The following is a 288358-nucleotide window of genomic DNA, read 5'->3' on the forward strand; positions in this document are numbered from 1 at the left end:
CTATCTCTCCGGATTGGGTGGCTTCTTCTCTTTGCCTCCTTTCCTCTTTTTCATTGTATCTGAGCAAGGATATAGGGTTTTCTTCCTGGTTCTTTCCCTATTGAGCTCTTGAATCAGTTTTCTTTTTATTAATATATATATCAGTGGCTTGCCACTTTTGCCAAAAATAAAATAAAAATTTACAGACAATTATTTACACAATCATCTTCTTGATAAAAAACAATAACTACTTAAAAAAAATTATAATTTTATATATAAAATTAAAAGTTATGATAAAAAACTCAAAAAAAATCTCAACAAAAACATCAATAAACACAAATAATAACATATTTTTATTATAAAAATAACACATTAATAAACAAATGCAAGAATGAAGAATAAAATACATAATTATATAGATTTAGAGGTCCAAGATAATATAAATCCTATGCCAAGACTTGAATCTGCATAATCCCTAGTACAAGAGAGTTAGGACTTCACTACAAATAATTCACTCCAAAGTGAGATAAGATTCTTATTAAATTATATGGTACATATGAGAAATGAGAATGAAAGCAACTAAAAATATTAAGTACCCATAATTTCATATGAATTTCAATGTCCATCCTTGCTTTTACTTCATTCATCACAAAAATGTAATATTACTCTTCATAGGCTCCTACATATTTTCACTTTCATTTTTGTGGCTTCACTTTTTAGGACAAAGAGTTTATTAGTTCCTGCTCGCAGGAAACTATAGCGAAGGTTGTTTCTCTTAACGCGTTATTAATGTGAGTGTAGGCAACCAATCAAACATGTTTCTTTGTAAATATTTTCCTTATTTCCTTATGTCTATGGGCTGAACATGCGTATTGTTTAGGCTCATTATTACTGTCAAATTTGCTGGCATTGGTTTGTTGGGAGTTGTTGGTGGTTTGCAGTGGTTTGCAGAGGCTTGTGCGGTTCTCAACAAGAGAGAACGCACATCTCCAGAGGCAGTTGCAGGTCGTCAAAACAGAGTATATTTGCAGTACCGTCAAAACAGGTTCCTGTAGTAGTTTGAAACAGATGGCTATGGAAGAAAGACTTACAGAGATCAGACTTAGGGAATGTGGTTGAATGCAAGGCACACCAACAATTGGTAATAAAAGAATGATTATCTCACATGTTGGACACTTGCACTCTACTACAGGGCATCAAATTGTGTGGCATTGCTAATTATACAAGAGCGGTATGGGATTTCAGTTGGCTGGGCTCTGTACGGAAAATCCTATTATTTGGTTGTAGCGGTAATTCACATTTCATATGTCTGGTTGCACTGAAATTAGCCCCTTTTGGACATTGAGCTTTACATTCTATTTTAGATATGTCTATTCTCCGAGACATGTCTTGGCATAAAATATGAATATAATAAATTTCATTCATTATTCAGGATTCATCTCTTGAGCACAATGGCAAAGTCACAATAGAGTTTGGATTTGCTTGAATACATTGAAAACAATTTTGAAGGATCCAAACGCACCCCAACAATACATATAATGTTGTTTGACTATTTGATAGTGATTATGCATTTTAAGACCAAAAAAATTCCTCTTTCATTAAAATTTTGTCCTCCTTACCCTGTTTTCACCCAATCAATAACTGTTTGCTAAGCCATAGCCCTGCAGGTAACCCTCATAAATTGTATTTCATGAATTTAAAGGTTTGTTGTCCTTCACAGTGTATTCTAAAACTTGAAATTCCCTTTTATCTGGTTCACCCACCTTTTTATTGGATTATCTAATTTCTTTCACTCGGGGTATTTACTAATAAGGAGATTTTGATGTTGGATTTCCATGTTAAAATTGTGCATCAAAACAATAAAAACTTGTTCTCTTTGTTGCATTTATATAGAGGCCCCTTGGATAGTACTTTTCCTTTGTATTCGAGGTATGTGCCTACATATTGGCTCAACAAGAAGGTAAGTAGATTAATGTCCACACATTCAGAACTGTGCTTAAGCATAAAGCTTATGTGGCATCTGATCTTTTGCAGGTATATGCCAAATACCGAAGAATTTAGGATGCACGTCAAATGTTTGACAAAATGTCTAGGGGAGATGAGAGCCAATAGAATGTAATGGTCTCTAGGGTATGTTACTGGAAGAGATTTGCCAATGAACTCTTCTTGAGGTTTATTTATTGTTTCATGATTATGCGTTGTAATCTTTTCCAATTTATTTGACAACAATATCTACTTTCAGAAACTATTTGACAGAGTATTGCAATGGAGGTTTTTCCAATGCTTAGGAAGATTTCTGAAGTTTGTAGAACACCTAATCGAGTATTCAGGTAATCAAATCGTAAAATCCCAAAAGTCATTTATGTGCACACTGAATTGGATCTTCTGTTTATAGAATCTACATTTCTTTTGTTCTCCAGAATTATAGATGTTGATATTTCAAGAAAACATGTGAATTCCTACAATTGATATTTATTCATCCTCTTTTTTATTTTTATTTCCCTTTATACATCACATATAATGTTGGGGTTAATACTTAATCATAATAATCAGATTGAACATATATTTGAAAAAAATAAATAGATAAATCATAATAAATAGATTTATCAGGCAATTTTCCATTCTGCATTTTCCAACATCATCTTGTAGGTTTTTTCGTTGTTATTTTGTTTTGATTTTTATGATATATCTAATGCTGACATTTATTTTTGTATATTGAATCAATGCGTAAAAACTAATGCTGTGGATGTTTTTGAAGTTGGTTGTATGTTGGGTGTTTGAAAATCCTCTACTTATGTCTTTTTTTGTCACAATCTTTTGGGAGAGAGTTGATGCCTTTGTTGGTACCTGATTTTCGCTTTTCTTGTTCTTTTTCTTTCTCTTGGTAACCGGTTTGTACGTTGTCTTTTTCATTATTTTAGACTTTTCATATTTTTTGGACATTAGAAAATGCCATTTTTGGAGGGACTAAAAAAATTACTTAACTCAAATCTGCAAATTACACATTAAATGTTGCAATGTTGTTGATTTGAATACAGGGTATGCAGTTTCATGCTTGTGTAATTTAATGTAGAATTGAGGAAAACCGTAGCTAAAGGATGCTAAACTGCTACTACAAATGGTACAACAACTACCGAGCTAATAAGCCTCTAACCAGCACTACTAAATAATCATTACTCTATGGCAATCAATCTAAAATTTTAATCTATTTTTGCAACTTGATTTATAAATATCACACACCCATATCCTGTTTGTAGACAACTTTTCTAGTAGTTTGTTTTTTGTAGATCCCATGGGGATTTATGACTACAATATTCTGAAAAAACTTGTACTAGAAAGAAAAACATAACTTTAGCTTCTAATCAACAATGCAGTTTTTGTAGATGGAATACTTTATTAACAATTACTCGAAATCCCATATAGCATTTGATGCTCAGCAAAATGGACAATGGTTAGACTAAAACCTGTGGTCATATAACACACCAAAAACACAAGAAATTGTTAGTGTTAATCAACCAAAAAACTAATCTAAGCATGCATATCAAAAGAGACACTAAAAACATGAAGAAATATTTAACTATGAAAGTAAATATAACAAGACATCTCCAAATGCCTTCTAACATGCTCTTAGCTCCTTCTCCTTTGTTCCTTTCCTCTCCAAGTTCCAAATTAGTGTAGCTCTCAGCAGCTTTTTGCACTATGGATTCTTATGGAGGTTCAAGATTGAAATGTTTACTCTAAATACTACGCAAATGTGAACAAAAGCTAATATTAGATGCTATGATGCTAAAATGGTTTATTTTAGGCCAAAATAAGAATATATTAGTGATTTATGCTAAATGTTCTCTAGAATTCACTATAACTTAGATGCATATAAGTTTCAAGATTATGACTATGAATGCTAAGTGCTTGAGGATTTGAAAATGAGGAATGAGAGATCTATTTATAGGTAAAATGGAGCAATGGATGGTTGAGATTGAGTAATCTCAACAAGGGTTAGGATTGAATGATATTCAATCCATGTGATGGCTTTCAACCCAATCCCAGGATGACAAGTGTCAATATGACATAGGTTGAGAGGAGAGGTGGTGTTGGAGCACCCTTTCAAGCTCTTCCTCTTTGTTTGTTTGTTGGTGTTATGCTTCTTTTGAAGCCATTGTATATAAAATAAAGAGCCATGTGCTCACTGGTCCTAGTTAGGGTCCTAGTTGAGGTCTTAGGGTCTTGAGTCAAAATTTGAGGATTTCTTGGAAATAGGGGGTATGTGTGCATTTGGGGTGTTTAGGGGTCCTTCATAGCATGGTGGTGTCCTTAGGTTGGCCCAATGTGGGTCTAGGAGTCAAGAAAAGCAACATTGGGAAAGTTGCATGACAACTTTTAAAAGTTGTCAAGCAACTTTTCCACCAAGAGGCCAAAATTCTTAGTTTGGTGTGGAAAACCCTAATAAGGGCACACAGACCGAGGAGAGGGTAGTATAAGTACTTCCAAACCCTAAGTTAATGGGTTGGATGTCAGACATTGTATGGCCCAAGGAAGAAAAGCTTGACTGTGACTGTTTTTTGGTTACCAGACAGTTTGAATGAAGCTACTGAGCAAGTTAATGGATTGATTTGTGTGTAAAGTTGTGTGGAGTGTATTCTATGGTGTAAATACTTTCATTGTGAGAAATTAGATTAGGTTTTATTTGTAGGTTGTGTGTGTTTGTAAATATTTTGAAAACTGTCTTTTCACTATCCAATTTTGGACTGGTTTGTGCAAATGGAATCATAACTCCATTCCCCATTGTGGAATCACCATGAAACCATGGGGAATGAGAGTAGAGACCTTGTACCATATTTCTATGCAAGCAGGGCCCTTGAAAATGCAAGGAATCCATTTGAAGACCCATTCCTAGGCGAGACTGGACAGTGCCCGGTTAGGAATGGTTGTTGGTGCAGAGGTCTTGGAGAGCAAGGTTGGTCAGAGTAAAGTGCACCCTTTGGAGGAGGCGTAGAGGAGTGTGTGAAGCACCATTGGTGTGAAGGAGGAGCCTCCACCAATCCAGACAAGGTGGCTAAAACACAAAACATTCACTGTGACCCGGGCAGACCAGCAAAACCCCAAAATTCGCCTTAGGCACTGTACGGCCACTTGGAGGCCCAAAACCAAAGAAATCCTTGAGCCCTTCCCAAGTGAATGGCAATCCATTTTGGGAGTTTGGGTATTTTGTGCATCATTTGTGAGAGGAAGCCCTAAAAGTCCGGGTAGGAGGCCTAATTGGTCCTAATCCTTGTAGCCCTATTTTGTAGGCAAAACCCAAAATAGTGAAATCGGTAAGGGGTTGAAAGCTTGAAACCTCTTGGGGGTACATGAATGGGTGGAAAGACCATGAATTAGACCTAATAAACCTTGCTAAGACCTTGGAAGGTGTGGAACAAGCCTAGCCCTTATTAGCCATAGTAAGGGGTTTTGAGTCTCATGAGTAGGTGAGACCTTAGGAGCAGCATTGCAACTCATTGGTGGGTGGATTGGGCAAGGTCAGAGGATTCCTTAAGCAAAGGAAGTCCTAGAGACCCTAGGGTGTGTACAGAACACCAGGTGATCCAAGGAAGGGATCCAAGAGCATAGACTAGGCTAGTCTATCCCAAACACCATCCCATCAAGAGGGAATAAGCATTAAATGCTTGACATGACCTGGGAGTCAACTTGGGAGTTAAGGTTAAGGTTAGGTTGAGTGAATAAATTCATTATCCAAAGAATAATGCTTTTATCCAATGGATAAATTCTTGTGCAAAGGTTAAAGGGATAACCATGGTCAAAGCAATAAATGTTTGAAGAGACACATGGGTGCAAGTTGAATTAACCATCAATGGTTATGCAAGAGCCATTAATGGTCATGTAAGACTTTAGGGGTTTGGCTTATTGAAAACGTAAAGCATTAAATGCTTTTCAAAGACTTTGGAGTCTTTGAGAAGTGACTCCAAGTTGCTTAGGAATGTGACAATAATTAGGGGGTGGATTAGGCTAATTAGAAAGGGTTTAGAAGAATCTAGAAGGGGGTTAGGATTGCAAGTGGATTTGGTGGGTGAGGGAAAATAGGATTTTTATTAAAAATAAAATTCATTTATTTCAATAAATAGGTGCAAGTTGCATTTGTAGGAAAATGCAAGTTGGGGGGGGATTTGATGATTTAAATAAATGTTTTATTTAATTTATTTAAAAGAGGAAAAGGGGGATTTAATTAAATAAATAGAATTTATTTATTTAATTGAGTGTGAATTTGGTTAAATTAATTAATTAAAATAAATTGAATAATTTATTTAATTAATAAGAGAATATTTTGAAGATGAATTAATTAAATATTAATTTAATTAACTGATGGCTAGTGGATTTTTAATCAAATAAATACAAAATATTCATTTAATTAAAATGGACAGATTTATGTGACTACATTTGCCCCTCTTTGAGACGGTGTGGTTTATTGCGTCGTTTCAAAGAAAGAAAAATAGGTATGAAGAAATGCCCCATAAAATGTTAATTTAATGGGTGGTATGCCCCCTCGAGAGATGGACCGAAAAATTTTGAAAAAGAATGAGAAGTGGAGGGGAGGTAGAATAGAAGAAATTAGCAATAACGGGGAAAGAATGGGAGTAAACAGAGTGAATACGGAGAAACAACAAGCCAGTGAGTACCCTTGGGTCATGCAAGAGATACAGAGCAGATGTAGTGTGTGGTTTGGATTGATGTTATATAATTGATCAAAATTGGTTGAACAATCTGGTGCAATCGGTTCAATTGCCTCGGTCGAGTCAAAGCGTGACAGTTGATGTCAGTTGTTTGCTTGGACAAGATAAAGTCTGAGTAAGTGAATCAAAGTGACCTGATGTGACTTAGATAATTGATGTAATTGCCCGATGAAGTCAAGGTATATGAAGCAAAATACTCGTTGAGACTTAGACAATTGATGTAATTGTTCGTTAGATTATGTTTGGATTGGTTGATCAATTGATAGTGTGTACATGTGATGGATGGTTGTGGTGAATCATAGCAGCCTTGTTGAGACTAGGTCATTATGATAAATGCCTGATGTAGTCTAGGATTACCATGATCAATTACCTATTGAGACCCGAAGATACTTGATCAGAGTGTCTGTTGACAGTCTAGGTGTGTGTGAGTCGATGTACCTGTGCAGACAGAGTAACTGGCTTGATTATAGGATGACTTAGGATGGGAAACACGGTCCCTCCTTTTAGAGATGGATGGTGATGAACGTGGCTTGATTGATTTGATGGGACACAATGTAGGGTATGATTAGGACCTAGATGGGGAGGGTGAGGGGGATTCGATTATAGATAGAAGATGTGGAGGACCTATGACTCATTCCTATGGAAGAAGAGGAAAATAGAGTATGCATCCCATTGTCATTACTATGTATGAATGATATGCAGCTATTTATGAATGTATGAATGGATGAAATGCAATGGAATGCAATATATACAGATGAAATGGAATGACGATCCATAGTGCTTTTATTTTTCATCATTGAGCTTTTAAAATGTTGTAATAAAATACAAGCAACTTGACATAATGATTCAAGATGACCTGAGTATTCCTTGCATGGTTTTCGATGTAGCAAGTTAATACAAGCAACGTGATATAATGGATCAAGTTGACCTGAGTATTGCTTGCGGAACAAATAAGGATTATCTCCTTTCATGCATGACTTGGAACGTCCTCCTTGATCTTTTGCCAATCATATCCTGAGACAAGTTCATACCGTAGTAAGAGATAAACCATTATCAAGTTTGGATGAGGCAGTAGGAACCAAAGATGGAGCATTGTACCTGTAAGCAACAACATATATAAAGAATAAAAAATATGGACCCTCGATAATGGTTCATGCTCATATGGTCGAGGTATACGCTGTAGTCAGCAAGTTGTAGTGATCTATGACTGTATTTCGTATAAGATCACGTAGCTTAGTGAACTTCCCACATAGACACCATTAGGACATGCCCAAGTACTTTATTGGAATAATTCACAAAAGACATACAAACAATGCTATAGGAACCTGATATGAATAAATAACCCACAAATCAACCAATTATTTGATAGCTTAAACAGAATTTTCTTGTCAAAGAAAATGTCATTTTGTCTTTGTTTTTTGGTAAGGAAGGATGTATCCTTGTTTAGATAGTTTGCGTGTTTGATGTTGATTGTTTGGTTGATGTGATAAGTATTCATCATTTGAGTTTTTTTAACAATGTTTGTTTGGTATATGCTTTGAAAAATGGATGTACAGGGTGTTGCCATGTTTTTGATTGTTTGATGTTTTATCATGTTTTTGGATTTTCTGAAATAGTTTTTCAATGTTTTTTGGTATTTTGCGAGATAGTTTTTGAATGAAGAATCAATGAATCACAAGTAATGCAGAATCCACTTCCATCAAATAGGTTAAGGTTATTGCCCCCATTTTTAGGCATGACTCTGAAAAAGCGGGATGCAAGACGCATGAAGTACTATCCTTAATTGCAGATCAATAACGAGCCATGGTTTGGATGGATGGATGAGTGAATGTAGTGAATGTGATCGCAACAAGTCTAAAAGACAATGGAGCCATAGCCTTTATGAGTGGCTCCTATTTTCTAGGTTTTCACCATCGCACTTACCCAAGGTGCCACCAGAGTGGTTGTTCACCGTTTGGATGCATGATCTTTCTTTACTATTTTGATGTTTTTGTATTTTCTTCAGAACATTTTTCTGAATGTTTTGGTGTTTTTCTGATATGTATGGGAGCCTGATGCTCTATGCATCTTATGTATAAAACCTTTTGAGGTGCATGCTATTGATCGGATCTGCTAGCGGTTCTCCTTTTGAAGTAGCCAACTGATATGCCTCGGACCCAAATACAGCAGTGATAACATATGGACCCAGCCACTTTGATTGAAACTTTCCCTGATGTTCTCGGTTTGGTTGGTTACAAGGATTCTCTCAAAGAACAAGATCACCTACCTCAAATATATGAGGTCTAACTTGATGATTATAGCTCCTGCTCATGCGCTACTGATAGGCTTTGAGGTGATTGTATGCAGCTTGTCGTTTCTCATCAAGTAGCTCTAAATCTTGGAGACGTGATACTCTGTATGCTTCATCATCGATGATATTGTGCAAGGAAACCCATAGTGAAGGTATCTCGACCTCAATAGGTAAGATAGCTTCTGCACCATAAACCAGTGAGTAGGGAGTTGCGCCTGTAGGGGTTCTAATACTAGTTCGATATGCCCATAGTGTTGGATTCAATTGAACATGCCAATCACAACCGACATCATTGACTATCTTCTTGAGGATTCTTAATATGTTCTTGTTCGATGCTTCGGCCTGACCATTTCCTTGTGGGTAATAGGGAGTGGAAAATCGGTGTTGGATGTGAAACTTCTCACAGAGGTCATGGACATCCTGATTTTTGAAAGGAAGACCATTATCTGTGATGATGGACATGGGTACACCATACCGACAGATGATGTAATTAAGGATGAATTAGGTGATCTGCTTGCCGGTGACTTGGGTAAGTGGAACAGCTTCGATCCACTTTGTGAAATATTCGGTGGCGATTATAATGAATTTGTGGCCGTTGGATGAAGATGGATGAATTTTACCCACAAGGTCAAGGCCCCATTGACAAAAAGGCCATGGTGTTGTGATCGGTTACAATTCCTGTGCTAGTGCATGTATCAGGTCTCCATGAACTTGGTATTTCTTGCATTATCGGACAAAGTAATAGGAGTCTTTTTCCATAGATGGCCAATAGTATCCAGTGCGCAGGAGTTTTTTGGCAAGTGACAGACCGCTTGCATGAGTTCCACAAATTCCTTCATGTACCTCTTCCAAGGCCTTTGTTATCTCATCATGTTCCAGACATCGAAGGAGAGTACCATCAAGACTACGTCGGTATAGGGTTCCAGCAATAATAGTATATCGAGCGGTTTGGTGAATGAAAGTTTTATGTTGGTTATTCGATTGGTTAGGAGGAAGTGTGTGATCACAGAGGTAGGTGTAGAACTCACCATACCATGGGGATTCGAAACTGATAAGGTGACATATCATCTCAGATTCAGGGATATCATAAGCGGGGATCCAAAGCTGTTCGACCAAGAACTCGTAGCGTGTTGAATTTTGTGGAAGATCTAGGAGAGATGCAATGATAGTCATAGCGTCAGAAGCTCAATTCTGATCTATTGGTATCTTCTCAAAGGTGATAGTAGTGAATGATGTTTTTAATTTGTCCACCATTTGTTTGTATGGCATGAGTTTGTCATCTTTAGTATGATATTCATCAGTTGCTTGTCGAATGACTAGTTGGGAGTCGCCATATACTTGTAGTTCTTGTAATATCCATTGTATGGCTAGCTTGAGTCCTGTGATCAAGGCCTCATAGTCTGCTATGTTGTTGGTCCATGGAAATGTAGTCTGTAATTTTTCGGGATGCTGTCACCTTTAGGTGTGATAAACAGAATGCCTACCCCCAAGCCATGCCTAGTGTATGAACCATCAAAGTACAGTTTCCATGGTTGTGATGTCGTGATCATGAATATCTCTTCATCTGGAAAATTGGAAATGAGGGGATGATCACCTATGAGGGGAGCATCAGCCAACTGATCTGCAATAACTTGACCCTTAATAGCCTTACGGTCCACATACTCAATGTCAAATTCACTTAGAATCATCACCCATTTGGCCAAGTGACCTTTCAATGCTGCTTTGCTAAGTAAGTATTTGATTGGATCAATCTTTGTGATGAGTTGTACCTTGTGTGTTAACAGATAGTGCCTCAGTTTAGTGGCTACCAAGATTCCTGCTAGGCAAGCTCGCTCAATAGGGGTGTAATTGAGTTCATAGCCAACCAGTGTGCGAGAGATGTAGTAAATAGCACACTCTTTCCCTTCTGCATTGTGTTGCGCCAATAGTACACCCAATGTTGTATTTGTTATTGATATATAGAGTAGTAAAGGCCTACTTGGATCTGGTGGGACCAGCAATGGTGTATTCATGAGATATTCTTTAAGCATCTGGAATGCTTGTTGGCATCTGGTATCCCATTGAAAGCAGAGGTTCTTGTGTAATAGGTGTGTAAAGGGGTGACACTTATCTGCTAGTTGTGCAATGAATCTTCGGATGGATTGTAGCCGTCCTTGTAATGTCCTTAGCTGACTGATGTTCTTTGGTGGTGGCATGTCCATGATTGCTTTGACCTTTGCAAGATCAACCTCAATACCTTTACTTGAGACAATGTATCCTAGAAGTTTCCCTGAGGTTACTCCAAAGACACATTTCTTTGGGTTGAGTCGAACATGATATTGTTCCACTCTATCAAAGATTTTCTCTAATATTTCTAGATGACCTTCTCTTGTTAGTGATTTTTCCAATAAGTCATCAACATAATCTTCCCTTATAGTATGCATCATGTCATGAAAGATGGTGGTCATTGCTCTTTGATAGGTCATTCCTGCATTCTTTAGACCAAAAGGCATTATATTCCAGCAGTATGTGCCCCATGGGCATGTGAAGGTCGTCTTATGTTGATCCTCAGGTGCGATCTTTATCTGATTGTACCCTAAAAAGCCATCCATGAGTGAAAGCATGGCATGTCTTGCTGTTAGGTCTACTATGATGTCGATATTTGGTAGGGGGAAGTCATCTTTAGGAAATGCCTTGTTCAAGTCTCTGAAGTCAGTACAAATACGGATGCCCCCATTTGGCTTGCCGACAGGCACAATATTGGATATCCAATCTACATAATCAATTGGTCTAATAAAACCAACATCTAGGAGTTTCTTAAGTTCTGCTTTGACTAGTACTGCAATCTGAGGATGCATCTTGCGAAGCTTCTACTTGATAGGTTTGTCTCCTTCTGCTACGGTGAGGTGATGCATGACTAAATCAGGATCAAGCCCAGACATGTCTGCATATGACCATGCAAAGTTGATCTGACGCTTCTGGAAGAACTCTACAAACTTAGGTTGTTCCTCTAGAGTTAAAAGAGATGCCAGATGTATGTGGTGAGGCATTCCAGGAGTCCCCACATTGTATTCTTTTGTTTCCTCAATGAGAATTGTTGATCGTTCCTGCTGTGTACTAGAAGGGAGAATATCAAACATTTCATCCTCTGGTGCCTCAAAGAGGTTTTCACCATTGGATACGCTCTTTCTTTTTACTTTTGTGGGGTCAAACAATGCCACCGTGTGGTTTTCACTAGAAGATCCATGTTTTATTGTTATATTTTTGTAGCTGAAAGGTTTGGCATCTGCCCCAAAGTATGTTGCGCTATTAAGTTCAATGGCGAATCCGGCTTTATGATTCCCACTTGGTATGTTATCTTGTAGTTCCAAAAAGTCAATGATCACCTCATCATTTTGGAAAAGGTCAAGACATGGGGGATTAGGTTGGTTCCATTCGATGAGTTCAGGATGGATAATGGGCATTACCTCATCCATTAGGTTAAGTTCATGAGACGTGTCAGTGAGGGTTAAGACGTTGTGGTAAAGGTCGTTGATGGTACTCTCCCTATCAGAATCAGGCATAGGATGGGACGTAGGGTCTGTGGAAGAAGTTTCCAGTTTAGGAACCGAAGAGGTCTTTATCTATGCTTCTTCATAAATAGGGATGTCTTTGCGGGGTGGAGGTAGTGATGTGTCTTCCTCATCCGAAGTATTAAGCTGGATGGAATCAAATTCCCATTCATGTGAGTCGGTCTCTGAGTCACTTTCTAGTATCCGATTACTATACCATACTGGGATGTCCTTTGAGTTAAACACTGCAGGTGTGACCGGTTTTGTAGATGAAATGATTGGTGTTGTAGGAAGGATTATGGGGATCAATGAATCTGATACGGGGAGTATCGGTAGTGTTGACTCTACTGCTTCTGCAGGAACTACTGGTGTCATAGATACTGCTATGGGTTCTGATACAGTTGTTGCTGCTAATGGTGCTATTGATGTTATTGCTTCTGCTGATGGGATCGTTGGTTTGATTTGTGGGACGAAGGGTGTTGTAGATGGTTTTGTTGGGATTTTTAGCCTCGATGGGGCAGTTGCCATGGTGTTTGATTCTACTTTTATAATCAAAGGTGACCTCTTTATAATAGGCTGATATAGTGGTTGGCTAGGTTTTCCTTTGAATCTGAGCTTAGGAAGAATCTCCTTTTGAAAGCCTAGTCCTATATTATCCTTGGGCTTTAATTTCAGCTACAGCAGTTCATGTCTTCCTTGCTTACAATGCCCTAAAGCACTTTGACCATCATATCCCATTCTTTGCATAATGAGAAGGCCTTTGCCATACTGATCTGTGGGAAGCTTAGCTTGCGGAATATCGGTGGTGATGGGATCTTTATAGATCCATTCTGCTAAGTCCTCATCTCTTGTTTCTTCTTCTTGACTCTTTCCAAGGATGAATGGCATCAAAGGACATGCTGGCTTGTCCAGTGGCATTTTAAGTAACCGTTGAGGCTTGCCATGTGTTCTAGGAGAAGTGGGTATTGGTCCAACACAAAAGAGTTGGCTAAGATTGTATTCCCCAGGACCTTCCTCTGCTATTTTCATCTTGAGCTTCTCTTGCTTGGGTATATTGGTGTTTGAACTGGAAAGAGAGGCTGGACTTACGTATGATGTGGAGGATATGGCTTCTCTATTGTTGGGAATGGTAATCTCTGGTTGATGACTGATATTATGACAATATGCAAAGGGGTTTGCATCGCCCAGGATTGTGATTTCTACACCATTATGTGGGAACTTGATACACTGATGGTAGGTGGATGGAATGGCTTGCATGGCGTGTATCCAAGGTCTTCCTAACAACAAATTGTATGGCATAGGAAGGTCCAGAACTTGACAGATGATGTGTTTCACCACAGGGCCTACTCGGATTGGTAGCACAAAATCTCCTTTGGATGAACATTCTGCATCATCATAGGCTTTGATTGTTATCTTCTTGCGGGGTCCACTGATTCAATTGCATATCCCAAAGTTGAGACTAATTGTAGAGTACAGATATTCAGGCCTACTCCATTATCAATCAAGACTCGCTTGATCCTATGCTAGTTGATAAACCCTTAAATATGGAGTGAGGCGTTATGAGGTTGCTGGAAGGAGGAGTTGTCACTTTTCGAGAAAGTGAGACAAGGTGATGATCTTAGATTTCCGACCAGGGCTTGGAACTGATTTGTATTTAGGTTTGCAGGGACTGACGCCTCTTGGAGAACTTGATCCAAGATTATTTTATGGGATGGAGATAGGCGCAATAGCTCTAAGATAGATATCAGTGCAGGTGTTTTGTCTAACTATTCCACAAGGTTATACTGCTTTGGGATAGATGGGGTGTGTGTGTGTGAAAAGTGGAATAAGAATCTGTATCTGCAAGACACAACACTTCAATCAAGTCATTACATGCATGGTTAGATAGATATAATCATGAATATGAAAACCATAACAAATTGACCCATTGCCTTCTAAAAGATGCAAGTATAAGATTGCTCTCAGATTATTTAGCAATACCAGTGACTAGACAACATCAAGAGAAAGGATTTAATCTATATGAGCATGATGAATGTTAGATGGATGCAATATTGATCTAACAATATTTAAGCAATAAATGAGATAAATGATTTAATCAATATGAAATAATTAATATGCAATATATCAATGAGTCTAGAGCAAAAACAATATAATAACGATGTATTCTCCAACCTCCTTTTGAAGGAGAGATGAACTTGAATTTATAGAAAATTCAAAAAGAAACCAACGGCTAAGATCAATTGATGATGAGCGGTCAAGATTTTCCAAGAGGAAGCACAATCCAGGTGAATTGGTGTGATTGGATGTTTTTCTCAGTTTTAAAGGAAATTGAACTAAATTTAAGATTAAAATCAAGAAAAAACTGATTTATTCTCTATTTCATTCAATTTTAATATTTAATTGTTTTAATTGCTTTCTTTAAGATTATCTATCAATTTTTAATTTGTTTTTTTCAAGATTATCTCCAATTGATTTCTTTTCTCAAATTTTTAATTATTTTTTGTCAATTAATTCTTTTTTTGATTTATTTCCATTTTTTAAGATTTGTGCTCATAATTTCCAATTCCTCTTTCTTGATTTGTTTCCTTTTTTGAAGATTTATGACAAATTGATTTATTTTTCAAATTAATTCCTCTTTTTCATGATTTAATGGCAAATTGATTTATTTAATTAAATATGCAAAAGATATTTAATTAAAATAAATAAGATAATTGTTTTAAATGATTTACTTGGAATGATTTGATTAATTAAATAAATATTTAATTAATATTGAGTTATTAATTTGCCATGTGACATTTGATGATTAAAGGATTAATTGTGTGCTCAAGATTGATTTAATTGCCTTTGGTTAGGACTTTGGTGACATTGTTGAGATTAGGGGCTCATGGTTTAAATGACCATTTTTAGGGTATTACATTTGCCCCTCTTTGAATTAATGTGCGAGCAGCACGTTGGTTCAAAGAAAATTTGATGTCTAGGAGATCTCAGTTCTGAACTTGACTGATCACGAACTACATAAAAAAGCGAGGTGTTTAGTTTGATTTGAAGCGACAAAGCTGAATAAAGTCTGATTAAAGCGATACCAATCCCAAACTTGATTGAACTAGGAGTGATAGAAAACAAAAGATACCGAACTTGAACTTGATTGATCAAGAAGCGGATCTTACTGATCTAGAACTGATTGATCTAGACACAATGAGTCATGATAAAAATTGATCTTGAACTTGATTGATCAAGATACGACGAGTAAAGGTAAACTGTTCAGCTTGATCAAGAAACGAATAAAACGTAACACATGTTTAGATTTAGCATGATCGAAGATACTCTTTAAACCCTTGATTGAGTTTAAACGAAAAATCAGCTTGATAAAAAGTGATGGAACTGATTAACATAAAGAGATTGATTCAGATAAAAGACAAATATCAGCTTGATATGAAGCGATGAAACTAATATGCCCCTAGAAATTGATTTGATTCAGATGATCGAGAAATCTCAACTTGATATAAATCGATGAAGTTGAGATGCCCCTAGCGATGAGGATTTGATTGATTTTCTTTAGTTGAAAAAGATTTTTTCTTGTCTTTCGTTGAAGATTTAAAAAAATTTCTCAACATTTGAAGATTTGAGGTCATAAGGTCACAAGTATGCCCCCTCGGGAGCAAAATCGAAAGATAGCGAGGGTACATAATGATTATAGGCAATTTTGAGCGATGATAATGATTTTGAGCACAAATTGATTCAGAGGAAATTTTTGAATTTTTTTTGCGTTGATTGATAAGAAATTGAGCGCAAAGTTGATTGAAAGAATGAGCTTTTGATGAAAAGAGCGCTAAGTGGTCCAAATTTTGTGAAATTTCGATGAGAGAGTTGACATCAGATTTCAATTTCGATCCTGAAAATGGACTCTGGACAACCGATTTACAAGCTCGTGATTTGATTTCATCATACTTGTGTTGATTCAATTTTTGAGATGCTTTCTATATGTTGTATTCTATATGTATGCATTTCTTTTCAGTATAGATGAATGAATGCAAATGGAATATGGGTTTTTGTTTTCTTTTTATATGCAAATAAATGATAATGCAAATGAGTAAAGTAATTTTTTTCATTTTTCTATGCAATAAGATGAATGCAAATGAATGATAGTGAATGTATGAATCTATATAATATGCTTATGTATGCAGCAAAACATCTCAAAACACAAGTACTCAATCAGAGAAATGATGAAAAGAGACCACTTAGCAAAGAAATGATGACGCTCCAACTCTCATTTAGCAGACAAAGAGGAAGCATTGTTACTATACCGAAATCATTCAAAATGCATGAGATGCAGAATGAAATGCAAGAATGATATGCAAAATGAGATGCAACCCTAAACCTAGGCACTGGACTTTGAAAATCTTAATTTTCATCATTGAGCATTTTAATATTATAGCATGCAGAGTAGAGTTCCTTGCTTTTCATGTGCAATATTAATGATCTTGTCCATAATGACCCTTTTTTCTCGTTCATATCCTTGGATGGATTACGCATGGACGTGGATTGCACAATGAATAAATTCCCTCAAAACAAACAAAGAAATGACGGGAACCTCCCTGTAGCATTCAAATAAGCAGAGTCGAGGTATGTGAGGTGATTCCACCTGGATGTGAAGGCTCTTATCACAGACACCCAACTAATTTAGATGTTTCCAAATCATTGGGATCATTCCTACAAGCAGAAAACAAGAAAATATTATGCCCCCAATCCTTGCTCCTTTTAGTCACAATAGACTTCCTCTAGTTACTCAGAGGGATAATAATCGAAAACCAATATAAAAGATAGCACACAAAGAAAATTTCCATGCATATCTCAAACAGTTTAGTGATTGTTTTCCATTATGTTGTTTTGCTTGTTTACTCAGTGATAAAACTCTTCAGTAGTTAGGAGACAGGTAACTGACTCAGAGTGGATGACCAGGTTTCACTAACGTAAGATTGACTTGGTTGACACTGCTTAGGACATGTAATGTGCTCTTGTCGATTATCTAAGACTAGGACATTGATCAGTTTCAAGCCATGAGGGTTCCAACGAACTAGGATGTCACCAAAGTGACTCAAATATGTACAAGAGAAAGCAAAGATGCATGAAAGCGGGAATGTCAACGTTGCGTTGATAGATGGAGCGCTTGAGTACAAGAGGCGCCTGTTTACCAGGTTTTCACCTGCTTGGCAAAGATTCATTTTTTTTTTACTAAGGTGCTTGTTTACCAAGTTTTCACCAAGGCATTTTCTCTCTCTTTTTCCTTTTTTTCTTTTTTTTCTTTTTCTTCAGGTCTTTTTCTGATTTTTAGGATTTTGTCTGGACTTTTTTTTATTTTTAGGATTTTTTCAGGACTTTTCTGATTTTTAGGATTATTTTAGGACTTTTTATGATTTTTATGGATTATTTTAGGGCTTTTTATGATTTTTATGGATTTTTTCAGGACTTTTTCTGATTTTTAGGATTTTTTAATGTTTGCCCCTATTGTCTAGCAAGGCAAAAGGGATTTTGAGTACATGAATGGATAAGCGAATGATGTTGGACGCTTTCAAGGACTATCTCACAACATTAATCCAAGCACATGTTCCAGATATAGCAATATAAACCAAGGATTTTAGCGATGTAAAGCAAGGATTTTAGCAATGTAAAGAAATGATATAATGTAACGAAGCCATATGGTCCAAAGAAGTGGCCATGTCAAGAGGTTTGTGGAAAGCATAATTTTGCATTTTGTCCATAGTGTTGATCAAGATCAAGGGATAGATTTGGATAGGAGGCAAATATGATAAGCAAGATCAAAAGGGAGTAATGAAGGACGTAAGCAAGCAATGGATAGGAGCTAAAGGGTTTGGATCAAGTGTAATAGATAAGATACAAAAAACCTGTAAAGATCCTTAACCTTGTCAAGATCAAAGGTGGAAAAGGGATATGAAGGTAGGTAGAGAGAATGAGGGATAATGGAGGATGAAGGATAATGGAGGAAGAAGGATAATAGATGGATGTGCATGGATGAAACCTGCCCCCAGTGTAAAGTGCAAAAGGATAATGGATTACGCATGATGCCTATTTGCCAGTTTTTCATCATGGTACTTGCCCAAGGCACCACAAGAAGTGGTTTTCACTTGTGGACGAAATCATTTCTCTTTACTTCTTTTTTTCTGATTTTTTTTTTTCATCAATTTTTTTTTTTGGAAGATAATGGAGGCATGATAGGGGATGGAAGAAGGACCCCAACGTCTCTCTACTTTGGATGGTACCCTTAGAATATGAGTTGCAATAGACCATGGCTATGAAGGTATGCTCAAAGATGTTGGCAGGATAATGAAATGAAACTAGGGCAAGGATTTATGCAAAGGATTGGATAAGAGGGATGGAAGGGTGGAAAAGAGGTGTTTGATAATGGATGAGATGTTGGAATAATTGTGTATGGATAGATGGAAATGATGGAAAGATCAACATTGGCACATGCCTTGAGGGATGGTGGACATATGGAGGAGAAGTGAATCTTAGATTTTGAGATTTGGATGGAGGAAAGGTTACATATTTTGGGGCATAAGAACCCAAAATGGATGAAGAAGGTGATGGAGGAATAGACTTGGGAGGTTTGGATGGAGGAACAACAATTTTGGATGCCAATTTTGATTTTTCTTGAGACTTTTGTGCTTCAAGTAGCCACTTAGGGATCCACATAGTTTTTGATTTTTCATGTTTTTGTAGTTCCTTAGAGCGTATTTCTTGTACAAGTGCCTTAGGAACCCATATAAATTTTGACTTTTCTTCTTTCTTTGTGGGCCTTTGTGGCATTTTGTATTTTTCTTTTTCTTTTTGGATCATATTTTTCTTTGTTTTGACATGTCGATTAGATGGGACATGTTGATCCTTGAATACATGTGGATTACTTGACTTATGACTTTTATGCTTGGCATCCAAATTGCTTGGAGGGAGATGTGTGGATAGATAGGAATGATATGAAGACATTTTAGATGGATGGAAGGTACTCAAAGATGTGTGCCTTTGTTGATCCTGCATAAGGGATGGAGGGATATACGGACCTAGAATGGATGGAAGGTGCGAAGGAGAAGGCATGTATTTGGATTTAACTAGAGAAATGTAGGATTTACGAGAGATACCAACATCTTGAGAAATGTCCTTGAGGCCATGACCTTTAACACTTTCTTTAATATGGAGGGGTTCTTGCTTGTGGAGATCTACCCCTTTTCCTTTATAAATATTTTGACATGTAGGATACACTTTGCTTTGGAAAGAAGGCATGAGTCCATTATGAGATGGCAGTGGAATGTAGGGAATGATGGGATCATGAGAAGTATTTGTAGGCATGATGGATCCTTGAGCTGAACATGGAGGATTATGACAAGGAGATGAAGGGATACTTTGATCTTGACATGGAAGAGGACCATTGGATACGGTGTTTGACTCTTCATTTTGAATAGGATCATTTGAAAAGGTGGAAGAGGCATCGTGATCTTGCAAAGGAAGTGGATTAGGAATGAGATTTGGAAGGATGCTTTGTTCTTGAGATGGAAGGGGGCCATCTTGGAAGAAATGGAAAGGTATAAGGGGATCATCATGGGATTCTAGGGAAATAAGATATTTTTCAATCATTGGATGGGATTGGAGAGTTTTGGTGTCTTGATCTTGATTTATGATAGGACTTGTTTCTTCATTTTTTAGATTATCCTCTTGACATAGAGTCACTTATAAAGAAGGGTTAGGATTATGCATAGGCGTAGGGGATTCTTGGAAGGTCTCCATATTTTGGCATGATGGGGAAGCATTTGGGAAAGGGCCTTTTGGAGTGGGTATGTTTGGAATTGAAGTGTATGATGGCATAGGATCTAGGATTTTTAAATCTTTAGAGGAACTTGTATCAATATTGACATTTACTTGGATTTCCATAGGAGATGGCCCTTGAAGGTCGACATGAGACGTTTCATTGTTTGAAGGAGATGGTATGGATTGTTGCTGAGAAGTTTTAGGAGATGAAGGCATCATGCAAGGGATGGAGGCTACATATGGAGCCTTGCTAGACATAGGTTCATGATTTTGATCATGCTTAGAAGTAGTTCCTTCTTTTTCTTTAGGTGAGTCATTAGGATCTTCAATTTCAATGACACCATCATCAATGAGATCTTGAATCTTATGTTTTAATTCCATACACATTGAAGTCTTATGTTTGTTATGCCTATGATATACACAATAACTACTCAAAACTGCACATCCCTATGTGGTCTTTTTAGGCAATGTGATAAGATTGTTCTTAATAAGCTCTTCCAAAGCTAACTCAATAGATTGCCCCAAAGGTGTGAATTGTCTATCTAGGGAATAGATGTCTTTTTGTTTTGGTGAAGGTGTCTCATGAGCTTGTTTGAGATTTGGCTTTTGATTGTCAATCATTTGCTGGTATTTGATCGTCAAATCACATAATCGTTTTAGCACTTCTTGAATTTTCTCACACTTGATATCATACATTTGTTGGATTTCCATGTCATATATTTCTTCCTTTATATCTTGAAGCATTTGAGCATAGGTAGCCATGGGAATTGGAGCTAAGGTATCCATGAGATTCTTACTTTTGTCAAAAAAATTAGAAGAGCTTTTGGTTTGAACAGGCATTTTTAACCGACAGGACCAAGAGCGAGATGTGTTGCAGAAGTCAAGATCAAATTGTAGCTAGTAGTTCATTTAGCGTAGTGATTGAGAGAAGTAACTTAAGATCTGATATGGTTTCAGGAATGATCTATCCTGTGTAAGACGTTATCCAAGTTAACTTAGGTTTGATAAGGTGTATGTTTGGACTAGCTTAAAGATGATCGACAAAATCGTGCAACGCAACGGTAGAGGTACACTATCAAGGTTGTTTATGCTCAGGAGGATGATAACCAGTTTTAGGCTCGCTATAGACTTATTTAGACAATTTTGACTATTTTGACTGACAAGATCAGGAATTCGTATGATAGAGGATTGGATAGAGATGAGATTCTGACAGACAAAGTTTCAATGACTAACGACTACCATGTTTTGATAAGGATTGATGTTTCGATGACTGACAAAGACCAGTTTGGACATGGATAGAGTTTATCACTGAATTGTTTGATATTGTTTGATTTGTTTTCTCCAGTTTTAGTATTTTAGTTTTAGTTTTAGGGATGAAAACATAATAAACACGCAAGATATATAATAATTCAATCACAGCACGCTAACCCTATGGAAGTTGGCTTAGAGAAGAAAACCTTTGCTTGCTGACTTAGGTACACACCCAATAGCTAATCAGAATACGATCGCTGAGTCTCACGCAATGGATTCTCAACGCTGTATTAGCCGACTCCAAATGCTAATGGGGGCATGATATGGCAAGTGGCTTGGGAGAGTTACTATCTCTCTTGCACAAAGATTATCAACCTTTTGGAGGTGAATCAGGCAGCTTCTATCTTATAGTTCTTAGTCAAGAATTTCGTTTGAAATTACCCCTTGAATTCACGCAAGCATGATTGAGGCCTATAGCCCAACAAGGTACCGAAACAAGATGCAGTCACATAAACGTGATTGAGATCGTGAGGCCCTACAAAATGCTCGATATGAGAGATCTCAAAGAGAAAACTCAAATAATCCCATCCTCTGATACTTTAATCACCAGAGGCCTATTTATTATAGTGAGTTGGAATGCTCAGGTCCAGATGTACTCACTTGGGTCATTCTCACAGAATGATTACTTTTTCCCACTGTGACAGGCCCACTAAAGGTACACAAATCTCAAAACTTAGAAAAAAGCTTCGAGGGTCTAGATTTCTGATTGTCTATAAAAGACAAGAGCATACTCTCCTACCTCTTAGATTTTTCTGAACATGAAAGAAATATTTGTTCTTTAACCAGATAGCAATTTAAGTGCCTAAGAAAATACTAAATGAATACACAATGTTTAGTCGATTCTCCTTAGGCAACCTCCAAACCAATATGTCAGCAATCATTTTCTTCTTGATTCTTTGGCAGGTGTATGTTTGATTGATAGATTCTTTGACAAGCATCCTGAAAACATTAAAATCCCAAAATTAGTTTCCAAAATAACATAAAAAATAATTATCAAAAGAAAATTCTAGCATGCAAACTATAACTTAAACTAATCTAACAAGAATTTCCATTTTTTATGACTATCCTAGTTATTACAATTTTGATAGTACTTCACTCTGTCATTTATAAATTTTGAACCAGACATAATTTGGACAATCTATTTAGTGGAAATGTGGAACACTTGGTTTTACAAAACATATTAAACTTTTGGTTAGATCCAACGGTTCAATAAAAAGTTATTCCCTCCGAACCGAGACCATTTTTGACTATCACAGAAAAATGAGTAAAATGATAGTCCTGCACTCTGTCAATCATAACTTTCAAAAAAAACATCTTTAGGAAAATCCCTTCATTGAACCTATAGACAACTTGAGTTTAAACAACATATCAAAAATTGGTTGAGATCCAACAGTTCAATAAAAATCTATGCTCTCCAAACCGAGACCATTTTTGATTGTCATAGAAGAATGAGTAAAATGACAGTCCTGCACTATGTCAATCATAACTTTCAAACCCAAAATATTTAGGGAATTCGTTCGGTGAACCTGTAGAAAACTTGTGTTGGTGTAAATAATTATTCATCATGGATATTATTACACTTTACTTAAGTTTACTTAGGAAATGCATTTCATAGTAGTTTGGGTATAAGACACTTGGGTGTTTGTGCCACATTGGGATAGTGTGTGTAAGAGAATTTCCACCTTTTATGGTGTTGATCTTGTTGTTACACTCCACATTCAGTGGGTGATCCACCTCATGTGGACTATTATATTATTTCTCCTACCTACCCACACCTACTTCCTACCTACCCTTGTTTCTTATTGAGCCACATGTCATGTTTGTGTGCTCACATATCCCGTGCCTTGCCTATATAAGTAGTCTCATCTACATTGTATGTAATTATTAATTGATATTATTGATCATTTTCTATTGATGAGAATACAGTTTATTCTTGTCCTATATTGTGTCTCTATTTTGTACATTTCATTGAGCTCTTGATCTTGGCAAAATCTCACATGGTATTAGAGCCATTGGGGCTTCATTGATTTGTCTTGAAGAGGCATTATTGCGACGTCAAGAGGTAGATCTGAGGAGCAACATCTTTTGGAGGCATCCTAGACCAGATCCGACCCTACCATTGCGTCCAGAAGGCCGTTTCCATGAATTTTGGTTATAAAGTCGGCCTATTTTGGTGAGAAAATTTTTTTCACCAATTTTGCTATTATTGTACGGATTTCCAATATTAATTTTTTCGAAAAATAAATAAATTTTTTTCTGAAATTTTTTTTTCGAAAAATCAAAAATCAAAAAAAAAATCGAAAAAAATAAAAATCAAAATAAAATCAAATCAAAAAAATTGTTTTAGGGGGGTCCACAGACCCCCCCGTGACCCCTATACCACGTCTGCAGGTCTGTCGACCGTACCGCGCAGCAGGCGCTGACGACTGTTAGCCCGCACCTGTACCCACACCACGTACCGTCTTCCGTCGTCGCCTATGACTCTGTTGTTCGCTGACAGGTACCTGCTGTGTACGCCACCAACGCCGCCGCCATCCGCAAGTACTCATCGGTCTTCGCCCTCCGTGCCGGCAGCCTCCTCCTCTTCAGCAACCTTCTCCCTAGCGCCACCGGCAGAGACCTCTGGCGACCACCAAAACACCTCCGACAACCATGCAGACGCCACGTGGCTCACACAGGGCAAATCCGTACAGAGTGACACGTCACCTCCGTACACACAGTCACCTGCGCCACGCAGACCTCCGTACGCACTATCAGACTGCCTCGTCATCCGTACGGTCTGCACAGTCATCTGCCCAGTCAGCAGTCCGTACCGTACAGACGCCCAGTCAGCAGAAAGGCGAAGTTTTTGCGACGGTCATACGACCATCAAATTTAACACAGTGACTCGCTGACGTCAACTCTACATCAGCAGGAAAATGCAGTTTTTGGTGACTGTACCTGAGTAATCCCAGTTTTTGCAACTTCAGAGGCTTCGTTTAGGGTCATACGATCTCCTTTTCAGGTGCCATTTTTTTTTAAAGTGCGTATTTTTTCGTCTACTTTCACATGATGCTATCAGATTGATGCCATTATAAGTAGAAATTATACTTTCAAATTTTGGCCATTTTTGGCTCTCTTGGTACTTGTATATTTGCTTGAATCTCAGTTAGATTCATTGCACTATTGATTGAAGTCTCTTGTATCTCATTTGAGAAGTTGTAAAATTTGCATCATAAGTCCACTTTGCCTTGTTTTGCAAGTGGCTCATTGTAATCGCACTAAGTATAAAGTGCAAAAATCATCACTTTGGGGGGGTGTCTCTTGTGCTTTTGTGCTCTTGTGTTCCTTCCTTTTTGCTGCTATAGGTTCTTCTAAGTTTCCTCTCTTAACTCCTCATAATTATGCTACTTGGAAAATTGATGCATGGAGTAAACTTATGGAAAAAGGACTCACTCATTACATTGATGGGACTATTGTTGCTCCAGCCGATCCTAAGGTTGATCCAGTTGGTCACTTGGATTGGCTCACTAAAAATATCATGGCAATTGGTACCTTAAGAAAGTATGTATCAAAGGATCTCATTTTTCATATTGAGAAGTGTACTCTAATCAAGGATGCTTGGAAAAAGTTTCAAGACTTGTATGGTCAAGTTGATGAGATTAGGGGATATCAAATTGATAGTGATCTCACCATGTTAGATCCCAAGAACTTTGATACTATACAAGATTATGTCACTAAGGCAAATGAGTTGAGGGCACAACTCAAAGATTGTGGCATTGATAAGAAGGATACTCAATTGATATTCAACTTGATAGGCAAGCTTCCACAAGAATATGCAGCATTTGTTTCTAGTTTCCAAACCCATAGGATGACAATGGGTTCAAGCTACAAAATGCCTACATTTGATGCTTTCAATGAAATGTTAATGATGGAACAAACTAAGTTGATAAGCATGGGCATTCTTAAGGCTTCTAAGTCTCAAGCATTAGTGGCAAATCAAGGGAACAAAGGAAATCAAGGAAAGGACAACTCAAACAAGAAGAAATGGCAATCAAAGCCTAAGGACAAAGCACCATCTTCTCCACAACAAGGAGATTCATCCTCTTCCAAGAGAGATAATTCACCAAAGAGGGAGAGACCTACTTGTGCTTATTGTAAAAAGACTAGTCATGAGGAGCATCGTTGCCATTCTAAGAAGATTGATGAGCTCACACATATCATCAAAAAGCATAACATTGATTTGCCTAAAGTCTACAAGAAGGATGATTCATCAACTTCCACTTCCTCACATTCAAAAGGAAAAGGGCAAGCATTCATGGCTTCTACAAGTGGGAAGACTCACTCTTTTGGAACAAGAAAAGGAAAAGCTCTATGTGCTACTATTAGTCATAATTCAGAGAGATGGCTTCTAGATTCAGGGGCTTCTCATCATATGGCATCTTTGCAGTCTATGTTCTCTACATTTGAGCCTTGCACCATGCCACAGATTTTGATTGGCAATCATACATACATGGATGTGATTGGGAAAGGATCTATTAACATTGGGGATAACTCCTTCAATGATGTGTTGTGTGTACCCCACTTGACAAACAATCTCCTTTCTATCTATCAAATCACACATGGCGCAACTAAGAGAGTTGTGGAGTTCACACCTGAGTCAGTTTTCATTAGAGACTTGGAGACTAGAGCTATCATTGTGACTAGGGTGGTTGATCATGCATCTCGGTTATACTCCTTTTCAGATTTTGTTGATGATGATGATTTCACATTTGATGATTCTACACATTATGATCACACTTCTTGTGGTAGTTCAGATTTTGAGGAGAACTTTGGGCACTTGAACATGGGGATTCTCACATGTGACCCCATTCTTGAGCCTTGTATTTCATCTCCTCATATTGATATCACATCACCTATTGCACCTGATGATGCAGATAGTGCGACAGTTTTGCCTTCATGTGATTCAGTGCAGCAGGATATTCATTGTCTTCTAGCTTCAGATTCATGGGATGATTACTTGACAGACATTGCAGGTTTGTTTGTGGAATCCTACATTGCAGATTTGGGAGACATCATTGATGACATTCATCTTCTCTTTGATGAAGGTGATCCTTCTTCGATTGTTGCGAGGGAACACTCTGACCCTCTTGTTCATTCTCTACATGATCATTCTTTCGAGGTTGACATGATTGTGGATACTTATGTACAACAGTTGGAGGAGGTCTCTTTATTTTTTGAGGAGACATGTGAGTCTTTGGGACATGTTCTACATCCATCTCCACTAGATCTTGGAGTGCCTTTTTCAGCAGTGTGGCACAGTTTACCACTTTTGAAGGGGGTATCTTTCAGCATCAACATGGGGACACTTGAGCAGTTTTCAGAGATTCCTTTCATCATGAGTTTTCTTCATACATCTTCCCTTCATGATTGGGGAGACTTCATGGATACACCTTTGGTTTTGTTTCTTCCTAAGGGGAGGAATGTTGTTCAACGTTCGTGGAGCAGTTTCTTCATACATCGAGCTTCTATCATTGGTGCAGATTCCACATTGAGGGGGGGCTTCCTAGCTTCTCTTCTTCTCTCATATGGGGGGGACTTTTTCCTCACATGGGGTTTTGTCCTTCACATTCTTCTATGAGAGTTCTCTTGTATGTTTTTCATCTCTCTTTTGGGGGAGGGTTTTTTACCATTGGGTTTTTCTCTCTTTCCCCACTTTGTGAGAGATTTCATTGCATTGGTTTGCATGCATTTGCATTTGTACATGGGTACCTAACATGGCCTCGTAGCCGGGACCCATCTTGCATTTCTTAGTTGCATTGTAGACTTAAGTGCATTCCCCTAAGTTGCACTTAGGGGGGGTGTTGGTGTAAATAATTATTCATCATGGATATTATTACACTTTACTTAAGTTTACTTAGGAAATGCATTTCATAGTAGTTTGGGTATGAGACACTTGGGTGTTTGTGCCACATTGGGATAGTGTGTGTAGGAGAATTTCCACCTTTTATGGTGTTGATCTTGTTGTTCCACTCCACATTCAGTGGGTGATCCACCTCATGTGGACTAATATGTGTTTCGCCTTGAAGTGGAAGGACCCCTTTGATCTTGTGATGGAAGTGGATTTTTAAACATGAGATGATCATTGTTTGTTGTCTTTGGGTCATGTCCTTCGATTTCGATTTCACCTCGGTCAATAAGATCTTGAATAAGATCTTTCAATCTATGACAATTGCTTGTCTTATGTCCTTTCCCTTGATGGAAATCGCAATGTTCGGTATCCCTCCACCATGAAGGTTTGACTTGAGGTTCATAATTTGATGTTTTGGGTAAGGTTACCAGATTTTGAGAAACCAACTGTCGTAACACTGTTTCGATGGGTTCCCCTAAGGGAGTGCATGTTTGCTTTGGTTTTTGTTGACATTGTCTAGGTTCGTCTTGAGATGTGATGCGGCCTTGATTTGGAGGAGCAACTGTGTTAGTCTTAGGTGGGGGATTCTATCCTGCAAATCGAACTACAGGTTGTGCACTTTTGATAGTTCTTGCATCCACAACTTCGTCGTTGACGACATTTTTATTTTTGTTCCAGAAGTTTGGTTTGTCACTATTGAAGCATGGGTGAGGGTCGTCCTTTGGCTCATTATATATCTTGATAAGCCCTTTTTTAATGAGATCTCACTCACATTTTAAGCCTTTGGTGATCATGTCATTGAAAGAGTTTGTGTCTTTTATGTCAAGGTGAAATTCCATTTCGTCATTTAAGTTAGAAATAAATATTTCCACTAGTTCTTGTTCAAGTAATTAAAGAGAATGTATGCTAGACATTTGACACCATCGTTGCAGAAAGACTGAAAATAGCTCACCCGGTTTTTGTTTAGTGTTACATAGATCAGCCATTGTGATATCTCGTTCAATGTTGTGTGAGTAATGTGCCAAGAATTTCTGGACTAACTCTTCAAATGTCCTAATGCCACCTGGTAATCGGGAAAATCATGATGTGGTTGTTCCTCCCAAGCTTTGGGGGAAAAGGCGCATTAGGTATGTATCCTCGTATGCCACTTCGAGGCAAGCTAAATGGAATTCTCTAACATGATCACAAGGATCTCCTTTTCCTCTATACTTTTCAAACTTGGGTGTTTCAAACCCTCATGAAAAAGGTGGCATATGAATATTCCTATCAAAGGGATAGGGACAAATGTCATTGAGTGAAAATTGATTGGTTTTTACACCACTATGAAGTTATTGGGCGATATTTTCGACTTGTTGTTGCAACATTTCTATGTCATTCGGAGGAGGTGGGGGATTACCTTGATGAAAGTTGTATCTAATGTGTTCTCGACCTCTTTCATCCTCATTATGACTTTGGTGTTATGATGCTTGTCTTAGTTGTGCAACATCAAAGTCAGAGGGTAGTTTAACCCCTTCTTGAGCAAGTCTTAAAAAGTGAGCATCAACATTACTCTTGAGTATCTCATCAAAAAAGTCTATTGAAGAGAGGGTTGTGTTGCACCCTTTCTATTTCCGCAGGAGTAGGAGTGCCTAGATTTTCATCATTTACATTTCCTCTAAGGGCTTCTCGAAACTCGTTGATATTTTCTTCCTCTTCCTCTTCAATTTCTTGTTGTCTAGATCTTGATCTGGTATGAGCCATTTTGTTTATATGTTTTTGTTGAAGTTGGGTTAAAATGATGATGAGTTGTTGATGAAATGAGAGATTTATGGTTGGTGTGGTGTGTTGCATATGGATCTCTAGCACTTAAAGATAGATGTGACCAAAGTTTTCTTCTTGATTTGCTTATTGTTTTTTATAAGGTTTGATGTGATAAGGTTTAGAGGAATCTAAGATGTGTTACAGACTCAACTACCTAGTAATGAAAGGATTCACTCATAGACTAGTTTTAACCTGCGTAAAAATGTCTCTTAGGACAAGTTTATCCTAGATGTAGAGACAATCTAAAAGTGATTTGTTTGTGTTTGATTCAAGAAATATCAAAATAGAACTTAGGACAAGAACCTCTTAATGTTTTGAGAGTTGAAACGGAGTGATGATGTGAATGTGGGAAATGGATGAAATGTTTAACTTCAATAAAAGCTTTGTGTCATATATGGGACAAATTCTTCCTCTTCTCTTTCGGGAGTTGGTGGTTCTTCCCGAGCTACGTTATATGTGATGCAAATGTCTCGAAAGAAGTCAGGATTGATCTTGCCTCCATTATTTTTGTGATAACTCAAAGCTCGATATTGTGTAAAAGCTCTGTGGTTTAATGACTCTGGATCAAATTCATTTGATTTCCTTTGAAGATAAAGATGCATGTGACGTAAGAAGGCTCTATGACAGACGAAGATTTGTCTATTAAGATAAAAGAATTTCCTCCTTTTGATAAGAGCCTTTGAGCTCAATGGTCTTTTCTTCAAGTTGATGTTTTGATGAAGATTCTTCTTTCTCAAGATGTGAAGAATGGTCATATATTTTGATACTTTTGTTGTTCTTTGTTTTTGATCTTTTTGTGTTTTGAAAATGTTTGTGTTGGATGAATACTTGTTTTGGAATTGGATTTTCTGATTTTTCTTTGACAAGAAAACAAAGTAAGCACACAAACACAAAAAAGGTTGCCTTGAAAAGGCACAAATAAGTATGGGTCTAGATCAACCCAATCCTTGGACTTTTTATGACCCTTTCCTTCAAATGTATTTTAGGTGTTTTCCAAAGCCTGAAGTCAGCTCAATTTACACTTGGTCTTTGACTAAAAAGAAAACACTTCAAACACTCTTTATCCCTAAGGTCAAATGGCTAGTTGCGATTAATTCAGCCCACATCTTGATATTTCTTCGACTTTTGTACTACATACCTTATGAATCCCGTCGTGGTAGGTAAGGATGTGATATACTAAGTCTTGCACGAGCATAACAAATAGATGATCCCTATGATGGGGCAGTCATCACTTTCATCAAGCCACAAGTGAATTTTCAAAAAGCTATGTTTCTACTCAAGGAAATATGTATGGTGAGTATCTTGGGAGCAAAACCATCTATGCTCTTGCACTGAATTGTATCACAAATATCCTCAATCAATAGAACGAGTGGCCTACTACTTAAAGGTGTTTAGTAATTTTTGATGTTTTTGGACATAAGTTCATTCTGCAATGACTCACTTAAGAGCCTTGTAACTTGTGGTGGGGCCCATTTGTCCTTTCGGCAAGTTACACTGTAGGAATAGCTATACCCAAGGCTATAGCTTTCACTCTCACCTAATTTCTATAGAGGCTCGAAGGATTTACCGTGCAAGGTCGTTCCCAAGAGTGTTGTGTCTCTTGGCAGGCCTCTCTTAAAAAGATAAAACTTGAGTGTTACTAACACTTTTCTCTTGCACCTAGAACCATGAAAGCCAAGGGAGAGGATAGTGTGTGTTAGAAGTAGGACCACTCGACAAACTCTTTTGCACAAGTGTGCCAAACGCAAAATACACTTCTTCATTTTAACTTGTCATTGCAATGATGCTCTATCTATTTGGAGATGTTGCTCCAACAACCAAGATGTTCTTTTTAACTTCAAAAGCAATGTGTTTGAATAAAATAGAATTGGAAATCCTGGTCAACTGAAATAAGAGCACGTATGCATGAAGTATAATCGTTTTGCAAAATAAGACAAATTGATTGTTCTTTTTAGTTGCCCAAAAATGGAAGTGTGGATTGTGAATTCTTAGTTTGATGCAAGAAATAAACTTTGTTTTGTTGATTTTAAGCACCAAACAAAGTGAACCTGACTTGCAAGGAAATAAAATTTGCTTGTAAGTTTCAGAGCACCAAAAATGAAGTGATCCTAACTTGCAAAGAAATAAAGTTTGCTTGTAAGTTTTAGAGCACCAAAAAGAAGTGTTTTTTATTTTTAAGCTAAAAAAAGTTATTTTAAAACCTACACATGAAGCAAACAGTTAGAAAAATTCGACCATATGGTGGGCTTCTACAAGCCTAAGAAAATTTATTTTATCGGTTACATGGCATTTTTTACAACGTTCTATTACAATAGCACTACTCTGTGTGCAAACAGAAGCGCTACTTAACACAAACATGCTAAAAGGAAGACAAAAGCGCTAAAGTAGGATATTTATGTCGCACAACAAAAGCACTAAAACCTAAACAAAAGCACTAATTAAAAGACAACAGTGCTAGAATATATGCAAAAGCGCTAAACTTTGGACAATAGCGCTATTGTAGAAACAAAAGCGCTAAACTACTAAATGGCAATAGCGCTAGAACGCGAACAAAAACGTTGAAACGTAACCTGTGTGTCAATTTAAACAAAAAAGTTAGTAGTTTGTAGAAAAATCTTGTGTTGGATTCACGTCGGGTTCACCAAATGATGCTCTGCAAAATGGACAATGGTTAGACTAAAACTTGTGGTCGTATAACACACCAAAAACACAAGAAATTGTTAGTGTTAATCAACCAAAAAACTAATCTAAGCAGGCATATCAAAAGAGACACTAAAAACATGAAGAAATATTTAACTATGAAAGTAAATATAACAAGACATCTCCAAATTCCTTCTAACATGCTCTTAGCTCCTTCTCCTTTGTTCCTCTCCTCTCCAAGTTCCAAATTAGTGTAGCTCTCAGCAGCTTTTTGCACTATGGATGTTTATGGAGGTTCAAGATTGAAATGTTTACTCTAAAATAGTATGCAAATGTGAACAAAAGCTAATATTAGATGCTATGATGCTAAAATGATTTAGTTTAGGCCAAAATAAGAATATATTAGTGATTTATGTTAAATGCTCTCTAGAATTCACTATAACTTAGATGCATACAAGTTTAAGGATTATGACTATGAATGTTAAGTGCTTGAGGATTTGAAAATGAGGAATGAGAGCTCTATTTATAAGTAAAATGGAGCAATGGATGGTTGAGATTGAGTAATCTCAACAAGGGTTAGGATTGAATGATATTCAATCCATGTGATGGCTTTCAACCCAATCTCGGGATGACAAGTGTCAATATGAGATAGGTTAAGAGGAGAGGGAATAAGCATTAAATGTTTGACATGACCTAGGAGTCAACTTGGGAGTTAAGATTAAGGTTAGGTTAAGTGAATAAATTCATTATCCAAAGAATAATACTTTTATCCAATGGATAAATTCTTGTGCAAAGGTTAAAGGGATAACCATGGTCAAAGCAATAAATATTTGAGGAGACACATGGCTGCAAGTTGAATTAACCATAAATGGTTGTGTAAGAACCATTAATAGTCATGTAAGACTTTAGGGGTTTGACTTATTGAACACATAAAGCATTAAATGCTTTTCAAAGACTTTGGAGTCTTTGAGAAGTGACTCCAAGTTGCTTAGGAATGTGACAATAATTAGGGGGTGGATTAGGCTAATTAGAAAGGCTTTAGAAGAATCTAGAAGGGGGTTAGGATTGCAAGTGGATTTGGTGGGTGAGGGAAAATAGGATTTTTATTAAAATAAAATTCATTTATTTCACTAAATAGGTGCAATTTGCATTTCTAGGAAAATGCAAGTGGGGGGGATTTGATGATTTAAATAAATGTTTTATTTAATTTATTTAAAAGAGGAAAATGGGGATTTAATTAAATAAATAGAATTTATTTATTTAATTGAGTGTGAATTTGGTTAAATGAATTAATTAAAATAAATTGAATAATTTATTTAATTAATAGGAGAATATTTTGAAGATGAATTAATTAAGTATTAATTTAATTAACTGATGGCTAGTGGATTTTTAATCAAATAAATACAAAATATTCATTTAATTAAAATGGACAAATTTATGTGACTACAACATTCAGCAAATAGAAAGACGTGTGACCACTCTAACAAAAATTGAAGGGCAGCAAGTTCCTGCCAATGATTGAAAGAACAATCATGATTATATTGCAATTTTCTTATAGCGTATTGTTTCCTCTGAACAAGTTATATAAACAAAACGAATATCCTTATGCAAACTATTCCAATTTTCTGCATAGTGTATTGCTTCCACCAAAACAGCTCATATGGATTAAGAAAATGACTTTGCTGTAAATTATTGTAATTTTCATTTAGTATATTACTTCATCTAAAACAGTTTATATAGATAAAACAAATAGCCTTGCTACAAAACATTGCAATTTTTTGATTTTATATTGTTTCCTCTAAAACAACCTATATGGATCAAACAAATAGCCTTACTGCAATCCTTTGCAATATTCTGAGAGAATAAATTGCTTCCTCTAAAATAACCAATAAAAATTAAAAAAATAACCTTGACCAACTATTGCAATTTTTTAATTGCCACGATTCCTCTGGAACAGACTATGGAGACTCTTGAAATCTTATACTTGTCCACAACCTAGTTAGGTATACTATATCTCTTTTGCATTTCATTTTGAAATGTCTTGAAGAATCTCCAATACATTGTGTGACATGTCTTAGTATTTGAAAAGCTATGCATATGATCCTTAACTTGGAAAGATACTGGAATATCTCTTCTCTAGACCACATTCTTCAATATAGGAAATTCCTTCATGAAATAGAACATTAGATAAATAATAAGAGAGCCATGCTGAAATTTTTATCTAGTCTCCATTGTCTTTGTGCAAGTTATCCATTAGCTACTTTCACAAAAGTTTACAAACATCAAAGTTCTTTCCTTCCCTCACCATTTGATATGTAGTATGAATTGTAGTGGTTATCGACAAGAGAGATGATTCAAGAATAAAGAACAATGAGACACAATGCTAGAACTGAAGTTGCAAGATAAATTATGCAAATGTCAGATGTATGATGCCTTCATTCATTGAATAGAGTTGTTTATTCTTAAATACCTTAAATAACAACCATGTTCAATTAATATGCGAATGTGGAAAATGAACCAACAGGATGCAAGGGGTTGCATTTGTTGGTTCATTTCTTGTTATTGCTAGCAGCTATATAGATAGAGGCCCCAACCCCCCAACTTAAACTTTAGTAGAGGGCAGCTGGGAGAGGGCTCAGCCGCTCTATGCGTAGCCGCCATATATGGATAGGGGTCATTTATCAATTCCTTCTTTTGCTCATAAAGTAGGGTTCATCGGGGAAGAACCTCAGACCATGCATGTTCTTCATATTCTTACATCTCAGTCCCTCTATATGATACTCTAGGTAAATCTTAAATTTTATATTCAGTGTATCAGGTTCATCTTCTACCAGAATTTAATAATTTTTCATTTTTTATTTATCTTGAATTTCTTGTAATTGTTTTCCACAGGTCTGGATGTTGTACAGTATATTGTGAATCATGCTGACATAGCAGCTGTCTTTTATTTACAAGAAAACTTGAAAATGGTAAGTAATCTGATCCTAGAAGTAATTGTATGCATGATAACTGAAATATTAATGTGTCTTGGTTGTTTCCCCTCTTCTTGAGTCAAATTTTTTTAATTGAGAGAACTTATATGACACATTCCCGCCTTCATAGATTCTCATTGTGAACACTGAAATATAGGTCCAAAACAATAAGAAATAAAATACACATTGAATCGAAGCATATGCTAGCATGAATCTTGGATTAGAGCTAAAGGAGTGCAAACAAAATGATAAAAACATTGAAACCTTATCATTACAAAGCTCTTATGACCACACATGATTGTTGTAAGTGATGCAATTGAAGAAACACAAAGAGGGAAAGAGCACAGCGAGCTTGCAAATGGCAGGTTTGTAAAAATTCAGTTGGAAACTTCATTCCAACTCTTCTTTCAGTTTTCTGCTAGCCTTTTTTAAAATTGTCGGTCCCATGGGAGGGTTTACTAGCGAAGATATTGAAAAATTGGTATTGTGTGTGGTGGATCATCCATATTTATTTAGCCCATTTAATTCATTACACATTTTTCCAAAACAACAAGAAGTCCCTATTTTCATTCATGAATTATGTAAGCCTGCCATAGGCCAATTTTGCAAATTAACACATGCAACGTTGTTCTTTCTTTCATCTTGTGAGTGCCTTCTATTGAACTTGAGACTTCTCAACAAAAGGTTCTATGATGTCCTAAAAGATAAAACCACTAAAAGAGAATTCACCCATCTATATGACTTAACTGATCCTCTTTGAAAATGACCACTTATCTACAAGCATATCCAAAACTGGGAATGAAATTTAAATTGGGATGTGAAAATTCCTTAAATTCACATAAATGAAAACATTTACATTCTCCAACTTTGTGAAATGGGTGTTACATACAGATTTCAAGGGTTACATGCAGCCAGTATTATTATCTTCTAACAACATAAAAACTCATCTTTCAATATTACAAGAGAAGAAAGAGACTAAAAGGAAACTCCAAGAAAAAAGAGACACACCTTGCAAAAGAAATTCTTTGTGCTACAACATCACGATCTGGTGGCCCCTTAGGATTGACGGATGTTAATGTATTTTTTTCTTTCCTTACAAGATTGTCTTTTGAAACCTTCCAATCAACATCTTAGGCACTTATTTCTAGCACAAAATGCCTTCATACAATTTCATATCCCACTCATCAAGCCAAATGATTTTGTAGTTGTCAATTAATGCACCCTTAGATCAACATAAGCAAATCCCTTGCATCCACATTAGAAAATCCCTTAGTTATTCCTATATAGGATGCTACAACACTATCAATTTCTTCCTTCCTACAGGAAGCCTAGGGTTTGTTGCTATATCCCAGATTCAATCAATCACTATCTACTATGTAGCCGCAAAATTGTGAATAAACTGTAGGTCTGAATCTTGGCTACTCTTTTTCTTTTAACTTGCAGTCATTATTGGTTGGTTACTGGTTGATAGGGATTCAAGATTATCTATTATTACGATGAGTAAATTCTTTTGGTTGCTACTTTTGTATATGCATTCTTTTGCACTGATGCTTATGTAAGACTAGAGGAGGTGCAAAATTCAGAGTGAAATTGATTGACTGAGTATCTGCGTTTAATAGTTGCTGCTATGGAGATCAACAATTCTTTTAATATTCTTTGTAATTGACATCTTGGGCACTATTGAAGGCATAGGTCACCAATTCTTTTAATATTCTTTGCAATTGACATCTTGGACACTATTAATAGGCAGAGCCAGGAAAATATATTAATTTTAAAGAAAATTAACATTCATGTTCAATTGGTTTCTAGGTAGCCAGTCAACTGTAGATACTAGATAGTCAAATAGAGCACAATGAAAGCATGAAGACTATGTAGGATGATTGGAGCTTTGCATTATTAAGAAATACGAGGTAGATAGTCAAATAGAGCACAATGAAGGCATGAAAACTATGTAGGATGACTGGAGCTTTGCATTATTAAGAAATACAATGATATTTTATTTCTGTGAATGAGGTGTTTAGTTTTATGTATTTTATATTGCATGGCAAAAAAAAAATGCTTTGATGTATTTCATTGATTGTAATTTTTAATCTATCTTCATTGTCTTTAATGTTGTGAAATATTAGATATAAAAGGCACTTTTACAGTGCACGATTATGTTGTCAGTTATTTAATGTTAGCTTGTTATTCAAAACAAGTCACACAACGCCAATACTCCAGACTCAGCTACTATATTCATGTATACACAAACACATCATGCAACAACAATACCAGAACTATTTTTCCAGCCTCTGGCAGGAACTTCGCTGCTTGCAACTCTTGTTTTCAATGTTCATGAGCTCTATTTTCCTTTCAATATTAACATTCATGTTAATATATTTATTCACATGGTTAATATTTTAACTTGGGGCCATTAAAATTGTTGTTATATTAATACTAAACCAAGGCTTTTGGTTTAATAAGATTAGTGTCTTTTTAAAAATCATATGGATATTATTGTTTTTTATATTCTCACTTAAAATATATTTAAGTAGGTTTGTTTATGTCATTTTATATTAAATTAGAAGTTGATTTTTTCTTATTTATAATTCATTTTTTTTGTTGATTTATCTTATTTTTTACAATCAGTCTCCTTCATTTCTTCACTAAGTCTTATGATAGAGTTGATAACTTCATCAACCTAGAGTAGGGATGTATCAATATTCTCCTCTTCCTTTGTTTTTAGACTCTCAAATTGACTTTGATAGGTTTAAATCATTGCTTGTTTGACCTTGTCATCTCCTTCATAGATATTGTGCAACTTAACCCACAGTTCCTTCATTTTTCTACAATGCATGATCTTCACAAACTCGGACTTAGATAAACCACATAAAATAACATTCCTTGTCTTGGCAGTATTTTCATAAGCCTTCTTTCCATCTTGATCTCTTGGAGGACTATTAGGTATTTCATAACCATCAACAACCAATTGCCAAACATAAAATCCAAAGGCCATCAAATGTGCTTCCATCCTCACACTCCAAAATGCATAATTGGATCTATCAAAAAGTGGTGCCTTAATTGAAGACAAACCTTCTTGAGCCACTAAGAGTGTGATCCTAGATCTACCTCAGGTTGTTAAGCTTCTTCCAAGGAACTTAGCTTTGACACCAATTGAAGGGCACACAATATATTGAGAGGGAAGGTGAATCGATATATACTTAAACATTAATGTCATTAAAAAATTCTCCACAAGTAAACGCCAAATCGTCAAAGCATCATTTACTAATTTCCTTAATGATAAAGCAATTAATCAACACACAAGAAAACATCCACACAATGAACACCATATTTACATGGAAACCCAAAATGGGAAAAACCCCAGTGACAATAGCTGCTTAGATCTACTACCCAAATCTAGCCTCACAAAATAATAGATCACTTACAATATGAAGTAGGCACCAACTTACTAGAGACACCAATCCCCAATTACATTTGCAAGCACCAACCTGCAGGGGACACCAATCCACTTCTCCAAGATCTGAGCACCAACTTAGCAAGTGAGACACCAATCCCACCAGGATATAAAGATATGTAGTGTGAACCTTCAAATTGAATACACAACTTGCATATAATTTGATCCACCTTCAAAACACTCTCCCATACAACATACAATCTTTAGATGAAACCACACAATGACTGGAATGTAACTTGCATAGCATCACCCTCATACTCACACATCAATAACACATCGTATAATTACATTGACATCCATACACACATATACTTAGGTTTGAACCTAGATCAACTATGTGTGTGTGTGAGTTACAATTATAATTATATTCATATGTCGGCCAATCATTGCATCTGCAAGTCGATCTTGAGCATAAATCACCATCAAATATACAATAGGTCAATTCCAAAAGCCCACATGTTAATCTAGAATAAAGTACATGCTATGTGTTCCCCAATGTAGCTTAATCTAGTCCCAACAGTCATCCACATGCTATCTCCAATGAGCACACAATACAAACCTGTAGCGCATCAAATTGGAACAACAACCCAATTGATCAACTAGCATGCAGTGATCACTCTGTCACTTCAAACTTTCTATTTGCAAAATTTCAAGTCCAAAAACTCTAAAATTTAATAGAAAGGGTGTAGACATACTCTCCTTCCAAACCACAAATCACAATACTCAAGGTAGGCAAAATGAGGAGCATGACAAACTACCAATGTAAAAAAACACATTGTCTGACGAACGTACCTCATATATTATATACCATATATACTTTTGAATCACCTTTAGCACCTAGAATGAATGCAAGATGATATTAAAGTCATACTACAATTAGTCTCACCACTTGACACTATACTTCCAAAATTTAAATTCTTAGACATAGATATTATGATAGTTGTGGCTATACAATTACTTCTTGATTTAACCTCACAATCTATTGATTCCTCTATCACATCAATGACACTCCTTTGACATCATAACAACATATGTTCAACACTACTTTCATCTCCTTTAGATTTTGCTTCATCCATAGAACCTGAGTGCAACAAGAAACTATTGCAATGTACTTTTCTTTAGTTATAGACAAGTGTAGCATCGTAAATTGTAACCCTATACAATTTATACCATTTTTTGTGCCCCTGCCTTAATGTGACCTGTTTTAGCTCTCATCAAGCCTATTTCCCGCCTTTCACCTCTAAATTGATGTCATATGTTCACATGGTAATTCAAACCTCTATCATTAGCTATATATGCACACCATCTTTGGCATGTTCACCTAGTTTTGGGTGGACAATGGCGCTTGGGGTGTCATTTTCCTAGGATATCAGTGCCTAGAGTACCCTTGTCCTCCCAAACCATACCCAATTTTGAATGGGCCAGTGCATATTTCCTGCCTATTGGTTTTGGATTACAATGTCTCAATTGGACCATTGGAGGTCAGCCTAATCAAGAAAATACCTTGAGAACCCTATATAAGAGCATTCCTCTAATTCATTTTATCATCACAAGAACACACAATTCATAAGTCATCAAGAATTGGGAATCAAGGCAACATTTCATCCCACCATATCCTTCAAGCATTCTTCAAGATATACACACCATGGACCAAGAAAATTACATCAATCTTCATGTAAGAATGCATGTTTGATTAGGTCATTCATGTCTTGTCTTGTCCTATCATGTTATTGCATCAACATGTGTGATCACATTTAAGAGCATTGCATCATCAACCTACAATAATCTACAACAAATATTAGGTATATCATTTAGCATTTACTTTAGTATTTCAATTAATTTCAAGAGTTAATTCCAAATCCGAGGTTTGACCTAGGTAAACCCCTATTCCTAATACCTTTCTTCTCTTTTTGTGTGCATGTGATAGGTTCAGGAGATATAAATCTGGAATCTAGCAAAGTAGACAAACACAATTAGATCCAACTTTTGCAGGTGCAAAAAGTGGACAAGATTAGCTTGCACTACAGTGTTCAACAAATTTCTTCTGAAACTTTTGGGGTAGATTCTGAGCAACATTCTAGTTTTGGATCAATAAAATTTGTCTGCATCTAATATTTGGGGGACAGATTCTCTTAGAGCTACTATGTCCTAAATTTTTAGGTCTGAATTCCAGTCACAATTTTCATTCATCTTCCTCATCTCTGCTATGTGATTAAAACTTCATATCTAATCTGCAACTATTTGTTCAAGTTCATTTATGTCAATTTTCCATCTTTAGCCCTAGATCTAGCATTCGTTTTCTTATTTTCAATATCCAATTCAACCCCACAAAGAGAGCCACCTAAAAGTCAATCAACATCCACCCCTTAAAGAGTGAATCTATTGATTCCATCTCCCTTTCATATAAAATTCAGGAAGCAAAATTACATTCTTAATAAATTTGAAAGTACACAATTACAATTATGACTTTGTTATTGACCTCCCTCTCTACACAATTTCCTTCTACACATAATTAAAACTTTAAAAATTTATAATTTGTTCTCACATAAATGTCAGCTACCATCTCCATACTCTATAGCTCTCAAAAACTCCTCTTTCCTCTTCCTGGGAATGGCTTAAATCACACACACTAAGCTTACATTTCTAGGCTTAAAAGTGTTAAACACTTAGAGTTGAGTGACATTTTCTAGGCTTAATATGTTGCTTAAGGCGTGTGATCACACTAAGAATACACTTCTAGACTTAAAAGTGTTACACTCAAAATTGACTAACATTCTCTAGACTTAATATGTTGCTTAGTGTATATAATTTAAGGTTGGCTCTCTTCTTGAACCTAGCTCCTCATTCCTTGAGTTGCACTTGAAGAGGGGAAAAAAATGAAAGAAGAATGAAGGGACAAAGGAGGTTAGAATGCAAATAAATCAAAGAAGACACAATATAAATTAAAAAAACCAACTTTATACCTTGTCTTTCACCTCTCCCTCAGATTGAACTTGATGAAGTGGAAGATGTGCCCTTTTGATGCTCCACTTGATGTGCTCCTTGCTTGATGTGGATGTGGATTTCTCTCCTTTGCTCAACAAGATTAGGATTTGATAGGATTTGGATAGATTTGGATTGGAAGATTGAAGGGTTATGAGGACATGATAAGGGTATAATAGGAAGAAGATAGAATAGAAATGGGCAACATGAGAATGCTATAGAGGAAGTGGATCCTTTTGTGAGGAAATGATCCTCCAATTTATAGATTGGAGGAGGCCAATGAAGGGCCAATATTGATTTGGCTATGGAGGGTTGAGATTGATTTTAAATGGTGGGCATGGATCAAGGATGCCTTGGGAAAATAAACAGGAATATAAAATTTCTTGAGAAGAGGGGGGAAAGGAAATTTGAATTTCAAAATGAGGATGCATAGGGGGATTCAAAGAAATTTGAATTTCTTTGAGAGGTTCAAGATTGATGTGACATAAGTGGGAATTTAAAATTGGAGAATAATGATAAGCATGATTATGAGGGTTTCTAGAAGAATTAATTAGGTTGAGTGGGGATTAGAAAAAGTGATTTGTAGGAATCACATGAATAGGTTAATTAATTAAAATTAATTAACTGAGTGGGTTTAGAGGAAATAATTATTGGAGGGACTTTAGAAGTATAGGAGAACAATTGATTTATTTGATAAATTAATTATTGGACAATAGTGACAGGATTAATTAAATTATATTTAATTAACACTGAGAAGAATAAGGATAACACAATCAATTAATTATGTTAACAAGCTTAAATTAATTAAATATTGATTTAATTAATTTTAGGTATCTACATTTTCCCTCTCTTTGATATAGCGTCATGAAATGATATATTAAAGAAGAATAAAACATAGTGGAAGAAAAGGATAAGGACTAGTAGCATGATGCCCCAGTCATAAGATGAGGAAGAATGACGAGGAGGAAGGATGATGAGGAAGTAGTTGTATGCCCCCTCGAGAGGACATGCAGGTTCGAAGAACATGAGTGTGCTCTTGAAATGGATGAGAAGACAAGGTAATGAAAGGATGAAGATGAGAAATGATAAATGGACCGGATTTCTTGTTGAGCAAGTATAGAGAGCAAACCTAGGTTTAATATTGCCATGGATAGTCTACACCATTGATTATAAGAACCGGGATGATATGAAGATCTGAGGCATGGACTGACACTCAGACAAATAGGAATCGCTTGCACACAGCCATGCAAGTGTTGATAAACACTAATGCAAGGTTGTCAGTTTGTATAAGAAAGACCCTCAAACACGTCATGCCATGAAAACTATGCCCCATTATACCCAAGCCGAGACATACCAAGATATTGGATGATCAAGGTAGTCCTGAACAAGTATAGTCCCAGAATAAAAGATAAAAATCAAAGCAAAAAGATCAACCATGCAAACAACATGCACGTGACCAATTGTCATCTCTTGCCAAGAGTAGGATATGAATTTGGATAAACTGCCAGACTAGGGAAGGATACATCTCGATGGGAAAGTGATTGATTTGGATGAACTTCCAGACATGGGAAGGATTCATCCCGATGGGCAAGTGATGGATTTGGATGAACTGCCAAACATGAGAAGGATTCATCTCGATGGGCAGGGTATGGATAGATTGATGGATGACAAAAGACAAGTTGGATGTGCAAGGTCTGCAGATGAAAAGATTGCCACTTGAATTTGATTAGCACAGGTGCTTTAATTGGTGCCTAGATTAGGTACAAGTCAGTGTAAGCTCAGGTAGATGTGAAAGCTCAGTTTGATGGATTGGATAGGATGGAAGAAGGATAAAAAAAGGGGGGGATGGATGATTGAGTAGGATTGGATTGGGGATGGGATTAATGATTGAATTGGAAGAGATGGAGAATATGATTGGATGAGATAGGATTGGATTAGAAATTGGATAGGATGGGGTGGATTGGTGGATAGTATTTGATTGAGTGGAACCAGTGACAAGGGAGAACCAAGGATTGGTAAAAGGATGGATGGATGGATGGAGGGAGATATTTTTTGGATAGATGGAGCAAGTGGATGGATATTGATAGGAAATGGAGGAATAAAGGATGGAGGGTAGGATGATGGAGACCCAAGGACTATGCTGCAAAGGAGCGCAATGCCCCACACTAGAGGTTGTCATGTCGGTGAAGTGTAGACCTATAGCTACAACACAAAACACAATAGATCATTACAAGCATGGTTAATGAATTTAAAGCAAACAAAGATAAAACCATAGCTAAGCAATCTATGACCTCCTAGTAAATGCGAGTATGAATTTTTCTTTCATATCTAGTTAGGAAAATTCCAGTGACTTGACTACACCTAGATGGAGGATTTAAATGATAAATGATGCATTTAAGCTAACAATGATAATGATTAAGCTATATGATTCCATGATTATGCTAGAAAGTATGCTAAAATGATGCAATTAATCTATGATAGCAATGGTCAAATGATAAATTAAGATTGCATATGCCTATAGTAACAATGCCTGAAATGCAAAATGAGATGGGATCATTATTGCTCCAAAATGGGGTCTATTTATAGGATTTCCAAGGCCAGGGGTGAGGTGGCAGGAATCAACGGTCAAGATTAAGTTTGAAGATATCAATGGTGAAATTGGAGGTTGGAAAAGAGGTTGGATAAAAGGGAACATTTGTCATCTCTATGGTGACAAGTGTCAAGAAGCTTCTAGAAGAGGTTGGATGAAAGGGAACATTTGACATCTCTGGGGTAAAAAGTGTCAAGAGGCTTTGCTCATGAGAGAGCAAGTGTCTAAGGAAAGGGGACATGGTGGTTAGGATGTGCAAGCTAGGATGGGGTTAGTTAAACCCAGGGTTAGATGGAATGAGTTAGGTTTAGAAGGGGTTAGGTTAGGTGGTTAGAAGTTAGAGGAATTTGAATTTAAAAATTCAAATAATAGGAAAAGGATAATTAATCTCAACAACTCATAAATTGATTTGTTTTAATTAATCAGGGGATTTAGAAGAAATGAATTTGATGATGAATTTGATGGGGGGAATTAATAAATTAAAGGGGATTATGAAATGAACCTATTAAATAAATCCTTAGATTTATTAATAAGTAGTTGAAAGGGGGAATTTAATCAAATTACTTAGTGAATTCAATTAAATTGGGGAGGGGGATTAATTAAATAATTGCTTATTTAATTAATTATCTTCAGACCATTTGTAGGTGTATACATTTTGCCCCTCTTTGAAGCGAGGTGTGATGACGCGTTGATTCAAAGAATAATCTCATTTTTTATGATATTGTTTCGATAGGATGCCCCAGCTCTTGATTGATAGATTACGATATGATGATGCCCCCTCGGGAGATTAATTGAGATAATTGATCTTTGGAGTTTTTGGATCTTTGCGAAATTGATTTCCTGATAGATTATTGATTTGATGTCTGCAACTGTAGTTGATGAAAATGTGAGTTATATGATCATGGTGATGTGGTTCTTGATGTTAGAGTATTCGGGTATTTACTTGATTAATTAAACAATATTTGTTTAATTATTTAAGTTCCCTTTATCTCTTTTACACTTAAGCTAACTTTAGGTGCATAATAATAATTAATACTTTTATTTTTTATTATGTGCAAACCTAGGTTTTCCCTTTTAGGGTTTCTTCACCTATTAAAGGTTAAGTTCATTCTTTTCTTTGTAACAAGAAGGAGGATTATTACATTACATTTTGTGAATATTGATCTCTCTTTTTGAGATTATTTTCTGTGTATTTCTTTCTTCTATGATTTGCTTCCTTGCTTCTCCTTGTAACAGGTTATTCAGCTTGCAGAAGATCTTTAGGCTCCTACGGTGTTGTATTTTCTCAACTCCAACATGGTATCAGAGCTTCAGATCTGCAGCAATCTATTCTTGTTTTGAGTTTTTTTGCATTGGAAGCAAATCTGGGGTTTTAGGAAAAAAAAATTATGTAATTAGGGATTGGCCTTTTTTTAGCACTTTGGGCCTAAACAGACCTCATCATCGTGCTCAGAAGGCCCGAAAACTCCTATGGTCATATAAAATTTGACCTATTTTGGTTCCTGAGTCTCTGGGAGTATTTTTTTCTTAGATCTAGGCCATACGACCCTGACACTTTGTCAATAGTGCATGTACAATAAGGAACAAGATATGCAAGATGGTACCAGAGCACCGCCCAACCACCAGACTACCTTTTTTGCCTCTTTCAGGGGGGGTTTGGTTTTTTGGCCTTATCTTGGGCATATGGAGTCATTTTTTTGAAAACAAATAGGCGTCGGAAAGTTGGTTCCGAGCCGGACCTCGTCATGTTGGTAATTTTTTCTAATTTTTCTGTTTGATTGTATTTTTTTCCAATCAAAGTGAGGTCTCATTTTTGCACTCCAGGAGACGTAGAATGAGCATCCAAACTCTGTTTTTCAAAAAAAAAAAAATTGGAAAGCGTGTGTTGTGTACTTTCCAGCCATATGAGTTTTATTTCCACATTCTGCTCCATGCATATTTTATTCAGTTTTTTGCTTTTCAGCACTCTGGTGGATATCGTGGTTGTTTCAGGTCCTGGGATCTCTTCTCTGAGTAGGATGTCTCTATTTTGGTTTTCATTTCTATTTCTAGTCTTCTTATCATTGTAGCATTGTATTTATGCAAACGCACTGAGATAAAGTGCCATCATGCATTGTTTACTTGGGATCTTGCATATCTTGTGCCTTATTGTACATGCACTATTGATAAAGTGCCATGAGAGGGTTGATGTTTGCCTGTTGTTTCCCATCTTCCTTTGTCCAATGAGTGTTCTTTCCACGACATTCACCTCATGATGTGTGTCAAGTGAGTATTCCTTCCACGACACCCTGTACTTTTCTCAGCACCTTTGATGTTCCTGGTTCTTTGTCATGCAGTTCTTCTTGGTTGTTCTTTTCAGTGTTCCTGTCCCTCTCCCTCTTTCGCATTATGGGGAGGTTTGTCCTGTTGGTTCTAATGCTTCCATGGTTTGATTGATCAGCTCTTCAGGCTTTGGTGTTTTCATGCCATCTGTATCTTCGATTTCAGTTGTTTGCCTTGTTTTCCTTCTGATTCGAGTAGTGTCATTTGAGGGCACTCATACAGATTATAGTCTTCTCTACCCGGTCATGTTCTATTTCAGTGGATGTTCTTCAGATCAGCAGTTATTCTTCGACAGAGTTTGCAGGTTCTTCATGCTTCAGTGGTGTTATTTTCCATCTCTTTTTGGAGTAGAGTTTTCTCTTACGTGGTTTTCTCTATTTCTCTAGTTCATAGAGATTTCGTTGTATTTGGGTATCCGATCAGGCCTTGTTGTCAGGACCTATCTTTATTGCTTTCCGTAGTTGTTCTAGGTTTTAGCTTCTCCCTAAGTCTAGCTTAAGGGGGGGTGTTAGAGTATTCGAGTATTTAATTGATTAATTAAACAATATTTGTTTAATTATTTAAGTTCCCTTTATCTCTTTTACACTTAAGCTAACTTCAGGTGCATAATAATTAATTCTTTTATTAATTATTATGTGCAAACCTAGGTTTTCCCTTTTAGGGTTTCTTGACCTATTAAAGGTTAAGTTCATTCTTTTCTTTGTAACAAGAAGGAGAATTATTGCATTACATTTTGTGAATATTGAGATCTCTCTTTTTGAGCATATTTTCTGTGTATTTCTTTCTTCTGTGATTTTCTTCCTTGCTTCTCCTTGTAACAGGTTATTCAGCTTGCAGAAGATCTCCAGGCTCTTGCGATGTTGTATTTTCTCAACTCCGACACTTGATTATTGATAAAGCTAGATTGATTTGATTGATAAGATTGAGATTTAGTCTGGTTTCAGGAATGACACCTCCTGTATAAGACAAAGATGATCAAAGCGTCTGGTTTCAGGAATGCTATATCTTATATAAGACATGATCAGAACGTCTAGTTTCAGGAAAGATACATCATGTATAAGACATGATAGAATCGATTTAGATGTGATTTATTGATAGAAGTGATAAGATTGATTGGATAAAGAACTGACAGTTTGTTGATATCAAGTTGCGGAAATATTTAGATATGCTGATGTTGGTTCTATTGAGAGGATAACATAAGATTTTCGTTGGGTCGACAATATTTGGAGAGATATGAGTCATCAGTCTGATTGTGTATACACTTGTGATGATACCTTGATGATTCTTGCGATAGATTTAACCTTGGATAAAAGGAGCATGCGGTATCCCATGCAAGAATGAAATGCAAGCTAAAATGCAAATGCAAATGAAATGCAAAGCTACGATCAGACCAGTCACTGGATTATTGTGTTTTTGTCATCATTGAGCTTTTTAAAATGTGGGGAGTGAGTGCAAACATCAATGGTATAATTAAACCATGATGACCTGAGCACTACTTTCCTGAATTTAGATATGGCAAGTTAGCACAAGCATCGAGGTATAATTGAACTGAGATGAACTGAGTGTTGCTTGCGTAAAATAGGCAGTATTAATCATTTCAATACGCAAATCGAAAATGTCTTCAATGATACTCTGATGATCATGTCTCGAGACAAATTTGCACATATTAATGATCAATTTTCAAACAACAGACAAGAAAAATATCATGTTCCTTCCATGTTCCTCTAGTCAAAGACATCTTGGAGTCACTCAGAAATCATGATAGTGAAAATCAATATAGAAAAGTTGAACAATCATACTAAAATCATTATCCAAAAGATATCATCCATGCATTTAGATTGACCTTGTGATAGTTTGATGGTTGATAATTTGATCTCGTGTTCAATGTTGGATATGTCATAGTTTTCGCTTGATAAGAGTTGTCTAACTGTTTGTTCTACCTGTTGGATTAAGCTTGAAATGATTAAGAGGTTTGCCCCCAGCTAAGTGCAGGATTTTGCCCCAAACCTAGAAACAAATTCATTATGATATACCCAATGATCCAAACCATGGCGAGAAGCCACCTGAGATGCCTACGTATGTACAAAGGCTTTATGATGCATATGAACAATGCTGATGGAAAATGAATGCAAGAGAAAAAAAATGCATGAACTAATAGATGGAAGAGCTAGCTGACAGATAGCACCTATTTGCCAGGTTTTCACCATCTGTTTTTATTGCACTTTTTCTCATATTTGATTTTATTTGATTTTTATTTTTATTTTTTTGCTATTTCACTTTTTTTTTTTTTTTTTGCTTTTTCATTGTTTTTGATTTTTTGCTTTTTCAGACATAAAACTTCTTCAGATGCATGTTATTGATGGGTTCTTCAAGCTAATCTTCATCTTGTGTTGATAGCTGATATACTCCTGACCCAAATACTGTTGTGATCACAAATGGACCTAACAAGTTTGGTTCAAACTTTCCTTTCTTTTCTCGATCTGCCTGGTTGCGTGGATTTTCTTTTAGTACTAGTTACCCTACTTGAAAGGTTTGTGGTTTGACCCTATGATTATAACTCTAGCACATTCTTTGTTGATATACCTTTAAATGATCAAAGGCATTTTGTCTTCATTTCTGGATTAATTCTAACTCTTGCAGTCTTGATACTCGTTGTTCTTCATCTGGGATGAGACCCTTTAATGATACTTGTAGAGAAGGTATCTCTACTTCTATTGGAAGTATTGCTTCTGATCCATAAATAAGAGAGAAAGGTGTGGCACCTGTTGGTGTGCGGTACTGGTACGGTAGGCCCATAGAGCAGGGTTTAATTGAATATGTCAATCTTTTCCAGCATCATTCACTGTCTTTTTGAGGATTTTCATAATAGTTTTGTTTCATGCTTCTTCTTTCCCATTCCCTTGTGGATAGTAAGGTGTGGAAAATATGTGTTGGATCTTGAATTTCTCACATAACTCTTGTACATCTTGATTCTTGAACGGTCACACATTATCAGTGATAATGGTCATGGGTATTCCATAGCAACAGATGATATAATTCAAGATAAATGCAACAATTTATTTTCCTGTGATATTTATGAGAGGTACTGCCTCAATCCATTTTGTGAAATATTATGTAGCTACAAGGATGAATTTATGACCATTAGATGAAGAAGGATTTATCTTTCCTACTAGATCAAGACCCCATTGACAAAAAGGCCAAGATGTTGCCAAAGTATGAATTTCTTGTGCTGGTGCATGAATCAAATTCTCATGGATCTGACATTGTTTGCATGTTCTAGCTATCTGAAAAGAATCTCATTCTATGGTCGGCCAATAATAGCCCAAGCGTATGAGTTTTTTCAAAAGGGTAAGACCACTTGAATGAGTGCCACAAATGTCATTATGGACTTCATATAAGGCCTTCTCAGATTCCTCTTGTTCGAGACATCTTAAAAGAGTACCACCTAGACCTCGTTTAAACAGGGTATCCGTGACAAGAGTAAAATGGGAGGATTGGCGAATAAAGTTTCTCTTTTGATTCTTTGATAAGTCGGGAGGTAGGGTGTTATCTTTCAGGTATGTGTAAGTTTGGCCATAGCGTGAGGAATCATGCCCAACAAGGTGACAGATAGTTTGGGAATCAGGACAATTATGAGTAGGATGAAACAACTCCTCTACCAGGAATTCATAACGCTGTTGATTTTCCTATGTCTGAAGTAGAGAAGCAAGTGTAGCCATGGCGTCTGCTGCTTTATTGTCATTTCTTGGAATCTACTGAAAAGTGATTTCTACAAAGTATTTCTTGATATCATCAACCATCTTTTTATAAGGCATTAACTTTTCTTCATTTGTTTGATAGTCATCATTAATTTGATTTATGACGAGCTGAGAGTCTCCAAAGACTTCAAGTTGTGTAATTTTCCATTCTATAGCCATTTTGATACCTGTAACCAAAGCTTCATACTTTGTTGTGTTGTTGGTGCATGGAAAGCTTAATTTGTATGCTTTTGGGATTGTATGATCTTGTGGTGTGATAAATAGAATGCCTGCTCCTGATCTATGTTGTGTATATGAACCATCAAAGTATAGTTGCCATGTTTTTGTTGTGATTGTTAGGATATCAGCATCAGGAAACTCAATTTGTAAAGGATGATCATCTTGAAGTGGTACCTCTGGTAGTTGGTCAACAATGACTTGTCCTTTTATAGCTTTTCTATCAACATACTCAATATCAAACTCACTCAGAATCATGATCCATTTTTCTAGTCGTTCTATTAATGTTGCTTTGCTGAGTAAATATTTCAGAGGATCAATTTTAGCTATTAACTTGATGGAGTGAGATAATAGACAGTGTCATAATTTTTGAGAAGCAAAAACTACTGCCAAGCATGCTTTTTCTGTTGGTGAATAGTTGATCTCATATCCTACTAGTGTTTTGTTGATGTAGTAGATGGCTCGTTCTTTTCCTTCATTATCTTGTTGTGCAAGCAAAACTCCTAATGATGCTTCGGTGGTTGATACATAGAGTAATAATGGCTTTCCTGGAATTGGTGACATTAGTATAGGTAGTTGCATGAGATATGCCTTAATCTTGTTGAATGCGTCCTCACATTGATGGTCCCACTTGAAATGAACATTTTTGTGCAATAGAAGAGTAAATGGTTGACATTTATCTACTTGTTGAGCATCAAATCTTCTGATTGATTGGAGTCTTCCTTGGAGTGATCTGAGTTGACTTATATTCTTGGGAGATTCCATTTCCATGATTTCTTTTACCTTAGCTGGATCCACTTTGATACCTCTAGCTGAAACAATGTATCCCAATAGCTTGCCTGAAGTGACACCAAAGGCACATTTATTAGGGTTTAGCCTTAGCTTGTATTGTTCTAACCTGTCAAAGATCTTTTCCAGTATCTCTATATGTTCTTCTCTGTTGTATGATTTAGCCAAGATGTCATCCACATAGTCTTCCATGAATGTATGCATCATGTCATGAAATATAGTTGTCATAATTGATATGTAGCACCTGTGTTCTTTAATCCAAAAGGCATGATGTTCCAGCAGAAAGTACCCCATGGACATGTGAAAGTTGTCTTTTCTTGGTCTTCAGGTGCTATTTTGGTCTAATTGTATTGGGAAAAACCATCCATTAGAGAAAACATGAAGTGTCTAGTAGTTAAATCTAAAATGATGTCGATGTTAGGCAAAGGAAAGTCATCCTTTGGACATGCATTATTAAGATCTCTAAAGTCTATACATATTCTAATGCTTTTATCTGGTTTTGAAATAGGAACGATGTTGGATACCCATTGAGGATATGCTACAGGTTTGATGAATCCTACATCCAATAATTTCTTTAGTTCTGCTTTGACTAGGAGAGCGATATGCGGATGCATTTTCCTTAACTTTTGTTTGACTGGTTTGGCTCTTGGACTAACATTTAAGTGATGCATAATAAGCTCTAGATCTAACCCTGGCATGTCTGCATATGACCAAGCAAAATTGATTTGTCATCATTTAAAGAATTCTATATATTGTTGCATTTCTTCTTTTGATAGAGAAGTCGCTGGATGAAGAATCTTTGGTTGCTATGTTGTGCCAATGTTAACTGCCTCTGTTGGTTTGATCAAAATGGATGACCTTTCTTGATAGTGCTCAGGTAAAGTGTCAAATCTCCCATCTTCCGGTGCCTCAAGGAGTTTTTTACCGTTAGATGTGTCCTTTCTTTTTTACTTTTTCCCGATCTAATGTTGCCAATAAATGGTTTTCAGCATTGACTTGATATTCTTTTCTATATTTTCACTTTTGCGACTAGGAGATTTGGCACCCACTTGACTAGAGGATGCATTGCTGACATTCTTGGTGAGAGTTGTTACGGGTTCGATTGCATCAAGATATACAAATATGGCATGGTCATTCGGAAAGGTATCAATATTGGTATGTCCTTCATTTTCCCAATCAATAAGCTCGGGGTGGATTAGAGGTTGGGGTGTTTTGAGGGTCATGATGGATGTATCAAATTTTTCAATATGTACATCGATGTCTGAGAATGTTAAATCCTTTTCCATACTTTTCTGTAGGTATTTTGACATTGTTAATCTTTTGTTGACATTCTTCATCCTTGTATAGCCACTGTAGCACATCTTTGTCTTATGTTTCCTCTGATAAGGTTCCAGCACTAACAAATGCTCCATCAAATATCGGAAGATGTTTTACAATTGGTTGTTGTTTAGAGTTCGATGGTTTTCCAAAGGATTTAGGAGAAAGTGGTAATTGTGATATTGAATATTCTTCGTTCCCTCAATCTCTTAGTTGCATTTGTTTTTCCATACTTGATAAAATTGAAGCAAATGATTGTTCTTTGGATTGTGTGTTCGAAGATGATGCCTCCCTGTTATGAGGAACAATGACTTCTTGGGCCATTTTTAGATTGTTGCAGTATTGAAATAGATTTGAATCTGTAAAGATTGTGATTTCCTGCCCATTGTAGGGAAACTTTACACACTGATGATATGTTGATGGGACAGCTTGCAAGTCATGTATCCAGGGTCTTCCCAAGAGTATTTTATATGATAAATCTAAGTCTAGAACTTGGCATGTTGTGTCTTTCTGCAAAGGTCCCACTCTGATGGGTAACATCACAATCCCCTTTGAGGAACGTTCTTCTTCATCATAAGCTTTAATGGTATTCTTTTTCTGGGGATCCACTGCATCTTCTGAATAACCCAGAGCACAGACAAGACTCAAAGAGCAAATGTTTAAGCTAGCTCCTCCATATATTAGGACACGTTTAACTCACATCTTATGAATGATGACTTTGATATGCAAGGGAGCATTATGGGGATGTTGTAGTGACATGTCATCTTCTTCGGTGAATGATAAGCAGTGAGGGATTGTAAGGTGTCCTACCATGGTTTGGAATTGATCGATATCAAGATCTTTGGAAACCGTTGTATCTACAAATGCTCGTTCAAGAATTTCTTTGTGTGTAGGTGAAAGCTTTAACAATTCTAAGATGGATATTTGTGCGGGTGTTTTCTTCAATTGATCCACTAGGTTGTATTATTTGGTAGTGGATGATGTGTTTGTTGTGGAACCCGGCAAAACAACTTTGGCTTTACTTCGTGTGATAGCATGAGCATGTTATTGATTTTTCTTTTCTTTAACTATAATCATGTTTACCACATTATCATAGGTATGAGCGTAGTTTACCTTCGCTTTACCCTTACCATTGTTTGTTGTTGATGATTCACCTTTCTCATAGTTTGGAAGCAGAGTTTTAAAAGTTGTATGAGATTCATTTGTGGTATGTCCATCCACAGTTATTACTCCATTATCAATCAAATCTTGGATGACATGTTTCAATCGCTGACAACTATCTGTGTGATGTCCCTTGTTTTGATGGAAATCACAATAATGGTTATCATTCCACCAAGGTGGTTTTATTTGAGGTTTGTAGTTCCTTTCTTCTGGTAAAGTGATCAATTTGTTTGCGAGAAGTGTTTTTAGTGTTGATCCAAAGGGTTCACCAATGTTTGTAAATTATCTTCAAAAGAAAGTTTTGATAGTTGTTTTTTGGTGATGGTTGTTTTGTTGAGCCGCTACTGAGTAAGTGGATAAATTAAAAGTCGATTGCTTTGGTTTCACATTGTTGTTATCCACTATTCCATCGTTGACGATATTTCAATTTCTATTCCAAAACTTTGGCTTATCATTGTGATTTTTGATATTAGGAGGATGAACTCCATCTTTATATATTTTCAATTCACCTTTCTTTATCATGGCTCCCTCCATTCTGATTCCATTATCAATCATTTTTCCAAAACTTTGATTTCCTTGCATTTTTAAGTAATAACTCATTTGATCATTTAAGTTGTCAATGAATATATCCATTTTTTCATACTCTGGCACTGTACGAGGATACCACACAGCTATCCATCTCCATCGTTGTAAAAATTTCATGAAAGGTTCTCCAACCTTTTGGTTGGCATTACATAGGTCTAGCATTGTTACTTCATGTTGTATGTTGTAAGAGTATTATGAAACAAACTTATCCACTAATTCTGAAAATGATCTAATTCCAGGTGGAAGTTTGGAGAACCATTCCATAGCTAATCCAGTTAAGCTTTTCAGAAATAATCTCATCAAGTAGGTATCCTCATGTGCAAACTCCATACTCATTGTGCAAAATTCTCATATATGATCTTGAGGGTCAGTGCTTATCCTCATGTGCAAACTCCATACTCATTGTGCAAAATTCTCATATATGATCTTGAGGGTCAGTGCTTCCATCATATTTTTCGTATCTAGGAGTTTCAAAACCTATAGGAAATGGTATCATGTTTAGGTTTCTATCGAATGGATAAGGACAGATTTCTTGAAGTGAGTATCTTCTAACATTTCCTCTCTGCATATCTTGAATTTGTGTTTGCAGTGTTTTTAGTTGTTGTGTGAGAGTTGTGATAGGATTATCAACATGATTTGTTCTTGCATGACCATGATTTTGTATTCTAGGAGGATCTGGATCTCTTTTGGTGTCATCTCTAGTCCTTCTTGCATCTTCATTGGATTGAATGTTATTCAAAATTCCCACTTCATCTCTTTTGGGTATGTAATTTTCTTCATTGGTTCTGGTATTATTGGGAATTGATGTGTATTCATGTGGAGACCAAAAATATCTTTGTAATGTTTTTATTAGGAGGAGGACCACTTTTCTTTTGTGTCAATTTTTTCACATCAAAACCTCTGGGGAGTGTAGCACCAGATTTTGCCAACATTAGGAAATATTGTTCTTTTTCTCCCTCCAATAATTTTTGCATAAATTTATCAAATTGAGGATCCTTTTTGATGTCTATGATTTTTTGTTCTGTAATTTTTCCTTCAACTTGTATTTCATCTTCATGTTCCATGGTTATATGCTCTTCAGTTGTTTCCAATGTTTCGATTTTCATCCCTGCGATTCTTCATCTTTGAGCTCTGGTTAGAACGGGCATACACGTGTGTTATTTTGCTAGGATTCGATTGTCTAAAAGTTTGTTTTGATAAGTGATCAATTATCAAGGTAAATGTGATAGCGCGATATGACACGAAAAGATGGTTCAAGTGTTTAAAGTTTTGCAAGTTTTATTGATCTTCAATTTTGGAGTGCAATGATGATGATTTGATAAAAACCAAGTCCAGTAGGAACGATATATCCTACGATGTGGGATGAGATCATCCTAACCAAACGTTTCAATTTCATGATAAAGGATGATAGATCGTGATGAGAAACTATGTTTGAGTGATCAGTTTATCAAAGAGGGTGATAATGCACTTTGAGATGTTTAGATCTTGAACTTGTTGAGGGTGAGTACTTGAAAATCTTGAGGTGTTTATGTTCTAAAGTCTAATTTCGACGGATGATAACTTGACCAAGCGAACCAAGAAGAAAATCCAACCACATAATGACAGAGAACAGATGCATATGATTATTGCAAATCGATCAAACAAGAATGACATATCCAAAAAAGGCACGCAGGACACAGCTCTAGACTAACAAATACAGAGACTCGTATGATAGAATACCCAGCCCCAAACGACAAAAGATACAAGACCATACGACAAATCAGAAATTTCATGTAAAAATCTCAGTTTCGTACAATATTTCTTTCTAAACAATACAACAAAAGATTAACCTCATACAACAAATCACCAGACAGTACGATAGAGAACCTAACTCGTATGACAGAGAACACAGAAGAGATAAAAAAATGTGTTCGTTTGGTTGAATTTTGATCAATGTAGTCTAATGTTTTGCTTATGTTTTCCAGTTTTAGATGTCTAATTTTTCAATTTAGGGATGAATACATAGCAAACACGCGATATGATAAGTGACCACAAGCATGCTAACCCTAAGGAAGTTGGTTGAGGAGACAAAACCTTTGCTTGCAAGCTTAAGTACACACCCAATAGCTAATCAGAATACGGTCGCTGAGTCTCACGCAATGGATTCTCAACGCCGTATTATCTGACTCCAAACGCTAATGGGGGCACGATATGGCAAGTATCTTGGGAGAGTTACTATCTCTCTTTCACAAAAACTATCACCCTTTCAGAGGTGAATCAGGTAGCCTCTAATTTTAACCGGAACTAGTAAGGGATCCATTCGGTGCGTTGAGGTATAATACTCAATTAAGAGGTCTCCCAGCCTTGAAAACCAAGGTTTTCTATACCCAAAGGTACGGAGGAGAAATATTCCCGAGCACTACCATTGACTTGATTTTCATCAAATCACATTTATTTTATAGTGGGTTGGTTTACTTGGCGTTAGTCGTTCCCACTTAGGTCGTTCTCCTCTCACCGGCCTTAATGGCTAAGAGTTATTAACTCCTCGGGAGGGCAGGCCCACTAAATATATGCACTAATGCAAGCAAATGATGAGTCTAGCTTTCTGATCACCTAAGAAAGGTGAGAGCATACTCGCCTATCATCAAAAACCCAAAATACATGATTGTTCATTCCTTTAGCAAAATATAAGTGTGCCTAAAAAACTTAAGGAATACACAAAGTTTTGTCGAATTCTCTTAGGCAACCCACAAAATAATTTCGTTAGTAGTCACTGATGTGTTTTGAATTTGGTCTTTGACTAGCGTATCTTCGACAATCGTCCTGCAGAAAAGAGTTAGGCTACCAAAAATCTCACAAACAAATCAAGGTTAGCATTAGTAATGATCGGATTAAAATCTCAAACCTTGAAAATGCAGTCTATTTAAAAACACAGAGGCAGGGTGTCGTACGACACAATTTACTAGCTCGTACGACAATATTTCTGATATCATACGAGTATAGAAATAGAATCATACAACAGAGAAATGAGCTTGTACGACAGAGAAATGATTTTCATCCCAGATCACAAAGTAGTTCGTACAAGCCAAAAAAGGAGCTCGTACGAGTTTCTGGTTCCAACCCGATCAGAGATGAAGGTTGATGAAGCTTGAGAGGCCAAAAATGATAATTCTGGCCCAATGGTGGGCACCAAAATGTCATGCCTGTGAAGTGTAGACCTCCAACTGCAACACAAAACACTCAATAGATCATTACAAGCATGGTTAATGAATTTAAAGCAAAGAAAGATAAAACCATAGCTAAGCGATCTATCGCCTCCTAGTAAATGCGAGGATGATTTTTTCTCTCAGATCTGGTTAGGCAAATCCCAGTGACTTGACTACACCTAGATGGAGGATTTAAATGATAAATGATGCATTTAAGCTAACAATGATAATGATTAAGCCATATGATTCCATGATTATGCTAGAAAGTATGCTAAAATGATGCAATTAAGCTATGATAACAATGCTCAAATGATAAACTAAGATTGCATATGCCTATTGTAACAATGCCTGAAATGCAAAATGAGATGGGATCATTATTGCTCCAAAATGGGGTCTATTTATAGGATTTCCAAGGCTAGGGGTGAGGTCGCGGGAATCAACAGTTAAGATTAAGTCTGAAGATATCAATGGTGAAATTGGAGGAGGTTGGAAAAGAGGTTGGATAAAAGGGAACATTTGCCATCTCTATGGTGACAAGTGTCAAGAAGCTTCTAGAAGGGGTTGGATGAAAGGGAACATTTGCCATCTCTAGGGTGACAAGTGTCAAGAGGCTTTGCTCATGAGAGAGAATGTGTCTAAGGAAAGGGGACATGGTGGTTAGGATGTGCAAGCTAGGATGGGGTTAGTTAAACCCATGGTTAGATGGAATGAGTTAGGTTTAGAAGGAGTTAGGTTAGGTGGTTAGAAGTTAGAAGAATTTGAATTTAAAAATTCAAATAATAGGAAAAGGCTAATTAATCTCAACAACTCATAAATTGATTTGTTTTAATTAATTAGGGGATTTAGAAGAAATGAATTTGATGATGAATTTGATGGGGGGAATTAATTAATTAAAGGGGATTATGAAATGAACCTATTAAATAAATCCTTAGATTTATTAAAAGTAGTTGAAAGGAAGAATTTAATCAAATTACTTAGTGAATTCAATTAAATTGGAGAGGGGGATTAATTAAATAATTGCTTATTTAATTAATTATCTTCAGACCATTTTTAGGTGTATATAGAGGTAGTGGAATTAAGGATGCAAGGATGGTGGATAAGGATGAGGATGAGTGGATATGGAAGATAGAGGATGCGTGAAGGAGGAAGGGAGGACTCAAGCATCTAGCTCCATGGATGGTATCCCTTAGTTTTTCTTTCAACTGGAGGTATGCTCATAGATGTTGGTAACAATAATTAGGGAGATGAAATGGATAGGGGATGGAAGATGAGAATTTGTAAAGGACTGGACTAACGGTATGGGATTGTGAAAAATGGATGGGGTTTTGAAAAATTTGTGGAAGATCAACATTGGCACACACCTTGAAGGGTGGTGGAGTAGTGGAGTAGAGGATTTTGGATTAGATGAAGGATAAAGTGTGGATTTTGGGAAATGTGGACCCCAAATAGAAGAGGGAGATGATGGAGTTGGGATGGTGGATTTTGGGACATAAGGACCTAAAATTGAAAATGGAGTGTTATATGGAGGATTGGAGGACTTATTAATGGATGGAGCTTTTGGATTAGCAAGTTTGGATGCCAATTTTGATTATTCTGCTTCTAGAAGTATCTTAGGAATCCACATAGTTTTTTATTTTTTCTTTTGGGGCCTTTGTGGCCTTTTCGATTGTCCTTTCTTTCAGATCATATTTCTTTTGAGCATGTTGTTTTGAGGGGACATGTTGATCCTTTGATTTTTGTGGATTTTGAGCTTTATGTTTTTTATATTGGGCATCCAAATTGCTTCCAATGGCAATGGGACGAGTGCATGAGGATGAGCGACTTAAGGATTTTATGGATGGTGGGATGATGGAAGGAGAGCGTTGGGAGGCATTCAATGATGTGTGCCTTTATTGATCTTTCTTAGGGATTATTTGAGGTGATAGGGTGGTGGATGTAGCGATGTAAGGACCCAAAATGGATGGAAGGAATGGAGGATTTAGCTTTGGACTATAGGGTTCCAAAATGGATGTGGATGACGGGGGATGACAGGATTTTGATTTGCATGAAGGACTTTTAGATTTAGGAGGAATATAGGATGTACTAACATCTTTAGCATTAGCTTGAAGACCCTTATTATTTCGGAAACAAGATGCAAGTCCATTTTGAAGTGGATGGAATGTGGAAGGACGATTAGGATCTTTAGATGGATTCGGATCATGACATGGAGATGAAGGGATACTTTGATCTTGACTAGGGAGGGTATCATGATATAGAGTGGGAGGGGTGATTGGATCATGAGATGGAAGATGATCATGCGATGGGGGGAGAGGGTTGGATAGAGGAATTATATGATCATGAGAGGAAGTGGAGGGGATGGGATCGTTAGATGGAGTGGAGGGAGATGCATCACGAGATGGAGAGGATTATATGCTAGCATGCTTTGGAACAAGCTTTTGGAATGTTTGGAGTTGTGGGGATTGTGTGATGGAGGAGGATATGGAAGCTTCGATGTGAGTAGATGGAGGAATGGGGGTATCATGAAGTGCGGGGGATTGGGATATGTTTTGAGTTGGAGGTGATTGAGGTGGATGGAGGACTTGAGGAGATGAGGCAACTTGATTTTGAGGTGGGGATTTTGTCTCCTTTGCTACCATGTCTTGGATAAGATTATGGATGATGGATTTGGAGGATATGGATAATATGAATTTTGGAGGATTAGGATTAGATGGAGGATTAGGGTTGGATGGAGGATTGGGATTGGATGGAGGATTAGGTTAATGGATTGGGGAATTAGGATTAATGCTTGGAGGACTATGGAGTAAAGGATTTGGATGGGGAGTAGAGGTAATGAATGTATTGCAAAAGGATGATTGGGATGTAGATGGGAGGGGAGATGAAGGTATATATGCGGATGAGAGATAATATGGAGATATGGATTGGGAATAAGATGGATTTCCCTTGTCAAAGGTAGAGGAAGGGTAAAAAATATGATATAGATTGGGATTGGATATAGTGTGTTGAGATGAAATGGATGGGGATATGATAGATGGATGGGATGTTATGGGATTGACTTGGTAGGCAGGTTGAGGTGGCTCATGAACTTCCATGAGCATCTGCTCATACCAAGCTTTGAAATTTTGGGTAGCCATGTTGAGAATGAAGGATTAGATTGGAATTGGATGAATATGAGGATTAGGACTTGGCTTCAAATGATGATGGATTGGATTTGATTAGATTTGGATTGGATTGAATTGGATCGGTCCTTGGCTTAGGACTTGATTTGATTGGATTAGTCCTTGGATTAGGACTTGATTGGATTGGATTGATTGGATTAGATTGGATTGAATTTGAATTGGATTGATTTGAAGTGGATTGGATTTAAATTGGATTGGATTGGATGATTGATTGATAAGGGATTGGATAACTAGATTAGAAAGATGGATTGATTTGATTGATTGGAATTTTGGAGACTTGATTGGATTAGAGGGAGAATGATTATGGAAGGACGGATAGACAATAGGAAGAATAAAGGGGGAGGCTACCCAAAGTCGGATGAATGATTTGGACAAAAATATTGGTTGAGGAATGATGATTGTTTGAATGGATGAAAGTGGATTGGGGATTGGAGAATTACTTGGATAGATAGAAATGGATTAAAGATTTGATGATGACAAGATGGAATTTGGAAAGAGGGAGGATTGATTGGTTGGAGGAATGATGGACTTGGCAAGAGATATCAAGCAATGAATACACGTTGGCCACTCACGCGCATAGAGAATCCAAACACAATGTGCTATCCTAGGAAGTTGGATGAGGACGAAAACCTTTGCTTGTTGACTCAGGTACACACCCGATAGCTAATTTGAATACGACCGTTGAGTCTCACGCAATGGATTCTCAATCTCGTATTAGCCGACTCCAAACACTAATGGGGGCACAGTATGGGAAGTCTCTTGGGGGAGTTACTATCTCCCTTACACAAAGATTATCCACCTTTCGGAGGTGAACCGGGTGGTTTCTATTCTTAGGGTTTTTAGTATAGATTTTCATTAGAAGACTACTCCTTATAGTTGCGCAAGCGCGATTGAGGCCTATAGTGTTAGGGATTCAAGCAGATCCAAAGCAAATATGAACTAACAATTATATGCAGATTTAAATACAAAAGATAAAGAAATAAATCAGGACACAGATAACACAGAGATTTAACGTGGTTCACCCAGAATGGGTTACGTCCACCATACACAGTCGTCCAATCTTTCTTATTATCCAACAAAAATAGTACATCAACATTACAATGCCTTAAGCATCCCAGTCGCTTATAACATGTGTTTTTAGGGCAACAAACAAAGTCGGCCTTTTTAGGGTTTTATTACAATGTCGGTTTTCATCAACAAAAAATGGCACAAAAAAAAATTTCTCGGGGGCTACTGCCCCCGAACCCCGGTAAGGATACATGTTGTGTACAATACTTTGTTGATCAGTCACCATATTTCAACAATCTCCCACTTGGAGACTAATCAGGCTCCACACCGAACAATGTCCCACTTGGAGACTGATTCTACACAACACCACTATACATGCAACATCCGCTGGATAAAACACTAGGACTCGACTGGTATAAATTCCACAATTATCAATCAAGAAGACCAACAGAAACTGATGAAGAAATCAGCTTCTCCTGTGGAACTGCCTTCGTGAACATATCGACAGGATTCTCGCTTGTGTGAATCTTCTCAAGTAGTAACTGACCCTCCTCCAAAACAGTCCGGATGAAGTGGTGCCTGAGCTGAATGTGCTTTGTCCTTGAATGAAAAGTAGAGTTCTTTTCAAGATGAATGGCACTCTGGCTATCAATATACAATGGGCGATCCTCCTGTGTCTGATCCAATTCCTCCAAAAAACATTGTAATCAAATCATCTTCTTGTTGGCTTCTGTAGCAGCAACATACTCAGCTTCAGTGGTTGAAAGTGCAACAACCTTTTGCAGCCTGGAAATCCAACTGACTACAGTTCCCCCTATAGTAAAAACATACCCTGTAGTGCTCCTCCGTAAATCAATATCACCTGCCAGATCAGAGTCAACAAATCCACTCAGAGCAGCGTTAGATCCTTTGAAACATAATGCCTTCGTAGTGGTTCTTTTCAAATACTGAAGGATCCATTTCACAGCATTCCAATGTTCCATACCTGGATTACTCATAAACCTGCTCACAACTCCCACTGCATGTGCAATATTTGGCCTTGTGCATACTATTGCATACATCAGACTGTCAATGGCTGATGAATACGGGATGTTAGACATTTTCTTTACCTCTTCCTATGCCTTTGGGCACATCTCCTTAGTCAATTTGAAATGACTAGCCAAAGGTGTACTAACTGTTTTTGCATCCTGCATGTTAAATCTTTTCAACACCTTCTTTATATACTCACTTTGGGACAAATTCAAGGTTCTATTTTTCCTGTCCCGTGTAATCCTCATACCCAGAATTTGCTTAGTTGCACCCAAATCCTTCATAGCAAATGACCTGGCTAATTTATGTTTAAGATCATTTATGTGTTTCATGTTAGACCCAGCAACAAGCATGTCATCAACATAAAGCAACAGGATGATATAACTGCCATTATCCAATCTCTTAAAATATACACAATGATCAAAATGACATCTATGATAACCGTGTTCAGCCATGAAACTATCAAATTTTAAATACCATTGTCGGGGTGCTTGCTTTAGGCCATACAAACTTTTCTTCAACTTGCACACCAAGTTCTCCTTACCTTTGACCTCATATCCCTGTGGTTGCAAAATGTAAATTTCCTACTCCAAATCTCCATGGAGAAAAGTTGTTTTCACATCTAATTGTTCAAGATGTAAATCATCTGTAGCCACAAGAATAAGTACAGTTCTAATTGAAGTCATTTTTACAACTGGAGAAAATATTTCATCATAATCTATACCCTTTTTCTGTGCAAAACCTTTTACCACAATTCTGGCCTTATATCTTTTCTGACCTCCTTCCTCCTCCTTCAGCCGATAAACCCATTTGTTAAGCAAGGCTCTTTTTTCTGTAGGTAAAGGGACTAAGTCCCAAGTCTTATTTTTCATCAAGGAGTTCATCTCCTCTTCCATGCCTAGCTCCCACTGTTGTTTGGCATCCACCTGCATTGCTTCTTCATATTCTTCTGGTTCACCAAAATCTGTTAATAATATAGAATGCAAAGAAGGAGAAAATATTTCAGGGGGTCTACTTGACCTCGTAGAACGTCTAACACTTGCAAGAGTTTGTGGGACATTCTGTTGTTGCTGAGCATCAGGTACCTGTGGCATTTCATTTTCAGGAATCTCATCCAACACCACATATTCTTGCTTGTCTTGTTCATGCTTCTTTTCCTGCATCTGTTCTTTATACATAACCTTCTCATTGAATATAACATCTCTACTTCTAGTTATTTTCTTATTTTCAAAATCCCATAACCGATAGCCATATTCATCTATCCCATATCCAATGAAGGTACATTTCTGAGATTTAGCATCAAGCTTGGTTCTGTTTTCTTTATCAACATGGACAAAAGCTTCACAACCAAAGGTTTTCAAAAAAGAATAATTTACCTTTTTACCAGTCCATGCCTCCTCTGGAATACCACCATCCAAAGGGGTTGAAGGTCCTCTATTTATCAAATAGACAATAGTATGTACAACATCTGCCCAAAAATGTAAGGGCAATCCAGCATGCAATCTCATGCTCCTCGCACGTTCCATGATAGTCCTATTCATTCTCTCTGACACACCATTTTCCTATGGAGTTCCTGGAACTGTCTTCTGCTTTCTAATCCCATTTAAGGAGCAGTAATCTTCAAATGCCTTGCTGCAATACTCACCTCCATTATCCGATCTGAGACACATCAACCTTTTTCCTATCTCATTCTCAACCAAAGCTTTCCATTTCTTAAAAGTTTCAAAAACATCTGATTTTTGTTTTAGGAAATATACCCATGTTTTTCTGGTTGAGTCATCAATAAAAATAACATAATAACAAGAGCCACCAAGAGATGACACCTGAGCCGGTCCCCATAAATCTGAATGCACAAGCTCTAACTTCTCACTCTTCTTCTCTTTCCCAACCTTGAGAAATCTGACTCTTTTCTGTTTGCCATAAACACAGTTTTCACAGAACTCTAAATCAATCTTCTTTAGTCCTAGCAATAGATTTTTGGAGTGAAGAATTTTCATCCCTTTCTCACTCATATGCCCAAACCTATGGTGCCACATTATCGAATATGTTCTTGCAACATCTATTGTTGTTGTCCCTGCAGTAACTTTATCTGTAGCAGCTAAGGTAGAGTAAGTGTTACCAGTACACAGATATAATGTGCCTACCTTCGCACCTTTAGCTACAACTAATGATCCTTTAGTGACCTTCCAGATACTGTCTGAGAAGGTAACTATGCAACCTTCACTACCTAGTTGCCTTGCAGAAATTAAATTTCTTCTTAAGTTAGGAACATGTCTTACCTTCTGCAGAAACCAGTCATTACCATTCTGCAACTTGATCTTTATCTTTCCTTTCCAACAATTTGATAGGGCTCATCATCACCCAAATATACCTGTCCAAAATCACCTTGAACATAATCTAGAAAATATTTTCTATGGGGTGTAGCATGAAATGAAGCCCCAAAATCTATTACCCAGGAATCATTAACATTATCCAAACATAAGATTAAAGCATCTTATAAAGTATTACTTGCAATATTAGCTTCCTTACTGTCGTTTTCATTTTTGTCTCCTTCTTTGTTTTTCCGAGACCAACAATCCTTCTTTAGATGATCAGGCTTTCTGCAGTACCAGCAATCTTTCTTTCCTCTAAATTAAGAGCGTCCTTTCTTTGACTTCCCTCGTGACTTCTCATTCCAAGGGCCTTTTCCTCTTTCCTTTGATCTTCCTCTGTTCTCCACATTCAAAACACTACTTGATGATGTTGGAGTCTCACCTGTGCTTTTCCTTTGCATTTCCTCGCTTAGGATAACACCAACAATATCATCAAATACCAAAGTATTTTTTCCAGAGACAGAGTTATTTACAGCCATAACCAAGCTATTCCAGCTTTCTGGCAAAGAACATAAAATCAAGAGAGCCCTAACCTCTTCTGCAAAAGTAATTTTTACCGAAGACAATTGACTGGTAATTGTATTAAATTAATTTAAGTGCTCCGCTACAGATCCTCTCTCACTCATTTTCAAATTAAACAAACGCTTCATAAGAAATACCTTATTCGAAGTCGAGGGTTTCTCATGCAGCTTAGCCAATGTCGCCATCAAATCTACAGCCGTTTTTGCTTCTGTTATATTGAAAACTATAGACGGTGCAAGGCACAATCGAATGGATCCCAGTGCCTTTCTATCTAAAATGTCCCACTCTTCATCTAACATTGTGGTCGCTTTCTTTGTCTTTCCTTCCAATGGCTGCCACAAATCCTTTTGATATAGGTAATCCTCCATCTGCATTTTCCATAACTAATAATTATGGATGTTAAACTTTTCGACCTTGAATTTGGAATCTTCCATTGCTCCCACTCAAATCTGAAAGTCCTGCCAATTTACAGAAAACCTCGCTCTGATACCAATTGTTAGGGATTCAAGCAAATCCGAAGCAAATATGAACTAACAATTATATGCAGATTTAAATACAAAAGATAAAGAAATAAAATAGGACACAGATAACACAGAGATTTAATGTGGTTCACCCAAAATGGGTTACGTCCACCATACACAGCCGTCCAATCTTTCTTATTATCCAGCAAAAATAGTACATCAACATTACAATGCCTTAAGCATCCCAGCCGCTTATAACATGCATTTTTAGGGCAACAAACAAAGTCGACCTTTTTAGGGTTTTATTACAATGTCGGTTTTCATCAACAAAAAATCGCAAAAAAAAAATTTCTCGAAGGCTACCGCCCCTGAACCCCTGTAGCGGGCATCACCCGCTTTGGGGGTTGCCACCCCCAAATCCCCGCCCGGGGCCCGGCCTGGCCCCAGACCCCGGCGAGGATACGTGTTGAGTGTACAATACTTTGCTGATCAGTCGCCACATTTCAACATATAGCCCTACAAAGTACGAAGCAAGATGTAGTCACGCAAGCGTGATTGAGACCTCAAAGGGCCCTTACAAAGTGCTCAATATGAGAGTGAACTCTCAAATAGATCCATTCTCCGAAATTTTCATCCAAAGAGGCCTATTTATTACAGTGAGTTGGAATGCTTGGGTTTTAGTTGTACTCACTTGGGTCGTTCCCCTCTCACCAAATTGGGAGGGCATGCCCGCTAAGGGTAAAAGCGTGCAAGCAAACAAGAAAAGATTCGAGGGTCTGGATTTCTGATTGTCTATGTAGACAAGAGCATACTCTCCTACCTCTACACTTTCCTCAAACACAAAAAGCAAAAGTTATTTTACCCCTAATTAGATCTAGGTGCCTAGAATAAAAAGATTAAGAAAAACACAATGTTTGGCTGGATTTCCTTAAGCAACATGCAAAATATCAGATTAGTAGTTTTTATTATGTCTTAGACCGCTCGAGTAGGACGTGAGGCGGATGGTGGTCACGCTGAAGCGCGTGCACTCGCACTGAAACAAGTTAGTACAACAAAAAAATGAAATTTTGAAAATTCAAAAGCGGGTGGGATTCTGCCAGAGCGCCTGCGCTAAAGCGACACTCCCTAAAAAAATGATAACTGGACACAAAACTAACTAAATTTTTTTTTTTCAAGTTTTTTCCTTTTTAGTGTGTTTTTTACTGCTAATTATGGAACAAAACAAAATGTGGAAGAATAGAAGAGAAGAGAATGGATGAGATGATGTTGTAAGCGGATGCAATGTTCCCGCGGCGCTCGCGCCAATTGACAGGCCTGCAGAAAAGGTGGGTTAGAATTTTCAAATTCAAATCTTACGCGCTAAAATGTGTGCGCACATGCTAAAGTAGGTAATGCTCGTGTTGATCCCATGGTGGTCGCGCTAGTTTGCAGTCGCTCGCATTGTTCCGACACCTACGACTAAAAAATCATAAAAACTCCAAAAAACTATTAAATTTAGGGACATGGGTCCCACCGGGCGTGCCAGAATGAAGAGGGGAAAAAGACGGAAGAATAATGAAGGGACAAAGGAGGTTAGAATGCAAATAAATTAAAGAAGACACAATATAAATGCAAACAACCAACTTTATACCTTGTCTTTCACCTCTCCCTCGGATTGAGCTTGATGAAGTGGAAGCTGCGCCCTTTTGATGCTCCACTTGATGTGCTCCTTGTTTGATGTGGATGTGGATTGCTCTCCTTTGCTCAACAAGATTAGGATTTGATAGATTTGGATTGGAAGATTGAAGGATTATGAGCACATGATAAGGGTATGATAGGAAGAAGATAGAAGAGAAATGGGCAGCATGAGAATGCTATAGAGGAAGTGGATCCTTTTGTGAGGAAATGATCCTCCAATTTAAATTGGAGGAGGTCAATGAAGAACCAAGATTGATTTGGTTATGGAGGGTTGAGATTGATTTGAAATGGTGGACATGGATCAAGGAGCTTTGGGAAAATAAACATGAATATAAAATTCCTTGAGAAGAGGGGGTAAAGGAAATTTGAATTTCAAAATGAGGATGCATAGGGGGATTCAAATAAATTTGAATTTCTTTGAGGGGTTCAAGATTGATATGACATGAGTGGGAATTTAAAATTGGAGAATAATGATAAGCATGATTATGAGGGTTTCTAGAAGAATTAATTAAGTTGAGTGAGGATTAAGAAAAGTGATTTGTAAGAATCACATGAATAGGTTAATTAATTAAAATTAATTAACTAAGTGGGTTTAAAGGAAATAATTATTGGAAGGACTTTATAAAGAATAGGAGAATAATTGATTTATTTGATAAATTAATTATTAGACAATAGTGACAAAATTAATTAAATTAGATTTAATTAACAAACACAAAAAAAAAAAATAACACAATCAATTAATTATGTTGACAAGCTTAAATTAATTAAATATTAATTAATATTAGATATCTAGAGCACCCTCTCCATGTTTCCTCCCTTACAAATTCCTTATGCCATTTTCCCTCCTTGGCCACAACACCATGCTCTCTTTTCTTGGCCAATGCCTATGTTCATGTTCCCTACACAACCCTTCTTCTTGTGACTTAGCCTCTGCCACCACCTCTCCATAAGAACAATCTGTCAAAGCTTCCTTCATGCATTCTCTTCCCAATTTTCTCTTGCTGAGTCATTTTTTTCCCAAATTGCTTCAACAGATTCATTTGTGCATATCCTGCAGTCATTGCAGTCCATGTGAAAACTTTTATTTGAGGCATTTTGTCAAACACTTTCATGTGCCCTGCCCCGTCTATGCTTCCACATTTGTATGCATGTCTACCAGACCATTTTCACCACACATCTGACTGAAGCCTGTTGTTAACAATCGCTCCATGAACCTTCTTTCAAGCACCATAAATTGTATATGCTCGGGCTTATTACAAGTCCTCCTAAAACAAAATGAGCTAAGGCATCATCACCATTTTCATATCTCCTATAAGTTGTGATCATGTCAGTCCATGAAATGACACAATGATTGAGCATTTGCTTTTAAACTTTGCGTTGTTCCGCCAAAATCCCATTCTTGAGATACAAAGTGAGCAGATTGTTCATTGAATTCCAGACTGAATGATGTGGGCACAGGCTAATTTGCCCTGTTTCAAAGCTTCCATATTTTGTAAGATATACAGAATAAGATCCAAAATGTAGAACAAAAAGGAGGTTTAGCAGTCATGGTATTTTGTTTGGGTTTTGTTTGGCTTTGTATGCTTCCTTTGCTAGCTATTTGTGCGTTCATTCAAAAATTAATTCACATCTGTTGGGTCAGATGCAACTCTAACATCTCATAATGAAATTGTAGAAATTTAAGAGGTTTAGACATTAGAAATACGGTGAAACTTCTGTGTTGATGGCCAATTCCCTCCGGTGCTCTTGCACCATTTACATAAATGTGGAAATTAAAATATTAAATGCATGTATGCTTATTAGCAAGTTTATGGAATTTTATACTTTATTGCAACTTATGAATTTGACTAAGCATCATCTAGGGTCACTTCTATAAGTGCATAAGTGATATCTATGAGTATGTAAGTGATCTATGTGAGTATGGAGTTGATCTTGATATGAGAAAGTGTATCTATAATTCACATATTTAATTTGTCTATTTCTTACAAATTGGAATTTAGTTGTCTTGATTTCCAAATGTGTAAGGACCTCATCCAATTTCAATAGATGTCTTTGATGAGCATACCAAATTGTAAGGGTCAATTTCTTCTTTGTTGGATTTCTAAAACATAGACTTTGCGACTATAATAGAAAGGTTTGACGATAGAATACAAGCATGCAATGTACCTAGGATGATGTATTGTGATGTAATTATTTGACAGTGCTACTAAATTCCTTTTATCCTTTATGCAAATCAAATTCTAGATAAGATGAATAAAGTCATTAGTAATATTCAAATAAATGAATAAATATCTTTAAATACAACAATCAAACCAACAAATCAAGAACAATGTGCATTAAATCCACTCTTAACAACTAGTGAAATGGTTGGCAAGATAAGAATTTGAATTTTGAATTTTAAAATTCCATAGATTAAATGTGTGATATAGAAGTGACCCAAATTTACTTCACATCCACATATCTAATCCAAAATTATGAACATTATATCTAAAAATTGAGTCAAGTGTTTAAAATCAATAATAAGAAATATAATATTACCAACCAAACCAACACAAAATAAACTAATAATTACAACTAAACATTTTAATCGGAAATATAAAAAAACTCGCTTCACCTAATATAAAAATAATCCATTAACTCAAAAATTAAAAATATATAAATAAAAGGGAATGTGACTAGGATTCCGAGTCTTTCTTAGAATCCAAAGATGAGTACGAAATTCTTATAAACAATCTTAGGTTAAGTGAAACCAAAAAAAAAATTACCTTGTAAGAAAAAAAATTGCATTCTTCCATCTTGAAGAACACTCTTATTCTTATGTTAATAAAGTGCAACGAAAAATATTTTAAAATTTGAGGGCAGTAAACATTTATATCACATCTCTTAAAGTCAATGCTTCTTATTTGTTTTGTACATTGCAATGGAGAATATATAATATCATGTAGTGATTCTTAGGGCCCTCTTAATAACTTTTTTTAGTCATGTCTTTGTCCCTAGTCAAAATAGTTGAAGAATGTGTATGCCATAATGGCTGATGTAGATGTTTGGGGCACAATTTAAGGTGAAACATCACAAGTGTTGCCTTCACTCCCCATGTGGGATAGATAGGGAAATTATTATTATTAATGTCAATATGGTGATGCTAGCAAGAGAGGGAGAGATCTATATTTAACACATAAATGGATATATTTTTATTAAAGTTTATTTTTTAATCAATATGTGTTTATTTTTTAATCAATATGTGTTCAAATAATAATTTAAAGGAAAAATTAGAAAATTAGAAGTGAAGGTATGTTAGGTGTTATGCTAAGTTTGTTCTAGAAGTTGAGAAATAGTGGTATTTATCTTATGTTTTCATGGTTTTTATAATGGATGTCTTTCTAAAGTGTGAAAAGGAAATCATTAGAAGACAAAAGAGAATGAAATTTGAGGGCAGTAAACATTAAATACCGGAATAGCAAAAATAGATACCGGTAAGCAATAAAACTTAAGAATGAAACAGAGAATTAACACAATGCAACCATACCACATAACACCATGATTTGTACGTGGAAAACCCGGTAAAGGGAAAAACCACGGTGAGAAGCCTACCCACAGTTAGATGATACTTCTGCAGAAAGTATGTGATGCAATAAGGGGCCTGCACATGCAGGGAGGCACACTGCCTAAAGCATACTGCTCATTACCAAGGAATCTCACTGACTACAGAGAGGTTATAACCACCTCAATATAATTGGACAACAATCCAGAAGAATGAACTGCCAATGATAGCATCTACCATGCCTGATTATAGTCTCAGTTAAGCTCAATACTAGAGGCCTTTGACCTCTTACATAAACCCAATTTGATCACCTATGATCGACCAAATCTTCTTTGCATATGATATTTCATTCCATGACCATTACTGCCACAATCACCACGATCTACAATGAGATCTTACATCAATTTATACAAACCCTCAGGCCTAAACCAATTAGGTCGGCCACCTAAAAGATATTACAATAAGATCATTACATACATCCTCATTGCAATGATATACCATGTCGGCTTTAGACCAAAATAACATTAACCAATCCATAAATCATCCCAGTAATGTGTAGAGAACACATAACATGATAACGGTCCATAACCTGGACTCAAATAGACTCTCCATGCCAAAGCGATGTCTCCATTCAGTCGAAGCACAAACAAAGATCACCTTCTACATCTTGAATTCCATCTAAAAGCCACACCAACACCACTTATGCATCTTGTCAGAGATTCTCAGTTAAAGCTCTGCTGGAAAACCTTAAACCCTTACTGGTATAGGCTTACTAGAGTGTATGATAGCATCCGATCATCAAGTCAATACCAACTGACCAAAACATACTCCAGAAACATGCAACACATTAAACCAGACATATTCCATTGATCCAAACATGTCGGTAGAATCCAAGTGATAGTCCCTTCTGTCGGTAACACTAGTTCTTCTACCGGTAACCAAAATTTGTCTGTTGATAACCAATCATAACAGCTAGTGTTGACATAAATGACAAAACATCAATGCAACACATAATCAATTCCTTCATATTGCCAACAAGAATGTCTTGTGGTACAACACATGAGCTATATGCGAGTAGGGTATTACTATTAGGAAAATAATACAAGTTGATCAAGCCATTTCCTACATAACTCCATAAGAGAAAAGTATGCGTACAATCTTACAAAATAAGCATAATATAAATATCAAAAAAATATTGCAAGATTACACATAATGTACCCTTGGAAAGCCCTCAAGAGGGAAAAAAACTAGCCTCCAAATACATCCACACTCAATGTATTATTCAACAATGAAAACATTGCAATATACTTATAAGGTATCCATAAATACTTTTAAAACATCAAACTTTCTTGAGTTTGTCCTCCATGTGTACAACCATGTATCTACACATCCTATGCCATGCTTTGAACATATCTACTTTTTAAAAAGAGCTCAATATAATAATAGCCTCCTAAAACCATCCAACCTCAACCACTAAACATGTGCTTACTTTATAGAATCTAATTATCACAAAATAAACGAGTGGTAGGTGAGATTAGGTGGTTCAAACCCATGAGTATACAAAATCATTGATTTCACATTTACTTTATGATGTTACATTTTTCAATATCAAATATGTTTTCCATGCTCAACCAACACATAAAATATCTAACCAATGTTACATACTACCTTACAAGTGTACCCAAATAAATATTTAATGTGGCTAAAATAATCACCTAAAATGCACCATAAATAAATATTTATTTTATATCATTAAAATAATTATTATTTTGCATAGTGTACAACACCCTATTTGTAGTCATCACACCTAGATTTTGAACTTTGAGTTGCATCCTAAAGGTCCATCATTCACATCATTCCATCTTTATAAAATTATCACACTTAAGCCTAATTTTTTTGGTATTTTTTTACGGATATTATGGATCAATTTGGTAAAGAAGTATGGTGCAAAGGTAGCTCAAACAATTTCTCTAGTCTAAGAGTTTATTCTAAGATTTGTGTAGAAGCTGATTTGAACCAACATTTGTCAAAAATCTTAAATTGATAGGCATTAGTTTTGAGATGAGATGACCCAAAAAATCTATTTAAAAGAGAATAATGAGAATTTTTTTATTAAAAATAACCACTAATACATGGTTTGTTAAAAAAAAAAATTTAAATAAAGTGGTACTTATTGAAGATTAAACTGAAATTTGTCGAAATTGAGTATAACCTAGTATTAAATGTGAAATCCTACTACCTAGGATGCTAGTGCATCACATGGACATTTTCAGATTATGTTGTACTCTCGTATGACCGAACAAACTAGAATCCTAGTTTGCTAAAAAAAAATTATGATCTATAGTTTAAGAAAATAAAATAGCAAAACCAAATGAGATTTCAAGTAACATAACAACAAACTATTTTTTGAAATGAATTGATAAGAATGATAATAAAATAAAAAACGAAAGAGAGATGAAAGATATCAATAAGCTCCCAAGTATTTGAATATCTTGGAATATCCTCACCTAAAGAAACTTATATATGTAATGAATGAAAAAATTGTTGAAAATTGTTTGGAGGTTTTTCTTCAGATCAAATCCCTACTCTGATATTTCTACCTAAAAAAAATAAAAATAAACATTTAAAATAGTATATTACAATTTTGTTAAAGAATGACAAGAGTTATGTACTTTACACTTAATCTACCTACATAAAATTTGTGTACAAAGTTTGTGAGGGAGAATTGAAAGATAAAAGAGTTGGAATAGTCATAATTATATCTTTTCATTGGTCTTCTCAAAAATATGGAATTGATTGCATTGTTCTTTTTACTTTTGCATAGGAATGATGATGCCCCACTCTAAAACTACCATAAATAAAAGAAAATTGACCGTGTCCTCCACAAAAATTGAAGCTTTGGAGGGAATAAATTCATTGGAAATTTTGTCAAAATAATTGTACTCATTACATGCAATGAAGAGGCCCATTAAAATATTTCCACTATAAGATTGTCTGCTCTACCTTTTTCAACTTATTCATATGGCATCTCATAAAAGCAAAAAGAAGTCCTTTGATATTCGAGATGCTCCCTGCATGCTTGGTAAATGTACAATGAAATGTTTCCATTCCTATGAAAAAAACGTTTGTTTGTGATTTTAAAAGAGAGGTTAGAGTTTTAAATTTATAGAGGTATGGTGATTTTGTATTTTTTATCAATAAATTTATTTTTTAATTAAAAAATATGTTTATTATTGAAATAGGGTTTAGTGTCTCGTATAAGGTGGGAGTATTAGGTAGTCTTATAAGCTATAAATTAGGTCATTTAATATTGAATGATCTCAAGGCTATTAGATTTCAACAATCCATGTTAATATTGTATAAAGTTTATTATTTTAACATATTAGATTTCAACAGTCCATGCTATTACATCAATGACAATCATACAAATTCATGCTTCTAACATTATTTTAACATATATATCGACCTTTCTTCTAAACCTTAAAAAACGCTTGATAAATAAGTGGTCGTGTAATGTGAAATCATTATATTGTAATTTGTTCTTCATTGGATAATAAAAGAAAGTGGGCATTTGTTTCTCTCTAGATGTAACCTGCATTGGATGAAGCACATTAAATTTGTGATTTTGAATTTTTATTCTTGTTTGTGCTATTTTGTATTATACTTAATATTATTTATTGCTCCAATCTACCTAAATCCTAACACTTGTAGGAGTTCATTGTTGAAAGATATATCTTATTTGAATGACATTTCACAAATTTTCAAATTCTTTGATTGTGTTTGCTCAATATTCGATCAATAATCATCGCACATTCTTTAATGGAGTATTATCTTTCACTTTTGTGCATCATGCACACGATACACAGAATGTACATGAGAACAAAAAGGTGCATATGCAATTTTATGTACAAGCTCAAAATAAATAAAGCATAAAGAGTTGCTATTTGTAATCTTTGGTCATTTAGTGCACGTTCAAAATTAGAATATGTTATTATTAGTCTATGTTGCCACACAACACTTTTTGCATGGAAATGAACATTACTGCTCTTTTGAATGTTAGATTTTCAATTTTTTTATAACTGTTAAAAAAATCTTTCTTAGCTCCACACATTCTGGTTTGAATTGTGTTATTTTATCTCGCTTATATGTAAAACTCGGTGTGACTATTTAACTCTTATACGACATAATGCATGCACTCCAAGCTCTTGGGAATGAATGTAAATTTTAACACTTAAATTATTTTAACTCCTTCAGTAAACACCAAAACCTAGCATGTTCACCATACTTGTCTAATAATTCAATTTATTTATTTTAATTTATTTTAATTTGATGTCAAGTTGACTGAGTAAGCAATTAAGTTGCAAAAAGGTAAACTCCACAAGAATTCAGTAACTGTGAGTTAAGTGGATTGTTATTAATTGCATTTTGAGGTTATATTGCAAATCTTGGAAGAAATAAGTAGCCATAGTGATTAATATTTGTTAGTTATTTTAACTACATACCAACAGAATTTCCACCCATATTACAATGGGAGAGACTGGTTACTATATATGACACTTGTTTAATTTGCATTTCTAACATACCATGCTCTATTTACTTTATCGGTTATGAAATAACAAAATCAATATTGTTCTTTTTGTTTGTTAGAACAAATAATTTAAAGAAATGGCTCTCTTGCCTCCCTCTTTTTGAATGCCCTTGAATCTGTTGTGGATGTCTGGGGCTCTGTTCCCCCCCTTCCTTGCACGGGGTCCTTGGCTCTTTCGATCCATGCTACTGATGTTTGGTCGGCAACCCCTTTAGTGGTTGTTGATGCACCTGGTGTTGCATCCACCCCCCCACCCCCGGTTCTCCGATTGTGGATCCTGTTGTTATCGGCTCTTTGGCTTCTGGGGAAATGGCCTTGCCGCTTGTCGTTGATGTTGTTGGTCCTTTGCCCAAACCTACTGGTAAGCGTAGCTTTGTTCATGTGGCCAAATCTTTCGCCCAACCCTCTAAGGGGGTTCGTCCTCTCCCTTGTGTGAAATCCTCCCCTATGGTGGTTGGCGAATAGGATGTTGTGGACAACATTGGGGTTTACCAACGCTATGATTTGGTATGCAGATTCTCTGGGCTTTGGCCTTCCCTACCGAACCTTCATAGCTAGGTAAGTGACTCCTAGCGGCCTTTGGTTGCTCTCAATATCGATCTTTTTTCCTGTGCTAAAGGATTTTTCGTTGCTTCCTTCACACTTCTTCTGCTGATAGGGATTTGACTTTGAGCAAGCTTTGGGCTTGGGGAGTGCACTCCCTCTCCATCAAGCCTTGGAAAACCTCTTTCAACCCTCTCACTTAACCACTTAATGTGCATCCAGTTTGGGTTCGGCTCATCAATCTCCCTCTTCATTTTTGGGAGCTCTTGTTATGAGGCGATCGGTAACTCTATTGGTTGTTTCCTGAAGGTCAATGATGCTACGTCCTCAATGGAACATGCTACCTTTGCCCGCATTCTTGTTGATATTGACATCTTTGCTCCTCTCCCGAGTGATGTGGTTCTTATGGTGGGGGATAGGCCTTGGTCACAACTGCTGGATTTTGAAGGCCTCCCCTTTTGCTACAGAAGATACTTCTCTACTAGCCATCTTGCTTCAGGTTACTCTTCTCCACAACACAAAGGGGTTTCTACCTGGTGGAAGAATGCTATTGCTGACCACTTAACAGTTATTGCTACAGATTTTGCATTTGTTGGCTCCTCCCATGAGGATGATGTCATGCCCCCCACGACTCATGTTGCTCCTACTGATGTTTTTGTGGCCTCGTATCTAAAGGCCCCCACTTCCGCTTCTCCTGTCCTACAGCCCTCCCCTGTTGTTGGATCTTCTTCTGCTACTATTGTTCTATCACAACTTGTTGTTGTCATTGTTCTACAGCCCCCTGTCGCCCTCTTCCAGCCTTCTATTGTCACTATTGTTGTTGACCCTACAGGGGCCCTTCCGGTGGATCTTAGCATTGCTTGGTTTGTGGTTGTTTGCAGGCATAAGGGGAAATATTCTCCCCTACCCCATACCCCCCCTCGTGGGGGTTTGGGTGGCTTGTCTCCCCCTTGAGTGGGGTTTGTTCCCTGGTTGGTTAGGTTCTTATGTTTGTTCCTTTCTGCCTTTGGGAGGTGGTTCTCTTCCAACATCATCTCTCTTGATGTTGCTTTTTGTTAAGTGTCAACGCCCTAATTAACCCTGCTTTTTTAATCAAAAACAAAATCAATATTTTTTCTATTTTGTGAATAACATATTATTTTTTATTTCCCAAATTTTTAGCTCTTCATCATCCTTTTATTATTTACACACAATAACCATAGGTGTACTTACCAATTTGCACTCTTCCATCTTAAACTTAACATCAATTTTATTACGCTAAGAGGCATCCACAATGACAACAAAATTGTTGTGAATATTTTTTAATTTTGACATCATTCTCCTGTCAACAACTGAGTTGGCAACAATAATATGTCAATTATCAAATGTGTCTTGCACATAGTAAATTGTAGACTTTGCAGAAATGTTACCAAGAAATTTTTTTGCAGATCTTTGGTAAAAACCCAGAGACATTGATTATTTTTGTTAACTTTTGTATTTTGCATTCCCTATGCTTCAATTTGGTTCCCTCGATAAAATAGTAGGTTTAAATTGAGAGGGAGTTGTAATTAAATATTAAAAAGATCTCACAATTATTTTCTTCTCATTTGTTTCAGAATTGCAAAAGAATTTGGGATTTTGATGTTTTGGTTTGATTACTTTTTGTAATACAAGGTTTTGTGACTTTCTAATAAAATTTTATTTGCAAGATACATCCTTGATACATATTGAAGGATGATTTTTTTTCCAAAGCACATTCTAGAATTGAAGGGTGATATTTTCTCTCATTACTATTTGCTTCGTTGTGGTATTTTTTTGCGTTTGAAATTTTGGTGAAGAATTCAAGAGGTGCCAAAAATCTTGAATGAGAGGTTCATTGTGGAGTAAGTGGGTCTTGCTAAATTGATATTTTCATTTAATGACAATAGGTTTCCACAATCTATGGTTTTGTTTAATCTTGCTTCTAGGTTAGATTGTGTGAAAAAAAATTGCATCAACGTTTCGAATCACACTACGTGATCCATAATCGGGATGAAGAATGCATGATATTTTCATGCATACGATCTCGAATCTTGACAATATATAGTCACACTCAGATTATTCGATTTGAATTTGAAAACGGCCTACGTCATTGTCGTTCATGGTTTATAATTTTATTTAATAGCATGTCATTATTTTGCGTGCCTATAGAAATTATAAGGATTGAAGGACATATTGGTTATGATGATTTCATCTAAGAATGTACATCACTAGATTGAAAGATAAGAGGAATCTTTGCACCTCACCAATTTCTTACAATTTAAGGAAACTCATTTTTAATGGAAAATCAAACTTATTAATTTGGAATGTAATTTTCATCATCATATCACAAAGTGGGATGGAAATGTTGGGTAGTTACAATTGAAGCGAAAGAGTCATTCCTATGCAGTTACAGATATCTATTGCCCAACAATTTTATGAATCTCTCTTTATGAAATAGGTGCCTCAAGAAGATATCTCTTGGTGTATATTAAATATATTATTATTTAATATATGTATACTAGTGTAGTTGGTTTGAGAAACGATTATACCCTTTTTTCACTAAGAAATCTGTAAACTAGGAAAGAAAGACAACTCACCAAGCATTGGCATCTCAAAATCCTTCTGCATAGCATCCCATAACTCTTTGCACATTACATCACTACTACCTCCAAAGATAATGTCATCAACATAAACAACAACAATCAACAATTGATCAACCTTCTAATTTTATGTACAAATTGTTGTATGTAATACTTCTTCAAAAACCTTGTTGTTGCAGATGCATATCCAATCTAGAAAACCATGCTCCAGGGACTTGCTCGAGTCCATAAACAACCTTATTTAGCCCACACAACAAAATTTGGCTTGTCCAAGCATTGGAACCCTTCTAATTGTTCAATGTAGACCTCCTCTTATAATTCTCCATTTAGAAATGCCAATTTGACATCCATCTAATGCACTTGAAATTCTTAAAAGTTGATAATACTAGAAACATTCTAATTGTCTCTAAATTTGCAACCAAAGAAAATATATCCTCAATTTCAACTCCTTCAACTTGAGCATATCATTTGCATTCAAGTCTAAAGACTCATTTGGTACCAATGGCACTCTTATCTTTAGGTATTTGAACCAACTCCCAAATTTCACTCTTCTCAATCCAAGTTAACTCTTCCTTCATAGCTTCTAAATCTGATATTAAATTAACACTAACACTGGATTACAAGAAGCAAAATTGCAATCTCAATTATGACCTTTTCGTTGGCCTCCCTCTCTTCACAATGCCCTTCTACGCAAAATTAGAACTTTGGCAATTCTAATCAGTTGTCACATAAACCTCAACTACCATCTCCACACTCTGCAACTCTCACAACTCCATTTTCCTCTCATTGAGCCCAGCTCCTTCTTCCTTGAGTCGCAACCTCTCCAAATTGCCTCCCTTACCATTTCCTTATGCCCTTTTCCCTCTCGGCCAAACTCATAGTCCTTGGTCACAACCCCATGCTCTCTTTTCTTAGGCAATGCCTATGTTCCACCCACATTTCAATTTCCTTACATTAGTACACACTTTCCTCAATTTCCTTCTCTAACATTTTTGTTTTGTCAACTCAATAGTACACTTTTCAATTTGTCATTCGATGTGCTGAGTCTTCTCCTTGACCCCCTATCAATTATATCATGTTTGAATGTTTTGATGGATATTCGTACATTCTCCTAGACTCCCATTTTAGCTACGCAGACCGCAAACACACTGTAACGGTTGTGGAATTTGGTTTTACTCCTGCCTAAGGCCTTCTCAACAAATCCATTTGTGCATATCCTTCAATCATTTCTATCCATGTGAAAACTTTTATTTGAGGCATTTTGTCAAACGGTTTCTATGCTTCCACATTTGCATACATGTCTACGAAAGCATTTCCAATACACATCTAACTGAAGCGTGTTGTTAACAATCTCTCCATGAACCTTCTTCGAAACACTATAATTTGTATATGCTGGGAGAACTCTGGAAAGGGGAAAGTGGTTGGGTTTATTACAAGCCCTCCTCATTTTGTTTGAAAAGAGCTAAGGCATCATCAGCATGTTCATTTCGTAATATTGCAGCTCTTATATGGGAGTTCTTAAGTTCAAATCTCAAAGCATTGTTCAAAATAAAAAAAGGTGTGATCATGATAGTCCATGAAATGACACAAGGATTGAACATTTGGTTTTAAACTTTGCAACCTTTCGCCAAACTCCCATTATTAGATGATTGTTCATTGAATTCCAGACTAAATGATTTGGACAAGAACTAGTTTTCCCTATTCCAAAGCTCGCATATTTTAAATACATATCTGTTGGGTCAGATGCAACTCTAACATCTAATAATGAAGTAGTAAAATTTTAAGAGGTTTAGGCACTAGAGCTATAGTGAAACTTCTACAAAGCTGATAGATACCCAAATGAACCAAAACAAACCAAAATTTAAAAAGACAAACTGAAATTATGTTACTGAGATTATGTTTTTGATTGGTGTTGAGTCTGGATGCTCTTGCACCACTTACATATATGTTAGCTCTAATTTTAATGTAGATGTCTCTATGCATATGCTAAGAGCTCATTCACCAAGTTTATAGAATTTTAGACTTTATTGCTAATTTATGAATTCGACTACGCATTATCTAGGGTCACTTCTATGAGTCCATAAGTGATATTTATGAGTGTGTAAGTGATTTATCTGGGTATTTATGAGTGTGTAAGTGATTTATTTGGGTATGGAGTTGATCTTGATATGAGAAAGTGTACCTGTAATTCACACACTTTATTTGGCTACTTCCTACAAATCAAAACTTATTTGCCTTGATTTCCATATGTGTAAGGACGTCCAATTTTAATAAATGTCTTTGAGGAGCCTACCAAATTGTAAGGGTCAATTTCTTCTTCGTTAGATCTATAAAACATAGACTTTATGACTATAATAGAAAGGTTTGAAGATAGAATACAAGCATGTAATGTACCTGGGAAATGTAATGTGATGCAATTCTTTTTATCCCTTACGTAAAACAAATTCTAAATAACACTAACAATTATCACATACATATGGCTCTCTCGCCTTCCTCCTTTTGAACGCCCCTGGTTCTGTTGCGGATGTCTGGGGCTCTGCTTCCCCCCCCCCCCCCCCCCCCCCCCGTTCCTAGCATTGGGTCCTCAACTCCTACGATCCATGCTACTGTTGTTTGGTTGGCGACCCCTTTGGTAGTTGTTGATGTGCCTGGGGCTGCATCCCCCCCCCCCCCCCCAGGCTGTGGATCCTACTGTCATCGGCTCTCTAGCTTATGGGGAAACGACCTTTCCGGCTGATGTTGTTGGTCCTTTACCTCTTTTACCTCTACTCTTGATCGTGATTTGGTTATGGGAAAGTTGTGGTCTTGGGGGGATCACTCTCTCTCCATTAAGCCCTAGTCTTCTTCCTTCAACCTCCTTACTGAATCTCTATCTATTCATCTGATTTGGGTTCGCCTCCCCAATCTCCCCCTCCATTTCTGGGAACCTTCTTGCTTTGAGGCCATCGGTAACTCCATTAGCAGTTTCATGAAGGTTGACGATGCCACGACCTCCATGGATCACTCTACCTTTGCTCGCCTATTGATTGATATTGACATATCTCTAGCCCTCCCCAGGGATGTGGTGCGTATGGCTGGGGATAAGCCATGGGCTCAACCGCTAGATTATGAGGACCTCCCCTTTCGTTGTCGAAGGTGCTTCTCAACGAAACACTTAGCTTCGGACTGCTCTCTCTCTCGCCACAGAGGCACTGCTACTTGGTGGAAGGACGCTACTGAAGATCACTTGACAATTAATGCTTATGACTCTGTCTCGGTTGAATCCTCTCAAGATGAGGTGCCCCTTATTGCTGATGATGCCTTTGCTGAGGTTACTAATGTTGTAGACTCTTTCGTCCCCTTGGTTCCTACATCCGTTGCTTCTGATCCTCAGCTTCGCTCTTCTCCTGGCAATTTTGTTCTTCTTCAACAGTAGTTTGTTGTGTTTCTGCAGCATCAGTCTATTGGTGTATTGTTGCAGCTGTCTGGTAGTGTCTCTGCGGGGTCTCCCCCGCCTGATTTATCTTTGAATATTCCTAATGATAGTGTTGCCTAGACGGTTGTTTGTCGCAAGCGGAAAGGAAAATCTACCCCCCTTCCCCAACCCCCCCTTTGTCAAGGTGTGGATTCTCCCCACTCTTGAGTTGGGATGGTTTGTTGATGGTTTGACAGGTGGGTTTGTTTGCCCTGTATAACTTTGTATGTTTGGGGTTTACACCCTTGCTTGGTCTGTGTATTTCAGTTAGCCGTTTAGCTTTGTAAAGGGTCAACGCCCGTTTTATCGCTGATTTATTTATCAAAAACAACCAAACCAACAAATGAAGACCAATGTGCATTAGATCCACTCACAAAAGCTACTGAAATTGTTAGCAAGATAAAGATTTGAATTTTAAAATTTAAAATTTTAAAGATTAAATATGTGATATAGAAGTGACCCATGTTTACCTCACACTCACATATCTAATCCAAAATTATGAAAATAATATCTAAAAATTGAATTCAAATGTCTAAAAACAATAATAAAAATATAAATAAGCATATATAATATTATGAATGAAACCAACACAAAATATATCATCTATAAACTAATAATTACAATTAAAAAAATATAACTCAAAATAAATAAATAAAACTTACTTTACCCAATATAAAAAATCCTTTGACCCAAAAATAAAAAAAACATAGACATACCATTTTAACCATTTAAAATATATAAATAAATAAATAAAAGGGAATGTGACTAGGATTCCAGTCTTTCTTAGAATCCAAAGATGAGTACGAATTTCTTATAAACAATCTTACGTTAAGTGAAACCAAAAAAGAAATTACCGTGTTAACAAAGTGCAACGAAAAATATTTTAAAATTTGAGGGCAGTAAACATTTATATCACATCTATTAAAGTCAATGCTTCTTATTTGTTTTGTACATTGCAATGGAGAATATATAACATCTGTGGGCCCTCTTAATTAATTAATTCCTAAAATCTAGCAACTTTATTTAGTCATGTCCTTGTCCCAGTCAACCATACCCCATAGTCAAAATAGTTTAAGTAGGTGCATGTCATAATGGCTGATTTGGATGTTTGGGCTATAATTTAAGGTGAAACATCACAAGTGTTGCCTTCACTCCCCATGTGGGATAGATAGGGAAATTATTATTATTAATGTCAATATGGTGATGCTAGTGAGAAAGGGAGGGATGTATATTTAACACAGTAATTGGATATATTTTTATTAAAAAAAAAAATTTAATCAATAGAAATTTATGTGTCCAAACAATAATATAGATAAAAAATTAGAAAATTAGAAGTGAAGGTATGTTAGGTGTTATACAGAGTTTGTTCTAGAAGTTGAGAAACAGTAGAAATTTATGTGTCCAAACAATAATATAGATAAAAAAATAGAAAATTAGAAGTGAAGGTATGTTAGGTGTTATACAGAGCTTGTTCTAGAAGTTGAGAAACAATAGTATTTATCTTATGTTTTCATGGTTTTTATAATGTTTATTTAAACACATGAAACATATGGATGTCTTTGTAAAGTGCGAAAAGAAAAAGGACAACAGAAAGTGGGATAGTAAGAGTTAGAGTTAGTAAGAGTGTATATATATATATATATATATATATAGAGAGAGAGAGAGAGAGAGAGAGAGAGAGAGAGAGAGAGAGAGAGAGAGAGAGAGAGAGAGAGAGAGAGAGAGAGAGAGAGAGAGAGAGAGAGAGAGAGAGAGAGAGAGAGAGAGAGAGAGAGAGAGAGAGAGAGAGACTCTTTATTTTTGGAATAGAATAGTCTAGAATTCTTATGAACTTTATTTTGTTGCATCTTAGATATATGTAGTTGAAAGAGGTAGTGCAACCATAAAGAAGATTTGAGAAAATCTTAAATGTAATGATGTAGCAAATAAGTTGGATATGGTGCTTCTTTAAAATTTGAGTGGTCCTTTAGTTAATGGTCTAATAAGAAATGTTGGATAAGGCAAAACATTAAAATGTTAGTCACCTAATAATATATGGACTTCACATTAAATGTTAAATTTTATTTGTCATTTTGTTTTTCTAAGAGAGTGCTAACATGAATATGTTTCTATTTATGGGTTAAAATGAATTCAGATATTAAAAAAATTATATTTATGAGTTCAAATGAATTGAGATAATAAAAACTAGGAAATTAAAGCTATAAGAGATGTGGGAAAAGGGTGTGCATTGTATATTTAAATGTATTGAATACTCATAGGATGTGTTGTAGTACAACTCATGTGCTATATGTGAGTAGTGATCATGTAGAAGTTGATGATTTAACCTCACAAGCCAAGAATCCTCTACAAGCACACCACTTGTCACAAAAAGAGATCAAGCAAGAATAATTTTCTCAACGAAACTTGAGAATTCTATATTAATTGAACAAAAAGAATATGATTACAATGAATGAATGAATCCTTATGAAAGGATGAATGAAACCCTAATGCAAGATTAAATTAGCTTGTGGCAAGTGTCACAAGCATAATGAATTATACGATTGAAACTATTATTACCCTAATAAATTAAAAGGAAAAAGCAACTAAGTTTAGCTTAAGAAAATAAAATAATTAAAGGACCTAATTATAAATAATTAGATAAAGTGTCATAATTATTCCAATAGATCAAACCATTGTGTACATAACTTCATGAGAGAAAAGCATACATACAAGCTTACAAAATAAGCATAATATAAAGATCAAAAAAATATTGCAAGATTACACAAGATATCCCTATTATAAATTTCTACCACAATTGGATGGACTCTACCACATTTGTTGAGACATCCCTATTTTAAATTCCTACCAAATCTTTTTACTTTGTTGCATTTGTCTACATGGTCTTTATTTGGAATCCAATTCATCAACCTTCATAAACAAGAATGTTTTCTTTACTTTGTTCATCATTTTAAGCACCTTCCTTTGACTAGTCTAGTTTCTTTTCTATATAAAAGATATTAGTATTTATGCTTATGGAATGAATTTAGTTTATCCTATATAAAATGCACTTAGATGGGATAACCACTTCAATTTTTATTTGCACTTATACAGAAACCATTTAAAATTCTCACTTGTTTATATTTCATGTATAAATAAGTAGATTTACCTTTTCCACCACCTACTTTGGTGAACTTGACCTTGCCTCCACCTCTTCTTCTTTTTTTCCATTATTTTCTCGCCCACCCCTAAGTGGATCTCTTTGTTTAGGTATTTTTTTTCGTAGGTTTCTATGACCTTCCTTAGCTCTTTCCACCCCTTCATCACTTATCAATTTTACCATTTGTGATAATGTTTTGTTCGGTGATTCTAATCCTTATCCTTTCCCAACTTCTTCTTGTGATAATACCTTATTTTAAATATGAAAATTTCTTCTTCCTTTATTATATGATGACATTGTTGAATGTATAAATCCTTTTCATTTTTACGACCTATTTAATTGTACAACCAATCTTAAACACAAAAATTTAAAAATAAAATTTAAATTATCATTTTCTATTTCTACAATTTAGATTAATTGTACCAATCCATGTAAGGGGTACTTTACACTTAACCTACCTATATAAAAACTGTATATAAAGTTTGTGAGGGAGAATTGAAGGATAAAGGAGTCATAATTGTATCTTTTCATTTGTTTTTGTCTTATGCTTCTCAAAAGTATGGAATTGATTGCATTGGTCTTTTAACTTTTTCATGGGAATGATGATGCCCCATTCTAAAACTACCATAAATCATGCATTTATCTATTTCAAAAAATTGAGCATGTCCTCCAAAAGAAAATTGACCATGCCCTCCACAAAAATTGAAGCTTTGGAAGGAATAAATTCATTAGAAAATTTGTCAAATATTTTGGGCTTTGAGTAACATGTAAATAATTGTACTCATTACATGCAATGAAGAGGGCCCATTAAAATATTTCCACTATAAGATTGTCTCCTGCACCTTTTTCAACTTATTCATATAATTGAATAAAGGCATGCAAGGAAGAGGCCCATCAAAAAAGCAAAAAGAAGTCAAGTATTCAAGATGCTCCAAAATACTTGGTAAATGTAAAACTGGTTTTACAGTGTTCCAAAATACGTTTAACTTTTGAAACAGTACAATGAAATATTCCCACTCCTATGAAAAAAAGGTTTGTAGGCGAAATTTTTTTTATTTTAAAAGAGAGGTTAGAGTTTTAAATCATAGAGGTATGGCAATTTTGTACATTCTTTATTTTATCAATAAATGTATTTTTTAATTAAAAAATATGTTTATTATTAAAATATAGTTAAATGTCTCATATATGATAGGAGTATTAGGTAGTCTTATTAGCTATAATTTGGGTCATCTGATAATGAATGGTCTTTTTTTTTAAAACTTAGATCATGTTTATGAGGAGAATGGACACTATCAAAAGTGTTAAGTCGTATGGTGATCAGGCCTTCATAGAGTATATCATACTTTTTGAATGTCAAAGCCTTCCTCTTGGTGCTCATTAACACTTCCTCTCCAAGACATAGACTCACATGGCTTTACTAGTGCCCATCATTAATGTACTCTATTTTGTCAAAACTATGGTATTGCAATTTTGACTAATTCTCAATCTTTTTATGGTAGATTATTTGACAAGTTCATTGATTAAGTCTAAGGTTTTAGGTTTGCATCATCAAACATGATGTCACATTAGCTACTTTTGTTAATATGTTATACAATACATACAAAAACATAGTTCAATAGTTATGCATTAAGTCATTTTTTAGTTGTGCTCATGTGGCATGAGATGATTTATTGGCTTTTAATTTGACTTGTTCTAAGGAGTTCATTTCATTCAATTGCTATGAATAATAGTCAATACTAATAGCTTTAAAGTCCAATTACACTAATTTTATCATTTTTTGTATTTAACATTTTGAAATTCCCAACACCTTCAAAATAAGTGTTTTTGTGTTATACTACATTTTAGACTTGGAATTCAATTTGCAAGTTGCATTCCAAAATTAGAATCTCAATTTTCAATTTTGCAAAAACTACATAATGCAAATATGCTTAGTATTCCAAACTGCAAACTAACCTTCTAAATCTTATTGCAGTTTACTAAAAAAAAATACATACAATGACCCTTGGTCTTCTTTTACTACAAAAGAACCCTCAACATCAAATTATTGTTTACAAAAAATATAAAGTAGAATGACTTGCTCTTCCCTCATACCCTAAAAGGGGGGGGGGGGGGAAACACTAAAATTTTCAAGTTGCTTTTGATTTATAACTAGCATAATGATTTCCTAACGTTTTCTAAGTTCCAAGGTTAAAAGGTGAGTTTCTAATTAAATTTGGCTAAGTGTACAAAACTAGGACACAAGTTTTCTAAAAGTCAAAGATTTGAAATCTTGAAATTTGTAAAGCTTTTCTCTAAAAATGAATCCAAATAACTATAAAAAATTGAAAGAATTAACCAAAATAAATAAATGAAAAGATTATAAATGATAAAGAAATATCAAATTAACAAAGTTTTCACAAATCATAAATGTTTGTGAATAAGGCATTTTACTAATAGTTAATTAGTAGGTACTATTTGCATGCTTAAGTTTACTTAAGTCTTAGGAATCTTTATGGAAGGTCTTAGTTTGCAATTAGATCTTATATTTTGGCATTTAATTCTTCAATCTTAGGTCATTTAATAATTGTTGATTTAGTTGTCTCATAACATAGGATTAAGACACCCTTGATAGTATTGTTTGGGTTGTTATTCATCGATAAATGAAAGATCATTATTCCTCCTCTTCCCAAACTCTTCCTCAAGTTGGGGTTAAAATTTCTACCCACTATTGATGTCAATAGCTAGTTGTTTTGCTAGTATGTTGTAAGTGGTATGTTATTGACCTGTTGTGAGCTATATTTTTTTGGACTATCTTTATATAAGTTCAGCACCCTTGTTTTGTTGCTTTTATAATAAAAAATATAGGATTAAGACACGTGTTAAAAATCTTGTTTAACCTTATCTCTCAACTGGGTCTTTACAAGCAATGCATTTTATTTACATTTCATATTCAATCTATTCATGCCATTCTCTCTTGTAGAAGATTATTTTTATCATGTAAGTAATTTTGAGGTGTGGAGAGTTCACAGTCAATTCCTACATGGTATCAAAGCTTTAGTTTTGTGAACACCTTCCCAAATATGAGAGACATAATCAAGCTTGAAGAGTTTGTTGGGTGTATTTTGAGGTCAAAAATACCTCACAATTAGATCAAGTGTCAAAGAAAGTCAATTTTGGCTTTTGTTGTCAAGATGCAACATCGTGGGCTAGGTCTAGAAGGGTTTCAAGTTAGGTAAAGGTTTTCAAATCTACGAGGTAGCTAGATTTTCAAAGCACTTTTGGCCAAAATTAACTCTACCAGTACATCTGAAGAGCCTAAAAACTCTAATAACACACACAAAATCATTAAAATCGAACACTTTTGTCTTGTGCCATAAGAAACTTTTTGCATCCCATCACTATCAAAATCATCCATACACCTATTTGAAATCTAATGGTATGGATTCATATAGGTAATACCTTAGAGATGTCATCCCATCACTATCAAAATCATCCATACACCTATATGAAATCTAATGGTATGGATTCATATAGGTAATACCTTAAAGGTGTCAATGGTATTCCTCTATGTAGGTAGATCAAGCATATTTCCTAAACATTTGTCCTCAAATTATTTGCATCATCTGGCATAAGTTGTCTATACATATATACATCATCCAATATTATGAACAATACAATTTTAAACTCAAGGTCACATGTGCCAAGCGGAGGAGTTATGCCCTAGATAGTGCAGCTTCAACTCGTCACCCCCAACCACAACCACAATCACAATCACCCATCCACTGCTTCGTTGGCAATGAGTCGATGGAAATTATTTTAAACAAATTCTTAGTTGTGACCACATGGGTGCCTAGGACCTAGTGGCCTAGAGACCAAATATTGGACCCTCATACCCTCCTGAATATTTTATTTCAATTGCCCATAACTTTTTGCCATGGTGTTTGTTTTTCAAAAGCGATATATTGTTGGAAAGATGACTTAGTGTGCTTTGCAGTGGAGCAGATTATTTTTCTATATCCTATTGTTTGGTGTCAGTAATTGTTGTTTGAACTCGAATCACAATTTGTTAATTCTCAAGATCATAACTTTTTGCCACAGTTCCTATTTTTTGTGATTATTGTGACGTTGGAAAGGTATAGAGGAGCTCTTTCAAGCCATATATGCACATTTTCTCGATTCAATCCTAGGTATATTTTATTTTAATTCTTGCCTTGGGGGTATCGTAAAGAATCGATTACTTAGACATGCTAACATTTGGAAAGGCATTATTTTGATCAAATCACTTCATTTTAGTTCCAGATCATACATCAATCTACTATTCTTCAATCAAATTTGAAGGTTGCTCTATAAAAAGTTTTCAAATCTTCCTTTGCAATGAGATAGTCAATCTTTTTGTTGTTGCTTCAATTAGATTCCAAGGTTGCTCCATCGAGAGTTTCCAAGGTTTCTTTGCATTAAAATCATCTTGTCTTTGTTTTTCAATTAAGGTTCCATATTTTTTCTCCAAAGTAAGCTTGCAATGTTTCTTTGCAATAGGGTATTACCATTGTGGGGGGCTAGGTAGTGACTCTTTTCTTCCTATGAAAGGATGATTTGTTGTATAATTGTGATGGATGTAATCTTTGGGGGATATCATCAAATCCTCCATCTTTTATCACTTGTTTTTGTCCTTTCTATCTTTTGGAGAGTTTCTTTCCACTATTCTTTATCCTTATGTTTGTTTGTGAGAGATTGCATTTTAAATGGGTACCTAACATGGCCTAGTAGCTAAGACTCGTAATCATCTTCATTTTTTGTATCATTATATAATAATTTGTTATTCCCTAAATTTGCACTTAAGGGATATTCTACCTAGAACTAGTTCATTAGTAGGCTCTTTTCACATATTTAAGTTTATTTAGGTCCTAGGAATCTTTCTAAAACGTCTTATTTGTACATTAGATTTTTTTTAATCTTTTGGCATTTAAGTCTTGAGTCATCCTAGTCATTTAATAATTATCAAGTTACTTGTCTCATAACATAGGATTAAGACAAATGTCACAATATTGTCTAATCCTATCACTCAATCGTGTCTTTATAAGCATGGCATCCTATGTACATTTTATATTAAATCAATTCAATGTAGCATCCATAATTCAGTAATTTGTTCTTCCTATCCTCTCTTCTGGAAGGTTATTTTTGTTTTTTAGATGATTTTGGGGTGTAGGGAGTTCACAATCAACACATACTATAAATTTTTTAAAATGACAATGAGACAATAAAATTGGGCAAAACCTAGAGAATATAGGAGAGTGTCGTCAAATTGCTCAAAGTTGACAAGAGAATTAGAGTGCCAAAAATCTGAAGCATTGCAAGTCAAAAGTACAAAATTTGGTTTGCATGAGTGTCATAAATGTCCACCAACCAAACCCAAGAAATTGCAACAATTTGCAAGTTTTGGTATTGTTACCCTTGTCTTTAATTTCCTTCAATTTTAAACCTTTGTATGGAAATTGGAAATGGCAATTATGTTGAACCCAATATGTTAACCTAGTTGGTGCAAGCCTTTTAGATGCCTCCGAGTCAATTTTTTTGTTCAAATGAAGGCATTCATTTGGTTGTGTTGTTGCAAAGCTGATGTTATATATTGCTCTGTGTAGTTTAACCCTAGTAAGATGAATTAGTTAAATCTCAAAAATCATTCAATTTGAAAGGAGATCATTTACAAAGATATTCTTGACATCGTCAAGTACATTGTGACAAATTTTCACATCAAAATACCTTTCAGTTTGAGAGATTTTTATTTTGAATTTTCAGTAGCAAATTTACAAAATATTTAAAACCTATTTCAAATGGTTGAAGCAAAAATAATTGATGGGGTGATTTCTCATGATTGGTGAGCTAGAGTAAGAGCAAAGTTGATGTAAAGTGCATTGTGACAAATTTTCACATCAAAATACCTTTCAGTTTGAGAGATTTTTTTTTTGAATTTTCAGTAGGAAATTTAAAAAATATTTAAAACCTATTTCAAATGGTTGAAGCAAAAATAATTGATGGGGTGATTTCTAATGATTGGTGAGCTAGAGTAAGAGCAAAGTTGATGTAAAAAGTTCAGGGTTTTATTTTAGTAGTTAGAGATTTAAAGATACATTTGGCTTTGAAAACCAAATTTATTTCAAATAACTAATGACTTTAGAAAACCTTTGTCAAATCTGTTGTCAAATCTAACAAGGTTGTGACAACCTTGTCAAAACTCAATGTAATTGTCAGACCCCCCTAAAAACCCAATGCACTTGTCTAAAGTGAAGGGAAAATGAAAATACTATATCATGTCAAAGGGTTGTAACTCAATAGTTTGAGTACAATTGGTGAGAATGATGATGGTGTGTGATATAAGTGTCATCCACCAAGGTTTTGACCCTCGAAGGAGCATTCAGGCAAGGATTGACACTTTAGGTGAATTTGGCGGACTGTGTCCCCTACACGTGACTACTCAGTCGAAGGTGACTTCTAGTTTAGATGCATGCTTCTTAAAATTGTTTTAATCCGATATATAAAGACAAATAAGTTGACATCTATGTAATTCAAACATGTTTCCATCCAAATGATAATATATTACATTGTCAAAGTTTCAAAGAGGTTTTAAAACTAAAACCTCTTTCGTAGAGTGGTTGTGAGAACCACTTATAGGTTCAACATACATTTTAGAACTGTGCTCTCTATGTGAAAGAATTGTTGCAACCATGGCATTCATAAAGGCATTACTAAATAGGGGTTTTGTCAATACCAACCATGAATACCTTGGCAAGCATGTAGACAAGTGGGGGAGCATTAAACCAAGCGTGAAAATGCAATGAGAGAGTAGAAATGTGGTTTCATTGAATGGTATGAATGATGGAAATACGAGAAGTGTCATGGAAGCTTTCAAGAAAACATTTTGTGACCTCTGCCGACATCCTCATGTCTCACACCCAAAAAGATATAATGAATTACAGTATATGCTTATCAAAATATCGTCAAGTTTGTAGATGGGAAGAAAGAAATGAATAGCCTTGAAATCAAGGTGATTAAATGGTAGGAAAATTTCTCATACCTAGCAATGCTTCAGTGAGGATGGTGATAGCCTTCAAAGTCTTGAATTCTTAGTGAAAGCATGTGAACTATTTAACAAAATGCCTCAAAGAAATATGATGATTTCAAAGACAACAACTTCAAAAATTTAACGTTTTCAAAGACAATAGTTTCTATATTGTTGAATTAGTGGTCACCCATACTAAGGAACCAAAATGATATGCCATTCCAATACCAATCTTAGGTCTGAGTCAAAATTTTGGAGCAGTATTGAAGGGCAACAATGTTTTTGATTAAAAAGGCATCATTAACTAGGGTGTCGACCCTTTACATAGTCCAAGACTATCCACAAACCAAAAATACAAAACAGACCTGGAAGATGAAAGAGGCCTGCAGAAACTAACACAAAAACAGCCCAATCAAGGGCGGATACAAACATTCTAGCCAAGATTAGGGGGAGGCAAGGAGCAGGGAAGGACCTCCCCTTCCATCGACGACGGACCACCGACCAAGCAATAGAATTAGTAGGATCCTCAAGATGGGGATCATCTGGAAGGGAATCATCAAGAGGCAGACCTGTAAGGATTTGTTGCAAAGAAGCGAATAGAGTAGCATCAAAAGCGGGTTCAGCCGAACTAGAACATGGCTGCAGAACAGGAGTAACAGTAGCAGCAATGAGAGAATCAATAGAAGGTTCAGTAGTAGTAAGAGGCACTACCTCGAGAGAGAGACATTGTCCTCATGAGAGGAGCTAGCTGAATCTGAGTCCAAAGCATTGACAGTCAAATGGTCAATAGTGGCATTTTTCCACCAAGTAGTAGCACCCCTGTGACGAGGAAGAAAACAATCTGAAGCAAGATGTCCTATTGAGAAGCATTTTCGGCAACGAAAGGCAAGGCCCTCATAATCTATTGGTTGAGTCCATGGCCTATCTCCAACCATGAGAACAACATCCCTTGAGAGAGGCAAGGAAATGTCGATGTCGATCAAAATGCAGGCAAAGGTAGAGTGCCCCATAGAAGATGTGGCCTCATCCACCTTCAAGAAACGACCTATGGAGTTGCCAATTGTAGTAGGAGAGTTCCCAAAAATTGAGAGGGATATTAGGAAGGCAATCCCATACTGGACATGCAGACAATGATTCAGTAAGGGGGTTAAAAGAAGTTGTCCATGGCTTGATAGAAAGAGAGTGATCTCCCCAAGCCCACAACCTATCCAACACCAAAAATTGATCTAAGGAAGAAGTAAAGGATGCAATGAAAAAACCTTTCGCACAAGGAAAGAGCTCTTCGATGTGAGCAACCAGGGGTTTCCAAGAGTCACTCACCCAACGAAGGAGGTTTGGAAGAGAAAGCCAGAGCACTGAAAATATACACACCAATGCATTTCTCTAATAGATATTAATATTTTCCACAACATCTTGGCCACAAACCACCACAGGAAAGTTGACAGACCTAGCCACACGAGCAAAACTTTGTCCACTAGAAGGAGGAGGTATGGGAGGGACCACTGAAGCATCCATACCCCTACCAACAACACCAGCAAACAAAGTGCTCCCAACAACAACGTCCTCGGCATGGGGGAGTCCCCCCTACCCAACACCCACAGGAGGTGGGGGAGACTAGAACCAGCCACAACAGCGTCAGGAGAGAGACCTGCACCAGCCACAACTGCACCAGGAGGGCATAAGAGCAGAGGGAACCAGAGTGGTCGTAGAGCAAGACAACTTGGAAAGGGAACCATCCACATCGACAACAACACCACCCGCAGAGGGCAAACCCCCAACAGGAATCACCTAGGGAGCATCACACAAACCACTGGCAGCCCCAACACGAGGGGGAAGGGACGAGAAAGCCTCTACATTGAAGGAGACCTCGACAAGAGCAGGCGCAACAGGAGGGGACCTGCGTGCACAAGAATCATTGCAGGATTTTGACATCGCCTCATGAGCAAAAGCACCAGACTTTTTTCACTTTGAATTCGAGGGCATTAATATTAATTTTGATGTTGGTAGGGAGATATTCAAAGCACACAAACCGATGATTGTGATTTGTTCACCTAGCTTAAAAGCTCATCTTTATATCCCAATGAGAGTAACGTTGTAGACATTGAAGCATTAGCATTTCAGGCAACACTTCATTTCATCCATTGTGCCAAACACAAATGAATCGACCCAACACTTCCTAGTAGATGCAAACTACTATAGTTTGGACAAAAAATACTATAGTTTGGACAAAAACTACTATGGTTTAGACATGCAAAGATTACTCTTTGAAGCAAAATTGTATGGAGTTACTATTAATATAGTTGCCACCACTTTGGCTCTTATAGAGGAACATCATTCTTCCCAATTAAACTTGGGTCAAGATGACATGCAAAAGTATGAAAGTAATAGAAATGGGACAGCCTGAGGAAAAGGATCTTGTAGATGCATCCAATATATGTCAATATAAATACTTCAATAGGTAACGCTATTTCTACTTTGTTGCGACAACTTTCTAAAATTACTTTGGTTGATGCAGGTTGACTTCTTTCTATTTGTTTTGGTCACTAGCAACTAAATTATGCTTGAAAGAAGTCATAAATACTTTTTATCTAGCAATAAATTTTAGATACTTAATGTTAGTATGTAGCAATTGATCATGTTGATAGGCTTAAATTTTGGTGGCTTTATCAGTCGCATTTTCTTCTAAATCAATAAATGGGGGAGTGCAATGGAGGCAAATCCCCTCCTACGGAATTTGTGGGGCTTATCCCCCACACGGGTTATAGGGGAGGAGCCCACGATAGGATCTAGGGGCAATAGCCCCCAACCGAGAGATTGGGGGCAGTGCCCCCGATTAAAAAATTGCCCATTATTTAATACAAGAGTTAGCTATTGTTTTAACATGAATACTAACCTTCTAATCCATCAAAAAGACTTGATAAATAAGTGATCATGTAATTTGAAATCAACATATTATAATTTGTTATTCGTTGGATAATAAAATAAAAAAGACAATTGTTTTTCCGTATATGTAAACCCGCATTGAATAAACCACATTAAATTTTTGTTTTTCTCATTATTTTGTATTATATTTAATATTCTTTATTGCTCCATCTACATAAACCCTATCACTTGCCGGAGTTAAATTGTTGAAACATAGATCTTATTTGAATGAATTTTCACAAATTTTCAAATTCTTTGAATACGTTTGCTCAATATTCAAACAAAACTCGCCGCACATTCTTTAATGGAGTATTATCTTTCGCAGTATTTACACTTTTGTGCGTCATGCACACAATATGCACAATGCACATAAGAACAAAAAGGTACATATACAATTTTATGTACAAGCTTTTAAAATAAATAAAGCATAAAGAGCTGCTATTTGTAATCTTTGGTAATTTAGTGCAGTTTCAAATTTAGAATATTTTCTTATTAGTACATGTTGCCACACAACACTTTTTGCATGGAAATGAACATTACTGCTCTTTTGAATGTTCGATTTTCGATTTTTTATAATAGTCAAAAAAATCTTTCTTAGCTTCACACATTTGGTTTGAATAGCACCTGATGTGACTATTTATTTCTTACACGGTATAATGCATGCACTCCAAGCTCTTGGAAATGAATGAAAATTTTAAGGCTAAAATTATTTTAACTCCTTTAGTAAACACCAAAACCTAGAATGTTCACCATACTAGTCTAATAATTCAATTTACTTATTAATACAACTAATACTATTATAGTACTATTGCATTCATTGAAGCACAACTAATCAATTAGTGTGCACCAATCAAAAGTGATTATTATTTGTGCTTTTAGAATAATTTTGGTTTTTGTAAACTTGAGATTTATATTTTTAAATTTAAGATATCGTAAAAATTATTTATCTACACTATGGTTGGTTTAAAAAATTTGGTGTTATAGAAACAAAGTTTTAGGAATGATAGATTTTTTAGGTTTTTTTTTTTTTTTCGGTAAAAGGCTGGAGCCTAAATATTATATTAAATTATAAACAAAAAGTTTTCTTCATTTTTTATTATTTATAATATTGTAAATAAAATATTATTTTAAATAGATATATAAATTTAATAATAAATAAATAATAATAAAACCACAATTTGATTCGGTTTATATTAAATTAATTGAAAAATTAAATACAAATATTTCTATTAAAAAATAAACCCAATTATTATGTGTTCTTTATGATTCTATTTTATATTTTTTTTTTGAAATTATTATATTTTTAATACTCTTTGAAAATCATATTTTTAATCATTTAAAATATACAAAATAATTTAATAACTTGTAATCATAAATTTAAATAATTTTCATTAAGTTATTCAATAAATGTCTATTTTCACTTTTATAATTATTAATAGTTACTTTACTAAAACCAATTATAATTAATATTACATAAATATAATTAAAATAATATAATATTACACTACAAATAAATAATTAAATTTGAGATTAACTTTATTATTATAATTATAATTATATAATTCTTTAAATTAAATTAAGATTATGCTTTTAAGATAAATATATTTTTCAATATTATAATTACTCATTATTATTTTTAAGCCGATAGGCTTTTAGTAGGAGATGTTTGCCGCCAAAGTGCAAGACAATCCGGTGGGATGTTTGTCGATGGCCGGAATCTTTCGCTGGCGGTGTCGCGACGTGTTTGAGCCAATAGGCTTCCCGTTTGGGATTTAGCTCGAAAATTGTCAAACTCGTCATCTTTGTCCATCCGCATTTTTTTCCACAGCGGTTGTTATCTTTGGGCAAAGTTTGAGGAAACGACGATCGAGCTCCAACGGTGTTGTACTGCTAATGGCAGTGGATTATAGTTCGGGTAAGACTACGAAGTTATTTCGTCTCGATTGAACATTAATGACTGTGCGAACGAAAAAATCGAGTTTTGTGTGATGGGTTTCGAGAAGATGGAAGCATTTCACTGGTTAAGCTTAGTGATTAGCCCAGGGTTTTTAATTGACTTTGTTTTGTTGGGGGCGTTGTGCAGTGTTCCGGCTCCCTATCAGCTTATCGTTGCACGCACTTCCCATGCAACTGCTAATTAAATAAGAGATAGTTAATATTACATGAATATAATGATACTAATATAATTTTAAAATAACAATGATTCAAAATTATAATAATTAGGAATTAGAATAAATATTTTAATTACAATACTATGACGGCAAGTACTCCCCACTACATGGCACTTATTTAAATTTAATTTAATTTATTTTAAATTTGATGTCAAATTGACCAGATAAACAATTAAGTTGCAAAAAGGTAAACTCCACAAGAGTTTAATTTAGTTGTAACAGTGAGTTAAGTTGATTGTTATTAATTGCATTTTGAATCTATATTGCAAATCTTGGAAGAAATTTGTAGCCATAGTGATTAATATTTGTTAGCTCTTTTAACTACTTACCAACTACATTTTCACCCATATTACAACACACTTGGTTATAATTTCCATTTCTAACATAACCATGTTCTATGCACTATATTGGTTATAAAATAACAAAATCAGTATTTTCTCTCTTGTGAATAGCATTTTATTTTTTTATTTCCCAATTTTTTAGCACTTCAAACCCAAGAAATTGAATGGACTGCTACAATGACTCAAATAAACAAAACATAAAGGCCCTTTGCTTCTTCATGTAGACAAAGTAAATCACATTGACCCTTTGCTTCTTCATGACAAAGTAAATCACATTGAATTTATCTGTAAAAGAAGACATTACACAATCATTTGCGATGTTTGTTTCCGTATGAAGGGAAATTGGCGATATTTTTCATCCATACCATCCAAGGTCTACTTAAATCCACCACAGATATATGCATTACTTTTCTTTTAACCCATGTCCCAATTGATGACATAATTTAGTGTACTGCAAAGTGAAATGAGGCATTTCATTGCACATTGCACATTGCACATAATCACTTACAAAGCCTGTTACCAAAGACAAGTGAAATGAGATATTCCCATTGAATAAATTATAATAGATTACAAATTCCCTTAGCAATATAATTAAAATTTTGAATTTGAAAGATTAAGCCAACTCAGGCAATTGTTAAAACCACCATTAGATATGCATCGCAATGAGGGTTTTTGTTTTTTGAGAAAGAATCGTTGCTCCCAAACAACAAGGGAATTCAATCTACGTGAGGGATGATGTAGACACAAACTTTTGTATTTAATTCACAAATCTTCTGTTCCGAAAGTATACTTATGCAGCACAAGGCTAATAAATTGGGCAAATCATTCACCTTCAGCATTGATTGTCTTCATCATTTTCTGAAGAACATGATTTTGCTGCTAGTCATCATTTAGTTATTCAAATGTCACACACAAAAAGCTATCACCTCAGCTTCTCTGTTGCAATAGTGCGAGCAATTTCCATTGCCTCTTCTATTCGAGCAGCATCATTCCCCTATAACACAAAACCAAACAACTGCAAGTCTTGAGAAATGAAACATTGAGAAGTCACCACTTCATTACCCATACTTAGACAATCAAGGAAATGCAAAATCTACAAAACTAAATGCATCTTAAACTTCATTTTTTATCTAAACGTTTTTGTATTTTTTATGATGTGAAATCAGCACTCGATATATTGCAAATCAAATATCTTACCTGTCCTTGTGCCAGTCCACCTTTGCCACCTCCTCCGTTGCCTTTAAGGGGCTCTAACACTTTCCTCAACCAATCCAACACTGCAAGCCCCTTCTTTGCTACCGACTGTGGTACACCAGCATAGACAAGAACTTTATTTGTTGCCTCATCGACACTAAACATCATGACAGGAATGTCCTGCATTGCAACAAAAGCACCTGCCAATATAAGTAACAACTAAGCAAGGCTAATTACTAAATAGAGATATATAAACTGCCATTCATACAAACCAAATGAATCAACATATTAACCTTTTGTTTCTCCATAAATTTAAGAACAGCTTCTCTGATTGCATTGGCATCCAAACCGACATCAATTCGTGACACACAATAGGCTTCATCTCTTAACGATAACTTATTGGCAAGTTCAATGGCTGCAGTTATTGCTGCCTTCATATGTGCTTCTGCAGCTTGCTTTTGAGCCTTTTTCACACGGTCCTGACATTCAATCAGATAATATGGGTTTTAATAACAATTCTAGTGTTATCAGTCAAGGATTTTTTTTATGCATGTTCATAAGGACATTCAGCTATGTATGAATTGAATTACACAATAAAGCAGAAAACATTTAAATGTGGAGACAATACCTGCAATTTAGTTATTTTTCCTCTGAAATCTGCCTTTTTAGCAGCTGGAATGACAGCAGAATCCAATGAGCTCTTCAATGAAGCCACTTCCTGATATAGGATAAATTAAATATATTATTCTACAATTCACAAAAACAAGTTGAATTGCAAAGCATTCATGAACAGATAATATGGAAAAAAGTTGTAATATACCTTATAGACGAGAGTCGTAAATATAAATTATAATTATTGTCAATACCATTTAAAACTACTAGAAACACTAATATTAGCTCAAATTAAAATGGCTGAAATCTAAGTTATGAAAAAAGAGATAGATGTTTTGTTTAAAGGCATATAGCATCTCAAAAATTGTGTCCAACAAGAGATTCTCCTTACAGAGGTTTTAGGTGTCTTTGTCACAAAGACTCTTTAACTATCCCTTACAGATCTTCCAATTGCCTCTTATCAAAGAGGTCCCTTAATTACCACTTGGAGAGAGTATTGTTGACACCAGTCAATAAGACCCTCTGGATGCTCTATTAAATCTGATAGCTCGAGAGGGGCTGTTTGAGCACCCTTGATCCTAGTTAATTTAGAATACACTTTTGAATTTTTATTGGGTTACATAGAATAGCAAGTTAGTTGGATTCATGAATTTAATAAAATCCAATTAATAAATAACAAACAATGCCTAGTTATTGTAGTTTTAGTGAGATTATACTGAAATCCATCAGAAGAATGTGATAGGAATATTCATATATATTTCGTTTACAGCCTCTTAAACCTAATAAGCTTTACTAGCATGCTAACCCTTTACATATACCAGCAGAATAAACACAAGTATGCAATTAAAACTGACGAAATCTCACACTCATGTATGCTCTATACCGGGTAGCAAAACAATCAGACCCTAAAACTTACCAGAAGGTGTTTTAGAACCTAACAGGTGAATTGATGATATAAAAATTGCTGATAAATTGTCATTGATGTCAAAAAGAAGCAGTATCACGCATGGAAGGACAGCAATCTAAAGTCAGCATCGATGCAGAAATTTGTGTATATACAGAAATCCATATACAAGACAACAATAAAGTGATAAGGCACATGTTAAAGATCTGTATGTTAAAAGAGTAGCAATTTGTGCTTGTATTAATACTTGTGTTAATTGATATATATAGAGCAGCAATTTGTATATTAAAAGCAGCGATTCAAACTTGTGTTTATTCATCATTGATGAGGAGTGATTACACTTATCAATTTCAGTAAGTTAAAAAGCAGCGACTACACTTTATCAATGTGCAGCAAAATAAAGTTAAGGCAGCACTCCCTTAAATAAGACAAATTTGTCTGATTCACCTTGTCTTATTCAAAGAAAAGTTCAGCGATTAATAAAGTGAGGAGGTGTGATCTGTTTTGGAGGAGAGTTATGTTTATTTAATATGAAAAGAGATGTCCCTAAGGGTAATTGTCCCTCATGGAGAGGTATAAGATAATCATTGTGTAAAGAGTTAAAGACAAAGTTGCATGGACACGGATACGGTATCAGATACAGATACGGCTATTTTTTAAGACCCCCAATATGGATACGGCTGTTGGTGTTGGAAATAAGCCACACCCAGACCGACGATGGATTGGTCCAAGAGGGGCCAGTAGCTCAGTGGTAAAGCACTCCAGCAGCATATGGAAGGTCCTAGGTTCGAGTCCTAGCTGGTCCATGTCCCAACATGGTATCAAAGCCAGGTCCAGGCTAGAAGCCCCAAGCACACGAGAGGTGTGGCTTAAGGGGGGGGGGTTGGTGTTGGAAATAAGCCACACCCAGACCAACGATGGACTGGTCCAAGAGGGGCCAGTAGCTCAGTGGTAGAGCACTCCAGCAGCGTATGGAAGGTCCTAGGTTCGAGTCCTAGCTGGTCCATGTCTCAACAACGGCTGGATACGTCATTCATAAAAAACACATACACATATATTTAGCACAGTTTTCTAAGTTATTCGAGGAGATTTTCATTACTTCAAAAGCAATATAAACACATAATTGCTACATAAATAATGATAAGGTGAATTGACATTTTACAATGTGCAAAAATAGTAAGAGTTGCATTGGAAGATAACCCAAAAAATGGGTCACTGAAATAGAAAAACATTTCATTCGTCTTTCTCATTTGGTGTAGGTTTTGTTAATATCAATTTTATTTTTTAAATGCATGAATGACGTTTTTGAAAATTAAATTTAGGAAGATTTACGTCAATTTTTAAAAAAAATTAAATCACATTAGTGTCTAGCATGGTTGGAAATCAAGGATTTTTGGGCATGCATGGGTACAGTATTCAACGTGTATCCGGGCTGTATCAGATACGTATCCATTTTGGAAACGGGAACGCATACGGAGATACACGTTCCCAGGGAGGGACAAAGGAGTTTCCGGCAACTCTGATTTAAGATAAAGAAATATATCACAAATACACCAGCAGATGAAGAGCAGGCCTTACGAGTTTATTTGCAGATTTCATGAAGGAATTGTGAGGTGTACTGAAGTAAATTTAAAGGCAGACATTATAGCAGATTTGTGAGTCATATTGTAGCAAATTTAAAAACAGAATAATAGCAGAACTTTGGGGAGAAATTTATATTGAGGTCGGTGCTTCATATTGGTGAGGTTGGTGCCTCATATTGAAAGACATTTGTGTGTGTCTTATTGAGTTGGTGCTCAAGTATTGGAGATTGGTGACTCCCGTAGGTTGGAGCCTAGAAAGTTTGTAGAGACAAATTTTTATATAAAGCAATATTTTTGCCATGGTTTTCTCCTGCAAGGTTTCCAAATAAATTGAGTTCTTATTGTGTTTCGTATTATTAGATCTCACATATGGGCTAATGCTGATCAAGTTTTGAAGTGTTTAAGTAAGTTTTTTAAAAGTAAAAGATCATCATAATACTCAATCTTCGCCCCCCACCCCCCCTCTCAGTATAACTGTGTGTTCATCAAAGATGATAATAATTTATATAAAAAACACAAGAGGATCTGAAATTTGTACACATGATTTCAAGTAACTGAAATGACAAACTATTGATGCATCAGGAAGGGGGAAAAAGGGAAAAATACATAATAAAAGAAGCATTTCCACCATTTAGAAAACAGTTACCTTCTCTAATGCAGCTCCCTCCAACTTTGAGGCATCATTTAAACGTGAATCAAAAGATGCTGCAGTTTCAATTGCCTCAATGGCTGCACCAGTTGTAAAGGCAGTTATTCTCCGTACACCCTTTGCAATTCCTTCTTCAGATACAAGAGCAAATGCTTTTGCTTCTCGTGTATTTGACAAGTGTGTCCCTAAGAATCCCAAGATGTCAGTAATAATTTTGAAGACGCAATTTCAAGTCTATGATCCAATTTCAGATTTAAAAGTGATGCCTACCACCACAAAATTCTGTCGAAAAGGCTGCCCATTGTGGGTTATCTGGATCTACTAGAAGATCCTCAACACGTCTTCCAATGGAAACAACTCGAACAGGATCAGGGTAAACCTGTACACATATACATACATGGTCAAATTGCAACTGAGAACTTCAAAAGGTATAGCAATTTAGTAAAACACTAGCTTTCACAACTTATACTGATAAAACAATTTCACCCTCGTTTATGAAGGTTCCTTACTTCTCCAAACACAGCTCGGAGACCCAAAATGCGTTTTGCCTCCATCAGGCTAGCTTCTTTTGCATATACATCTAACTCATCTTGAATCTGCTGATTTACAATTGCCTCTATTTGCTTCAAGGCATCAGCATTAACAGGTTTGCCTGCAAGAAATAACACAATCAGAGGAACAAATGATAATTTGATGGCTCAATAATACCTACAGAAAAAAAGAACATTTCAGATGTAGGTCAGTTGTAAACTGAAGCTGAAAGCATAAAAAACATGTATACAAGTAACCTAACCATGTGAGAAATCAAAGCGCAACTTGTCTGGAGCTACCAAGGATCCCTTTTGATCAATGTGATCACCAAGTACAGCCTGCAAACAGAAAATAAATTAATTTTAGCACTAGCCATAATATCAATTAATATACATCTTGCCCCAAATCAAATCTGGATGGTTAAACACATACCTTCAATGCATAGTTTAACATGTGAGTACATGTATGATTGGGAGCAATAAGACCCCTCCTTTGATAGTCCAGCTGTTTAAAAAAATATAGATCAAGGTTAAAATATAACGATAATTGTCCAAAAAGAATCGTACAAAACTTGTAATTCATGAAACACAAAATCATTGATTACCTTACAAATAATTTCATCCCCTACACATATCCTATCTGTTTCCCCTAGAACAGAACCAATATGAAGGATATAACCACCATATATTTGGGCATTCCTAACATCAAAAGATCCATATGGACCCTCACAGATTCCAGTGTCATAGATCTGAAAACAAATTCAACAGCTCATTAATCATTAATCAAAAACCCATGTAACATTAATCTTGCAAATCTGAGCTGAATATTCAACTGCTCTTCCTCTAGTTTAAAGTCACGAGTAAAAGTTACAAGTTAGGTTTTGATTTGAAATTTTGGGTGCCTTTACAAAACCACCTAAAATATTGTTCATGAAGAAAGAAACCATTTCGAAGCAAATAATTTTTAATGAGAATTGATAACAATTTAAAAAAGCTCCTTCCAAAGATTACACAAGTGTAATTTGTAGGCAATTATGTTTTGCACTGGAAGGTCAAAAGATAAAGGTGAATAAAATTTTGAGTCGCCATCAAAAGAGACCAATTCGGTACATGAAATCCCCATTCAAAAAGCCCCTAAGTTAGGTATTCTAGATTGTTTCTAGATTCACCTCAAGCAATCAAAAAATCTGAACTCATTTGTACATTTTTATAACTTAGTAAGCTGTCTTTTGACTCAGACTAGGACTTGGTGGAAAGACTCGGCAATTAACACATGTTATATCAAAAAATGGTTTTCATGTCTTTCAAATTTCAAATTGATTTCCTGTTTTCTTCAAGAACTCACCTGAGTCTGACATCCCAGATTTGCAAGTCTGCTAGAGATGTCAGGCTACTCTCTTGGAGTCTCAGCTGCAGACTAATATTTACAAGTCCTCCACAAGACTCACCAAATCATAACACTATAATCTAAACTGTATTTAAAGTTAACTCGTGTGCAATCAAAACCTGATCCATCTAAACCTCAATTATACATAACTAAAAACTAACTACTACATTTCGAAATTTGTGCTCTATAAATTTGAACATTTTCCACTAAATGTGCTTGCAGAATCTAGTAATGCTGAAAATGTTTGAAAAATAAAATGAAACTTTTGGAGTTCTAATTACATATTTATATTCTACTTATGTTAAAAGTGTAGCTTTTTCTTTCGTTTTTAGCCTTCTTTCAATCCAACTCTTCTTTGGATTTATTTGAAAAACAAAAATAATTTTGCATAAAAAAGTATCTGGCATACCTGTCCTCCTTGCTCTGCATAAAAGTTAGTAGTTTCAAGTAGAATACCAACATCCTCTCCAGATGTTACAAAATCTATGAACTCCGATCCATTATAGATTGCTTTCACTTTACTAGTATGGTCCTGTAAACAGAATAAGAAAATGTCAATATTAGCCTACCAAAATAATTCAAGGATTTTGTAGATGAAACATCTAGATTAAAAACTTACAATAACCAAAGAAGTAAAAGCCATCAAAGAAATCAACGATAGATTTTGGAAAGTGTACATTTTTGGATATAAAACAAAGCACTAAGTAAATAAATTGTTGCACATTTAACACGGGATGTATCGGGATATGTGATGGCCAACTTGGCATACATAATATTTCACTTAATCATTTGTCAGTTCCCAGATTTAACACATGTAGTGGTACATAGCATCATTAGGGTTAGAGGATCACTAAAGGCCAATGATTCTATATGTAGGAGGTAGTGAATAATTGTTAATCATCATATTTGTGAATATTGTTCTTGTTGTAAGATTTTGGAGGTCACTACTACCAGGAGATCCGGTCTGATTAGATAAATGTTCTATATTTCATTCATAGTATGTGGATTTTCTATAATCAACTCTTGTTTGTGCATTTATTCTGGTATTCTGTAACGTCCCCTCTTTGAATAGGATTTAATAATAAATAATAATAATAAAACTAAACTAAAATAAAAAAGAATAAAAATAAGATTAAAATCAATGAATGGTCAAATCACATGAAATGAAAAGTTGCGACTCCCTCAAACATGAGATATAAAAGGGAGAAGAGAACCTCATTTGAAAGGAGGGTGGGGGAGGAAGAAGAAAGAAGGGAGCATGTGAAACAAGGAGGGATTAATGGAACTAGAAGGGAATGGGCAGAAATGATGAAGGGTTTTAACTCTTTCAAAGGGTTATAATTATTAGGTTGTGACCCCTTGTAAAGGGCAGATATGATGAAGAGGTGTGACTCTCCCTCACATGGGAAGATATAAAGGGGAGAAGATTTCATTTCAGGAATACATCCAAAGGAGATCAACTTGGGGAATAGAAAATAAGCATTGTAATGAATATCAGAAGTGCAGATCTGATTTGAATAATAAGACAGCAATGAGGAGACATGACCGGTTTCAATATGTGATAGGGCAAATCAGGAAGGGCACATTACACATTCTGCCATTAGTATCTTGTGGATCCGTTAAGAGTATTGATGTTAATTTGCTCTTGCACTAATAAGACTCATTATAAGTCCTATCAGAGCAGCAATTGAGCAATATTCTAGTCACATGGGACCATGGGACCATTCAAGAAAATGGACAAAATTGTGGGTAAATCTGTAATTTCAAGCCAGTTTTTTTCTACTTTAGATCAGTCATTGAGATTACATTTCAAAATCAAAAACATTTTAATGTATAAGAATTTAGGATATATTCATCTGCATTAGGCGAGCCAGGGTCTAAAACAGAGTCTGGATTATGTTAGGTGAGGGATTCAGTTGTCAGTGGAGGTAACAATGAGCCTTTGCAGGATTCAGATAAAGAATTGACTTTTACAATGGCTGATATATTTGATGTTATGTTTGGCTTCTCTACAAATAAGCCTGCAATTGATAGTTCTGTATCAAAAACAAACAGTGGCTGTTACTGGATACAATCACAAGATGAGAATTTTGCTCAGACATTTGAAAAGATAGTACACTCTGAAGTCAAGCAGGAAAAATTTGCCTTGATCAAAGAAAAGGTAATTAAAGGAATCAATGTCTCTGGTTGAGTATAACGAAGACTCTTTGTTTGATGATCACATGTCTCCATCCAAGCCACTTTTTCCGTCACAATATTTGGAAAGGAGAATCGTCAAACTTGATTCAGGCACAAATTTCTCCTATCCTATTGAGGGATTAAACAGATAGGATAAGAATTCTGCATTGCATTATTACATTCAACTTGAACAAGACAATCTCAAGATGAAAGTTGAGCTCCAGCATTTTGTTCTCAATGCAATGTAACCGCTTCTTATCAACTTCAATCAGTTGAGCAATTGAGCTATATAGTTAGACTTATAGTTATGACACAAAATGATTGTGGAATTTGAGTACCACAATTCATTATTCATTCCAGACTGAAGGACCCTGCACAGCTGGATATTAGAATGGAAGCATTTCTTAAGATGTTTGAAGTTAAACTTCATGCAATGACAGATGACGACTTTAAGTCAAATGAAACATTAATCGACTCGAAGCTTGAGAAACATTAAAATTGCTGGAAGAATTGCACTTTTATAATTTTATTGGAAAGAAATTGATAATGGTACCCTGAAGTTTGACTGAAAAAAAGTTGAGGTTGCAGTACTGAGGAAATTGGCTAATCATTGGTTACAAGGACAAATGGTGTTCTTAACTTGTGGATGATGAGATGGTTAGAAGGACAAATGAAACAGTTGAAGATGGAAAAGTAGCTCAACAAAACCTAACTCAAACGTTACGAGTTTCTTGTTACCCTTTTGTAAAAGTGACTTATGTCACTTATTGCAACTAAAAGTTAGAAAATGAACCTTATTTTTGGAAAAGTGATGTAAAATATAACCAAGGTTTATTATTTTCAAAACCACTGTATTTCAAAAAGGCAATTAAAAGTAGTTACTAGGTAGTTGTTAGGTACTTACAGATGGTTATCAGGAAAAAAGCCTATAATTACAAGGCTATTTCAACTGTAAAAGAGACTCTTACAGAGGGAGAACTTTTTGGAGAGGCATTTTGAGGGCTTTTGGTTTGACACTTTGAGCCGAATGATTTTTGAAATTGTCTAATTTCAAAAAGATTATAAAGATGGATCATATGTTCTAAATATTCATCTGAGTTATTATTACTAGTTTTTCATATTTCAAACTAGTAATCTGTCTTTGTGGAGAACCACTAGTCATGTGTGCAATTAATGTAATGGATCATAGTCAAATCTTGGTATCATGGTTTGCATATGCTGAAGCAAATTATTTCTTCATAAGTTGAGATTCATTATCATTCTTTCATCGTCATTACAAATCAAAACAGGCTTTATGGTGAAACTCTCTTGTAGGTTGTAGCAAGTTGTGAAACTCCAAGTGACATTCATGTGTCTGCCACTAGGGCCTTTCAAGTTCAATTTCCTTTAATTTTTCTCATTTCCTTTCTATAATTTAAGGTTAAAAGTAAACAAAAGCCTTAAAAAAACCCCATCATATGAGGGAGCTGCCCCTCTCAAATGCAAAGAAACGTTGTTATTCTAGTAACAAATTATTCAATTATTGGAACAGTTGTCAATGCATATTGGATGATTCACAATAAAATCTGCAGTGACAAATATGATTACCAACAATATGATATGAGGAAATGCAAAGTATAACCCTGAGGCACAAGCAAAAATTGCAAAGACACATGAAGTGGTTCAACTTCATTTATTGAACGATGGGTTTGCCATTCAACACACATTTGATTTGACACTCAAGGAAAAGATGAAAATTTTCAAGGCATTAGAGGAGTGTGAACTGCCTTCAATGGTGGACAATGGCGGTGACATGAAACAATTGGGAAATAAAAAAGTTGAGTTTCATTACATTACTCCAATTTCGGTCACATAAGTTGTTCAAGCAGACAAATATACCCAATCTTGTGTAATGCAAAATTGGACACCTTACTTAAATTGGAATTAGGATTAGAAAGCTTTGTGAAGGAAAAAAGGGTATTATTTATTTATGTAGCAATTATGTGTCTATATTGCTTTTGAAGTAATGAAAATCTCCTTGAATAACTTAGAAAACTGTGCTAAATATGTGTACGTGTTTTTTATGAATGACGTATCCAGCCGTAACCATATTCGGGGTATTAAAAAATAGCCGTATCCGTATCCGTGTCCATGCAACTTTGCTTATAGGTTGTTATGCTCACCCATCAATTCAAACAAAAGCATTGCTATACTCTTGCCCATCTCCTATGGCTATCAATGTTCTCTTAACCAACTTGACATGTGCAAGCAACTTAAGAGCTGCAAGTCAGCCTGTTCAGCAAGAAGATGGCATGCATGTCACCCAAGGCCAACTACAAGGTCTCATGAGAGATGGTGCTATCTCCCAATTCCACATCCTGATTCTTGAGTTTCAAATGGCAACATCAACCACTCCACCACCTCTTTCTTCTTCCACATCTACAATGTCAATAGTGTTATAGTTAGCTACAGGTCTCCCTCACATTTTTTATGCATCACAATGTCATCTCACATGCAAGCTCTAGTTCAAACAAATTCTTTCAACCACTTGCAAGAGGTTGTGAACTTCTCCCAAGTTTCACATGTTCTTTAGTTAAGCAATTGGAAGCAACTCATCAAGTTGTTTTAGGATGACAAATATTACCCTCCCATGGGAACTCTCTTTGTAACTCCTATATAACAAGTTGATCTTTATATTGAAGAGGTTGTAAAAGCAAGGGAAAAGCTCTATGGTACATGTAAATTCTGTTTGAAGAAATATAAAGCAAACTATTCCCTGTCAATTCTTTCTTAAGGCTTATATTTGTCTGAATTATATGAAGGATTGTTGTCTCCTTTTGAAATATTGTACACCTCTAAAACAAAGAACTAAGGATTTAAAGTTTCCTCACACACATTTGTTGAATCAAAATATTATCTTGTGTTAGTTATTATTCAAGGACTACTATAAATCTCTCACAAATAATAATGGTGAATACAAACGTTGCAAAGGATTATTAAGTAGGATAGTAATTGTTTGAGCCACACCTCCAAGTTTTATCATTGCAAAGCAATGGTATATGTTTAGAATATAAAAAATAATATTGCAAAGTTTCTATAATGGTCATCTTAGCCTTAGTCTTTTTGTTTCCTTTTAGAATGTTTCTTTCATGTTTCCTCGATCGTTTCCATTATGAAAGACTGTCTTGTATTCTCTATTTAAGGAGCCTATTGTCTCCTTTTGTAATTATCAATTTAATCAAAAATATTTCAAAAATATTTACATGGTATCAAAGCCAGCTATAGTTTTTTGGCAAATATTTTTAAATAAAATTCATGGTTTCATCACCTAGAATTTATTTCCAGAAGTTTTTTGACACGATTTTTTATGAAAAAGGGGTTTTCTCAAACTAAGGGTTTCAGACCTGGCTTTTTTTATAAAATCATGGCGGGTTTTACACGATTTTCTCCTCGAAAATCATAGGTGTTTTTGAAACACCCTTTTTCAGATCGTGGAGGGTCTTTTTTTATTGTATCCAAAAAAAAATATGCTAGGTTTTTTGTTTTTTGTGTGATTTTTTTCTCGTGGAATCTTTCTCTAATAGAGGGTTTTCTGATTATTTCCACATAAAATCATGAAGGGTGTTGATGTATGGGTTTTTACCATATTTTCCACAAAAATGAAGGTGTGATTTCAACATCACATCGAGGGTTTGCTGATTTTTCCACAAAATCATGGTTTTAGTTTTTTGTCCTTTTTTTGTAAACAAAAATCGAAGTTATAGAGAATTTGATCTCGATTTTCGTGTCTCTAGACAGAGGGAGTGGTAGCTTCATTACCCAACATCATGTTGCATCGAATCAAAAGGATTAAGATAAACTTGGTCATATCCAGAAGTTCTGCGAAACCAAGGAGGGTCTCAACAACAAGCTCATGTTGCAGAGCATTTTGAAGAGAAGTCAACCTTCTATGCATTTGTGGCCAAATGACCTGCAGGTTATGTTAAGTCTTCTGTAGGATAGTTCATAGGATGACCATTATGGGAGGGTATTAAAATAATATTGTAATGTTATATAATAACCATCTTAGCCTTAGTCATTTTGTTTCTTTTTAGAATGTTTCTTTCATGTTTCTATCCTCGATCGTTTCCATTATGGAACGATCGTCTTGTATTCTCTATTTAAGAAGCCTAACGTCTCCTTTTCTAATCATCAATTTAGTCAATAATATTTACACAGTAATGCTCAAGGATGTTGTTGTATAGACCATTGATAGTTAATAATTGACTCTATATTGTAGGAGTTGATTGGCAACTCCTCAACACCCCCAAACTTTGTTTGGTACATCCTTCTTGTCATAAACATCTTTCTTATCTTGTCTTGGATGCTCAATGAAAGTGCATCTACAAAACAAAGCTATGTGTTTGAAATTGTTACATTTGTAGCATATGATATTATAATCCATTTGAGGAGCAAATGACTTGAAATTTCTTTTTGAAAACCAAATTCATTCGTTGTATGCACACTACATTCTAATGCTATGTGACCATATTGATTGCATAAAATATTAAAAAGCAATAGCCATGAAAGGAATAGTTAAATCCGGTAGTGTGTGGCTTTCTTTTAGAAATTGACCATTTGACATTGGCTTCTTGAGACTGAGAGGCTCTATCCTCCTCCTTGCTTCCTTTTTACTTTCTTCCCTCTATTCTCTTCTTTGTTCACTTCCTTGCTTGCTTCATTATTGGAACTTTTGAGGACCCCGACATAATTCTTACCATCCATCTTCTTTGTGGTATGCAGATTTTCACCATCAAAACCAAGACTACTTTTGACAAAGTGTGTAACATTTCTGAACTCTTGTCAAACTTCATACTTCTATTGAGTTGTTCTTAAGTCTTTTCTAGCTCCTTCCTCAAGGACACAATTTCTGATTCAAGCTTCTCACACTCCGAGATATTTGCATTCAGTTCCTCCTTCAACACGTTTAGCAGCTTAGCTTCTTCAACTTGAAACTTTAAGTCCATAACTGTTATTTCAAACTTTTCACCATCTTCTCGAATTTGAGCCTTCAACTTGAATTTCTTTTCTTAAGACTCTTAATTTTGTCGATGGCAACAATAACTTCTTCCTCAAGATCCACTATAGTGTCCTTGCTTTTAGGTTTCTCATTTTCTCTATCTTCGTACCTTAGAGTCTCTTCTTTCATTTCCACTGCCATGAAGAGAATTTCTTCTCTTCCACTTTTCAAAAAGCTTTCATCACTTTCAAATGAGCTATTAATTCCTTGGGCATACAAATCTTCAACATGTTTAGCGGCTTAGCTTCTTCAACTTGAATCTTTAAGTCCATAATTGGTTTTCCAAACTTTTCGTCATCTTCTCGAATTTGATCTTTCAACTTTGAATTTCTTAAGTCTTTCAATTTCATCAATGGCAATGGTAAGTTCTTCCTCAAGATCCGCTATAGTGTCCTCGCTTTCAAGTTTCTCATTGTCTTTGTCTTCATACCTTGGAGTTTCTTATTTCATTTCCACTACCATGAACAAAATTTGTTCTCTTCCACTTTTCGAAAAGCTTTCATCACTTTCAGATGAGCTATTACTTCCTTGGGCATATAGGCTCTTCTTGTGTCTTCAAAAACTCTTCTTGGATTTTCCTTGACTATGCTTCTTTTTGCTATGATGACTTTTCTTGTCTTTTCTCTTATCATAATATACTTTTTCTTTTTCATTGCTTCCACTTCCAACTTGTGGACATTTAGCAACATAATGACCTATATTACCACAATTAAAACATTTAAGAGTATATTTACCTTTGCACTTGTTGGATCCTTATTGAATTTCTTCACAAAGAAGGCTCCTTCCTCATTGCTTGAAATTTCACTTGATGTTGGAACTTTGTTCTTCGTCTTTCTTAATGCCTTGAAGGCAGCTTCTCATTTTGATGCTCCTCCATTTTCAGTTCTCATTTCATATGTTGTAAGAATGCCATGCAACTCATCCATCTTCAAGGTATTTAATGAAAATAATTGAATCAATAATGGAATGACATTCAATTAATTAATAATGAATATACAAGCGTATATAAAGGAATTACAAGACAGTGTTCTAAAAAGAACGAACTGTTAAACTAAAGCTTAAAAAAGCTTAAAACGCTAAATAAAGCTAAAAAGCTTAAAACTAAAAAGGAAACTATGCATTCTTATAAAAGAAGCAATAGTTGCACTCTAAATGAACTAAAAAAGCTAAATATGGATGACCATAAGTTGACAAGCTAAAAATCTAAATAAGTCGACAACTAAGATGACCAATATAGAATAGATATAATTATTATTTTAATACCCTCTTGTTGATGTGTTTTTTGTACACATGCGAACACAGAATAAAATACCTAAAGGTAACTTATCCTCTATTGAACAAAGTTCCCGACTGCTGAAGATCTCGCCGAAGGATCAATCGAGGCAACTCCAAGGTTCTTGTATGTAGGTTATCTACGTGTGGATAAGCTCTTTGCGGTACGATGTGATTTTGCTGGAATCACAAGGGGAATTACATTCGACGACCTGAACGTCTGATTTGCTTTGGATATTGCCGGAACGTGAGATTTTACTAGTCCTAGATTTTGAAAAAAAGGAAAAAGGAGAAGGGTTGAAACGGGATCTATTTCTAATACTAAGAATGTAAGAGCAATGAATGACCTTTGATGAAATTCTAACTAAGTCTTGCTTTGACATCCCAAGACCATCTCCACAAGGTTAGTGCGATCTTCTGAGGAAAGCTTTATGATGTTCAGATCACCGCTACAGGCATGGACACCATCAGGCTGATGCATATCAATGTAGAAGCGACAATTGAAGTTAAGCTTAAGCTGAATGATTCCAGTTGACTACACAAGGCAAGTCTGCAATCAACAAACTGCTAGTAGTATGGATAAACAAATTTCACCATCGATCATACACATGTCTTCCACTCATCTAATAACATGAAATCAAATTTGAGCAGCATAGAGACCATGCAAATTGTTGAATCGACCCATAGAATTCACCATTTCTTCAATGAAGTTTACAAGTCCTTTACAACAACATCTTTGCAACAATCTTTGCCTTCTCTTTCTATTCTACTCTAAATATTTCCTACTCTCTGACTATTCACTACTATCTATTCTCTATTAACCAACTATTAACTATTAGCTCGCTATTAACCTTTACAAATGAGGAGCCAAGGCTTTATATAGGGAGCCCTTTACAAACAGACGGCTCTGATTGAGTTAGAACCAATGGCTAGGATTACAAGATAAAAACCCTAATTAGGGTTTGTTACAACAAACTTCCTCTAGCCAATGAGAAAATTACATTCTAGGAGTGAGGACCAATAGGAAGCAGGGGTGGGTGCCTTGAAGTTTGTGCCGCCTCCGGTAAATTAGGTACATTGAATCTGGTCATGCTGAGGTGGACCAATCCGACTGGAGGAGTGATGACTGGGATGCCACCTTGTCTGACACTTGTAACTTGGTTGATGTTCAATTTGATGATGCTGAGAAGCTAACTTTAATTAACTCTTCTGATAATATCTGCTTCTTCAACGGACCCTTGTACTGACCTTATTTGATTTTCCTCTGTCTTTGATGTGCTGGATGGATGGTGTACCCTTCCTTGAAGTGCTGGCAATGCCTTCCTTTGTCATCTTGTGGTAGAATGAGGTCTTGAGGCTAATTTGAACTCCGTGAACACTCCTAGTCTTCCAATGCTTCAAAGCACCTCGAGTCTTCCCTTTTTGCTTGTGGAACGTCCTTGATGACGATGGACTGGAAGAGATCGTCCTTGATGATGCTGGACTGGAAGAGATCCATCTGCAAAATAAACCAAAAGGTGATTAAGCACATATGACATATTCATTTCAACAAAGCATTTTCCACCTTAAATCATTAGTGAGAAGACATCAAAATGGAATTTCGCTAAGTATCCTCTCCAGGGATAGGCCCTATAAGAATTTCGCCCTAGACCCTTTGGAAGGGTCGAGAGCGAAATTCAAGTTTTAGGCTTGATCTTACACTTCCTTTACCTCAATTCACCTTACAAGGCAAGAATACCTCACTCCACCTTCAACCATGCCATAGGTATCAAATTTTTAGCTTCACTCAAGGAGGAAAAGGGTGGTTTGAAGAATTTCGCTCTGGACCCTTTGGAAGGGTCAGGAGCGAATTTCTTGTTTTACTTGTTTTCCTTCACTCAACTCCATTTCTCTCCACCTTGCTTCTCACCTCTGGATCCTTCTCTCAACTTGATAACATTCACTTGGTCCCCAAAAGGCTAAAAAGTGAATTTCGCTAAAAAAACATGGCCAGGGACAGGACCTATAATGGATTTCACCCTGGACCCTCTGGAAGGGTCGGGAGCAAATTTCTTCCTCTAGCCTAAAATCATCATTTTTGGAGGCAACAATCCATTCAAGGGCAATCCTAAGGGCTTCTATCACCTTGGTCTAGGCCTGGCTTGGCACAAATGTGAAAGGAGTAGGTGGATTTTGGGAATTTCGCTCTGGACCCTTTGGAAGGGTCAGGAGCGAAATTCTTGTTTTGAGTTTATTTCCTCATTCTTTCAACTCCAATCCACCTCCGAGACCAAGGACACATCGCCTCACTCCTATCTAGGCCATAAAAACCAAAAAACTTGACTTGATTTGCAAGGGAAAAAAAGGAGATCTTAGGAATTTCGCTATGGAAGAATCAGGAGCGATATTCTTGTTTTTGCTCAATTCCTTCAAGTTTGAAGATCACAACAAGTCAAAGTCATGTTCAAGGACGCCTCCAATCCTATCTCATCATGACCCACACTTGACTTATCATAAAATTGAGAAAAAAGGTGGTTTTGTGAAATTTCGCCCTGGACCCTCTGGAAGGCTCAGGAGCGAATTTCCCTATCTAGACTTAGTTCTTCATCCTTTCAATCCCAATCTTCATTGTAAGGTAAAATTTCATCATTCTTCACTCAAGGAACGAGGTTTGTAGCCTAAGCAAGGGAGCAAATGAGGTTTATAATGAATTTCGCTCTGGACCCTGTGGAAGGGTCAGGAGCGAAATTTCCATTCTTGGACAAAATCCCCACTTTTCAACGCTTTCAATCATCCCCCAAGGCAAGAACACATCAATCCACCTTCCAACATGCCTTAGAGACCAACACTTAGCCAAAATTAGGAAGGAAATAAGGGTTATGAGGATTTTCACTCTGGATCCTTTGGAAGGGTCAGGAGCGAAAATCTTGATTTATCCAATCCTCTCAAACTTAATCAATTTCAAGGTCCTTTTGAACTCTATTCATCATTTTAGGCAAGATAGAAGGTAAAATGGAAGATTTCGCTCTGGACCCTTTGGAAGGGTCAAGAGCGGAATTTCCATTCTAGGCTGATTTTCACCATTTCATCTAATCCATCTTTAAACTTGATCAAATTTGCCTCTCCTTACCACCATCAAGTCCATTTGCCACTCACTTGGCTCAAAGCAAGGTCTTTCCAATGTCCTAGGCAAAATAGAGGGTCAGATGAGGATTTCCCTCTGGACCCTTTGGAACGGTCAGGAGCGAAATTCCTACTTTAGGCTAATTTCCATCATTTTGTAGTCTTAAACCTCCTCTCCAAGGCAAACATGCATCCAAGTCTCCTCAACTATGCCTCAAAAATCCAAAACTTGGCCATATGAAAGAGCAAAATAGAGGAAAAGGTGAATTTCGCTCTGGACCCTTTGGAAGGGTCAGGAGCGAAATTCATGCTTTAGACAAAATCCACACTCTCCAACTCCTTCAATCACTCCCTAGGGCTAGAACATATCAAATTGTCCTTACCATGCCCAAGGAACAAGGTTTTCAGTACAAACAAGGAGAAAAAGGTGACCTCTAAGAATTTCACTTTGGACCCTTTGGAAGGGTCGAGCGAAAATCTTGATTTGAGCTAATTTCTCACTTATTTTCTCCTCTTCATACCTTGGACAAACTTCGTTAGGCTTCCTTCCATCATGATCACATGAATTTGCTCTTCAAGTTGACATCTAGCCCAAGAATTTGGTGAAAAATAGGGCTTTACATGAATTTCGCTCTGGACCCTTTGGAAGGGTCAGGAGCAAAATTCTTCCTTGGGCTCAAATCTTGACTTCATTTTCACATTTCTTCACTCCAAATAAGTGTTTTGCCTTCACAAATGCCTGGGAATGAGCTAGTTCATGACTTTGGGCAATGTAGAGTGTCTTACAAAGGAATTAGCTTTGGACCCTTTGGAAGGGTCAAGAGCAAAATTCCTATTCTAGGCTTGATTTACTTTGGAATTGACTTGACTTTGGCCTAGACTCACGACTTGATGCATATCCTTCCATATCCTTGCCCATTCACTCTTTGACTTAGGTGATATCCTGAGTCCTTGGTGAATTTTTGCTCTAGACACTTTGGAAGGGTTAGGAGCGAAATTGAAATTCACTCTGGACCCTTTGGAAGGGTCAATAACGAAATTTGACATTTTAGCCTCTCCGTCAAGATTCATTTATGGAATATAATGACATTTCCTTATATCTTTCTTCTTTCTTATACTTTAAGTTATATTCCATATATACTGTCGGGATGTTTGAGAGTGGTTTCGGACCTCCAAGAGTTATAATGCAAAATCTAGTTTTTGGAGGATTCTTCAATTTTCCAGACTTAGTCAAATTTCAGGATCAGGATGACATTCCAGACTTAGCCAAATTTCAGGACATTTGAAGATCAAGATGACATTCCAGACTTCATCACTCACCAATTTGACTTAACTCAGACCTTCAAGGATGATATTCACTCACCAAGCCTCATTGACCTCCTCAAACAAGACACAATTAGCAACAAGAGCAAAACTTTGTCCTAAAGAAGACTTTCAAAGAAACCCTAATTTTGGGGCCCTGTGGACTCACCATGGCTCAAGCAGAGAGCCTGCTATCTTAGTGATCCCTCTAGCAACACTCAGCATGCAAAGCCTAATAGACAAAACCCTAAAAGACCTAGAAAAACAAACCCCAGAAAGCAAAAAGTAGGGGTCCCCATTTGCAATGGGGTGATGTGTGAATACGTCACAACACCTCCCTAATGGTCATCATACTCAATACCCTACAGAAGACACTGCAGGTCTTTTGATCACAAATGCAAAGAACACTCTGCTCCTACGAAAACCCTCCCAAGATATGCAAAATGTAAATGACCAAGAGTACAAGAAGCTATCCAAGCTAATGTAGTCCTCACACGCAAATTATAGAACTATCACACGCGAATTACTGAGCTTGAAACCAAGATTGAGGAAAAATCGGCAAACCCTTTTGCAGAAGAATATTGAGCATTGTTTGCTCCAACAACTCCAAAACATACTGCAAGATACCACAGTTGCAGATGTTCGCCCCAAAACTCTAGGTGTGACCCAAAACTGACTACAACAAGCACGATTTTTTAGGAAAAAATCATCAAACCCTGAAAAACTTCGCGAATTACAAATGATTTTTGAGGAAAAAAATCAAAAAACCAACAAACAATTTTTCAAAAAAAAATCATGAAATCCTATGGGCAATTTTTCAAGAAAAAATCGTGAAAATCCACAGCGAATTTTTTTAGGAAAAAATTGTGAAAACCCTTGGACAATTTTTCAAGAATAAATCGTGAAAACCTACCAAACAAGAAATTTGGTTATCACAGAGCATAGAAGGCTAACTCCTCTTCAAAACGCTCTACAACATGAACCTGCTCCTATTCTTGAGACCTTCCCAGTTTAGATTGCACAGATGCCAACAATTTTCTGCAATCTTTCTTCATATGGCCAAACTGGTGACAATAGTTACATTGTACACATTTCTTCTTTGAAGACTGTTGAGGTGGACCTTGTCCCTTTTGCTAGAAGGACTAAGCTTTACCCTTGTTCTTATATGAAACTTCAGTTGTGAAGGCTTGTTTAGTGGACAAACTAGCACCGCTTCCAAACTGTTGCTTCCATGCATCCTATTGTAGAAGCTTGTTGCAGAGATCAGGAAACTTCAGATCAACACTCGTAAAAGTGATATTGAACGTAACAATGAAATGCTCATAGCATCTAGGAAGGCTTTTCAGCGTGATCACTACCATATCCTCTTTGGCCAATAGCTTGCAACTGATCATGGATGTCCTTGATCTTCGTAAGATGTGCCTAGCTAGATGACTTCTCATCCATCATGATAGAAACCAACATATTCTTCAAAAAGAAAGCTCAGCTCTTATCGGACATTTAATGAAGATCCTTCAAGAGATCCCATATCTCTTTAGTTGTTTTATTTGAAGGCACCTATAGCAACTAATCGTCTGTGACTGAGAGTTTGATAAGCATGACAGCCTCTCGGTTTTGCTCATCAAATTTGTCCTGATCTTTACCTGATGTTGTAGGACAAGTGAGCTTGCCTAGAACAATCTGATCAAGGCAATGATATTCAAATATCGTCAACATGCGATGTTTCCGGGTTTGTAGTTGTGGTCGTTGAACTTCTGATTGTGCTCCAACTTGTGAAGGCACAAAAAACAAGACAAAAGAATCTGATTAAAAATCACAATAGAAATAGCAGCACGAAGAATCGAAAAACCCGGGAATGGAATTTGAGGCACGAATCCCACAATGCAAATTTCGAGGTTTGCTGAAAAAACCAGAAATTAAAATTTCCTGCAAATTTAAAACTTGTAATTTTTCTAAAAAAATCAGAAAAATAATGATCTTCAGAAAAAATATTGATTTTTAAAAAAAAAGTAAAAACAACTATTCTAGCACGAATCCCGAGATGCAAAATTCTGTAAAACCCAAATAATGTTCTAAAAACCCAAATAAATTTATGAAACCCAAGAAAAAAAATCTGAAAACCTTAGTTTAGATTTACAAAAGAGACAAATCACAGGAGCAACAAAAAACAGATTTGTGCCCTAGACGGGACAAGAATTGCGCCTAGAAAATATCGAAGTCGTAGAGAATAAAATCGCGACCAAAAGGAACGTAGGAAATACCCACATCGCCCAAAATTGCAGAAAAATTGCGGAACATTGGAAAAATCCGCAGACCAAAAACATGGGTATTGAAACCCGCAAAAATCACGAAATGAAAATCGAGATCTCAAGAAAATCGCGAAAAGTTTGCACAAAGTTGCTACCAACAGGAAAAATCACTAGAAATCGCAAAAAAGCTAGAGCAAAACTCATGGAAGGCATAATCCATCGGAAACAAATAATCGCACAAGTCATGAAAATTGCGCTCAACCCAGAAAACACAAAAAATACGTCACAAAACACATTAATATTGCAGATGCGGGAACTAGAAGAAGATCACTCTACCAAAAAATCGCAAAAAGCGCGATTCTGACCTGCCAACCCACGAAAAATACACCTAGCACAAAAAAACGAATTCGCCCACGATCCGCAAAAAAAATTGAACACGAACCTTAGCACACCCAGCAAACTTGTGAACCTTACCATGACCAAAAAAGAGACTTTAAAAAAATCTCTTACAAAAAAAACCCCCTACAAAAAAAATATTCCAAGAGTTCACACGCAATTGTGAATTACATAACCCTCCCAAAATCCTGAGCCCTCCCATGAGGGAGTCAAACCCAGACCGGTTCCTGCTCTAATACCGTGAAAAATAATTGAATCAATAAACAAATGATATTCAATTATTTAATACCGAATATACAAGCGTATATAAAGGAATTACAAGACGATATTGTAAAAAGAATGTACCGTTAAATTGGAGCTTGGAAAAGCTAAAAACGCTAAATAAAGCTAAAAAGCTTAAAACTAAAAAACAAACTATGCATTCTTATTAAAAAAACAATAGTTGCACTTAAAAGTCTAAATGAACTAAAAAGCTAAATATAGATGACCATAAGTCGACGAACTAAAAAGCTAAATAAGTTGACAACTAAGATGACCATTATAGAATAGATATAATTATTATTTTAATATTTAAATCCTTCATTTTTTCGATGGCCAAAACTTTTGCATCGAATCTCATGAGAAGAGATCTTAATGCTTTTTGCACAATAGCCTCATCCTCGATTCTCCAAGACCATGAATAGTGTTTACAACTTCATCTACACAAAGGAAGTAGACAGTAACATATTATTCTCAATCTTTAGGCTTTCAAATTGCATCCTGTGGATTTCAAGCTTAGCCTTTTTCACCTTGTCATATCCTTCATAAGTCTTTTGAAGTTTTTCCCATATTTCCTTTGTTGATGTGCATGGCATGACCTTGACTAATTCACTTTTGGTTAGTCCACTTAGACTTGCATTCATAGCTTTTGCATTATTTTTGAAAGCTCTTTTTCCGGCTTGATCAATAGGTGGAGTGGATGGTATCACATAGCCGTGCACGACTACTTGCAAAATATAAAGTCCATGGGCAATCAAATAGGCATGCATTCTAAAGCTCCAAAACACATAGTTGTTTCCATCGAACAATGGAGCTCGACATGAAGAAAATCCTTCTAGCCTCAAATCTCACAAAGTAGAAGGCTCTAATCTTCAAAACGTAGAACAATAACAACATCGTTGGATTTGGCTTTAGATCCCTTGAAGGACTTCAACAATCTCCCCACTCCTTTCTCATAAATTTCCCTTCAAAGGTGATAAAAAATAATCTTCAAAGGTATGTTCACAAATCTGATTTATTCTTTCACAATAAACCTGCACTTAGTCTGCTATAATCTTCACAAAATTTTCTCGCACAACTTGCATGAATTCGCCCTATAAATGAGATTGAATTAACCTCATAAATCTGCTAACATGCAGGTCTGAATTATCTTCGTAGATCTGCTCTTTCTTTGCTCCTTAACTCCGCTCTTAATGGAAAAGAAATGCGATGAATGAATGAGTTAAATGTCCTCCCAACAAACCCTTATTTATATGCATGACATGCCTCTTCAATGAATGGTTATGCCTCTTCAATGAATGGTTATGCCCCTTCAACTAGGTCGGCCAAGGGTGCAAATGATAATTATTTAATTTGAATTTATTCCTTCCAAATGGGTGCTGGTTTCTAGGAGGTCACCCAGGATGGAATTGATTTATCATTTCCTCACCTAGGTCGGCCAAGGTAGAAGGAGGTTGGCCTTCAATAATATAAAATCTATAAAAAGGGGCACAAACTTATTATTTTGAATCTGCACTGCTGTCTTCTAAACTCTGCCTTATAGTCTTCTAAACTCTACCCTATTGTCCTTTGACATCAATGATAATATAATTCAACAATCTCCCTCTCTGTACCTCTCCCTCTCCATCTTGTTGGGATAAGGTGTTGTACACCTTACATAGTGTTATAATGTTTATTTTATTATTATGTGTGGTGCACCTTGTTAGTGTAGGTTTTTATTTCCTAGTTGGTTGATTATTTTCCTATTCCTAGGTTTTTCTACACTCTTAATGAAGCTTGCTTGGAATTAAAAGAGTATTAGTGTGAGTGGGTCCAAGGTGTCAACATCTTCTAGGGGAGTTACACTTGCCTATTTTAGGCTATTGTGGTGGTCTCTTCCCATTGGCTGTATTTGCCAACTCCCCCTGTCTCATTTTCTATATATACTCACTCCTAGCTAGTCTTGGTATTTCATTTCCATTCTATTGCACTGTAATTGCATTTTTAACTCAAAAACTGAATATCATGCTTGATTGCTTCCATTTTTTTAGCCAAGAAATTGGACTACAAAAATTGAAAAAATAAGATGAAATACCATTTAATTTATCTCCAAGATGATCGTTCAAATTTAATAAATTGTTCTAGAGAAGGGTAAGGAGAAAACATTATAGAACAAAGTACTAGATGGGCAATATGAGAAAGTTCTTTAATTTATGGCATTCATTGTAAGCATGTAACTCGGCATTGCTTATCAATAGCAGATTCAAGGTACAATTCCACTTGATAGAATTTTCCCACACAAGATTCCCCAAAACATATTTGTGTGTAATTGCATATTAATATTGATTTATTTTAAACGGTTATAGCTTACTCTCTTTGTTTTCATGTAATTTGTAAATAAATTCATTTTTGCCACACAAAACATAATAATTAAATGACCAAGATTTTGTTTACCCATATTCTAAATGTGTGACATAACACCCTTGCCAAGCATATTGAAATTGGAGTGCAAGTCATTGCCAATGTGAAGGGCTTCATCATCCAATGGAAGCCCAACAAATCTCTCGTGTGCCTCCTCATCAACTTGTAGCATCTTCAAGATCAACATCCCAATGTGAGGTTGAAGTCTAGCAATACTCATGAGTTTGTCAAGCATATAGCCGCAAGGCCACCAACTTGTACAATCATCTAGAGGTAAGGTTGTTCTTTGACTAACTAAATGAAGGCATACATGGGCAATTCCTCTCTACATCAAAGGAACTAGCAACTTGTGAAAGAAGGCAAGTGGCTTGTCATCAACGCTAGTACATCCTTGCAATGTCACATCCACCATCCAACAGGGTTGATTTGAGCTTATGTGCTATATCAGTCCTCGCCTCTCATTTGCTATAGGTTGTACATAGATTGATAAAGGTTAGTCACTATGTGTGAAATATAGAAGACTCGCCAATATACATCTTTAAGGGCCTTCATGAGCCCTTCTCACTTCTTCAACATGAAACAGAAGCACTCATCTAGGCCTAACTACATACTATTTGAGATTTAGGGCATATGCTGCCATATGAAGTGGACTGTTCACAATGTTTCGCTACTAAGTCACAATTGACCTAAACACATCCCTCAAAAAATCCTACAATAGGATCCCTTCTATGACTGGCTTGCTCCATCTACCAAATCATGCTATCAAGGCTAAGAAAGTACATATCAACATATCTTATGACATTCACAACAAGTCTGATGAAAGAGCAAACATATATGCAAGTTCAAATATGTTTCAAACATTAAATTTCAAAAAAGATAGAGAAAATAGACTCAAATGGCAAGAGTAAATGCTATTACAAAGAATAATAATAAAAAAAATTTACAAGTTAAAAACATTAATACATTCTTCTTAAAAACTTAATACAAAAACCAACAATTTTGTAGCTCTTTGTGGAAAACCAATCATTGTAAAAATCTTTTGTTTCACGTTTCTTCCATCAATTATGTTTGCCTCTACTCATCTACCCCACTCTAAATTAACTACAATTAATTGTAGAAGCTCTTGTAACCTAGTGTATGCAATATCCACAAACTTGAGGAATTCCTTTGCAAATAAACACCCGTATTTTTTGAAATAGTAATTGAATTATTTACAGGGAGAGGAAAACTCCTTAAATAGAGATTGTTACAAGAAGATCTTTACACAACAAAAGCGATCGAGAATTGAAACAAAGAAAACAAATTTACTAAAACGAAACTAAACAACTTAAATGAACATTATAGCTAGATATAACAATATTACTTTAATACCCTCCCTTAATGGTCATTCTCCTAACTACACCAAGTTGCCCCCTAAATTTTACAAACTTATCTGAGATCGGAGATGTGGTTAAAATGTCTGCACTTTGATCATCATTTGGAACATACTGCAACATCACAGATCCATCTTCAACAAGCTATCTTATGAAGTGACAATGAAGCTCTACAAGCTTTGTTTGCTCATGAAAGATAGGATTCGGCTTGAAACATTTTTATGTCAAAAGGCATCCTCTAAAGCCATCCGGCCTCACATGATGCTTTAACAATTCCTCGATACTCTACTTCAATCGAGGAAAGAGCTACTACCTATTACTTCTTACTAGTCCATGTTATTGCACATGCACCAAGACTGAAGACACCCAGAATTAAATTTCCTATCATCAACAGAACCTACCCAATCTAAGTCTGTAAAATCAATCAATCGAGGATCTTTTATTTTGCTATACAAAATGCCAAATTCAAGTGTCCCTTCACATACCTTAGTACACGATTCGCTGCAACCCGGTTTTCTGCCTTAGGGGCTATCATGAAGCGAGAGATGTAACTCACAGCATAACTTAGATCAGGTCTAGTGGCTATAAGATAGATGAGGCTGCCAACTAGTTGCATGAATGTTGACTCATTCACCATCGGTGAGTCTGATTTGTCTGATAGTTTCAACCCTTTCTCCATAGGTGTAGATGAGACTTTACAATCTATCATCTTAAACTTGTCCAACAAACTCCTAGCATACTTCAACTGAGAAATGAAAATACTGCCACCTCTCTGCCAAACCTCTCCACCAAGACAATAATGTAGATGACCCAAACCAATCATATCAAAAGCCTGACACAAATTCAATTTGACCTACTAAAGCAAATGTGACCCACTACCAATAATGATGATATCATCCACATAGATAGCAAGAAGAATGATGTCACTACCAGAGCTCTTGACATACAAGTTGGGATCCGAAAGACTTCTCTAAAATCCCTATGCATCCAAATACTTGTCAATGTTGGTGTACCATGCCCTAGAGGCCTGCTTTAGGCCATAAAGAGCCTTCACCAGTCTATATGCCCAATGCTCTTTACCTACAACCTTGAAACCTTGAGGTTGCATCATGTATACCTCTTCCTCCTAATCACTATTTAGAAAGGCACTCTTCACGTCCAAATCACCATTGCTAATGGAAGCCTAACACCCAAATCTTTAGCCTGCAGAGGTTGATCCGAGAAGAGACCCAAAAGGGCCCACCTTCATCAAATACAACATCTCTATTGAATGTGAGACGATCAGTGTCCACATCAATTAGACGATAGGCCTTATAATTCTCACTATATCCTATAAGCATCATCTTCTAACTTTTGGAATCCAATTTGGTCCTCTTAGCATCTAGAATCCAAACGTGTGGAGTGAAACCAAAAACATTGAGATGGCTGATTTTCGATTTCCTCCCAAACCAAGCTTCCTCTGGGGTCATCTTCTTGACGGCCTATGTGGGGGACCAATTAAGAAGGTACATTGCAATATACACTGCTTCAGCCCAAAACTTCTTTAGAACATTTTTGTTCTCCCACATAGAACTGGCCATTTTTGTAATAGTATGGTTCCTTTTTTGTAATAGTATGGTTCCTTCGATCAACAACACCATTCTGCTTAGGGGTATAGGTGTGGTAAGTTGACACTTAATACTATGTTTAGCACAAAAATTGGTGAGTTCATTGGAACATAGTTCACCCCCATTATCTGACCTAAGAGTTATGATCTCACATCCTAAATCTTTTTCAACTAATGCTTTGACATTTTGAAATTCATTAAACACATCTAATTTTACCTTTAGGAAAAACACCCACATTTTTCCTACTAAAATCATCAACAAGTAGAAAAAAGTGTCTAGCACCAGTGACCGATGCAGTATTCATTGGTTCACAAACATTTGCATGAACCAACTGAAGGAACTTCGATGCTCTCCAAGCTTGCCCTCCATCAAAAGCAGTTTGATGTTGCTTCCCTGCTTGGCAAGCTCCACATACAATGTGTCTGCTACTGAATCTCAAGGAAGCCTCTACCAAATTCTCCTAAGCCAACTAAGAGAGGTATGATAGGTTGAGATGCCCATATTGTTGATGCCAAAGAGTACTAATGGATGACCTCTTCATAGATTCCAATATCAACCAAACTATACAATCCATGATCTTCGAGCCCAACTGCAATTATCTTCTTGGATTCCTTGTCAACAATGTGGCACTTTTGTGCACTAAAGATGATATCCAACATCACAGTGTCACATAATCTTACTCACAGAGAGCAAATTGAGCTCCATGCCCGAAACACAAGTATACATTTAGAAATATGAGACTTCTCCCATCGGATGTAATTTGAACGTTACCCCTTACGACAATTGTATACTCTTCACCACCGCTGAATATCATTGAATCAAAGCAAGCTTTGTACTCCATGAACCTACTCAATTGGCACTTTATTGAATGAATTACAAGCGTATATAAAGGCAATAACAAGAGCTTCATACTGAAGCAAAAATAGAACTACGTCTTCAAAAAAAGAATCCTAAAATAAACTAATAAATAAAAACCCCTAAATGACCATTAATAGACGAACTAAAAATAGCAACTACCCAACCAATTACAAAATCTGCTTATCAAAAATCATAGAAGGATGAATCCTTCTCTTCAAGATGCTCTACCACATGAGTCTGCTCCTGCTCTTGAGACCCTCCCTACTTGGACTTCTGATCAACCAACCTCTTTCTGCAGAAATTTTGGATATGTCCAAGTCCACCACACTAGTGACAAGTGATTTTCTTCTTGAACCCCTCCTCAGGTGTGCATTGTCCTTTCTGCTGAGTGCACTCACCTTTGCCTTTGTCCTTGGCAATAAACGCCTGTTCCACACTGGCCATGTCAACGCTGCTACTAAATTGTTGTCTCCACCTGGCTTGCTACAATAGCTTATTGCACAACTCATCAAACTTCAAGTTGACATTAGTGGAGGTAATGTTGAGTGTCTCAATAAAGTGTTTCTAGGATCTAGGCAAGCTCTTTAGTGTGATCACGACCATATCCTTTTCCTCCATCTTGCAACCAGTAGCCTCCAATTGATCATGTATTTCCTTGATCTTTGTAAGATGTTCTTGTAGTGACATCTTCTCATCCATCATCATTGAGAACATGTTCTTCAAAAAGATGTTTCATGAAGATTCTTCAAATGATCCCAAATCTTATTAACTTTCTTGCTTGATGGGCACTTCTGGAAGCATATCATCGAAGACAGATAGCTTCAATAACATAACCACTTCTTGGCTACGCTCATCAAACTTGGTCTGGTCATCGCCTGTCGTTGCCAGACAAGATTCTTTACCCTACACAATCTTGTCAAGGCACCAATACTCAAAAATTGAAAGCATCTCCTGCATCCAAGTATCGTAGTTCTTGTCGTTGAAACACTGACTACCTTCCAGCATGATGACGCCATCCCTCTCGTTTTCTTATGCATGAAAAACAAGGCAAACTCAAGCTTCAAAAGAGGTTGATTTTTCTCTCAAAAACTAAGTAAAAACCTTCAACAACAGTTGGTACAAACTTCAAAAAATCTGATTTTTCAGGTTAAACCAATCAAACCACTCTGGCACGAAAATTTGCAGGTCTGGAAACAGCACGTGAAGACCAAAAAAACGCAACTCTAGAAAATCGCAAAAAAAACACCAATGCCTCTACTAAACAAATCACAGGTTCTAAAAGACCCTAGGTGAAAGAAAAAAATCGTGGGTAAAGAGAAAACAAAAAGCTGACGCAACCGGTGTTGTCGCCACCCAAAACAAACGTAAAAAAAGAGAATAAGAAAACCACCAAACCATTGTGGTCGCCAAAAACGCAGAAAGGCGAGCCGAAAATATCCCCAAATGAGTCGAAAAATAAATCACTAATAGTTGGGTCGGGTACACAAAAATCATAGACGAAAAAAAACGTGATGCTTGGAAAAGAATTGCAACGCTAGGAAGCCACAAGTGCACAGCCCTAAATCCGAGTGAGCAAAAGACAAAAAATCATGCCAAGCAGATTAAAATACGTGGTCGTGAAGATTTTCATGATTTTGTTTTTAGAAACCAAAACCGACCTGCAAAAAAAACACGACTTTTCTTGACCACAAAAATTTCACCAAAAAAAACGTAATTTCCTGCACTTCTAACCAGAAACACGTTGAACGCAAAGAAACCCTCAAGCAAATTTCTAATCAGACTTTTTCATAAAAAAATCTCTTTAAAATTTCTAGAAATTATTTCTAGGTAGCTAGGGCACAAGAATTTTTTTAAAGGCTCGTCACCCACTCTGATACCATGAAACCAAAAATCAATTGTGCACTTTCATGAATGAATTACAAGAGCTTCCAACTGAAGCAAAATAGAACAACATCTTCCAAAAAGAGAAGCCTAAACTAAACTAATAAATAAAAACCCCTAAATGAATACACGAACTAAAAATATTCTAATAAGAAGCTCTAGAATCAATGTACCACGAAGAAGATTTGACATGATCTAGTCGTCTTTTGGCCATAAAAGCATAAAAAGCAAACTCCCTCTCAATATGCTCTGCAACAAGGACCTTCTGCTAAGACCCACCTTGGTTGGATTTCTAATCAGCCAACAACTTCCTGTAGTGTTTTTTCATGTCAACAAGTTTACCAACATAATGACGTGATATTCTTGGAACTCTCCTCAGATTTGCCTTGTCCTTTCTACTAAGGGAATTTGCCTTTGCCTTTGTCTTTGGCAATAAAAGCTCGTCCCATACTAGTTGTCTCATTGCTACTATGTAACTGCTTCTTCCACCTATCTTGTTGCAAGAGTTTGTTGCACAACTCTTCAAACTTCAGGTCAACATTTGTAGAGGTGATCTCTAGTTTTTCAATGAAATGCTCATAAGATCATGGTATGCTTTACGGCATGATAACCACCATATCCTCTAGCACCATCTTGCAACCAATGAGCTCCAGTTATCACGAATGTCTTTGATCATCATGAGATGATCCTGCAAAGACACCTTTTTGTCCATCATAATTGTGAACATATTCTTAAGGAAGAATGCTCTGCCCTTGTCTGACGTTTCATTTAAATTCTTCAAGTGTGTCCATATTTCTGCAGCAATCTTGCAAGATGGCACATCTAAAAGCATCTCGTCGATGACTAATAAGTTGATCAACATGGCTGCTTCACAATTAACCGCAACTATCAACTCTAGCAATGAACTTCAATTTTTTCAAAAAAGTCTAACTCATTCTGCCAAAAACCAGTCAAACCCTAGATGAGCGACTAACACAAATCCCTAGGCAATCAACATGCAGATAATCCACGATTTAATAAAAAAATCATCAAAAACAAGTTTGCTAAAAATTGTAGAATTTTGGTAGAAACACTACGCCACAATTTTGAAAAAGAATCTGTCTAAAAACGTTTGCTGAGGGCTGGTGCAGCTGGAAACCCTGGATGTGGAAAAAACAAACCCAAAATTTTCAAAAAAAAATCATGCAAAAATGGTTGAAGATTGTGTGGCCCTTCAACATATAGGAAAAAAACAAACCCCTTGATGTTATGAATGCACAAGTCGCATTTGGCGACGTCGCGCCAAAAGCAAAGAACAGGAAACCGTAGGATGCAATTTTGCAAAAGAAACTGACACATTTTAGTAGTAAAAACCCTCAATATTTAGCAAATAAAAATCCACAATTTCTAAAAAAAAAACCTATGCAATTTTGCTCTTTAGAAGCCCACATTTTTTCATCTCAAAAAGATCGTTATTTTTCACCTAAAAAAAGCCCACAATTTTGAGTAGATAAAATTCACGATTGACAAAAGAAAAGAAAACCTACGACTTTTTTCATGAATGCCCACAATTTTATTTGAAATAAAACGATGAAAATACTTCTGAAACTTTCTAGATAAAAATACCATGAATTTTATTCACCAAAAAGGACCTCCACTTTGATACCATGAAATGGTAGTTGAACAATTTACAAGGAGAGGAAAACCCCTTAAATAGAGATTATTACAAGATCTTTCGTGGAAATAGAGAACTGAAACAATGAAAGGAAACTTATTAAAAAGAAACTAAACAACTTAAATGGCCATCATAGCCAATTATAACAATAGTACTTTAATATGTCTCTAGCTTTTGCCACCACTATCTTCACCCAATCTATCTTTCCAACATTGTTTGTTACAATGTTCAAGGCACGAATACAACATAGGATCCAAAATATGTGCTTATAAATGTCATCCACTATCAAGCCACCAAAATTACATACAAGGGTTCAAATAGTCACCACTAGTTCAATATTAGAGGCTCTAATCTCTTCTACACCATCCTTCAAAATCTAAAATTGTAAGCTTGCTCCCTTCTTTCCTAAACAACCAATAGCTATAAGAAAATAAAAGTCAGTTGAATACGTGACAATGATATTAACGAGTATTTGATGGTGAAATCGTTATACACGTCCATGATAACAAAGCAGCCATTGTTTATCCAATCTTGTCTCATTTCTTTCATCAACTGTGATGTCCCCACTTTGAAATAGAATTTAATAATAAAATTAAAATATAAAATAATAATTAAATATGATTAATTAAATATTAATTAAGTTAATGAAAAGTCAAAAGACATGAAAGGAAAAGTTGTGACTCCCTCAACAATGAGACATAAAAGGGAGAAGAAAACCTCATTTAAGAGGGGGGGATAATTTGGAAATGAGAAGTGCACATCTGATTTAAATAATAAGTGCAGATCTGATTATGAAAGGCTGTGTCCCTTTCAAAGGGTAGAAATAATGAAGAGTTGCACTCTTTCAAAGGGTGCTAATGGTGAAAGGGTATGTCTCTTGCCAAAGGGCATACATGATGAAGAGGTGTGACCTCTCCCTCAAATTGAGAGATATAAAGGGAAGGAATCAAAAGCATCTAGTGACATCACCATTGATCAGATCAGATCAAAATTGTTATCAAGTTACAGGCAGTAACATTCGAGTTCTTGGTGGTATGCATGGGGATGTGCTTAATATGTATGCTTAGCATATGAAGCCTGATAAAGTTGTTATGCAGAATCTAGTAATAATATTGTTATAAACTGCAATATGTATGACAGCATACTTAATTTCATATATATTTATAATACGTGAGAAGTTAGTGTACTTATAGTCTAAATCATGTTATTACTGTCACTATTTAAGAAGATGGGGATGAGATGTTCCAAAGAGGGGCAATCTAAATCCAAGCAATAGGTTAAGTCCCAAGATAGGGTGGGGATCAGCGACCCATAAGCCTTGAGGGTATAAACCCAAGATAGGTAAGGGCTTGGATCTGTAAACTTTGAGGGAACCTATTGTAGTTGGTCTCTAAGCACTTTGGTAACATACGTAAACCCTTCTCCCTTAAAACTGAAGTAGTAACAGGGTTTGATATCTATATAAATAATGATATTAATCATCTAATGATGAAAATAGATAAGCACTTGTTAATAACAAATTGAAGAATATCAATCAATTTTAATATGTTGAAATAGATCAGGTAGGGGACATTACATCAACACAGTCACCTTAGAATTACTCTCTATCATAGAGGGTGCTGCATAGCTTATATTATTTAGGGAGACAAATGAGGGACCAACAACTATTACATCTTTGAACATTTGTTTGAAATAAAGAGAGTATGCAATATGAAATGGTATGGCATGAATATTAAAAAAATTGCAATGGAAGACTCAACCACCTCTTGCAATTAAACATTGAACAATCCTACAATAGCAGTGGTTCTTTTCTATCCCCTAATAGAAGGAAAACGCTCTTCCCTTTGACTTACAATATCTATGGTTTTGATAAGCAGTGACATACTAAGTTGCATAGTCTTCACTAGAATTCCCTTATTTCTTGCCTCCTCCTCCATGGACAACCTAAATACCTCAACCTTCTCTACTAAAGCTGTTTTCTAACAACCTTTTACCCCTGGTCCACTTATCCACAAAAGATAAGAATAAAGTCTCGTATAGCTGCCCCTATACTATTTCTTGCACAAATAACATAGCCATACACTACTCAGAAATCTTTTTCTTGCATTTGTTTCACGATTTGCAAATTATAAGATAAGTTTTTGGGGATCAAATGGGGTTTTACATATTGTTTGAAAAGTTGGCAAAGGCATTCAATTGGGGAACTTACAATCTATTGATGGGCGAAAATTGTTGCTTTCGGTCAACACAGAATAGGATGTCGGGTGTATCCTATTCTCTCTTGAATAAAGAAATCCCTAATGCTGTTCGGAATGATCAAAGAGGATAACCTCAAGGGGTTCCAACTATCAAGTCTTGACTGCTCATGATAACTCAGTGGTTGATGTGTATTGCTAGTAAACATGAGGGGACTTATGCATGCTACAAGTTGGCCTGACTCTCAAACTGGGGAAATAAATAACAAAAGGATTAGGGTTTCAAGATCCTAAGGGCAATGATAGTAACAGTTGGTGTTGTGGGTAGATAGATTTCACATAAACTAGCTCTTGGTTAGCCAGAGATATACTCACAATGCCACAGTAATAGTGCAAGCTCCAAAGGAAACAAAAGGATTTTCAAACTATGAATACTCATTTAGAAACCCAATTCAAGTGCAATTTGAAACAAACATTCATAGTTGAACTACGGGCAACAATAGGCTCAAACTAACCATGCACATAGACTTAGAGGCAGCAAGCCTCCAATGGTATGAGCCTGAAATCGATCCAATGCCCTCACACTTCACCATTAAAATCACTAAACATTATCTAATTTGATGAAAAGAAACCATGTCAATAGAAGAAAACAAATGGCAAAACACCATGGTTCAATATTTATTCACTTGCTTCAACTATCTTTACAACAATTTCAGTCCAACAATTGCTAGTCTATTCTATTTCTACTCCTAATTCTAAATGCTAAACTATAAAAATCTAACCCCTTACAATGAAAGAGGCACTGGCCTTTTATAGATTTTACATTTTGCACCAGTGGCCAGGATTCAATCCATCCAATGGCTCTAATTTGCCTTTTAGAAGCACTGACAACATTTTGGTTAATGATTTCAACCACCTCCAACTACCTTTTCAACTACCTGCAACTATTTTCAATTAATCTAGTCACTGGGAAATAACTGACCCCTTTTGTTTTGAATTACATTAAACTGGGCCCACAAATAGTCACCTTACAACTACGCAATTGCATTTAAAAACAAATTCACTTTTTGTTATTTCCAATTGTTCATTTTTTATTTTGCATACTCCTGTAGCATTTTGTGCAGGCACCTACCTTCAATCTCGTGCCCTAGTGATGGTAGGGGTCCTTGCCCATCAAATCCCGTCACTTTGTTCTTGGGCTCCATTCGCGGGCATCTTCTAGATGCTCGCTGAGGAATTCCTTCTCTGACTTTGTCCTAGGAATCCTCCAATTCGAACGGTGTTCTGGATGGTAGTGTTGTAAAGCGTACTTCATATGGTGTCCTTCATTTTATCCTCCATCCTACATGAACACATAGGTCAAGGATTAATCATCTCATATTTCACTTATTCCCCAGAAGATTTGAATCCTATTGTGCCCGAAAAGGTCTCATGGTTTTGAGGAAGTTGCGAGTTGCATTGATTTGGGATGAACATCTTTAGGAGTGAAGACTTATCATTTGAGCTTGAAGGATCACAAAGGTCATCGTTAAAAACCTAACATTCAATGAGGAAGTTAGACTCTTACCTAGGCATATAAAGAGTAATAAGAAACAAAGGCCCACAATCCCCTTCCAAATACAGTTCCCCTATTACAAAAACAAAGACTATATAGTGCAGTAGTTGCCCTTTTTTGGGCATGAGCATCCCCTTTTACAAGGAGCAATACAAAGGCGTCGTTAGCACTAGAGCGGCTTCCAAGTGTGGTTTTGTTCACATCCATTGTAGCCAAGCTTGTTAGGATTACGTCAACAGTAGTTCTAGTATTCATAGAACCACGCTTTAGTACATTAACATTCAGATCTACAGCACCCTATTTTGTTATCGTCCCCCAAAGTCAAGTAAAACAATGTCTTACACTTTGTCTGCGGTGTCCCATCCTCAAGGAACTAGTTCAATGCTCCATTCATATCTTGGACTGATTGGAAGGGTTGACTGGCCCAAACTTCAGCTTTAGAAGAGACCATAAAGATCATTAGAAACCATGTTCACTTTCACCCCCCTAAACAAACACAAACCTAAAAGACATGCATAAATATCACCCCAAAGTTCGGCATTAACAATGGGATTGAAGTTCAAAACATCAAAATTTATAACTTAGAGAGAGATTTGGTATATCCTTCGAACTTAACAAAGGGATTAGCAGATGTTCAGCTCTGAAAATGCCGAATTTGGCCCAGACTTCACCAACTTCGATATAATTTTCAATAAAAACAAGAGGGCCACCAAGATTTCAACGAACTTTGCTCAAATTTGGTTATTTATGGTGTTTTACTCGGCATTGTCAAGGGTACTAGCAAGTTGTTTGGACTGTTGATGGTCTATAAAAGTCCAAACTTTACCCTAGAAAGGGCATAAAGTTTGCTTGGCCTTGCTCTCCTTTCACTCTCTCAATTCATTTTCCTCAAACACACTGATTTGATGGCGCCACTCTTTTATCATGCTGATGAGAGACCTGGTTTGTTCTTGGTTTATACATTGTTCCCATTCTATCTTTTTGGCCCACACCTCTCTTCTCAAACACACAGCCTTGATAGTGTTATCCCTTGTTTAAGCTTGTGAAGGGGGGTCTCCTAATGACCTAGCCTGAGACTAGGTAGTAAGAAATGAGATCTTATCACTACAGTCCTGCAAACACCGAAGTTCTCTTCAAATTTAGTGAACTTGGGTAAGAAGTTCGGCAAAAGCAAGCGCATTGACAAGTTTTTCATCTTGATAACACCAAACTTTTTGGGGGAAAAAACCCCAAACTTTGTTCAAACTATGGTTACCTTTGCTGAATTCTTCAGCAAACACAAAGGGGATAGCAAGTGTGCCATTTGGAAAATGAAGAGCTTTGTGTACATAAAAACACCAAACTTCTTTCAAATGATGGAATAAACTTAGGCTTTTAGGTGTTTGCTTTGGACTATTCAGGAGGTTTTGAGCAAGCAAAAATCAGACCTTATTTTTGCCTATTTAGCCCTTGACATAGTCAGACCTCACCCTTACTTTAGCATACCAAACACTTTGCTCTTCTCTCTTGCAAGCTAGCAGGGAAAACAAGGAAGGGGGTTCCCAGTCAGAGACGAGGAATGGAGGCCAGCACAAAACACAATCCTTACAACACTCCCACTCTCAAAAGAACCCTCAGCGGTAGCCATTTTCATATGACTTCTAGTTCTTCGTTGAATTTCAAGTTCAACCTCTTCACTCTCACTACCCTCACTGTCGTTCAATGTTTGTTTTGTTGAAAATTTAAAAAAATGCTCAAAAACTTGAACTAATGATTATCGGAATGCAAACTTGTTGAACATTTCATCATTGATGTCAAAGGTCAGTTGTTGAGATTTAGAGATTGAATTGAAGTTTCAGTTGAACTGGTTGCCTGCTTGCTTGAGCTACCTGCTTGCTTGGTTGAGGTGCTTGGTTGCCTGCTTCAGCTGCCTGTGTATATGGTTGTGCAGGGAGAGTGTCTACTTCAGCTGGTTATGTGGTTGCTTAAGCTTGTTGTGAGCTTACTTGTCAGCTTATCAGAATTATTTGCCTTGTCATCAATTTGATTTTCAAAAGGATCAAGTTTTATAATTTTTAAATATGGTGTGCATATTTATTTGGTAGTCTTTTGAGTTGTTGTTTTCATGAAGGGATGCGATCTTTATTTAAAGCATATTGAAAAGAGTTTGCTGTCCCAAAATATAAAAAACGTAGTTACCATGTTGTGCTTTTGCCGAAAAGGAACGTATCGTTTTTTTTATGTATCTTTGATGGTTGTTGTGGTCCATGATCTATCCAAATGCAAATTGTTTTCCCAAAACCCCCATAATCAAAATCATAAAAACTTTCAAAGCTAGGGTTAAGGAAAAAGACAACCTGGGGATTTTCATGCTCAAGTAGGAATTCTCGATCAGCATCCATCAATTCCTCATTAGAAAAGAGACTGTCAGCTACATCAGGAGGTCGCCATTGGTGATGGATCATTCCACTTGCATCTTTGATATGCAGATTCACACCTGCTAGTTCCCCTTGCGCTCCTAGGACAAGAAGTAGCGCAACCTCGAATTGATCATCACTCTTCACTTCCATGGCAACAACAGGTTCAACATCTTTATGAAACTCCACAAGCATGTCTTAAAAAATGAGTGTCCTTGATAAGCTGGTCTTCAAAAATTTCCTCAATAGGCTTTTGGTATATGATCTCAAGTGATAGCACCCCATCGAATTTTTCATCATCTTCGGGCTTTATCTCAATAATGTTGGATGTCTCTTCCTTCAGGATGGCTTGACATTCTTCATTCAACTCTTCTTCTTGCAAAAATAAATGCTCATCCATACTATTGCCTTGCAGCCCATTCGACAATACCTCGAGAGGTCGAAGTTGGTGATGGATCAGGGCATTCGCAACAACTTGCTTGTCTCCGAACAATGTCGGCAATGACTCCTCTTGTATTTTTTCCTTCAGATCTTTCAGCGCCGCCTCGAATTGTTCTTCATATTTGGCTTCACTTGTGATAAATTGTAGTTCTTCGCTCAATATTTCCGTATGATTGTTCTCTCCTTCACAGTTGCTACTTGAAACTTCTTGAATTTCATTCTCAATAATCTCCTCTTGTAGCGAGAGTGATAAATCATCAAGGAACTCTACCTTTTGCAATGGATGTGAATCATTATCTTCCTTGATTGCCAAACTGTAATGTCCCCAACTTGAGATTACCTGAATTTTGCCCTAAATTAGTAATTCCACAATATAGTTTATCATTTTTTCCAATATATAAGAGTAACTTCATATAGTCGTTCAATAAATTTAGGATTAGACAAATAACTACATGGATTAATAGCAAATATATTACATAGAATGATAAACATGTTTTTCTACCCATATTCAATCATAGTTTAGTTTGGTAGGAAAGCCTTGTGAGGGCACCTATAAACTGTTCAACCCAACTAAGCCCAAGAGCGCGCAACATCCTACTATGACAACTCACCTCTTGGCCCACAAGAGGCAGGAACGTCCCACTATGACAATCCCATCCCTTGGGGTGGCCTACTTAGCTTGGGAGAACCGGTAAACTGCAATTCCCTAACATACTTCCTCCATTCATTCCTTTGATTGATTACGAGATAAGACACTCATATATAAATAATCTGAGAAAATATAATCAAAGTAATTTATTCCATATATATGTTTATAATTTGTTTTTCATAAATATATAAATATAATCTTATTAATATTATTTCAAGTATATATGTATGTATAACAAGCAAATATAAATCTTGTTTACATCAATATTATACATAGGTCTATTATCCTTATTCTGACTTGAATATATACATAATTAAGTAAATGAAATAAATTATTTTACCAATTATTTATGTATTTACTAATTACCTATTATACAAGTTATTAATGGTCCACAAAACCATTAACTCTTTTCATATAATAATTTCTATTGATAATAGAAGAATATTACTTTAAATTTTATAAGAAATTTATTACCCTTCCTATTATATTTATACTTTAATATTCTTATCATATTATCTATAAATTTATTTATTGAAATGGTGATCGATCAATAGTAAGACATGACTCCTCCTTACCAATAAATTGGTGCCTGCTATTCTCAATTTGACCGAACTGCCTTTCTCCTTCAGCATTCAATGCCTCCTTAGATGCATGGCAATGAGTCTCTTATACCCTCCCTAATCGCTGAAAAATCATGTCTATAACCGTTGGTTATACCCATTGGAAAAAGACGTGTCTGTTTACTAATCTCTATTAGTTATTTGTTGCGCTCAACAAACTATTATGTTCCTTTAATCAAATTGCAGCATGTAAACATATGACTTAGAATATAATTTAACAAATGTTAATATGATCGTTGTCTTTTAATGATTTAATTGATGTTAATGATTTAATTGATGCAAAGGGTAGACAGATCTGACATGTGTTAGATATGTCAGATCTGGTCTGCCATTATTTGAATATGCTAAATGATTATTCATTTGTTTCCTTAATATTTATTTATGGTTTCTATGATAATCATTTCTTTTTTGGGATTTGTCAATTAATGATCTTGAAATATTAATAAGAATTTTAAAAGATGTTATTTAATGAAATATATAATATAATAATCTGTTTATTATTAAGAGGTGCATTCAAATATAATAATATTTAATTCAAATGAACAATAAATTCATAATTTAATAATTGATGCATAATCATATTCAAATATAGATTACTATTATTTGACAACATGGGAACATCACACTAACATCTTAATCATCACCTGACACTGCTTTTGTTTCAACCGGCTTACTTACATTATCTTCTTGTGATTCTTCCTCTTGTGATGAATTTGTGGGATACTCGGGTGATGTGGTAATGCCTTGTTTCTGTGCTCTTCTATATTCTTCAGCTGCGAGGTATGCACTCCAAGATCTATTCACTATACACTCTTCCCTGGATGGGATTGGCAATCCGAATTGGCATCTGACTTGGTTGATAGCTTCTTCACATATTGATATCTTCTTCACATATCAGACAAGTGAATTCTGAGTGAGATGCATTGTGAATCCGACACCAGCGGGGAAGCAACACGCCTTCAAGTTGTGTATTACCCATCTCAATCTGGCTCTGAACTCTCAACTTAAATCTTGAGAAAGAATCATTTCCATGGATATCATCATTAGGCATTATGCACAACTCTGGCTTGATAACATCCCAAAAGAAGATTTTTCCTTGTAGAACCAATTCTATCCTTGACAAGAATGTCAAGCAATGCATTTCATCATGTTCATTCGTCTCATGGATTCTACATTGTCCTGGCCTTACAAACTCAGACAAGCTGCGCCGATGTCGCTGTGCATTTAATCTCCACCAAAGTTGAAGGATATCAACTTCCTGCTCATTTTGGTGATGCCGCTCCATTTTCTGATTTTTTATTTTTTGAGATCTTTCACTTTTTTGGGATTTTTGACATAAGAGAGACCTATAGAATCTCGAATTCAACTTGAAAGTTAATTTAAGTTCCAGCCTCCTTTGCGAATCCACTTGATAATCCAGCAATCACCTTCTTTACTTGTTCATGCATGTATTCACTTTCAAGCCCTCCTTCTAGCGCCAATTCTATTGATGTGTTTTTTATGCACTGCAAACACAGAATAAAATACCAAGGTATCTTATCCTCTCTTGAACAAAGTCTTTCATATGCTATGCTTCGCAATGAAATGAGACAACTCCAAGGTTATGAAATGTCAGGGCTTGACTTGTGGATAAGTCCACTGATTTGATGTGATAATGTTGGAATCACAAGGGGACTTACGTTGTACATGAATGCTCAATCTTATCTTGGATTAGGATGGGTATGTGGATGACTTAGGATTTAACAATGAAGCTCTGGACTTAATTCTAACAAGACTTTCTAAAACAAGGAGAAAAGAGAATAGGGTTAGGAAATCTATTATAAGCCCATAATGCAAGAAGTGGTGAACAAATTCAGTGGAATCAAACTAGGTCAGGTCTCACCATCAAATCGAACAGATTTTAACACGAACTTAGTGCAATCATCTAAGGTGTGTTTCGTAGATTTTCAAATTACTACCATCAAACATTGATACCATCCAAGTTGATGCATAACAATGGACGTATAATAATCGAAGTTAAGTTTGCATAAATTTCAACCTTGGTGGGAAATTCATCCACATACGGACGGATCAGTTCTCAAAACATCTACATTATCCTTCTCCATTCTTTCACTTGGTGGGAATTTGATGCCTATCTGGACAACTTCCTTCCTTTGTAATTTTGTCCTTAAGTGGAAATCTAATCCCCACCTGGACCCATTGTCCTTGAACATCTAATGGAGTGGAAACTTGAACCTCATAGGGACTTTGTTCCTGACATTTGTCCCAACTTGTGATAGGTAATCTTAGATTCCGACTAGAAAATTGTAACACCAATTCTAAAAATGTGAAGGTTTGGATTGAAATCTGGAAAATTCTCCTCAAGAAAACCTGATTTTCAGACTTAGGATAAGTCTGATTGCAATAAGTAAGTCTGAAGACGCCCCTGTAAACTCATAAAATCAAGTATTTGGAGCCCAAAAATGAATCTCTAGGTCTGGAAATATCACTTGGAGGTCTGAAAACACTCAAAAAGTGACTGATTTTTTATATCAAAGTTGTAATAAAAGTCTGATTTTTTGAGGACTGAGTCTGAATACACCCTCCAATGTCCGAAAATACTCAGAAAATGGTGTATTGAAGTCTGATTTTCTGATTCTTAAGTCTGGATACACCCTCTGAAAGTCTGAAAATGGCTCCAAAAAGTCTGAAGACACTGGAAATGATGAATATCAATGGCTGGAAGTGATCACAACCCTGTCACATGCTTGCACTCAAGTTCTTTCACCTTTCTAAGCTAAAAAATGGCCACGTTTGGGCATAAGTATGTGGCTGGGAACCAAGTTTCAGTCTGAAGACTACCTGGTATACTTAGAAAAATGTCAAGAATGGTGCCCAAAAGTATACCACAATGCTTGGAAAAGGGTGTGGAAAAGTCTGATTTTAGTTCTTAAAGTCTGAAGACACCCTTCCAAGGTCCAACAATGGCTGCCCAATGTCCGAAGACAACCTGCAACTTCAATAAATCAGTCATTTAAACTTGTCACAATCATAGAAAACACTTGTATTTGATGGATTTCACCTTCCCAAAGTGAAGTTTGTCAAATCTGGGCACAAACAAAGGGCTGGTAAAAAATATCTAAGTCTGAAGACAAATCTGAAAGTGAAGTTTCAGACTTAGATCAGCAATGGAGTATTCAGAAAATGCCTCCAAATCATTCCAAAATGGCTTCCCAATGAAATCGCCTAAGTGTGATGGCTGGAGATGAAGAAAAAAGTCTCGAAATTGAAGTTTCCAGCCAACAATGGAGTTCAAATCACTCCCAACAATGGTGAAAAATTATGATCTAAGTGTGATGGCAGCCTTCAAACCTCAATGGAGCTCAACCATACCTTCAAATTTCTCCAAAACATGGCATAATCTGCCTCACTAACAAAATCGCAGCCTACCCAATCATGGCGCCACCTCAAGTTCGCAGAAAATATGGCTTAATCAGCCACCAATACTTGTTGTAGCTCTCCTCAATGGCAACGCCCAGGTCTGGTTGAGCAAACAAACTCTTTAAATCTGCAACTTAGCTTCCAAAAATGGTGTCCAATGGACACTTGGGCAAAAAACGCCCAGCTGGGACCTTCAATCTGCCTTCAATCAACCTTCAAACTGTCACATCAACACACTTATAATGTTATTTTAATGCTGGGCAGGCACTTAAAACACATTTTCACCTTAAAACTTCACCACACAAGCAATGTGGGATAAAACTTTGCCTTTATAGCTTGCTTGCGAAAATCATTTTGCATTAGAAAAATAATTAATTATTAAATGATCATTGCAGATCATTAAATAATTGTTTTTCCTTTTTAAATAATCGTCAACACTTGTTAAAAAAATTAATTTTGGGTCAATTCATTTAAAATATTTTTAAATTTAGATCAAAATTGATCCTTGGGGAGGGAAATCGCCCCATGTTGGGATAAAAATCCCAATGAAAACTTATTAAAAATCATTTAAAATGTCTTTGGTGGAAAATCGACCCCTGTCTGGACAATTATCCGGACCCAAAATTGCCAAACTCATCACTAGTGGATATTCGCCCTATGTCTGGAATCTCAATCCACACAAAAATCCTTAAAATCTCGTCATAAAAGTCTTGGTGGAAAAGCGATAGGCATCAGGAATCATCATTTTAGTCATCATTAAAGTCATCTGCAATCCTCGTGGAAAATCGTGGGTTATCAAGAAGAATTCCCAAAACACAACCAAATTTTTACCTCTGGTGGAAAATCGCCCCATGTCTGGATAATGAGTGGGGGAAAAATTGGGTCCATCAGGAATCCAAGTGAAATTCACTACCAGTCAAGATTTTGAGTGGGGGAAAATCATCGGTCATCAGAAATGTGGGGGGAAAAGCACCTCCCATAAGGAATTTTGACATTTTGACCCTTAGCATATGGATTTTCATCAGGAATTAATCAATTTAATCACTCAAAATCATCTGGACACTTAGAATTTCATCATTACGCATCAGGACTAAGCCAAATTTATCAAAATTTGAGCGAAACATAGAGAAACCTATCAAGATAAAGTGCAAAATCAATTTGAATAACTTCCTAGGAGCGAGAAAACAACTCCTAAAGTTCCTAAAACACCTAAGCACTTAAAATTACTGACGAGGACATGTCAAGGCAAAATTGAAACTCAACACTTGGCAAGAATAAATCAAAACCCTAAGGCAACCCCTAGACTTCAGCCAAACTCAAGATCACTCTAATATTTGACATTTTAAACACATGATCCTATTCAAAATTCAAAACCCTCTCATAAGCAAAGGCAAACACTAGGAAATCAAGCAAAACGTCTACTCTAAAAAAGGGAAAAGTGGGGGTCCCCATTTGCAATGGGGCGATGTGTGAAGACATCACAACAATACCCAAGCATCCCCTTTAAAAAAAAGGTACGGGGGATGTTTCTGAAAATTTTGAAAAAAGGGGGCGAGTTGGGGACATTTCTACCCATCCTCGCATCCCAAAAAATCCCCTATGGGGCACAAGGTCATTTTTAGCAAGGGACGTGTCTCTGAGGAGCATATTTTCAAACCCTTATGGCCTTACAATTCCCCCTTCCATCCAACATATATATAGCCCAAAAACTAAGAGGTCCAAGAAAGACCAAGATCAACTATAGTCCCAAGGTAAAACCTAAGTTCAACAAGCACACTATTTAATGCTACCATACACGAGCACTCCTTGAAGTTTCCAAGTGAAGATGTTCATGATGTCTCATGTTGGTGCTCCCAGAATTTCAATTTGGTCAAAGAAAATACTAAACAGAAGCCCCAGACAAGTAGATACTCTACCAAAATGCCTTCCATGGCATAACAAGCTGGCACACATTATAATTGGGCATTGCATCAATATCCGTCAACCTTAATGATGTTTAAATAAACTAATTTGCTCATCCCTATTGTATATCATACACCAAACAAAGCACTAGAAGCATAACAACTTTTCACAGATGAAGATATTGTATAATATCCTCTAATTATGTAATCAAAACCAGAGAGATTGTCCATCCAGTCCAATATTGAGCTACCAATATTCATTATCTTCCAATATATGCAATGCCTACAAAAATTTTCCTTATCAAACACAAAAAGCCAACTTGTTGATATACAATCTTGTACTAACCTGATTCCAAACATACTTGCTTTTGTCATCCGTTGGAGCAACACCCCTTCTCAACAACTCAGCAGTAGCTTCAGCCTCCATGACAAGAATTTCCCCACCTGACTGCAATAGTGAAATTAATGAAAAAAATATTAATAAAAATTCCAAAATTGTTATTGCAAAATAGGAAAGATACAATATGATAGTTCTGTCCCATTGCATGTCTGTTTTGATAATGCCTTGAGCAAAATAATAGAATAATTGCACATATCAAAAGTCCTTATTTGTCATTTAGACTGACTCATAAAAAATTGTTAATTTCTAGCATGATCTTATAGTCATCAATATTGAACAGTTCAGACATCCCCAATAGTAAGAATTTCAATGAGCAGCGTTGCTGGGATAAGCCCTACTTAATCCATACAAATACTTGTATTTAGTCATCTAGGCATTAAGGATGTCATGATTCAATCACAAGGCAACTACTGTTTTTCCCAACATCAAGCGAGAGAACATAGGAATGTTAGTTATACCCAAATTTCCATATAATCATGAGATTGATCATATGTATCTAACTAAATGGTCAGACATTTAAGAATGCATTGATAGCAGGTGTACTAAAAATTACTTAATGTTGTACAAAATTAGCATCCCTTTATCTATTGCAAATCGTGTCAATGTGAACTAATTTCAAGGAATAAAAACCATGTCTTGGTATCACACATTGTATTTCAAGCTGTACTGCTCACTAAAGACAAACTCACCCTCCCTCGAGCACTTCTTGCTTTTTGCCTAGCTTCTTCCATTGCAATGTTGAAGCCATCTACATCTACCTTCAGGCCCATTTCTTCTGCCATAAGCTGGTTGTAAAATTCCACAGATAGTTTGTATATCAGGTAAAAGAGCATTAATCTATTGAAATTTTCAGGCCCCAAATAGTTTAAAAAGGAAATCATGATGACAAATTACCTGTGTTAGATCCATTGGAAACCCATATGTGTCCCATAATATGAAGGCATCCTATAATACCAAAAATAAAGTCAGAGCCATTATTTCCATTTTCATTGAAAGCAACAGAAAAGGTATAGATAATGATATCAAAAAACATCCCTCTCACCTTCAAAATAGAAAAATTTCTATAAAGTTCACTACAATTTGCATAAAATAAAAAAACTTGGAACAACGGTAACTTCAAAGTTATGCCAGCCATACATACAAATGAAGAAATTTGATTCTCTAAGCTATATCTCACAGCGAGCAGCAGTTAACATGATAAAATAACTACACTTGCACATCCAACAGTGTACCAAATGCTCTAACAGTGTAGCAGAATGAGACAAACACACAGCTATAAACTTCATTACGGCAACAACCATAATGCTTCCTGTTCTCTTAGGAATGTAATCTCAATTCCAATTAAAAAAGTAAAACTTCAACCATCAAACAGCATAGTTGTGCCACAAAATTAATATCAGCAAGGCAAAATCATCAATACATTTTTGACAAATCCTCTTTCTAATTAAATGATAGCAAACAAGAAAATATAATTCATTTTCTCAAGGAACCAATGCCCAAGACAAAAATAAGAATCTGAGCCTAAGATATAAAATTGTGTAGGAAAACAGTACAGTGATCTGCATCTTATATCAAATAACAATCAACAAGAAGTCAAATAAAGGGATTAAGTGGCCCTTGGTCCAATGGCGAAGTTGAATGGCTCACAAAGAGGCCAACAGATCAAGGCTTGCTAAGTGCATTGGTCCAACACCAAACAAATGGATGAAGCCAGATTATGCCCCAGAGTGGCATAACCTACAGTGGCAGCAAGTAATGGGATATAATGGCATGAGCATGTTCACCAAAACCCCTTTCAATGAATACCTAAATTTATAATAAATAGAGGGTAGGTGTCTCACAAAAGTACAAGTTATTTACAAATCCATGTGTAAAAATAAAAGACCAACTACCCTTCAAAAACAAAAACAAATAAAAATGCATAGAAAAAAGGACAGAAAAAGAAGAAGATGTGAAGATGAAACAGCTGCACAAACCAGGGATATTAATTTTGTTTTTAAAGAGCAACTGAATACATTTTTAAGATGAATTTCCAATTGCTATAAAACTTTGCATTACATTAAGAATTCACCAATTAAATAGCTTCTACAATTGCAATCTCCCAAAGTCATAGCAGCATAGAATTCCCCGACCAGATTGTCAATTTCTAAAAGCTCCCACAACAATTTGTAAATTTATTCAACCGCTGTTATTTCCCCTTCAACTCCCTCTTTTGTCAAATAATTAAATTTGCACCACAACTTATTATGGAGAGCTGGGCTAAGCCATGCAAAGTATGTTTTGAGGAAAAGAAATGGGCTAATAGTTTGTGCAGCATGTTGACATTACAAATTCTGACAGAGATCTAGCAAAAACTGAACAAGTGAAATGTTACAACTGTAGAAAGACGAAACATTATTTAGAACGGTATGCCATGTGGTAAAACACCATACAGAGTCAAGTGTAAAAGAAATTTTCACCTCCAAAATAACTGGCCAGAAACACAAACTTTGCCAAGGAATTTGCAATGGCTTTAAAAGTTGAAAGACCCACATTAGTGTAGCAGCAAATAACGCAATCTAATCCAAATTAGGCCAAAAGGGCACACACCACTGTGAGGATTGAAAAAAGGAAACCAAAGTTTGAAGCAACAAAAATAATCCATCATAACCCATGGACCAAAATTCAAAATGTGTTTGTTATCCCTTTTGGAATCAAACTCTAGAATGCAGAACCCTTGAGCACACAAACAAATAATCAGTTCCCCTTCCAAGAAATGTTTCCAAGCAAGAGATATCCACACATGGAGATCAGCCAATTTTGGCCAAAACTTGTGAAATTTACAAACAAGAGCATGGCCCTCAAATAGTCCTTACACTCAACAACCTTTGAATTGATTGAGGTTTCTAGAATACTAGTATTTTTTATCATTAGCAAGTCACCAATCAGCTTGAACAAGGCGTCACCAATGAGTGCATCAGTTACACACAGGTGAAAGCAATCTGAAAGTTTGTTGCTGGTCTTTGTCATTAGTATCACAACAAAATCACTATCACTATTTGCCAAGAAAAAAGAGTACAAGAAAAAAGATATAAAAAGGAACTCAAAAATATTTTTTAAATGTAATTGATTGGGTTCAAAGCAGGTTCACACTAGTCTATCAAAGCATAACGCACAGATAGAAAACAGAACCCTAGCCAACTCTATACCTGAACCACACTAGTATCCCAACCAAGAGTAAATCACGCTAAGATCATAGGTTTTTTTGTTAAAAACCACTAACATAGCTCGAGAGCATAGGTTGAATATGAACAAGCATGATGCAGCAAAGAGTGTTATTCATATATTAGAAATATTAAATAATTCATAAGATATCTTTAAACTATTTGAGGAAACAACCATAGGGATGCCAGGATAAGTTTACTTGATAGGGTACCCCAAAGATCCTCTACCCTAGGCCGAAGAGTGGATACACAATCCCTCTTGGCCTCATGTAGCCCATGCTATCCATATGAGGTGGTGTACCTAGTGATGTGTCCTATAACCATTCCCCTTCATCATGCCATCCATCTCCCCTTCCTATGATCAGACTCCTTATATTTATCCACCTTGATAGAAGGTTGACGTGTATTCACAATAGGTTACCCTAGAAGTCCATCCCTTCTAAGCTCAAGGGTGTGTTGGCAAGAGACACTGTTCCAATGAAGATTGATGCATCATTAATGCTTAGGAGTTGTCATTGATGGCAACCCAATTCGGAAATCACATCCGGTGTACATAGATTTGATTTACCGGAAGTCATATTGTTCATTAGGCATAAGTCTAGAAGGTGGAACACAGTAACGAGTAGAACATGAAATCATTGTGCATATCTTCATATTGGTGATGTAATTTTGGTTGCGGTGATTAAGGCAAATGATTCGAGGTTCGAGGTAGCTTATTTTGTGATCCCAGTATCCGGTGTTGATTCATGAGCAAGATTAAAGGTCTAGTATCCGGTAACTCAATTAAAACAAAGCTATTTTGGTGTAACGTGTGATGCGGAATTATTGGGTTTATTTCGGTGATTGGTTTCGTGTTCGAGGTGATTGGACAGACTCATATGAAGCTTGTTATCATTCGGTTTACGTCCGCATATGGATTTGTGGACGGATTAAGCCAACTTAAGGGTACACATTTCATGTTACGTGTTATGCGGTTTTTTGTGAAGCCGACATGTTTGAGATCTTATTAGATTGTGTGTATATATAATGTCGATCCAGATGATTATTTTCGGTATGGTTTATGCGAATGTGGATGTGTGGTATGCAGATGAGCATCAGAATGCAGAATTGGTGCTCCAGTAGATGAATGTGCAGCAGAAAAGGACAGAAAGGCAGAGCAACATTTGACAATCAGATTGTGCTTAACCGGAACTGATCTTTGGCATTTGTAGATGCTATATTCCAGTTCAGACATTGTAATAACTCTTGTACCTCATTTGTATGACAGTGAATCCTCCAAGGTTGTTGCCCTTTTATGTATTTGAGTGTGAGGCAGTGTGCCTGAATGCATGTGCATTCCCTCTATGTAATATTATCATACTTCTGGCCATAGTATAATAATATTGTGGGTTCAAATCCCACCATGGTTTTTCCCTTTCCGGATTTCCGCGTAAAAATCTTGGTGTTATGGTTGTGTGGTTGATTGTTGCTTTATTATTCTGCACTTTACTTTCTTTCTTATGCATCCGGTGGTTTAAGAATCAGATTAACAAGTTTGAAAATTGTAAAACACTGATTCCCCCCCCCCATCTCAGAGTTCATTGATTCCAACAAGGTGGTACTCCTTGTACCCCCTTAGCCTCATGGGACTCCCTGGTCTACTACCATGAGGTGGCATACTAAGAAGAGGACCCCAACACCGTTTCCCCTCCTTGTAATGTCCCAGGTCTACTACCATGAGGTGGCATACTAAGAAGAGGACCCCAACACCGTTTCCCCTCCTTGTAATCCCTCATTGCCCCTATCATGGCTAATTATAATATTTAAGCAAAACATATAAAGAATCCGATATCATCACATTATTCAAGATATATATTAAACAATCATTAACAAATATCATATTTTTAAACTGCATGTACATTAATCAGCCGTCAGCGGACATAAACAGTATTCATTATGCAATGTATAAGAAACTCATACAAAAACCACAGTATATGATCGAACTGCTGTATGCTCAATTTATTATCAATGTCAAATCTGATCTAATCAATGATCTCTAATACCCCTCCTTCTATGGTGGAGAGTTATGCTCTTTCCCAAGGTTATGTTGGTTGTGAAGAGACGCCTCCTTGTGTTTGATTGCTTCCTTTTCATTTTTCACCTCTGCCAAGAGACCCCTTCTTTAATCACCTCTGAACCATTTCTCTTTGTCTTAATTAACTAATTAATAATTTGTTAATAAAATCGCTGCACCAAAGGAAAGGAAGGATCAATCCTTCAAGGTCGATGCTCTTTAATAATTACAGAACCAACTACATGAGATGGGCAATCCAAGCAAAGGGTTCGATCTCGGCCTGATGTAAAATCCTTGCAAAACTATAAATCTGTTGTCCTCTTAATTACTAAACTTGGTGTGCACTCCTCTATGGATCAAAGTTTCGTATTTGAGTTTATAAAATCATAAGTGTACTGTTGCAAATTTTTGTGGATGGTAAAGATAAATCTGGAATTAGTAATTTAAAATTTAAGTTAGATGTTCAAACTCTAGGTACATTACACTCAACATGAAGTGAGAATCATTTTTTAGATTGAAATCTGCAAATTTGTGCAAGGGGACTTCTTTGCACAAGATATATGCAAGGCAACTCAAACAACATTGTAGCTAGGTAAAAGTCTACCAAGGACAAGCTTTAAGTTAAAAACTTTTCTTTTTTTTCCCGTTATTGTTGAATCTTTAAGTTGAACAATGAGATTGAATTCTTTAGTTTTATCATTTCAAACCAGAGTTCCGTGACTCGTGGCGAGTCACGCGAGTCAGCGGGCCGGGTGACCCCTGCCGGGTCACGATGACCCTGACCTGGGCTCGGACGGGTCAAGGGGCATGACTCGCCTGACTCGCCAAGTCAGGAGAGTCACGCCCTGACTCTCCGAGTCCGAGGGTCGTGACCCGGCATAATGCATGTGATCCAAAAGTTTTCATGTCAAAACATGTGTTCAAATAAATTATAAACTTCATACTTCACATTTCCCAATTACAATGGTTCAAAATAAGAGCAGATTGGTATTGAATTACCCATTCTGTGTCTGAAGCATATTTCATGATTTGGCATCGAGGACACATCAATTGGTGAAGCGTTTTCCTCTTGGGTTGAGGGCAACCAGCTAGTAGGTGATTTGAGACATTTATCTGCAGTCCTCATTGTCATCTCAGACTTTTCACATCCGCAGCAAGGTACGACAGTGAGCAGTTCGATTGGGCATTAGGAAGTCCTCAATATTTTGGATATTGCTTGATTCTTCATCACCTCATCAAAGCGACTCTTACCAGGTTCTTTGCTTATCAAATACATTGCATTTCCAGTTTGAATGTGTGAGTCTATAACTGTCATATGTTCTCAGACAATCTGAAAGTGTCCATGTCTGTTGGTCAATATAATTGATGTAAATCGGCTATGTAATGAGCCTATTTGATTCATTAATGAAGGAGTTATAAGGCTGTCCATTTAGACAGTGTTATATGATGCTTGCCAATTATTTGTCTTAATGACAGTCTGCTGTAACCTTTATTTTCTGCATACCATTTTATGTCAATGAATCAAACTTTAGGAATTGTGGCTGCACTATCATTCTAGATCATAGTTTATGTTTAGCAAGTCACCTTATTTACATTTCTACGCATTTGATGGATGTATGTTTATGTATGTGATCAAACTAGCTTCTATTTGATGATGTTATAGTGTCTTTAAGCTTAATTCAATAATGGGTGTATGAAACAAGTTTTAAATCGTTAAAAATCTCTAAATTTCAAGGGTTTTCTTATTTTGCCGAGTCGTTGCCGAGTCCGAGCCGAGTCACGAGTCGAGTCAGCCTTGCCGAGTCAGAGCCGAGTCCGAGTTTGGGAACTTTGTTTCAAACACACAATGGGAGAGATTTGGTGCTAAGGTGTCAAATTTTTAAAGGATTGCAAGTTGCAACTCATGTCTTGAGTCAACCATGCAGCAATTCAAGATGCGAATGCAACTGGAGTATGTTTGAAAACATGATCCAAAAGGCACAAAAGGTTGTCTGTACAAAGGTTGAATCCTTTTTATGTCCATTACAACCTTTTCCTCTATCACAAACAAATCCTATATGCTATCTTATATCCCATCAATCTAGAGCAGATTGATTAACAATCAAATTGGATTGCTAATCATCAAATCTTCACTGAGTATTTTGCATGGATTTATTAAGAAATCCTAGAGGCAAAAACCATGTTACAGGACTCTCCCGAACTTGGCAATTCCCAAGGTGAGGCAAACAAAACAGCTTTTGGGGACTCAAGACCCAAGTCCCCCGCAAGTCCTAGAGACTTGCTGAGTCTTATAGAATCTGTAGACTCAAATACGGTAGGCCAGAAGAAAAGCAAAAAGCAATAGAAAAACATCATGACTTAAAACACAAAGACATAAAGTGATATCCTCCCCCCTAAAAAGCTATTCATTTTGTAACACGAGGAGAGAAAAAATACTTTTTGAGCAAAAATTGTATGTCATTGGAGAGAAAACCAACAAATTGACTGAGGACAAAACAGTGATTGAAGATCATCTGGGCATGTTTTTAGCTGCCATTGACACATCCAGAGGAGCTTGAGAAGGATTTGGAAGAGGCCACCACTAATTTGTAGATACATTTCTTCATTTTGGAGCAAATTTAGAGAGGTACGTTTTTTTTCTCAAGTTTCCATTGCGTTCTACATTTTTGCTTTATTTTATTTTATTTAGGTTAATGGAAAAAACATGAAACCGACTATCAAATAATCAAAAATATAGCTGTTTTTGTATTTTTTCTTAGTTTATTAGCTGGAAACCCTAATTATTCAGTTTTTTTTCTTTTTTCTTTTATTTTAATTTAATTAGAAAGTGTAAATGTTATTTTTCTATGTATAATATGCAGAATGTTTGGTTTCTTTTTGTATTTTTTTGAATATATAAGCAAGTAATGAATAAAAAACAGCAAATAAGGAAGGAAGCTGAAACAAGTAAGAACATTCAATTAAATCAGAATTGATACAAATCGTACCAGGCAGATTTTTGATTTATAATATCCAGATTATTCCCTACGCACTGGGGATGTACTTACATCCAATAATGGTGCCAACTGAAGAGTAGATGATGAACACAAACCAAGAACACCAGCTATGGCTGAATGAAAGTCTTCACCACTTCCAACATAAAGTGTACCTGCTGTAATGGTGGCTTCAAGCTGAAACAATCACGCCCCAACTGGGAAATTCAACCACCTTGCTGAAACCCTCACCAAGCAATCTGAATCTCCACAAGGAATAGCACATACACTCTAACCAATAATGCCAATGCCAAAAGAATCCACTGCCAATCAATAGCTGAGGGCTACATCCCAGCCAATACCAATCATGGGGTTTGCATCCTGTTGACGTGTATTTTGTACACAATCAAACACAGAATAAAATACCTAAAGGTACCTTATCCTCTCTTGAGCAAAGCCTCTGATTGCTGAAGATATCGCGAAAAAGGATCAATTAGGATGACTCCAAGGTTCTTGTATGTAGGGTCTCTACGTGTGGATAAGCTCTTTGTGGTATGATGTGATTTACTGGAATCACAAGGGGACTTACATTTGATGATTGAACGTCTGATCTGCTTTGAATATTGCTGGAACACAGACTCTTGCTAGCTTTGATTTGAAAAAAGGAAAAAAGACGAGGGCGAGGAGAGGATCTAATCCTAACACTAAGAATGTAAGAGCAATGAATGATCTTTGATGGAATTCTAACTAAGTCTTGTTTTAACATCACAGGAACATTTCCACAAGGTTAGTGCGATCTTCGAAGGAAAGCTTTATGATGTTCAAATCATCACTGCAGGCATAGACACCATCAGGTTGATGCATATCAATGAAGAAGCAACAATTGAAGTTAAGCTTAAGCTGAATGATTCCAGTTGACTACACAAGGCAAGTCTGCAATCAACAAACTGCTAGTAGTATGGATATACGAATTTCACCATCAATCAAGCACATTTCTTCCACTCATCTAATAACATGAAATCAAATATGAGAAGTATAAAGACCATGCAAATTGTCGAATCGACCCATAAATTTCACCATTTCTTCAATGAAGTTACAAGTCTTTTACAACAACATCTTGGCAACAATCTTTGCCTTCTCTCTCTACTCTACTCTAATTGCTATTCTAATACTTCCAACTGCTTACTAATTCCTCTAACTATTCTAACTATTGCCTTTACAAAATGAAATGTCAGGGCTTATATAGTGCCCTCAATACAATTCGATGGCTTAGATCAATTCGAGATCAATGGCCAAGATTCAACAATGAAAACCCTAATTAGGGTTTGTTACAACCATTACATAACATTTAATGCTTGACCAATGATAAAATTGTATTGCTTGGACACATGTCCTCTCTAGAAAATTCCACCAATGGATAGCTGGGGTAGGTACATCGGAGTTTGTGCCACCTTCCATGAGTTAGGTACATTGAATCTGGAAATGCTGAGGTGGACCACACTGATTGGAGAAGTGATGACTAGGATGCCACCTCGTCTGACACTTGTAACTTGGTAGATATTCAACTTGATGTTGTTGAGAAGCTAGCTTTAATTAATTCATCTGGAACTATCTGCTTCTTCAATGAACCCTTGTTCTAACTTCTTGTGTCCTTGATGTGCAGGATGATTGTTGTACCTCGCCTTGGAATACTGGATTGGAAGAGGTCGCCCTTATCTTGATGATGCTGGATCGAAGAAGGTCGCCCTTGTCAATGCTAGACTAGAGGAGGTCGCCCTTGTCCTTGCTTGATCGTCCTTGATGAGACCGTCCTTGATCTGGTTTGATTTTCCTTGAGAAGAGTCTTTCGACTTGTAGATCTTTCGAGCTTGGGAGTTGCCATCTTGATACCTACACAACATTTCAAAATTAGTAATATATCTTGAAATTTAAAAATTAAACTTTAAAAGTAAGATTCAAGATTTTAATTAGGAAACTTCATGATAAATCTTGAGTTATCATTTCCTAATTTAGGATTTTCAAAGCAAAATTTAAATCTTCAAAAATGGTGCCAAGGTGATTACGCCATACCTTCACTTGGGAATTAATTCTAAAAAATGATGCAAAAATAGGAGAATTCACTAGGCAAAATGTAGATCAAGACTCCCTTTAGCAAAATGCGCCTCCTTTAGCTTGGAAAAGAACTCCACCTTCCACTAGCTTCTTCAAGATCTGGAAATTCGCCTTCAAATGTCTTCAAAATCTGGAAATTATCCTTCAATCTAGCAAGAAATACGTCTCTCCGATAGCCTTCAAGATGAATTTCGCCTTCCTTAGTCTCCACATTTTGTAGAAACTTGCTCCACTCCAGCTAGATTTCGCACTTCTTCTTTGCCCTTCCAAATCGCATTTGAAATGATGAGTGAATGATGGATTAAAATCGCTCAACACACCTCTCTTATATAGGCGCTCACCATTTCATTATCCATAGGCCGACTTGGTAAAATAGAACCAAAAATAAACAAAATTAATAAAAGAAGAGGCCGACTTTATAAAAACATTAAATAATACCCCAAGCGCCCCAATTTTATTTTTAAATTAATAATAATTAATTTTAAATGCCTTTATAATTAAAATTTTGATTTTTTAAAGGCATAAATTAATTATTAAATGTTTTGCGCACTTATTAAATGTCAATTTAATTTCAAAAATATTTCAAGGTTTTATCGAAATTGGCATTTAATGTGTCATAGATGATATTGGCGCCTAGGCATGGCAAGATAATGGACATCAACAAGATCGCTCTGGTCCCTGGGAGAGGGACAGGAGCGCCCTTACACTTTAGCCTTGCAATTCTTGTTTTTCACGTTCAACACTTCATCCTGGACGTCCAAAATGGCATTTTACTTGAAATCTTGAGTTTGATCTATTCAATTTTTTGGAACGAATGCTCCTTAGAACCATTTTCGCCCTGGTCCCTTGGTGAGGGACAGGAGCGATTTTGCCTTTTGCCCTTTGTTTTTGTCCTTTAGATCGCCAAATCAAGTTTGGAGGTAAGCAATGACCTTCGTTCATCTCTTCTATGCATGTTCAACCCGCTTCTTCAAGGCAAAAACGTGCTTTCCCAAGATTTTCGCCCTGGTCCTTGAGTGAAGGACAGGAGCGCCATTTAGTTGTTTGTGCAAATTCTTGATCTCATCGTCCTTGAATTACCTTTAAGGCACAAAACATGCTTTCTCCATTTTATCTTAAGTCGTGAAAATGAGAAATGGTATTTCAATCGCTAGGCTATTAGGCATGTTGAACATTTCGCTTTGGTCCCTTGGAGAGGGACAGGAGCGCCCTAGCCACTTTTCATCAACTTGATGGCCTTTGTTACTTCATTCCTCCGTGAAACCTTTTAAACATCATTTTGACCTTGCGTCTTGACTTGGATTTGTCCGAATTTGGAGAGGAAGGTTAGCTAATGTGTTTTTCGCCCTGGTCCCTGGGAGAGGGACAAGAGCGATTTTGCATTTATAAGCTCACTTGTGTTTTGCTAGCTTCGAAAATTATCTTCAACGGATCGATTGCATCTTCCTTCACCCACCTCAAACGCGAAACTCGCCTTCCTTTTGCCAAAAACTTGTCTTGAGGGAAAATCGCTCTGGTCCCTTGGAGAGGGACAGGAGCGCCCTGGCCTTTATGAGCTCATTTATGCCTTGTTAACTTTCAAAACTATCTTCAATGGGTTGATTACGTCCTCCTTCATGCCTTTGATGTCTCAATTTGTCCAAACAAGGTCAGGAATGACTCCACTAAGCTTTTTCGCTCTGGACCCTTGGTGAGGGACAGGAGCACTTCGTCTTGGTCCCTTGGAGAGGGACAGGAGCGAAATTCGCTCTGGATCCTCAGTGAAGGACAGGAGCGAAATTTGACTTTTCGAACTCTCTATCAAGATAATTTTTATGGAATATAACATTTAAGTATAAGAAAGAAGAAAATACTTTAAGTTATATTCCATATATACTTTCAGGATGTTTGAGAGTGGTTTCAGACCTCCAGAAGTTATATTGCAAAATCTAGTTTTTTGAGGTTTTTCAATTTCCAGACTTAGTCAAATTTCAGGATCAGGACATTCCAAACTTAGTCAAATTTCAGGATCAGGACATTCCAGACTTAGCCAAATTTCAGGATCAGGACTTCACTCAAGCCGGACTTGCTATCCTATTGATCTCCCCGACAACACTCAAAAATGCAAAGGCTAACTAACAAAACCCTAAAAGACCAAAAAACAAACCCTAAAAAGCAAAAAAGCAAGGGTCCCCATTTGCAATGGGGCGATGTGTGAAAACGTCACAACACATCCCAGATTGAACAATTGCTCTACCAGAGCAATATCGCACCAAACAAGTTTTCAATATGTAAAAGATAATGAGAAATTAGGTTTCCTTCTCCTTATATCTCTTTCCTTCCAAATCGAACCCTAAAGATATATGAAAAGTGCGCTTTAATATAAAATCATATTTCCCAATATTGGGCGCCCAAGTATAGAGAAAACACCTCTTTTTCAATATAAAATAACTCCAAGTGCTAAAAGGACCCTGGCAAGTGAAAATCATTTAGAAAAGTTCAAGACCTTTCCAACGAGCTATAACACATGGGCATACGAATCCAAATGAAGCCAAAAACCCCTTATTACTCCGAAATGGCTATAGGCATAGCCTTATTTAAAATATTAAAATGCTAACTTGGGAAATATTTAAATATATTAAAAATATAACCCAAATAGCTATAGAAAGCTCGAAACACACCAAAAGCCTGAAACTGAACCTGTCACCTATCTGTGACTGATGTCGGAAATCATGGATCAACTGGCAGTCTCATCCCTAAAATCTAGGGATGCTCCTAGAAACTAGGAAACACACCCAAATCTCCTAAAACTGAAACCAAGGAATGGTCTCATGGAACCCCAACCCTGGACGCTGTCATAACCTCCTAAAAGTAGGAACTGCCTCCTAAAATGTAGGAACTGCCTCCTAAAATCAAGGAACTGCTCCAAACTGGTCTACTACTACCAAAAACACCAAATCCAAACACTGAATATCCTGACTGAGTCTCTATCCACCATTGCCAGCCTACAAGACTCCATAATAGGCTAACTCGCATGTCTCTGCTAGACAGAGTTAAAGAGGGGACATGACATACAACCAACAAAAAAGGGTAAGTAACATGTATCCATTGCAAGATACAATTCCTTGGAGAAGGTATTAATCAGTTGAAGTATCACCTTGCACATTTAAAAAGCCATGATGCTATAACATGCAAAGAAGTGCCCCCTTAAGTTATACGTGAAGTGCAACATCAACTAGAGACTTTTGAACAGCAAAAAGAATTAAGAAAGATGCAAAAAGAAGAAATGGCAACCCTTGGTGGAGAGAGTTCTTCAACTCACCCATTTCCTAGATCTATGAGTAATGGCAATGGTAGTTGCAGTGTAAGTATTGGGCCTCAAATTCGTAAATCTTCATCAAATTTAGATTCAAATTTTGTTCCACGCACTACTCCAAATTCCTAACCATCGCTTGAGAGCATTGGTTGGAACTAGGAAACGCACGAAATTGCAAAAAGTGCAATTGGAGAGTTTTGGTTTTCTTGCACCATTCTATTTCATGAAGCTAGGTAATTATCATTTTTGTTTTAAAATACATAGTTTAATTTCTATGTCAATTGATTTTTTTTTATTTTAGGAGCATGTGGCATTGAAGATTTTAAAGTTCAACTCTTAGTTTAAAATACTTATATTGTTTATTGAAATTGTTTTAGGTCTCCTAATTGGAAAAATATGATAGATGCCATTATTGTTTGTGGTGTGGGGTTCAAAGCCCCTCATGACGAGGAGATAAAGGGCTCCATTTTGATTCAAAAGGTGGCTTATTGGAAAGCCAAAATTGAGGAGCAAACCGACATATGGAGGAAGAAGCGATGCACCATCATGACTGATTATTTGACCAATAGAAGAAGTATAACATTGTTTAATTTTCTTGATTCTTCCTCAAGTAATTGTACTACGTCAAATCCATTGATTTAGTGATTAAAATTTTCAATTTTTAATCTACTGAATTGCTGATTGTTTTTCTTCTCTAGTGATACAATTTTCTTTAATTCGATCGATGCTTCAAGAAAAACAAAAAAAAATTCCTTTGTGAGGCCTTAGAAGGAGTTTCGACCGAGGTGGGTGAGGAGATTGTAGTACAAATAGTTAGCCAAGGTGGGTGAGGAGATTGTAGTACAAATAGTTAGCCGAGGTGGGTGAGGAGAATGTAGTAAAAATTATGTATTGCAAGCAGACTTGCTACGCATAGGCATCCCTCCTTATTCTAGACTCCTTGTGCTGATCATTGCCTTGACCTCATTTTGGAGATTTTGGCAAACTTCCCTAGATCAAAACATGTAGAAAGTATGCAAAAAATATGTACATATATAATCTTACTTGGATTCTCAATCTTATGAGAATATTCACAAATAAGAAAAAGTTGGTTCGTTCTGGAATAACTCGCTTTGCAAACAATACTATCACATGGCAATCCTTGCTTTAGTCAAAGGCTGTTTTGAGGGGCATATATGTAAGTGAGGAATGGTTTACATCATCATATGCAAAGACCAATGCAGTGGTTGATGTGTCTTTTTGAGAAGAAGAGAGCCAGCTACTCAGTAAACAGCCCAGAAAAAGAAAATGCTGACATAAAGGAAGAAAGCATAGTTAAACATGACCTCTTTGGAAACATTTCATCGTGCAAAAAGATTAGCTAGTATCCAACGTCAGTAAGCAATAAGGGCATAGATCAAAAGCCAATTCTCAGTGTTATATCCATGCGCAAGCATTGGAAGATGATTTGTACTTTGCACTTAAGTTTTTCTTAGCAATGTCATAGTGCAATGTCAGTGATCTATTAGCCTTTGGGATCATCATTTGAATTTTATAAGATTCACAAATGCATATCTTTAACTTTCCCGATCAAAAAATACAATGTATATAGCATTTGTCAGTCATTAAATAGCAATGTTTATCATGCCTTCCTTGTATCTATTGATGTAATTTGCCAGTCATTAAATACGACTTATAGTTATGTGTGTCATGAACTCCGATATTTAATGTTCAAATCATTCTTACCCTATCTCTGGATTAAAAATACTTTTTTCACTTTTCTACTTTTCACTAGCATTAGAATTATTTTTATGACAGAAGTTACTCAAATATGACTGCACCTGCCCACTAAGCTTGTTCTCCGTAACTTCTTGTGCAGCCTTCTTGAATTTTTCAATGCCCTGCAATCAAAAACAAACAGCATTATTTAGAAAGTAAAACGATCAGAATCACGTTACAAATCTAAATGATTAATACATATATTGATCTTAAACCATATCACAATGCAACTGTTTCAAAGTGTGATATGACATGAAAGGAATTAGAGCACTTGTTTTTACCAGAGTAATAGGCTTTCAAACACTCTAAAGCTACATTAGTCAGAGAATTATGGTAAAGGCAACAAACTTCCTCCAGAACCCATACCAAATAATCTCAAAAGCAATGCATTTCTGGACCACCTTTATTCTATTACCTAATACCTTTGCTTTGCTTAATTTAATAATCTCAAACTATTGCAGATTAAATTTGAAAACTCCAAGCCCTTTAGATACACTTCAGGTCTTTGAAGCCAAACTTGAGACCATTGGAAGAAAATTTCAACTTTATTTTCAGAAATTGATTTTCTTCCCCAGTACTCTTAAAAGATGAAATTTGTGACTAGACCAACAATAAAAACCCACTTACTTGCTCCAAAAAATATTTTAATAACCCTTAAATATATCAAATGTCGGCAGGCAGCCAAACTTATTGAAAAATAAAGGGGAGGCAATAGAATCGCAATACATATGCTAACTAACAAACTTATTGAAGAAACAGATGACTTCAAAACTACCTTAATCAAAGTCCTCCCAAAGCTCAATTCCTCTTCTGCAATAATTTCCTTAATCTTCTTTTCATGTTGCGTGAGTTCAGGAAAAGTCTTACCCATGACTTCAACAACAATGCTCACCAACCTAGCCAGACCATTTATCTCATTAGTCAACAAGATCAGCTACGTTTTTTAATAAAATGATCAGGCTTCACATTACATCTTAGTTTTCAAGCCTAACCTTGAAAGTTAAAACAATCAACTTCAAAAGAAACCACTATGTTAACTAAAAGACAGCACAAATCTTGCATCATAGAACACTAAACACATGGTCATTCCAACATCTAAACAGAATTCTGCTGAACTATTAATCCATTTATTCCAAGAGAATATATAGCTGCATACCCGCTAAAGAACCCTTCCTGAGCTTTGAGAACCTCCCGCCCATATCGAACTGCCCGCCGAAGAATACGTCGAAGTACATATTCACGACCCTCATTACCTGCAAGGTGCATGCAAATAGTTCATGAGCACTTGTTATGAGAATTAAAAGCAAAACCATCTCCATTGGAGGACACAAAAACTTTCAGATGGCATTCAACTTAAAGCCACTGCCATGAGTGTAATTTTTTAATTTTTATTACATAAGAACACAAGAAAATTTTAAAAAAAGGGTAGCAACACAATTAGGAATAACATGTTTTAATATGCTTTGAATAAATATAATAGACAATCAAATTTCCAGAAGCATGCCCAAATCAAAACTTAAGTTGAATGACAAATCTAAATTTGTTTAAATAAACAATTCATATCTAGACTTAGTAGGATACAAAATACTTGGTCATATAGAGTGTCTAAAAATATTTTTGGCTGCTAAACATTTCTCAATAGACAAACTAAAGGACTTCTTCCACATACCAATTCTTGACAAGGGTTTTAATTTGCATGCTAACATCAATTGTTGTACTGCTTTTTTGCTGACGATGGCTAGGATCCTAGAAATAACTTCAGCCCTTCCTATTTTAGTGACCATCCTAAGCTGATTCTTAGCCTTGCTAGAACTAAGATCATGACCTTAAATAACTCTGAACTCACCTACTTCCTCCAATTACTCCTTGATTGAACCACCTTTCAATAATTATTCACATCAGTTGACACCATCCTCTCAAACCTAAGTCAAATTTCTTGAGAAAAAATCAGCTTTGTTAATGGCAGTATCCCAACTATTTCAACATCACTGATCACATGACCTTAGGATTTCCTTTGCCAATTCAGTCAGTTCCCACCAGTTGTGAACTCAAACAAATCAACATACTCCGCAAGATGATAGAATTTTTCATGTTTGCTCAGATTTGAGAGGAGATACCACAATTTGTACACAGAATCAAGAGGATCTCTAGTCACCCTTTTGCCCTACAAGGAGTTAAAGCTCACTCTTGCTGGAATTTATTCCCATTCGAGTGTTTGTCTAAGCCAATGGCTGTGTTCAATCTCATTTTCATGATTATTACTTGGTACTTGTCACAGTAGTCTTAGGCTACATTGCAAGTATCCTTTTGAACTAGATAAATTTCTTTAAGCTGGTAGCAAATTTACTGGTCAAGCGAAAGAATTTCTGTAGTTGGTGAATGATGATGTGAAATCTCCACTCCAATTTGCAGACCACCTTGCCCTCTAAGGCAGCACAAGCATTTCTGTGATGTGAGGATGTCACCCATGTGTCCTACTTTTTCAGTTCTTTTCAAATGTACTGGTGACATTTTGAGATATGTTTGGCATACCTAAGGTGTTTTCCTACTCAGCCACCTCAGTCGCTCTGTACTCTAGTTGCATGGTGTGTCAGGCAAGGCGGTGGCTAAAAATGCAAACATGTCAACAAGAAACAATCACAGACAACAAATAATACCCAATATTCCACAAGCATCCCTGTTGTAAAACCGTTGTCTACAAGATGAGCAACATCTTGGGGGTGGAGGCAAGGACAAAACGTACCCCCATTACTCCCAAGGCCCTATCCTACAACCATCTAAAGAACCAAGGCATCTCCACATCCTAGTTTAAACAATAAGGTGTGTAACTTTTAAAACTTAGAAAAACAAAACCCAAAATAAAAGGAGGTCCACCAACGCCCCCCACAATTAAAAGCTTATAAATATGCTAGTCCATGCTCTATAGCAATCATGAAAAAGAGGAAGAGTGTAGAAATAAAGAGGAAGTCCTTTGCACTATTAAAAAAACAGTCATTTGACTAATTTCACATTAAATTGTGGTCATTTATAAGGAAAAAAATTAAAAAATTGTTGTGTGAAGTGCCAAAATAAATATTGACTAATCAAACTCCATATATACTTTTGGTTTTGCAAGTCAATTTTGATTCTACGAAATGCTAATAATTTAGAATGTAAATATAATCATCTTAATGAAGATGCTTAGATTCCACACATGGACATTAGTACTACAACTTGTTGGGACCTTGTTGGTGTTTGTTTTATCATCTACCAAACTCAGAATAAAATGTCCAAAGACACACTATCCTCTCTTGAAAAATCACCGCTTATGCTAAGATTGCGAGAAGATCATATGGCGATTCCAAGGTTTATTTTGTCAGGTCTTGACGTGTGGATAAGCTCAATGGGCGTTGTGATATGCTCGTAGTACACAAAGGGACTTATGCTTGGATTGTTCAATTCACAATGAAGGTTTAGAGTTTAGACAATGAAGCTCTATCAATTGGGACTTGGATCATGGAAAAACTAAAAAGGAGATAGGGGTTTAGAAGTTCTAATCTATTCCTAGGAATTCAAGAGATGGTATTGACTAGGTGAACTCAATAACCACACTTTGCTTCACCTCTCTTACTTTAGGGCAGACTTCACCATACATTTGCACTTCATGTTTCAAAGTGGACTTAGACATGCCTTTGCACTAAGGTGAGGGCGGACTTGGAAATACTTTATACCCTTAGCACACACCATGAGGGCGGACTTTCTTGTTACCTTGACCATGCTCACACACCTCTAGGCGGACTTGGAGAGAGTTGATCTCCATGAGAACTAGATTCAAAATCTCCATAACTTATGAATTTCAACTCGGATCTTCTTGAAATTTGAAAATCACACATCACTCATCCTCTGAATTCCTCTAGTCTCCACAAATTTAGGAACTTAGCTTTTTCGGACAAAACTTTGAATTTTGAAGGAATTCTCAATCATTTTCAATATAACTCAAAGCCAACAGTGCAAACCCTGGATCCCTTTCCAAAAAATAGAAAAAGAAAGCATCCCTAAAAAATAGGAAAAACTTTCTAAAAATAGCCATTTCGGGGATCGTGCTTAAAGTGCCCAAAACGAAACTTCCTAATAATAGGAAAAAGCAAAAAAAGCAAAACTTTCCAAAAACAGAAAGTTGTCCAAATTGACCCAAATCAATTGCAACTTCATCCTTCGAACTTTCTAGGCACACTGACGGTGTCTAGACTCTATTCTAACCATGGCTTGCACAAACTGACTTATGACTTCCAAAACTCGGACCTTTCAAAACTCACAAAATTGGTGTCGGGAAGGTTGTGAGACTCTAACAAAAACCCTAAAAAGCAAAAACAGAGGTCCCCATTGGCAATGGGGCGATGTGTGAAAAAGGTCACAACAAACCTCTTGTCAAGTTATATTCTTTAGCAAAGCTGCTTGGATTTCACAAAAGTACATGAGTGTTGCAACTTGTTGTGGACCTCTTTGTCAAGTTCTCTTCTTTAGTTAATCCCTTACTTGGGAAACTATTGAAACTCCCAACTAATATTAAAAAACAACCCATCCAAAATTTGGCTGACTTTGATGTTTGTACTTTTATTCATTTGATGAATAAAGTTGGAGTCTGGTAACATTTTTCAGATGATGAATGTCAATTAGTTTTATTATCTTTGAAAACTCCAACTACAGAAACAGCGTCAAAGCTTGCTCAGATGGTCTACAGCATGGTTGGTGTTAACACAGACCAACTGCCACTACACCAAAAGTTTGAACTGTTGGTGAGAACACAACCAAAGAGGTTAGGGTGTCGAGGAGGGTTGAAGGTCACTCATGACAACAGTTTAACCCCCCGAGCCGAGAGGTCCATACTGGACACAATCAACCGTGAGGCAAGTAAGTTGTCGTCGGTGGGAGTCAAACCCTCCCCAACGGAGTCACCAGTTTTGTTAACACAAACCAGCTGCCACTACACCAAAAGTTTGAACTGTTAGCGAGAGCACCACCAAAGAGGTTAGGGTGTCGAGGAGGGTTGAGGGTCCCACATGACAACAATTGGCATTGAGACATAAGGCAGCACCAAAGATGATCCTTCAAAGTCTAACAATGGAGTTCTGGTCACTAGCACAATTGCCACTTGAGATAGGGCTGAAGACACGTTAAGGCTCATAGTAACTGATGCAAAATGTCTTACATCAGTAATGCTTTGTACAATTTTAGTTTCACTTACCACTTTGTTCACATTGATGTTAAATTATGATTTTTTTTACTATTTTTTTGTAACTAATTTTTCAAATATTAACTTTTTTATATATCATTTTGATAGTCGTCCGTGTGTCATCCACAAATTTCAGGAAAACATTTACTGTCCCTGAAATCTGTAATGTCCCCACACGTTGTACCATGGCAACCTAGCACCGCAATTTTGTGAAGTCTCTAAAGAGACAAAATTGCAATAATCATATATATAGGAAGAGTCTATTGAGTGATCAGTGGTTGAACAACAATTCTATATTGGACAGATATTAAGCAATTACATACAGGGAGCCGTTGACTAATTAAGAGAAATCGAATTGAGGCAGATTTGTGAACAGATGTGGAAAGAACATTACACTCGGCTACATTAGAGTTGACAAGAAAAAGAGGAATGTAAGCATTGTGAAGGCTATCGTATCTAAGGATGCTGTAACATATACAAGCTACAGTTAGTGACTCCCCTAATATCAATTGGAGAATAGCGATTATGTCGAAGATGAATGGAGACCTCTTACAAGGATTGGCTATGACATTTAAAACAACCATTAAGAAATTATGATATCGATAAGTGTTACTATTACAAATCGATAAACAAGTAATAGCAATAATATATCGGTTACGGGTCATGAGGAGGTGACAATCATCTATATCATCACTGATGGAATATTTGGACGACAACAAATTATGTTAGTGATCATCCAAACTGGTATCAAACATCGATTGATGCAATCGGTTACAATGTGTCCAATATAAGTCAGCAACTATGATTAGATGGCAGCAGTTGATTAATGGATCATCAAATCACTTTGCAATGAATGGTTATATTAAGCATGAAGTAAGCAATCAACAAACATATCGATGCCCATTACCATAGGAGAAGCGGATTGTATAGTAATTATTGTAATCACTCTAATATCAGTCATGTTGAAGAGAATTAGTATCACCAAGAACTAATTATACCCAGCAATTAACTAATCTATTGATTAGTTATTCAGTAAATGGTTAATGATTAGAACTAAAAGTACGATTGGTATAAGTAACAATTGTTGATGGAAAGATGCGATTAAGAAACATGTCTCTTAGATATTCAAGAGATGCAACTCTTTGATGTTGCAAGGTATATATGAAGGTTCGACCCATCCAAATACCAGGGAAGGGGTTTACAATCGGATTGCATAAAACAGCCCTCAAGGGACCTCTAGACATCCAAGTAATAAGGGGATATAAGGCTCAGTGGAACCACGAACCTATGAAGTCGGGGATGTGCAATTAGGAGGAAGTATTAAAATGGCATCGCAGAAGTAAATTAGAGACAGCGATAATATATTCAGATCGACCATCAGTTATCATCGCAGTTATAACGGATATTGGATCAGACAAGTGAACAAATATTTTCTCAGGGTCTCCATAGACTGATCGGCGTCAGATATCTCTCATTCACATTAAGCTGGTTTAATTTTTTAGTGATGATATGACCTGCAAGGCAAGGTGGCAAATCACGGTTTGACAGATGCATAAGATAGCAGCTAAGAAGTGACAAAACAGCGAACTATAATATCACTGAATTTCTATGGAGAAGAAGAGCATATACAAAGAATTAAATATATAATAAATAAAGGAGAGAATAAGCAGATGCTGTATGGAAAAATAATGCTATATTAGATTAGCTTATGAAACAAAAAGTTCATACAGATATAAAAGAGGGAATGTTGGAAACTTATCAAGATAAGTTTTTCTTCCAAAAACTATTCTTAGCATTATGAATTCAATATTATAGTAAAATGCCTTCAAAATTAATGAAATTATATTTATAAATGTATGACAATTCTCACTTTAAGTTCCAAATGTTGTTTCAGGTTTAAATCAAGGTGAATCCCGAATGGGGACATTACAAAATCACCTACCCATACCCACATCCCCTGGTTCTGGAGATTTTGTGGAACACTAATACCTTAAAACCAATGCCAAACTAAAAGACAACAAAGAGCTGGATGCAAAGACACATGAGAATGTTGTTTAAACAATGTTGTAATAGTCAAGAAAAATGTACTGGAAGGCAGCAGAACTGCAACATAGCAACAAGAACCAATACATTGCAAAAGGGTTGAAATTATCACAAGAAGCAAGAATAGCAAATGGATTATGCAGACAATTTCAAATGATTGAAACAGGCTGAAGATGGGGCGTATGAAAGCATAGACACAATTAAGCATCTGGAAACAGACAGAAACAGTGATAAGAACATTTGCAAATGTTGCAAATACTTTCAAAACATTCAAGACAGCGTCAGAATGCTGTCTAAGTTACATAAGTTATCAAACAGCAGCAAGAAATGAGAGGAAATACAGGAGAGACAGACAATATTGACAAACAAGCAAATATAGAGTCGAAATGCTATGGTACAATTAAACAATGTACCAGTAGAAACAACATATCAATCAGCTCAAAATATCTGGAAAAAAAAATAGAATAATACACATATACAATTAACAACATGAAAGTGAAAAGAAGGAAATAATTTAGTCAGCCAATTAACATGAGAAGTATATGAAATGGATATCAGGGCCTTAAGGAAGTCTAAGTCTATTTCTACATGGGAGCAATTGTTGAACTTCACGTATATTCCCTTGGCTTGACCAAAAATCAAGAAAATGGATGGCAGAAGAGTAAGGAGAACTCAAAATACACAAAAAATGCAATCAAATCAAAGACGTGGAAGATTCATAGAATCCAAACATATAAATATTGCAACACAACAATGTAAATGATAGATCACACATCACACAAGGGATGTTTGTGGGCCAAAAACTCCTAATATCCAATATATGCAGAAATGGAATAAGCCCTTGAGGTAGCGTAATACATACAATACTCCTCAAGGAAGGAGCTCCATGCTATATCTCCAAGAGATACCAAACACAATGTCATAGTCAACAAATAACTTACAATGATAATCGCAACTTTATATAGATGACTCCTTATAACATAATGGGTATAAATCCCAATGAAGGCATATTCGGCACCTACTATAATCAATTACACAAGTTGTCCACATGGCCCAATATAACTAACTTATGAGAAGTGTCGCGTGTCACCATCTCCATCCACCTAAATACATTATATTATCAAATCCCTATGTACATAACTATTAAAGTAATAGTGTAATATTTAGCTTATAATGGTCATTCAAGTCATTTAAGTAGTTTATTTAGTAACTTTCTATTCCATATGTCAGTCAGTTTTAGTAACTTTCATCTGTCTTTGGTTCTCGATCATTTACGTTATGGAAAGATCTTCTATAATTGCTTATTTAAGGAACTTTCATCTCCCTTATTATTCATTCAATCAATTATTATTTCATGGTATCAGAAAAATATGTTCTTTTTTTGGCTAATTTTTCTATAAAAAATCTGTGGTCCATTTACCTAGAAGTTTTTTATCGAATTTTTTTAAAAAAGATCATAAGGTTTTTTTTGATTGAATTTTTTTTAAATCATGCGATTTTCTTCTCTGGAAATCACAACCAATTCTTGGGTTTGTCTGGAAAAAATCATGGGCTTTCTGAAATTCAAAATTCAAGGGTTTCCTTACAAATATTGCATCAAATGTTTTGTAGAAATAGCATCGGATTTTTGTCTTATCAAATCGCATTTTCTTCAGCTGAAAAATCATGGAGGGTTTTCTGAGCTTTCGCATGACTGTCTCTGCAATTTTTTGCACAATTTTTTGGATTTTTTTCACATGCGGGCCGTGTGCAGGTTTTTCTGTGCTAGGGTTTCTGAGGTTTGATAGGTCTGCTATTTTCTGCATCTGCTCTTCTCTTCTCCACGACGGTTCTACTATTTTCCGCATCGGCTCTCCTCTTCTACTCGACGGCTTGTTTTGTCAAGGAATTTATGTCTGGTCTTTTTCCAGAAAATCGTGGATTTTCTTTAGAGTTCTAAGTTCGTGGTTTTTTCTTCAAATTTTTTAGTCAGCTTTTTAGCGCTAAGGGTTTTCATTTTTTGCACTAATTTTCACACAAAATCATGGGTTCTCTCTCTCAAATCTGTGCACCCAGATTTTTAAATCATGGGTTTTTTGTTCTTGTGATAGAGGGTTGTTTTTTGACAAGATTTCGACAAAATCATGGGTTTTACCATTTTTTTGATGCAAAAACAAGGGTTTTTTTACAAGATTTCTACTTATCGTGTCACATATAGGGTTTGACGATTTTTCCACAAAATTGTGATGCTGTTTTGCAACAGCTCTTTTTGACAATTTTTTGACAAAATTATGTGTATAACAATTTTTTCCACAATTTTTTTAAAATAAACCTAGGTTACCGGGTTCACCCCTGGGACGCCCTGGTACGGGTCCGGGTTCGACCGGGTCCGTGGTACGGGTCCAGTTCGACCTGGGTTCGACCAGGGTGGGTTCGACCCTGGTCGAACCCAGTCGAACCCAATCGAACCCAGGTGGACCCAATCGAACCTGGGCAGTTGGGCGGCCCATAAAGTCAAAAAACAAAGCAAATTTTATTTTTTTTTCAATTCCGCCTTGTAAAAAGTGAAAGTTATAACCTAAAAAACACTTCTAAAACATTTTATTGACTCATTTTACCGCATTTGTGTTGCAAACAAAATTTTTATGAGAGCAGGTTGAAGAAAGGGTGAACAAAATTTGGCTTCCAAGATCAAAGAGGAGGAGTTGAAGACTGATTTTAGAAGCTTCAACAAGTGTTGCAACATCATTTCCATACATTTTCAAGCTTCCATTGGCTGCAAGAGGTAGGTTTTTAAACATTTTTTTCCAACTATTTTTGTTTCACAAATTGTCAAACATGAAACTTGAATTTTTTTTCATTATTTAGTTTTTGTTTTTGAATATGTTTATTTTATTTCTTGCCATAGGAACTAGAATGGCATCTACATCTTCCTCCATTGGCAATGAACAAATAATTGCAAAACAAAGAAATGATCCAAATTCTCCCTTATAGAAATATGTGGACATTATAAAACAACTTCCGGGAGGTGGGGGATTCCGTTGGAAATGCCATGGACGTGATATTGAACGTAATAGTTCATATTATCGGGTGGTAGGCCATTTGTGTGGAATAAAAGGAAGAGGCATCAAAAAATGCCCTGGAAAAAATGGTAAACCTATACCAGATGAGACAGTGATGAAATATATTAGGGAGCATGAGGCGGCAGAAGAGAGGGAAGCCCGTAGATTGAACCAAACCGCATCAAAGAAAACAAAGGGAATGCAAGGCCCTTCTAATCCTAGTATTGTAGTAGAAGACCACCCCTTCTTTGCCACAAATGAACCTCAAAGTGAACCACCCTTGACACGTAAAAGAACAAAGGGGCCTTTAGAAACCGCATTCCAAAATGAGAGTAGAGACAATGCTGATCAAGATATAGTAAGGTGCATTTATGCAAATGGGTTGTCATTCAATGTTGTTCGCCCCCCATATTGGAAGCAAATGATAAAAAGTGTTAATGAGGCACCAAGAGGGTATAAGGGCCCCGGTTATGAGAAGGTACGTGGAACATTATTGGAGAAAGAGGTGAAGAGGGTTGAAAATGCATTGAAACCCATAAGGGATTCATGGGTTGAGACAGATGTAACAATTGTTTCAGATGGGTGGAAAGATGCTAAAAACCGTCCCTTGATCAATGTCATAGCGGTGTCCCCTAAAGGGGCAATGTTTTTGAGAGCTGTGGATTGTGAGGGCCAAATAAAAGATGGCCAATTTATTGCAGAAATTCTCATCTCTGCCATTGAGTCTGTGGGACCCCGCAATGTTGTCCAAGTCATAACGGACAATGCAAAAAATTGTAGAGCTGCTGGTTTGTTGGTTGAGCAACGCTATGATCACATCTTTTGGACACCTTGTGCAGTACATTCACTCAATCTTATGCTACAAAGGATTGGGCAAAAAATAAAATGGATCAGAGATGTGTATGCAGAGGCTGAGGACATCCAGATGTTCATCACAAACCACCACATGTCTCAAGGGATTTTTAGAACCTATTCGAATTTGGAGCTATTGAAGGTAAGTGAAATAGTAATTTAATTTTACATTTTCTGATTTTTTTGAATTTTCAATGTTAATAATATCATTGTGTAAGCTATATTGTGTATTCTTCTTTAAAGTTTGGCTTTATTTTTTAATCATTTGGCATTAATTTGTGTTATAGGTTGTTGAGACCCATTTTGCATCAAACACAATCATCTTAAGACGACTTGTGAAAGTTAGAGTGGCACTATGCAATATGGTGATCAGCACCAATTGGACTGTATGGAAGCAAAGTAGCACTGAGAGGGCAGATAAAATTAGGGATAGAATATTGAAAGAGAAATGGTGGGATCTTGTTACATATCTCCTAAGTATCACTGAGCCCATCATGAGCATGATTCGCTATACAGACATGGATAGGCCTTGCATAGGTGAGATTTATGATGGCATTGATTCAATGCTTGAAAAAATAAAGGTCACTATAAATGAAAAAGAGAATGATCCTCAGGAGAAATTCTTCAAAGAACTGGAAGTAATTATTGTAGAGAGGTGGAATAAGATGACCACTCCTTTGCACCTTCTTGCCTATGCCTTGACACCTAAGTACTATAGCAATCAGTTTCTTGATAAACCAGGAAGGATTCCACCATGGAGAGATCTAGAAGTATCTGATTTGTACAAGGCAGCATTTCTTAGACTATATCCCGATGATGATTTGCGAGATGTTGTTACAAATGAGTTCATAGAATTCGCAAATGGAAATGGTCTAAGTGTTGATGCACTTCGTCATAGATCCAAGAAAGATGCTCATAGCTGGTGGTACTTCCATGGCACATGCTTCCAACACCTACAACCCCTCGCTATAAAAGTTTTATCACAAGTAAGTTTGATTAATTAAAATTTTAAATTTACAAGTTTTAGTTTATTTATAGTTTACTTTGTCTTCATAGGTTGCTAGTAATTTTATTTTTATTAAATTATTAATGTATAACTTTAATTGTTTACTTTGTCTTCATAGGTTGCTAGTTCATCTGCTTCAGAAAGAAATTGGAACACATACTCTTTCATCCACTCAGTAAAGCGCAAATGGCTGCTATCAAAAAGAGCGGAGAATTTAGTATATGTGCATTCCAACCTACGTCTTCTTTCACACAAACAACATGACTACACACAAGGGGAAACAAAGATGTGGGATATAGCGCCAGAGCATACTGATTTGGATGCTCCTGCTTCTCAGCTTCTTGCATTGACACTTGATGACTCGGAAATTGAGCCAACTTATAGTGCAAGTGCAAGTGGCATTGGCTCATGTAATGTCAATGTCAATGAGGAGGAGGAGGAGGAGGAGGAGGAAGAATTAGATGATCCATTTGATGATTAAACTTCAAGTTTATATTGTTGAAAGTTGAAACAATGATAATTGAATATTTTGTCATTTTGATATTAAACTTGATGTATATGATGCTATTATCAATTATGGTATGATCATGATGCTATGATTACAAGTTTATGTTTATTTTGTTGTTTATATGATGCTATGTGATATGCATATTTTAATTCATGCTTATAGGCTTCACAAATATCAAAATATATATATATATAAAAAAAATTTACATGTTTTTGTACTAACGAACCCAAACGAACCCAAACCCCTTTTCAAAATTTTGCCGTACCGGCGTACCGAGTTCTTCAAACCCGAACCCGAACCCGAACCGGCAACCTAGAAATAAACAAATAGTGAGTTTCAATTTTTTGATGAATTTTTTGCTAAATTTTTTATCAACAAAAATCGAATTTTTTTAAGAAGCTACATTTTACCTCGGTTTTTGTGCCTTTAGATAGCGGGAGGGGTGTCTTCATTACCCAACATCAAGTTGGAAGGCACTCAAATGTTCAACGGCAAGAATTACAATACCTAGAAACAGCAGATGCTCACCATTTTTTAGTACCAATGCCTACATCAAATTGTTCTAGGTAATTCTACTCGTCTCACAGTAGTAGGCAAAGACCAAGACAAGTTTGATGAGTGTAACTATAAAGTAGTTAAGTTTCTCAAGTTATCAGTCATCAATGAGATGCTTCCAAAAGTGCTGCCTAGCAAGACTACTGCACAAACTTGGACTTACTTGAAGGATTTTGCACGAGACGTCAAATGAGGATAGAAATTTCTTCCTTAAGAACATGTTCTCGGCTATGACGGACAACAAAATGTCCTTGTAGGATCATCTCATGAAGATCAAAGACATTTGAGATCAACTGGAGGCCATTGGTCGCAAGATGGAAGAAGAGGATATGGTGGTCATCACACTAAAAAGCTTACCACAATCCTATGAGCACTTCATCGAAACTCTCAACATCACATCCACTAATGTTGACTTGAAGTTTAATGAGTCGTGCAACAAGCTCTTGCAGCAGGACAGGTGGAAGAAGCAGTTTGGGAGCAACAGCAAGGCAGCTAGCGTAGAACAGGCGTTTACTACCAAGGCCAAAGGCAAAGGTGATTCCTCTCAGCAGAAAGGTCAAGGCAAATCTGAGGAGAGTTTCAACAAGAATATAACATGTCACTATTGTGGTAAACTTGGTCATATTAAAAATTTCTGCAGAAAGTGGTTGGCTGATCAAAAATCCAACCAAGGAGGGTCTCAACAGCAAGTTTATTTCGCAAAGCATTCATAAGAGGAGTCAGCCTTCGATGCATTCATGGCCAAAAGACCCACAAATTATAACAAGTCTTCTGCATGGTCATTAGTTAGTAGAATGACCATTAAGGGTGGGTATTAAAAGTAATATTGTAATATTTAGCTTTTAATGGTCATTTAAATCATTTAAAGTAGTTTACTTAGTAACTTTCTATTTTGTATGTCAATTAGTCAATTTTAGTAACTTCCATTTATGTCTTTAGTTCTTGATTGTTTCCATTATGGAAAGGTCTTCTGTAATTGCTTATTTTAGGAGCTTGTGTCTCCTTTGTTATTCATTCAATCAATTATCATTTCAATAACATGACAGCATTCATTGCCATGTTTGTTGTTCTTCTATGGAGGCTTTAGCCTGTTGATGTATCGTAACCAGATTCATATTGTCAACATAATGGTTTGAAATTTGGAAGCTAGGTTTTTTTTCAAAGAGGTTTCCCAATATAAACACTGTGTCACTGTGGTATAATCTTTTGTGTATATTTTCCTCTTTGAAACTACTATATCATATTTTGCATCCATTTCTCTCTTTGACTAAAATAGGTGGTACTTCTGCTATCACCTTACTTTCATGTATGAAGGCAGCTCTTCGTTCAAATTCACTAAGCAATTCCTCACTGCTGCTCAGAGCAGAACCAAGACTGTCTTTTCATATCTTTGCATATTTTAGAATAGGGTTCCGGCAGGTTTGAACTTATATTTTTACTTGGTATCCAAGTTACATCAACTTGACCACAAAAAAAACATGGAAGAAACACCACATTCCACAACCTCTCAAACTGGGCTTATTCAACACATACAGAAACTTCTCCAGCTTTTTGGTTGAAATTAACAACTTTTTCATATTTTTCAAATCATCTTAATAGCATTAGTTGCAATTATATTATTTTACTTTCATGAAATTCATTGAGTCAAAATAATCATCCCAAATATCTTAGCAAGAATATACTCTAATGTAACCGTAATTACAAAACTTGTATTGCCTTGTATTGCCAACTAAAAAGTCCAACATTGAAAAATACAAGAGATCCGACTGACCACAAAATCTAAAAAGAGCTCGAAATACACGCTTGACTCTTCCTTCTGAAAAAACTTTTGGAGCTCAAAGTTTTAAAACCACATTAAACTGATAACCCTTCAAAGAGGAAAATATAGCATCAAAACAAAACAAAAAAATAAAACAGGCCTAAATACCAGGTAGAATGCTAGAGTATTGACAAACCTAATTAACAGCATTTAAAGATGAAAAGGAAATAAACAAGAATAAAATTAGAAACAAAATCCTTCATTTGTAATGGAATGATTCATCTGGGCAAAAGCCTTGAGCCTTAGAAAATGACAGTGTTTGTATATGGTCTACCACTACTCCGGAAGGCAAAGACCTTGAAATATATAGTTGATAATCCATTTTAAATAATTTACACAGTTCATACATTTGACACAGAAATTCAAATAATGCATCCCCCTGTCACATAGTTTCTTATATCACACTTGAAAGATGAAAATTTACCAAGAAAGACCAAAAGACAAAATAAACAGGCTCAAATAACAGGTAGCCATGCTAAAGCATGGAAAAAATATGTTGACAAGCCCTACAAGAAGAAATAGATATTTAATAACAAGTTCGAAATAAAATAATTAATTTGTAATAGCAAATTTCACCTGGGCGAGAACCATCTGCAATGGCAAATGACAAAGTTCTTATATGGTCTGCCACCACCCTGTAAGCCATATCAACTTTATCCACATCATCTGCCCCCACTTTACCAGAGTAAGGTTGGGCTCCAGTTGCCTTTAAAAAATGAAAAGCAATAATACATGAATCCAGTCAACAAGCCCAGCTAAATCTAGCCATAAATGCAAAAATCAACCATACAGAAGTCATAAAGATATTTGTATGTTAGCTGCTCAACTTTAAGAAAAAATTGACACATGAAACAAACTTTCAACAGACTTGCCTGCTGCAACGCATCAAATATGGGCATAAAAATATCTGTGTCATAATTGCTCAACTTATTTTGGAGAATTGATGTCAGGCGTTCAAATCCCATTCCTGTATCAACATGCTTTGCTGGTAAAGGCCTCAGAGATCCATCATTTTCCCTGTTAAACTGCGTAGCAATTGAAGAATCAGCTCAGCACAAAGAACAGGTATCACAATCTGCTTCATTATTGATCTTGTCTACCATCTAAGATAGGCGAACAATTCCAATGGAAAGCCAAACCTAACTTGCCCAAAAACAACAAAGTCAGGAATCATACCTGGATAAATACAATATTCCAGATCTCAATGCAAGTAGGATCATCATAATTAACTAAAGAAGCTGCATTGCGGTTTCCTAGTCTATCAAAGTGGATTTCCGAACATGGCCCACAAGGTCCAGTATCACCCATTTCCCAAAAGTTGTCCTGAAAGAAAAGAATTATTTTAAACTTACACTCAATAAAGAAAACTCATGCATTCGATTGGATGAAAAAATAATTAATCACAACATATGAATGAGAAAGGAAAAAGACTGGAAAGCATCACAATTTGCCTAAGAACTGTCAGGGCATATTTATGTGGTAGGAGTGATCAACACAAACACTTGTCCACTGAACTGTTTGTTACCTTACAACCAAAGGGTAGAACATTCCCAGGTGGTAGATAAGTGAGCCAGATATCTCTGGCCTCGCTATCAGCAGGAAGTCCCAACTTTTCATCACCTCCGAAATAAGTTGCATATAGGTGGTCTGTGGGCAACTTGTATACCTGCCATTCCATATACACATTTATTTATAAAAAAGGAAATAGATCCTATTACAGAACATTTTTAAAAATCGAGGTGAAGCCAATAATAAAGCTTTATAGATAGCTATGATAAATGCTTAAGTGCAATATATATTGTAGTGAGATTGGCAAATATCTTTTATTATAGTCTACAGTCAAAATTAATAAATAGAAATAGGAAGTGAGAATCACTCATGAACATTTTTACAGATAAGGATTCAACAACCACATAGCTGGATATTGTGAAAGCAAAAATTTCAAAAGCTGTATATTGCTATCACTTTTAAGGACATCTTTGCACAGCAATAATAGAAGATGCATTATTGTTATGAATCCCTGCACCCACACACCCATGTGACCAAGATCTTCCCTCTTCAAATAGTTTCTATTTTCTTTTAAGCTATACCAGCATACAAATTTGCGATATCTCAAGAATATACATTCCATCTATCTATTATTCTAATGAGTCATCAAATTCTTGCATGAATTAAAATGATAAAATATGCATTCAGTAATAATGACATTTTCTAAAGATGGCAAACATATCTTCCTGCAAACTATTCTTGGCATAGAAAAATCAGTGTTTTAAAGTTCCCAAGACAGCTGATACTACTTATTTTGTTAAGTAAAAAAACTAGTATTATTCAGATTGCAGGGATGGATACCAACTTAAAAACAGACATCTTTGGGCATAACCAGCCTGGAATTCAGAAATGATTTCATGATTTCAATACAAATGTGGATAAAGATTTTTATATTTTCTATTATTCAAGAAATGTAAAGTCAATCATTGATTGTCCTAAAAAGATATAATCTAAGGATCTTTCATCACAATACTTCTCTTAAAAAATGCTTAAAAAACAGGATGACTATTGGAACAAAGTACCTTTTCCCCATAAATCTCATAACCATGTAGAATTTAAAAAATAAAACAAACTTGTGAACCATAATACACACCTAAAGGCTAAGATACAGTTTAATCCACAGGAATCTACAACTTTAGGTGAGAAGCATTAAATTTGCAAATATGTCAGATAGGACTGGTAGTACATGCCTCTGTCAACAATTCCCAGGCCCACCCAATAGCTTCTCGTTTAAAATAATCACCAAAAGACCAATTTCCGAGCATCTCAAAGAATGTATGGTGATATGTGTCCTTTCCTACATCATCAAGATCATTATGCTTGCCTCCTGCACGTATGCACTTCTGTGTATTGCAGGCTCGCTTGAGTTTCCCAAGTGGAGTATTTGGGTGCACAGTTCCCAGGAAAATAGGTTTGTACTGGTTCATACCTGCCAAACCAAAAAAAAACATTTTTTATTAAATGGAAGCAAAATAATTGGAAAATATGAAACTCACTTTTGATAAACAAATTGCAAACAATGTTGCTCTTGAATATTTCAGCTAAAATTTTTCATATTTGATTAAAGCCTAAAACCTTACTAAAAAAATCCCATATTCAATCCCAATACATGGACTAAACTTCAATCAATGATATAATATTTCCACAACCCATAATTTGTTTGATGCAGTCATCTGGTCTTAGACTGTGCAAGTTTTTTGATCAATTTTTTGGATCACACTCTGTGATCCATCATCGGGATAAAGGAATGCTAAGAGAGTCAATAGATAATGGATCACAGAGTGTGATCCGAAACGTTGATCAAAAAAATTGCACACAGCCTAAAACCAGAAGACAGTATGAAATAAACTTCAATGATTAATTGTTTCAAAGTTTTGACCAGGGAAAATTACCCAAAAGTTTTCTTTGTCAATTTGTGATAACCCCACATTGTTCTGTACTTCTGGCTATTTTAAAAACATGCACTAATTCATTTTGATGCCAAAACAACAACACTTTGGTATTTTTGCATTGGAATGCAAGACCATTACTCAATGCCATCTAAGAAAAAGATGATTTTGAAGTCCTATAAGATATTCTCTTTGCATGAATTTTCAACAGTAGAGCTTCACTTATGCTTCAGATCCCTACTCAGATGGAAAAGAAGAACAGAGATTTCACTTGGCTCAAGATTGACACTACACCAATTGAATTAGTATTTGACTTTACATCGTTTCGATAATAGACTACTATCTAATAGAAGCAGATCTAACCTCAGACAGAAGGCCCATGAATCAAACTCTCTCAAGATGTAATGGACTCAATAAGAATTATTAAAAACACAACCTGATAGGGAAGCACAGTTGTGCTGGAAATCTAAAGTAATAGACTCAATAAGAATTATTAAAAACAATGCAAAATTTCACAAGAAATATTGTATGATGTGACTTCTTCCATAAGAAATATTGTATGATGTTACCCTAACTCAAAGGTTTATTCAATTTTTGCATATATTGGACATTTGTAATATCCCTTGCCCAAACTGACTGATTTTGGCTCAAGGAATATTGTCAAACACTTTGTATGCTGTCTTCCTCTATTCTGATTTTTGTATTTCGGATTGTTTGATACACTTTGAAAGTTGCCAAGAAATTTAGGGAGTTCACCAATGAGGTTGACAATACCTCTTACAATGAACTAGTATGCAAGTGCAGTTCTTTTTGGTATTTTCAATGCATTTACATGAAAATTAGATATGGATTGCATACCTACAGCCAACTGACATTTCAACAAACAACTGGCATGCAACTATTATGCTGATCATATATGCTATTAAAAGGACATTTCGTCAAACAAATGGTATGCAACATATATCTTCTTTATTGAATTCATTCGTATGTACAATGCTGCTATGGATTTGCCAAGACTAATTGGCTTACAAAAAGACTACAGCAATGCCAAAACTGATTCTAAGTTATCACTTACAACAGCAAAATTATATGCCTAAGATTTCAATACTAGCTACTAATAGTTGCAAGAGGAACCTGCTAATAGTGATGCTCGATGATGGAGATGAAAGTTGCAATCGGAATCAAGCACAAATACTGTAGCGCGGCACTGTTCACGCGCACTGTTCATGCGCACTGTAGCAGCAAGAACAAACTTGCAATCTGCTCTTAAAACCTTGAATAATTTGTTGATAATCTCTCCCAACAAGAATGATATAACTCCATGTGCCAAAGAAGGATGATTCACAACCAATTATAAATGTTCTCCAACAATAAACTTCGAACCCTTGTAGAAAACTTCACCAATTTGCACAAATGAAAGAACTGAAATATTTTTTCCCACAACTGCAATAATTCAGGTGTTATTTCACACCTTCAAAATTGCTATCAATCGGAAGTTTTCGTTTCCTATGATCAAAGAAGAAAATTGCGAAAGCCCTAGGCTCCACAATAAAAATCAATCAAAATACTATTCATCAACTAGATGGCGAGAATGAACTCTTGCCTTTCCTTTTATTCTTTCCTTAAGAGACCTCAAACGCCTTCCTGGCCAATGTGGGATAAAAGATTTATTCCCACATTAAATTATTCACTTAACGCACTTTATTATATTAAAGTGACTTTATTATTATAAAGTGACTTTATTATTATAAAGTTACTTTAGAACTTTATAATAATATTAAAATATTAAATAAATCACTTAAGTCACTTAAACTTTAATATCTCTTGATGTACTTGTCTGATTGCTAAGCCGTCTGAGCCTGCTAAGCCGTCTGAGCCAGGAGTCAACTCTCCCTGTTCTCCATGTGATTGGATGCCTGTCTAAAAATAGAAACCCTGAATAGTGACTTACTATAAATAGTAAGTATGTGGAACTGAGTCTAGAAATAGCTGCAAAGGCCCAATCAAGGTCGACACTGCCAATAAGCTCTGCTCAGGTGTCTTTCTATTAATAGGAACCCTGACTCTCCCACAATAGTAACTTACTATAAATAGTAAGTGTGCCAATCTGAGTCAAAAGACCTGTGCAAAGGCCAAAACCTGAATCCAGCCGAAGAGAAATGTCTCTAATCACCAAGTAACTGCCACACGAGGCCCTCTTTCTATAATTGTTAGCCTACGAGGGTCAAATGATAGGCTAATTCTTACAAACTCTGATGCTCGCAAAATGGGGACATTACAACATTAGGGCAACTTGGCCCACAAACATCTCATATGTCGTGACAGCAATCTTCTACATTGAATTATCGTAATTATTATATTTCTAGATTTTATCCAGTGGTATCAAAGCTACAATTTGGGCCAAGGTGAGGAGAAAACCCTAAATTTTTAATATTCAACTAGATCTTCCAAATAGATACAAATTTTTCTACACTTTTTACTCGAGTTGTAGCATCATATAAGGAAGCTATAATCCAAAAATCAAGGTTTGACCAATTTGAGTGAGATATGAAATTTTAAGAATTTTCATATAATCGCTTTATAGGCTGCAATTCAGAACAAAAAAAATCTTATATTTATACATTTCTAGAATGCTCACCCAATTTTATCAAGGGGCTATTATTCATGTTTTTATTTTTGAGGCCAAAAACATTACAAAATGATTTGATCAAATTTGGGTATGTACTAGAAATTTAGAAACCCTAGTTTCAATAGGATCCCTAATTTTGATGGGAGTGGAGATGCATTAGAATGCTGGCTTCAATTTAAAATCGTTGGTGGTCAAATCATACAAAGGAAATCATATTTTTATATACATTTACTAGTTGAAGCTGACAAATGGTTTGTGCCATTGCATAAGAGCATTTCTTCTTCCAATGAAGTAGAATAAACTTTCTAAAGAAAAGATGACATACACAAGAACATGCACTAATCCTTCAATTTCATGGTTGTATTCAAAAGTCAAAGGTTATTGTTTATAGCATAGAATTAGCCAATAAGCTACCACATCAAAAATAATCAAATAGCAAGTAAGGATATTTAATTTTTTGAAGACTTGAAGCTCCCGAAGGATTAATATGTTTTGCATTCAAACTTACATGCTTTGGATATGGATGGTTTGGCATATTGTCTCCTTTTTGAAACGAAACCAAGTTGAAATCCAAACACCCATCATTCATTTCTCGTGGGCCTTGGGAATTTTGCACTAGGAAAATAGGAGTACTAATAACTTGAGAATTATAATGTCATAAAAGGGGCCACTTAAGTGTTATTATATAATGTAATTATAATAAAGTAAGCCTCAAATAAAGTGAAACTATTAAATAAGCTCTTATAATTAATGTTAATTCCTCTCACATATCAATCAAGGGTCATGAAAGAAATTTGAAGGGCGATGTCTGTTCAAGGAAAGCTCTATTTAGGACAGGCCATGCAAGGAGGAGACCTATTGATCAACCATTCTATTTTCTGATTTCTATTCCTTATTGAAGCATTAGACCTTGGTTCAATTAACCTAATAACAAAAACATGAGTGTCCACAAGGGTTGGAAAGGCAAAGAGAACACATTTTAGACTGGAATCTATCCCTTGTGTTCTCTTGAATGGTATGTTGTTCAAGAAAGATTTTAGACTACTCACTCATGGGTAAGAAAATGCAAAAAGTGTGCCTTTTTTTCTCAAGTAAAGACAAGTTAGCAGCCCTTCCCTTGCAGCTTATTCAAGTTGAACAACCTTTTATGAAAGAGTAGATATTATTGGAGCCATTAAACCACCTTCTACTGCAAGTAACAAATGGGTATTTACAGCAATTGATTACTTCACAGGGTGGACTGAAGCCAAAGCATTACAAGAGGCAAGTGAAAGTGCTGTTCTACACTTCTACGAAGACTTGGTACCAAAATTTGGTCTGCCTGGTTCAATTATATCAGTCTATCAGACAATGCAATGGATTTTGCGGGAACAAAGATAAGTGAGCTGTGAAAAGTGCTATTTATTTGAACACATCCTCAGACAACTATCCTAGAGAAAGTGGACTAGCTGCATCCACAAAAAGGAACTTAATCAGGACCATTAACAGGACAACTGCAGATAACCAAAGATCTCGCCAAACAAAGTTGAATTCTGCCCCATAGCTAATAGGATAACTCCTGAAAAAGGTCAATTGGAAACACAACATACATGCAATTTATGGTTAGGAAGCAAGGATTCCTATTTCTCTTGAACTTCCAGCTCTTGATTTGGTCAATCAGCTAGAAATGTTGCAAGAAGACCCAAAGTCAATAAGTTTTGCACAGCTAAAGGAGCTGGAGGAAACAAAGGAATCAACCCATGGAGATAATGGAGCTACACCAAACTCAAATGAAGAAGTCTTTTGACAAAAGAGCAAACCCAAGGGTATTCAAAGAAGAAGATATGGTACTTGTTGTGCTCACACCGCACGCCATCTCCTTGATGGGGACCCCCCTTCTGTAGCCTACACATGAGAGAGGACTCTGAGCAAGGTCGCCTTCTCTCATGCTTGGAAATACTGGAAAATCACCATGACTAATGCACAAGGTCAAACGTGCAAAGCAAGACTGATATACTGAAAAGAAAAGTTTGAACTTTTTATGAATTTGTCGCCTCTGAAAACCTTGTCCAGGACCTCGAGCTTCGAACCGTTTAGGGCATTTGCAAAGCAAGGGTTTGGTGTTTTGCACAATGGTGCGTCATTTTATGTAAGCCTTGTTTTTGCCTTCAGAAACCCCATAAAAGAAAAGCACTTGAAGAATCGAAACAAGTAAGAGGAGTAAAAGTTTGGCATTTGTTCAAAGAAAATGAAATCGTTTTCTTTTCTTTATCGCCTATGAAAACCAAAACATAATCCCGAAGAAGAAACGTAGAGAAGAGCAATGTATAAAGTTCGCCCTTTCAAAACCCGTCAAAAGCACTAGAAGGCTAGCATTGAATGTAAAGTAGAAGTTCAAATGTAAACTATTTGCCATTGCTCCTATTTCAGCAGATCAAAAAAAAAAAAAACACTGAAAGCAGTGTTATTATTAAAGCACATGAGCATACAATTTTGCCGAGGCCTCTATTATGCCGACAAAAATGCCGAAGAAGGAAGGCCAAACATTTAAGGTATAAAATTCACAAAAGCCTAAGTTCGACGATGAAAGGAAAAATGCCAAAAGGAAGCTTGGCATTTTAAAACTGCATAAGTGTCCCTATTTTGCTGATACACATGCCAACGAAATAATAAGAGAGGCCAAATAAAATAAAATCCGTATGATTCAAAGCCAAAACATCTTCACTCCACTTTAGAAAGGGTCAATAAAAGCAATTTTTGGTGCTTTTAAAATGAAAGTGGAAATAATAAAGTTCAGATTTTTTTTTATGATCTTATAGATTTCTAAGAAAAGCTCGTAAAGTGTCGAAACTTGGGTGAATCAATATGTTTGAATTTTTAGGGTTGCCTTGCAAACACCGAGAAATATACCAACAAACTCCTAGGAGCCAAAATGTTAATAAAATAATAATAGGGGGGCATTCAAATCGATTTTAAAATGCTTAAGAAAACGCCTTTCATTATTGAGCCTTCAAAGTGCCATTGAAAATGCCGAACATGGGCCTTGTGGTTCGACTTTTCTCTTATTTTTTTTTATTATCATCCTCATAAGGCCGACAAAAGGTCAATAAAACTATTAGGATGTTAAAAAAAAATGAATGAAAGAGATAAAGTGATTCCTTAAATTGCCCTTCACATCACCGAATAAAATATTTATCAAGGAATTAATAATGAATTGAAATAAAAGGTTTGGGCTCTTCCAATGAAAATATCGAGTGACTATGCATTAGAAATAAGACCAAAATGGAGGCAAGTTTGGGCATTTTGGCCAGAAGCAAAATTCAGGAAACCTCATAAAGTGTCGAGAATAATCAAAATACAAAGATTTAAAAGGCAACCGAATGAATGAGTAATTGATTTTGGGTTTGCTTGACTACTATACACGATAAATGGCACCAGAGGGCGACGACACGACGTTGGGTTCAAAGGAAAACCGGAGAGCGAATTAAAGAACGAATGATTAACTCGCCAAATGGCTCCAATGGTGGGATCCACGAAACTTGGTGATGGAGATCCAATACACAGACGAAGATGTGATCGTACTAAATCCGAAGGATAAAGATATAGCATGCAAGATAAAGATGGTGATCACAGTGCAGAGTCAGGACCGAGTGATGTTGCTTTGAGTCACTAGAAGGCATCAGTAAAGCTCAAAGTGATGTTACGAAATTGAAGACCAATACAAGCACATAATGCTACCAAAGTATCTAGAACAAAGAAACGGGACTCAACCAGACTCACCTGAACTCAGCGAATCAGAGTCCGAGTCATGCTCAGCGAGTCCCTAGGACTCGGACTCGCCAGACTCGCCAAGTTACTCGTCAGACTCGCCAAGTTGGCGAGTTTGGCTCAAGCTTGCCAAACTCGGCGAGTCCCGAGCCCCAAACTCAGTCGGCGTCAAGCTAAAGTGAAGACCAAAAAAAAATTAGTTTGCAATGCTTTTTCAATTCCGTTTTTTTTTGTTAATTATCTCCTATCCCTAAAAGTGACCTTCATTTCATTCACTTGCAAAAATAGGAGTAAAGTGAGTTGGGAAGAAAAACAAGGGTGCATAGAAGAAAAACCAGCAAGGAGGAAGCTCAAGTTTTCTTCAATTTGTCACATTGGAGCTGCATTGTGTTTGGATTTGGTGCATCAAGAGTTCGATAGGAAGAGTTTGCAGCTCATTTCAAGCTTGTTGTAAGAGGTAAGATTGTTTTTTTGAAGATTATTTTGTTTCTTGTATGCAAAAATTCCATTTTCTATCCATTTATTTTGAAAGTTTTACATTTTCTTTCAAAATCTTTTGTATGTTTGTATGTAGCATGTAGTATGTAGTTGTAGTGTTGTACGATGTAGGGTTTGTAAATTTTTTTTTTTTTAAAGTTGGGTTTAACAAACCCTACTTTAGTTTCTTTGAATGTATGTATTAATTTTATTTTGTATTTGTAATGTTTTATTGCAGCAAACTTCACTTTATTATTTGCCTCAACTTCAAGTTTCACAAAACTATCCTAAAATGTCTACTTCAGCTTCTAGACACCCCATTAGAAAGGACCATGCTTGGAAATATCATGAGGATTTTCTAGGGCAAGGAAAGGGGCAAACAAAATGTACATTTTGCAAAACAATATTCCATGGAGGTATATATAGACTGAAATACCATATTGCTGGTGTGCGTGGACATGATGTCGAACCATGCCTAAAAGCACTCCTTGAGGCCGTACGTGAATGTTATGTAATGGTTGAGGAAATAGAAAGGAAAAAAAAACAAAAGGAGGATCGAGCGGCCATTGGGAGAGAGGCAAATTTAGGAAGAGGGACACAGTTAGGTTGTGTTGGAGGCCCTTCTTCCTTACCTTCATATCGTCCCACTCAGTTTGCTACTGCTAGTGCTTCCGCTTCTACTTCTATAAGTGGTGGTGCCACCGCCACTTCTCATGCTCCTAGCACTAGTAGTTGTAGTGGGAGTGTTAGCATTGGACCTAGGATTCGTAAATCTAGGTTGGATTCCTTCTTTGTGCCTCGCACTACTCCTGCGTCCCAACCGTTGCTTGAGGGCATGGGTTGGAACAAGGAGGTCCATGATGCTGCTAAAATGGCAGTTGGCAGGTTTTGGACCTACAGCAATATTCCATTCTTTGTAGCCAGGTGAATGTTTTACTAACTTTTATGTTTGATTGTTTTAATTATTATACTTAACTTATCTCAATGAATTTTTATACTTAACTTTGTTAAGATATAGCCCTCGTGAATCTAACTGATGGCAAATCAATTGTTATATATATATGTGTGTGTGTGTGTGTGTGTGTGTGTGTGTGTGTGTGGGTGGTTATTTCGATGCTTGAAAGTCATTTTGAAGAGTGATATATTAACACACAGTCCCGATATGCAGATGGACAGTGAGCACGATATCTATAGTGCCACTGTGATTACATTGCAGTATGCACTGTAATGTAATCACAGTGGGCACGATAACTAATTATCGATCGCATTATACTAAACTAACGGAGCATGTAGTTCGGCAAATTAAACATATTAACAAACATATTGTTATGAACGGTTGCCTCACGTGGCAATTGCCATGTATGGACATGTCCCTACGTAGGCAACCTTTCCTCTTGCATATTAAAAAAACCGGATTCAATGGTGGGGATGATCAATTACTTACGGCAATCAGTCTTCCAGAATCGTTGTCATTATTCTTCGATCCACATTTTACAACAAACTTATCTCATTGAGTTTATTTGGGACAAGTCTCCTTATTGGCAAGAAATGGTTGATGCCCTTACCATAAGCAGGGCGGGGCTCAAAGCCCCTAGTGAGAGTGATTTGAGGGGACCCATTTTGTCTCAAATGGTGGATGATGTGAAGAAGGATTTAGATGAACAACACCAGATATGGAGCACTAAAGGTTGCACCATCATGACTGATGGTTGGATGGATAGAAGAAATAGAACTCTCCTTAATTTTCTTGTTTCTTCCGCAGGTGATTGATTAATTTTAGTTTCATATAGTCTTTAATTTTTTATTTTTTATCTAATGGTTTATTGAATGATCATTGACCTAGCTTTATTTTTTTATTTCAGCGGGCACCGTTATCATCAAGTCCATTGATGCATCTGCCCATTGCAAGAATGCCACCTACCTATGTGAGCAGATAGAGGAGGTGATTGATGATGTGGGTGAGGAGAACGTGGTACAGGTGCTGACCAACAATGCAGCAAATTATGTTGCTGCGGGTAAACTTTTGATTACAAACAATTTTGTTTGCAAATTAATTACTATCTTGTAGTTTGTACCTCCATTAATTACAATTTACAATGCAACAAATTATGTTGCTGCAAGTAGACTATTGATGGAGAGGCACCCATCTATAGTTTGGACTCCATGTGCTGCTCATTGCATTGACCTCATGTTGGAGGATATTGGAGAAATCCCATGGGTCAGGAGATGTGTAGAACGGGCAAGAAATGTCTGCAAATTTGTATATAATCATTCATGGGTGTTGGTTCTTATGAGACAATACACAGAGCAGAAGGAATTGCATCGTCCAGGAATCACAAGATTTGCCACAAACTTCCTCACATTGCAGTCCATGCTTATGTCTAAGTCTGCCTTGAGACGTATGATTGTTGGTGAGGAGTGGTCTTCCTCATCCTATGCTACCACCCCTGCAGGGAAAGATATGGCAGACTGCATTTTTTATGAGCAAGACTTTTGGGTCCCTTCTGATGAGATAGTGAAGGTAATTTTTTTATAAATTCTACAATTTAACTTCATGTTTTATAACTTATTATATGTATTCTCTTATTTGCTCATTTTTCTAAATTACACAATATTTTCAATTTTGCAGTTTGTTAAGCCCTTGGTGGTTTTGTTGCGAGTTGCAGGTGGAGATAAGCCCGCAATGGGCTATATATATGAGGGCATGGATAGGGCGAAGGAAGGCATCAGATTCGTCTATGGAGGAGATGAGAGCAAGTCTGGTCCCATTTGGGAGATCATTGATAGGAGACGGCATCATCAGCTTCATAGGCCCATCCATGCAGCAGCCTATTATCTGAATCTGGCATTCTGATTTATCCCTTCTTTCAAGGCTAATGTGGAGGTCCTTAATGGGCTATACTCAATCATAGAGAAGATGGGACCTGCTGGTACTTCTCAGATAGACCTTATTCGAGAGCTACAGTTGTTCTCAGATGCACAAGGGGAGACCTTCTCTCGTACTGTCGCCAAAGAGGGTAGGACAACTATGATGCCAGGTAAAAATAAATTGTAAGGCTTAATTTTAGTTTTATTGTATATTGTAACTTGTTAAATGAGTTCATGAGTGAGACTGATTTTATTTATTTTTCTCATTTCAAACTCAGATCATTGATGGAGCTTTTTTGGCCCAACGACACCAAATATTCAGAAGTTGGCCATTCGCATCTTGAGCCAACCATGCAACGCATCAAGTTGTGAGCGCAATTGGAGTATGTTTGAGCACATACACTCCAAGAGGCGCAATAGATTATCTGTGGAGAAGATGAATGATCTCGTCTTTGTTCCCTACAACCTCCGCCTAAGAATGAGAAAGAATGCATCAGTTGGCATCTCTCCTATCATTCTAGATGAGGTTGATCTTAAAGCAGAGTGGGCCAATGAGAGTCAGACACATCCTGAGATTCCTGCAGCTGTCTTTAGTGATGATGACACTAATTGGATCGACCAGGTAGATATAGAGGCTGAGGCTGTAGCCATGGCAGAGGAGGAACAGAGAGCACGAGCAGAGAGAAGAAATACTGAGACTTGGAGTGACACAGTTGTTCCTGATGTTGGTGAGCACGGCATGGTATCACGGGGAGCGACTATGGCTGCTGAATCATCCAAGACCTACCTTAAACGCCTTCGCAGGGGGCCAGAGCGAGAGGGTGCACGCTTCTCTGAGCCATAGGCTTGTAGTTGTATTTCCCTTTGGTATTTGTATGAAACATTTGATGATGATCATATGATGACATGGATTTTTTATTCCATGAGTTTTGTAATATTGTATACATTTGACAATATTTATATATCTATGTTTGTTATTTTCTTCGGCTACAATTTGCATTTATGCTTATGTGATTGATGTATACTTTTGTATGTAATCAAATGAGCCGAGTTTGATGATGTTATTGTGTCTTTAAGGTGTATTCAATAAAGGATGTCTAAAACATGTTTTAAATCTTTAAAAATCGCTAAATTTCTTGAGTTTTTCACTTTCCCGAGTCCAGTCGAGTCTGACGCCAAGTCCCGAGTCCGAGACCGAGTCCAAGTCCCGTTTCTTTGATCTAGAATCAAAAATGCAGAGCTGGAAACAGAAGAAAATCATTTTGTAAAACAAAACTGCCTTATTGTAAAGTAACTACCTATGGGTCCCCATTAATGCATTTAAAACAAAAGGTACACAAATTAGTTATTTCCCAGCTAACTGATCTACAAAATTGATGTAAAACAATTGAAGGTAGCTGAGAAAGTTGTTGAGAAGGCAATTGGGAAGTTATGGAAGTTACTAGGTATGGGATAAAGTTGTCACGCTTCTAGAAGACAGATTGCAGCCATTGGATGACTTCAATCCTGGCCACTGATTCAAATTGTAAAATCTATAAAAGGCCAATGCCTCTTAGATTTTAGACAGTTAGTAGATTAGGAGTAGAAGTAAAGTAGGACCGCTAAGCAGAAATTGTTGTACTGGCAGTTGAAGCAAATAATTGAACATTGAAGTATGGTGTTTGTTATTTGTTCTCTTTTGTTTGGATGGTTTCTTTTCATTTTTGGTCAGTTAGAGTTAGAGTTCGGTGATTTTAATGATGAAATGTGAGGGTATTTGATGTGATTTCAAGTTCATACCATTGGGGGCTTGTTGATTGTAGGTCTTTGTGTATGGTTAGTTTGAACCCAAAACTGTGCTTAGTTCAACTATGTGTGTTCTCTCAAGCTGCGCTAGAATTAGGTGCCTAAATGGATATCCATAGTCTAAAAATCCTTTTATCCCTTGGAGCTTGCACTATTCCTGTAGAGTGTGAGTATATCTCTAGGAAAGCAAGAACTAGTTTATAGAAATCTATCTACACGTAGCACCAACTGTTACCATCATTGTACTTAGGATTCCTAAACACTATCCTTTTGTTATTTATTTTCCGAGCTTGAGATCCAAGGCATCGTTAGATGCAAGCCATCTTGTTGCATCCATAAGTCCCCTCGGGTTTACTAGCAAAACACATCACTGCTAAGTTATCCTAAGTCGTCAAGACCTGACAGTTGGAACCTTGAGGTTATCCCCTATGATCAGCCTAAACAGCATTAGGGATTTCCTTATTCAAAAGAGGATAGGATACTTAGCATTCTATTCTATGTTGACCAAAAGAGTAGCAGTACAATTTCCCGTATCAACAGAATTAGCGCTAGAGGTAGGGGGTGTTAGGATTTTTGCATCAAGTTGAGTTTAATATGCGCCCTTTTAATGCTATATTTGGGATATGCTAGATCCTTGTTAAACTTGAAAAACTAAAAAGTCCCAAAAAAGTTGAAAAATCTGAAAAATACAAAAAGATTTTTGAGTCAATTGTCCTTATTTGCATCTGCAGGACAATTGTCCTTATTTGCATCTGCAGGACACTGCAAAATCCACAGCACAACAGGACACAGCAAAATACACAACACAGCAAAACACGATGAGCTGAACTGCTAGATATTTTTGTCAAGAGTCGAGCTAGCGCTACAAGGAAAGATAGTCTCAACCCTAAGGTGTTCATACAACCCGATAGTCTCAACCCTCCATGCTACAATAAGTTCACCCAATTTAGGAGTTTGATTGAGAATCAGTTTGGTCTCGATGAAGAGGTATGCTTGGAAAGCATGATGTCACCTTGGTGGTGTAGAGTACATCACACTCCTCATTCTGAATTAACTTGCTCGCTATGTCTGGAAGCAGTCAGTCAAGTCAAATCTCAGTATAAACTACTGGAATCATTGGAGGAGTGCATTGCAAATAAAGTGTGGACTGCGCACCTTGGTGTTGATGACTACAGAAGGATGCAAAATCATTGCAGCACCACACCGAAGATGAATGGGAAGAGTTGCCAGCTGCTGGCTCAGATGAACCCACCGATCACAATTTGGCAGCAAATGAGTTTGTTGTCCTTGCACCTAAAGAGGAAAGAGTTGAAGATGAAGGAGATGAGCAAGTTAGTCTCGTAGATCAGCCTAAGGCCGAAGAATAGTTTGCAAAAGCCTCGCCAATGGAAGATGCATTCCAGGGGTCAGTTGAAGATGTTTTTGACGATCAAGGTATTGAAGGATCCTTGCTATTTGAGGATACGCTGACAAAAATGCATGCATGGTTTATGCAACTTGAAGATGCACCAACATGTGAAGCACCCCACTTTCCTGAGTTCAATTTCAGGAATGATTTTCAGCCTGTGCAACCTGCTCTAAAATTTGATGCTAATTTGCACACACTAAACGCGAGCAAGATGCTACACCACCAGTTGTGACCTCCCCCTCCCAAAGCTGCTAAAGATCTCCCACCGCACAGCTCAGAAACACGCCAAGTTGTTTCTTTCCCATCTGCTGTTAAATTTGAATATTTTGTTTGATTCTGAATGTTTTGGGAAAGCAACCTATATATGGATTGACCATGGACCTAATGAACCACACCAACTATTAATACTGCCCGATGTCATGGTTAAACCTAAGAGTGGCCCACTGAAAATTCTTTTTTCAGAATGCAAAGACAAATCAGCCAGACTTAGGACTGTGCCCTTTACCTTGTTGCTGTTACACATATTGAGAAATCATCCTAGGTCAGGGATGCATGCATACAGTCCGCATTTTGTACAATCGGTTTCTCCTTGTATATAGTTAGTTAGGTTTTTCCTTTTTTTGTTTTAGAGTAGTTTGTTTTTTTTTTCTTAGTTTAGATTTCTTGTTTTCTACTTTAGAGTAGTTTGCTTCACTTTCTTTAGTGTAGGTTTGCTTTCGAGGGGGTTGTCTCCCTGGCATTTTTGTAGGGGTGTGTGTGTTTTGCCTAGCTTTGGTGTATGAAGTCAGGATGTGTTCCAATCCATTTTTTGGATGCCGACTTTGGTAGAGCACCTAATTGACGGTTGCCCCCGTAGTCAGCTCACTTGGTCCAAAGCTTAGTCATTTTAAAAATTTAGTTGCTTACTGGATCTTGTCACCTACATTGCAATCATCGCACATCAAATGCTTACTATTGCTTAGGTCTGTTGTTTTGTCAAAGGGAAGTCATTGCAAGTGAAAATTTTGAAATTCTGCTTCAGCAACCACTGTAACGCTCAATCCCACGTAAGTTTCGTTGCTTACTAGCCAAAGTGAAAATGAAAAAGAGAAAAGAGAAAAAACAGAAGAAAAGAAATTGAAAAGCAAAGAAATATCAAAATGTTTGGCTTTGGGAGTGTAGACACCTCTACCAATATTCAAAAAGAAATTTTACCGGAAATAGAGCAATCTCTGTGAGCTTACAGGCGATAACCTCGTTGGGGCTATAGAAACTCATTGGCAGTGAAACAATATCCAAGTTGCTTATGAAGTTAAAGTCGCCCTACGTAACTTGCCATGACTAAACAATGATGTCACAACTTTCTTTAAGCTGGAATGAACTTCATTGCACACACTTGATTCCCAAGATCGATGACTTGACTCAAATTGTAACCTCATTTTTACTTTGAATCCACCTTTTGTTATTTTAGTTTGTGGGTATAGGCCAGAGATTTTGGTTTGATCCGGATAGTCATCCTTGAACATTTCCCAACCGAGTCGCCATTTGTTGTGCTCACACCACACCCCATCTCCTTGATGGGTCCCCCCTTCCGTACCCCGCCCACAAGAGGGGACTCTGAGCAAGGTCGCCTTCTCTCATGCTTGGAAATACCAAAAATCCCCGTGAATAATGCAAAAGATCTAACATGCAAAGCAATACTGATATGATGAAAAGAAAAGTTTGAACATTTTATGAATTTTTCGCCTTTGAAAACCCCATCTAAAACCTTGAGCTTCGAACCACTTAGGGCATTTGCAAAGCAAGATTTTGGTATTTTGCATAGTGGTGCATCATTTTATGTAAGCCTTGTTTTCGCCTACAAAAACCCCATGAAAAAGAAGTGCTTGAAGCATCAAAACAAGTAAGAGGAGGAAATTTTTGGCATTTGTTCAAAGAAAATGAAATTGTTTTCCTTTCTTTATCTCCTATGAAAACCCAAACATAATCCCGAAGCAAACAAGAGCAATGTATAAAGTTTGCCCTTTCTAAACCCATCAAAACCACCAAAAGGCTAGCGTTGAATGTGAAGTAGAAGTTCAAATTAAACCGTTTACCATTGCTCCTATTTTGGTCGATGAAAAAAAAATCACCGAAAGCGATGTTATTATTAAAGCACATGAGCATACAATTTCGTTGAGGCCTCTATTATGCCAACAAAAATGCCAAAGAAGGAATGCCAAACATTTAAGGTATAAAATTCGCAAAAGCCTAAGTTCGATGATGTAAGGAAAAATGCCGAAATAAGTCTATTTTGCTGATATACATGCCAACGAAATTATAAGTGAGGTCAAATAAAATAAAATCCATATGATTCAGAGCCAAAACATCTTCACTCCACTTTAGAAAGCTCGATAACCGAAAAGTGCTTTTAAAATGAAAGTGGAAAGAATAAAGTTTGGATTTTTTTTATGAACTTATAGCTCTCTAACAAAAGCTCGTAAAGTGCCAAAACTAAGGTGAATCAATATGTTTGAATGTTTAGGGGTTGCCTTGTAAATATCGAGAAATATATCGACAAACTCCCAGGAGCGAAACGTTAATAAAATACTAAGAGGGGGGCATTCAAATCGATTTTAAAATGCTTATGACAACGCCTTTCGTTATAGGGCCTTCAAAGTGTTGTTGAAAATGTCGAGCAATGGGCCTTGTGGTCCAATTTTTTTTTACCTTTTTTAATTATCGTCCTCATAAGGCCAATAAAATTATTAGGATGTTAAAACAAATGAATGAAAGAGATAAAGCGATTTCTTATTTTCCCCTTCACATCGCTGAATAAAATACCGATCAAGGCATTAATGATGAATTAAAGTATAAGGTTTGGACTCTTCCAATGAAAATATCAAGTGACTAGGCATTAGAAATAAGACCAAAACAAAGGCAACTTTGGGCCTTTTAGCCAAAAGAAAAATTCGGGAAACCTCCTAAAGGGTCGAAAATAATATCGAAATGCAAACATTTATAAGGCAATTGAATGAATGGGTAATTGATCTTGGGTTTGCTTGTCTGTACAAGATAAATGGCACCAAAGGGCAATAGCACGACGTTGGGTTCAAAGGAAGTTTGGAGAGCGAATTAAAGAGTGAATGATTAACTCGTCAAATGGCTCTGATGGTGGGATCCATGAAACATGTTATGTAGATCCAATACACAGACAAAGATGTGATCGTGATAAATCTGAAGGATGAAGATGTAGCACGCAAGATAAAGATGGTGATCACAGTGCAGAGTCAGGACCGAGTGATGTTGTTCCTAGTCGGTAGAAGACATCAGTCGAGCTCAAAGTGATGCTGCGAAATTGAAGACCAATACAGGCAGAAAATGCTACAGGTAGTATCCAAAATCAGAAATGCAAAACTGGAAACAACAAAAAATCATTTTGTAAAACAAAATTGCCTTATTGTAAAGTAACTACCTATGGGTCCCCATTAATGCATTTAAAACAAAAGGGACACAAGTTAGTTATTTACTAGCTACTTGATCTACAAAATTGATGTAAAATAGTTAAAGGTAGCTGAAAAAGTGTTTGAGAAGGCAGTTCAGAAGTTATAGGCTCGTTAGGCTTGATGTTTGTTGGTAATCCAAAGGGAATTACATTTGAATCATTCTTTCACTTCTTTGTTGTGGCTAGAAATTCATCATCGGATTTAGCAATTATGCAATGCTTCTGCTTCAAATGAATTGAACTTGAACGGACCAAAATTAAAGGGCAAAGGGTTAGAAGGATCTAAATCTACTCCTAAAGGCAATGATATCAATAGATAGAGCTTTAATGGACGAATTCCAATTAAACCAATGTCTGGTTCGTCAAGATTAACTACAGCTCCAATAGAATTGGTGCAATCTTCCAAGGATGTTGAAGGATTTTCACTCCAGAAAGTGCATTTGAATACCCAAAACGACGCAATCCAAACGACTATCCACAATTGAACTTAGCACGAATTTAGTGGCTCAAGCTAACTTTACACTACAACTTATAATCAACAAGACGCAAAAAGTATGAACCATGGAAATTCATCAAACACCATTACATTCTCCATCGAAATCAAAGCATTACTCTACTTCTACTATGAGAAAGGTGAAACCATCCAAACTTTAAAAAATAACTTAAGTGGACACCATCAGAGAACAATGTTTCACGTTTATTATCTCAAAAACTTATTGCAACAATTTCATACAAATCTCCCCTTTTTACAAATGAAGGTATCGCCCCCTTATATAGACCTCCAGCCTTGATTATATGCAAACCTGTTGTGACCATTTCACACATCGCCCCATCGCAAATGGGGACCCCCTCTTTTTGCTCGTTTTTCGCTCGTTTTCGCTTTCGTTTTTAGGGTTTTGTTAGTTAGTTAGTCGTCTGGATTTAGGGTCAAGCCTTAGGGTTTTAAATTTTGTTTTTTCAGGCCAAAAACCCAGTCGTTTTTGAGAGCTTTTGAGCTTCCTTTTCTAGGATGCAAATTTTGAATGCAATGAATTCGCCAAATTGGTCTAATTTTCAATTGGAATGTTAATGCAGAGCTTAAATTTGTCTAAGTATTGAAAGTGAAATGTGAATTTTTGTCCGATTGAATATTTTGACCAAATTTTGACTTTTTTGATTTTGATCCCGGGCATTGGAATTGATTTGTTTTCGCCTCGTGAAGTGTTAAAAGGTGAAAAATCATGTTATTTTGGCCTGTAGGAGCAAAATCGCTCCTGTCCCTCAGTGAAGGACGGGAGCTCATTTTCAAATATCTCATCATCCCTGCAGAGTCCAGACAAATTTCAAGTTGGAAGTGATGGAGAACGGCGATATCTTTCCATTGAATATAAATTGAAGATTTTCATGAGCACAGAAATGCCTCCAGGAGGAAAATCGCTCCTGTCCCTCAGTGAAGGACCGGAGCTACAAATTCAATTTCGCCTTGTCCTTGCAAGATTTTGATGACTTAATGATTTGAGGACGTCCAAAGGAAGATGCTTTGCCAAATGAATATAATTTGAGATGCAAAAACGAAGGAGAATGACCTATATTGACCAAATCGCTCCTGTCCCTCTCCAAGGGACCAGGGCGAGGTACCTTGTAGCTCTCGTCCCTCTCCCAGGGACCAGAGCGATTTCCTTCATTATGCAAAATCCAGACAAAGGTCAAGGCAAGTTTACGTTCAAAAACAAGGAAAAACATGAGATAAATGCGTTGAATATAAACTTGGAACCTGGCAAAGTGAGGTAAAGGCTACAAAAGGAAAATCGCTCCTGTCCCTCTCCAAGGGACCAGGGCGATACAATGGTAATATTACTTCCTATGCAAGTTCAAGGTCGATCCAAGTCAAGACAAGATGGCGAGGGACACTTCAAGACCTTTTTAGCAAGCACAAACATTCAAGGGTCGTCGCAATGATGAAATTCGCACCCTATAGCCTAGATCGCTCCTGTCCCTCAAGAAGGGACTAGGGCGATGTTGAATGCATTAGTCATTTCATGCAAAATTTACGTAAGGACAAGATGTTGCAATGTTTTAGAGGGTCCATGGTATGATAAAAAGATGATGTACAAGGGTTTTGAACGTAAAATGATCATCATTTTGAGCATAGAGACTATATCGCTCCTGTCCCTCTCCAAGGGACCAGGGCGATTTGCTTTGGATTCCTCGTTTTGCTTCAAGTTCAAACTAAGTCAAGACGTCATAAGATAGCATATGGTCCAAGGCATCGTTTGAAGATAATTCGCAAGAGTGTTGAACGTCCAAACATTGCCAATCAAGGTAAAAGCTCACATCGCTCCTGTCCTTTGGACAAGGACCAAGGCGATACTATCAAAAATACTTACGTTCCTTCAAGATCAAAGCAAAGCGAAGTTAAGTAAGGTGAAGGACGACGTCTAGAGGACATTGCAAAGGAGATCAAAGTGTAAAGTTGCCAAGGTCAAGGAAAAGAACGTGGATCACTCCTGTCCCTCTCCAAGGGACAAGGGCGATGGTCCCTTTAATACGTCCAAACACATAATGAAGACAAATGGAATAAGCGCAAAAGGAATGAGCATAGATGTTATTCGCTAACAATGAAAGATCGAAGTTAAAAGATGCATATTGAACGTGGAAATTTGGAGATCGCTCCTGTCCCTCTCCAAGGGACAAAGGCGATGAACACTCAAAAGACATTTAAGTACGCATGCAAGATGATCAAATTCGAAGGACTCATCATGATGATCGATTTTCAACGCGAAGATGAAGGAGTTGGACGTAAGAAATGCAAAATCAAGATCAAAATCATGGATCGCTCCTGTCCCTCTCCAAGGGACCAGAGCGATGAGGTACGTCCCTTCCTTTTTCCAATTTTGGCGCCAAGTAAGCAATTCGAATTTTCCTCAAATGCTAAATCAATTTAAAAATTGAATATCCATTTTATTTAGCATTTAATATGGCGTTATCTTTTATTAATTATTTTTTGCCTTTATTTAAAAATCGAAATTCACATTTAAAAAACGCAAGGCATTAATAATTAATTAATTAATTAATAAAATCGATTTGGAGCGCTCAATTAGGCAAGTCGGCCTTGTTATTTTATTGCAAATCATTTAAAAAATGGTTTTATTAAGCAAGTCGGCCTAGGGGATGAAAAGGTGTGAACGCTATATATAAGGGGAGTGGAAATTTTTGTTTTCACATAATCATTTTTACCTTTCTTCATGCGAATTGAGAAGAAGCGAAGGTGATGCAAAGTATATCATCAAGTTTGGAGTGCGAATTGCGTTGAAGTGTGTTCAAAGGTGGTGCGAATTCAAACCAAGGGTGGCGCTTAGTTATCAAAGGGTGGTGCGGATTTGAAGACCATATCAAATGCGAACTTGAGGATACATTAAGGCGAATTTGCTAAAGACTTGGAGGATTTGTTTGAGCGATTTGTCAAGGACAAATTTGAAGATCATTTAAGACCACGTCTAAGGCGATACTTGAAGATCACGTTCATTCCAAGGGTGGCAAAGTCAATTTTGAGGAGACCACATTGAAGACTATTTTATACCTCAAATTTTGCCTAGGCGAATTTTCTTTTTGCATTTTAGAGTTAGCTCTCTATCGAGGTATGGCGATTTAATTATTATTGCTTTATTCATTCATCGTCGTATTTTGAAATTTTGAATTTTGAATTTCTCTTAGCTCAATCGTTGTTTTTAGGAAATGATAACTCTAAAGACTTATCATGAGGTTTCCTAAAAAACTTTATCTCTCTAATCACCGCTATTTATTGCAAAATCTAGTTCTTATAATGAAATGTTGTGTAGGTATGGCGACCCCAAAGGCGGGAGCATCCACCAGCCGCTCAGCTCTCATGAAAGAAGATCAGAGGACCGAAGAGGTGGAGACCAAGATCGTGTCGAAGTGGAGCAACATTGGAGATACCAACTTGGGGAACTTTAGCACGAAGAAGTTCCGAGAGGTCCCTTACATCGGCAAGCCATCACCTGTCGCCCGGAGAATAATAGAGAGTGGCATCATTAAGGCGGCCGGTTTTCCTCCAGCTATTCAGTGCCACGAGTTGATGATCGAGTGTGCCCGTCACTACAATCCACAGTCCAGGACAATTGTGTCCAATGAGGGAAACACTTTGGCGTACCTTTCAGAGGAAGCCATAAGTGAAGCCTTCCATCTTCCAGAGCACAGGGACATGATATGCAAGAGCATTGAAGGAGCCAGATCAGTGTACGATGATGATCCAGATGCTTGCCTAAGCATAATCAACAAGAACTGGCTACTTAAGAGTCGTCCCCGTCTAAGCAAGGTACCGAACACACCGCATCGGATTGATTTCCAGGAGGAATACAGAGATTTGATTACTATGCTCAACAGAGTTACAGGAGCACCTCATGCCTTCTATTTTGAGAAGTGGATGTTTTATTTCATCCAGGTGATTGTTCAAGGAAAGGGTACAATACATTGGGCTAGAATAATTAGCCATTGCTTAGACGTACAGTTGAGAAGACTCAGGGCTACTAAGTCCTTCCACATGAGTTCGTACGTCATCTATGCATTGATCGGGAGTGTTGAGTACGCAGGACTACCTCACAGAGGAGTGATTGGAAGAGGACCCGGCGAGGTTAGAGCTTGTGAATCCTATACCTACTTGCATCATCCGCCAGGGAAGAACTACAAGTTAGTCAATGATACTTTCACGATGAACATCACGAGGACGTTGCAAGGTGGAATTCACAACAGATTATCTCAAGATGCCCAGGAGTTCATCAAGAGGTACGGTGCTTGGTTCATTCAGTTTCCCAAGTTCACTTACATTAGAGTGCATGGATGTCCTTTACCTCCATACATGTTGCCGAGGTACCCGACAGACAGAATTGTGTTACTTGAAGTAACAAGGCAGTTGGCAGCATATGTGAAGGCATTCAGACACAGACATCAGAATGAAGTCCAGGTACCTATTATTTTGGGTAATTCAGTTGAGGTATGTCCTAATGTCTTAGCCATGGATGACGCAGAGAAGGAGTTAGCCTTGTATTCTTTTTCATCTTTTGCTTGGAGGAATAGTTTTGATCCATATGGACATTTAGAAGAGACGGTCGATAGAAGATTTAGACATGAGCACCAAATTGAAGATTTTATGATGAACCTCCTAGATGATCTTGAAGCGAAACGAAAGATACATTCTAGATTGCCTTTGGATTTCATCAAGAAATGTAGGATATACAGAGTGGCCGACCAAGCTCAGGACAATGGCAGGCACATCCAGTCTTCATATGATAGAGAAAGCAAAACAATAAGTTTGAATTGGAATGAGCCCGAGGCCGTGGATTTAGATGATTTGATGGCACCAGTCTTGTCTTGTACTCGCAGATGGGTAGACGTTCAGCATCAGAAGTTGAGAGAACAAGGCGTAGCTATGTCTTTTACTTTGGAAGAAAAACCAGCCGAAGGTGGAGCAAGTGTTAGTGAAGGCAATCCTAATCCTAGGAATTCAGGTGAGGGTAACCTTCGATGTGCCAGTGAGGGCAATCTCCATTCGAGAGGTTCAAAAAGAAAGGAAAGATCAGAAAAGAAGGAGTCTTCCAAGAAAAAGCAAGGTGCCAACAAAGATCAAGCACCAGGTACTTCTTCCAGACCAGAGAATAAAACAGTTCGAGTGGAAGAGTCCATGGAATCGATGGTACAGAATGACAGACAGGAGGAAGGACAGGCACAGCATGTTTCGTCAGATGGATCTCTCCAAGACTATGATTTAGAAGAAGATAATGAAGTGACATCTCCTCCCAGACAAGAAGAAATAGTACATAAAGAAATTCAAGTTCAAGAGACAAGATCGAATATCCCAGATTGGTTGAAGGAAAGATTGACTAAGGTGATCGTAATTGAGGACGAGGACAATGCAATTGATTTAGAGAGCCTTGTTGGACGTTCACATGTGATAACAGAGAAGAAGAAGGCTACAAAGATGTCCAAGATGATTCGAGATGAGACTGGATCTAGAAAACTGCAGATAGCTACACCGGCAGCAGATAAATATGAGGGTGAGATCCTAGCAGAGGATTATGATATACAGACTTTTGAGTTAGGACCATCCACAGCGGAGCAGACTTTAGATGATGCCACCGACACATTTGAGGCATTGAAGGACAAGTTTAGAGAAGAGGTGGAAAAGAATAGAAAGCTTGAGAGAGAGGTCGGTGCATGGAGGACATATTTCAGTCACCTCAATGAACCTTTGGGACGTCAGGATCCAGTTAGATCACCAGTGCAAGCACCCTCCAATCCACCCTCACAATCAAATATGTTGCAAAGTTTAGGGCACCAACCCAAGGAGCTACAACCCCTGATTTAGGGCACCAACCCCTACCTATTTTATGGGCTACAACCCCTGCTAGTTTATGGGCACCAACCCAAAGGAGCTACAACCCCTGCACCGAGCTACAACTCAGTGATCACAATGAAAGCATCAAATACAAAAGCAATTATTCTGTTACAAGTGAATCTTGTAACCATTTCATATACCTTACTCTGTCGGTGAGACACCTCTGCTACATCGATACACCTCTTTCTCTGCTATTGTTGCTTTACCAGTTCACCTCTTTCTCTATCGGTTCTCACTTCTTTCAACTACTCTGCTGCTCTCCACCGATACTAAACTCAATCGGTTCTATGCCTGCCTTCTCTACAATTACCTTTTCTACGTCTATGTCGGTATGGACACTATCGGTTTTGCACTTCTACCGATTGAACACTTCAACCTCGTTTTCCCTCACACTCAGTCTCTTCTCTATCTCCTTGATGAGCACTTGACTGATCTGATGCAGCAACACTATCTTCTTTTGTTCAGCAGCTATATACAATATCTTTTAGCTTGCATATTTATATCCCAGTCTTCCTGCCAAAAGCCAATTCAAATCACAGGTGGTTAGGGTTTTCTCCACTAATCACAAGGCACATCGAATCCAATCAAATCTGATCAGATCTCAGCTCAAAGTTGTCTACCTGCACATATTTGCCATTTTTGTGCCTTCCAGAACACGCCTTCCTATTTCAGCAACCTGCAATCAATCTATCGGCACACCCCTTGGTCAATCACCATTAATGGCACGATGGATTGCCTCACCAACTCTGATCTACATCCAGACAATCTGCATCGATCAGTGCACGCCATGGATATGGTCAGATCCGTCCTGTCTCGAGCCGCAACCCCTCTGCAATCACCCATCAGGCTTCGCAATCACCATTAATGCTAGACCAACTGCCAACTACCTCATTGATACTCTACACCGATCTGTGCAAGTTCGCCACTTCACCTCTACGTGGCATTACTGTCAGTATCCACCTAGGCACACTGCTCTGACGGTTCAGCTTAGTCACCGACCACTCACATAACCAGTACACACATACCGGTTCACTGACCCTACCGGCCATCACCATTTCCATACTACCGATGTACCCCTTATGTCTACACTTCACTGCTCTGTCGGTGAAACGCCTCTGTGAATATGTTCACTTGCCGGCACCATAGCAACTACCGACAACTCTCCTTATTCGTCAGTTTGCTGAACTCCTCTTTATCAGGTGAGAACCTTATCTTCCTTGTCTCTTCTCTGATGTTTCACTGGTTGACATAACATGTCAACTATCACCAATGCAGATTCCGGTAGATGTGTCTGCTGGTGGACAACATACTTTCCTTCTTGTCGGTGAGACACATTGATGACACCAAGTCATCAGACTCCAACTGTTCTGCATCAACCTTCCTTCAGCATCCTGGTATCACCATGTATATTCCTACAGACTCAATAGCATCCTTCTTCATCAAATTGGTTCTCCTCTCAACTGGTTTGTTAGGATGACAAACACACCATCTCGACATCTCATTCTTTCTTCAATGTCCCGGTAGCACACCTTGTTTTCACTTGATTATCCGGTGTGCATTTCTGATCTCATGCTTTGGAGGCTTCCTCATCTTCTACTTGTACATCCGGTCTCTGCATTCAATCACCTGTCTATCTCACGGAATCATTCTGCCGATACAAGTGTGACTTTACCGAGGGGAGGATACATCTTCAACATGACATATGTCCCGATGGTTATCCATTTGTCATCTTGCACACAGAGGCAACATACTCTGTCAACCTATCACCTAGCTTGTGATAGCTTCTTCATCCGGTGGGAGTCCTGCTAGTTATTGTTACACTAGCAATCTAGTGGCCTGCACAAACTTCACCTCCGGTGTTGATGTGATCCAAATAGCATTCCACCACTTCAGCACAATCAATGTCCATCATGTAGTCTCTTCATTCCGGTTGTATGCACCACCATATCAACAACCCTTTTTCTGAGTGGAGTGGTCACTTTACTGCACCTTTCGCATACTGGTATGTGTCGGTTCACGTAGTCTCTTCAGCACAATCAATGTCCATCATGTAGTCTCTTCAGCACAATCAATGTCCATCATGTAGTCTCTTCATTCCGATTGTCATCACACTCTAATGCCAACAGCCTCTTGTTCACTTTGTTGACATCAATGTCAATGATACTGGTAACGTCCTATAGCATTTGACATCAATGACAACACAATGCCAACAATCTCCCCCTTTGGCATTGATGTCAACACATGTAGTATCCGATATACTACAGTATCTTTCTCCCCCTTTGACAACAATGGCAAAGGGCACTATCAGGAATCTTTCTCCCCCTTTTTACGTGGTGTATCTCCCCCTATGAAGATTATGCACAACATCATCTCAATCATCAACACTTGAAATGGGAAGCTCAGGCACCAAACAACCCTTAACAGCATACACCAATCTCTCTCCTCCTTTCGCTCAGAACCAGTTGAGGAATGAATTTTTTCTCTTGTGCATGTGGTCCTACCGGTTTGCCAGATTTCTCTTATCTTCTGGTTCCAATTACCTCTGCTACCATTCATTTCACCTGTAGCAGTAAACCATCTTCCATGTGTAGTCAAGGCGGTAACTACACACACACCTGTTACTTTAGGTATGTTTGTCGTTGCGCCAAAAGCTCGAGCCATCAATGCCCGCTACAAACGCCAGATATACCCAGATCCACAGGAGGTGGGAGAAAGCCTTGTCACCAATCCTGAGGGCAAGTTGAATGCCTCACTGACTAGGGGGCCAGCGAGACGACCTACAATCCCCCCCTCAACGAGACCTGCGGGATTTGAACCCGTGACCCAAGGCTCTAATACCAGTTACTTTAGGTATGTTTGCCATTGCGCCAAAAGCTCGAGCTATCAGTGCCCGCTACAAACACCAGATATACCTAGATCCACGGGAGGCGGGAGAAAGCCTTGTCACGAATCCCGAGGGCAAGTTGAATGGCTCACTGATTAGGGGCAGCGAGATGACTTACAATTTCTTCCCTGAGGAAGGAATTTCTTCAATCTTTAGCCAAATTTCACATTTTCCAAGAATTTTGTCCTAAAGGAAGGAAATTCCAACACTTGGTCAATTTTTAACTTTTCCAAGAATTTTGTCCTGAAGGAAGGAATTTCCAACACTTTGTCAATTTTTCACTTTTCCTGGAATTATGTTGTGAAGGATGGAAATTCCAACACTTAGTCAATTTTTCACTTTTCTTGGAATTTTGTCTTGAAGGAAGGAATTTCCAACACTTTGTCAATTTTGTCCTAAAGGAAGGAAATTCCAACACTTTGTCAATTTTTAACTTTTCCAAGAATTTTGTCCTGAAGGAAGGAATTTCCAACACTTTGTCAATTTTTCACTTTTCCTGGAATTATGTTGTGAAGGATGGAAATTCCAACAATAAGTCAATTTTTCACTTTTCTTGGAATTTTGTCTTGAAGGAAGGAATTTCCAACACTTAGTCAATTCTTCACTTTTCCTAAAGATCTATCCTGAAGGAAAGAATTTCCAACACTTAGTCAATTTTTCACTTTTCCTAGAATTTTGTCCATTTCACTTTTCCTGGAATTTTGTCCTGAAGGAAGGAATTTCCAACACTTGGTCAATTTTTCACTTTTCCATCTTTTTAGGAAAAATTTGAGTTTCGAAGTTCAGGAGGGGAAAATTCTCTCCCTTGGCCAATTTTGTCATCGTCTCAGAAGTTGGGCGAATTTTCATGCCTGAAAGATTATTTTTAGAATTTTTTCCCGAGGGAATTTTCTTTTTCAATTTCATTCTTGACTTCTTCCTTGCCTTGGAATTTCTATCTTCAATCCATCCCAGGCTATGGAATTTTGATGCTATGGAAGAATTCATCTTTGGAAGAAAAATTCCTTCCATATCTTTGTCCAGCGCTCTAATGCACACTTGGGCGCTAATTCACCCCCATGGAGGTATTTCATGTCTTGGAAAGAATTCCTTTACCCCCCTGTCTCTTGGGCGCTAATTCACCCCCCATGGAGGTATTTCATGTCTTGGAAAGAATTCCTTCCATATCTTTGTCCAGCGCTCTAATGCACACTTGGGCGCTAATTCACCCCCATGGAGGTATTTCATGTCTTGGAAAGAATTCCTTTACCCCCCTGTCTAGCACTCTATCCTGATGCCTAGGCGCAAATTCCATGCAGTGGAGGAATGTTGACTTTTCCTTATCACCTCTATTTTGGCGCCCAACTTTTTGTCTGGGCAGAATTTCTATGCAAGGGAGGAACTTTGGGGTTGGAGGAAAATTCCTTGACACCCTCATTCTAGCGCCCTTACCTAACCTTGGGTGCCAATTTGGTGTGATGCAAGATTTTTGGGGGTGGAGGAATATTCCTCCACACCCCCATTTTGGTGCCCAACTTTCTACATGGGCGTGAATTCAGCAAGGTGAAGGAAAAAGTGGTGTGAAGGAAAATTCCTACACCCCCTCAATTTTGCACCCACCTCCTTGAAAGCCATTATGCCTTGGCAAAGATTTATCAAGACTTAGTCAATTTTTTGCTCGTTTACAGATCAGGATGTCATATACTTAGAATTGACGTGGATATTTTCTGCCTTTGAAGATTTTTCGAGCTTTTCCACTTTAGGAAAGAATCCAAACTTAGCCATTTTTTATCAACTGTCTACTTTTTCAACTTTCTAGATTTAGGCCAATATTTAGGAATGATCAGTCTTTAATGTCGAGACCCCTACCTGTGAAGAACCTACCAAAAATAGACTTATCAAAAAAAATTACTTCAAAATGTCAAAATTAGGGCAAATCGAGGCAAGATGACACTTACTAAAAATAGAAACTATTAAAAATAGTAAGTTTGATTTTTGGCGAAATAAAGACAATCCGGGAGGCAATGAAATACCTAAAAAATAGGAACTTTTTAAAAATAGAAAGTTGCTTAGAATTCGCTCAAATTTCACAGGCGGGTTCCTTAGAGGGTTCTAATTCCAATGCAATCTCAATTTTTTCAGAACCCTAAGGAAAAGACCTCAAATCTAAGTCTGAAGGGCAAAAACCAAAAATAGACCAAACGAGTTCCAAACTTAGCCAAATTCACTCAAACAACTTGCAGACTTGATCAAATTTCACCAAAATACTTGCAGACCGAAGAGATCGTTGGGATTTCTGCGAAAAGACCAAAAGAAACACAACCAAAACACCAAGAGGACCTAAAAAGTAGGGGGTCCCCATTTGCAATGGGGAGATGTGTGAAAATGTCACAACAAGTAGCAATACAATTTCTCGCATCAAAGGTACTCAAATGGGATGAAGTAAAGAGCAACCCTAGAAAACACACCAAATTTGATTCATATGAAGTGGGTCTTACATGATTTCCCAGTGTAGGCAACATAATGCATTTCAGTTGTCCAAGGTGGATGGAGAGGAGTTACCTATCCCAATCAATGGGATACACCTCAAGCATTGCTATTAAAGTGAAGAAATACTTTTGTACATATTGGAGTAGTTTTCTTTGAGTCAATAAGTGTTGTTACACAATGTTTTAGGTTTCTTTTCTTCCAAACACTGATGCACAATTTGCTTTTCCATTAGGGACTGCAATTTTTGGCTTTATTTAAATGTTCAGTTAGCTGTTTTAAGGTATCAGCAATTGGTGATCATGTCTCGTATTGAGTTTGTTTCAAATCTCTTTGACTCTTTTGCCCATTGGATTGTAAAAGACAGCTTGTCTTACAAGTTTTAGCAGGTAAAACAATCACAGAGGTTGCCAAAAGTGTTGGTCTTTTTAATTTCTTTTGTCCAAAATAGCCTATAAACAGGAGCTCATGATATTCAAGAGTCAATTTAACTGGCCTTAAGGCATATTTTGAGGATTTCCATACGGTTGAGTTAATAAGTGTTTTGCACATTTTCTATGTCATCATGCTGTCTTTGTTGAAGAGTTTTGTTTTGAAAAAGTGTCAAAAGACTCGAAACCCATGTTGCATGTGTTTGGAGGGAGTCTCACATCACGTTTTGAGTCTCATTGAAACTAGGTCAGGTTTCTTAGGGTTCTGGTTATATTTGTTTCCCTCCACAGTTTGTGCATGCTACTAAGGTGGCCACGACTGTTATAGGGCAGCATGTAAGGCTACAAGGTCATGAAGATGATTGAAAAGGTCCAAGGAGTCGTCATTCCTCACCAATGAAGAACCATGCATGTGGAAGACAAAAGGAGTGTCAGGTCTGTTTGTACTATCACTGGTAAGAGGAAATGCTTGTAGCCTTTAATGTTGTATGCATTTTTGGTGAATCTTCTATATGTATCTTCTGGAAAATGTATTTATGACAGCCTTCGTGAGATTGTATAATGGGAAGACAGCATAGATACGGTATGACTCCCATTCTGAGGTTTCATCAAGAAGGAAAAAAGTCATGACGTTGTGAAAGTTCTCTCTAAGAGGTTCTGTACCATTTACCCAGGGCATCAAACAAGAGATTGTTTATCATGAAAATCTTGTGCAGGGTTTTCTTGCAACACGAGGGGTTTTCTTGCAACACGAGTGATAATGTAATGCATTGTCTTCTGCTTGTACTTTTCTGTCAAACACTAAATGAGGGATGTAAGACATGTAAGCTCCCAACAGATGTCCAAAACCAAAGAGGGGTTATTCACAGTTAAAAACTTGTTAAGGATCAATACTCTGCCAGCAATAAAGGGGCATAATAGAAATGAAAAAAATCTCTTGTATGTTCTAATCGTAATGAAAAATCCCTCATTTGACCATTCATAAGTGCTGAAGCTTGTAAAGGCTATTGTTCATCTAAGTCATGTGAATAGAAACACAGTTGTGACAGTGAAATAAGGTGTCAAGAAGGTCAAGTAGACGTGCAAGTCTGTGAAAGGTAAAAGACCCTATACCTTGTCATGGAGGTAAGACAATCAGCAACTAGTATGCAAGTTGAATCTCATCAAAAGAAAGTGAGCTAATTGACAGATTAAAGTTTGTAAGACAGAGGTATAGAAGGTATGGAGGGTATACAGTAAGAATAGACGGTGAAAAGACTAAAATCCAACTGAATAGCAGTATCGAATAGTAACCTAATACAGGAACATACACAGTTGGCAGATCATATACGGAGCCAAGTAGTCGATTGAGGTGAAGTAACAGTCAAGAGGAGAGGCAGTTGATAACTACAGTGAGTAAGCAGGGTTTGTATCTGTTATAGCAGAGACTATGGTGACAGTAGACAGCAATATGTCACACTTGACAGCATGTTTTTGTGCCAAATAATATGATAGTGACCCATGCATGCAAGTGACAGGTGAAAGACAAGGAGTACAGTCTATGAAACCCTGAAAACATCAAAGAGGCCATAAAACCTTCATCATATGTTGAACATAATTATAACACTGTCAAGGACAGTCATAAAAGGTATGACAGAAAATACAAGGCAAAGGTATATAGGGCAGTCCCAAAGGAGCTTGCAGGTCAAATGTGACAGTGATTAAGACACTTCATGTACTTGTGAGAAGTGTGTGCATTGTCATATGACACAGTCACATGGGACAAAGATGATAGATAGAGGGCAGAATTGTCTTGAAATAGACAATATGGACCGTGTTTACAGTCAACAAGATAGAGATCATAACACCAATCAGGAAGTGATTAAAAAGCATTGTTTGAAGTGAGATGGATGATAGAGGTTTAAGAGGTATAGAAGGTAGTCTTGTGAATAACGAGAATCAAGGGGACCTAGAAAATGTTCTCAAGACCTGTAAACTTATATAAGGTCATGAAATAATGAAAAGAAGCAAAACACAAGATGACAGTCCCAGTAATGACAGATACTATGGAACCTTCAAAAGGTCAGTACTGAGCAAGTTAGTAGACAGTGAATTGAAGTAGCAACAAAGATATCATATTAAAGACAGTCCCAAAAACTAAATAGAAATCTATGGGGCTGTTAAGACAGTCTAGAGATCTAAGACAACACACAGTGACAAATTGCAAGACAGGGTTAATAATAGACAGTGCAATGGATCAAAAGCAGTCAACGCATCACTATACAGACCTGTAGCTGACAATGAATAGAAGGCAGGTCATTGTGCATCAAATGACAGAGTTTCAAGACGGGCAATGGGAATATCATGAGCATGGTTATCATGCTCTGACAAATACAAGGAGACTGATGATAAGTATATGACAAGCCAATGAAAAAATCACAAAGATTGTGAAAGAAAAGAGGTCAGGAAGTGAGTTGAAGACAATCTATGGGCCATATGCAACAAGGGTCTGTTAGAAGGGGAATATAGAGCTGCTACAACAGGGACTTAATTCCTTGCAATGGGTTTCACATGGCTAAGAGATAGCAAAATGACAGTGACATGCATGACAATCAATTGTGACAAGGGTAGGTAAAGGTTGCAGACTTCTCGTCAGAGATCTTAGTAATGGAAAGACATGACGTGAGAGTTAAAGTGATACATAAGTAAAGAATAGTAAGCAAAGAAAAATACCTGTGTGACAATAGAAAGAGAGTGCATAGAACCTAACAACAGGGCAAAAATCTGAGACAAAGGATATGGCAGGTGAATGTGCAGGTCACAGTCCTGCAAGTGAATAAATGGTGAAGAGTGTGTAGAAGAGAGACCATAATAGAATGAAAAAAGTGAATAAACTTGCCCTTCAAGACCTCGCACGCCCTCCTAGAGCATTTAATCATTTCCAACCACTTTTTTCAAACCTTCCTCACATGCCATAAAAGCAAGGCGAGGGCAGTCCTACTAGTTTGGTGGAGTAATGAGTAGTTGGCGGGCATCTAGGAGCAGTTTGGTGAGTTGGAAAGCAGGGAGAAGATATAGGAGACAGCTGAATCAATTTGAGGGCCATTTCCAAACATCTAGGAGTTTTCCCAGCTGTATAAGGTCAAAGCATCAAGGAATCTTCATTCAACCTTCATCATGGAGCAACATTCTAAAGAGCAAAAGCAAGAGATGACTCAGCTGGGCTTCCACAGAAAAAGTTGACTCGGCAACTTAAGGTAAGCATATCATTTATTTCTCCATGAAACATGTTATTAAAGTTCTGGAAGCTGTTTAACAGCTCAGATGGGATGCCTAGGGCAGGATAGGATTAAGTTCTTGTATTTGTTCGGCAAAGTATTGTAACTTGTAAAGGTTCTCTCTAGCCATACATCGCATTGTAACTCAGAAAACGAGCTGTTGAAGACAGAAACATGATGTAGAAATCTTCAGTTTCAAAACAATATCAGTCATTTTCAGTCTCATACTGTTGTAAAGACACCTTCAAAAATAAATTTCAGTGACTTTACCTTCTAAATGGCTGTTTCACCGTATGCAATATGTTGATTGATGAATGTTTATGTGATTCTCATGTAAGTCCTCAAGCATTTGTATCATTTCAGCGCCTTTTAGACAGAAAAAATATACATTTATGCAGGTTGCAAGTTGTGTGGTTGACATAATCAGTTCTTAGTTGTGAGAAAACTACATTTTCTTTCTCATAACTGTGAAATCTCAAACTTTCTTGCAAAACACTGATGAATGTGTATGTGAAATGCATGAGTCGTGTAAAAAAACCAGTTGAACATTTGAAAATTTGTGTCAAAACAGTGACATAAGTCTTAGTATTGATTTGGTTCATTAACTCATTAGATTAGGTTTAATTTCATTTCTTTTTCTCCCCTTTTCCTCAGCAAACAGCAGTAGTTTAGGTCAATTTCAGTGAACTACCATGTGAACCGCCCTCTCTGGAGGTCGATCTCAAGTCATTAGAGCCCACACTTTAAGAGATCTTCCCATATTTCACTGGATAGCTAAGTAGAGTACTAGGCAAAGGTGCATATCCAAGAGACAACAGAAATGTTTGTACATGGGTGCAAAAGTTAAGACAAATATCTATCTCTGAAACCTATGACCTAGGCTGCCATCATCAAATTCACCACCTTACACTTGAAAAGCATAGCACACAAATGGTAGTACCATTGTCATGCCCCCACCACCAATTCCTAATTGCAACACATTTTAAGTCTAGGTGATTTAAAACAAGCGCTATGTTAGTCATAATTTGATTCAGAAACATGAGGAATTTTTCAAAAGGTTGATTGAAAGGTTAGATAGAAAATATCATGAAGTTCATTTTAGAAGAGTAGGCCCAATTGAAGCACGAGAGAACAATGCTGAAATAGGTGGAGGAATTCAAAAAATTATCTGCAATGGTGCCTAATGTAACAAAAAGAATATTAATTGTCCTTTTCATATAAATTAACAAAACCTCACAAGGGTTTGATTAAGGCATTTGATCCATTATCTCTACAAGAAGCTGAGTTACTGGGTTCAGCTCTTGGAGGCTGGAAATAGGATCAGATTTGTTTCCAGCCCAGGTCCAGTATTGGTGTGATCCCTAATTCGCCCAAGGTACAACCTGAGTGGCACCCTAGATGTACCTGCTGCCGTGGGCCTCCAAAAAACGGCCCCACCATTTTAAAAAAATTAAAAATAAAGAGCATTCAACAATGATTAAGCTAATGTCTAGTGGTGGGAATTTTCTTTGGCGGTGTAACCGATGCAACAAAGAGCATACAAGCTCATATTATCGAGTCAAAGCTCACTTATGTGAGATCCTTGGACATCAAATAAAAACTTGTCAAGGGTCAAATGGCAAAGGGCTGCTACAAGATCTATTAATGGCTTATATTAAAAAACAAGAGAATGCCAACATGAAAAGCAACAAATTAAAGACTAATGCTCATCCTCTTGCCAAGAAAAGCTCGAAGAAATCTCCTAGTGGCTTGACACAACCAGCAAGCCCACATCCTTGCATGCCAATGCCACCGACTTGTGAACCAAAGAATGTTTCAATTTCACCAAAAAGAGGCCCATCGGACGAGGCCTTCAAAAATGAAATCAAAGATGTTGCGGATCAAAGCATTTCTCGTTGCATATATGGCATTGGGCTTCCTTTCAACACTTTTAGATCACCTTATTGGCAGGAGATGGTGGATAGCCTTTGCAATACACCTCCTAATTATGTTAGTCCGAGGTAAGAAAAGGTAAGAACCAACTTATTGGCAAAGGAGAAAGCTTCAATAGAGACATCATTAAGAGTGATAAAGATACACGGCCAGAAACAGGTGTGTCATCATTTCAAATAGATAGAAAGATTGCAAACATAGACCATTAATCAATGGTATAGCAGTGTCCCCTAAAGGGGCAATGTCTTTGAAGGCAATGGATTGTGATGGTTAAGTAAACGATTCTCATGTCCTCACCAAAACAGATCACAAAACTACACCTATAAATAATAAACCCTAGGCAACTAGAAAGATAGGGCCAACCAGGAATAAAGGCATAAAATAAAAATAAAACTAATAATAATAACAGCAATTATGAATAGAAGGCTGACCTAGGAAATATCAACGACCTACTTAGAAATATTTAGGAGGGCCGATTGAATTCATTAAGAGCTAGGAAAGGTGACGACCCTATCTAGAGCAGAGCCTCTTTGAAAAGATTTAATAATAAATTAATTGTTTAAATTAAGGCTGACCATTCGTGGAGTGTCACCTCTTTTGGTGAAGAGGTGCGCTGAGTGGTATAAAGGGGCAAGCCAAGGAGGATGAACGAGGGGATGGGAACGGAGAAAATTACATGGATATAGAGAAGATCAATTAAGAGCAGAAAGTCACAAGAATCTTTCAGATCTATAGACTATATACAACCTTGTATAAGTGCAAATATATATGTAGAACATGTCCTAATATTTGTATTCACGTAGATCTTAAATAATTATAGATATGCAGATTTGAAATAAGTGCATGCAGATTTAAAGAAAAGACAATAATTCCAAATCAAGAATATATATTGAAGCAGAAAAGAAAGACAATCGATCCTGACTGGATATCTGATTTCAGAATTAATCTAAGGATAATCAGCAGACTTGATAAGTGCTGGGCTCTAAATCAGGATTTGAAGTTGGCAATTTGCATTTCCTAAATATACTCCATACCTTGTTTGCGTATTCCAGGGCAAAATATAGGAAATCCCAATAGGGGACATTACGAAGTTTCATTGCCAATATCCTCATAGAATCAATTGAGATGGTGGAGCCTGAAAATGTTGTCCAAGTCATAACAGACGATGCTAAAAATTGTAGGGTAGCTGGGTCTATAATGGAGGCTACATGTAGTGACATTTTTTTGACATTATGTGCAGTCCACTCACTCAATTTAATCTTGCAAAAGATTGGCACACAAATTGACTGGGTCAAACAAGTCTACACAGAGGCCAGGGAGATTCAAATGTTTGTGACTAATCATCACGTCACAAGCTATATTCAGGACCTTCTCCAAATTGGAGATCTTGAAGGTAATTTAAATTGTTTTATTTTTTTTATAGATGATATATGACTTTTTTTTCATGCCATGTTAGGTTGCCGAAACATGATTTGCATCTCACACAATCGCCTTAAGACAACTTGTGAAGGTGCAAAGAGGCCTTGAGTTCTATGGTCATCAACACCTTGTGGACTGAATGGAGGCAGTCAAACACAGAAAGAGCCAAGAAAGTAAGTGTGTGGGTCCTTGATGATGAGTGGCGGGATTGTGTTGAATATGTTTTGAGTTTCACTGAGCCCATCATGAGCATGATTAGGTATGTTGATACTTATTGTCCATGTTTGGGTGAAATTTATGATGGCATGAACTCAATGGTGGAGAGAATAAGAACAATAATAGAGGCCAACGAACATGACCCAATGGTAACATTTTTCAAGATTGTGCAACAAATTATTGTTGATTGTTGGATCAATGTCATGCCCCCACCTTGATAGCATATTTCACATTGTCCTTAGGATGAATTCAGATATTCAGATCGAACTTTTATAGACTAAAGTCAGATGTTGGATTAATGAAGATGTTCCCAGGGCTGGCCTTGCTAAATATCCTAAGCAATGAAATAATTAATTAGGGCCGACCTGGAATAAGATGCTAGTGGCCAATGAGATTCCTTTGCATAGCCCCTTTTAATAATGTTGATCCCTTTTGTATCGAGTGCCCGTCTTGGGCAAAACCAAAAGGAATTATTTTGCAGGCCAACCTAGGGTTTCTAGTCGCCCAAATGAAGGGTCATGCAATTGAATAAAAATTATATCTTCTTGCTAGGGCAACCTACTTGGAGAGTTGCAACAATTGGGTAAAAGAACATTTTTTGAAGGGTATAAAAGGAAGGTTTTGTAATTCATTTGAGCATCGATGGATTAAAAATCATTCCTAATCAAGAGAAAACTCGCAGCAGAAAGAGAGCAGATTATTGAAGCAGATTTCATGAGGATTTATTTCAGATTCTTGTGCATACAATTAAGATTACTTTGTAGATCTGAAAGTTGAGTTGATCGAGGGCAAATAGAAGCAGATCCTAGTGCATATATAGAGCAGACTTCAAGGGCAAACTGGAGCAGACCCTAGCGCAGAAAGGATAAATGGAATAAAGGAAAAACAGCATTCAACCTATAATCAGAAGGACAGATCCAGAACAGAATATGGAATTGGATCAAAAATTCAAATACATAAAATTTACATAAATCAAGGAAGACAATAAAACAAGCATCGGCATTCATAAGAGCAGATCAATTCCGAATATATCAGGGATCGGGCATTTAGATCAGTCCAGAAATCCTCAATATTGCAGGCAGTAGCATTGTTATTCATTTGTGGTATGCATAAATATGTGTTTAATATGTATGCTTGATGTATGAGGATTGATAATGGTTTTTTTTAATGCAAACTCCTCACTTATTAATATAGGCTATAATATGTATGTATAATGATGTATTTGATGTATAACCTCTAATACATTGATATAGGCAATAATGTGAAATGTCTATACTTCTATTCTCTTTGTCAAATTACTGCAATCAACCATGACGAAGTTAATGAAGGAATACCAGGGAGAAACTGCCATGAGGTCCTCTTCTAAGTACACCACCTCATGGTGAATGGCTAGTGGCCTACCACATGAGGCCAAGGGAGGCAAGGTGTATCCCACCCTTGAGCTTAGAGGGGAAGGGCACTCCAAGCACCCTATTGTGATCCCCCACTAACCTCAACAATGGTTGATTAGTGGAATGAGTTCAAAGGGGTCTCAATCATAGATGGACAAATGAGATGACATGAGTAGAAAGAGCAAGTACAAACTTCCTCACTAGGTACACCACCTCATGAAGGATGGATGGTGAAAGGCCACATGGGGCCGAGAGGGATGGTATATCCGCTCTTGGGACTAAGGTAGAGGATCACTTTGGGTGCCCTATCAGGCTCACTTATCTTGGCCGTTATGGTTTAACCCAAATAATAAATTATAGATATTATATGATTAAGATGGCTATGAATATTTGTTCTCTAACCTTAGTAGTAATAATTGATATTATGTACTGTATTTTTCAATAATTGTCTAACATGATAGCAGGGTTTCAACCAAGATCTATCTGGCCTTATATTCTTTGGGTAATGCTTTTATCTCTGACTATATTATGTTCCTTGTTTTTATTGAAATTGTGATTCTAGGCCAAAATTTAGGATAATCCCTAAAAGGGAATATTACAAACAAGATGACCACCCCCTTAAATCTCTTAGCATTTGTCTGTTGCCAAAGTATTATAGCAAAGAGGTACTTGCATTCCCGAGGAGGGTGGCACCATATAGAGATGGGGAGGTTGCTACTGGCTATAAGGATGCATTTAGAAAAATATATACAGATGAAGAAATTCCAAGTATTATCATGAGCGAGTTTGGCCAATTCGTAGCTTCAAAAAATCATGATGCTTCCGCTTTTCATGCCAAATATAGGATGAGTGTTGATGAGTGGTGGTGTGTACATGGCCAAGGCTCCATTTTCTTGCAGCCTCTTGCAATTAAAATTCTCTCCCAAGTATGTAGTTTTTTATTATTATTGTTTTTCATTTAATGCTATCATGCTACATATTATCTTAACATCTTTTTTTATATTTTAAGTTTTTAAATTCTGATTCTTGAATTATAAAATTAATTACTAAATGTTGTACGCAAACTCAACAGGTTGCACGTTCTTCAGCTGAGTGGAATTCAAATACATACTCCTCCATCTACTTGATCAAGCGCAACACTTTGGGTGCAAAAAAAGCAGAGGATTTGGTCTACATACACTTCAACCTTCATCTATTATCACATAAGAAACCTGAATACAATAAGGGTGAGGCAAGGAATTGGGATCTAGCCCCTAAGTGTGATGATTTAGATACTATAATTGCAAAGCTTGCCCAAGTATCTATAGATGAGGCAGCTCTTGCACTTGACACAAACACATCTAGTGGGAATGGCAATCTAATGGATTGTGGTTCAAATGAAGTTGAACCAAATATTGACCTTGATGCTTCTAGTGAAGATGTATATGGATATTAAAAATCAAATATTAACATTTTTGCAAATAAAGAATATGATATTATGAACTATTTTAAATATTTATTTATTAACAATTATGGATTTATGAATATCACTCTTCTTATAGTTATAATTTATAATTTTGAAGTGAACATACATATAAACTTATGTATATATAGAGTTGTACCCGTACCCAAGGAAAATAAAATTCATGCCACTATACTCAAACCCGTATCTCGTACTTGCACCCATACCCAAATCAGCAACATAGACAAGAAGCTACTAAGAGAGGCCTAGAATAAGAAAGTGCAACTCCCAAGCATAAATTTCACTCAAAGATTCCATCCTTAAACCAATCAGAGGAAGTTTCACAAATAGGAGTCTTGTGCACAACCATAGAAAAAAACATCACCAAAGACAGTCAAAAGATGAGATCAAGAATAATCTCAAGAGGAAGAATTTGTGTTTTAATTGTAAAGAAACTTGGGAATCTAAACATTGATATACGAGCAAGGGAAACTTTAATTATATTGAGGTAGATAAATAAGGAGAAAAAGAAAGGTGGATCCTCAACCACATTTAAAATAGTGGAGGAAGACTTGCTTCTTTGTCAAGAGAACCAAGATACCATCCTTTAACATTCCAAGGTACTCCGTGGAAGCAAAATTTCAATACTCTTTGATATGTTGGAATTTTTGGCAAACGAATTCATTTAGTGCTTAGCAGTGGCGGCTTCTTTTTAAAAAAAGGATTCTTTGTAACATTTTTCTTTTTGGCAAGCTGTTTCTTCTCCATTTTGAGATCAATTCTTTATGAGACCGTTTTAACTTCCATCTTGAAAAAATGCGGAGTCTATTTTTTCAAAGTATGGAGGCTATCGTGTGTTAAAATAATATTAATATCTATTCTATAATGGTCATCTTCTATTCTTAGTGGTCATCTTAGTTGTCGACTTATTTAGCTATTTAGCTTTTTAGTTTTTAGCTCGGTAAGTGTAAACTATTGCTTCTTTATTAAAGACGCATAGTTAGCTTTTATTTAATTTACTTTTAAGCTTTATTTAGCGTTTAGCTTTTTAGTCTTTTACTTTAACGATCTGATCTTTTTATAGAACATAGTCTTGTAACCTCTATATATACATTTGTATATCGTTCAATTAACTCATCCCGATTATTGAATCATTCATTCAATTATTTTTCATGGTATCAAAGTAGGTCGATGGGGTTTGTCAGGATTTGGTGAATTTTTTAATAAAAAATTCGGAAGCCCTTCTACCTGGATTTAATATCCAGAAATTTTTTAAGAGATTTTTTTACAGTGTTCCACGGAAACGCGTTTCCCCCTCCCAGGCCCAAGTCCCCCCGTCCCCGAAACCCGTCCCCAAAACTTTTTCCCTTTCTCCCCCCGTCCCCGAAGCCCGTCCCCCCGTCTCCCCGTCCCCAACATCCGTGGAACACTGTTTTTTTATGAAAAAAATCTGAATTGAAGATTTCTTTGGCTGGCTCGAGGGTTCCTGATTCACGATTAGGGTTTGCTGGAGGGAATTTTTTAGGGGTTTTCTGAAAAGAAAAAAAAAAGTTTTTTATTTGAAGGCCAACGCGAATTTTTCTTGAGTCGCGTTTTTTGACAGATTTCTCTTTTTTATTTTGGCGGCGTGATCATACTGTGTTTTCCGCACGATTTTATTTTTGCATGCAATGACAGTTTTAGTTCTCTGCTCTTTTTCACAGGAGGGATTTTTCCGTCGGAATTTTTTTGTGTTTTATGGGACGCAACTACTGTTGTGGATCGTGTTTATGGATCGTGGGCGACACGACTATGTGCGATTTATTTTCCGCATGGGTGCCTAGGTGGTGTTTTTGAACAATCCTCCTAGGGTTTTAATAGAGTTTTGCAGAAATGCAGCTTTGTGATTTCGGGTTTTTAATATTTTTCCCTCAAAAAAAACTATTTTGGTTTTTTATAATTTTTTGGCCTTTAAAAATTATTATTTTTTTGCAGATTATTATTTTCTGATTTTTTTCAGAAAATTTTTAGGGTTCAAATTTGCAAGAAATTTTAATTTTTGGGTTTTTCAGCAAACCTCGAAATTCGTGCATTGGGATTTGTGCCTCAAATTCCACTCCATGGTTTCAGATTCTTTGTGCAGCTATTTCTATTTTGATTTTTAATCAGATTCTTCTGTCTCGTGCCTTCACCTAGAAATTCAACAACTACAACAAAACCTGGAAACAACGATTGATGACAATATTTGAATATCGTTGCCTTGATCAGATTGATTTAAGCCAGACCTCTCGTTCTACAGGTCCCAAAGTTTTCACGATTTTTTCCTCAAAAATCATCTGTAATACGCAAAGTTCACGTGGGATTTTGTGATTCTGGAAGTTCTCAGGGTTTGACGATTTTTCTCCTCAAAAATCCTGCTTTGTTGCAGTCATTTTTGGGTCGCATTGTCAGGGCGAACATCTGCAGCCATGGTATCTTGCAATCTGTTTAGGAGTTGCTAGAGCAAACAGCACTCAGTACTCTTCTACAATAGGGTTTGCTGATTTTTTCCTCAAAATCATGGTTTCAAGCTTCAGTAATTCGCATGTGCCATATCTCTAATTCGCATGTGCCATATCTCTAATTCGCATGTGCCATATCTCTAATTCGCATGTGGGGACTACATTAGCTTGGATGGCTTTTGGTACTCTTGCTCTAAGTCACAGGATACAGCAATTTTCATGGATGAGGTTCGAATTTAATCCAATTTTCTCTATAAAGCACTGCTATCTGCCTCTAAACACAACTCAACTGGTCATGGGTATTCTTTGTATACGCTTTGTATCTATTGGGTCATGGGTGTCTGCAACTGCTGGGTTGCCCTCGGATTTTCTCCAACAAGGGTCGCTATTCTGATAATTTATTAGAAGTATACATATATTTAAAAATAAACAAAATCATAGAAGGCGAATTTTATCCGAATTTTTTTTCGAATTTTTCCCTTGTCGAATTTCATCCGAATTTCATGGCTATCGAATTCAAACCTTGTGACTTAGCTCTTGCTCATCTACATTTTGCAGATCCTGGGAGGGTCTCCATAGCAGCAGAGTGTTCTTTGCACTTGTGATCACAACACCTGCTTCTGTAGGGTATTGAGTACGATGACCATTGGGGAGGGTTTTAAAATAATATTAATATCTATTCTATAATGGTCATCTTCTATTCTTAGTGGTCATCTTAGTTGTCGACTTATTTAGCTATTTAGTTTTTTAGTCGACTCATTTAGCGTTTTAGTTTTTAGCTCGTTAAGTGTAAACTATTGCTTCTTTATTAAAGACGCATAGTTAACTTTTATTTAATTTACTTTCAAGCTTTATTTAGCGTTTAGCTTTTTAGTCTTTTACTTTAACGATCTATTCTTTTTATAGAACATCGTCTTGTAACCTCTATATATACGTTTGTATATCGTTCAATTAATTCATCCCAATTATTGAATCATTCATTCAATTATTTTTCATCGTGCACTGGTGAAAAAGCTTATTTTTCAGTTGATGTTTTCAAATTGGTGGAGGTGAATGAATCATGGTGCCTAAAATGGAATGATTTTTCTGTTAATGTCAAAGTGCAACCTTTTATAATTTTTAGTAAATTACGATTCTTTTGAAAATTTGTCGAACTTCTTCTTTTTATGGGATGCTCCTATCTTTATGGTGTGTCATTCAGGGTGAATATGAAAAAGGTGCAGAGAAGATATTCTTCGTAAGTAACATACAGAGATGATTATGTTTTGGTATGCACATCTTTTGAAATGCGTCAAGGTGAACACTGTAGTCTGGTGTGAGATATGAATGCAGTGTGAATATTGAAGCCGTCTCTTTTTATGACCAAGTAGTTCGTCTTTACTATCGAGGTATTCAATATGGTATTGTATCTTCTATTTTATTGAGTGAGTCAAAGTCTCTCAACACCTGAAATTATATTGCACATACATTGCTTCGTGGCGCAGGCTCTATGTTATAGGCACATTCTGAAAGTTGATATCGGAGGATCATAAAACATTTAATTGATTGCCTGGTCCTTTCTGTTTTATATCAGGCATTTTACTGATTCCCAACCATTCAAGGAGTCAGGCATTTTACTGATTCCCAACCATTGAAGGAGTGATTTCAGTTTGGAACGGCTGCCAAACAAATGGATATGGACCTTTGCTTCATGTCGCGAGTGCTGGGTTTTGTTGAATTCTTTGGGACTGTCAATTTACAGTCTTTACATTGTGTTAAGCACTGCTAAGCATTGCCATGCTAATATTATCAGATTCAAGATAGAAAGTGCTGATGCCAACAAGGACATTTTTTTCTGATGCATTCTCAAAAGTCTTAGTTGTGGATATTGAATAAGTCCAGTTTATGTATATGTTCAAAGGTGCTTTATCAAGGGGTTGTCTTATCTGTCAATTGAAAGAAAAGAAAAAGAGGTTTGCGGAGATGATAACTTTCAGCAGTACAGTTTTGTTAAACATCTGAGTTGGTGCTCTGTTTGATGCCGGTGCCTCGGTTGCTTTGAGTTGGTACTCTTTGTGTGAGTTGTAGCTCACTTTTGTAATCAGGGTTGGTGCCCATTTATGTTAATGAAAGCTTTTTGATGTTGTGGTTTTTTACCCGAAAGGGTTTTCCACGAGAAATCTTGATATTCATGTCCTAATGGTTGTTCTCTTCATGCTTTATATGATTTTAAGCATTCAAAGTTTTAAAAAGTTCTGAAATACAGATTCAACACCACCCCCCCCTCTCAGTATTTCCTGTGTGCTTCTCATGATAGTGGAGCTACTCATAGCTACATTGATGAAGATTTGGTAGCTAAGAAAGGATTTCAAACTGAAGTCTTTGAAGAACTTGATGTGACAATTGTTGACAAATTTACATTCCCCTACAAAACAAAAATTAGTCAACTCGGAATACTCATGGAGGAGCATGAGGCATGTGATGACTTTTATATTGTTGATTTAGGAGAAACTTAGTTTTGAGATTTCAGTAGTTGTGCTCCCTTAGAAAAATCACTCAAAATCTTTCAAACATTGGAATTTAAGTTCCATTCTAAAGGAAGGGAGGTAACACTTAATGGAGTTCCTAACAAACCAGCATGATTACAACAACAAAAAAAGTATGGAACTGTCCACCTACAATCAGCTACTCGTATCTATAAAGAATCTTTGTTGTATTATAAAGAATGATTTGCTATAAAATAAGTTTTATTATAATTGAAGTTTATTTTAAATAGTTCCTAATCATGGGTCATGAAGAACGGAGCAAAAAAAATCAAGGGTCATAAAGGAAATTTGAAGAGTTATTGTCTTTTGAAGGAAAACCCTATTTATGCAAGGAGGCATATGAATCAACCATTCTATTTTCTGATTTCTACTCCTTATTGGAGCATTAGACTTTGATTCCACCAACCTGAAGATCAAACCCCTCAAGGTCTAGAACTGGAAAACGAAAACACACAATTTTTTGGAATGATTTCACAAAGAAATCGTCATTGTGCAAGTTATTAATCATTGATTTTCAAAGCTATTATCGTCATTGAGCACCATCACTAGAGGAGTGAGCTACTTTCATTGTTGATTTTGATTGCATCAGGTTGAGGGGTGGTGACCACAGATTAAACTTATTTTGAAAGTGGACCGGGTGAATTTCAAAGGTTTCTATCACTTTTATCAAGTTTTATGCAATCAAAGACATTGTTGATAAGGACAATTCACTATTGGAACAGGTTTGGAATCAGAGAATGAAAACCCAGAATTCCTTAAAATGATATTAGACAAAAATCGTCACTGTAAAAATTATTATTAATCATTGGTTTTCAACATATTATCATCACTGAATGTGATCATTGAACGGGTAAACTACTTTCATTGTTGATTGATTGTCTTCTGTTGAAGGGCGCTAGAATATTACGCTTATTTTGAAAGTAGACTAGATGAATTTCAAAGGTTACATATTTCTATCACAATTATTCAGTCAAAGATATATAGTTGATAAGGGCAATTCACATTTGGAATGATTAATATGAACAATCGGCACTTAACCAAAGGCAAATAAGCATTGTTCACCAGCAATCATAGTTGATTGCATTAGTGTAAACCCTGCCACACAAATATGGGTCTTTGTAAACCAAAGACTACCAGATTTGAGCCCCACAATATCACATCCATTTGCAAGGTTTCAGACCAGAAATAATACCATTGGTAATCAGATTTGGAGGTGATTATGGTTGCAGATCCAAGGACAGTATTTCATGGTGATTAGACTTGGCCAGCATTAAATCTCACTTAGGGTTACTTACGATTATGTTCTGTTGTATAATATTGGTATGATATTAATAAAAAGAGAAATATTACAGTTGGTTCTTGATTATCCTTGGATAGAATCTTCGAGAACAATAAACATCAGTATACAAAGGAAATTGGTGATGCTTTGGTAGAGGAGGAAAAAAGTTAAATTATTGGATATTACACATAATAAAGTGCAAAGGAAAGTCAAGAAAGAGCAAGTTCAGGAATCTATTGAAGATTGCACCAATGAATTGGAGGGTAAACAAGAGGAGCAAGATGTAGACAGAAAAATGAGACACATAATTCTCTTCATGAACCAACAAAATAAGTGGCAAAAAAATGGTTAGGAATCAAGAAAGGTTTTTGTGATACCACACAGTGCAACATATAAGCATACAAATTGTCAAGGCAAGAATCATTGAAGCATGATAATACAAGGAATCAACAAGCCAATCACTATAGATCTACGTGGTCTCAAAGGAACAACTACAACAATTAGTAGCATCATAGAAGTATGACTATTCATGGTAGAAAAGGACTTCTTACCATGATATTATAATGTATTTAGGTGGATGGAGATGCTGACATGTGGCACATATCCCTTTAGTTAGTTAAATTAGGTCATATGGCCAACTTGTGTAACTAATTATATTAGGTGATGAGTAGACCTTCATAAGGTTTGCCCTACCTCAAAGGCTTATCCTATTTTTGCATATATCGAGTTTTATGGCATCTTGGCCCACAAACGTCTCTTGTGTTTGTCTGCGATCTATCTTCTACTTTGAATTATTGTAATTATTATGCATGTGGCCCTTATCATTGGCTATGGCACATAAGTCCAAGGTATGACTCTGCCATAGTTTAATAACAATTTGCCGGGGTGAATTTAGAGAAACAAGCATGCAGGTATGTGGTATATGAGCTGAAAGTATGCTTCCATCATAGTTTAAGAAACAAATTGTTAAGGTGACTCGACAGAATAAAAACATGTTGATCATGGCATTCAAGCACTGCATCTTAGCTGTGGGTATGCTCTTAATGTGATTAAAAAAAAATTACAACTCTGAATTTGTAAAAATAATAAAAAATATTCCTTGGCAGTTGTCACATCTAGGCATGGCATCTAACCTAAATGAATGATTAAGCCGTAAACTAAAATTTAAAAACACGATGCCTGGGTAAACATGACAGAATAAATATTGTGCCGTGGCATGTAAGATCAAGATATGTATTCTAGTTTAAAAAAACAAAAAAAACTGGAGCGATTTTTCACAATAAATACCAGTCAGTCGTAACATGTAACTCAATGGTATGCTTTCATTGTAGTTTAGAAAGCAAATTATTGGGGGAGACTTGGCAGGATGAATAACAACATCAATAATGACATGACATTAAAAGAGAACTTATGCTTCTGCAGAAGTTTTTATAAAAGGAAACATTTTTCCAAGTACCCATTAGTTGTTGGTAAAAATACTTCAGCCAAGGTTTGAAACATCAAATTCTGCAGATTAATTTAACAGAAAAAAACCACACGAATTGTGGGAACTAACAAAAAGACGTGTCTCCACCAAATTTTGGAAATCAAATTCAAGGCTAAAGTTGAAATACAAAAATTATTAATCATGGCATCTACCGAAGGGCATGCTTCCACTATAGTTTAAAAAAAAAAAAAAAAATTAACAGGGTGAATTGGATGGAATAAATACCAGTCAACCGTGGCATCTAAACCAAAGATATAGTTCAGCTCTACTTTGAAGAAAAATTACCAGGTGAAGTTAAGAGCATAAACACCCATCGGTCTATGCATCAAAGCCAGATAAATAACTAATAGTGATAGCGTCTACGCAGAACGTATGTTACCCGTTAATTATTAGAAAAAATAAACCAGCTTAAATAGAGAATTTAGGGCCTTAATGGGATTTTTTTTAACAATCTTGGATAGTATGTTGTCAAATATGATTTTCAAGGTCCGATGCTTCTCCACTTTTCTTTTTGGGGTGTGAATAGAACGTAAAAAGACAGCCGCTGCTTGTTCTATGCAGGTTAGTCCGGAAAGGAGGGAAAAACAAATAAATCTTGTTTAGAACAACAAAATCGGAAATATTTTTTTTTTGTCAGTGTTCTTTGGAAGCGAGATATGAAAATTACCAGCATTGGCAAAAAGCAGAGTGGGATCATCCAGCGGTACGACGGGGCTCGATTCCCAAAATGTGTGACCTTTAGACTCGAAAAAACTTATAAATTCCTCACGCACCCGATTTGCCGACCACTGTACGCCATTGCCGTTTTCTGATTCAGGGCTCGACATGGCTGCAAATGATTGTTGCAAATCCTAGCCCCCACAAAATATTATTAAGAAACCTTACCCCTGCAGAGAATTAATCAGAATCCTGACCTTGCAAATTATTCTTTCGAACACCAAACTATTCTCCAAAACTCTGGCACTGTAAATTTCTATTTGAAACGTTGACACGGTAAATTATTTAAAACACCTGACACTGTAGATTTTTCCCTATAACTCTAACCCTGCTAATTGATTCACAAAGCCCTAGCGTGGTATGATTCAGGCCCTTCAAAATGTTAGATGCTGCTCGCCACTAAAAATCTAAGATGCTGCTTAGCGCCAAAAATCTTAGATGCTTCACGCTAAAAAAATCTTTAATGCTGCTGAACACTAAAAAGCAAATGTAAAAGCAGAAATAAATAATAATAATAATAATCCTGTTTGATTTACGAATTTAATTTAATAATAATAATAATTGGTCAAGGGGTGATTTGTGCCAATCGAGTATAAATGACGTTAAGAGTCGTGAACTTTGGGTGACCTAGGGTTAGGGTTAGGGTTAGGCGCCCATGTTGACACCTCAAACCTCATTTTTTTTTAAATCTTCATTAAATTAATGTATTTAATGCCTCTAAGTAGGAATCCTTGGTGGCCCATGGAGTTTTTTGGGGTAAGTTCAGAATTTATAAAGTAATAAAAAGGAAGAGCCTTTATCACTTCCTTCTCATAAATGTTATTCATATGTGATTATTTATAGTAGTTAAAAAATTTAATGTCTATGAGGTCAAAAATAGTATATGGCAAAGACATATTGATTTGTACAAATCATTTTTTTTTAATTTGAGGTGATGATAAACTCGTCTAACTTTTCAAGAGTCTTCTTGTGACATGACTATATAATTTTAGGTTACAATTTTAAATAATAAGTTTGAAAATATGTATTATATATTTATATATAATAATAAATATATTCGGTACTCATTAATGTTTCAACAATGAGAGTCTCAAATTAATCATTATATATAATAAATATATAGTTATTATATGTCACTAATTAATGTCTTAAAAAGAAGGAATTTAAGTTATTATATTTTTTTTGTAAACTTACTTTTTAATCATAGACAATCATATTATCAATTTTGAGACAGACTAATCTAAACCATGGCTTAGAAACACAAAAATTGTTTCAATTGTAATCAATGCCTATTGTTTTCATGATAATAGCAATCAAAGGTTGTTCAAAGTTGTTTTGATATATATTCATCTTTAATAGAGATTTGAGGTGTGAAAGGGTCACTATACAATTGTTCTTGTTATGACATTATTGTAGTTATATTAGGTGTATTATTTTGTTCTTTGTTTTCTTTTGTTTGTGTATAAAAGGAAAGTGTATTATTGCCAAGTTAGAATTATAAGATCAAATGTAGTTAGCATTCAAACAATACTTAATAAAGTTGATAAGCTTCAAGTTAAGGTAGAAGCAAGGAAATTTGATATAGATTGCATGGATTACCCACCTATACTAATTACAAAGTCATCTACTTTAACCCTGGTAATGTAAGTGTCGTGGCATACAATCCCACACTTCGAAGTTTGTTTTGTTGAATATTTGGAATACTGAGAGGGGAGGGGTGAATAAGTATTCCCTTGAACTTGTTAAAACTTCTAACTAACCAATCACATAACATAATTAAACGGAGTAGAGGAAAATCAACATAGAACACATAACACCGGATTTATACGTGGAAAACCCAATATGGGAAAAACTAGAGAGGATGAACTCTCAAGTATAGTGTAATATGTAATCAGTTACATAGTACAAAGGTGGCTCACTGCCCAAATACAAAAAGGCTCACTGTCTGAGGATAGGCTAATAGCCGAAATACAAAATTGAACTACTAGAATTGCATCTGCCATATGCATGAGACACAGTTCCATTGAAGTACACAATTGCCTTTACATTTATTGTACGTATACTGTCTAAAATACATTCGCATTTGCAGTCACAAAACTTCCGCATATACACTATGTACACATTAGTTGCTTATGAAAAACAACTCTACACATATCTTGCAAAACTACTGATTATATATATGCACCAAACAACTTTGATTATAACTCAACTCAACCAGAGAGGGGATGGGACCAATATACCCACATGCAACTACAAAATAGCTTCATACGATGCCAGCTACAATCTTGAATCAAAACACCTTTTAGAATATGCCTCCTCCATATCTAGATAGGATTGGATCCAAAAAATGCCTTGTAGAGCATGTCTTCAACATTTTTGGATGGGACAGGACCAAAAATATATGCTGGAGCACACAGTCAGAGAACACAAAAACATACATGTTGGATCGGACTATGTCAATGACATCAATGACAACAGGCCAACGATCTCCCCCTTTGTCATTGATGGAAACATAAAGCAATGATGTATATGTTTGCTCAAACTGAAGACAAAAACAAAAAAAAACTGAAAAGTCAGAAGAAATGTCTGAAGGCATTACAAAACAACATTACATTGCACTACTCCCCATTTGACAATAATGACAAAGGGCAAAACTAAGAAAGGAAATGTTCATAAACTTAACTCCCCCTAAGTGATAAAAGCAAGGTTAACCGGAGAACTGCTTGATTTTCTGAACATGTGTTGTCTATGAATATTTATGCTTGTCCCAATATGAAATGGCTTTTGTTAGGAACTCAATATGCACCTACAAGGACGCATGCACCTGCTTTTCTCCTTGCACTGAACCAAGGTCGAAATACTTGAAATGTTCTGCATTGGAAAGAGCACGGTTCATAATAGACATGCTTTCACTACACATGTCTCTTGATTGACCCAAAGGAAGAATGATATTGTCTCTTTATTGTTGCAGCTCAAAATATTTCTTAAGAAGCTCCTCTATAGTCGATCTGCCAGAACCGGATAGATCCTAAGTTAACTGGTAATTAGCATAGGCTTGTTGAATCTTGTCTTCAATATTTTATTTCATCTTTAATACTTTTTGTGGCGTTTGGCCACTGAAGACTGTATGAGAAGAGTACATTCTCGTTTGACAAACATGATTGACCATGAGATATAAGTTTGGAGAGTTGTCGATATGCGATCTCACATTTACTTTTAAGTTAAAGTAATAGTTTCTCTTTGTCTTCCTCACTATCTTTCTCATATTTTTCTTTCAATTTTTTTGAGTCATTTTTCAAAGAACTTATCAACACTTTACATTTATCAGCATTGGGGGTAGCCAAATCTAATTCACATGTAGGCATAGCATCGTGAAGTGTAGTAAGCAATTCTTCAACAAATTTATATCTTCTATGACTCATCTATAAAGTCTTGTCTAGCAGAAGATAGAAAAGCTTCTCCAATCTGAAATTTTTGTATCGAATCAACCTTAGCAAAGACAACTATCAATTTAGATGAAGTTATGGGTTGGATGTCTAGAGGTGAAGCGAACATACTCTTCCAGGAGTCATTAGTTGTACTGAAACTAGTACCAACTTTAGTCACAACATCGGTCACTTTTCCACCCGATACATTGTCTTAATTCTCTGTCTTTTCCTTTGTTGTTGCCTTAGGCTCAAATTCACTTCTTTCTTGTTCTTTTGTCACCTATCCTTCTTGACCTTTATCACTTCAGCTTTCAGTTTATTTATCTTTTCTAGAATCATTTATTTTAGAGGACCAACATGAGTTTCAGGTACATTCATCACATCATCCTTAATGGGCACATTATCAACAGGATCAGTATTCACATTCTCAGACATACCAATGATGGTACCGAAATCAACAGTTGGTAACATTCCAAGTTTCTTAGCTATAGTCATTGTCTTTTTAGTGATTTCTTCCTTAAGTTTTTCTTTAGCATCTAGTTCTCCTAACATGAGACTGCCCAAACTTTTCTTTGTCCTTAATTTTGTCTTACAGGCTTCAATAAGTCTAGCTCTATTTTCTTCCAAAAGAGTGGAACCAATAAAATCAAAAGCATAATCCGCAATGACTTGTTCTTCTTCTCTCGCAACTTGTCTAATTCTAATTAATTCATTCCACAAATCATTTGGTATATCATTTCTAAATTCTTCAGCAACTGCATTAAACTTAACACAATGCAGTACACAAGCTTTTATTATGCTATCTTTGTCTTCATTACTAGCCCCATTATATAGTTTACCTACATTTTTCAGGATTTCTCCTTGCGTAACTGACTCGAACAGGCTATCTACATAAAGGGGTCTTTTGGATTTCTTGACTTTCTACTTAGGGACGTGTATCCGGTATTTCTCTATTTTTTCCTCTTCTCCTAAATCAATTTCTACATTTTTCCTTTTTACATCTTTTCTTTGAGGGAATCGGATGGAGGAAGTACCTTTGGATTTTCTTTGGCGGAGGTTTCGAATGAACCAGCTAGTCTTTTGGAGCGCCTATACCCTGTAATATCCTCTTCAGTTACATTTTATTTTTCCATTGATTCCTGAATGACTTTCTTCACATTCTTTTCTTAGGTCTTATTGGTATGTTCCACGTGAATCTTTGGAGACTTTTCAATTACCATTCCAAACCTTTCTTATGTTTCATCCACAAGGATCTTTAGTAACACTTAAGTTGTATGTTACCCTCATATTCTACATTTGATTCCCCTTTGTAAATTTTATTTTTGTGGGCTTTATATTGCTATGAAAATCTCTCGCGGTCGTAGTCAAAATCATCTTAGTCTTTCGGCCCCATTTTGGTAAGTCACAAAAATTGATAGTTGAACCTTTCCTTCGTCAACCCAATCTGTTAAGTTCAAAGGTTCATAGGTACATTGGTTTAGCGAGGTCATCAGTCGATCAAGGTTGTTTTGGGTCTAATTGCCTTAGTCCTTTGTGTTTTCCAATTGAACCTTGAACTAGTGAACCTTTATGGTTCAACGGTTCAACAGTTCCATGGTTCGATGTTTAGTCGATAAGCTAAAAGATCAAAGAAGGTGTGATGTAAGAAGGCAAGCATAATTGATCAGCAAAGGAATATTCTGAGCAATTCAAGTGCTTTTTCGGGCAGGTTGTAATTTTAAAAATAGAAAGTAATCATTACTCTAATATGTAATAGTATGAGGTGATGTGTAAATAATGTATGCATCAAGGATTGTCTTTTCAAAATTTATCTCACACGCACGAGAAGTCTGGAGATTGTCTCACCAAATTTCATGCTAATCATATCAAAGTACTTTAAATCTTGATTTAGAAGCCAAATTAGTAAACAACCAGCTCAGCGAAAGAAAGGTAATTCTCTACTTTTCAAGCTCAGAAACAACACAGTGTATGATAGGTGAGTTTAGTCTTGGCCATTTCTTTCGTTTCACACATTGGAAAAGAGGATTTATTCAATTTCTTGTTGTGGTGGTTTTGGGTTTATTTTCTTGCCTTGGTTTAGTGTTGAAGTAACATAATTATTAGAATGAGATCGGTGGGTGAACTCACAATACTGATTCCCACTTTTTGACCAACTTTGACACTTAGATGAATATTTTGAAAAAACTCTTCACTTTCTGACACCTATAACTTTTAAACCATTAAGAATATGAAGATGATATAAACTAGTGATTTTTAACATCTTGTTTGTAGGTTCTAAATATATTTTTTGCAAATTTGTTTGAATAAAATTTTATTGATTTTTCCATCTCCCTCAAAAAGTAGTTGTTTACAGCAAACACCATTTTTTAAGAGTGTTGTGTATCCCGAAACGCATAATTTCTTTTCTATAAATGATAAAAAATTAATTCTTTTGAATTTTGGTTTGTAACATGAATACCCAGGGCATGCACCTGGTTTGATAGTGATATGTTGAATATTTTTTATTTTATTAAGTTTTGAAGTTCGACTAATTATAATTTGGATATAAGTGTACGTTTGAACACATAACTTATTCTATATATATCAAAATTCAATTTTTTTTTTTTGTTAGAAAGAAAACACCAATACCTAGTGCATAGATATTTTTCAGAATTTTTTTGAATTAGTTTACTATTTTTCCCAATGCATTGAACAAAGAAGTTCATGTTCGGTGAAAAACCTACATTCATAAGAAATAAAATTAAAATATATTAATGAAATTAAATATATTAAAAGTTATACTATTTGGAAAGCTTATAATAAGGACTAAATACTTAAAAAAAATAAAAATTTAAATGAATTAATTTGACCCCCCAAAAGCTAATATAAAATTGGTTTTTTTATCAACATTTGATAGATGCAAAGGAGACTCCATTGCAAGTATGATTTAGAAGTAGAGAGGTTCTATCCAAGAAATTTTGATCTAAGAGCCTTTGATTTATCTCTCTTCAATTAATTACTTCAAATGGGACCTCTTAAAGCTTAAATCATTACATTTTTTAAAATATGTATGATTTCAGCAAAAATCAAGACGTACCAAAAAGTGGGAACTAGCTTTGTGAGTTCACCCCGGCGGCACCTCCAAAAATGGTTGTCGAAGTTGGCCTAATTAGTTCTCTCCTGGAGTTTGGAGATACATCTCTGGCTCATGCTATCCATGAGGAATTTATGGAAAGAGCAAGAAATCCTACCAATTCTCCCACGATGCAAACAATTGTAGATAGTGGTCTCATAGAAGCCATCGTCTTCTTGCCTACCTTACAATGCCCAAAACTCATTCTGGAGTGTATGAATCGATATGACACTGAGCATAGGTGCATCAGGGATGCTAATGGTGGGGTCTTATTAAATGTGGACAGAGAAACCATTATGGTTGTATTTAAAATTCATGTTCACGAAGCCTATAAAACGGGACAATCACCTCTTCCTATGGTTATTTTAATGAAAATAAGCCCCATTACAGAAGTGTTATAGCTAGGAATTGGTTGCTAAATTTTAAAAAGGGTGGTTCAAGGCTTTCGAAACCCTTAACCCGAGAAATTTTGATAAAGGAGGTTAGAGACATTGTAATTTTGTTACATAGGGTTAAAGGTAGCCAACAAGCCTTCTTTTGGGAAGATTGGATGTACTTCTTCATCCTAGTAATTTTAGATCATAACAGGTACATTGACTGGGCAAGTATGACTGTGGACGGGCTACATGAAGGTTTGAGCAATATTTTGGGAAGCAAGAATTTTCACATGTCTTCATATCTATTTTATTGCTTAGCCTGCATTAGGCCATGACCTGGACTATATCATGAACCTTTTGTTTATAACATGATGATTTGTGATTATTACCCACATTTACAGGCGAGGAGATGTCATGAAAATTACAGGTAGGTTCACGATGTTTTTTTTGGCAGATTGATTTTTGAGTTGCAAGGAAATGTGCACCAGTGAATGTCCGAGGAAGCAAAACAATTGGTTAGCTCTTACGAGAGTTACTTCATTCAGTTTCCTCGGTTCACATATATTAGGGTTGGTGGCTTCAAAGGTGAACCCATGAGACTTCCCAGATATGCATTAGACTGGTTCGTGTTGACAGAAATATGTCAGAAGTTAGCCCATATTGACAAAAAGACTATACGAAAGAAGAATTTTGGAGTTGTATTCCCGATGGAGCTAGGCCATTACATTTGCAAAACTATGTCAAATGCACTGAATCTGGAGGTTCATTTTAAAAAGTTAATCCTCAAATATTATGCCCTCCAACAAAACTTTGATAGTAAAGGATATGCATGAGAGCATTTGGTTCTTAGGGATGGGTTCAGTCATGTACCCGAACTAGAGGAGTTATGGGAAGTTTGTGATGATGAATTTGAAGTGCGTAAAAGAATATTCTCTCGGTTCATTGTTCATCAAATAAGTTCTTTTGGATTGCAGATGAACATTTCATAAGTCAAAGACAAGGGAGAAGATTTTATGGACCCTCCTTATACACAGACTGTTCAAGGGATCCCGTTTCTGGAAATTGACTAGAATTAGGATGAGAAGGATCAGATAAGGACCAAGTCCTTCCCAGTCATACGCAGGACTGAACAATGGTTAAGGCAACAGATGCTCGAGAAATTAACCATTAAAGAAAACCCTAGTCCAGTCTGAAAGGTTTATGTGTAAGGGGAAAAGTGAGACTAAGTATGAAAACCCTAATCCCACTCTCATACACACTCACATAATATGAAAAAGAGCCTAGGGATGTAACGCACTTTGGCTACTTCTTGTGAGAAAGAGAGATTCATGGATTACCTCTTAGGGTTTCTATTCCTTTGTTGCAAATGAGGGAGATAAATTATTCAAAATGCAATTTAACCTAAAGTGCAAGTAAGCAAGCAAACCCTAATATGGAAATGCAGAACAAAAAACAACTCATAAACTGCTAAAAAGTACAGATTAGGAAGCAAAATCAGAGGTGCACCTATGTCTGAAATATGAGCCAAAATGTCTGAGACCAGGGTGCCATGCCACTATCCCGATTCTGCAAGTCTGAAGCTGAAACTGGATTCTAGGATCTGCAAACTACTCCACTGCCAAATGTTGCTAAAAACAAGCAAGACTAGGGCATCACGCCCCTATCCTAGGGGTTTCTGATGAGTTTTGAACCCCAGGACAACCTATGTGCTCTCATTCGGTCCTGAAACTTCCAGCGACGCTCGGATCCAAACCTGTACCTGTAGCTGAAAAAGAGGGTTTTGGGTGGCTATATAGGGTTTTGCCTTAGTCAAACCCATGTTTTGGTGATATACACCTCAACAAATAGTCGATGATGTACTGAAAATGTGTGTACAAGAACCTTGTGTGTGTGTGAGATCCTAAAATGAAAGCAAACAATCTGGAGCAACCCTAAAGAGTAAACCCTAATTGCTTGTAATTGACAAATTAAATAATCTAAATCCATGATGCAAAATGATCTAAAGCACAAATATGACTCAAAATGAAGCTCATACAAAGACATAGAAACAACATAAAACCATACCCAACCCCAAGGGAGAGGTACAAGCCAATCTTCAGTCGGTGATCTCCTATTGCTTTCCTATATCTTCAAAAGCCCCCAATTGATGAAACGATGCTTGATGAATTTTTGATGGATGAATGTTGAATGTTGTTGAAAACTTCAAAGATCTACTCTTTCCTTACAAAGAAGGCTCTTTATGCTCCAAAAACCTGCTCTTGGATTCTTAGAAGAAGACCCCTTCAAATGAAGAAAGAGAGCTCTTAAGTATGAAACCCTAGATCTTAATTTAATGTTTAGGCCGACCTAGGATTTGAATTTCCCGCCAATATTTTGGGGTTAAGCATTATTATATCATAGGATTATGCTCCCGAAATTTTGGGGAAAAAGTCGAGGACCATGTGCACTTTCAACATGATATGACCAACTTTTCACCAAATTTTCAAGGCCGCTAGATATGATGATATTAGAGCGGATCCCAAAGTTATGGTTTATTTCGAGATGTTTTGATATGTGAAATCGAGCATTAAAGGTCGGAATAGCACATAATTAAGGTTTATGATTAAATGATTTATTGAAGGAATAAGATGAAAAGGGGCACGCTTGGAGTAAAGGGGCCAACTTTATAATGTGTGAAGAGGTGAAATATGAATTTAGATTTAATTAAATTAATTAATTAAATGCTAAAAAAAGATTATAAATGCAAGATGCAAAACACACTAAGGCGAGTGCTATACTAAGTGTGAAATTGTACCACCCTAGCAAGGGTGTACAATTTGTGACACTACATTTAGCCCCCACTTTTACCAATCATATGACACTATGTGCATATGCAAGCTAAAGTACAAATAAAGTAAACATCATTTAAAAAAAAGATATATCCATAAGTTGATGACAATTAGGACCCTCACCCTACGAAACCACATATTTGATCACAAAATCACCTAATGCTTAGTAAGGAAGGTGATGAAATTCACAGGTAGCTATATGCCCCCTATTTTGGCTTGCTTATTAATGAGGTGAAATAGGGTACCATGTTTACCATAGCGAATTCGAACGAAAACCTCGATGAACACGTTCACAACAAGGCTTGATTGTGCATCCAAGTGATTTACGGAACCAATGCGGATTAAGAGAGTGAATTCATGATTCCAACACCATTGACGGTGCGAAAATCAGAGCTCTCTAGCTCAATATATGATAGATTGAAGAAAAAGTGCATAAATTAGGGTTTATAACTTAAAATCATAAAAATTAAAAAGTGCATAACTCATAAATATGAAAGTGACACCTTCATTTGTTACTTTTTGACTTTTCGACGCTATTCACTGCAAAGGAGCCCACTTATTTTCCATCATGCCTCGACATCGACCCGAGTGAACTACGCGGATGGAGATCCTGCGTTGGTCCGTACTCGTCGACCAACCCTTGGACAAGGTGAGTTGACTTGTCATGGACTTGTCTTTGACTTTTTTATGTTTGCATTGAATTCAATGTTCAATGATGTCATCGCCAAGATCATGCTCGTGCCCCCTATTTAGGCACCATGGTCTCCTAGGGCACCATGGTCCTCCATTTCTGGGCGACCAAAGGGTGCATGGGATCAAGCGTTAAACAAATAGAATAGATTGATGATGTCTTTCATTGGATGATTACAATCAATGACTGATTACTGATGATTTGATGTTTCGATTTGTAAATTCTTCCATACATTTATGAGCACATTGTTGGTCACACCTTTCGGAGCCTTCGGAATCAAATTCTAAGGCTCACACCGGGGGAGAGAGAGTTTCTCCATGTTGTAGGCTTATGGTACGTGATGACTATGCCCGCCATCAAGTTTCATCCTGCGATATTGATGGCATTGATGGAAAGGTGGGATGCAGATACCTCGACATTCCTCCTACCAGTGGAGAAGATGATAGTTACCCTTGAAGATGTATACCGTATTCCGTGCCTTCCCACCAGGGGAGAGACTGTTAGATATCGAGTTGATCGCTCTGCTACTAAGTACAGGAGGGAGCAGGTCTACTATGTAGGGAGAGTGATGCTCGACGAGATGAGGGGCCGCATCATGGTCAGTTGGTTCCTACACCCTATTGGCGAGGTTCCACTAGTGAGGCAACTCATGATCACTACCATTGCATTACCTGTGTGCCCCAATGGGTGCGACAACCACAGTTAGACAATTCAAATAATAAGAAGACAACTGAGAGGGGGGGTGAATCAGTTGTCACAGATTACCAAAACCATTAACAATTAAAAATTTAATTCTGGAACCCAAAACATTAATACAAGAAGAGCAGTTAAACCAATTAAGCATAAACAATAATCACAGAATAAATACCATTCACATGACACCAAGATTTATACGTGGAAAACTCGGTAAAGGGAAAAACCACAGTGGGAAGCCTACCCACAATCAGATAATACTTTTGCAGTAAGTATGTGAATTACAATTGAGGGGCCTGCACTTGCATGAATGCCAACAGCCTAGAGCGCACTGCTCATCACAAAAGGAGCCTCACTGACTACATAGAAATCCAGACTACAATCCGGAGAAGTTTTGAACTGCAAAAGATAACATCTCCTATGCCTGAGTACAGTTCCGGTTAAGCTCAATACCAGAGGACTAAATCCTCTTACATAAACCCAATTCAATCTCCAATGATCGACCAAATCCTCTGCCTAAATGTGTGTGTGTGTGTGTGAAAAGTGAACATGTATCTGTATCTATATCTAAATACACAACACTTCAATTAAGTCATTAGATGCATGGTTAGTAAATCAATAATCAATAATGAACAATAAACCATTACAAAGCGACCTATTGCCTTCTAGTAGATGCGAGTTTAGTCTTGCTCTCATATTTCATATGCAATACTAGTGACCAAACAACATCTAAACTAAGGATTTAATCTATATGAGCATGAATTTGAGCTAAATGAATGCAAGATTTAAGCTAGATATGCAAAATTAATCTAACATGATTTAAGCAATATTAAGCTAGATGATTTAATAAGGATGCAATAACTAATATGTAATATCTCAATGCACAAATTTTAATTGACCTAGAGCAAAAACAACATAATAACAATATATTCTCACGGATCCTTGAATGAGAGATGAGAGCCTGAATTTATAAAAAATTCAAAAAGAACGTCTAAGATCAAATGATGATGAGCGGTCAAGATTTTCCAAGAGGAAGCACAATCCAGGTGAATTGATGTGATTGATTGTTTTTCTCAGTTTTAAAGGAAATTGAACTAAAACTAAGATAAAATAAATAAAAAAACTGATTTATTCGCTATTTCATTCAATTTTGATATTTAATTATTTTAATTGCTTTCTTTGAGATTATTTATTAATTTTTAATTTGATTTTCAAGATTATCTCCATTTGATTTCTTTTCTCAATTTTTAATTATTTTTTTGTCAATTAATTCCTTTTTTGATGATTTTTTTTTTTTTTTGATCGGTGAGATGGATTTTTAACCTGGTCCAATTGCCAGGTGAGGCCACAAATTGGGGGGCCTCATCCCCATGTTTACATATCTGAGGTATTAACACCTCTAAGCATTAGTTCTAACATCAGTAGCCATTACCTCCTTACCTCTCCAATCTTCTCTCCTTATCTCTCCACGGTCTCTCCTTATCACTCCATCGTAACCCCTTATATCTCCCTCACCTTATCGCTCCATTCCGCTTCCTTATCTCTCCACTCCTTATCACTCCATTCATTCTTCGTGGCTCCTCCACTCCTTATCTCTCCACCTTACCTCCTAATCTCTCCACTGTTCCTACCTTATCACACCATCAACCATGCTGAGTCCACCTGCTGCCAATCGTACTGTCGTCCAACACTAGGATTGAGGTATCGCACTCTGTGCATTGTCATTTCTGGGTCAACCGTTGAGTCAACACCATGTAATAATGGGCATGAACACCATCGCGGGCACATGAGTGTTGCTGACAGAAAGATCATATAACACAACACACCTCCATCTAGATTGCGACCATCATCCACCAAAAGGCAGTCGAGACTCGAACATGGGACCACCCTATCAACAGGGCTCGTGACAATCGTCACGCTGCGGGGTCAACCCCTTTTTTGATGATTTAATGGCAAATTGATTTATTTAATTAAATTTGCTAGGATATTCAATAAAATAAATAGGATAGTTGTTTAAAAATGATTTACTTGGAATGATCAGTTAATTAAATAAATATTTAATTAATATTGGTTGATTTATTTTCCATGTGACATTTGATGATTTAAGAAATTAACTGTGTGCTCAAGATTAAATTTAATTGCCTTTGGTTAGGACCTTGGTGACATTGTCAAGATTAGGGGCTTATGGTTTAGATGACCATTTTTAGGGTATTACATTTGCCCCTCTTTGAATTAATGTGTGAGCAATGTGTTGATTCAAAGAACAATTGATGTCTAGGAGATACCAATTCTAAACTTGATTGATCACAAACCAGATGAAGAGTGAGGTATTTAGTTTGTTTTGAAGCAATGAAACTGAACAGAGTTGATTAAAGTGAAACCGATCCCGAACTTGATTGAACTAGGACCGATGAAGAGCAAAGATACCGAACTTGAACTTGATTGATCAAGAAGCGGATCTTACTGATCTAGAACTTGATTGAACTAAGCATAGTGAGCAGAGAGAAAAACCGGTCTTGAACTTGATGGATCAAAACACGATGAGCAAAGATAAACTGTCCAACTTGATTTGATGCGATGAAACTAAACACCTGCTTAGATTGAGCATGCATCAAAGATACCCTTTAAACCCTTGGTTGAGTTTAAATGAATAATCAACTTGATGAAAAGCGATGAAACTGATTATCATTAAGAGACTGATTCAGACGAAGACAATATCAACTTGATTTGATTGACGAAACTGATATGTCCCTAGAGATTCATTTGATTCAGATGAACAAGAAATCTCAACTTGATGAAGCCGAGATGCCCCTAGCGATAAGGTCTTGTTTGGATGTTCGATGAAGATTTTGAAAGAAACTCTCGACTTTGAGGATGATGATGATGATGTCATGAGTATGCCCCCTCGAGAGCGAAATCAAAAAATAGCGAGGGTTGCGCAGTGATTTCAAGCAATTTTTTTTTAGCGATGATACGTTATCAGAGTTAATGTGAGAATTAAATTGAGATTTAGCGCTGATTAGCAAGAAAATGAGTGCAAATTGAAGAAGAGAATGAGCAGTTGATGAAAGCGCTGAGTGGTCTTAGTTGTGCAAAATTGACTAGGAAGATGAGATCAGATTTTGATTTCGATGCCGAAAATAGAATCAGGACCCTCGATTTAGCTTAGGGTACAAGTTTGACGTCTATCAGAGCAAGTTGAAAAATTAGGGTTTTGGCTATATAAGGGGTCCATGTGTCATTTTCAACTCATTTTCACCTCTCCAAGTTTGAAATTTTAAAAGCCCTCTATGAAGAAAAATGGTCATTCTGATCCAAGAGCACTGTTTTGAGCGCCAGAGACATCACAATCGACCGCGAAAGTACGACCTGACGGTAAGTGATCGATCTTAAGCCTGTTTGGTTTTTGAAATGTTGAATTTTAATTGATTTTTTTTGCATTTTTTAGTCATGTGCCCTGGTTTATCGTGCGGGCTAAGACCATTTCTTGTAATAAACTGTCACCTTAGTGTTTTATTGTATGGGCATATAGGGTTTGTTGTTCGGTGTTGTCCCATGTCTCATACGAACTTGTGCTTGAGTGCCCATTTTGTCGTGCGGTATATACTATTTTTTCGTATTGTGATAGTTTGTCGTGCTATGTATAATCTTGATTCGTACAAAATTCTGCACTCCTGTGAAAACTTGTATGAAAAACAACAAGCATGTTTTAGGGTCAAAATATCAAATTTTGATTTTGCATTTTGTATATTTGGCTTCGCAAGCATGTTTAGCATATTTGTAGCGCAATTTGGATCACATGCTGACAGTGTTTATGTTTGATTTTGTAGACTTGGTTGCCAGATATCTTGTTTCGATGTGTTTATCTACCTACAATGGGATTAGTTCACGGTTTATCAGACGCAGATAGGGACACATTGAGTTGTGTGGGTTTGGATACCTTCTTCAAATGTCTGATATCCGTGTAAATCACGAGATGTTGGCCACATTAGCAGAGCGGTTTTATTCAGAGCATAATACTTTCCATTTACTCGTAGGAGAGATGACGATCACACCTGAGGATGTCTATCGGATTCTCAGGATTTTGTTTGTTGGCAACAAGGTCGATTATGATTCTGCTCAATGGCCAGGTATCTTAGCTTTGAGATGGATATTCCATGATGAGACAATCCTTGAGCGAGCCATCACCTGGGATGTTCTGATGACTAGGTATAGTTAGTAGTTTCCGTTGGCATGCGTGTTAGTAGGTATCATTGGGCATTTCGTTTTGTCGGACAAGGGACAACAGGGTTTTCTATGTGGCTGGGCTAGGATGCTCGAGAGAGAGACTACTGACTCATCCTGAGAGATTAGGGTGGGGATATTGTTTGTTAGCCCATATGTATCATGAGATGCATAAGGTTGCATATAGGGATGGGAAGAGCATGGCATCAAGAGTCTTAGTTTTGCAGATATGGGCATGGGAGCATTTCCTAGTATGCAGGGTGATAATAGATGATGCTAGAGAGCCACACCAGCCTATTGTATATTGTTATTCAGGTTATGTCACTCAGCCCCATCTAGGCAAGATAGATTACTGGAGGAGATAGCTCGATGATTTGATCGTGGTAGTGTGGAGACCGTATAGGGGTCTGCAGCTATGGGATGATTGGAGAGGGCAGAGGAAGGATATGTTTATGACTCATCCTCTTATTGGCAGGTTGGTGTCCATCATTGAGCGATTTGTAGTTTCTAGGGTTATGAGGCAATATGGCAGACCACAGGGTATATCTCATGAGTTTATAGCCTATGCCCGATATGGAGATGAGGAGAGACATGGATGGGCTCCGAGGATATCCTACGCGTTGAGCATGCAAGAGATAGTCAGTGTACAATGACAACGATTAGATTATTTGGAGGATGTTGTAGATGCGAGGGTATTTCCCCAGTATAGGGATTGGTTCCAGAGACATCCATTTCCTAGATTCATAGATCCTGTAGAGCATGCACCTCTCATAGAGGAGGTCGAGGATGAGGCACCAACACAGGCACAGGTACTGGGTCAGGTACAGGGACGGAGATAGGTGCAAGGACGAGGACATGTGCAAGGTTAGAGAGCAGATGCACCTAGGCGAGCAGGGGGTGATCTTGGGGCTAGTAGCAACAGGATACCAACCGGAGTGAGACAACGACAGAGAGAGGAGGGTGGATCTCTAGGGGTTGTTGGGTTGAGACTAGTGGTGCTAGGGCGACAGAAGGGCGGAGGTGAGGAGGAGAGAGCAACCCCTAGGCAGGTGAGGCAGCAGATGGATGATCAGGGAGGCGGAGAGGGAGGTAGAGGGGGAGGTGGAGGTGGAGGGGTTGGGAGAGAGCAGTGGGCAGCGGATGTAGCACGGTCTCTGAGGACTAGACTGGTAGGTTTGTAGTCACAATTGACAATGGCGTAGACATAGCTTGGAGAGTGGGACCGACAACTTGCTAAGGTCAGAGTAGAGCAAGATACTCTCCAACAAGAGGTTTTGCATCAGACGAGCTGGGCAACCTATTATGTTGTCACGTATAGTGTAGCAGTCCCAGTGGCACAACAGGTTGTTCCACATTCTCAGTATATGGATCGGTCTGAGGGAGCTAGGGCACTTAGACAAGATGTTGATCATCAGGCACCACCTCCTCCACCTGGCGATGAGGGAGAGGTAGAGAGCTAGATTTTGTTATATACCCCATTTTTGTAGCCTATACGATTATTGCTCTGATGAGACATTGTATTTTACAGTTGATATCATTTGTACTCTGAAACACTGAGATTATGATGATATATACGAGATATTTTAGTTGATTTTTAATTGTACTTGTGTTGATTGATTATGAGATGTCATTCTATATGCTTTATTCTATATGTATGCATATCTTTTCAGTATAGACGTATGCAATGTAGATGAATATGGATGTTTATTTTCATTTCTTTTCATATGCAAATAAATGATGAAAATGAGTAATGAGTAATGCAAATGTTTATTTTTCTCCATGCAATAATATGAATGCAAATAAGTAATAATGAAATGTATGGATCTATATAAGATGCTCATGTATGTAACTAACATCTCAATACACAAGTACTCGATTGAAGAAATGTTGCCGAAAAAGAGACCACTTAGCTGAGAAATGATGATGCTTCATACTCTTGTTTAGAAGATAAAGAGATCATTGTTATCATGCTGAAATCACTCGAAATGCAAGAATGAATGCAACCTAAACCTAGTCACTGGATTTGGAATGCTTAATTTTTCATCACTGAGCGTTTTACAAACACAACAAGCATAATAGAGTTCATTTCTTTGTATATGCAATATGAATTATCTTGTCCGCAATGAACCCTTTATTTGTTCATATCCTTGGACAAATTACGCATGCTTTCAGATTGCACGTTAAAGAAATTCTCTCAAATAGACAAAGAAATGACTCCAACCTCCCTGTAGCATACAAATAAGTGAAGTTGTGGTATGTGTGGCGATTTCACCTTGATGTGAAGGAACTTATCACAGACACCCAACTGATTAGATGTTTCCATATCATCAGATTCATTCCTACAAGCAGAAAATAAAGAAAGCATTGTGCCCCCAATCCTTGCTCCTCTTATTCAATATAGACTTCCTCGAGTTACTCAAAGGGAATAATAAGCAAAAGCCAATGCAAAAGATAGTATACAAAGAAAATTTCATGCATAACTTAAACAGTGTAGTGATGGTTTTCAGTAGTCTTGTTTTGCTTGTGTACTCAGTGATAAAACTTTTCCGTAGTTGGGAGATAGGTGACTGACTCAGAGTGGATGACCAAGTACCACTGACTGAAACATGACTTGATTGATACTGCTTGGGACATGTAAATTGCTCATTCGATTACCCTAAGACTAGGACATTGATCGGTTTCAAGCCACAAGGGTTCCAAAAAGAACCATGATGTCACAAAAGCGACTAAAAGATATGTACAAGCGAAATCAAAGATGTAGGAAAGCGGGAATGAAAAATGGGAAATACAAACGTTGTGTTGATAGATGGAGCGCTTGAGTACAAGAGGCGCCTGTTTACCAGGTTTTCACCTGCTTGGCAAGGATTTTTATTTTTTAAATTCAAGACATTTTATGATTTTTAGGATTTCTTCAGGACTTTTTAGATGTACGGGTTGCTGGAGTAGGGAATACTAGGTGAAGAATTTCTTTAAGTGGATGATTTTGATCGGCTCACGGAGTTGTTCTCCCTCCTATGTTGAGAGTTGATAGGCACCAGAGCCAAATACTGTAGTAACGATGTAGGGACCCAACCAGTTGGGTTCAATCTTCCCTTTGTTGTCTCGAAACTGTTGATTCTTAGGATTTTCTCTTAGAAAAAGGTCACCAACTTGAAATTCTCGTTGTCGAACTTTTTTGTTATAACCTCTAGACATTCTCTTTTGATATGCTCTCAGGTGATCAAACGCCACAAGCTGACGTTCATCCAAAAAACTTAAGTTCTTGCAATCTAGATATTTTGTAGTCTTCATCAATAACAAGACCTTGCAAAGAAACTCTTAAAGATGGTATTTCCACCTCAATAGGTAAGACTGCTCTGGAACCATACACCAAAGAAAAAGGTGTAGCCCCAGTAGGTGTTCTAATACTTGTTCTATAAGCCCATAGTGCAGGATTGAGCTACAGATGCCAATCCTTTCCAGATATATTTACTGTTCAGTGTAAGATAGTTAATAGATTCTTGTTAGATGCTTCGGCTTGTCCATTACCTTAAGGGTAGTATATGGATGACCAATGTTGTTTTATTTTGAATTTTTCATAGAGTTTATCTAGATCTTTATTCTTGAACTGCCCTCCATTGTCAGTCACAATGGATGAAGGTATACCATACCTGCAGATGATATAGTTAAGGATGAACAGAGCTACTTGTTTATCGGTTGCTTTGATGAGTGGAACTGCTTCTACCCACTTAGTGAAGTACTCAGTGGCAATTATAATAAACTTGTGTCTGTTAGATGATGTGGGGTATATTTGGCCAATGAGATCAAACACCCATTGTTGAAAAGGCCAATGTGTAATGAAGGGTATGAGATCCCTTGCTAGAGCATATATGAGGTTCCCATGTAGCTGACACTTCTCACAAGTTTTAGAAAATTTTACAGCATCTTTCTCCATGTCTGGCTAGCAGTAGCCAGCCCTTAGCAGTTTTTGTGCTAAAGGTAGACCGTTTGAATGGGATCCATATATACCTTCACGGACCTCGGATAATGCGCATTGGGACTCTTCAGTTTCTAGACATCTAAGCAAAGTACTATTCAAACCTCAACTAAATAGGTTGTTAGCGATGATGACGTACCGTGAAGCATTTTAGATTAGGTTCCTTTTCTCATTATGAAAAAGATTAGCAGGGATAACTTGGTCACACAGGTAAGAGTAAATGTGGCTGTAGCGAGATGAGTCATGTCCAATAATAGAACAAACCATCTGGGACTTAGGAGAATCATAGGCAGGATAATGTAACTCTTCCACCAGGAATTCAAAGCGAAAATTAGATTCATGTAGCTGTGGTATAGACGCCAAGGTGGCCATTACATCCGCTGCTCTATTTGTTGATCTGGGGATCTGCTGAAATGATACAAAGGTAAAGTATTTCTTGAGATCATCCACCATTCTCTTATAAGGTATCAATTTCTTATCTCTGGTATGATATATATCATTGATTTGGTTGATGATGAGCTGAGAGTCTCCATAGATGTGTAATTCAACAACCTTCCATTTGATGGCCAGTTTGATCCCATTTGCCAAAGCTTCACATTCTGCAATGTTGTTTGTGCAAGGGAAGAGAATCTTGTAAGCTTTTGGGATTGAATATTTTTTAGGAGTAATAAAAAGTATTCTGGCACTAGAATCATGTTGAGTGAAAGACCCATCAAAGAACATCTTCCATGATCGTTGAGTAAGGTGCATGATTGATTCATTTAGAAATTCTATGTGCAAAGGTTGACTGTATTCAAGTGGAGCATTAGCAAGTTGATCTATAATAACCTGTCCTTTAATGGCTTTGCATTCTACATATTCAATATCAAATTCTGTAAGAACCATGACCCATTTAGCCAATCTTCCTATAAGTGTTGATTTGCTGAGAAGATATTTGAGCGGATCAACCTTAGCCATCAGCTTAATAGAGTGTGCTAAAATGTAGTGTCTCAATTTCTGTGATGCAAAGACTAATGCCAAATAAGCTTTTTCTATGATAGCATAGTTCATTTCACAGGACACCAAGGTCCTGTTGATATAATATATAACTTCCTTTTTATTTTCATCCTATTGTGCTAGAAGTGCCCCCAATGATGTATTGATAGCTGATATGTATAGAATCAATGGTTTACCTTGAATTGGTGACATTAATATGGGTGGATTAGAAAGATAGTCTTTGATTTGTTTTAGATGTTGTTCACAATCTTCATCCCAGGTGTATTGTACTCCTTTCCTTAATACTTTTGTGAAGGGCTGAGCTTTGTCTGTTAGCTCAGATATAAAGCATCTTATTGATTGGAGACATCCTTGTAAACTTCTCATTTGACTGATATTATTGGGTGGATGCATTTCCATTATGGTTTGGACCTTTTCGAGATCAACCTCAATTCCTTTCTTTGAAAATTATGTAGCTAAGAAATTTCCCTAATGTTACCCCGAATGCACACTTTTTATGATTTAGCTGGAGCTTGAATCTTTCCATTCTATCCAGTATGAGGCCTAGTTCTTGGATATGTGTGGATCTCTTCATGGTTTTTACTAGGGTGTCATCAACATAATTTTCCATGTTTTTGTGCATCATATCGTGGAAGATGGTGGTTACTGCTCTTTAGTAAGTCGCTCCTGCATTCTTTAGTCCAAATGGCGTGACGTTCCAGCAAAAGGTTCCCCATGCACATGTGAAGGCTATCTTTTCTTGATCCTCAGGAGCTATCCTGATCTAATTATAACTAGAGAATCCATCTATTAATGAGTACATCTCATAACCAGCAGTCATATCCACTATCATATCAATGTTGGGCAATGAAAAATCATCTTTCGAACATGCTTTGTTGAGATCCCTAAAGTCTGTTCAAACCCTAATAGATTTGTATGCCTTTGATACAGGTACTATGTTTGATATCCATTCTGCATAGTCTATAGCTATGATAAATCCAGCTTTTAGCAATTTTTCTAGCTTAGCTTTGACTAGTAGTGCCACATGAGGATGCATCTTACGAAGTTTTTGCTTGACTGGTTTAACTCCTGATGTAATAGAAAGATGATGCATGATGAGATCAGGATCTAGTCCTGGCATATCGAAGTATGTCCATGCAAAGTTGATCTTCTTTTCTGAAAAGAGGTTGCTGAAAACTTTTAACTCTTCTGCTGACAGTGATTGAGCTAAATGAATGATATGTTGTGTCTCTTGACTTCCAATATTTATTGGTTGAGTTGGTTCAATCAATACTAAAGACCTTTCTTGGAAGTGACTTGGCAGCATATCAAGTATCTCACCCTCAGGTGCCTCATAGAGGTTTTCATGCTTAGGTATGTCCTTATTTTTACTTTTCTTTGTTCAGACACCGCTACAGTGTGGTTTTTGTCATCATAACTTTTTTCTTTTTTTTTGCGACTAAGATACTTGATGTCTATCTCAGTTATATTCTCACTTTGTTCACTAGTGGAAGAGTTCATTGGTTCAACTGCATTAAGATAGCAAGCTAATGTGTAGTCATTGGCAAAGGTAGGTATATTCAAAGGTTGGTTGTAAAGAGTATAGTCAATTAGTTTAGAATGTATCAAGGATAAAGTTTGAACAGGTTCAAGGGAGTTCATGGTATTATCATCATAACTTCAAACCGACAAGTTGAGTTCCAGAAAACTACCTTGAGTAGGTGTCTCGAGAAAAGGAAGAGTTACAACACGATTATTGAAGTACATGTTAATATTTAGTGGACCTAGCCCAACCGACCTAGTCCTAGCATCGTCCCCTATTTTAGACTGGACTACATATCGTGGTGTGACAGTAACAGGGTCAGCAGGCAGCATCTCAACGTTCATGATGGAGTAGTCATAATATGATGTCGAATAGTTGTTGTCATAAATAGAGCTTTTGTCAGAGTTATCAGAGTCATAAGATGAATTTTCTGACTCTTCTTCAAGTGATTTAGTAAAAGTATGTATAGTATCGATACCTACATCCTTGATGCTGCAAGTTCCTTCATGATTTGGTTCATTGATCACTTGTATTTGACATACCTGTTGACATAACCTTGATGGTTTTGTTAGTCCCTGTCGTCTTTTCCATTCAGCTTCCTCTGGACTGATGACTGGTCCTGCTTTTGTAGCTTCTAATTCTTGTTTTGTGGTTCCATACCCAATTTTTCCTATCTCATTAGAGGGGGAATTTTCTTCTGCTCTTCCTTCTTTCAGTTGTTGTTCATAGTCTTCTTGTCTTTTTAGTTTGATTTCCTTTATTTCCTTTTGCAACTTTAAGCGGATTTCCTCTTGTGCTTCATCTATGATATCAGTAGATTCTTCGGGAGTTTCTGTAGTAGGTGTTTCTGAGAGATGATCTGGACCCCATTCATACTCATTCAAGTCAATTTTTGAATCATCTACTTGCTGTCTACCTGTATATACGACTGAAATGTTCAGTGGTGCAAACAACTCTTGGATTCCTTCGATTTCTTCCCTCATGTCTTCCGAGATCTCTACTCCTTGTAGTGTTATTGTTGATACAATTGGAACTTGCATACCAGTTGCTTCTTCTCTCTTGATTGTCGATTATTCTTGTTCATTTTCATACTCTTCTTGAGTTTGTTGAGTATTGATTTCCTGTGATGTTGAAGGTAGTATATTTTTCCTCCACTTAGGTTGATGGTGAGAAGTATGTTTCTGATCTAATGACTTTCTTGGATTGTACCTGAGTCCAGCTTTATCATTTATAGACTTAGTTTGTAGCTGAATAGGTTCAACAATACCTTCTTGATGCTTTCCCAAAGGACCGGTACCTGAATATCCCATGCGTTGAATCATTTTATAGCCTAGACCATATTGTGTCGGGGAAATTTCACAATGTCGTATTTCTTTGTTTGTACTATCTTCTTTGAAAAGCCATTTGAGAACAACGACCTCTTCTATTTCATTTGCAAGGGAGGTAGAGGACTGTATAAAGAGATCATTATAAATGACATTTGGAGTTGAAGTTTGCGGCTTCACAACCTCTGATGGTTTTCCCGACTGTCTTGGCGATGGAGGAAGAGACATTAGTGAAACTACAGGTTCTATTTTGTATCCATCCATGCCAGTATTTGTGATTTTCAATTTCTTTTCTAAATCTTTCAGCAAAGTTTCTGAACTTTTAGCTGTAGAGGCTGCTCTATTATGAGGAACAAAAGCATCAACACTCTGCGTTAATGCATTACAGGTATAGTATGTATTAGCAAGAATACTGACTTCAACTCTGTTATAGGGAAATTTCAAGCATTGATGATATGTAGATGGTACTGCCTTCATTTTGTGAATCCGTGGCCTGCCCAATAAGATGTTGTACGAAAGAGGAAGGTCGAGCACCTAAAAGATAACATCTCTTTCCACATGTCCTACCCTGATTAGTAATAGTACCAGACCTTTAGAGGTTCTTTCTTCTTCATCATAAGCTTTGATCGTTATTTTCTTTGTTGGATCAATGACATTTTCAGAAAATCCCATCTATGTCAGTAGATTGTAGGTACAAATATTCAACCCAGCGCCTCCATCTATCAAAACATGTTTACATCGGTGTTTATGGATCATAGCTTTGATGTGTAATGGATGGTTATGTGGGTGATTCAGTGAGCTATCATCTTCTCCAGAGAAAGCGAAGTAATGAGATGAAGTCAGGTGACCCAACATAGATTGAAACCGATCTATATCTAAATCTTCTGGGACATCAGTAGTGAGCAAAGCTTTGTCCAGGATCTCTCTACGAGTAGAAGAGATCTTAAGCAGTTAAAAAAAGGATATTTGAGCGTTAGTTCTTTTCAATTGTTCGACAATGCTATAACCAGGAGAGGATGATGAAGCCAGCTGTTTAGATTTAGCGGTGATTGTATCTGTTTGTCTGTTTGAAGAGGTTGGTAGGTTTGATGTTGTTTGAGCAAAAGTTGAGGAACTAGATCCTTGGAGAGTAACCTTCTTTTGAGTGCGGGTCACAACATTTGTAGTTTGTGCCTGATTTTGTTTATCTTTGATTATGATCACATTGCAATATTTTGGTTGGGAATATTCAATCATGTTGATCACGTTGTCATTGTCAGTGTAGGTGTTATTGACTTTGACACCTACCTTGGATTTTGAGGAATCACCTTTTTCATAAGCAGGTAAGGGATCTTTAAAAGCCTTGTGATCAACATTAGTTGTGTGATTTCCAACTGTCGATGAGGTCTTGAATTTCATGTCTAAGCTTCATGCAATTGTTTGTTGTATGGCCCTTCTTTCGATGTATTCACAATATTCATTTTCTCTCTACCATTTGGGTTTAACTTCTAGATCATATGGTCTGGAATTGTCTGGCAATGTTATCAGATCATTTGCCAATAAAGTTTTAAAAGCTGATTCATATGATTCGTCTACAGGAGTAAAATCACGTTTAGGCTTTGAAAGCCAAGGTTTTTCTTTAAACCATTCTTTTGATTTTTTTGGAGGATTTTCTTCTACAGTTTCAGTCGCTTTGAATGCTTGTGTGCCGCTAGCCAGGTTAAATATTGTGGATTTTGTTTTTGCTTTAACAGTGTCTACCACTCTGTCATTAACAACATTTCTGTTGTTATCTTTGCCATATTTCCAGTATTTGTTCTTTTCTTTAGAACTAGAACCTTGTGATGTTTCTTTCCAAAGTGATATATCTCCTTTCTTTATGAGCACATCTTCCATTCTGAGGGCACTATCGACCATTTTGTTGAATGAAGCATACAATTGCATTTGGATACTATATTTTAATTCAAGGACCGGGTTATTGGAGATATCCATCTTCTCATAATCTGGAATAGGTCGCGAATATCTAGAGAATATCTTTCTCCAACGTTGAAGAAAAGTGAGAGATGGTTCTCCTGTTTTCTATTTAGTGTTGCAAAGCTCAATCATAGTGACTGTCATGCCCAAACTTTTGGGCACAAACGAAATAATTTTTATTTTTATTTTCAAATAAATAACCTAGTACGACTAACTTAATTAAAATAATGCAAACTAGTTTGGTCTTAACTATGTTTTAAATAAATCAAGCAACTAAATTAATAAAGCGATAAATAATCTAAGTTATAAGCAAGCTAATATTTCTCCAAAAGAGTTATCACTAATCTTCCATTAATAAATAATTAAACTCTCTTAGCAATTAATCTCAAACTTAATATATGATCTTTAAATTAATTGAACAATAGTCTCTTATAGTTCTTTAAATACCGAGGGTCTAAAATTAATTTACCCTAACTCTTTGGTTTATAAATCTATTAAGTAAAATATCCATTAATTAAAAAGGTTGTCCGATAAATTTCAGAATAAAGGGGCCAACATGACATACATGGGTCATTTTAATCCTTTAAGATTTAATCATCTCAAGAATATATATATATAAAGATATTTCAAGAAGAAAGGGGTGAGGGTTTTCTTTTCTTTATTTTAATAATTTACTCCTCTTTTTAAAATCCTAGAAGTCACATGTTAACCCTAACCTCTTCTTATACACTCCCACACACACATATCTTATTTTAAAATCTAAGTGTGTTTGCCCTAACCTGAAACTAGGGTTAGGGCACATATGTTATACATGAATATTTTTAGTGTGTTGTATGTGTGTGTGTAATGTTTTCTTTTATTTTATTTTTTTCTGTGTGTGTGTGTGTGTAGGTGTGGGCGCGGCGGCTCGAGCTTCATTCTTCTTTTTTATTTTTTGGCGGAGCCGAAGAGGGGAATGGCGGGGGAAACCGAGCGGCGAGCGGCGAGTATGGAGTTTGGCGGGCGGAGGGAGCGTTGTGCATAGGGTGCCAGGTGGAGGTATCCCAAACGCCACTGTGTTTCCCCACAGTGACGGCCGAGCGCCGCCCACTATGGGTAAACACAGTGGCGATCAGGCGCCTCCCGCGCCATCACTGTGGTTGCCCACAGTGATGGTTCCCATGCCGTCCACTGTGGGAAACCACAGTGGCGGCCCGAGCCGCGCCGACCACTGTGTTTTTACACAGCAGTTCGACTCTTCCCTGTGTAAAATATATAAATATATATATATATATATATATATATATATATATAAAACATGTAGAAAACTAATAAATGGTTTGCAGTCTAAAATGGATGTAATATACATTTTCTAGATTTTTTTAATAATTAGGCTTTAAATTTGCCCTTATCTCTCTTATATACAAAACTCAAACTAATTATTTCTTAGCATATTAAACCTAGTTTAGAGGAAAGAAGATAACTATATTGTTTCTTTGCTTAAAACATTCTGTAACTAATATGCATTCTAACAACAATCTTAAAATATAATCCCTTTCTTGGTAAACAAATTAAAACTAAAACTAAATGCTATTTTCTTTTGATAAAATAAGCTACTACAATAAGATTTACTTTCTACATTAAATGGAAAAATAAATGTCAGATTTCTTTTATTTGCAGCAGCATTAATATACATAAATGAACATATAGAAACAAAATTAATTTATTTGCAGAATAAACAAAAATGCAACAACATCATTTTTTTTATTTATTTTTTTAAATGAAGATTTAAATATAAGTTCATATATTCCATCTCTCTTTTTTTTTTGCAAAACTAACCAAAGTAGGAAAAATATATTTCTTTAGCAAATTCAAATACAAAGTAAATAAGAATACAAATGGGTTTGAAACCCAACTAATATTTCATTTCCATAGGAATAAGGATAAAATAAATACACCTCTTTTCTTTTGGAAGTTAAATACAACAATAGCTCTTTTTTTTTATACAAGCTACAATATTAAATACATTTTCTTTTAAATTTTTCTGCAACACAAAACAACAACAAAGCTCTTCCTCTTTTCTTTTCCATCCCAAGCAACCTGCAATAAAAATGCAACTTGACCATGGAGAGCTCACCTCCCTACCTAGGCTTACTAGAAGCCACCCCCGAGCTTGAAGAACCAAGTACTAGACAAGTCACAAACAAACAAATAACACAACAACAAAAGCAAACACTCAACATGCATTTTCCCATCCCAAGCTACACTCTCACCACAACTTGTGATGAAGTTTCCACGGGTGGAAGTGGACCAAGTACCATTGGGGAGATTGCAAGCACAATACAACTCAAGCCACCTCATGGCAATACAATATACAACAAAATTCATCTCCACACCTTATGCCCCCCAAAGGCATAAAAGCCATATTTTCTCCCCTTATGACCCCCAAATGCATACACAAGGCTATGCAGCAAGGGTCACAAAGGACACCCTTGAGAATCACTCTCCATAAGGAGAGCCTCTCACCCAAGGCTGTCATACTTCTTCCACCCCAAGACCATCCTACTCTCCCAAGAGTAGGAGGCCTTGGACACTTCCAAAACAAGAACACATAAACAAAGAACATGGAAATGAAAATTTACATTTTTCCCCTACAACAAATTACATATACACATATTTTCATACAAGCATTTCTTTCATTCAAAAAACAACATAAACCACATAAACATAAGGAAGTAAAACCATCCTTAATCTGCCAATAGGTATGTTAGACCTAGTTGGGGATGAGCTGCCCAAATCCACACAAACTTTCCACCAACCCTTCACCAAAATTCTATCCTACAACTAAATTTCAAAAATTGCATAATTTCCAACAATGGAGAGTGGGTGATTACTCACTAAGTCCCTAATCCTTGCCTGAGAAGGCCTCTCACACACTTCCCAACCCCTTGGGTGAGGTGAGAGTTCCCATTGGTTGCTCTTCCCAACCTCCTACATATTACTAAAACTGGAAAGGAAAAAGGTGTGAGAGGATGGGGAAGAGAGTTTGACATCAAAAGGGAAGGTTGTCTATCCTAGGAGGAACCTTCTAAGTTGAATTTTCGCTCACCTTGGAAAAACCACTTTTTGAGGTGACTAAACAGTCACATGGGAGTAGTCACATGTTTCAAAATACCCCTAACCCATAGGTATACCCTTTGGACCTTTGGAAAAGCCCTAAAACTGACCCTAGCAGTCCATTTGACCCCTTAGAAACCCAACTGAAGTTAACCTACGGGTCAAACCTGAGTTGACCACTCCCAAGACTCCCTACCCAAGGCAAATTTGGGACCACATTCTTGTGTTTGAATGGCTTTGGTAGAAAGAAAACTCCCTCCAAGAGACAAGTCAAAATCAGTGACACTAATCATCACATGTGTCAAGTGACACAATAAAATACAATATAAAAATCACACATGGAATTTGTCTCTTGTAGGTTTACACAATTAAATAAAATCAAATTAACACACATGCATAATTTACTTTCACAAATAAAATACATTACAAACGGGGTGTTGTCTCTCCAAATAGACAACCCCTGGCTTAACTAACGTACATTGGTCTAGGTTTGGTTCTCCATATTTATTCCATGGTCACATGGATAATTTTCCTGCGCATCTCGATTAACACATTAGTAATTCCAAATAATCACAATCATACATAATTAAATACATAGATTTCATTGCACATCAAACACTCATACATTTGACAATAATAATTCAATATCTCATTCATTCAAATTCAATTCCACATAAGCAATCATCATAATTCTCAAAATTGAACCATTCATAAAATAAGCGTCATTTTTCTATCATCAAAATGAAGTCCTGCAATTCCAATAATGACATTCACCATTTCAAAGTAATTCTATTCTAGCAACATATAAAGTTTCATTATCAAAATGCATAAAATGAAGCATCAATATACGTCAATGTGATCCAAATCATGGAATCATATAGGTTCTAAATCCATAAAGCATAAAATAAAGCATCCATAATAGTCTCAAAATGCAAATAACTGAAAATGTCAAGCTGAGTCGGGGTAGGGCCTCACAGTGACTGGATGACGAATGTTATAGGAGTATTGTTGTAGAAACAATTGGATTAATTCCTCAAAAGTTTTGATTCCCATAGATAGGCTTGAAAACCATTCCATAGCTTGTCCTCCTAAACTTCTCAGGAAAAGGCGCATGAGGTATGTTTGTTCGTGCATGAATTCCATACATAAAGCACAAAATTCTCTGACATGATCTTGAGGATCTGTATTCCCATCATATTTGTCAAACTTGGGAATCTCCACTCTTGAAGGGAATGGAGGCATGTAAAGGTTTTTGTCAAATGGAAACGGGCATATCATGTCCAGAGAATATTGCTTTGATGTTTTATTCTTGTTTTTCAGTTTTGTGATTTCTATCTGTAACGCTTGCAATTGTTTGTTTACCAGCACTAAAGGTGTCTCTTTCTCTTTAGTGATGAGGGTTTCCATGTCATAATCAATAGGAAGTTTAACACCTTGCTTTGCTAGCTCTAGAAAATGCTCTTCCTTTTCTCTAGACATGATGATCTTCATCATTTTTTGGAAATGTTTATCATTTAGACATTTATTTATAACAATTTATGTAGGTTCGGAGACTACAGATTCATCTGATGAGGAATCAATGTCGGTAGCATGGTTGCTAAGGTTATCATATGTATCGCGTTTAGTAGCTTGTCTTTCTTGCCTTTCTTCAGACATGGTGGGAGATAGGGGCTGATAAAAAAATGGTATTTGTGCTGATGAAGGTTTATTTGGGATGAGTTCTTCTACAAAGAATGGATTATCGTTTGATGAAAATGATACTCCTTTACCTTTGTCAGCTTTCTTGCAAGAATTTATGGTTTGAGCAGACATTTATGACTTATATGACCAAGAGCTGGATGTGACGAAGAAGTTAAGATCAAATTGAAGCTAGTTGTTCGTTTAACGTAGTGATTGAGAGAAGTAACTAAGATATGGTTTAGTTTTAGGAACGATCTATCCTGTGTAAGACGTTATCTAAGTTAACTTAGGATTGATAAGATGTTGATTGAACTAGGTGGAAGATGATTGACAAAACCATGCAACGCAATGGCAAGGGTACACTATCGAGATTGTTTTATGCTCATAATTATGATAACTAGTTTTATGCTCATTGTAGACTGATTTGGGCAATTTTGACTATTTTGATTGACAAGATTAGGAATTCGTACGACAGAGTTTGCAAACCTAGACGACAGTTTAGTAGTTTATAGATGATAAAGATAATTTTTCGTACGTGTTGCTGCCTGATTTCGTACAACAGTTGGGCAGACTCCAGATGATAATATGTTGAATGAGATGTATATTCATATGATAGACTATAAAAGACTAGATGATAGTTGTTCAGATTCATACGACATGCTTAACAGAGCCAGACTACAAACTTTTAAAATCAATGAAGACTCATACGACAGAGGACCAAATAGAAATAAAATTCTGATAGGCAGAGTTTTTTTAACGACTGACAAAGACCAGTTTTTAGACGCAGGCTGATGTTTCGATGACTAACAGAGACTAGTTTTTGACACGGACAAAGTTTATCGTTGAGTTGTTGATTTATTTTTCTCTAGTTTCAATATTTCAGTTTTAGTTTCAAGGATGAAAACATAGAAAACACACAAAATATATGTAATGACTTCAACCACAACACGCTAACCCTATGGAAGTTGACTTAGAGAAGAAAACCTTTGCTTGTTGAATTAGGTGCACACTCAATAGCTAATCAGAATACAATCGTTGATTCTCACGCAATGGATTCTCAACGTTGTATTAGCAGACTCCAAACACTAATGGGGGCACGATATGGCAAGTGTCTTGGGAGAGTTACTATCTCTCTAGCACAATGATTATCCCCCTTTCAGAGGTGAATCGGGTAGCTTCTATCTTATAGTTCTCAATCAGGAATTCCATTTTAAATTACCCCTTGAAGTCACGCAAGCATTATTGAGGCCTATAGTCTGAAAAGGTACCGAAATAAGTTGTAGTCACGTAAATGTGATTGAGACCATGAGACCCTACAAAATGCCCGATATGAGAGATCTCAAAGAGAAAACTCAAATAATCCCATCCTTTGAGACTTTAATCACCAGAGGCCTATTTATTATAGTGAGTTGTAATGCTCAGGTCTAGTTGTACTCACTTGGGTTGTTCTCACAGGGTGATTACTTTTTCCCACTATGACAGGCCCGCTAAAGGTATACAAATCTCAAAATTTAGAAAAAGCTTCAAGGATCTAGATTTCTAATTGCTTGTAAAAGACAAGAGCATACTCTCCTACCTCTCTGATTTTTCTAAAAACATAAAAGACAAATTTGTTCTTTAACTAGATAGCAATTTAAGTGCCTAAAATTTGAACTTTGAAGAATACACGAAGTTTGGTCGATTTTCTTTAGGCAACCTACAAAACCAATGCATCAGTAGTCATTTTGTTTTCGATTCTTTGACATGTGTATGTTTGATTGATAAATTCTTTGACAAGCGTTCTGCAAGAAAATCAGTTAGGCTATAAAAATCTCAGCCAAATAGAAGATAAACCATGGTTAGCATCAGCGTTAGCAAAATCTAAATTCAATTTATGAAAAACCCTAAAAAGTATACTATTTTTAAAATGATAAAACAAAAATTCGTATGACAGATTATACCTTTTCGCACGAGTATTCTTACAAGCCCGAATGATAAAACACAGAGTTGAATAACCAAAGCAGAAACTCGTACGAGCTTTCCAGCAGAACCACACGATAAAAGAAAGGTCTTGACAGAATGTCGCACGATGAAGGAAGTAAACTCATGATATTTAGTGAAGGTTGTACGGACGAGACCTGTAAGATTAAAAAAGTGATTTTGAGGCCGAAGGATTGAATTCTGAGCTCCATGGTGGGCGCCAAAAATATGTGTGTGAAAAGTGGACCTGTATTTGTGGCTGTATCTAAATACACAACACTTCAATTAAGTCATTAGATGCATGGTTAGTAAATCAATAATCAATAATGAACAATAAACCATTACAAAGCGACCTATTGCCTTCTAGTAGATGCGAGTTTAGTCTTGCTCTCAGATTTCATATGCAATACCAGTGACTAGACGACATCTAAACAAAGGATTTCATCTATATGAGCATGAATTTGAGCTAAATGAATGCAAGATTTAAGCTAGATATACAAGATTAATCTAACATGATTCAAGCAATATTAAGCTAGATGATTTAATAAGGATGCAATAACTAATATGTAATATCTCAATGCACAAATTTCAATGAACCTAGAGAAAAAATAACATAATAACAATATATTCTCCAGGATCCTTGAATGAGAGATGAGAGCCTAAATTTATAGAAAATTTAGAAAGAAACCAAAGACTAAGATCAAATGATAATGAGCGGTCAAGATTTTCCAAGAGGAAGCACAATCCAGGTGAATTGATGTGATTGGCTATTTTTCTCAGTTTTAAAGGAAATTGAACTAAAATTAAGATAAAATCAGAAAAAACTGATTTATTCTCTATTTCATTCAATTTTGATATTTAATTGTTTTAATTGCTTTCTTTGAGATTATTTATCAATTTTTAATTTGATTTTCAAGATTATCTCCATTTGATTTCTTTTCTCAAATTTTAATTCTTTTTTTGTCAATTAATTCCTTTTTTGATGATTTAATGAAAAAATTAATTAATTTAATTAAATATGCTAGGATATTCAATAAAATAAATAGGATAATTGTTTAAAAAATGTTTTACTTGGAATGATCAATTAATTAAATAAATATTTAATTAATATTGGTTGATTTATATGCCATGTGACATTTGATGATTTAAGAAACTAATTGTGTGTTCAAGATTAAATTTAATTGCCTTTGGTTAGGACCTTGGTGACGTTGTCGAGATTAGGAGCTTATGGTTTCGATGACCATTTTTAGGGTATTACATAATGATATTACATTATTCGCACATTACATTTCCTTTCCATAACCATATATGATTTACAATGATATCTTACATCTATATATACAAACCCTTGACCATAAACAATTAGGTCGGCCACCAGATAATAAACTAATTACATAATTACTGTATATGGTGAAAATGGATAGCAATAAACAACAATATTGAAAGACTAAAATGGATTCAACCACCAAACCCTAGCCTAACAATGAACAAAGATCCACCATAACATATGAAGATAACCTAAGACAATGCAAATAACTCAAAAATCACAAAGATTATACCATCACATGTCCACTAGGGTTTTGATCTCCATTCTTCCTATCTCCATTGATCTTGTTTGATATGCTTGCTCTCAGATTTTTGTATGCACAAGAGCTCAACAAAGAACGGAATGTGGTTGCAAGTAGAATTGTAGTGTAGTCAATTGATCTAGTAGTTAGGGTTTGATAATGAAGAAAGCATCTTCTTAAATAGAAGACACAATATGAAATGGAGGGTTAAGATTGAGAGGTGTAAAAAGAGAGGTCGGCTAGGATTAGAGGGTAGGTATAAGAAATACCAAAATAATGAAAGAGGTAGGTAGTGTAGGAAATAAGAGATGAATGACATGTGTCATGTGTAGAAAAAGATAATGAATTAATTAAATAAATAAAGATTTATTTAATTAATAGAAGAAGTAGGGCAATTAAATAAATAAAATATTTATTTAATATAGGAAAGGGATAATTTAAATAAATAAATGTATTTATTTAAATGAGAAATAAGGCTAGAAGAGGATAAATGAATTAATTAAATAAATAAAGATTTATTTAATTAATAGAAGAATTAGGCTTAGATAATTAAATAAATAAAATATTTATTTAATTAGACATGACAATTTTGGGTGTCTACATTTTGCCCCTCTTTGAGACAATGCGGCTTGTCGCGTTGTTTCAAAGAAGACAAGATGAACTGATACAGAGTTGCCCCAGGATGGGAATGATATGCCCCCTCGAGAGATTGGATGAAAAAGTCTGGAAAGATTGTAGACAATCTCTCGATAAGAAAGATGGAATAGAATGGGTTAAGCGAATAATGTGACAAAGTCACAGGATGAAGAATACTGACTCGGGAAATGAAAGGCAGGGCTAGGGTAGGCTATAAGATAGACCACGGGCAAAAGACATCCTCATTGTCATCCACACCCATAGAAGATCACAGTGCAGAGCAAGAAAAGAGCAGCAGCAGTCAGCAACGATGGCATTCGTTCATAGATTCGACCGTGTCCACCGATTCCAGTGACCAGCCGATGCAGGAGAGCCGGTAAGTACCCGAAAACCTCCTCGTACTTTCACGCATTTCGAGTTTTGTCATTAATGCATATTTAGGAGCAATAAATGCGCTAAAAATAGGATAGTTTAAAAGTGCAAAAACGTGCAACCGCGTCTGTGTCAGCGCCAGGCACGTCTGTGTCCAACAGGCGCGTCTGTGTTGGATCCAGGCGCGTCTGTGCCTGGAACCGCGTTTGTGTTGAATGCGAACGCGTTTGTGAAATGCAGAGGCGTCTGTGATTTTTAGTAGCGTTTATGTCATGCAGGGGCGTCTGTGTTCCCTGGTCGCGTTTGTGTCTGGCATAGGCACGTTTGTGTTCAGAAAGCGCGTCTGTGTTGCAGAGGCGCGTTTATGCAGTCTATAAGCGCGTTTATGAGTTAAAAGCGCGTGTGTGTTGAAACAGTGCGTTTGTGTTTAAATGCATGGTTTTAGTCCTTTAGGTCAAATCGGCAGTTCTGTGATGAACATACGCTGTCGATTGGATAAGCTGCTGAGAGGATACACTCAAGCAGGTCCTCTAGGAAGATTAGGATAGATCAAGGCACTTTGTGATGAACAGGGAGTACCAGGATAGGCAGCACTTTGTGATGAACAGGGAGTGCGAATGTGAGTGACACTTTGTGATGAACAGGGAATGTCACACACGTAGTACTTTGTGATGAACAGTGAGCACTACTAGGATAAATAGCAAAACTTTGTGATGAACAGTGAGTGTCACTAGGGTAGATAGCCATATGCATTTGGGTAACGAGTAGCATTTTGTGATAAACAGTGAATGCCACGATAACTGACAAGATTGATTTGCTTGACTGCAGGAGTATTTGCCGATGTTGGAGTCACGGGAGAGATTCCCGTCGACACAAAGACTGCGACCAGAGTTGTCTATCCAGGACATGATTTCCGTTGAGGAGATGGGTCTCACACATATTCTCTATGTGCCCGAGTTTCGGGCAAACATGGGGTTGCTGACTGCGTTGGCCGAGAGATGGCACTCAGAGACATGTACGTTTCACCTGCCGATGGGTGAGATGACAGTGACCTTAGAGGATGTATACAGGATATTACATGTTCCTATTGATGGAGAGTTGATCCCCTACGACCGTGACGGTGACAGGGAGGCCTTGAGACGGGTTTTTCAGGATCCTGAGTTGGAGATGCGAGCAGGTCATGTAGCCTGGGACACCATGACTGCCACAGGATTAGCATTGCCAGCAGTTGTTGGGGGAGTCATCAGTGGATACTTGTGTCCAGACAGGGCCACACGAGGATTGGCGGTGGGCTGGGGAGGGGCCTTGGAGACGCTGATGGCAGAGCACACTAGGTATGCATGGGGGCCATGTGTCCTAGCACATTTGTATTATGAGCTGCATCAGTTTGTATATCATGGATCAGTGGGTTTGGGTTGCGGTGTGACTCTCTTGCAGGTGTGGGCCTATGAGCACCTTCCCATCACACGGCCGATTCATTTCAGAGGCAGAGGACAGGGACAGAGTTTTGTGCACCTGTATGCCATGATTACATCCCAGCCTCGGATTGGGAGATTGGAGCACTGGAGGAGAGTCATTGATGACATTGACATGATGATCTGGAGGCCGTACCTGGGGTGCGAGGAGTGGGAGGACGACGCATTGGAGCTGCCCTACACCTTCCGGAGCAGGTACCTGATTGGGCGGACGCCCTATATATTAGAGAGACAGCTGGTGGATAGGGTATGTAGGCAGTATGGCAGGATTCAGAGGATGCCCCGAGGCTCGGGCATGTATGCCCGTACGGTCAGAGATCAGGTGCAGTTTGGCCCACTGCTATCATATGATCAGGCAGTTATGCAGCTAGCAGAGATGATGTCGATGCCATGGGACATGTGGCCAGAGGTAGATGATGCAGGGATGGATGCAGAGTACTCTGCGTACTGGGCAGAGCATCCATTTCCTAGATTGACAGATCCAGCAGAGCCAGTGGATGGAGAGGGTGGAGGAGAGGATGATGATGGAGGAGGGGATGGAGGTAGGGGCCGGCGGAGGCGGAGGCGGAGGGGAGTGGTGGGAGAGAGACGGGTAGCACCTTGGAGGGAGGGAGGACAGGAGAGAGCAGCTCCAGTGGTGAGAGGACGGGGTGGACTGCCCCTACAGGTGCCAGCAGCACAGGGTCCCAGAGAGGGACAGAGACAGGTGCAGCCAGAGGGACAGAGACAGGTACAGCCACAGGTACCTATACAGGCACAGGGACAGGTGCAGGCAGAGGCACAGGGACAGGCACCTGTAGAGGAGGAGCCACAGGCAGGGACGGAGAGCGGAGACTCTGAGGAGGATGAGGTGCTTAGGCTGCGGGAGATCTGCCAGGGCCAGGCAGATGAGATTGAGGATTTGGTTCGAGAGAGGAACCACCTCAGGATCAGGGTCCGAGACACAGAGCGGGAGAGGGATCAGGCCATCCAGAGATACACCGAGGCCGAGACAGCTCTGAGGGCAGGGAGGCGGGCAGCAGAGGATGCAGGGGCAGGCTACGCATATGTTTTGCGAGCCGGAGAGGAGATCGCCTACTGGAGGGATCTATACTATGCAGCCGTGCCAGCAGATCAGCGGGCTAGGAGCTTTCATAGATCGTCGCGCACAGCGACGGCTACGGGAGGGAGCCGCAGGAGACAGGCATCCAGCGGTGGGGTTATGGCGCCTCCACCACCACCAGAGAGACAGGGGGATCCAGGGGCAGGTCCATCTATAGCTCAGACTCCGTCGAGGCGAGGTGGCTCCGAGGGAGGGAGTTCCTCATAGCTATAGTGGGCTCCCATTGTATCAGTATATGTACCATTATTGTATTGTAGACACCTGCGGGTGATTCTTTTGTAGCCATATGATTCTTTTGACATCATTGTATTATGACACATTTGATTATATATGAGAGATGATCCATTTTTGCGGCCGCTATATGCATGTGTACCTTATGTGATGAAATGTTCTTATGTGATGCTTATGATATGGATGCAAATATGTATATGATGCAATGCAATATATATTTTTTTTATTTTTTTATTTTTTTGTTCTTTTATGTTGTATATGTGATGCATGATGCAAATGTGAATGTATGTAATGCAAATGAATATGATAATGCAAATGTAAATTGTGCTAACATGTGTTGTATGCAGGATGTGATGCAATTGTGATATCTATATGTATGTATGAAATGCTTATATGTGGTGATGCAGGTGTAGCTATATGAAATGCAAATGTTTTTTGGTGTGTCATTATACTCAGTCATGTGATAGCGGGCTACGCGGACTTGAGAAGGATGATGGAAGTCAATCAAGAAAGGGGGATGAAAGACAGAAGATATGAACGTGAAAGAGCTTCTTGTGCGTTGTCATCATTGAGCTTTATTATGGCAGAATAGGTTATGACAATCGAGGCATTTGTTCGGCCCAGAAAGTCATTGTACCTGTTTGCATGGAGATAAGACAGTCACAAACAAGGAATGCCCCAGTTCATACTAGACTCACAGTGTCCTCATATCCTTGGACAAGTCATAGCATTACTAAAAGACAATCCACAGACAGCAAATGCAAATAAGTGACGATACCCCATCCTCGCCTTTCTAGTCAAAGACATCCTGGAGATAGAATCTCTAGTCAAAGACATCCTGGAAAAGCTAAAAAACATGTCACCAAAAAGATAAAACCAAAAGAAAACCAAGACTCGACACCAACATCCACTGTAGTCCTCAAGTTTAGTGTCTCTTGTCACTTGTATAAGTCAAATTTTGATTGTGGTCACAATGTTCACTTTCACAAAAAGGATAGATAGTACTGAACCATATGTTGTCTGAGTCTGTTGAAAGATTTGATTTTGTTGAAGCTCATTGTTGCTGCTGTGTCCCATTTGAAACTGACTGAATCCATGAAACTGATACTTTATTGTGGAGAAGACGAAACTTTATTGCGGATTTGCGATGCAAATGTTGCTTTATTGCGGATTGCGCGCGGATAGACTGAAAAAAACTGTACTCCTCGAAACATGTGATGTTCTCAGTTCCACACCCATTACTAGACGTAGGAATTGGCCGTAGTCACAGATAGGATCTGATTTATTATGGATGGAAAAGGGAGTGAAAGGGGGAGGGTTATGGATGGCTAACCAATCTTGGGTAGATCAATAACAAGCCATGATGGGAATGGGCAAGTTTATTGTGAGCGAATAAGTTGTGAGTGTGTGCAAAGTGAAAGATGAAAGAGAATCCTGAAGGAGGGAGGAGCAAAGTCCCTATGCATGGCGCTGGTGACCCAGTTTTCACCATGGTACTTGCCCAGGGCGCCACCGAAGTGGTTTTCACCGTTGGACAAAATTATTTCTCTTTACTTTTTTGGATTTTGCAATTTTTTTGTTGTCACAAGGCGCCTGTTTGCCAGGTTTTCACCAAGTAACGATTTTTTTTGTTTTATAATTTTTTTGTATTTTTGAATTTTTTTTGATTTTTTTGTGTTTTTCACATTAGGATACTCAAAAAGAGCTTATGTGTAGAACCTGCGAAGGTGCATGCTGTTGATAGGATCCTCCAAGGGTTCACCTTCTGTAGTTGAGAGCTGATATGCCCCAGATCCATATGCTGCTGTGATGATGTAAGGACCCAGCCAGTTGGGTTCAAATTTGCCCTTCTTTTCTCTGTCTTGTTGATTCTTGGGGTTCTCTCTGAGGACTAAGTCACCTACCTCAAATGTGCGAGGCTTGACCTTGTGATTGTAACTGCGACTCATTCGTTGTTGGTAAGCCTTGAGATGATTAAAAGCAGTGTGTCGTCGTTCCTCCAACAGTTCTAGTTCTTGTAAGCGAGAGACCCTGTAGTCTTCATCGTTAATTATGTTTCTCAAGGAGACCCGTAAAGAAGGTAACTCGACCTCAATAGGCAAGATGGCTTCAGCACCGTAGACAAGTGAGTAAGGTGTAGCTCCTGTAGGTGTGCGGACACTGGTACGATAGGCCCAAAGTGCGGGATTGAGTTGGACATGCCAGTTACGGCCAGCGTCGTCGACTGTCTTTTTAAGTATTTTGAGAATTGTTTTGTTAGACGCCTCAGCTTGGCCATTACCTTGGGGGTAATATGGTGTGGAGAAACGATGAGAGATATGGAAGCGCTCACAGAGTTCATGAACATCCTGGTTCTTGAAAGGACGCCCGTTATCGGTGATAATGGAAGTAGGAATCCCGTATCGGCAAATGATGTAGTTCAGGATGAAAGTAGCGATTTGTTTCCCAGTAACTTGTGTGAGAGGCACGGCTTCAATCCACTTTGTGAAATACTCTGTGGCTGTGATAATGAATTTATGTCCATTGGAAGAAGGAGGGTGAATCTTGCCTATGAGATCGAGTCCCCACTGACAAAAGGGCCAAGGAGATGCAAGTGGCTGTAGTTCCTGCGCTGGTGCATGTATGAGGTCTCCATGAATTTGACACTGCTTACACCTCTTGACAAACTGATATGCATCTTTTTCCATAGTAGGCCAGTAGTATCCAGTCCTGATGAGTTTCTTGGCCAAGGTAGGACCACTAGTATGCGGACCACATATCCCTTCGTGCACTTCTCGTAACGCAATCTGAGCTTCGTCACTCTCTAAACATCTAAGAAGGGTGCCATCTAGACCTCGTCGGTATAGGATATCAGCTAGGATAACGTATCAGGAGGATTGGCGGATGAAAGTGCGGCGTTGGTTGTTCGATAAATCGGAAGGTAAGATGTTGTCGCGAAGGTATGTGAATATGGAACCATATAACTGGGATTCAGGACCAACAACACATATCATTTCCGTAGGAGTGATCTCATATGACGGAATCAGCAGGTTGTCCACCAGGAACTCATAGCAGGTCTCATTTTGCGGTAGGTCAATGAGCGAAGCAATTGTAGCCATGGCATCAGCAGCACAATTCTGTTCTCTTGGTATCTGCTCAAACTCTATCTTTGCAAAGTGCAGTTTCAGATTATCTACCAGTTGTTTGTAAGGCATTAGCTTTTCATCTTTTGTTTGATAATCATCAGTTGCTTGACGGATGACAAGTTGAGAATCCCCAAAAACACGAAGTTCTTGGATCTTCCACTGAACTGCTATTCTTAACCCCGTTGTTAATGCCTCGTATTCCGCTATATTGTTGGTGCAAGGAAATGATAAGCGGTATGACTTTGGTATAGAATCGCCTCGGGGAGTTATAAAGAGTATACCCGCTCCTACCCCATGCTGTGTGTATGAGCCATCAAAGTATAGTTGCCATGGCTTTGCAGGTGATATTGTTAGAATGGACTCATCTGGAAATTCTGACTGTAGAGGAACATCATCTATCATGGGAGCATCTGCCAGTTGATCTGCAATGGCTTGTCCTTTTATGGCTTTTCTGTCCACGTATTCAATGTCGAATTCACTCAAAATCATTACCCACTTGGCCAGTCGCCCAGTAAGTGTAGCTTTGTTGAGCAGATATTTTAGTGGATCAATTCTGGCAATCAACTTGGTCTTGTGAGTAAGCATGTAATGTCGTAATTTTTGTGAAGCGAAGACCACGGCGAGACATGCACGCTCAATTGGTGTGTAGTTCAGCTGATATCCCACCAATGTGCGACTGATATAGTAGACTGCTTTTTCCTTGCCGTCAGGTATTTGCTGTGCTAGGAGTGCCCCCAGTGCTGTCGGAGTAGCTGATATGTAAAGTAGCAATGGTTGATCTTGAATTGGTGGCATCAAAACTGGCGGGTTCAAAAGATAGTTTTTAAGTGCCTGAAAAGCCTGTTGACAGTTCTCATCCCATTTGAACTTAATGTTTTTGTGTAGTAGGTGCTGGAAAGGATTGCACTTATCTGCAAGTTGTGCTATGAATCTTCGTATGGACTGGAGTCTCCCTTGTAAAGACCGAAGTTGACTGATATTCTTGGGTGGCGGCATGTCCAAGATAGCCTTGACTTTTGCTGGATCCGCTTCTATTCCTCTTTTAGACACAATGAATCCTAGGAGCTTCCCGGAGGTTACTCCAAAGACACATTTCTTTGGATTTAATCTTACCTTGTATTTTTCTAGCCTATCAAAAGCAACTGAAAGTATGTCCAAGTGTGTATTTCTATCTATTGATTTAACCAAAAGGTCGTCAACATAATCTTCCACCTTTACATGCATGAGATCATGGAAGATAGTAGTCATGGCTCGTTGATACGTGGCACCTGCATTTTTCAGCCCAAAGGGCATGACATTCCAGCAGAAGGTTCCCCATGGACAAGTGAATGATGTTTTATGTTGATCTTCAGGTGCAATCTTGATCTGATTATATCCAGAAAATCCGTCCATTAAAGATAACATCTCATGGCCTGCTGTGAGATCAACAATTAAATCAATGTTTGGTAATGGGAAATCGTCTTTCGGACAAGCCTTGTTGATATCCCTGAAGTCTGTACATATTCGGATGCTGCGATCTGGTTTGCTAACAGGTACTAAGTTGGAAATCCATTCAGGATAATCAATTGGGCGTATGAATCCGACATCTAGTAATTTCTCCAGCTCTGTCTTGACTAGCAATGCCACCTGGGGATGCATTTTCCTCAATTTCTGTTTTATTGGTTTTGCCCCCGGTTTGACTGTTAAATGATGCATTACTAAATCGGGGTCTAGTCCAGGCATATCAGCATAAGACCATGCAAAGTTGACTTGTCGTTCCTTAAAGAAGCTTATGAACCTTGCTCTCTCGGCCTCTGTCAATGATTGAGCCAAAAATATGTTGTGTGGAACCTCTGCTGTACCAATGTTTGTCTTTATAGTCTCCTCTACCAACATGGATGATTTTTCCTCGTATGATGCTGGGAGAATGTCAAGCCTTCCATCTTCGGGCGCCTCAGAGAGGTTTTCACCCTCAGATACGTCCTTTCTTTTTACTTTTTTAGAGTCAGAGAGCGCCACAGTGTGGTTTTCGCCATAAGACCCTTGTTTTGGTTTTATTTTCACATTTTTGCGACTAGAAGGCCCGACACCCTCACCAAAGTATGCCATGTTATTTAGCTCTATGGCGTATCCTGCTTTATGGTCTCCAAGAGGAAGATCATCGCGAATGCCAAGATAATCAACAATAGCTTCGTCATTTTGAAACGTATCAAACTGTGGTGGTCCATCCTGATCCCAGTCAATGAGTTGGGGGTGAACAAGGGGAAGATCTTTAGTGTTTTTAGAGTCCGCAAGGCTAATAGTGAAGATGTGGTTATATTCAGGTATGTCAAGATAGTCATCGAGGTCGTCAATGGCACTCTCCTCATCAGTGTCGATCGTGAGTGAGTCCAAATTATCATCACTAGTAGCACCCTCAGGGACAGGTGTCCTCATCCTATGTGATCCTGACCTAGGGCCTTGAAACGAAGCTTGTGCGGGATCCTTATGGGTCGGTTCTTGACCAACTCTGAATTTCCTGTAAAACTCCTCCTCCTCTGTAGGTTCATCTGGCTCTCTAAATGTCTCATTGAGTTCATAGTCGCTGGAGGATTTGTCTGAACCCCATTCCCACTCATTGGAGTTTGTGGAATAATTATCCTCTTGTTGAACTTCAGCCACTTTGACTCGCCATATCTGTTTTGTTCTCTTGTTTTGAATCTTGGGATTTAGAAAACCAAGCCCCTTAGAGCGTTCCCTTCTTGTAGTTAGCTCAGGTTGTAGAGGCTCCATGACACCTTCTTTGCGTAGTCCGAGAGGACTTTTTCCATCATACCCGAATCTCTGCAGAATTTTGAAACCTTTACCATAGTTTTCACAGGGTATTATAATTTGATCATGTGTATCATCTTCAGCGTCCTTATATAGCATTTTATATAAAGTTTCTTCCTCTAGTTCGCCCCATTTTTGAAAGACGGTAGGATCCCATTTGAGTAGCATGATGGAGATTTGCTTATTAGGATGTGGCCTCCCATATTCCTTGGGGGAGTTCATGACTTGTCGTAAGAACATTGTTTGATTCAGAGTGTATTCTCCCATGCCTTTGTCTTGAAACTTGGCTCTAAGTTCACCTTGTTTGGATGTCGAGGGCTTTAATGACTCAGGATCAATATATGCTGAAGAAGGAGTAGCCTCACGATTGCTGGGAATGATAATCTCGGTATGTGATCTCAAGTTATTGCAATATATGAATGGATTTGGATCACCATTGACCGTTACCTCGACTCCATTATGAGGAAATTTTATGCACTGATGGTACGTTGATGGGACTGCCCTCATTTCATGAATCCATGGACGTCCTAGCAATATGTTATACGTGAGGTCTAGATCTAGGACTTGACAAATCACGTCCTTTGTGACTGGCCCTATTCTTAGTGGTAAGATGACTGTGCCCTTGGACGAACGCTCTTCATCATCATAAGCCTTAATAGTGATTTGGTTTGTAGCATTCACAGCTTTGTCAGAATATCCCAATTGTCTGATGGTACTCAATGTACAAATATTAAGACCTGCTCCTCCATCTATCAGGACTCGTTTTATTCGGTGTTTATGTATGAAGGCTTCAATATGTAGAGGTGCATTATGAGGCTGACTTATGGAGGCGTCATCGGCTTCTGTGAATGTGAGGGAGTGTGGAACAGATAGGTATCCCACCATGGCTTGAAACTGGTCCACGTTCAGATCAGTAGGGACAGCAGTATCTCTCAAGGTTTTGTCAAGGACAGCTTTATGTGCAGGAGATATACGTAAGAGCTCAAGAATAGAGATGAGTGCGGGTGTTTTCCCTAATTGCTCTACAAGATCGTACTCAGGCTTAGTTGACGGAAGATTGGTATTCTTAGTAGAGGTTCCTGGCAATGTGATCTTACCTCGACGGGTTGTAACATGACATTCGGAGGTAGATGTGGACGAAGATCCCACACCTTTTAGGACAATTTTAGGTCGCTGAGGAGGATTCTCAGGATTTTTATTTTTGATAGTAATGGTGGAAATATGATTGTCCATTGAGATGTGATTAATAGTGGAATCATAATTGTAAGATGTTCTAGTGTAATTAGCTTGATCATCTGTGACTTTGCCTTTTCCCTTGTCATGTTTTGGGAATGGTTCCTTAAACACCTCATGCTCTTGGTTAGATGAATGTCCCTCAATCTCAATATCTCCTCTGTCAATGAGATCTTGTACAATGTTTTTCAATCGATGGCAATTACTTGTCTTGTGACCCTTGCTCTTATGAAACTCGCAATATTCATCATCATTCCACCAATTCGGTTTTACCTTTGGTTCATATGGAGGAAAATCTGGGACTGTGATTACCTTGTTTGCTACAAGCTTTTTGAATACTGATTCAAGTGGTTCTCCCAATGGAGTGTACTTCCTTCGTGGTTTAGCAGCCGTTTGATTGTTCACTTGATTGTTGGTAGAATTTGATCCAGAAAAGATGAACTTTGGTCTCACTGTGTTGGTATCAACAACACCATCATTAACTGTGTTCTTGTTCTTGTTCCAAAACTTTGGTTTGTCCTTTCCCTTAAAGTCCTCTTTGTTTTCTTTGAATAGTTTGATAACTCCTTGTTCAATCAAGACCTTTTCTGTTGCTAGGCCCTTTTCAATGACATCCTTGAATGTAGACAAACAAGCTTTTCTGAGATCATAACCAATAGCCTTGTTAACATTTTGTGTGAACATTTCCACCATTTGTTTTTGCGGGATTTCACAAGAGCATCTGCTAGCTAGGTTTCTCCATCTTTGTAAAAATGACGCAAAAGATTCTCCTTCTTTTTGTTTCGTATTGCACAAGGTAGTAACTGAGACATCTGTTTCAATGTTGTAAGAAAAATGCTGAATGAATGCTTCTGCTAAGTCGCCCCATGACTTAATACCAGGAGGTAATTGAGAAAACCATTCCATAGCTTGATCGCCTAAGCTCTGTGGGAACAACCTCATTAAGTATGTTTCTTCTGCCGCTACCTCAATGCAAGCTGTGAAGAATTGTCTTATGTGTGCCTTGGGGTCTCCTCTCCCTCTATATTTGTCGAATTTTGGTGTTGCAAAGTGCGGAGGAAACGGAGGCATTGGAATGCTCTTATCAAATGGATAAGGGCATATATCTCTCATAGTATATGTGGGTTTTGATGTGCCCATGTCTTCCACTTTCTTTTGTAGATCTCTAATTTGTTGCTCCAAATTATTTTTGGGAGGAGATGGATTTCTTGTAGCATACCCCATGTTTGCAACACCCATTTGAGGAGGAGCTTGTTGCATGTATGGATGATATTGATCGTAGACATGTCCATATGGAGGTCTATATTGTTGCGACATGTATGGAGCACTTGGCATAATTTCTTGTTGAGGGACCCCATATCTGTTTTGTGTATATAAACCATATTCAATGGGCCTTTCATTTTCCATTGTGTTGCCCCCAATTTTGGCATGAGGTCTCCTTGTGTCAAAATTTTGAGGAAGTCCTTGTGTATCCATTTGTCTTGGTTGACCCATATCTTGAGCATGTGTTTGAGCATAGGGCCTCCATGATGGTCTTTGAGTGTAAGTATCATGCATTTGAGCTTGTGTATGTGGGATTGCTGGTTTCTGAAGCAAAACTGATGGTGACTCCGGCATCATATTATTGGGTCCTCCACTATTTGGTTGAGTTTGTTGTGAAGGTCTACTTTCCATAAGTTGAGATAAGTCAAAATCATGTGGTATTTTAGCTCCACTTTGTGCCATCATGTTTAGAAAGTATTGACGATCTCTCCTCATTATCTCTTCAACCAATCTATTGAATTGAGGATCCATTATAGATTCTTGTATGTCTGCTGATAGTATTGAAGAATTGTCCACATTATCATTGTGTGTGGCGTTGTGTATAGCGTTTGCGCTTTCCATATTTGGATTGTGTCTATAAACATTCATGTCTGGTAATGTAGTGTGCTCAGGATTGTAGAAGACATCATTGTCATACTCATAAGAACTCATGTTTACGGACCCTTGAGCTTCTTTAGCTTTTCTCCTAGATTTTTGAAGACGGGTTTCAACCATGAACTAGGTGTTTAGCAATATGTGGGAGACTAGACGAAAATGACAAGAGTATGGAAGACCAAGAGTTGTATGGAATGTAAATGAATCTGAAGTTTACTTGCAATGTCCAAAGTGTAAGACCAAGTATGTAAGTAGTAGAGTAGGTGTGACTTCCAAAGAGAGGATAGTTTCTCTTGATGAGGTAAGCTGACCTTGACTCTAAGTAAGACCAAATGAGACCCAAAGGTAAGAAACCTTGATGAGGGACCACTTAGCAAAGTGTTGTTGTATGTAGTGTGTTGACAAAGTATAGTGAGGACAAGCAAGTGACCTTTTGACTCAAGTTTAGACAAGTATGAATGTAAAATGAGGTATGAAGCAATGATGGACTATGTAAGACCTTAGAACAGGCTGAATGCTAGATGAAATCTGAAGAGACAACCTAGGAAGCTCAAGTATGCCGAAACTGATTTTCTTTGTTTGCTTGACTGTTAAACTTTTCAAATCCTGACACAGACGCCTCTGTATACTTCACAGACGCGGTTTTAAGACACAGACGCTATTCTGTTTGACACAAACGTGATTCTGAGATTTCCTGTTGATGTTTGCTGGGACTGTAACAGTTTTTTTGCAATTGTGGACACAGACGCGCCTGTATACTTCACAGACGCGATTTTCAGACACAGACGTGTCTCTGTTCGACACAGACGCTGATAAAAACACAGACGCTATTCTGTACTTCACAAACGCGTTTATCAGACACAGACGCGATTTTAACCGACACAGACGCGATTTTAACCGACACAGACGCGTTTCTGTAACCTTAGTGTAATCTTTCCTATCTGTGAATTTGTTTTGCTGTGACCAAATCTGATTTTTCGACTGTTTTTCGTGACAAGAGGACACAGTGTTGATGACCCAATGTTTGCAGACTGTTTAGACTCCAAAAAGTGTGTTGTTTGATGTAAAAAGTTTTTGCATACACTTGAAGACACAAAAGACACAATGTTTTGCTGTTTTGTCTTGATTGTTTGAATGTTTATCATAAGTCAAGCACAATTCTTATGGCTGGCCAGGACAATAATTGTTGATCCCACATGGGGTTTTACCCCCGAGGCTACGCTATTCAGAGCGGATACTTAGATGCTTGACCTCACTGGCTCCACCCTCGGCACTCACTTCTCGAGTCAGCCAAGCATCAGTCCCCATGAAAACTCCCCATGGCGAACTTTGTATCTCTACTAAGAACCGTATGTGTGTGGGCCGCTACCAGAGGTCCGACCTCCTGCCTCAACAACTAGAAGGATTTGGGCATCTAAAACAAAATGGTGCTAGTAAGGGCATCCGCTCGTGTGGCCATACATGCGGCACTTTCAGCTCTGTAAATACAGAAGGCTCCCAGCCGGTAGGGGTTACGCCCTACAAATGATCAAATAAATTTGATCAAACGGGTTTATGGGGAGACATAGTGTCGGTATGAACTAATCAGCACACGTTATTCATAGTTTTCACCATGAATACATTTGATTATAGTGGCTTGGAAGAAGATGGCTTTTCTTTTGCTACCACTTGGGTCGTTCTCTTCTCACTAGTAGTCCTAATGACCACACGGGAAGACAGGCCCTCTAAAGAGTAAACAAAAAGAGCCTATTGCTCAAGACACAAAAGACAATGATTCAATTTTAGTGCACCAATTGAAGTGTTTGCTAAGCTATGAAGACAAGGCACACAAATAAAATTACAAAACCCTAGCTAAGGCCCTGCAACAAAATTGTTAGTAGTTTGGGTTGTTTCAAGTGATAACCCCTTCCTGCAAGCACACAAGTTAGGTAAATTTTAAGAAAACCCAAAAAGACTTTGTGAAAAGGGGCCTTCAACAAAACGTATTTGCCTCCAAAGCAAGCTGCACAAACAAGGTTAGCTAGATCTGCAAAGGTTAGCCGAAAATAAACCAGATCTGAAACCCTAAGCACAAAAATCCGAAAACCCTAATCGAAAAACTTGAAAAATTTGCAAAACAGAATGCACAGACGCTGTTATACCAGACACAGACGCGTCTGTCTGACACAGACGCAGTTCTGTTATTCACAGACGCGGTCTCAGAACACAGACGCCTCTTTATTCTGCAGACGCGATCAGATGGTGCACAGACGCGATTCGGGATCACAAACGCGACTTTCGGAAACCTGCAAAAATAGAAATGACAGAAACACAGACGCGATAAAAGATATCACAGACGCCTCTGAAATACAAAAACGCGATCCGAACACTCGCAGACGCGGAAAAAAACCTAAAATGTCGTCGAAATCGTCCGATCTGCAACTTAAAAAATGCAAAATCTGCAACAAAAATGTTAAATGCAAAGGGACAAGAGTCCCACCGGGCGTGCCAAAATGTATATGGTGAAAATGGATAGCAATAAACAACAATATTGAAAGACTAAAATGGATTCAACCACCAAACCCTAGCCTAACAATGAACAAAGATCCACCATAACATATGAAGATAACCTAAGACAATGCAAATAACTCAAAAATCACAAAGATTATACCATCACATGTCCACTAGGGTTTTGATCTCCATTCTTCCTATCTCCATTGATCTTGTTTGATATGCTTGCTCTCAGATTTTTGTATGCACAAGAGCTCAACAAAGAACGGAATGTGGTTGCAAGTAGAATTGTAGTGTAGTCAATTGATCTATTAGTTAGGGTTTGATAATGGAGAAAGCATCTTCTTAAATAGAAGACACAATATGAAATGGAGGGTTAAGATTGAGAGGTGTAAAAAAAGAGGTCGGCTAGGATTAGAGGGTAGGTATAAGAAATACCAAAATAATGAAAGAGGTAGGTAGTGTAGGAAATAAGAGATGAATGACATGTGTCATGTGTAGAAAAAGATAATGAATTAATTAAATAAATAAAGATTTATTTAATTAATAGAAGAAGTAGGGCAATTAAATAAATAAAATATTTATTTAATATAGGAAAGGGATAATTTAAATAAATAAATGTATTTATTTAAATGAGAAATAAGGCTAGAAGAGGATAAATGAATTAATTAAATAAATAAAGATTTATTTAATTAATAGAAGAATTAGGCTTAGATAATTAAATAAATAAAATATTTATTTAATTAGACATGACAATTTTGGGTGTCTACAATTACAAACCATGTCGGCCTTAGACCAAACAAATAATATCCAACACATAAGATGTCCCAAAAACACATCGAGAAGTCCAATCCACATGTTACATTAAAGTCAGTCCATAACCTAGATCAACCGGGACCCAGTATAGGTCCACACACTACAACAATGATCTCCATCTGCCAAGTCTCGAACATGATCACCATCAACATCCTGAAACTCCACCAAAAGTTGTGCCAACACCACTTATGCAATTCATCAAATATCTTCATCAAAAGCTCTATTGGTGAAACCCTCGCTAGAACCAGAAACCAAACTTCTAAGCAAACAAGATAGCATTTGATCACCAGACCAAAACCAACTTATTGAATATGAGCATGGGTATCATGAACAATCCAATTCCATAACCAAATCATGTTCAATAAGTTGGTTTTGGTCTGGTGATCGGATGATCATGAACAAGCCAATTCCATAACCATTTTTTATCAACCCTTATCTCCCACCACGTCTAGAGAAAGGCAAGAAAGAGAAGCTACTAAAACATTCCTCATGATAATGTTAGCACCCATGCTACTGATAGTGACTCCTCATCTATCGAGTCTGAAACTTCTGAACCTACAGAAGCTGTTATCAATAACTGTCAAAAGGATAAGGATTTCTAAAAAATGATGAAAATTATCATGGCCAGAGAAAAAGAAGAGCATTTTCTAGAGTTGGCAAAACAAGGCGCTAAACTTCCCATTGATTATAATATTGAAATCCTTATCACTAAAGAAGAAGATACTCCATTAATGATGGTAACCAAACAATTGCAAACATTGCAAACTGAAATCAAGGAAACGAAAAAACAAGGATAAATCATCTACGCAGTATTCTTTGGACACGATCTGCTCGTTCCCATTTGACAAGAACCTTTACATGCCTCCATTTCCTTCGAGAGTGGAAACTCCTAAGTTTGACAAATATGACGGTAACTAATGGTAACTCAGATCCTTAAGACCATGGCTGAGTGTACTTTATGTATGGAGTTCATGCACAAACAAACATATCTCATGCGTCTTTTTCCAAGAAGTCTAGGAGGACAAGCAATGAAGTGGTTTTTAAGCCTGCCCGTGGGAATTAAATCTTTTGAGGAGTTGGTTTAATTGTTTCTCCGACAATACTCCTATAACATTTGTCATCCAATCACCATGATCGATCTCTATAATACCAAATAGAAGACAGGAGAACCTTTTCTCACTTTCCTTCAACATTGGAGAAAGATGTTCTCTAGATATTCACGAGCCATTCCTGGTTCTGAGAAGATGTACATCTTTCTTAATAATCTGATTCTTGAGTTGAAATATAATATCTAAATGCAAGTATACCCTTTATTCAACAAGATGGTGGACAATGCTCTAAAAATGGAAGATATGTTTATAAGGAAAGGAGATATATCACTTTATAAAGAAACACAACAAGGCTCTAGTTCTGAAGAGAAGAACAAATACTGAAAATACGAAAAAGATAATAACACAAATGTTGTTAATGATGGAGTGATTGATACTGTTAAACCAAAATCAAAACCAATAGTATTCGATCTAACTAGCGGCACACAAGCCCTCAAAGCAGCTGAAAGTGCTGCAGAAAACCACCCTAAGAAATCAAAAGAGTGGTTTAAAGAGAAGCCTTGGGTTTCAAAGTCTAAACGTGATTTTACTCCTCTGGGAGAATCCTATGAGTGAGCTCTTAAAACTATGTTGGCAAACAAACTGATCACATTGCCTGACAACTCCAAGCCATATAATCCCGAAGTCAAACCCAAATGTTGGAGGGAAAACGAGTACTGTGAATATCATCGAAATAAGGGTCATACAACAAATAACTGCATGAAACTCAAGCATGAGATTCAAGACCTTATCGATGCTGGAAAATTTATAGTTGGAAATCATGCAACCAATGTTGATCACAAATCTTTCAAAGATCCCTTACTTGCTTATGAGCAGGGAGATTCCTCAAAATCCAAGGGAGGTGCCAAAGTCAATTGCACCTATACCAAAAATGATAATGTGATCAACATGTTTGAACCTTCCCAATCTGAATATTGCAATGTGATCATAGTCAAAGATTAGCAAAACAAACCGCAAACTGTGAATGTCGTGACCCGCACTAAAAAAAAGGTTACTCTCAAAGGAGCTAGTTTCTCCTCTCTTGATCAGACGTCATCAAATCCATTAACAACATCAAAACTACTGACTTCTTCAAACAAACAACCAAATATGATCATGGCTAAATCTAAACAGTTGGCTTTGTCATCTTCTTCTGCTTACAACATTGTTGAACAATTAAAATGAACTACCGCTCAAATCTCCATTCTTGAACTACTTAAGATCTCTTCTACTCATAAAAAGATTCTAGAAAAAGCTTTGCTCGCTACTAACGTCCCTAAAGACTTAGATTTGGATCAGTTTCAATCTAGGGTGGGTCACTTGACTTCACCTCACTACTTGTCCTTCTCTGAAGAAGATGACAATTCCCTGAATCATCCACATAACCAGCCATTGCATATTGAAGCTATGATCCATAAACATCGAGTCAAGCGTGTTTTGATAGATGGAGGTGCTGGGTTGAATATTTGTACCTACAATTTATTGATGTAGTTGGGATTTTACGAGAATGTTATTGATCCAACACAGAAAATAACAATCAAAGCTTATGATCAAGAAGAAAGAACCTCTAAAGGTCTGGTACTATTACCGATCAGGGTGGGACCTATGGAAAGAGATGTTATCTGTCAAGTGCTTGATCTTCCTCTATCCTTAAACATCTTGCTGGGCAGATCATGGATTCACGAAATGCAAGTAGAGCCATCTACATACCATCACTGCTTGAAATTTCCCTACAATGGAGTTGAAGTCAGTGTTCCTGCTAATACAGCCTACACCTGTAATGCTTTAAAATAGTGTGTTGATACCCTTGTTCCTCATAATAGAATAACCTCTGCAACTGAGAGTTCAGAAACTTTGATGAAAGACTTAGAAAAGAAACTGAAAATCACAGGTATTGGCATGGATGGATACAAGATAGAACCTATACTTTCACTAATGAATCTATCTCCATCACCAAGACAGACTGGAAAACCATATGGCTATGAAGCCACAAACTTCAACAACAAACATCATCTATGATGGCACTTTTGTGCAATCCTCTGCTTCTCTTGCAAATGAAATAGAAGAGGTAGTTGTTCTCGAATGGCTTTACAAAGGGGAAAATGAGGATAGGGAAGTGCAACGTTGTGAAATTTCTCTTGAACAATATAGTAAAGGCTATAAGATAATCCAATGCATGGGATATTCAGGTACAGGTCCTCTGGGAAAGTGCCAAGAAGGAATCATCGAACCTATCAAGATACAAACTAAATCTACAAATGATAAAACTTGACTTGGATACCATCTAGAGGAGTCATCAAATAAAAAACACACTTCCCATCAACAACCTGAGTGGAGGAAAAAAATACTACATCAAACATCACAGGAAGTAAGTACTCAACAAACTCAGAAAGAGTATGAGAAAGAACAAGAAGAACTGGCAATCAAGAGAGAAGAAGCAACTTATAATTAAGTTCCAAAGGTATCAACAGGAACAATACAAGAAATAGATATTCTAGAAGACATGAGAGAAGAGGTGGACGAAATTAAAGAAATGTTTGCATCATTAAACATTCTTGTCACATATACGGGAAGAATGCAAGAAGAAGATTCAGAAACAGACTTGAATGAGTATGAATGAGGTCCAGAGCCTTTATAAAATGCATCTACTGAGGAAACTTCTGAAGAGCCTAATGATATCATAGATGAAGCACAAGAGATAATATGCTTAAAGATGCAATGAGAAATAGAAAAATTAGACTAAAAAGACAAGAAGCTTATGAGTAACAGCTGAAAGAAGGAAAAGCACAGGAAAATTCCTCACCTAATATATCTCCCTCTAATGAGATAGAGCAAATCGAATACGGGAATACAAATGAAGAGTTGGAGGCTAGACAAGAAGGACTAGTCATCAGTCCAGAGGAAGCTGAATGGGAAAGAAGACAAAGACTAACCGAGTCATCAAGGTTATTTCAACAAGTATGTCAACTACAAGTGATCATTGAACCAAATCATGAAGGAACTTGCAATATAAAACATGTTGATTTTGATACTATACATGCTTTCACTAAGCCACTTGAAGAGGAGTCAGATGCTTCATCTTCTGACTTTGATCACTCTGAAATAAGATCTATTTATGACATTACCCATTTGACACCAAACTATGACTACTTTGTCATGAATGTTGAAACTCTGTCTGAAGAACCTATTGCCGTTGAACCACAACACGTAGTCCATTCTAAAGTTGAAGAAGGTGCTAGTGGTAGGTCTCCTAGGTTAGATTCTCTAAATGCTAACGTAAACTTTGATAATCATGTTATAACTCTTCCTAGTCTTGAGATGCTTACACCAGGTAGTCTTCTGGAACTCAACTTATCGGTTTGAGGTTGTGATGACCATATCGTGAATTCCCTTGAACCTATTGAATCTTTATCCCTAGTACATCTTGATCTTATTAGCTGTATTCTACAAGATCAACCCTTGGATATCCCTACCTTTGCCAACGATTATACATTAGCCTGTTATCTTAATGCAGTCAAACACATGAACTCTTCCACCAATGAACAAAGTGAGAACATGACAGAAGATGTCAAGTATCTTAGTCTCAAAAATAAATAAATAAAAGTGTTCTGATGGCGAAAACCACACTGTGGTGGTGTTAGAATCGAAAATAGTAAAAACAAAAGACATACGTAATGGTGAAAACCTCTTTGAGGCACCTGAAGGTGAGATACTTGATATTTTGCCTGATCACTTTCAAGAGCGATCATCGGTGCCAATTGAACCTACACAACCAGTGAACATTGGAACATAAGAAACTAAGCATATCATACATGTAGCTCAATCCCTATCAGCATAAGAATTGAAAGAATTTGATAATTTCTCCATGGAGAAAAAGATCAATTTTGCATGGACATATGTTGATACCTGACCTCATAATGCATCATCTTTCTATTGCTCCTGGAGTTAAACCTGTCAAGCAAAAACTTTGAGAAATGCATGCTCATGTTGCATTACTTGTTAAGGTTGAGCTAGAAAAATTACTAAAAGCAGGATTCATCAAAGCAATTGATTATGTTGAGTGGATATCTAATATTGTACCTATTTCTAAACCTGACAAATCAATATGTGTTTGCACAAATTTCAAAGATTTTAAAAAAGCATGTCCAAAAGATGATTTTCCACTGCCTAACATAGACATGATAGTGGACATGATTGATGGCTATGAAATGTACTCTCTGATAGATGGGTTTTCAAGATACAATCAGATTAAAATTATACTTGAGGATCAAGAGAAAACATTGTTCACTTGTGCCTGGGGAACTTTCTGCTGTAATCTAATGCCCTTTGGCTTAAAGAATGCAGGTGCCACTTATCAAAGAGTTGTAACAACAATATTTTATGATACGATGCACAAAAACAAGGAGGACTATATCAATGATACCCTACTCAAATCTATGAAAAGGTCAACACATCTCTTAGAATTAGGTCCAATCTTAGACAGGATGGAAAAATTTAAACTCAGACTAAATCCTAAGAAATGTGCATTTGGAGTTACATTTGGCAAGCTCCTAAGGATAAATTGTTTCACCAAAAGGGATTGAAGTGGATCTTGAAAAAGGTAAAGCTATCATGGAAATTCCACCTCCAAAGAATGTCAGTCAAATGAGAACTCTACAAGGGCGGCTCCAAATAATAAGACGCTTCATTTCTCAGCTAGCAAATAAGGCTCAACCATTCACAAAAGCATTACGGAAAGGAGTTACATATAATTGGGATGAAGACTGTGAATAACACCTATAGCAGATCAACAAATATCTTTCTAATCCACCTATCTTAATGCCACCAATTCAAGACAAACCCTTGATTCTCCACATATTAGCTACTGATACATCACTGGGGGCACTTTTGGCTCAACGAGATGAGAATAAAAGGAAAGAGCCATATACTATATCAGCAAGACGTTGGTTTCCTATGAGATGAACTATATTATCATTGAGAAAGCTTGTTTGGCGTTGGTCTTTGCATCACACAAATTAAGACATTACATGCTATCACATTCTATCAAACTGGTGGCTAAGATTGATCCACTCAAATATCTTCTAAGAAAGGCAATACTTACAGGGAGATTGGCTAAGTGGGTTATGATACTCAGAAAATTTGGCACTGAGTATGTAGAACACAAAACTATCAAAAGAAAATTCATTGCAGATTAACATGTTGATGCTCCGCTTGAAGACAATCAACCTTTTCACATAGAATTTTCGGATGAATCCATAATGCATCTTACTCAACGATCTTGGAAAATGTACTTTGATGGATCTTTTACTCAACAAGGTCTTGGTGCTGGAATTATTTTTATCACTCCTCAAAGATACTCAATCCCAAAGGTGTACAAGATCATCTTTCCTTGTACAAACAATATTGCAGAATATGAAGCCTTGGTAAATGGAATTAATATAGCTTTTGAATGGAAAGTTGTTGAGCTATATGGTGACTCTCAGCTGATAATCAACCAAATCAATGCTATATATCAAACTCAGGATGAAAAAATGATTCCCTATAAAAGAATGGTTGATGACATTAAGAAATATATTACCTTTATATCATTTCAGCAGATTCCGAGAACAACAAACAGAGCAGCAGATGCTATGGCTACATTGGTATCTATACCACAACTACATGAATTTGAGTTTTGCTATGAATTCCTGGTGAAAGAGCTTCATTGTCCTGCTTATGATTCCCCTGAGTCCCATATGGTCTGTTCTATCATTGGACATGACTCATCTTGCTATATCCATATCTACTCTTACTTACGTGACCAAATTATCCCTGATAACCTTACCCGTAATGGGAAAAGAAACCCGATCCAAAATGCTTCACAGTATGTCATCATCACTAACAATCTGTATAGAGGTTTAGATAGTACTTTGCTTTGGTGTCTAGAACCTGAAGAGTCTCAACATGCATTATCTGAAGTCCATGAAGATATTTGTGGATCTCACTCAAACTGTCTAACTCTAGCTTGGAAACTGCTAAGGGATGGCTACTATTGTATAGATATGGAAAAAGATGCTATAAAATTTGCTAAAACTTGTGATAAATGCCAGCTACATGGGAATCTCATACATGCTCCAGTAAGGGAGCTAATACCTTCTATCACACATTGGCCTTTTAGCAATGTGCGTTTGATCTCATCAGCCAAATCTAACTATATCATCTGCAGGTATGGAATCCCTTCTTCAATTGTGATTGACAATGGAGGGCAGTTCAAAAACAAAGATCTAGATGTGACAAGTTCAAAATCAAACAACATTGGTCTTTTATATATTACCCTCAAAGTAATGGACAGGATGAAGCATCTAACAAAAAATTGATGACTATCTTGCACAGAACGGTAAACAAATCTGGAAAGGATTGGCATTTGTAGCTCAACCTGACATTTTGGGCTTATAGAACAAGCATCAAAACACCTATTGGGGCTACACCTTTTGCTTTGGTGTATGGGGCCGAAGCAATCTTTCCTATTGAAGTGGAGATTCCTTCTTTGAGAGTTTCTTTGCAAGGTCTTATTACTGATGAAGATCACAAAATATCTAGATTGCAAGAACTAGAATTGTTGGATGAACATCGATAAGTGGCATTTGATCATCTGAGAACTTACTAGAAGAGAATGTCTAGAGGTTATAACAAGAAAGTTTGACACAGATAATTTCAAGTTGGTGATCTTATTTTGAGAGAGAATCCTAAAACTCAACAGTTTCAAGAACAAAAAGGGAAGTTTGAACCCAATTGGTCAGGTCCCTACATTGTTACTGCATCCTTTGGCTCTGGTGCTTATCAACTCTCAACATCGGAAGGAGAACAATTCCATGAACCGATCAACACCATCCACTTGAATAAATTATACACTTAGCATTATCTACTCTAGCAATCTACTCCTGCAATCTATATAGCTAAAAAGTCCTGAAAAAATAAAAAATAAAAAATCATAAAAGGTCCTGAAAAAAATTTTAAAAATCATAAAAAATCCTGAAAAAAAAAGAGAGAATATATGCCAAGAAGGTGAAAACTTGGTAAACAGGCATCTCTTATACTGAAGTGCTTCATCTATCAATGCAAATTTGGCATTTCTTGTTTTATTTCCCATTTTCGTACATCTTTGCTTTAGCTTGTACATATCTTTCAGTTGCTTTTGTGACACCCTAGTTCTTCTTAGAACCCTCATGGCTTGAAACTGATCAACGTCCTAGTCTTACGGTCGCCCAATTCGAGTCAGTCGCCTGTCTCCAAACTACTGTAGAGTTTTACCATTGAGTAAACAAGAAAAACAAGAACAATGAAAACAATCACTAAAATTGTTTGAGATTTGATTGAAATTTTCTTTGTCTGCTGTCTTTTAAATTGGTTTTCGATTATTATTCCTTCTGATTGACTCAAGGAAGTTTATCTTGACTAAGAGGAGCAAGGACTAGGGGCATAATACTTTTATTTGTTTTCTACTTGTAGGAATAATTCTGACGATCTGAAAATAACTCATAAGTTGGGTGTCTATGATAAGTGCCTTCACATCAAGGTGAAATCGCCACACATATCTCGACTCCATTTATTTCTATGCTACAGGGAGGTTGGAGTCAATTCCTTGTATATTTTGAGTAAATTTCTTTATTATGCAATCCGGATGCATGCTTAATCTATCCTAGGATATGAATGATAAAAGGGTCATTATGGACAAGATAATTAATATTGCATATGAAAAGGAAGGAACTCTGCTTTGTCTGGTGTGTTTGCACGCAAGCAACATTTAGGTCATCCTGGCTCTTTATGCCTTGATGCTTATGTTAGATATTTGGTTAGTCCCAAAGACACTAAGAGCGGGGGGGGGGGGCAACTTTATAATTGAAATCAATATACCGGTAAGCAGGCCTGCTAATGGGCTTTTGAGGGTTTATCCTCCTAGGATGGGCGATAAAAGCCATGAGTGGATTCCACTAGATAAGGGATGGACCAAGATCAACTTTGACGGGGCATCAAGGGGGAATCTTGGGATCTCCGGGGCAGGGGTTATAGCTCGTGATGAGAATGGTAGTATTCTTTTTCTTGGAGCAAAGAGATTGGTGGATGGTACTAACAACGAAGATGAGTGTCAGGTGGCAATTGAAGCAATTCTTTTGGCGAAGAAATTGGAGGTGAAAAAACTCCATCTTGAAGGGGACTCCCAAATAGTGGTGAATGGTATTGCTAGGGGACAGATGGAGGCTTGGCACCTGGATAAACATATCATAAGGATTAATAACCTTCTGAGTGGGTTTGAGGTTTTTAAGGTATCGCATGTTCTCAGGGAAGCGAATGTTGAGGCTCATAGGCTTTCGAACGTAGGTGAAAATGGTTCCTTGGCTGATCATTTTAAATTATTTGAAGACCTAAGGGATTTGAGTCCTTAGATTTTGGATGAAGGTGCTTTGTGTTTGAAAGGGGAACCCGAGATGTGGTGTTGAGACTTGCGTGATTCGTTTTAGATATGCATGATGGAGGGATGGGGATGGCTCACATGGTTTGTGTTCATCAAACTGGCAGCAAGTTGTAATGGCGACATAGGTGCAATGATGTCAGTGTATGGATTTTTGTTTTGCTAATGATGCATGGTATGAGGTGGTGCGTGCAAAGAAATTAATTTTTGGAGTGGTTGCAGATTGTTATTTTAGGCCCTCATTTTACTTTTTTGGGTATTGTGGAGAGGACTGTTTTGGCTATTGTGAGTGTTGGTTTTGGCTATGAGTACGGGGAAGGATGGAAGCCAACTTCTCACTATTTATAGAGGGCTAAATGCTTGCATTTTGAGGCACAATCTCAAGCAACCGCCTGTTGAACGTTTTGAGGGTGGATGAGGAAGTTTTCTGGAGGGTTGTTCGCCTAATGTTTGGGGAAGGATTCTTGGATGTTGACTGTCACCCACGAACAAATTTGGATGTTTCATCCTTGTTCATGGCTCTAGCCCTAATGGTGGGAGGTTCAAAGGTGGAGGTGTTGCGGGTGGCATCCCTAGTACTGAGACTAAAATGGTCGGGTGGCTTGGTGGAGGTGGTGGCTCGAGCAGAGATTGGCAAGGGTCTGAGAATGGAGCAAGGTTCGTGGCGATGTTTAGGTGGGGGAATGGAAGCAGTGCAGCCTCTGGTGGTGTGGTTGGCTTCTCATTTGGTGGAATCTCAGATGGAAGATGCAAGGAATGGGTGGCGGGAAATTGTGGAATTTGTGCGGGAGTTGGGATCGATGGAGAGAGCGAAAATGCAGGGCAAGAAGAACCCGGTGAAGTCGCAGGCTCCACTTAGCGAAGATGGGCGACCACTTGTGCATCACCAAATCCTGTGGAAGAATACGAAGGTGGTGGATCGTAGTATGCTGCGAGGCAGATGACTGGAAACCATGACAGGTGTCAGGATGGAGCTGCTCGAGGCAGGTCCCAGTCAGGGCATTCCCAACTTCTCCAGGGAGGAAGCCCTTGGCTGGTTTCGGTAGGATGGTCTCTTGTGTGTTGTCGGTTTTTTGGGTGGGGATGCATAGTTGTAAGGAATGTATCCGGTATGGTAGGCTTTGTAGGTGTGGTGTTTGTCTCGGGTTCTTTTTGTTATTGTAGGGGTGAGACCCCATTTTGTGGAATGCTACTGAGCAGCTTAAGACATGTATACTTTCCTTTCAAGAAATATAAATCTTAAACCGGTTATCGATAAAAAAAAATATATCGGTAAGGAAATAATAATGCAGTAAAGAGAAACAAAAGAATCAGCATCAATGCACACCATAACACACATATTTTTGGCAAGGGAAACCGGTAAGGGAAAAACCTCAGTGGGATTTGTGAGCCATAATATTTACTCACTGACCAATATGAATAAATATTACTTAGTACAATAGGGGCCTGCACATGCAGGAAGTCCAACTGCCTAGAGCTCACTGCTCAACACAAAATGGAGTCCCACTGACTACACAATTGGATGGTTAAATCCAATAACAATCCATTGCTTCAAAATAGCATTTGCAATGCTAGATTCATTACCGGTTTAAGCTTTGTCTGATACCTCTACCAAAACCTTGCTGGTAAATAGTCTTCACTCTGCTCTGCTTCTTATTCGCTCTTAAAATAAATACATCAAAGTGCATATACAATTATCTGATATCATACATATATTTCATTACCTACTTCGCATACAACTCTTCACAAAATGACCTACAAGATCTCATACATATATGAGTCTTTACAATACATCATGTCGACCATACAATTATAATTTACATTACATAAACAATATTATTGCCAAGTCGGCTTAGGATGTCGGTATGATCTGTTGTCGATGTAAACTGGATGTCGGTGCTGGTAGGTTAAGTCATTGCCGGTTGAACCTATGAACCATGTTGAACTTTGTTGCCACTTAGTTGAACCTAGCTGCCATCAATGACAACATCTATCATTCTCATCTGAGTGTATAATTCCAATAATCTCCCCCTTTGGCATTTATGGCAACACTCATGAGAAAAATAAAAAATTGAAATCCAAAATTGAAATTGCCCCCCTGAGCAAATGATCTCCTTTTGTTCACTTGTCACCATACCTTACTCTATACATTTTTCTCATTATATCACTCCCCCTTTGACATCAATGACAAAGGATGTCAAAGGTATCAAAAATTCAAAAAATTACTTAGAACCCTAAAGCCGGTTATGTACAATCTAAAAAATATCCGCCAAAACCAAGTTAAGACTGTAAAAACTTTGTATTGTCAGAAATTACTGTCTCTGTCTTCCTGATCATCCGGTGAGATAATGCATCTCTTTCACCGGTGATCTTTCTCCTTGAATTGTTGCCTTGGATAGTTCATTCGGGTGTGTTAATAGATTATCCAATCTAGGACCAAGTTTATTTTTCAACTCACGGGTTTTCATCTTCAACCTTGCTTTCTCTCTTTCCAAATTTTCAATCTTCTCTTCATAAATAGCCATTTACTGATCCAAAACTGATGTTAGTTCCGAAGAACCAATCATGTTATCTGCAATGTCATCAATCTCTTTCCAAGTTTTCTTTATCTGTTCATCAATGTCTTATGTTAAATGATGAGGTTTGTAGGCTTCCCAGTACAATTCCTTGTATTCCAAAATAGTGGAGTTCAATGCTGGTAGCAATGAATCAATCTGTTTTGTACAATTCTTTATTGTTTTGTCAAAGAAATCTTCCTTTTCCTTATTATCTCTTCTCTGAATAGTTTCCTCATTTATCTTATCTAAAGACTGAATGTTAGAAGAAATGAATTTGTACAATGTGTCCAATTTACTTATTAAGCCAACAATGTGATCTACCTTGCATGTCCATGCAATCATTTGCAAAATCGGGAGAGATTCATCAATAGCCTTAAATGCTAAGGCATTTCATTCAATTATCTTCTTTATTGAATCCAATAATACACGAGTGACATTTGTCGGTCTGAAATCCATAGTTAAAGTACTGGGAGAAGTGCTAGGTTTTGCAATAATATTCTTCTCTTCTCCATATACTTGTTTAGCCACTTTAACAACTTCCTTATTTTCATCCTTACTTTTATTTTCATCCTTACTTTTATTTTCATTCTTATTCTTTGTTGGTTTAGATTCAGTTTGTTCTTGTTCTTTTTCTGTTGGTATCTCAACATTTTGTTGAATGTCAACTACCTTTACTGATGATTCGGATTTATCAACATTTGCAGATTCAGATTTCTTTTCCTGAGCAATTTCTTTATCCAATACAATATTGATGTCATGAGTGTCAACATTCATTATGAATAGAATGTTTGACTCAGGATCAACATCATCTGTTTTCACTTCCTCTGACTTCTCTTCAGGCTAATTTTGCATTTATGTCGGTGCCTTTGCTACTACCGGTGGGGTGTCCTATGTCGGTGGAGGCAAGTTGTCTTTTATTGTGAAATCAGGAACACTGCCAACCTTACTCTTACCCTTATCTACTTTCTAATATATCTTAGTGAAGGATTTATCAACTTTCCGTGTTTCATTTTCTTCTCTTTTCTCTTCTTCAACAAAGAATATGCCCCATTTATCTACTGTTTCATCTGCTATTTCTTTAATATGTCGGCCATGAGGCTAACTTGCTGGTGACCACTTGCAAAAATAGTCCTGTTAGCTTCATATATCAAATCATCAATTTCTTGCTTAAACTTAACAGGATGAACCACTAACAGTGCCTCAACCTTCAATTTCTTATCTAGTTCCATATTAGACATTCTCTTGGCTTCGAGTCTCAAATATAAATCATTTGGAAAAACATCTATAACTTCAATAAGAACCTTCTTATAAATATCTAGATACAAAAACATACTCTCCTCGATAGTATCCTTATCAATATCTTTGAAAGAATGATAGAACTTACTAACATTTCCAAGATTTCCATCCTGAGTTATTTCATTGATAAGTTCTACCAGTGAAAGAGTATCAGATACCTTTTGTTCTAGTTTCTTATGTGTAACTTTCTTCTTCTTCGGACTACTGGGCTCTCTCACAACCTATTGTTTCTTTCTAAGTGTCCTTGTTTTCTTCGATGATGGAGCAGGTTCCGGTGAGGGTTTTCTTTTCTTCTTGTCCACCCTTTTGAATTCTGCAGCCTTATCACTATCAGAATCAGATGAGGTAGCCATGAGAGAAATATGTGCTACTGGTTATTGTTCAGATTTTCTTTCTTTTGTAGCAACACCACTCATCAGATCAAGTTTCAACAATCCCTTTTTAACAACTTCAACAAACTTCTAAGTATATTTTATTACTTTGTCTCTTTTCTTCCTTTGCTTCTGAATTTCAACATCTTTTTCAATAGTTTCTGCAGTGCCAAAGATCTTTTTAGTCGGTTCCGGTGGAGCATTTTGGAGTATCTTGGCATAAGATTTCAGAATGTTTGAATCAACTTCATAACCCATCTCAGTTATCTAGACAGTTCTAGGTCCAACTGCCTCCATCTATACTTCATCTCTCTTAATTACAAAGCATATTTGTTTGTCATATTTGTCAACAATGCTTTGAGGGATTCTTTCCCTTTTGTCTAATTTTTGCTTGAAAGTCTTTGAAATACTCTTTTACATGCTTGTCACCATCTAAACCCATGCCGGTAATTGCCTCCTTTATCTATTTTCCAACAAAAATATTATAGGCAAAGTCTTTGTGTCCTATACCTGGAATCACCTTTGAAAAAT

At 36.9% G+C, this 288358-nt stretch overlaps 1 protein-coding gene across 1 annotated transcript; it reads right to left on the bottom strand.

Annotated features, from left to right (window-relative positions):
• Positions 1-98404: 98404 nt before the first annotated feature.
• On the bottom strand, positions 98405-224931 carry LOC131049128 (alanine--tRNA ligase). The gene is made up of 23 exons (XM_057983159.2): positions 224401-224931; positions 177060-177298; positions 175847-175987; positions 175498-175644; positions 175194-175346; positions 174898-175027; positions 160442-160538; positions 160061-160181; positions 159348-159407; positions 144787-144837; positions 144582-144677; positions 143839-143940; positions 105157-105279; positions 103966-104109; positions 103794-103865; positions 103624-103699; positions 103340-103482; positions 103101-103209; positions 102828-103015; positions 99711-99800; positions 99376-99561; positions 99086-99262; positions 98405-98882 (listed from the first exon to the last, which is right to left on the bottom strand). Exons 1-23 carry the CDS (start codon positions 224558-224560, stop codon positions 98811-98813), a joined length of 2877 nt encoding a protein of 958 aa, XP_057839142.2. The 5' UTR covers positions 224561-224931; the 3' UTR covers positions 98405-98810.
• Between the last annotated feature and the right edge of the window lie 63427 nt (positions 224932-288358).

This window comes from Cryptomeria japonica, chromosome 3 (assembly GCF_030272615.1).
Source record: "Cryptomeria japonica chromosome 3, Sugi_1.0, whole genome shotgun sequence".
In the NCBI taxonomy this organism is placed as follows: domain Eukaryota; kingdom Viridiplantae; phylum Streptophyta; class Pinopsida; order Cupressales; family Cupressaceae; genus Cryptomeria; species Cryptomeria japonica.

Excerpts from the sequence above, each read along its gene's own strand:
- LOC131049128 (XM_057983159.2), bottom strand. The coding sequence starts at position 224,560 with ATGTCGAGCCCTGAATCAGAAAACGGCAATGGCGTACAGTGGTCGGCA. Across the intron at positions 103,700-103,793 it reads TGTTAAACTATGCATTGAAG|GCTGTACTTGGTGATCACAT; the intron begins GTATGTGTTTAA and ends TTCTGTTTGCAG. Across the intron at positions 99,562-99,710 it reads GAAAAATAACTAAATTGCAG|GACCGTGTGAAAAAGGCTCA; the intron begins GTATTGTCTCCA and ends ATTGAATGTCAG.